The sequence below is a fragment of the Ctenopharyngodon idella genome, chromosome 2 (assembly GCF_019924925.1).
Source record: "Ctenopharyngodon idella isolate HZGC_01 chromosome 2, HZGC01, whole genome shotgun sequence".
Classification (NCBI taxonomy): domain Eukaryota; kingdom Metazoa; phylum Chordata; class Actinopteri; order Cypriniformes; family Xenocyprididae; genus Ctenopharyngodon; species Ctenopharyngodon idella.
Genome location: NC_067221.1, coordinates 29,947,379 through 30,235,736, shown reverse-complemented (window position 1 = coordinate 30,235,736; position 288,358 = coordinate 29,947,379). Strand labels below are relative to the sequence as shown.

Below are 288,358 nucleotides of genomic sequence, written 5' to 3'. Positions count from 1 at the left end.
TTAACGCGTCTTGACTGTTGTACAGTCTGACATATAGCACAGCTGAGATCCCACAGTATGACATGAGGATCATGTTCGTACAGTCTGACAAGCAACAATCGTAAAGGACTATTATAAATTGCACAGTGTGCACCCAGCTTTAATGGGTAGAGCTTAAATTAGGTTTAGGGATAGGGTCAAACTTCAGCCATTACGTCCAGAGAAGGGGAACTGGACATCAAAGCTCCACCCATTGGCTCTGAATGTTAGCAGCTGCAGGTCTGCAGTTAGATGGAACCAATTAAGCACAAACCCCGCCCCACCATCAATTTTATTGATGAGCTCAATTATTTAGTCACCAAAAGTTCAGACTTCATGGATTCAGTTCACAACTGAGAAAAGTTTGCCCGATCGTGGAGAACAGTAACGCTAGCTATCAGGATGTGTTTCCAAATGGTTATGCTTAGGGTTTAGGTTAAGATTATGTGTTAGTATTTGAATTAGGGCAGAGCACTTATGTCATAATGAAACCGTTTGGCAAAGAGAGCAATGAAAGACAATGTAATTTCCAGCTAATAAATCATACTAAGTGATGTTTTATGAAAATCTAAAAATGCAGAAAGTTTTCTGTGATTGGTGTATTCTTACTTATATTCTTGTTGTGAAAAGAATGCCTGTCACCACCAGAACATTACAATTCTGGTCCCATGAATCCACAGAATCTCTGCAAGGTTGCCTGAAAATAACTGACTGGGATGTTTTCTGTGAGTCCTATGGGGATGATATTGATGGTCTTACTGACTGTGTCACGGAATACATCAAGTTCTGTGCAGATATCAACATACCCAGCAGAGAGATTCAGTGTTATTCCAATAATAAACCCTGTTTAGCAGCAACCCGAAAGCACTGCTAAATCAGAAGAAAAAGACTTCAGGACTGGGGACATGGTCAAAGCAAAGGAAATTCAGCGTGAATTGAAGGTGAAAATTAAGGAGGGGAAGCAAACAAACTTGAACAGCAGGATGGGGTGAATGAGAAAAAAATCATGTCTTGAGCAGAAGGGGGGATCGCTGCTCGTTGGAGACAAAGACCTTGCTGATGACTTGAATATGTTTTTTATTGTTTCCTTGTGTATATATAAGCCTTCAGTTTATTCAGTTTTTTGTCTGGTATTGTTTGTGTCTTCAGTTATTTTACTATTTTACTGCTATTACTCTGTGTGATCTCCCGTTTTGGTTTTATTAGGGGCCAAGCACCGAAGGTGCGTAGGCACCTATTGTAATCGTTGGCGTTATTCTTCTTCTTCTTCCGCTCTTGGAGTCTATGGCAGCCCATAGAACCGCTTGCGGTAAAGTTATGAAATTTAGCACACTGATAGAAGATAGTCTGAAATGTATGCAAATTTGCAGTCTCTAACTCAATCCCTCTAGCACCACCAACTGTCCAAATTTGCACTTACGTTTGTGCTAATAACTTTTGAAACGTAAAGGCAAGAAACAAAATTATTTTTTCCACTGTTTCCTTGGCTCAAGACGATTCGACTGCACCCTATGACGTAATTTTCTGTCTTAAAAATTTTTCCGCCATTGTGATTTTTTCCGAAAAACCTACTTTTCTGAACTCCTCCTAGGCCATTATTGAACCAGAGCATCTTGAGACCATGCTGACAAAAAGTTATCAAAAGCTTTTTGATAGAACCATCCGTTCTTGAAAACTGCCCAAATGAATTAGACAAAAAGCTCGCCAAATCAGATTTGAGGCTATATCTCCACAACGCTTTATCGTATTCAGACCAAACTTGGTACATGTCATCACAAGCATGACCAGAGGCAATATGCAGTGTTTTGGCACAGCGCCACCTACTGGTCCGGAGATACGAAAAATGGCTATTTTTGCTTATAACTTCTGATGGGTTTGTTAATAAATTTGGTCTCGTTAGATTCGGGGCATCATGGCGAGTCGAATGATATCCAATTTTCCTATATCGGCCATTTTTCAAGAACGGATTTTTAATTTTGTGCTAAAATGCTGTATTTTATGAAAGCATTAGCGTATCGTTACGAAACTCGGTATGGGTCATCAGCACAATGCCCTGAAGGAGCCTGAGAAGTTTCGGACCAGTGCCACCTAGTGGAGAATTTTTTTTTTCATATGCTTATAACTTTTGATGTGGTTGGCTTGTTTTCACAGGAGTCACATCCTTAGACTCCTGAATCCTTGCCGAGTCCAACGATACCAAACATGCTAGGTTTCGACTTATGGTTTGTGCGTTGTGGTGATTTAGTGCTTAAAAAACAATCGCAAATGTCTTCGAAACTGTTAGTCCGATCGAGACGAAACTAGCGTAGGAAACACGAAACTTAAGCTGGTTAACTAAACGTTATAGCCCAAATGTCAAAATTTTTTATAGGAAGTGGCAAAAAAATCAAAACACAGTCGTCCATGGGTCATTTTTTATGATCTCATACATATAAATGTCTATAACTCCAAAACGAAATGAGATATATTCACCAAATTTGAGAGACAGATGTATGGACTCACTCTGAGGACACATAAAAAAATTGGTAGGATTGTGCCTCTTGGTGGCGCTATAATTAAACAAAACATGAAATTGCCATTAACAACAATACAGTATTATGATATAAAATGCTATATTATATGAAAGCATTGTTGTTCCATTACAAAACTCAGTATGTGTCATCAGCACCATGCTCTGAAGTTTCTCAAATGGTTTCGAGACAGTGCCACCTTGTGGTCAAATTTTGTAATATTTAAAAAAAAAAATACTAATAGCTTTATATAAATAAGAACATTGATGCCAATTTTGCCAAAGTCAGCAAAACTTCATCTCCACCACTTTGATTTTCTTTAAAATCACACTTTTCCAATCTCCTCCTGGTCCGTTGGTCCAATTTTCACCAAAATCGAATCGTATCATCTTCAGACCATGCCGGCAACAAGTTATAGATTTCATGTTGATAGACAAAACCGTTTTCGTATACCGCAGCAACGAATTAGAGGCTTGATGCTAAAATGACTGTTGAGTCTGTATCTTTGCAATGCTTTGACATGTTGACACCAAACTTTGCAAGTGTCTCTGTCAAAGTTAATTTGGTCACAGCACCACCTATTGGTCGAAAGCGATAAATCAATAAATCTTTATTATTGACTGTATTTGTGATTTTTCAGCTTTTTTGCCTAAAATGATCTTAATAGGTCTTTAATTGCTCACTGCTACAGTTGGTCTGATGCTCACAGCCATGTTAGCTGGCTGGTTGTTCCGCCTTTGTGCTTGGCCCCATAAATGCTGCTTGCAGCTTTAATTAACCCTTTTGCACGTAAGTTTAAAATATTCTGGCTGAGCCCCCAGCGTGAGTTTTTTAAGGTGACTGTTATTTAGAACGTATCACTTTATTGTTTCCATGGTGACGCGTCATTGTTTGTCACATAACACACCACAGCGCTGTATGACTGATGATTTGCTTTTATTTCATTTTTCCCTTTTTATTCAAAATATTCACAAATTTGTTAACTATAGCATGAAATATCTGATATTCCGATTGTCTAATATGTGCAAGTGGATGTGTTTTGCTGTTTAAACACCTTTATAATGAACCGCTGGCTGAATGTCTGATGCATATGGCACACTTAACTGGAAACACTTCAGGAGTTTGGAAGTCGTCATCTGGTTGGTTGAATTCTACCGGATGAACGGGAGACGTGTGTACTGTGTTCTTTCACGATCCACCTGGAAACAAATGCTGTGACGCTAAACCCCCTCATGGAAGAAGAATGCCGTCGTGTTTACAAGCGCTTACCAGGATCAACTAAACGCTGGTTTTTCAAAAGTATGTGAAGTTTGTGGCTCCACTGTTGCAGTAAACTTGCACAACGCTCTAGAATTAATCATTTATAGATGCACGCGGGGCTTTGTAGGAACATCGACTTTACATTTTCACGCCCCTTAAACATGACGCGGAACAAAACGAACTGTGATTGGTTGCGTTACATGTCAGTCAAATGTCCTCTTGGGCAGTCCTTGGCCAATGAAAACTGCGATAGAGTCCAGACCTTCTGCCATCAGTCTGAAGGTCTGGCTAAGCGAGACTAGGTTGAGTTAGATCATCAAAGGTCAGCAGAAAATCATTGGTTTATAAAGTAATTAAATACATAATGTATATTTGTGTAATTTAAAGGTGCAATGTGTAAAATTTGGGAGGATCTATTGACAGAAATGCAATATAATATACATAACAATGTTTTCAGTGGTGCATAAAGACCTTACATGATGAACCGTTATGTTTTTATTACCTTAGAATGAGCCATTTCTATCTCATACACCACGGCGTGCTTGCATCGTCACTACGTTCAATACGCAAAAAGTAGTAGTAGTAGTAGTCGTCATCTGGTTTATTAGAAGCGGAGACTGTTCTTTGTTAGAAAATAAAAGAAACCTCATTGCTTCACACAGGCTACTCTCTGCTGTCTCAGACGACGACATCTTTGTCTTGTTTAAGCCAGACAGCCACCGTAGCTTCTCCGAGGGGTGTGCACTGTTAGTTGCAGTTCGCAACCTCACCACTAGATGCCGCTAAAATTTACACATTGCACCGCATGTTTGCATAATATTCTGAGTATGCATTTCACTTTTTTTATTAATTTTGAGGAGTACTGAATCTGTTTTGTGCAAGTGAGATGAGAGCATACTCACATTTAGTCTAGAGCTACAATAATCATCCTCTGCACCTTATTCCCGAGTTCTCTCAATATGGGGACAGGAGAGGGGTCAGTTAATAGGTAAACAAAGAAACTTGCATTACTTATTTGTTAAAAAAAAAAAAGCACTGTTTAGAATTCAACCAGGAACTTGTCACAGTTTTGTTTTCTGCTAACACGTCTGTACAATAAACTGCAAATGGATCTCAACCTAAACGCGTCTGAGTCTGTGTTACAGAATATTTTAGTCCTGATGAGCATGAGGTCAAGCCAACAATTCTGGGGTGCTGAATTCAATTCTGGGTAGATTAATTGTAATTAGTTAATGATTATAAACTACATGACAAAATTTGCATTCGGTAACATAACTTCTTAGATTACACACTTTTTGGTATTGTAATCTGACTACTTTTGATTACATTTAGTTTACTTTGATGTTACATACATTTAATTTGATGCACAAGCTATGAAAACCCCTTCTAATGCACAACATGGGTCAAAAATGACCCGTATTCATTTCCTATGTTATTTAAATCATGGTTGAGCGTTTCTTTGCTGAATCTTTGAAAGAAATGTATTTTATCATTTATTTATTCCAGGTATTCCTTAAATATCTTGTTTTTGATTTTCACAAATCTATTTTTTCTTTCTTACTTTATAAACAAACACAGTTTTTGTATTTCTGCATCAATTTTACACACATGGGTCAAAAATGACCCATATAGAAACCTTTGCAATTTTTTGCAAGTAGGAACATATTTACTGCAGAAAACTATTCATGGCTGCTTTTGTATATTTGATGGATGTGAGTCTTAATATATTTCATATAATAGGCTATATATTATATTTCATCATTTAAATTTTTTGTCATAAATGCTATTGATCACCCTTTACGTCTGTCAGTGTTCCAGAAAATTAACAGTTTTGAACAAGGTTTCTGTCCAACAGTGAAATAATAAGTATATCGATCAACGGTTTGATGTGTATTTGAAAATATTCTTGTGTATTTGATTTTCTTTATCCAGAGTGTTAGTATGGCTGGTCCATACTAAAATGGCTGAAATGGTTGTAGAGATGCTGCAGAACAGGATGAGGAAGATGAGGCAATTCGTAGTCCTGATTCAGAGTCTGAAATATCTGATGCTGATGACCTAGACTTTGTGCCACAGGGTCAATCTGGAGTTATAGGTGTAAATCCAGTTCCACTTGATGAAGAAGACTCCTGATGTGTCCTCTGAAGAGGAAACTCAGACCCACAGCAATAAATTGAGTAAAAAGGATCTTACTGGAGTGAGCATCCCCCCATTCAGGGCAGAACAAGAAGTATCCTGAAGAGCTGCCTAGGACCTTCACCTGGTTCAACAGCTATTTCAGTGAAAGACGCCTAGGATATATTGTGCATAAAGCTGAAAGTATACTATGCGCACAGTCGAGCGCAATTTAAATGCGCATGTGCAACCTGCACATACAAAGTTACAGAAATCTGGCAGAAGTTATAAAAAGTTACAAAAAATCTGTACGCTGACCCTCGCGTACGCATAAAAAGTGAAGTATACTTTGACCTTTAGAAGGGTAGTGACACAAGAACGATTTTTATTCAAAAAGTAAGAAAGGAAAAATTAAAATAAGTATTTGTTTATTGAGGAATACCTGGAATAATGAATGATGAAATTAATTTTTGTTTTAATATATGTGATATAGAAAATAAGAACTCATTCAGGTCACTTTAGACCCATGTTGTGTATGCCCAAAACTGTTACTTTTCAGGAACACTGACAGACGTAAAGGGTGACCAATAGCATTGATTTATGACAAAAAATAAAAATTACGAAATATAATATATAGCCTATTATATGAAATATAATAAGACTTACATCCATCAAATATACAAAAGCAGCCGTGTTGAGATGTGAAATGTGTGGCAGATGAACAGTTGTCTGCAGTAAATATGTTCTTACTTGCAAAAATTTGCAAATATTTAAGATTACTATATGGGTCATTTTTGACCCATGTGTGTAAAATTGATGTAGAAATATACAAACTGTGTTTGTTTATAAAGTAAGAAAGAAAAAAATAAACATAATAATTTGTAAAACAAGATATTTAATGAATACCTGAAATAAATAAATGACAAAATACATTTCTTTCAAAGATTCAGCAAAGAAACACTCAACCATGATTGAAATAACATAGGAAATGAATACGGGTCATTTTTGACCCATGTTGTGCATTAGAAGGGTAGTGATACAAAAATGATTTTTATTCAAAAAGTAAGGGAAAAAAAAAAAAAATGAAAATGAGGATTTGTGATGATCAAAAACAAGTTCATTGAGGAATACCTGAAATACTGAATGATGAAATTAATTTCTTGCAAAGATATAGAAAATAAAAACTCGGGTAATTTTTGACCTCTGTTGTGTATCAAAGGGTTAAGTAGGATAATCTTGTACTATTTTGACATTCAAAGAGGAAGAAAACATATTCTGTTCTTTATTAAACAAGAACCTCACAAAAGTTTCAGTTCAGACATGTTTTTAAAAGCATTTAACATTACATTTCATGTAAAACATTAAACATTAAAACATCAATGACATTATAAGGACTTTGTTAATATTTCAAAACACTATGATAGACCTTTCTCTTAGTGTTTGCTGATTAAGAACACTGAAAAAAAAAAAAAACATACAAAAGTTTACTTTGCACAGTAATGTTTTTCCATGTGTTTCCTTAAAAGTGAAATGATTTCTATAAATCCAGTGGTCAAATGTTGAGTTTAGCTGCTTCTTGTCTCGTGGCTGGTCTGTGCATGTGATTCGACAGCCCTCCCTACATACTATATTACATGCATATGTAATGTAATGCATGTAATATAGTATGTAATCAATAAAATAGTCATTGTACCCTGATTATGAGTATTATAAAACATATAATTTAATTACAAGTACTTGATTTTTGGAATCTGATTATGTAATCCAGATAACATATAATCAGTTACTACCCAGCACTGCTTATTCTGTATGTTATATATCTGAATATTTTGCAATAGCTGCGCCTGAAAGGTTAGGCAGCTGACTTGTTGCCTTGCTACCCTATCAGGCAACGACGTTGCAGGCAGCAGTTGTGCATGAAGAAAGCTGATTTCGGGCAGACCTCTGAGGCAGCATAATGGTCTAATGATCAACAACAAAAAAGACAGAGCTTTGGTGATAACTAAGCAAATATTTAATTATTACAATATTAATTTCTCACAAGAATTGAAATCAAATGTTGAAAAAGTTCAAAAATGTACATTTACACAAATTGACCACCATCGCAACTTTCAGACACCATTTTATTTTTTAGCTCTACTGTCAAGGACTCAAATTCATAGGATATAGTGAGATATCAAAGGCAGCGAAGGATACATCTATGCTGCCTTCAGAAATCTATCAGATGAAGGTATCTCAGTAGACAGAATGTGATACAATCTCTACAATTCTGATGTGCCTTGTTGCCTTCCTGTTTTACATATCTTGGCAGCATTTTTTCAACTTTGGCACGCAGCCTATGTCAGCTGGCTCATGGTCATGATCAAAACAATTCTCACCTCACTTTCTGTCGTAGTTCCCAGTCAGTACTCGTTGGAGTCAGGTTTATGCTAGTTCAAGTATTTCTCAAGTCCCCTTAACCACTTTTTCCTGTTAAGCCACTTTTATTTTCCTCTTCAGTCACATCAACATTTGGTCTAGCCTTCCTCCATCTGACACAACGTTGGCAGAACACTATCACCATGCCAGCTACCCATGCCAGTACCGTGCCTACTCCAAAGATGACAAAACCAATGGCCACAAAGAACAGGTAGTCCTGGTGACCCAGTCCTGGATGGCATTGTTTTCTCAGCCAAAGGCCCAATTCCGAGAGACGCTGTCCACGTAAGTAAGAAGGACTTTCACACACTGTCTGTCCCTCTTCTAGTCACATAAAACACAAGAAAAAAGATTCCATTAACTCCAAAAACATTTGTATTGTTGGTATATATTTAGTAACTTTATAAACATGACAGTCTTACACATCATAAATCAAAAGACATAAAATTGTCACAAGTAAAACAATTTAAGAAGTGTGGCATTGTTGGGAGCACACTACCATGCTATTTACACTACTTCTATAGTATGTATTATATTCTATGCACAAAACAAACAATTTTTAACAAAATGTGCAGTGTACATCCAAAGCACATCACATAGAATACTGTCATGGTTCTGTCACTTCAGTCGGGTTTATTCTTAGTTTTGTGACAGAGCCCTGACACTCATATATCGTCTTGTCTTTGTGTAAGCGTGCACTTTGTTTTATGTGCGGAGCATGGTGTTCGGATCCCGAACACCATTAGCTTAAATAATTCCCTATTCTACTTACGGAAAAAATTTAACTGGCGCTGCGTTCGTTCCATAAGTTGAATAGGGAAGGCATAGGACATACAGCATAAGCTTTTTGAAGAATACGAAAGTACGGTTTTGGCGGAAGCACTTGGAAGGCGATCATTTGTTTATATAAAGCATATACATTTAAAAAATTTTCGAAAATGACAGATCGTTTCGCTAGATAAGACCCTTATTCCTCGTCTGGTATCGTTTAAAGCCCTTTGAAGCTGCATTGAAACTGTAATTTTGACCTTCAACCGTTTGGAGGCCATTGAAGTCCATTATAAGGAGAATAATCCTGGAATGTTTTCATCAAAAACCTTAATTTCTTTTCGACTGAAGAAAGAAAGACATGAACATCTTGGATGACATGGGAGTGAGTAAATTATCAGGAAAATTTTATATGAAAGTGAACTAATCCTTTAAATATTACTCCTTGTATTCTCCTTCGTCCTTGTGCCTTCATATACACACATCACGTAACAATAGCATTATTGATTATGCTTTATAGACAAGAAACAGGGTTCAACAGGGCTGAAGGCGCATTTGACTTTATTCTCTTTTAAACCACTAGATTCTGCGCTCATTTGATCTAATATGTAATGTTTTTAAAAATGTTGAAGATTTATGTAGCAAATGAGAATCGATCAAATCATTGAATATATTTTGTTAATGTTTTTCAGTTTTGTTCAAGGTAATTAAAGTTTTTTTTTTTTTTCATTAACGGAAGACTATGTAAAAGTATGGTATTTTGGGTAAAATAATAGTAGCCTATATAAGTAATAATATAGTTTCTGTATTTTCAAAATGAACATATTTAAATGACAGTATATTTGTCGAACAAAAATTAATTATTTTATGTAGGCTAGGTTTTAAAATAAACCATAAATAGTACAAACTTTGCTAAATTGATTGTTTTCATATCGGAATAGTGAAAAGGACATTTTTCTTAAGGTGTGCATTTAGCCCCCTTGTGAAGGTATATGCTATGTACTGTAAGTTGTATTTAAAGGTGAATTCACACTTGCTCAGAAAAGATAAATATTATAGCAATATGCAGCTATTTTAAAATTGTAAAATACTTATTTTGTTCAGCATTGCAAGGGTTTTACTTGCATTTTCCACTCACAAAATAATGCTGAGGCAATTTGGCTATATAGGGCCTATAGGGGTGTGCGATATTTATCATCTACGAATTGTCGTTTTAACAATATACGAGCTGACATTCACTATGGAGTGTCACTGACTTTGCAAAAGACAAACAAAAAAACGACTTGAGAGTCCAAAACATTTACTGCATGATGAAGCCAGTAATGCTACTAATTCAAGTTATGATGGCAAAAATATCCCTATGAGTTTTTAGTTTTTTATAGGCCTATAACATAGGTTATGTAATACCACACAATCAAGAGTGCATAGGCGTGATCATGAATTTGATATTTATAGTTTATAACAAATAAAAAGTTAATATTAAGTGAGTTACATTTTGGACACAATATTGTCTGTTTTTGCTCTGTTTAGCCAACAAAAATTGTTTCAAACAAAGCCAGGGCCGAACTGTTGTGCATCTCAGAGCAACAGTGCAATGTTTAGTATACCTGATGTGAATCTGTGTTTTTAAACTAATCATTTGAGTCAATGATTCAATTACCAATTCACAAAGTCATTTGCTTTGTTTCTAAATGGATTAACCGTTTTAAACAAATCATTTGAATGAATGATTTAATGAATCACTCATTAAGACAGGATTGGGCTGCCACTTACTGGTAGTTTTATACAGGCCTAAACCAGCCAGCACAAAAAGATCAGCAAGATATCGCCTTATCCTTGTTGAAAAAATCCCCAAAAATATATATATTATTTGTCAATATCGCATACTCCTGATTTGGGCTTGTATTTGTTTGTTTGGTTATTTAGCCATTAGAAGAAAAAAAAACAAAAAAACAGTATAGGCTACAAGAAATATATGCAGAAAAGTTATAGTAATCAGTAATAGGCCTGTCGGCTTTTCGGGCATTAATAATAATATAATATAATATAATATAATAATAATTTTATTTTAAATTATTTCTTTTTTTATATAATATATTACTATTATTTGTTTATTTCTCTCTCTCTCTCTCTCTCTCTCTCTCTCTCTCATAGGCTGTTTTTTCCATGTCTAGTTGGAAATTAAAACAAACATGGTGGATAAAAAAAGAGAGAAATAAATTTTAAAACTCATTTTGTCAGAGTGATGACTAGCCTAATGATTAGTCTATATGTAGATCAACTTCTGCAAATATGTTACAGTCCATAATATACAACAAAAAGTTTATATATTTTGTCTGGTAAACTTTATCATTACCATATAATACCATATAAAACGTATAAAGATAAAGATGTGAATTAATGTAGTGATTAAATATTATCTTTCAATAGCAAAACATATCCAAGTTGTCATCAGTATTGTGGTCATTCTGACACAATAACAATTTGTTCTAATAAGACTTTTATTTTGAAGAGTAGCATCACAGGCGGGATTTGGGGAGGGAAATGGGTGTAATCGCAAATCTGTTTTGCATCTAATGAATACAAGTTTTTATTAGTAAGAATACGATTGTAGAGCTCTGTAACTGGAATTGTTACTAGTAAGGATTGCATTAAAGAGCTCTCTAATTGTAGTTCTTACTAGTAGGAACTGATTTAGAGAGCTCTCTAATTCATTTGCAGAGCTCTCTGCAATTGACTTAGAGAGCTCTGCAATTGCATTAGAGAGCTCTTTAATAATAATTGTTACTAGTAAGAACTGAATTATAGAGCTCTCTAATGCAATTGCAGAGCTCTTTAGTTGAATTATAGAGCTCTCCAATCATAATTGTTACTAGTAAGAATTGAATTGTAGAGCTCTGTAATTGAATTCTTACTAGTAAAAATGCAATTACACCGAGTAACGCTAGGAACAATTTAAGCTAAAATGGCTTGCCATAGCTTGCGCTCTTGTTTCATGTGTTTTTGTAGAGCACCAGATTTATGTTTTCATTTGCCAGATGTTATCACGCGGTTTGTGTTTTCATTGGCCGCGTGCTTTCATGTTAAAACGTGGCTTGTGAGTGTTCTCATTGGCTGCATGTTTGTGTCATGTTTTGAGCACATGGCTTATGATTGTGTTCACTGGCCATGTGCACTTGTTTTTGTCATGTTCATTGTGAGCTAGGGATGTAACGATACACCCGAAACCGGTTGAAAATCGATTAAAACGTGACGATTCAAGTCGGTTGAGATGCTAAATGAATCGCGATACATTTTGGGGCGGGGGTTTATATAAATGTATATCTGAGGAGAGCTGACTGGGTTGAGAAAAGTTTAGATGCTATTTTCTTTTTATCTTACTTCCGTAAAATACATTTTAAAGTAGTTTTAGCGCACAGCACTGCTTTGTTGACAACGGTAACCATGGAAGCGCTGTATCGCCGCTGTTCCATAAGCGCCACCTGCTGTCAAGACAGTGAATTTGCATTCTCATGCAGCCCGTCTGCTGTTATGAAGTTTTATGTTGCATAATTTCACAAAGCTAAAGTCTGAACATTCTGTTTTTGCTTCAAATGTTAGAAAGTATACAATCTAATTTAAATTAAAAACTGCTTATGCTGCATGTATGCAGCATCTTTGTTAGGATCATGAATAAAATGCAGTGCTTGCCTCTAATTTTAATGGCTACAGAAAGTAGCCTGTAATAGAGCAAATAAACATCTTGTTCATGTACTTATATGAAGACTGAAGAGATTTATTTTATTTGTATTATTTATTTATTTATTTATTTATTTGATTTAGGATCTGTTTTAAAAAAAAAAATTATTTAGTTTTCTTATAAAGATATTTCAATTTCACAATGAAATATGCAGCATTTTGTCTGAGAAATAATAAAAAGACACTTTGTTATCATTTTGTTAAAAAAATAAAAATAGTGAGAAAATCGTGAGAAAATTGAATCGTGAAACCAGTATCATGAATCGTATCTAATCGTGAGTTGAGTGAATCGTTACATCCCTAGTGTGAGCACATGGCTTGTCATGTTTGTTTCTATGTGCCATGTGCTCTCCTGTCTATTTTAAAAGTATCCACAGACTGTGGTGTCATTTAAGTGCATCTCTGAATTTGGGTCCTCACTTCCTAGTCACAGGCTGGAGGATTTCGGTTTTCGAGTCACAGGCTGGAGAACGGAGGAGCGAGGAAATGAGGAAGCATCAATTTGAGTATTGAGAAGAACCCAAGGCCATAGCTGCATTCCAGTTGACAGGGGCCCTATGCAGTATTCACTGTTCCCTTCTTCCTAAATTGTATTTGAAAGCACTGACACATGCCTGTTGTGATTTTTAATATGAAAATAAATGTAATTCGATTTATTAGACTTGTCATTTATCTTATTTAATCCTAATCATGATGCAGCTTTTCTCAATCGATTTGACACATTTCTCTAAATAAATGTAATTGGTCTCAAATCAGTTAACACAGCAAACTAAACATGTTGGTGAAACACTTAAGTATTTACTAAAGCATTTTATTCAGTCACACTTTAGGTGTCTTTCCCCCAGTTTCACAGACAAGCCTTAAAGGGATAGTTCACCCAAAAATTCTGTCATCATTTACTCACCCTCCAGTCCCTGGGCCTGTTTGGTTATCCATATTCTTCAAAATATCTTCTTTTGTGTTTAGCAGAAGAAAGAAATTCATATAGATTTGGAACAACTTCAGGGTGAGTAAATGATGATGATTTTAATGTTTGGGTAAACTAACCCTTTAAGCTAGTCCCAGACTAAAATGCATGTTTGAGCTGTTTTAACTGAAAGCAACTTGCACTGACATATCTTAAATATGTCAGTGCCATTGTTTTGTCTCAAGATTCTCACCAGTCATGTTTTTTTGTAAGGCATGTTTATAAAAGCTACTTTAATGTCCTAATTGAACTAATCCTGGTGGAATACGGGTAAGGTTAGGCACAGGCTTGGTGGTTTGGGTAAGTTTAATGGTTGGTTAAGGGGTGAAGGAAGGGTCAACAGTAGATGTAATTACACAAAATAATTACAGATGTAATTACATGCAGGTAGTTTTAAATATAAGTCAGGTCCATGTACTATACACAAGATTTAATGTCTTCCTTTAAGGTTAACTTCATGAGTAGCACTGGAAATGAGCATTGTTGATTTAGGTGTAAATTAAAGCAGTGCCCTTTGGCATCCTTTCATGATATTATGTTTCCTTACACACTGAATAATTCAAACCCATGGTTGCCCTCTGCTCTGGCTGAGTCATTTAATCTTTGTACTTATGCTTTTGTAAGGAGACACTTCTTCTGCTCCAATTCTCTCTTTATTTTGCCTTCATTAAGTAATCTATAAATAGAAATTCTAAGTATCTTTGTATTATAGTAGTGATTCCATCCTTAACAAACACCACTAATAAATGTGTTTTACATGAGGAGTAGCCTATGATGTACCTCCTTAGAGTAATCTCACCATTTTCTTGATCCTTGCAATTACTTTCTCCTTAGTTGTGGTGACTGAATCAACCCATCTGATGTGCAGTATTGTATGGTCTGTCTCTTACTTTAACTTTGTCATCTAATACCCTTTGTACTTAGGCCATATTTTCTTATCCTCACACTTTAAATATGTCTTCAAAGCTTTTATTGAAATAAATATATAGCTGATATGCTTATGTTACAAACCCTTTAAGATAAAAATATATAGGGGTCACTAACTTTATCAATTCTTTCACTGTTTTTTGAACATTTTTACTGAACTGTACTGTAAATGTGTCCTATGATGTGACATAGCAAAAAATAAGAAAAAAAAGTAATACAAATAGCATGAAAGAGATTTCTTATCTAACATTTTTCCCCCTTGACTTGGACTCGTTGGACATTTTCAATAAATATGAGACAAACTTTGCTGTCATCCTTTCAAGACTGCTGAAAATTATACCATTTTAAGATGAGTAATGATTATATCTCCCCCACTGCAATACTGTTCTTTTAAGATATTTTGAGATAAAAACAAATCTGTGGTTCTTTTATGTGTGTCACACCATAGGACATTATGTCACACTAAAGGACAGAAATGGTAGTTATTGCATTAAAGAGAGTGAGGGGTATTACATTAAAGTTTTTTTTTTTTTTTTTTTTTTTCCTTTGACACAATCAAAGTATACTTAAGCACAATTTATTCGTATGTACTTTAGTATAACTAAATGTACTTGTGGCACCCTATAAATTGAAGTCTGCTAAATTGGAACAATTTTTTACTAAATGCATTTTAGTTGTCCAAAAGCAGTGCTGAAGTTCAACTAAAGTTGTATTAAATATACTTGTTTGTGCTAAAGTGGAACTATTCCAAGTATACTTAACTTAAACACAAGCGTATATTTAAAGTGTACTTTTGAAATGCAGAATTCAGTCAGCATAAATTTTAAATGTATTGGTGACATTAGAATTGCAATTCAATTACATTGTAAGTGTAATGATGGGCCAACTGCGTGAGGATCCATTTGTTCTTGCAATAAAGAAACCGCAAAGCACAAAGCAGACAAGGGCAAGACAGTAGCGTAAACAGGGACAGGCTTAGGTCGAGACAGGCGGCAGAGATTCAGGGTCTTACTACAGGCAGAGTTCAGGGCAGGCGGCAAGCAAACACAGTCCAGGAAACAAGCAAGGTTCAGGGCAGGCGTAGCTGTATGTTGTGTTGACGAATGAATGTGTCAGACATGAAATTTCCTGCTGCACCAGGGTCCAGAAGAGCATAGGCAGATATGGTTTGATCGTCACTGGTTAGTTGGATGGGTATTTTAAGACAGTTGGACAAATAATCGAAATGCTGAGCTGAACTCACCGCTTTGGATTAGGAGCGTTGGGTCGAATGGGGCAGTTGATCTTGATGTGACCAGCCTGACCGCAGTATAGGCACAAGTGCAGCTGGCGCCTTCTCTCTCGTTCCTCTGGAAGAAGGGGAGTATACCCGAGTTGCATGGGTTCAGGAGTGGCAGTGACTGGAGCGAGGGAGCGAGTGGGTCGTCGGGCTCGGAGGAGGTTATCGATGTGAATGGCCAACTCTATGAATACATTTAGCGATCTCCCCTCGTCACGGCAAGCGAGCTCAGCCTGGAGCTCCAGAGACAAGCAATTACGAAACAGCAATTTCAGTGTGTCCTCCACCCAGTTTGTTTGCACGGCCAGTGTGCAGAATTGTAGTGCAAATTCGGCAGCGGTAGATTTACCTTGACTTAGTGAGAGAAGTTGATCACCAACGCTTTTGCCGCCCTCTGGGTGTTCAAACACTTCCTTGAAGCTTTGCAGAAAGGCCGTGAATGTGGGGAACACAGAGCCATCCTCTCTCCATACCGCTGTAGCCCAGTCAAGTGCTTTGCACTTGAGCAAGGAGCATACAAACAATATCCGGCTGGCTTCAGTGGGATACAACGAGGGCTGCTGATTTATAAACAAGGAGCATTGAAGGAGAAAGCCCTTACACTTGGCTGGACTGCCGTCGAGTTTCTCTGGTAGTGCGAGGCATGGATTTACTGCAGGTGGAGAAGTGAACACTTGACTGGCATTGATAGTGGGAGGCGGCGTGGCGGCTTCAGGAGACGGAAACCGCAAGCTCTGCAGGGTTTTTACCAGCTCCTCAGTGAGTGACGTAAGACGAGTCAGCTGGTGCTGGTGCGCGGCAAGCTGAGAGGCCTGTGCTGAAAGTTTGGTGGAGATTTGCATGAGAACTGCTGGATCGTTTGATGGCGAAGTCTTCTGTAATGATGGGCCAACTGCGTGAGGATCCATTTGCAGTTTCTTTATTGCAAGAACAAAGCACAAAGCAGACAAGGGCAAGACAGTAGAGTAAACAGGGACAGGCTTAGGTCGAGACAGGCGGCAGAGATTCAGGGTCTTACTACAGGCAGAGTTCAGGGCAGGCGGCAAGCAAACACAATCCAGGAAACAAGCAAGGTTCAGGGCAGGCAGCAGAGGTTCACAGAAGATAGGCAGTCCAAACGATAACAAAATAACAGTCCACAGGAAAACGCTCAGTAATGATCACCAGGGCAAATCAAGACTTCACAGTGTATGGATGCGTGTGTGCGTCTTAAATAGTGTGAGTGTGATGCAGTGCAGGTGTGCGCAATCAGTCCCAGGAATGAGAGCCTATGGGTAACGTAGTCCAGAAGAAAGCAGCTCAAAACTCAGGTGATGGCTCCCTCCGGCGGCCGGGAGGAGGAGCCGCGGGAGCCGTATTCATGACAGTAAGAGTGTTGAACATACATTAATATTATACTGATAACAAACTTTTAGTGATTTTAAAACACATTGCAATGGCATTCCAAGTTAACTTGTAGTGTGCTAATGACATCATTATAGTGTGCTTTAAATAGGCTACAATAAAGTAATCTTTATAAATAAAGTCACAGCTTTAGAATCTGCCTTTTACAGACAGCCCCAGTATACCAGTAACTTACTTATCCAGTGAACATCAGTGAGACAATGGGAACAGATTTATATGTATATTGAATACAGGAGCCAGTACGAGCTGGAATCGAACCCAGGTCACGCGGGCTGCTGTTGCACAAGAGCACTTGGCTTACCTGTTGCGCCACCACACCTGTTGGACTTATAGCTGCATTACAGCACACAGACATTATTAATGACAACTATTAATGACAGCACAAATTATATGGATTAAAAAACTGTAAATCGCTGAGAAAATGATTAATATAGACATAAGTGGTGCGTGAAAATAAGCGTGAAACGGCCTGTAGCTATACAACACGAACGTGCATTAAACTTTAAGCTGTTGAAGAAATAAAACCAGCAGACGCAACATTAAATATCAAGAATGTTTTGCTTCCCTTTTACTTGACATTATCTGTCATTAAAGGGATAGTTCACCCAAAAATGAAAATTTGATGTTTATCTGCTTACCCCCAGGGCATCCAAGATGTAGGTGACTTTGTTTCTTCAGTAGCACACAAATGATGATTTTTAACTCCAACCGTTGCAGTCTGTCAGTCTTATAATGCTTGTCAATGGTAACTCCATTTATAAGAGTAAAAAAAAAAAACATGCACAGACAAATTCAAATTAAACCCTGCGGCTCGTGACGACACATTGATGTCCTAAGACACAAAACGATCGGTTTGTGCGAGAAACCAAACAGTATTTATATCATTTTTTACCTCTAAAACACCACTATGTCCAACTGCCTTGTGCATCTGGTTGGTGAGGTCTGAACGCGCTCTGACAACGGAAGTGATGTCTCGCACTCATTGAAGTATAAGCGCGAGACATCACTTCTGTCATCAGAACGCGTTCAGACCTCACCGACCGGATGCGCAAGGCAGTTGGACATAGCGGTGTTTTAGAGGTGAAAAATGATATAAATACTGTTCGGTTTCTCGCACAAACCGATCGTTTCGTGTCTTAGGACATCAATGTGTCGTCACAAGCCGCAGGGCTTAATTTGGATTTGTCTGTGCATGTTTTTTTGACTCTTATAGATGGAGTTCCCATTGACAAGCATTATAAGACTGACAGACGTATGTGTTCTACTGAAGAAACAAAGTCACCTACATCTTGGATGCCCTGGGGGTAAGCAGATAAACATCAAATTTTCATTTCTGGGTGAACTATCTTTTTAACGCAGCATGAAGCAATTGCATAAACCGGCATAACAGTTTTATTCTTGTGCACGCACTAAAAAACAGACAGTTTCGTTCATTGGGGGAAAAATGTGAACGTGCAGAACTGCTTGTATTTCCGTGTATGCAGATATAATCATCCGTAACATTTCTCTGCCGATTGTCTCTGCGTGCTTTAACTCTCAATGCACCACAACTGCTCCTGACTTAAAACGCAATTAAATGATTTGGTGGTCTCGCATTAAGGTGCGGATTTATATGTGACGCATAAATTAAAATTATTTACTTTTTATGCAGTATCCGTTTCTGGATTTATTTGACATTTCAACTTTCTGTGTAATTTTTTTGCTCAGGATTAGTTTAATAATTCATAATATTTTGACAGCCCAAAAGGCTGCAGTCCATATTTCAAAGTGCAAATAAGGGCCATTAAAGTAGCATTAATGGGAAAAGTGTATTACAGTAGGTGCATTGAAGTGCATTAGGAATACACAAATGTAATAAAACTTCTGATCAGGTACGTAAATTTCTTTCACCATTTCAAACTGACTATATGTTGTTTTCTTTATTTGTCATAATTACAAATATTTACTTATGTAACTACTTTCTATATGTATGTATATCTGTTTGCAACCATGCAAAATTGTGAAAAGTGCTATAGAAATAAATTTTAATTGAATTAAACAATAGCCTACCTGCTATTCAAAGTGTGAGCAAATTATTAAAAAAGGTAAAGGTCATAATTATAAAAGTTACTTCATGATTATTTTTTGCAACTCAAAACACATTTCCTGTAAACATTTATCTAGGCCAATACTATTTTTTATACTAAACAAGTAGAACTCAAATACTGTTCATTGAATTGGACATTTAATCATAACAGGTCAACATAGTATTCACCAAAAATAAATTACTGAAGTACTTAAAATTTTAACAAATTAAATCATTTTATTTGCAAATTTCTCATGGTTACGTCTGAGCTGTAGGCAAAAGTTGGGTTTGAAAATTCTGCCCTTACAGCCAATTAGCAGAAACAAACTATATGTTTCAGTTCATACCTCACGTTTTCTTTGGTTTGCACAAAAAGAAAGTCTCATCTAAAAAATTATATAGCATCATCTAAAAATAATTTGATCATTCTCGGATTTGAAATGCATGGTGAGACTTGACTTTCTAGACTTTAAAGTTTTCTTCTGACAAATGTGCCAAAATCTGCAACACAGATTCCCAATAGTGTGCATTCCAGCGAGTTCGGTTGTTTAGCAAAAGTACAGCAAAACCGATTGTTGGTGAGTGTGATGGCATTGGCTTTATGGATTGTTTGAAACATATCAATCATTGTGGTTCAACCAATAGTAGGACGTTGGGGCAGGCCAATGGGGGTCAAGGTTTAGCTTCAGCAGTTACAGTGTTTCAAGACATGTCAGAAAGAATGTATTTAAAATGCACATGAACATCAGCACAACTCATAATTATGAGTTTAGGTAACTCTGGATTTTCTTAAGAGTTTCCGAGTTAAGTACGTGACGGTGAGAAAACATGTCAGAGGCTATGGATGCAGAGTCTGCCCTAGTGAAAAAACCCTACCAAAATTTAAAATAGGCCTACATTCATTTCACACTAACTAAAAACCTATTAATATACAGTAGTCAGCATTTGAAGTGGATCAAAAAAGTTCATCAAAGTTGTCCTTAGAAGAAGGTTTTAGGACAACTTTGATGAAGGGTTTTAATCCACTTCAAATGTTGACTATTTACAGACAAACTGACATAAATATTTTAATTAAACTTTATTTGCAGTTCTTCTTTATTGCACAATGCATATTTCTAAATATTAAGCCTAAAATGTGTTTAATATCACTATTAGTAAGGATAGTATGATCACTGTATAATTTGAATGCAAGATATATATACATATACTTAAGTATATCTTTGGACCTCAACACAAAAATACTTGTTCCAGTTTAGCAGACTTTAAGTATACCAATTTAGTATACTAAAAGTACAATTGCAGGGTATTTATATTAAGTACATACAAATGTAAATGCAATTGTAGCATAAAATAAATTTATTTAAAATACATTTTAGTATATTTATTTTTCACTAGTTTTTTTTTTTTTTTTTTAAATCAACAAAATGAATGGTGACTCCTTGACAGAGCAAACATTTTTGAAACTTTAAAGCCCCAAAATCTTTTTTTAATGTAATTCATTTGTTTGTTAAAGAAGAAATAACATTTCTATTTTTTTTTTTTTACATCAACCGTGTTTTTAAAAATCACATGTTTTTAAAGTATATTGCTGCTCTTTTTAAGGCATCATTTCAGTTCTATTTACATTGCATCATTTTCGTGGATCCCTGTTAATTTTCTCTCTATATTTCCTTGTTTTCTCCCTCCCATGCATTTCTCTCCCTCAATTCTCAAAAACAAGTCTCAAATATAAAGTTTTCACATTTTATATGTATTTTCATGACACTTTATAACTACAAATTTTCAGCAAAACATCAGAAAAAATTTTATTCAATGTAATTATTGCATTTAAGAACACTGAAAACACACACACAAAAAAAGAATAAAAAGGAGTGGAACCACTTTTATAGTGGTTCAAAAAAGTCAAATATTTGAACAATGCTGAGACACAAACTAACCATGTGCACATGTCATGGGCTTCACAGGGGGCTTCAGTTACATGATCTTGAATGGAGTCCTTCAGCTAATTAAAGTTGTCTGTGGAATTGCCCGATTTAAAATTCGGATACAGTGTCACACCACAGGACATAGTTTTCAGTGACAAAATGTATCAAGATCCTATGCTTTTAGAAATATATGGATGAAAAAAATGATTGCCATTTACTAAAATAGACACTTGTAAAATTATGCCTGAGGTATTTATTAACATTTTTGTGCTTTTCTTTTTAATTTATAAAAGTTGTAATTTATTGAACCATGCTTGAGACAGTCACACCATAGGACAATTTTGAGGTTTGGCTCAAAAATTTAAAAAAAATCTAATAACAAAGCAATTTTAATAACATCAGGGTCATGTAAGACAAAGAAATGGTTAATCATCTACTGCATTTTAAATGATGAGAATAATAATTATATTCATTCTTATCTTGTGTGACAGTGAAAATGCCATGTCACGTCAACAACCCATTGACAGCTGTACAGATGTATAATAATGCCACATATGCCTGGCGGGCACGCCCCACACTTTGAGAACCACTGATTTAATGTGGGGGCTCAGGTCCAAATAAGCCCCTACAAAGCCAGTAAAAGGTAAAAAATAGGCCAGCACATTTGGGGCTAAAGCAGCTTACAGCAGAGGAAGAGATATTGTTTGCGTTTGATCTTGCATTTCTATGTATAGCAGCATGTTAATTTGTAGAGCAAAATAATTAGCTGCACTTGAGGGAATACATCTGGGCCAATTAAATGTCTGTATTATTCCTCACACTGTGTGTTTGTTTTATGTCTGTGTGAGTGTTCAGTGTGGCTTTGTATACTAAGAGGCCCTTAGCAGCCTAAATATATCTGGTTATAACTGGACTCTATGAACATTCCAAAAAGATTAACACAGAGATAAGCTTAAACAATGATCTGCAGATACAGTATAGAATGTATGTATGCATATGTATGTACTGTATGCATATTTTTGCATGTAGGACCTGTATATGTGTGCCTATATATGTCTATATATCTCCTTCTATCCATCCATCCATTCTCTAAGCATCACAAACGGGATCAATCAGATGGCCTTTACAAATCCATTGCTAGCTGTTAGTCTATTTTTTCCCCTTTATTAACCCCTTAAAAGAATAGGACTGGGTGATGCATTCTTTGTTAACAGAGGGCTACTGTGCCATAAATCTAAAATAGTGTCCAATAACAAGACTTACTACTTACAAGCAAGAATTACTAACATTACATGCCTTAAAAAGAGACATTATTACATTAAATAGCAGATTAGCATGTCATTAGATGAGGTCTATTTATTAAAATATTTAGAAATGTCATGAAACTTTATTTTTTCTAGTGGTCAATTGATAAGACCAATACCGACATCTAAAGCATAGTGCCCGATGATTAATCATCACATGGAAAGCTAGCACAAACACCGAAGGTTTGTTTCAGCTGCGCCCTCTAATGTACAGGTGTGAATTTGCATTTCCTTCAGCCCGAGGCTTATTCATTTCACTTTTGGCGTAAAAGGGCCTTTACATTTGCCAGAAATAGAACTTTTGTTTATTTGTGTTTTGATGTTGTTATTATTAAAACCAAACAAGCAATTAGTTACTTTTTTCTAGGGAGTAATGCAATACTGTAATGCACTACTTTTAAAAGTAACTTTCCCCAACACTGTCAGTAACTATACATTTTTGAGACAACACTGCAATAGAAATATTCGCTGGATTAAAAGCTAGCCGTGTAGCATTTAATTTTAAATCAGTTGTTGTAAAACTGCCCAAACTATAAAATCTGCCAAGTGGGCATACATCTCAAATTCACACACACACAGGTTTGTTTTGCTATCAAAGTGAGGACATTCCATAGGCATAATGGTTTTTATACTGTATAAACTTTTATCCCCCTACACTACCCCTACTCCTAAACCTACCCCAGAAAACATTCTGCATTTTTACGTTTTTAATAAAACATTGTTTAGTATGTTTTTAAAGCTATTTTAAATACGAGGACTCATGAAATGTCCTCATATTTCATGTTTACGTCGTAATACCAGTGTACTATCCATGTAATTATACAAATTTGTGTCCTCATAAATCACAAAAACGCGCGCGCGCGCGAAACACGCACGCACACACACACACACACACACACTGCACATAATCACTGAGTTACAGATGCTAAAACAAAACAGTGTTCAAGCATTGCCCAGTCTCCCCGACATAATAAGCTTTAGGCTATAATATGCCTATTTGTTATTTTATTCAAGAGCAACATTAATAGCCTAAATACATTTTTTTTTAAATTACCCAATATGCCTAAACAGGCAGAACGACAAACCCCAGACCCAAACTTGTGTAACCTACATCTCTACCTTGAAATTTAAAGGTGTCGGTGTGCATCCATAAGAAGAGCTCTTCCGTGTCACAGGCGCACAGCCACGGGTTCCCGCTCAGCCCGAGAGACCTGAGCCCGCCTAGTGCCATGAGGAAACTCACATTTAGTCTGCTCAGATTGTTCCTGCTGATGTCCAGCACCTGAAGAGCACTTCCATGCGAGAAGGCCTGAGGGTGAAACTCTGACAGCCTGGGGTTATCCGTCAGTCTCAACATCACCAGGCTCTCCAGCGCTCTGAAGGTCTGCTCCTCAATCTTACGGAAGGAATTGAAGGACAAGTCCAAATATGCCAACTTTCTTAGGTTCCCAAATGTGGATTCGGATATGTGTGCGAGAGAATTATTGCTGCAGTCCAGATACATGAGGTCGGATAGGAAATTGAGCTCGAGCGCAGGTAAATCAGAGATTCGGTTGTTGGACAGGATGAGCTGGCGGGTGGTCAGCGGGAGTCCTGTTGGGAATCTGCGGAGATCTTGTTCAGCGCACTGGACAACATGCTGGTCATCACACACACAGCGCTCTGGGCAGCCTGAAGGGATCGAGGACACCACATGTACCAAAAGCGCCAGCAATATCTTCGCAGGTTCCGATACACATGCTTTGGCTGCGAGCTTCATGAAGCCTTTACAGGTTATGGATACGCCAAAGAACCCCCAAAGAGAAAACAAGACCCTCTAATGTCCCCTCCTTGTGAGTGAGTGAGTGAGTGTGAGAGAGAAAGAGCGCTCCGTGGCTGCGCTTCTTCCTTTCATCGCAGTAGGACAGTCGCTATTCCTGCTGTGTCAGTATGTAGGCTAATTATGTGAAGATGACGAAAAGGAATTAAAAAATAGTTTTATACGCATGTATCAGGACTTCTTAGGCAAGGAATAATTTCAGGAGAAAGTGATACTTTTATTTATGTAGCCTACTATACTATTTTCTACAAATGTTTTGATTTAATGATCAAAAAGACTATATGTTGGATAAATGATATTTATTTATTTTTTCAAACAAGGTAAAAGGTTTTTTTTTTTTTTTTAATTAAAAGCCTTTATATGTTTTGTTTCTCAGGAAACCTATCAAGATGTTATATTACACTGCACCCCAAAAGAAAGGATATAGGAAAATGATAGGATTATTAAAATGGGCTTAACATTCTTCTTTCAAAATATTATTTCATACTTTCTTCTGATATTGCAGTGAAACATGAATATTTACAATTTTTTTTATTGCTAACATGCAATTATATAGTGTAAATATATACTGAATATGCATATAGGCTACATACTTTTTATACAGTATTTGTGCATACATGTCAGAACTGCACATACATGACAAACTGTTGTGCACTTCATGTACTCTGAGCATGGAAAATACACAAGATAGCAGTGTTTTACATGTATAACATCCGTGTAGTATGGCTAGTCATTTGATTGACTGTGTGTAAAGTTATGATGCAAAAAAAAAAGAGAGAAAAAAGTTAAAGTTTTGAAAACAGGTTTTGAAGTGCAAGTTTTTGAAAACAATACCGTTATTGTCAGTTCCTGTTCTCATTAGTTCCCTCTTGGTTTCTGATTGTCTTGTTAGTTCCGTGGTTGGTATAGTCCTGTGCTGGCCCTGTTGGGTTTTTTTGTTTGTTTGTTTGTTTTAAGGCACGCTGTTATGCTGCCTTTTGGCTCTTCTGTGGATTTTCTTGTGATACGTGACCGAACAACTGAAAAGATCCTCATCTATGCTCTCCTTATTCATCTCCACTGCTACGTAACAGTGAGGTTTTGCATGCTGTGTGTCCAAACACAGCTAATTGTAATTTCAGCTGAAAACCTACCCAGGTGTCCTGTTTTTAGTCTCCATGCCTGCTTTTTTAAAATAGGGTGGGTTTGGGAGAGGGAGGACGATTTTTTTTCCAACTTATTTTTAAACAGTTAATTACGGTGCAAAGATAAAGAAAGAAAACCAGTATTTCCCATTCATTCTTGTTACATATGCTTTAAAAAAGCCATTAAAGTGAAATGGGGTTGTGAAATGCTGAAATTTATGTGGGAGAAAAAACAAACAAAATCTTTGTGGTTTGATTGAGTTTTTAAGGTGAGATTATCTGTATATGGCCAAGATTCACGATGATAATGCAGAATGTCTGAAGAGTTTTGAAAAAGTACCTTTAGTATTAACCAATGCTTATGTTAGCAATTGAAAAAATCTAATATGACATTTTTTTATTCTCAGGAGGACTTACACCATCATATACCAATATCACAATGAATTTTAATTCAGAAATTATAAACATGTTCATCATAGATTAGGTGTATTAAAGTTATATTTCTATAAATTGCATTTTTATGTATTTTTGAATAGATTCACACAAAAATCAGTCACTGACACACCTGCAATTCAAATCTTCTGCGATGTCCAGCTTCTGTATGTCTCAACATTTAGATGGCATTTGAAAATATGCAATTAATGACACAAATGGCTCAGTGAGTCTTTATGACACATGCATACTTACATGTTTCATAATTCATGAATCACCACTGCAACAAGGACAGGTAAACACATATTTTATAGGGTTTCTAAGGGTTAGTTCACCCAAAAATGAAATTTCTGTCATTAATTACTCACCCTCATATCGGTTCACATCTGCAAGACCTTCGTTCATCTTCGGAACACAAATTAAGATATTTTTGATGAAATCCAAGAGGTTTTTTTTTTTATCCCCCATAGAAAGCAACATAATTACCACATTCAAAGACCAGAAAATTAGCAAAGACTTAAATAGTCAACATGACTACAGTGGTTCAACCTTAATGTTATGAAGCGACGAGAATACTTTTTGTGTGCAAAAACAAAACTATCACAATCACCGTCTGTTCCTGTCAGTTCTTGGACTCCACTTCCCATAATCCTCCCTGCCAATCACATGCACACTACACACCAATCACCTGTTGCCACATACAGTTTAGCACACTACCTGGACTATAAAAGACTCACACACACACACCACCTGATTGCGAAGTCTTGATTTGCCCTGGTGCTCATTTCTGAGCGTTTTCCTGTGGATTGTTTATTCTGTTACTGTTGGACTGTTTACCCGTTGTGATTCTCTGCTGCCTGCCCTGAACTGTGTCTGTTTACTGGACTGTGTTTGCTTGCCGCCTGCCCAGATCTCCGCCTGTGACCCGTTACTGTTTGTCTGCCACCTGCCTCGACCATTGCCTGTTCCTGTTTATGTCTTTGCTTTGCCCCTGTCTGCCTTGGTGTCTAATCTAATAAAGCTGCAAATGGATCCCCATTCTGCCGACCCTTCGTTACAAAAACAAAAATAACGACTTTATTTAACAATTTTATCTCTCCCCTGTCAGTCTCCTACGCAGTTGACGTTGTATAGACAGTGCAGGCTTCCGTGTTGTACGTCAGAACGCTGACTCATTATTGGCCGGCTCCTGCGTCAGCATCACACGCATGCGTCGTGCTGCTCACGTGAACAGTCGGTGTTCTGACGTAGTACATGGACACCTGCACTGTCTATACAACATAAATAGCATAGGAGACTGACAGGGGAGAGACAAATTTGTTGAATAAAGTCATTATTTTTGTTTTGTTTTTGCACACAAAAAGTATTCTTGTCGATTTATAACATTAAGGTTGAACCACTGTTGTCGCATTGACTATTTTAAAGATGTCTTTAATACCTTTCTGGACCTTGAATGTAGTAATTATGTTGCTTCGGATTTCATCAAAAATATCTTAATTTGTGTTCCGAAGATGAACAAAGGTCTTACGGTTTTTGAACAACATGAGGGTAAGTAATTAATTCAGGTCAAGTCACCTTTATTTACAATGCAGATTGTGTCAAAGCAGCTTTACAGTGATAGAGGGAACATAATTTTGGCTGTAAAGCAGCTCAAGAAAATATGTCATTGTCCAGCTAAGTAAGTTCAGTATTGAGTCATTCCGTTGTAAAAATCATTAGTTATTAATTTAATGTATTGTTGTGGAGAAAAATCCTCTCTTCCTTGCAAATGAAGCTCAAGAGGCAGAGTTCCAGAAGTCAAAATAAGCTTTTATTGTACAAAACAACAAAGCCGAGATGCCTGCAGGACATCTGAGTTTGTCTCTGGCCCGGGTGCAATTCTTATACCCTTTCCTTATCTGTTATTTCACAATAACCATGTGACTTATCTCTCTGGTAAGATTCACCCTCAGTTTCACACAGTTAGGTCTTTCTTTTCTCACCTGTCTCTCTAATAGTGGCAGCCTGCCAAATGATGGTCAACCCTTTATCATAGGCAAGATGTAACATTTTCCAAGGACACTCAGCTCCTTCCCAGGGGAGGGAAGCCTCACCATGACATCATTCACAACCACCTGTGGTGTCCTGAAAATACCCCTAACTTGGCAGAATATTCAGTGGGTCACATGACTTTCTTCAATGCTCCTGACCTTGTGACAGTTCTTACAGTCATGTAACAGGCCATGAGTCCTTCAAAACACATCTGGCTGTTATATTATTCAAACTATTTCTACAATGGTTCATTAATATGATAGATAAAACATACCAACAGTATCTACAGCTCTGGAGAAAAACAGTGACGTCATCGTCCAGTTCAGTTCAGTTCGCATACAATGGTGTCAGTAGAGTACCTCAGAGATGACATGCTTTTGTATGCAAAACCCGGAAGCGAGTTAGCATTTTAGGATTTCCAGTTCCATCGCCCTAAAGTCTATAGGTTTTTTGAATGGGTTTTTGCTAAATAGCCTGAAATAAGGTCTGTGGTTAACAAAGCCTCTAAATATTTTCATGTTTTGATCTATGACATAAAACACACCAGTTATAACCCGCTTGTGATTTTTTAAACCTTTATTGTGTCTTAAAAACGGCAATTTTGCTAAAAGGGACTACTTCCTTTGGTGGGGACTTTAAACGTAATCATGACAAACATGACATTTGGACAGCATTTCTCATTAAAAAAGTGGATAAGTATTCATACACAACGCAGATCATAATCAGCGAGCATGGTTTTAAATAAAGTTGTTTTTTAAATAAAGTTTGAGGAAGCTTGGTGGTGGTGACGTTGATCCATGACCATGCTGTGCTGTAGTCCGTTTATAGCCTACTGTTAACTTTTTATATCTGACACCTTTATTTAGGCTTCAAAATGTATAAATGTTGTGTTAACTTGTAAAGATTATCTTGATAGACAAAACGTGTAAGTGTCATAACCCTTTGTTAAACACAGAGCTTATTTTTGCGATTTTCCAAAAGTCTATGGGAAAAATGGATATAAGCTTTCGATCGAGGGAACCCATGCGCCGCTAACTTCCGGGTTGGCCTACAAAAACACGTCATCCCTGAGGTATTCTATGCAGGCAGATCAAAACATTGTTGAATATCAATTGTCCCCACCTAAGCAAGCCAGAGGCGACAGCGGCAAGGAACCCAAACTCCATCTGATGACAAAAATGGAGAAAAAAATCCTTGGGAGAAACCAGGCTCAGTTGGGAGGTCAGTTCTCCTCTGGCCAACAACGAACAGTGCATGATTATTTTTCAAGCAGCATTACGGGTCATAACCCAGGTGAAAAAAAGTATACTTGAATGCACTAAAAAATACTTAAATACAAGCAAGTACATTTGTAGTACATTATTATTTTTTTGTGCTAAATAAAATTGTAAAAGGTATACACTATAAATACACTATTTAAAACTATATTTCTACTTCAGTAGTACTTCAGTTCAGTGCACTTAAAAAAGTATACTAAATAGGCCTACCACTAATACTTAAATTGATTTTTAGTGCATTGAAATAAAGTATACTACCGCAAAAATATACAAAGTAGTTTTATTAGTGTATTTCTTAAAAGTGTGCTTTGAATGCTTTAAAAATTTGTTAGTAGACTTTTATATAGTAATCCTAAGTTTAAATTAAATTGATTTAATTAAAAATACATTACTAATGTACTAGTAATAAGTACATTTTCCCAATTGTGGTACTTAAGTACACTTAATATTGTATTGCATTGATTTATAAACACCCACCAGTTTGAAAACACCCACAAATTAAGAAATGCCCGCTTTTGTTTTGCAGAGACCTCATACTTGTTTTAAGGGGCGTGTCTGCTGTGAGACTTCAGTGTAAACGCCCACTGCTGTGATTGGCTAACATCTTCCAATTTGAAATAGCCAAGTATTACTCTCTCTTTTAGCACGTTTTTTTTAGCACGCTCCATTACATTTAGATCTATGGCATTATATTTAGATTGTGGCATGAAAGGTTGCAGAGATGAGCACTGTAGCTGATCACAGACATGTTGTTGAGCACATGAAAGCAGTGATCTCGTCATTGCAACTCAATTTCTGCACACTAACAAATGCTTTCATCATCACTAACAGTGCAAATGCAATATAACTAAGAGATTCGTTGAATAAAACAGGAGTTTTGGCACGTGTTCAGAACTCAGTCACTGATAAACTCGCATTTGATTGACAGCTACAGAATGCAAAGGGAGCTTTCTTTGGTCGCTTTCTTTATATAATTTAATCACCGTTTAAATAACAGAAGTTGACCGTTAGTCACTGGTTTGATTTACTGACACATAGACAAAGAACATCTACAAATTCATTAGGCCAGTGGCGTGCAATCAGCATCCTCAACATTCTCCCATTGTTGAAAATAAATAACCATATTCCTAGCATAAGGATCCTTTGAAAGCTAATGTTGCAATGATGAAGTAGACGTTGATTTCTTCTGCGAAGGCCGAGTTTCACGTATCTATAGATAGGCACATTTCAGGATCAGTCGTTCAATGGGCCTGGTGTTAATAAAAGCTTTTATGGGACTAACAAGGATGTTTTCAGTTCTGAAACTTACAGGATGACCTCTTATATATCAAAAGGAAAAATTGATTTCTCAATTCATGACCCCTTTAAATGGATTGAGAGCACTTTGGATTGTGCTCTCAATAAACTGCATTTGGATCTTCTATCATTGTCCTCGGTAGGCTACAGCTAACATCAGCAAATCGTAACAATAACTTTTACAATTGTACTTAGCACAAAAATTAAGAATGTACTACAAATGTACTTGCTTGTATTTAAGTATTGTTTTAGTATATTCAAGTATACTTTTTTTTCACCTGGGTTTTCAGCAGAGGCTCTTCATTCTCCTCAGTGTCGCTCACATTAGTCATGCTGACATCTCATTGCACTGAAATAAAATAGCATTAATTTAAAAAAGCCTGATTCAGCTCATCAGCTTCTTAGTGTGTTGAATAGGCATCTAAACATTTGGGAGGTATAGCAAGGCAACATTATACACTATTTTTTGAAAGGTATTTTTGAGAAGATTCAACATTCTTTGGACACTTTGCCTTTGACAATATTTCTATTTTGTTTTTTAACCACCCTATTTCTCTATTTGAGTAGCTTGCCTAAATCTAATGTCATTTTGTGACACTAGCTACATCAGTTCCACAGTAAGATTTAATAATAGGTTCAAAACTCAAACATCAGCCTTTTCTTGGAGGCCCCCCAATAGACATTTTGATTTAAAACCTTAGTTACCATGTGACAACATTTGGAACATCAAATTATTAGCCTATCAGTATGGAAGTTTATTAATGCCAGAAGTGTTTGAAATAAAAAAAAAGCATGTTGAATTGCACTGATTGAAAAAAAATGTGCATTGCATTAACCGTGTTTGCATTTTAATGCATTGTATTGTTAGAGCTTGCATTTTTGTGGGCTGAAATTCAACATGGTCGTATATTAATGCTGTGAATATTTCAATTCAAAACATTTCACCCACATTTTCATTATTAAAAATTTAAAGATTCATATTCACCTTTCAGATTTCACTTCCAACATAGTATTCAGTCTGTTTAAAAATACAACCTATAATATTCAACAGGCAATTTTCGGCCCATTTTATTTCACTTTACAAATTCAGTGGTTCAAATTCAACAGAAAATTCAACATTTCACATCAGTGAACTGCAGGAATAGCAGAAGATTGCCGATGCATAATCTCCTTCTGTTAAGGCTGGAATACACTACACGACTTTTAAAATCTGAACGTATTTTTAAACAGCAGGCGTCATACACTTGCCGACTTTGTAAATGGTTAGAAAAGCTGGGTATCATACACTACACGACTGAAGATCACACACTACCAGACTTTAAAATCGTTCCGAACACAAACAGAAACATGCGCCTCATTGCCAGGAGACGCATGACAGGCAAAACAAACGAGATGAGATGAGCCAAGTGCGTTTGGAGATAGACAAGGGTGGGTAGACACAGTCAGTCAGCCAGAGCAACGGCTACAGTAAGTCATCATTCATTCACAAAAACGGATTTGCAGAAACAGAGCAAGTGGTATGTGTGATTTTCGGGATCAGAATATATGCGGAAAAGCTGATAAAGACACAATAAAGATGTATTTATTACTACATTCAAGATGGCATCGGTGTACATGGCATGCCGTCTGTCTCGGAGGCTAGTATTTGTATTGTTTTTTCGTTTTTGTTTTTTTTAAAGTAACGCAGCGCACGATATTGGTCTATGATAGGTCAACTATCTTAAGTCTGTGGACCAGTTCAAACAATTTGCTGGGCTATGCCTCAAATGGCTCATATTATCCACCTCCTCCTTTTCTATCGTCGATACCTGGTTACCTTCGGTGCTCATTACCGGTAAAGAGACAGAGGAAGAAACGTGGAAAACGGGGTGGCTGTGCTGAAAGGCTGAAGTCCTACCTGGCTCTGCAGTCTGGTGTGCAGGCTTTGGGACTTCAGGAGAGGTGTTCTGTCGGCGACTATTCTGTTCGCTGGCGTTCCCTTGATCTATCATATGAGTGGACTGCTCCTCTGGTCCCAGCCACCGTGACCTCTGGTGTATATGGCTCTTCCTGTATCTACCGTCGAGGAGTGTGCTCCAGCCATCTTCGCACATTTCCTTAGGTCCGGCAGCTGGAGGAGCTGACGGACAATCCGCTTCGGTTAAAGTTGGGTCTACTCAATTCGAGATCGGTGGTAAATAAGACTTTTATTATAAATGACTTTTTTACTTTGCGTGAGTTGGACTGCTTATTTATTACAGTAACCTGGCTTATTCAAGCCCTCTTTCAGAACTTTTACCCTCAAACGGTTTATTTTTAAATTCGCCTCGTTTAACTGGCAGGGATGGCGGATTACTCTTTATTTTTAAAGACAAATTTTCTCACCACCAAATCGTACAAAATGATTACAGAAGTTTTGAGCTGCAACTGTTTACACTTGAACTGAATAGTCCACTATTGATTGCCTTGTTATATCGCCCTCCTAAACACAACGCAGACTTCTTAAACGAGTTTGCAGATTTTTTTGCGTGAATTTGTATAGTATGATAAATTGTTAATTCTTGGAGATTTTAACGTACATGTGTGTTGCACAACAGACTCTTTAGCTAAAGAGTTTATTAAGTTGATAAATGCCTTTGATCTAGATCATCATGTAAATGTTCCCACCCATCAGGGTGGACATACTCTTGATCTTGTGTTATCATATGGTATTTCTCTTTATGATCTGGAGATAGTGGACAATGGGTTTTCTGATCATAAATGTGTTATGTTTTTTATTCCTACTTCTTTACAACTCAAAAATCTGGTCCGTAAATCACGATTAATTAACTCTGCTACTAGTACAGTTTTCTCATCAGCTTTCTGTGATACTATGCAAGCTATGGATGCAAACCAGTATGTAATTAAGTGCAGAGGAGCTTTTGTCTGAGTTCAATTCTACATGTGTGAATGTTTTAAACACAGTGGCTCCTGTAAAGACCTTAAAACCTAATCCAAGAGCTGACCCATGGATTGATGACAACATACACTCCTTGAGGCAGTCCTGCAGAAGAGCAGAGCATAGATGGAAGAAAGATAAGCTTTATGTTTCTTTTGAAATATTAAGGGATTCATTGTTAAAATACCAAAAGGCTTTGAGAGCAGCAAGATCCAGTTATTTTACTAAACTCATTACTGAAAATTACACAGACCAAGAACTCTTTTTACTGTTTTTTTTTAACTGTTATTAATCCACCTGTTTATGAGTATCCTGCTGTTATCAAAGACTATGTGTGGTGATTTTCTTACATTTTTTGTGAATAAGATCAGTGACATTAGATTGGGAATATCTTGTCCCGCTTTTGATCCTTCTATCTCTACAGCTTTTACGGCAGAGTTTAAGCAATTTGAACCTATTTCTCTTTCCCATCTTAAAGAAATAATGGGTCAGTTAAAGCTGTTGGGTTGCTCTATGGATGCCATCCCTCCATTTCTCTTGAAACAAATTTTTGATGCAGTGGGGCCTTATCTTTTAAACATCATATCTCGATGTCTGGAAACATACATGGTGCCGGAAGCGTTAAAACATGCTATAGTTCGACTTTTTAATCAGGTTTTAAAAAATATCATTCGACAGAGACTGCACTCCTGAAGCTCTGCAGGACAGTGGCCCTCCAGGACTGAGTTTGGACACCCCTGTTCTAAACAATGTGTTAATAGCTGCCGATTCTGGGGATTGTACTGTACTTGTACTGCTAGATCTGAATGCGTCTTTTGATACGGTAGATCATTATATTCTTCTTGCTCACTTGGAGCTTTGTGTTGGTATCAAAGGAGCTGCCCTTGAATGGTTTAAATTTTATCTTTCAAATAAGAAGTTCAGTGTTAATATTGTGGAATATTCATCGGAGGCTGCTGTTCTAAATTGTGGTGTTCCTCAGGGATTCATTTTAGCTCCCATTCTTTTCACAATATATATGCACCCATTAGGGTCTATCTTCAGGAAACATGGGTTGTCGTTCCACTGTTATGCGGACGACGCTCAAGTTTATTTACCCCTGAAACCTAATATTGATGGGCTGGAAACAATTAGGGCTTGGCTTGCCTTATCTGACGTGAAAGCTTGGTTATCTTTAAATTTTCTCAATTTTAATGAAAATAAAACTGAAATCATAGTTTTTGGCTTATCTGATTCTCCTAGTCAAATAACCCTAGGTAATTTAACACTTGCAAAGCCTGGTAAAGAACTTGGGTTTTGTTTTTCGATGGTCTAAAATTTGACAAGCAGATAAACTCAGTGGTCAAATCCTGCTTTTTCCAGCTCTGTCTTTTAGCTTAAGTAAAACCTGTTTTATCTTTTAATAACTTTGAAAGAATAATTCATGCATTTTTAACATCGAGGCTAGACTATTGCAATTCACTGTATTACGGGATCAGCCAATCATCCCGGTTACAGATGGTACAATACAGGATGAAGACTGAACTGAAACTGAGTGCTTATATACAAAGGAAACAGGAGCAAACAAGACTCATTAACAAGACACAGCAGGTACAAATGAACTAATGAAGGAAACCGTGGAAACAAACAAGTGGCAGGAAGCTGAACAAAGGGAGGCATGTGACAAATGAAAATGCAAACATAGAGTTCAAAACAGACAGACGTGACAGTACCCTCCCCCTTCCCGGAAGGTGCGTCCTCGCGCCGTACTACACCCGAGGGGTGGGCGGGTGGGCGCCCTGGAGTCCATACAGGCTGGTGATAGTGGGTGTGCAGGCAGGTACGAGGCCTCCAGGGCGGCTCCGGCAATTCAGGTCACCATGGTGGACTGGGCAGTTCAGGGCGCCATGGCGGATCGGGCATTTCAGGGCGCCATGGCGGATCAGGACGTTTGGGGCGCCATGGCAGTGTGGCCTCCGTGGCCTTGGCCTGGACTAGGCTTGGCCACTCTGGCTATGGGTATATGCCCCCCCCCCCCCCACCACCACCACCACCACCACCACCAAAATTTCCTTGGGAGGAGCCACGGGTTTCTGGGCTGGAACGAACTCTGGAGCAGGCTCAGGGACTGGAGCAGAGTCTGGAGCTGACTCGGGGACTGGAGTGGAGTCTGGAGCGGGCTCGTAGGCCAGAGCCATTGTATGTGTGGCCCAAACACACACAATCGCTAGTGCCATTAGGGGCACAGCAATGCTCTCTGGTATAGGAGCATGCACTGGGCTGAGTCAGGGACTGGAGCAGAGTCGAGAGCTGACTCAGGGACTGGAGCAGAGTCGGGAGCTGACTCAGGGACTGGAGCAGAGTCTGGAGCTGACTCGGGGACTGGAGCAGAGTCTGGAGCTGGCTCAGGGACTGGAGCAGAGCCTGGAGCTGGCTCGGGGACTAGAGTGGAGTCTGGAACTGACTCTGGGACTGGAGTGGAGTCTGGAGCTGACTCGGGGACTGGAGTGGAGTCTGGAGAAGATTCGGGGACTGGAGCCATCACCAGACTCTGGTCAGGGGTTGAAACCATTACTGGACTCTGATCAAAGGCTGAAACCATCACAAGACTCTGGTCAGGGACTGAAGCAGACACTGAAGCAGATTCAGGAACTGGAGAAGACACTGAAGCCAACTCAGGGGCTGGAGAAGACACTGGAGTGGATTCAGGGGCTGGAGAAGACACTGGAGTGGATTCAGGGGCTGGAGAAGACACTGGAGTGGATTCAGGGGCTGGAGAAGACACTGGAGCAAACTCAGGGGCTGGAACCATCACTGGACTCTGGTCAGGGGTTGGTGCAGACACTGAAGCAGATTCAGGGGCGGCTGGAGAAGACACTGGAGCGGATTCAGGGGCTGGAGAAAACACTGGACTCTGGTCAGGGGCTGGAATAGGTTCTGACCAAAAGTCTATCAGCCAGTGGTCCTCCACGGGTTCTGGAGAGGATTCATTTCCCGGTGTGGCCACCATGGGACGAGGCTCTGGAAATGCTAAGGGTGATTGAGATTGAGTGGTGATGGTATTATCTTCAAACTCACCGACTGAAAAGGAAGAACCACACCATCACAGTGTAGAGTCCAAATACCACTCAATGGTCCTTTTAGGAATTCCAGTTGGTATCAGCTGGGTGAAGTATGGGTCTAAACCACCCCAAAACAAATCCATCAGCTGTAGATCACTTAAAGCAGTCAGATGGCTGTGCTGTATGAACTCCTCTATGTAGGCCTCAATTTCACGGCCATCTTGAAAAATGGAGCACAAGATCTCACCCGCTGAGTCCATTCCATTCTGCAAAACAGCCACTCGCTTCTGCCGACATCTTCAGACAGCGACTACGCAGCCAACTGGTGCGAAGTTGTGAACTCACGCGCAACTGCACTACAGCTAACGATTTTAAAGAGGCAGCGTTCACTTTTACCTTTAGACGACAAATTTAGATTTTAAATTCAATATTGATTTAAACAGAACTGTTGAAATAATTTACAGTAGGCTATGTAACGCAAGTACATTATAAGTAACTGTATTTAAATTACCTAAAAATGAACAGTAATCCCTTACTTTACTTTTTCAGTGGATAAGTAATTTAATTACAGTAACGCGTTACACCCAACACTGATTGTAACCTGTTGCATGATTTTTTTTTATGGCAAAGCACTTTCTGGGCTCATTTGCTTATTGTAAATAGTAGTGTTGTATATTGTACACCAATAAGGTACAAGATGTTTTCACGTTAAGTCCTCAGGCTAATGTTTGCTATAGGCTACATAAGCATCGGATTATAATCTAATTTGCGGTAGAGAAAGCAGCTTTTCCGCATATATTCTGGTCCTGATAATCACACTTACCTCTTGCTCTATTTCTGTAAATCCATTTTTGTGAATGAATGATGACCACTAGCCGTTGCTTTGGTCTTCGTTAACAGCCGTTAGCGGAACCTGCTGGTGAGGAGGACTAACAGCAGATGGAAATCATGCATCGGCAATCTACTGCTATTCCTGCAGTTCCCGGATGTCCAACGTTGAATTTTCTGTCGAATTTGAACCACTGAATTTGTGGAAGTGAATTTGTAAAGCAAAATAAAATGGACCGAAAATTGCCTGTTGAATATTTTAGGTTGTATTTTTAAACAGACTGAATATGTTGGAAGTGAAATCTGAAAGGTGAATATTTATTATTTAATGTTTAATAATGAAAATGTGGCTGAAATGTTTTGAATTTAAATATTCACAGCATAAATATATGATCATGTTGAATTTCAGCCCACAAAAATGCAAGCCCTAAAAATATAATGCATTAAAATGCAAACATGGTTAATTCAATGCATTTTTTTTTTTTTTTTTCAGTTAGTGCAATTCAACAGGCTTTTTTTTTTTTTTTTTTTTCAAACACTTTTGGCATTAATAAACTTCCATATATCAGCCATTGCAACACTCAATTTTTGTCTAAAATTATACATCTATTATGATTGCCTACGTTTTTACATATAACCAAGTCAAAGCAGCTTTACATGAAAATAATGATCAGTGATGCACACAGAACTCAATTTCTGCTGTAAAACAGCAGTGTCATTATTCAACTGAAGTCAGTTCAGTGTTGATTCAGTTTGGTTCAAAATAATCATAATCACTTAACAATCATATTTAAATTACTTTAACACATGACACGTAACAAAAAGTACACTGAATAATATAGCCTACGATTAATTCCAGCATACAATCCAGCCAGTCTCAAATGTTTTCACAATTATACTCGAGTGAACTGCACATAGAACAGTATACTTGTAAAACTACACCCCCCACATGACGCGAAAGCGGTAATGTCCCGGATATTGAGAGCGCCGGAAGAGAAGCAGGTGTCTTCCTTGGCCATCTTGTGGTTGTCCACCGTGAGCTGTTCGTTCGAAGCCTCGAAGAATCGGAGGAGAATCCCGTTGTTGGGGCGCCATCATGCCCGGGCATCTGCAAGAAGGCTTCGGCTGCGTCGTTACCAATCGGTTCGACCAGCTATTGGATGACGAATCCGACCCGTTCGAGATATTAAAGGCGGCCGAAAACAAGAAGAAAGATGCGGCCGCGTCGGGCGGCTCGAAGACGGCAGCTCAAGCCGCTAAACAGCCGAAGAAAGAGTCCCAGAAAGACAGGAAAAATACAACGCAGGACAAGAAAGAAGACATCCAGGCCCCTGTGCCACTTAAGAAGGAGGGTATGTGGAAGGTTCAGAACTAAATATCGGATGTGTCTCAATTCTAATGAGCCTAGACAACATTTGGACATTATAGACACGCTCCAACCCCTTAACGCTGTCGAGTCGGAAACGCGCCTGTAAAATGCTGACGTGACCCTCTCAAACGCGCCATAAATTAGTTTGGAACGAGCATGTGGTGCCTAAAATGCTGTCTATTTAGGCAGTTCAGTAGGTTATGGGACAGGGCAACTGACGAAGTGCTCGTGTGCATATAAACATAGCAGTGAAGTCAACATGGAGCTGCTGTGTTGTCGACATTTGATGTGCACTAACAATATTCTGAGAGCGAAAGGCCCCCAATGACGTTCAGCATACGTTTTATTCACCTGTTTTTTTTTTTTTTCCCTCCGATATGTCAACATCTCTATTTGATCATGATTTGATCAACTTCACATGATTTATAACTGCGTAGCTGCCTTAGCCACATGCTAATATGCTAGCCTTATGTGAATGTAATTTGATTATATTTTATTTCACAGTGTGCTGATTTGCACATGGAGAAAATGTCGGCGTGTTTTGATGTTATGCAAATATGTATGACAGCACTTTCACTTTTATTTCATAAGGTGTGCCGTGACAGTAAAGAAGATCTATGCAGTAACTCGTTCAAGTTGTCAAATTTAGTCTAGTGTTGACCAGGCTGATGTGTTATTTTATATTGTCATATTTAAGGTAGTTATTGTTTGTATTCTTACTTACTTAAATGACAAAATAGCTGTAGCCTAGTGCTTTAAGATCTGAGCTAGTAACTGAAAAGCTGTATCTTCAAACATCAGTAGGATTGATTCATGAACTATCACCATTATGACCTTGTGCAAAACACCAAAATTAATAGCTCACCCAAATGTTTGTCATTTTTACTCACACTTGTGTACGAATACAATGTTCAGGGCGTTTTATTTTTTACATATTTTTTTTACATACTTTTATGGTCCCAGCCCACAACTTCTTTTCGCCGTCACATGCAGCAGTCAGATCTAAAAGAATATTTCATAAAATAAGTTCTTATTTGCCCTGAATGAAGTATGTGTTGTTCAAATTGAGTTTAATTAATTCACAGGTTCTTAGGCTTTCTTGGGCTTTTTCACCCGTGTTTAATGAATGTCTGTATATATTTATTTTAGGAATAAGGAGGGTTGGTCGGAGGCCGGAGCAGCAGGGTCAGGCCAGTTCCCAACACCAAGGAGGTCAAGGAGAGGGTCGGCCTGGCGACAGGCGGCCAGACAGACGACCTCCTCGTGAGCGCCGCTTTGATAAACCAGCTGATGATAAGCCAGAGGGTGGCGAGTTCTCTGCAGACAAGTGAGTTTTGTTATAACTGAAACAATGATACTGACAGCATTAAGGCTGGGTTGACTATATTGGTCAATCAATTTTGTTCTATGCTGTTATCAGTTGATGCATGAGCAAAACATCACTAAACATTTATTTGTAGCTTGCCTTCCATCCAGTAATTATTTTTGATATAAAACAAAGTCTTAGCTTTCAAATTCTATTAATTTTATCATGAAATTCAAACAGTAAATGGCATTTTGAATAGAGATCGACCAATATTGACTTTTTTTGTACAATTATATTGATAACTGATATACAGAACCCGACGTACATTATTTCTGTTTTTGAGTTATGACAGCACTGAACACTTTTTTCCTATACTGTCATTTCTGTAATTTCACTCCCTCCTTGCATACATAACACAACACACTTCTACAGGGCTCCAGACTAACTTTTTTTACTAGGATCACTGTAGCCCTTTACTAAAACTTTTAGGAGCACAAGCAGAAAATTTAGGGGCACACCTTAAATCGACCTGCAGCGCAATTATTCACATTTTCCCCCATTTTGGCTGTATTACTGACAAATGCCTTGGTAATAAATAGACTCTAGATTAACATTTGAGGGCAGCATTAACATTCATAATGTCATTGCAACTCAATTTCTGCACACTAATGAATGCTTTCCTCATAACTAAAAGTGCAAAAGCATTGTAACTAAGAGATTTGTTGAATAAAACGGGAGTTTTGGTGCGTGTCCAGAACTCATTCACTGATAAACTCGCGCTGTTTGATTGACAGCTCCAGCACGTGCTGTTTGATTGACAGCTCCAGCTATTGCAAAGGGAGCGTTCTTTGATCACTTTCTTTGTATAATTTAATCACAGTTTAATTGCAGATTATTTTCATCCTACTAAGAGAAACATAGTGAAGTTGACTTTAGTCACTGGTTTGATTTACTGACACATAGACAAAGAACATCTGACTGTACATGTATCATTACATATCAGATCAGGCATTAGAATTAACACAGTTAAATCGCGAATGCAAATAAATAAATCTTAACTGAGACATTCACAAATAAATTACCATATTCCTAGCATTAGGATCCTATGAAAGGTAATGTTATTTTTGCCCTGTATCTCTCTCCTCATCTCACTAACATGACAGTGGGCAGGGCTAACGTTGCAATGATGTAGGCGTTGATTTCTTCTGCAGAGGTGGCGTTACACCTATAGATAGGCATATTCCAGGTCGTTTGATGGGCCTGGTGTCAATAAAAGCTTTTACAGACTATGCGTTTCATGCATAGTCTGTCTGCAGTGTGTATGCGGTGCGTTTTTTTTTTTTTTTTTCGTGCCCATGTTAACGGATTAGAGCTTTCACACTGCAGGAACTGTGATCGTAGAGAGGGGGTGGGGCACAGCAGCTCATTTGCATTTAAAGGCACATGGACGAAAACAGCCTGTTCTTGACTGTAGTCAGAAATGGGTATTTACAGCATGGATTTATAAATGATCTGTGAGGTATTTTAAGCTGAAACTTCACAGACACATTCTGGGGACACCTGAGACTTAAATTACATCTTAAAAAATGGGCATAATAAGGGACCTTTAATGCTACAAGCACCAAACTCTCCACAGACCTGGGCCCTGATATGTAGTAGTGTGCTATACCTTTTCAGACTGATCAGAGTTAGTTTTCACATAATTTATCAAAACTCCGAAATTTTCCATAGACTTACATTGACAGAGCAAAAATGCGCCCTCTAGAGGAGCAGTACCGTCCACTGGAGGGAGCCTTATGTAACCCAGGCTGTGCCGGCACTGCTGCCGCTCTCAGCATGAGCAGATTAGAGAGAGCGAGAGACACACGAGACAGCTTAACAAATCTTTTGTTTCAAATCAGTGGTTCAGAGCATGTATCAAACTGTCAAAGTCACGTGAGATCTATATGCGCGATGAGCGCCGCCATGTTTGTTTACGCCGCGGTCAGGGGAATAGATCTGTCGGATTTACAACACATGATTTCATCCGCTTCTTTCAAAATACACAGATGGATGTAAGTGTCCGGTGAATTGGGAGAAGAACAGGGTTTAACGGGGGGTAATTACTCGAGTAATCATTAGAATAATCAAACGATTACTCGATTACCAAAATAATCGTTAGCTACAGCCTTAAATATGACAGTCCCAAGCGTAGTCATTATTAGTTGTGCATTGCTGTTTGAGCTGCATGCGCTGAAACTGAAGATGATCACGGCACATTTTACTACAGCGTTAATTCTTAACCAAATGCATCCTATATGAGATAAATCAGACACAAAATAAACAAACTGATAAATGATCCGTGAAGCACACATGAGTAGTGCAATTTCGTTCCGCTTGCATTGCGTTTGCCATTTGATGTTGGGTAATGTTATGGTGGTCGTGCCAGCGTGGCTGCTAACAAATTTTGATCGCACTGACAGGAAAAATGGTCGCAAAATGCTAAACATTCCAACATGTGCACATAGGTAATTTTTGTTTTAATCTTAGGATATTAACCCATTTTTGTCAATAAGAAACACTGGTTAATATCGACCAAAGACAACGCTGGGAGGCCAGTGGAGGAGAGCGCAGAAGCACCACCGTCAGAAACGCCATCGACCTCAGGTATGGAAAGAGGCCGGTCTGTGCATAAAAAGGACATCCATCAGCAGTCGGATCAGCCTTTCTCCAAGTGTCTAAAGTGTCTAGACGAATTTATCCAGTATGGTTTCACGTGTCATCGTCAACGAAGTACAACATCCCCAATGTGTAGTGTGCACTGAGGTGCTTGCACATGAAAGCCTAAAGCCTGTAAAAATGCTACGGCACTTGAAAACCAAGCACCCTTCTCTTGTTGCTAAACCAGTAGATTTTTTTCAAACGAAAGGAGCAAGAGTTGCAAGGCCAAAAGAAAGTCCTAACTAAACAGACAACAATCCCTGCCAAAGCTCAACAGGCGTCATATGAGGTGGCATATTTAATTGCACAGGCAAAAAAGCCACACACGATCGGGGAAACCCTTATCAAACCCGCTGCTATAGCTGTAAGTCGGGCTATGCATGGGGATAAACTGGCCCGTGAGCTAGAAGCAGTGCCTCTGTCTAATGGGACTATTGCCCGGCGCATCTCCGACATGGCCCAGGACATAAAGTTTCAGCTGTTGGACAGAGTGAAGAAAGGGAAATATGCTTTACAGTTAGATGAATTGTAAGATACAATTTTAAGGGGAAACTTAACGAGGACATTGTTTTGCACCACGCTTGAGGGATCGTGCACAGGCGAGGACATTTTCACAAAACTTGACGACAAACTAAAAGAAGAGGGACTGTCTTGGGGCGAGTGCATCAGTGTTTGTACAGACGGTGCTGGAGCGATGCTGGGGAAAAAGAAAGGTCTTAAAGCAAGAGTCTTACAAGTGGTGCCTCACGTAAATTTCACGCATTGTATTATACATAGAGAAGCTCTAGCGAGCAAAACACTTGACCCAGAACTTAAACGTGTTCTTGAGACAGTGATAAAAATGGTCAACTACATAAAAGCGCGTCCACTCAATATGAGGCTGTTTGCCACTCTGTGTAACGAACTGGGATCGGAGCATGAGTGCTTGCTGTTCCATACAGAAGTCAGGTGGCTTTCGCGAGGGAATGTGCTCAGCTGCCTGTTTGAGCTGCGGGACGAAGTGCGCTTATTTCTGATTGAGCATGGGTCCCAGCTCGCTGACCACCTCACTGATCCTGACTGGTTAACAAGGCTAGTGTATTTGTCTTGCATATTTGAAAAACTGAATGGACTTAATATGTCATTGCAAGGTGAAAACACAAGCATCATGTCACTGAATGATAAAATCCACGCATTCACGAGAAAACTCGAGCGCTGGACTGAGGGAGTTGAAATGGGTAGGATTGACATGTTTTCTGAGCTGGACAAATTCATAGAGGAAAATGAACTGAGTGTTAACATAGTGAAGATGTCTATCACTACCCATCTTCAAGCCCTCCTGGAACACTTTAACAGGTATTTCCCAGAAGAAACAGCTCCAGAACAATATGACTGGATAAGATCACCATTCACTGTAACGAGGGCAAATCATCTGACATCTGACATGGAGGACGCATTGGTTGAACTGTCAAGCGACTGAACCTTAAAGACAGCATTTAATACCAAGACGCTGGCTGAGTTTTGGATTTCAGTTGAGAGGGAGTACCCACAGCTGTCCAAGGCCGCTATACTGATGCCGTTTGGCACTACCTACTTGTGCGAAAAGACTTTCTCGGCACTCACGTACATTAAAAATAAATACAGATCGCGACTGAACGTGGAGGAGGATCTCCGAGTTGCAGTCTCCAAAATTAAACCAAGAATGGACTTGCTGTGCTCCAGGCATTGTGCCCACCATCTCAATAGGAGAGGTTAATGTTGAAATGAAAGTAATGACTAAATTAAAGTAACCTAATAATAAATATAATATTATGGTTGTTTGACTTTTGTGTTGTAATTATGCTCCTGTTTGGATAGGCCTATTAGTGCATGTGCATTGTTGCGCGCAATGTTTGTATACTTTAACCACCTCCGACGATAGTGGGGGTCACGAGTCACTGGCACCTTTATTTTGGGGTTGTGGGCTGAAAAGTTTGGGAACCCCTGGTCTAGATCATGAAATACCTGCTAACAGAGCACTGTTTTTATCCATGTGTTTATAGAGAACTTCTCTCGCGTAGATTGATTTCCACATAGCTGTAATTATTTAGATGTTTATTAGCAAAATAATGGTTATAGTAGATGTTAATGTAATTTAGATTACAAATGAGTGAATTTTGTTAAGTTAAATACGGAGGCAATGCTGGATTCCTGAGCCTCAAGCCTCGACTAATGATCAGCATAGACAACAGGGAGAATTAAATTCAGATCGACAAGAATCATGTTGTTTGCAAAATATGCCATGTTAAAATCAAAACTCGGGAAATGCATTGAATCTGAGAGCTCACTTAACATCCCGGTGCCATCCGCGCTGCTGAGATGCATTTCGATAGAATATGTAATATGTACTGCATGCTTTCCTCTCAATAACAAAATAAACACACAACAAAAGTGACAGCAGTGGCAGCAGAAAAAAAGCATCTGATCATAGCAATGTGGATATGTTTGCACCAGCTCTGTTCAGCACTTCAGTGAAGGCACATTTATTTAAATAGCACTTTATATAATAGATTGCTTTAAAGGGGACCTATTATGCCCCATTTTACAAGATGTAAAATAAGTCTCTGTTGTCCCCAGAGTGTGTATGTGAAGTTTTAGCTCAAAATACCCAACAGATAAAATTAAAAATTAAAATTGCCACTTTTTGTGGTTGGCCAAAAACGCGCTGTTTTAGAGTAGGTCCTTTAAATGCAAATGAGCTGCTGCACTCTGCCTAAGAGGGCGGAGCTTCACGAGCTGATTCTCCGGTGACACTCCGGTGAAAATCACTGTAAGAGCTTAATAAAACACAGTGCAAGTGTGCATTAATTAAAATATTATCCATAAACTCTCTCTCCCTTGCATTATCATCAACATACACAGCGAAGTAAACAGAAACACTCGTTACAACTAACAGTAAACAAATATATAAAGACCTTATGCCTTTTCGGGTGGTGCTTAATAAACTGGTAAACTTTATTTCCATAAATCAACTCCGATGAACTGTAATAAAGTACTCTCACCTTCATTACTGCTGTATCCAGTATCACTCTGGAGACTGTAAGCTGGATCACAAACAGTTTACTGATCTATCCTTGAGTAACACATTTTTAGCACAGCCTCTGTTTTGTATTGTCCCTTTGTATTGATATTCGTTCACAAAGCAGTCCGGTGTGAAATGATTCACACAGACATAAACGAATTTCGGTACAGTCGAGGGAGCATTTTCTTGGAAAACAAAATGAATCCACCTTGTCTTCAGTGGCTCAGATTTAGGGAGTAAATGGAGAGAGCTATGTGGATTAATCCATCCAGCTACAGAACACCTAAAACGCTTGGGAGACATTCTCGTCAGTGCAGCAATGGCAGACTGTACAGCTGGCTGTGAACTTGCTCAGGGCGGTTCTATGTTAAAACGGCAGTGTCTGTCAACATTCGTGGGTGGGTCTTGTGGCTTTTGTGACGTCACACTGCCAGGGATCTGGAAACGGCTTGTTCTGAGACAGTGCTTATGATTTATGGGGATTAAAAAAAAAAGGACTGGTTGGATTTTTATCATTATAGGGTGGTTGTGTACATACACTGCCAGCACACATTTATGTCCAAACACCATGCAAAAGTGAATTTTGCATAATAGGTCCCCTTTAAAGCAAGCAGCTTTACAGTATTAAATATGAAAAAAAAAAAAGTCATGGTCATGGAATGTTAAATACTTTAGAAATTAAAAACTGCTATAATGTGAACCGTTAAAACATACACCTAAGGAATCCTGCAGTCACTTTACTATTTTCCCTTTACTTAGATTGCTCAAAGTGATTAGTGATATAAATACAAATGATACTGTCTTAAAGTTTTTTGTCAGGTTTTATGCATATGGTGGTGTTCTTTGACAGTTTTTTTTTTTTTTTTTTTTTCCTAAAATTAGATCCTCTAACAAAGTCTAGAAATATCACAATATATTGCCTTTCTTACAGTATCGCAATATATCACAATATATCGTATCGTAACGCCTGTATCGTGATACATATCGCCATATTCTTGGCAATACACAGCCCTACATATTAAGCATGTAACACATCTCATTTGTGCATTAATGGCTGTTAGGTTAAAGTTTACTAATTAAGGGAGGTCAGTTATTTTACTTTTGAACGTTGTTGTTGACAATTCAGATGCATTGCTTTAATAGCAATCTTGCATGCAGTTCTCAAAATGGTGAATCCAATATAACAAAACCGATACCTAATTATGGAAAAATGCTTTTATATCGCTCATGGATTGGATAATTTTTCAGATGAGCAAGAAAGAAAAAAAAAAAGTGGGGGGTGCCAGTAAAAAAAAAAAACAAATACACTAATTACAAGCATAGATAAATACAATGTTATAACGCTACAAATGGGTTGTTGACGTGACATGGCATTTTTTACCGTCACACAAGACAAAAATGAATATAATTAGTATTGTTGTCAGTTAAAATTCATTAAATAATTAAACATTTCTGTCTTACATGGACCTGTTATTAAAACTGCTTTGTTATTATTTTTTTTTATTTTTTTTTTAAACTAAACCTCAAAATTGTCCTATGGTGTAACTGTCTCAAGCATGGTTCAATAAATTACAACTTTTATAAATTAAAAAGAAAGGCATAAAAACGTTAATAAATACCTCAGGCATAATTTTACAAGTTCAATTCACATTTATTTATATAGCGCTTTTCACAATACATGTCGTTTCAAAGCAGCTTAACAGAGAATTCATGTCAACATTACAATTTAAAATAATCTGTAATCAGAGATGGATGTCAATTTTGTAATTTCAGAAATGTACATATTCAAATCATGCAGTTAGCTAACAATGTATTAATTTAAGCAATGTATTCATTTAAGGTAGAAACAATAAGCTCATGGAAGTAATGAATACATGTTAACAATGATTAGAATATACATTTGGAATGGTGCATGTTGATCCAGATTTTGCGTCATCTGAAGTCCTCACGGGTTGGTGCCGTCTCTTCACAGGTGTTGGTCATCTGAAGTCTTTATAAGACACAAGTGTCTATTTAGTAAATGGCAATAATTTTTTTCATCCATATATTTCTAAAAGCTTAGGATCTTGATACATTTTGTCTCTGAAAACTATGTCTATGTGAAAACAATGTGTATTGTATATTATAACAACCAGGTAATATGCATTTGCGTGACGAAGGCATTACTAGCAAAACGTGCAAATGTGCTCGTTCTCTCTCCTCGACCGTCATACGCCTCCTAATGCTGATTGGTTACATGTTTGTTGTTGGTATCGGCCCGACTGACTTCCAAACAGTGTATTTGAAATAATACTGAGTCCACCTTTAAAATATGGACTATATTACATATTGTATTCTTACGTAATTTGTTAGTAATGTCAAACTCATGCTATCGGCTGATCCGGTGTTGCTGTGTCTGTCTGGTCGAGATTCTCAAAAAGTTGTAGAACCCCCATGGTAATAAATCCACTAAAACACCATGTGATGAATAGCTACATCCAAGCATCTTTTTTTGTCTTTTTTTGTAGCTCAAGATTGCCAATTGGGGAGAAACCATCTCGAGGACGTGGAGGAGGAGGACGTGGGAGCAGAGGTGGCCGTGGACGAGGCATAGGACGTGGAGATGGTTTTGATTCCCGGGGCAAACGTGACTTCGATAGACACAGCGGCAATGACAAATCGTAAGTGTGAGAAGCCAGCAGTAACAAATGGTTAAAGGTGTTTTGTTGCACTAGTCTCATTGAAATGTTCTTCTGTCTTAGTCGACAGAAAGGAGAGGAGAAGCGCGGTGGGAGTGGCCCACACAACTGGGGCAATGTGAAGGAAGAAGCCAGGTAGGATTGTAGATGCGAAATATTTGAGGCTTGTGGTTGTAGCAGCTTCAGGGCTCTGAACCAGTTCAAGGAACGAAAATGAAAACCGGAAACGAATGAAATTTTGACCGGAATGTAACCAGAAATGGAAACGAAATCAAATTTAATCGTTCTGAACAGAAACGCTAATTTGAAATGGCCATTAACCACTTAATAACGTTATTTTATAGTTCTGTTAAATATTTTGATTTGGCAGTCAACCAATCACGAATTCAAATAGTACAGCCTATGCAAATGTGACGCTGACGCATCCAAAGTGTGTGAAATGCCCGCGCTGACGCGCTCAGGCTCAGCTGTCAAGTCATCATAGGTTAAGTTACAATGGCAATGCCCTGGCGTTAGTTTTTCCGATGATATATTTCACCAACCGTCAAGCATTAGGCCTACATTTAAGTGAAAATGAATGTCAAGTAATATGCAGCTTGTTGTGCGTTTTGAAACCAGCGAAAATTGCAGGATATGTAGAACATGAGTTCACACAACGTCACATCACGCACATGCAGCGCTTCTGTGAACAGAGAAAACAGAATAAAACAATAGGCCTACATAACACATATAAAATAAAAGGGAATAGGCCTATAGGCTACATGAAATATTTCACTTAAATAATTAGGTCTATTAACAAAACGAAAGTGGTTCATTGTGGCGCACTCCAAAGATCTAGGAAAGGAAACAGACATTCTGCTTGTTTTCGTTATTTGAGTGTCTTTTGTAAATGTATAAATTATGTCTTGCTTTTACCTGTATGACCATAAATTACGCAGTACAGTTTACTGTCTTAGAAGGGGGAAAAAATCCAGTGGTCGTGCCGGCGCCTCACGCGCGCACACAAATTCTTGCATTGCTTACTTGATATCGCAGCTGTTAAATATTAAAATAAAATACAATCAACCAAACATATAAAACGTTACACTGCTCAATTCAATTCCGCAATAGGCCTACAATATGCCGTTTACCACCCGTGACCACCGCTGACTGTGCTGTTATGTGAAGGATGTCGATACTGCGAGTGAAGTATAAGGCTTACATAATAGTTTAGCATTCGTCTCGAAAATGGAAACAGTTGGATTCATGCCGAATGAGAAAGGTAGGCTTCAGATTCACTTCAAATTAATTCGTTTTGCATCTTATTTAGTTTTATTTCTAATAAATAAACCTGTTTCTTGCCTTGAATAGCAATAGAAGCTGGAATGGCGTTAAAAAACATTTTAATTTTTTTTTTTTTTTTTTTTTTCGTTTTGGCTTGACGTTTATTTAGCCTGAATAGGCCATCTGTTAACTTTAGATGTTTTGTGGTAAAATAAAATAGGGCAGTTTTGTTCATAATTTGTTTACAAACATTATAAACAAAGCTATATAGGCTAGGCTATTTGTAAACATTTTACTTTATTTAGTTACCGATAAATTACATTATTTCTGAATAAAAAAATGCAACGTATAGCCTACGTGACTTATCTTTTTTTCCTCTCAGGAATAGCGTCTGTATTTTTAACCATGCAACAAACATTTTAAAATATCTTGAAAAAATACTTTAGTTTATAAACCGTTGTTTTTCCTTTTGTTTAATAGGTTTACATTAGGACAGAATCTCGTTATAAAGATAATTGTAGGCCTATTGGCTAAGACAGCAAATATTATCTGTTTTTTAATAAATAAAATGCTGTACGTATTATTACTATTATTATTATTATTATTATTAAGTAGGCTACATGCAAACAAAAAAAAAAGTTAAAAAATAACGTTATTAACCGTTATTTTTTTTCTGATCAAACCGGTTTCGGAACGTTAATAATGCAGAAGGAACGCTGGAACAGAAACGTTAAAATACCGATTCTGCTCAGAGTGAAACGATTGAATTTTTTTTCCATTTTTAAGCCCTGAGCAGCTTATTTGGTAAGTTGATGTCATGCTTGACCAATGTGTCATGCAGAAATATTGTAGATTGTCTAAAATATCTGAACTTAATTGATGTGACTCTTGTTGATTCTAATTACAGGATTTGTACGGTCATGGAAAAACCTGGAAAAGTCAGGGCAATTTCCATTTTGAGTTTTGGAAAAATAAACCCAGAAAGTTTTAGAGAAGTCAAGAAAATTTGTTTCAAAATATTTATATAATTCAATGTATGTTTAAGTGATAATATTTGTTAAACAAACTACAATGCTTAACGTTCATCCGAAGAATCCATCCGACTGCGGCATTCCATCAGATTTCGTTTTGCAATGTTGAGCATTATAACCAATTACACGTATCTGTTGAGCTTATGAATGTGATGGCCAGTCAGAGGCTGTGGCGAGGGGGGCGTGGTTCAGCGGAGTCGGCAGCGGGAGAGAGAGTCAGGAGACGAACGGTGAGTGAGTGGGTTAAATGCAAATGACGAACACCTGTCTCTTGTTTCAGTAATTGGTGTGGAGAGAGTATATAACACCAGGAGAAACAGGAGTGGGAGAGAGAGAGACGGACTACTGACTGCTGCCCCGCTGGTGATCTACGAGTGAGAGACTTCTGAATGATTTGTGACCGCTTTGTGCCTGTCTGCACCCCTTTTGTTTTGAATTGTGAGAATTAGTGCAAATAAAAACAAAAGGGGTGCAGACAGGCACAAAGCGGTCACAAATCATTCAGAAGTCTCTCACTCGTAGATCACCAGCGGGGCAGCAGTCAGTAGTCCGTCTCTCTCTCTCTCTCACTCCTGTTTCTCCTGGTGTTATATACTCTCTCCACACCAATTACTGAAACAAGAGACAGGTGTTCGTCATTTGCATTTAACCCACTCACTCACCGTTCGTCTCCTGACTCTCTCTCCCGCTGCCGACTCCGCTGAACCACGCCCCCCTCGCCACAGAGGCCTTCAGTTTAGTCATTGCTGAAACAAAGAGTTTTGTTCAGTGTGCGCGTTCTCTGACTGAATTCTGGCTGAAACTCGCCCAAATTCTCCCATCATCCACTACTGCGGAGATGACAAGTCAGCATCATCAATTAATTATTAAAATGTTAAAGCAATCCACTTGCTTTTTTTCCCCAGACGCATTCATAATCATTACTTCTGCCGGTGCGCTGTCGCAAGCTTTGTGTGCGATTAAACGCTGATTAGGTTGTGTAGGCATTACTTTATGATGATTCATATGGTTATTAATAAATGTGCGATTAGTCGACTAATCACTTAAAATGAACGACTCCTAATCGACCCGAAAAATCTTTAGTCAAGGGCAGCCCTAGATCATTAGCATAGTGTCAAATTACCGCCAAATTTGGGGTACGTTTTTGAAATTTAAGATTTATGAAAGATAGCTTAAATGTTTAGTGATAATTTCAAGGGTTCCCCAGATCTAATAATAGTGTCTGATTTGACAGTGAGCTTGATCAGTCCGCAGCCCCTGAGCCTGTTCCTGAAGGGGAAGAGCACGTCCCTGTCGACTCCGAAAACAAGTGAGTGTCAAGTGCGATTCTATTCACAGTAACAGTTGATGTGAAGAAATGTACAAAGTGCATGCCATTTGGATTATTGTGTATGTGTAGGGAGAATGAAGTAGAGGAGGTGAAGGATGAAGGTCCTAAGGAAATGACACTGGATGAATGGAAGGCCATGCAAGACAAAGAACGGTCCAAAGTTGAATTCAACATCCGCAAGCCCAACGAAGGTAACGACAGTCAGTGGAAGAAGGGCTATGTACTGCACAAGTCAAAGAGTGAGGAAGTTGGCACGGTAGGTTAAATTTGTCCATTTTTCCAGGCTTGTAAATGCCAGTCTTTTTATGGTTTCATGTTTTTTTTTTTTTATGGTTTTATGGTTTCATCTCTGCTTTTGTGTGTTTGCAGCGGCATGCTGGATCTGTGATTGAAGCTGGAGATGTTGATCCTGACTCATTCCACAAGGTATTTGTCCAAATTTGTGTTTCGATATTTTTTTTTTTTTTTTTTTTTTAACCTTTTAGGCACTCAGGTGGTCAACCTTTAAAGTTGCTTTTCAGTTTGTGTATAGTTAACCTAAACTAAAGTTCAGTTTACCTAGTACATTGCCAGAATTCAAGAATCTATGGCTATACAGTGACACACACAGTGGCATGCTGATTTTTTTTTTTTTAAATCCCTCTTTTGCAAGTTTAAGTTCTGCATCTGTCCACTTCCACCTAAGTTTACCCACTCCACTCTCTGCTTACAGTGATTTTCTTCCCCAACCACTCCCGCTTAATTTAGTTTACCTAATCTGATGACAGTATGTCCATGCTTGCTCTGTCATTGTTCTAATGGGCCACCCTGCTTAGCCTGCTTTGAGGATTGACTTGTTTACATTAATACTACAAGTTGGATTGTGGAGTCAGCTCATTATGTGAAATTGGGTATGATAGATTTATTTCTTGGAGCTGATCCTATAATATTATTTCTTAAAGGCCGAAGAAGGTGGAGATCACCACTTCCGTAAGCCAGCCAATGACATCACCTCCCAGCTGGAGATAAACTTCGGAGATTTGGGTCGGCCAGGACGTGGTCGTGGAGGTTCTCGTGGAGGCCGTGGCGGTCGTGGTGGTGGTGGTGGTGGTGGTGGTGGTGGCGGCGGCGGCGGCGGCGGCGGAGGGGGTGGCGGCGGTGGCGGTGGCGGTGGACGGCCAAGCCGAGGTGGAGGCAGATCTGAGAAGGTAAATAACAGACATTTACTCCTATTTTTGCATGTAAATTTGTAGCAGGTACTGCTTATATCAAATAAAACTCTTGTTTGCCCCTGATACTGATATCACTATGCATTATATCAATAGTTTACTTGGATAATACATAACCCCATAATAATAATAATAATAATAATAATAACCCCAACAAAGAGCTACAAGAACTTTTTTTTTATTATTATAAAATTAAGTAATTTTTATTTGAATATTTTTTTTGATTGGATCTGTTGGGTGTAAAGCAGTACAAGACTGGCACAGTTAAATGGAAAGTTTAAATAAAAATACTCTGTTGATTTTCATATTGGTTTTTATTTGCACTTGGAACTTAGTAGTGATTTGTTTTGGATGATTACAAATTTCTTACTGTCAAACCTGCGAATATGAGCTGAATTGTGAATTAAAGGGTTAGTTCAACCCCAAATGATAATTCTGTAATTAATTACTCACCCTTATGTTGTTCCAAACCCGTAAGACTTTTGTTCTTCTTTGGAAAGAAGATCTTTTTGATGACAGAATGCTGTCAGATTTCTTCCATAGACTTCACAACTGAATATTGACGCTTCAAAAAGTTCATAAAGAGATCGGAAAACGAATCCATTTGAAATCGAGCAGTTTAGTCCAAATTTTCTGAAGAGACTCGATTGCTTATGATGAACAGATTTAATTTAATTTAGTTTAGCATTTACTTGCTTATAAACCTTGATCAGCGAACATAAACAAAACCTAACCTGAATGAAGCACAAGAACAAACCTCTTCCGGAAGCAGTTTGTTTTTGTGCGTCATTCAGGTTAGGTTAAGCTTCTGCTCATGCTTGATGATCAATGTTTATATGTGAGAAAAAGTTTGTTGCGATGGCAGTCTATGGAAGGAAATCTAACAGTATTCTGTCATCAAAAAGATTTTCTTTTGTGTTCTGAAGATGAACGAATGTCTTACGAGTTTGGAATGACATGTAATTAATGACAGAATGAGTAATTAATGACAGAATTTTCATTTTGGGGTGAACTAACCCTTTAAGATCAAAAATATTACTTACTGGCCATTAAATTGGATTTATAAAAAAAAAAAAACTGACCATTTAACATAATTTGCTAAAACAATGCCATCATACAACATTCCAGAGAAATTTAAACAGAGTCCAACAACGATCAGGTGTCTGTCATGCTCCCACAGCAAAGTGCTACATTTAAAAAAAAAAAAAAAAAAAAAAAACAGACTCAAACACGTACACTGACAAAGTTTAAGCTATGACATCACAGACTTTGATCCATTGTTTTACATTTTCTAGATTTCACTAATTTAGTAGGTGTTTGATTTAGGGTACTTTCACACTGGCAGTTTAGTTCGAAACGAGGCACGCGTGAAAATTTGCTAATGTGAAAGCTGTCATGCGGTACTGAACATGAGACTACCTGAAGGAGGTGGTCTGAGTTCGGTTGTATTGGAACTGTGGTGCGATTCATGTGAATATGAAAGCAGCACGGATTCAGGCGCGCACTTGTTCAGGAAGAAAAGTAGCCTGCACATGCGTTTTAGCGGATGACGATGTATTTAGTTCAGTAAAACACATTTAAGGGATGATAGTGTTGATGATTTACTTGGGATACGAGCGAGAGTGCACATGCAGTGTAATCGTGCATAACGAGTGCAATCAGGCCGGCAAATGAATGGCAATCTGCTGTCTCCTCCTAAAGATTCCATTTGCAAGCAGCAGAAAGCCACCTTTCATGTGACGCATGTACAGAAAACCAAGTGTCCAAGGGTCTCTGCTGTCCATAATAGCAACAAATTAATAAAAAAAGCACAATATATTGACCGCGTTCTGTTTTCTATCATGTGGTGTGCACATTTGTGATGACATAAGATGAACACAAATACACCAGGGTTCGATAGAATCAAGGTGAGTGTAAAACCAGACCAACGCTGCTGAAGGCAACAGTCGCACTTGGACGCAGGCCGCAGCAAACGAGCCCAGTGTGAAAGCCCCCTTACATTACATGCAAGAAAAAGAGCAATGCATGTACTCGTATTAATAAATGATTGTTTCTTATTGTTGGCCTTTTTGCTTTTATGACTTCTGTGTAGTCCTGAAGTTTGTTGCTTTTGAATTTGACAGGGTGGAGGTGTCTCTGTTCCCAATGTGGATGACCCCGAGGCTTTTCCGGCCCTGGCTTAAACCTCAGCTCCACCACCTAACCTTCCTCCAGGCTCCCCTCCTCTTTGACGCTTGCATGCTTATGGATCGTTCGACCATACAAAACCGGAAAATAGAAATACATGAGACTGTCATCCATACATATACTGAGAACTGACTTTTACCTGCGGAAAAACACAAAAAGGACTTCTTGTTACACTGAAGCAAATTATGGGTAGAGGTTTTGTATTTAGAGACATGATAGCAGGGATGTTCATACAGTATTTTTTCCCTTTTTTTTCCAGAGATTATGCATTCGCCATAAATATTTTTTTATTGCTGCTTGAATGTATGCATTTTCAAGATAGAAGTTGAAGTGTGTTGTGAACGCTTAAGCTTCCCTCTGGACACTGCGGTGTCTGCGTGTAATTGAGTACACTCTCAATGGCTCTACCAAAAGCAGAAAGTTTTTTTTTTTGTTTGTTTGTTTGTTTTCCTCTTTCTCTCCACCAAGTGAGAATACAAGACTTGTAGTGATGATTTTACTATTAACATATACATGATTAATGTATATTGACTATTTTAAATGTTTTGAAAGAAAGCTCCAAGGTCAAGCTACCCTCCTGTTAATTGGATTTTTTTTTTTTCTTGACCGGTAGCAAGAAGCAAATGCGTCGTCTTGATCTTGCTTTGGTGTTTTGTCGTCCTCTGCTGGACCTGTGATATTAGTATGCATAGTTGTCTTTGTTCCTCAGAGAGATTTCTTCCTCATCTTGTTAAATCACCCAGGGCTCAATGTAGATCCAGGCTGGTCCTTAAATCATACAAGATTCATCCATTTAGGACCACTTTCAGAACTGTATACATAAGTGATTTGTTGTGCGTGTGTATGAGAGAAAGATAACCTGTTTTAAAAATTCATCTGCCATAAGTTTATTTTCCTGAGCTTGGATGGTAAGTTTCAGCAAGTCATGTTCTTAACATGAAGTTTTATTGACTTTTTAGTGAGTTTTCTTTAGCTAAGGTTGTTGACATATCTTGCACTTAGATTTATGGTGATGTTTGAAATATAGCTACTAAGCACGTGGTCTATTTGCATCAGTACCATTTGTTTTATTTTTATTCCTTCTGTGATCTTTGCTGTGTTTTTATTTTTAATTATTACTATGATGGCACTACTGCTTGCATTTTCTGAAAAATGTCTAATTCAGGGTGGGACAACAGTGTGCTGCAAAAGAAAAGTTGGAACCAGCTTCTTATGTATGTGAAATAGCAAGACCTCAAAGTGTGATGGCCGATGTACTCTGTATTCATAGGAGGGACAATAAAATGGAAGACGACACTATATTTGAGTCCAGGCTTCCAGTTTGTCAATGCTCTCCTTTTGTCTCTCCTTCACCCCTCCTTCTGTTACCTAATTGTTTCTACTACAAGAATGTCTGCAAATATCTGCAGGATCAATTGCTTCTGTAATTTACCAGTATTAATGCATGCAGTAAAATTAGTAGAAAACATACCAAAATACATTCAAGACAGGATTTGAGAACTACCTGTACCATATTCTGAAAAACAAACCAGACAGAATGCTTCCTTAGCAGCATTATATACAAGTCGCCAACAACTCAACCGTAACTGCCAACTTTTTCAGAAGTGTTGGATCCGGAAATATTTTTCCCATTCATTTTTCCAGTGTTTAGCATCGAACTCAGCATTAAATCAACAATACAAATGTTTATGTATAGTTTGCAGAATTAAAGTTTTGTAGATGTTGTTTGATAATGGAGAGAACAATGAGTTTTAAAATGGTGTAAGCAGCATATGTGTGTTTTTATATCATTGCAGATGCAGAGTAATGTGGCTTTATCAGTTAAACAGAGCAAGAGTAGGATTCAAACTCATGACACTTGTCTTGATAGTGCTGGAACTGGTTGTGAGGTATTGCTGTCAGGCAGAGGCAGCTTAGTTTACCCCATCCTAAGCAGATGGTAAGGGTGTCAAATACCCATCTGAAGGTATAGCAGATGGTAAGCTAGTGGAGGAGAGGTGCTGCCAATTTAGGGCCCCAGAGAAGCAAAGAGAGGTGTTTGAGGAGGTCTGTAAATGGTTGGGGATCAAGAGAGCCTGCCCTAAACCCCTGCACCCCCATAGCAATGGACTGGTGGACCGTTTTAACTGCACCTTAACCACCCAGCTTGCTATCTTGGCCAAGCTGCACCAGCATGGTTGGGATAGTCACCTGTGGATTTAGTGTTTTGGGTGCTACTAGAGGCCTTCTTGCTTTTAAGGCTTCTGTGTAGCCCTGAAGTCTTATAATATAGATTTGACAGGGTGGTGGTGTTTCTGTTCCCATTGTGGATGCCCCCTGGCTTCCGCTCCACCCCCTAACCTTCCTTAAGGCCCCCCTACTCTTTGACGCTTGCATGTTTATGGATCATTTGAACATTGAATCTGGAAAAGAAAAAAACATGACAGTAATCCAGTGGTTCTCAACCTGCGGCCTGTCACGAATGCAAATGCGGCCCACGATATGCTGCCCACATTTAAAAAATAAATTCCAGTTTTACAATTTATTTTATAATATAAGTTTGAACTAATAATGTTTTTTGTCATATAAAATCATTTTGGTGATCATATATTATTTTCAGACATGCGCAGATCTACTATATACTGATTACTCAGTTAATGAACACTTACAAGCGCACACTTTGGCAGAATTCCCATAGGGACAGAGCACGTTTAGGCCACGCCCACACCGGGGGGGGAAACAATCCAACCGTCTCCATTGACTTTGTATTGCGTGAGGCTGCCTCCTTGTCATTTCTGACTTATAACAAAGAACAGAACAATGCCTTAAAGCTGCTGTGTGACAAGGTGTACAGCAAACAAGCTAAAAAAAAACCCAGAACTAATTTTTTATAAGCTACTGAACCGTAAAAGCCAGCCTTTAAGGAGACAAAAGTGGATAAAGGCAATAAGACGTGAAACATCAGCAGGAAGAATGGGTAAATTTTGGGATCCTGACACTCAGTATGCCTCAGTAAGCCTACGTGTGCAATAAACATTTAGTCACTGTTAAGTCAAATATCCAAATGTCAGTTTTATATATTATATTTCCTGTCGCTGATTACGTTACCCTCCAGTGGGCGTAGTTCTCATAGTAATATGACATGTCGCGCTCTTTCTCAATCGCCTGTATCCACTTTTTAGTCCTTAAATGCTCGTTTTTTGGGTCGACAGCTTATAAAAACTTCTGGGTTTTTGGTTCTGGGTTTTTTATTTTAGCTTGTTTTCTGTACACCTTGTCACATAACAGCTTTTAGACATTGTTCTGTTTTTTTTTATAAGTCAGAAATGACAAGGAGGCAGCCTCACGCAATACAAAGTCAATGGAGACGGTTGGATTGTTTTTTCCCCCGGTGGGCGTGGTTTTCAGATTATGACGCTTGTCGCTCTGTCTCTATAGACCTTATTCACCAGAGAAACAAGCGTGCCGCCATCTTTAGAATACTGTCTTTGAACTTCCGTTTTTGCTGTAGCTCTGTATATTTCTATGGCATCGCTGTTGAAGAATAATTAGCTGGTGAAGTGGATTTACCTGTTGTAGAGTTAATGAAAGTTATCATGAGCATTGTTATGTTTAAAGCAGATGTCTTAACAAATGTCAGTAGACTGGGAAGATTTTAAAATGAGCAGTTCTTTCATAAATGTATAAGATCGCTGTGGAAATACAAGCCGGAAGTCAAAAGACAACGAGCGCAGCGCTGAAAAGTGGTGGGGCTACATAAGGTCTATAGAGTACCTTAGGGATGACGTGTTTTTGTAGGTCAACCCGGAAGTTAGTGGCGCACGGGTTCCCTCGATCGAAAGCCTATGCATTTTTCCCATAGTCTTTTGGAAAATCGCCAAAAAAAGAAGCTCTGTGTTTAACAAAGGGTTATGACACTTATACGTTTTGTCTATCAAGATAACCTTTACAAGTTAACGCAACATTTATACATTTTGAAGCCTAAATAAAGTTGTCAGATATGAAAAGCTAACAGTAGGCTATAAATGGACTACAGCACACCATGGTCACGGATCAACGTCACCACCACCAAGCTTCCTCAAACTTTATTTAAAAAACAACTTTATTGAAAAACATGCTCGCTGATTATGATCTGTGCTGTGTATGAATACTTATCCACTTTTTCATGAGAAATGCTGTCCAAATGTCCTGTTTGTCATGATGACGTTTAAAGTCCCTGCCAAAGGAAGTAGTCCCTTTTAGCAATTTGTTAGCAACCGCTGTTTTTAAGACACAATAAAGGTTTAAAAAATCCCAGGCGGGTTATAACTGGTGTGTTTTATGTCATAGATCAAAACGTGAAAATATTTAGAGGCTTTGTTAACCACAGAACCCATTCAAAAAACCCATTGACTTCGGGGCGATGGAACCAGAAGTCCTAAAATGCTAACTCGCTTCTGGGTTTTGCTTACAAAAACACATCATCCCTGAGGTACTCTATAGTAGCCATTATTTTTGTAAATTTAGGGATCAAAATGGACAAATTTGTTAGAGGAGAAGAACGAAATGAGGAACATATCAATGAAGGAACACATGCAGCCTTTGGGCAGCCTTTGTTTGCTCTGTAGTAAAGTACTTGGCATATTCAAAACCTACAATGTCAAAAGACATGTGAGTTTGATGTGTTTGTTTGATGTACTTTTAAATTGGAAACGTATTTTAAATCGATAAAAATAACCGCATCTGCGCAGCCACGGTTGCAGGCGGATGCTGCACGAGGGATTGCGACGTGACAGAATGCTTGATATTCGGTGCGTTCCAAAATGATATATATTGCCCTCCGAAGGGCACTTCGGAGTGAAAACAATCATGGCCGCCATATTGAAGGGTCAAAGGATTTCGAAGGGTACAACTGATGGACACTTCAGGCCCCCATGATCCTTTGCACAGGGAAGTTGTTTGTCGTCAGAGAATGGATACAGGAAGCTCGGAGTTCAATTTTACCCATAAACGTATGTATAGTATTTTTCAAACTACTGTAATATTTATACGAGTTAGATTTGGTACATTATTATGGTCAAAACGACATTATACTTCAACAAAAATACTTTACAGCTCCCTTTATCAGTCCATTCAAATGTTTCAAATACATAGATGCAATATACAATATGGTGTGATAAACCAAAAATACATAAATAAACTAACGTTAAACAAAAGGCACAGCTTTTGTGTCTGTTCATTGAGCATTATTATCTGATTACTGTAATCCTAATGTCAGTAAGTTAGTTTTCATTTAGTGGAATACATTGTTCTCATTTTCTGTGACATACTGTATGTCAGGGGATTGTGTAACGTGAGTTTATTGAACAAGAGAGTTTCACTTTGATATGAAGAAGTCACACTGCCAGTCATTTCAACACACTGTGAAACAAAAACTAATTTCTTATTTGTTGATTTGCAGAGTGTGACAGAAATAAAATACTGTATGTGCAACTAGAAAACACCGCCTCTTCTGTGTGTGCAACATCTAGGTATAATAATAATATTACCTGCTAATACCATAACATTAAATCTGATTGGTTTTCAGTGGTGATGTCATGTAAATGATATGCGGCCCGTGAGACCAAGTGGTCCTCACTGCAGAGTCTATGATGGCCAGCTCCTCCTTTCTGGACGTCCAGTGGGGTGGAGGGATAGAACTCTCCTCCTCTCTGGACGTCCAGTGGGGTGGAGAGATAGAGTTGTGGGTAGGGTTAGGGTAGGATTAGGGTGTGGGTGTACATTCGCTCCTCCTCGCTGGATGTTAGCTCCACCTCGCTAGACGTCCAGCAAGGGGGAGCTAACGTAAGCTCCACTCATTTGCTCTGCAGTGAGCACCTTCTCCGTGAGACTTGCACTGGACCATAGACGGGTTTCTGTGCAATGTCATCACAGAGATGCACGAGCAACTAGGGGGCAGGAAGAAATTTCTCACCATTACTGAGAATTAATTTCTTAATATAATCGGCGGAGTCCGCGCTACCTAGGCTTTCAAAGTAATTGATGCTAGCCATTTCCTCACTGTCAAACACCTAGCTAGCTGTCACACATCTCATGTCTTGTACAGTTTGTTAACAGTAGCAAATGTGGTGGGTCGTAACGTAGCCCTGTCGTAAACATTTAGGATAGAAAGGCTCAACAACCAACAAAACCAGGTAAGTTCATAAATTCATAGGGTAGCTATGTCAGGTTTTTATGATTAGCAAACTTAGTTGGACAATTTCATTCGAGACCTGGGCCCATATGTATAAAACTTCTCAGAAATGCTCTTAAGAATAGTCTTAAGTTTTGACTTAAGTGTCAAAAATTCTTAGTAATGAGTAGGACTTTTCTAAGAGTAGCAGACTTTTATAAAGAAGCTAAAAGCAACTTTTGGTAAAGTATAAGACTGATTCTTAAGTGCTGACTTAAGCGTTGTGAACTAAGGACTACAATGATGTCAACTCAAAATGGCTGTCCTCAACCTCTGAATCTGCCAATAGTGAGCCTGGCTGCAAGGGTAAAGTCACAGCAGCACAGCATCAATAATTTAATGTTACTATAAAAGAAATCATTTAAAAAGACACTGAAACATTTTAATATTGTAATTTATTTTTTAAAATAGCTTTGCATTGTGGAAAATTATCACAAATTAGTATTGATGGTGTGGAATCTTTTTCTATTGATATATGTCTCCTCATTTACAATTGGAGCAATGATGTGAACACGAGTTCCATCAATGGCTCCAACAACTCCAGGGAAGCCCACTATCAACATAAATGTGGCCTGCTTTTGTCACATGGTTGGATGGTCAGTTGGAAAGTCAATGAAATGCCATAGAGTAGTGGCCAAATGTGATGTCCAGCCATATGAAAACAGACATCTTCAACCTTAATTCAAATATTTTTAAAAATGTGTTAAAAGGTGTAAGCATATCGTGTATCAGTGCTTGGAGTCAATTGTTTCATGTGTGATAATGAAATGAAATTTCAAATTATTTCAAATTATTTTTGGCCAGGCTGTCATGCAAAGAAATTATGAACACTTGCAAAAACAAGACAGAACCAATGAAATATTAAAAACTGATTATGTTGTAGGCAGTGTGTGCTTTTTTCTAAGCTTTTTTGTTTTTCTGAAACCTGTAGCTGTAGTTTTCCCCCTTTTTTTTGCCAAAAATTGTGTCACATAAATACCTTTGCTTAGTGTTTTATTCTTCCCTCATATTTTAAAACATTTAATATGCAATATATTTTTACATGTGTTTTTAAATTATTTTTTGATCCATGACCGCAATACTTTAGGCGGGAATCTAACCCCATACTTTTCCACCGACACGGTTTTGTTGCGGGTTCCTGGCCTGTGTGCATTCTTGAACCGTTCGATAGTGATGCGCGGATCGCGGTTATATCCGCGGATACTGCAAATAATCCACGGGTCGGGGAGGTCAAATAATAAAAAAATAACATTCCAATTAATTGCGGGTGGATGAGATAAATCATTAATGTGTTGATTTTAATAATGACATACAACTCTCATTTCACAGTAAGACGCAACGAACGTGCATCACTCTTTTACTTTCGTTTTCAACTGAACGCGCATCACTCTTTTACTTTTGTTTTCAACTGAACGTATTTCTCTTCAGGGAAAACCAATCAAGGAAAACATGTGCCTAGAGCACCTTCTAGTGGTCATTATAAAACAAAAAGGAAAAACCCTACGTGAGATAATCCTTTATAACTTAACAGCTTTAACTAAAAATACAGAAATTATCAAATTATCTGTAAAAATCAATTGTTCACCTGAATGCCGAACTCATGCATTCAGGTGGTTATTTATTCACGGTGGAGGAGCGAGTTTTGTTGGAATGCGAGCACTGCTCACGTGGTCAGTCGCAGATTGTCTGCTGCAAGTAAAATAGCATATAGTAATAGAATAAGTAAAATACAATCCTTTTAGTCTATGCGCCGGGTGTGCCGACCATTTTTCCCGTCATTAAACTAGCAAAAGTGGATTCGGACATGCCCTAAGTGCACTTGCGCAATGCGCTTTAGACCATGCGCTTAGATTGTTAAAATAGGGCCCATAGACAGTTTTTCAATACCAAGTGCACCAACATTGTAATATAAAATATTATTTATTGAAAAATAATAGCCATTCTTAGCTTTGTATATTTAATATAAATAAGTTGTAAGTTGTATTTTGGATACTTTTTATCTGTAGGCTAATTTGAGTTTTAAAAATTCTTAAAAATAAATTTATTGCAAACAACGTTTTTAGAATTTGAAAGATAATGAAGATATTATTTGATAAGTGAGATCTCTAATAGTAGTCCTTGAAAACCAAAAAAAGTAGTGCTTAAAGCCCTTGAAAGTCCTTGAATTTCATTTTACAGTATCTGTACGAACCCTGAAGCATGAACCACTTCATCTCCACACCACACGAGTTGCTCTTTCCTTCGCTGCAGAGTGACTACTGACTACTTCCTGCTACTTCCTTTTAATGTAGATGCGCAATGTTACATAAATAAATTTAAAGTGACCCACAGTTGTTTAGCCGGTCATTTACAGAAACACTGAGAACTGACTTTTACCTGTGGAGATACACAAAAAGGACCAGAGGTACAGCAAAAGGTGGGACTGGGTTATTTTGCCCCGCTTCAGGGTTCCAACTCCCAGCATGCACCACAAGACCCAGCACACCTAGTTGTACACTGTTGTTAAAAACATATCTGCTGCTAAAGATACTGTCTTATTGTCTTTTAGAAATATCTGTTCTTTACCTGTGATATGTTGTGACTAGCCAGAATGATTAGCCTCATGAAGCAGTCATTGAAAGCATCCAATACTACCTGTAGGTCTGTTGGCAGTGGCTTCACCAGTGGTACCGTTGGGCCTGCTCCATATTAGACCGCTTCAGTGGTGGGTCAACAGCTGAGGAATTTGTCCCAGTTTGCATCCTTACTCCTTAATAAGGGTTAAAGTCATCACCGTATATATACTGATTGGCTTCATCACTCTGTCTCCTCTCCACCAATAAGCTGGTGTGTGGTGGCCGTTCTGGCGCAATATCTCATTATCCAGGTGGATGCTGCACATTGGTGGTGGTTGAGGAGATTCCCCCTTCCATATGTAAAGTGCTTTGAGTATCCAGAAAAGCACCATATAACAAATTATTATTATTATTTATGATTTTATTATTATTTTATGATTTGTCTCACCCATCACCTCTGGATGATCTCTTTCCCCGCCACTGTAAAGATTTTTTGTAATTTATGACACAACACTTCCCTGCGATTTACAAGTTTTTCAGACTTTCATGTTTTAATTGTTATATGGTGGGGGGGGGGGGGGGGGGGGGGCACTGCTACAGATCTTCTGAAAGAGTGCTGCATCTCTGGATCCGGAAACAAGTGAAGAAGATCTGCATAAATCAGAAGGCGTGGAATTAAGCTAACGTGATCATCAAACATTCAACAGCATATAAATCAAAACTACCTAACAATAACTGAATGAAATGTCAAACCCACAAAGACGTATAGGACTGTGAAGCTTTGGGGGTGTTGATGGACTCGATCTAGTCTCAGCCTCAGATGTCACACCTACGGACCATTGGCTGTTGACCGATGACCATCTGATGCATATGGCACACTTAACTGGAAACACTTCAGGATTTTTGAAGTCGTCATCTGGTTGGTTGAATTCTACAGGATGTCCGGGAGACGTGTGTGTCGCATTCTTTAATGGTCCGCCTGGAAAGCCCTTGTGGAAGAAGAACGCTGTCGTGTTTACATCTTTGTCAATGAGAGCTTATTAGAATCAACTAAATGCTGGATGAAGTATGTGAAGTCTGTGGCTCCATTGTTTGCAGTAAACTTGCACAACATTCTTGAATGAACAATTTATTAGATACACTCCGGTCTGTTATCGTAGGGACATCGACTTTACATAGAGTGGTGCAGGTATGATGTCACTTTGTAGGCCAATAGGCAGTTAGCATCACACTGGTTCCCTCGACAAAAACCCAATAGGATTTTTCAATAGGCTTTTGGATTATCGCAAAAAACAAGCTCTGATCAACAAAGGTTTATGATACTTGGATGTTTTGTCTATCAAGATCATTTTCACAGATGAACATAACTTTTATGAATTTTGAGGCCTAAATGCAGTCTTCAGAAGTAAAAAGCTAAAGGTAGGCTATAAACGAACTACAGTATAACACGGTCGGTCGACTTCAACGTCACCAAGCTTCCAACAACTCTTTCAGTTTTTATCAAAAAACATTTTCCCAGAACGTTTGAGTTAGACTAGTTTATAAGAGCACAATTATGAGCATAATGAGGCTGTAAAAGTGGACTGAGCTTATCTTTTTGCCGCGATGGCGTTTAATGTCCCCAGCTGCCTTTGTAGTCCCATTTAGCCACTTGTTAGCAACCGCCTTTTTCAAGACACATAACAGCTTAAAAAAATCACAAGTGGACTAATACTGATGTATTTTATGAATAAAACATGAAAGTGTCATACCTGCTCCACTCTATTTTCACGGCCCTAAATATGACGCGGAACAAAACAAACTGCGATTGGTTGCATTAAGTCAGTCGAACGTCCTCTTGGACGGTCCTTGGCCAATAAAAGCTGCGATAGAGTCCAGACCTTCTGCTGTCAGTCTGAAGGTCTGGCTACGTGAGACTAGACACAATCTACTCCATGTTTTGATTAGCTTTCTGAATCCTATCCAGACAAAGTCTTTAACAAAAATGGGATTTTATGTTCGAAATGTTTTTTTTTTATTTATTTTATGAAACTTACCTACATTCAAGTGTTGACGAGTGAAATTGGTATATTTTTTAAAGCAAATGTTCTTTCTTTTGATATATTGACTGTTTACATTTTCATACAACAAAACATTCTGGGGTCCATGAAAGTCTTGTGAATATGATCAAAAATGCTGGTGCTCGTTGGGAACTTTTTTAGAAAATGCTGGCGGGGAAAGATTTAAGTGGTGGCTATTTGCATCATGGTGCAGAGAGCACAATTTATATATGGTTTAATGCCCTGTTGGTTCAGTGCTGGCATTCCTTTCAGTGTTTCTCTGCGGGGTACACTTTAGGTGTATGTGGCTCTGATTGCTGCTGAACATGCACCTGTTGATGGTGCTTTTTTAAAGAGGCATTCACTTGTTTCTCGTTTCATAAGAGGGATAGGATGGCTGAGAACTTTCCGCTCTGCCTGTGTTCCTTCTTAGGACATGGAATCTATAGTCCTAGAAGGTTTAACACTTGATGTATTCTTCAAAATACAAAGTGAAACGAAGCCTGCCTACCAAGGATCCTTAAAATTGAAATGTCCTTCAACTAGGGGTTAAACTGATCGTTGTTGATACATGATCCATATGGACCAGGACCCACGGTTCGGCACGCATGTGATTTGCGGATTAATTTAAAAAGTTTGACCGCCATAATGTCATGTCTTGTTGTGGTCTTGTGTCATGTTCATGCTTCATGTTTTATTTTCAAGTTTAGGTTCATGTCTTATTGCTTTCATTGCTTTGTTTCCATGTTTGCCATGTGCTCCCTGTTGTCATGCAATTCCCTTGTTCTGATGTGTTAGGTTGTCATTGGTTCATGGTTTAATCATTGCTTTACAACGATAAAGGTAAAATATCAGTGCTGGTACTGCTCGACCTCAGTGCCGCGTTTGACATTGTTGATCACAACATACTTCTTGATAGGCTGGAAAACTGGGTCGAGCTTTCTGGGATGGTCCTTAAATGGTTCAGGTCATACTTAGAAGGGAGAGGTTATTATGTGAGTATCGGTGACCATAAGTCTGAGTGGACATCCATGACATGCGGAGTCCCTCAAGGTTCAATACTTGCACCACTCCTGTTCAACCTATATATGCTGCCACTGAGCCAAATAATGAGAAAGAACCAAATTGCATATTACAGCTATGCAGATGACACCCAGATTTACCTAGCCCTATCACCTAACGACTACAGCCCCATTGACTCCCTGTGCCAATGCATTGATGAAATAAAAAATTGGATGTGCCAAAACTTCCTTCAGTTAAACAAAGACAAAACTGAAGTCATTGCGTTTGGAAACGAAGATGAAGTTCTCAAAGTGAACGCATACCTTCACTCTAGGGGTCAAACAACTAAAAATCAAGTCAGGAATCTTGGTGTGATTTTAGAGTCAGACCTGATTTTCAGTAGTCATGTAAAGGCAATAACTAAATCAGCATATTATCATTTCAAAAATATTGCAAGAATTAAATGCTTTGTCACCAGTCAAGACTTAGAGAAACTTGTTCATGCTTTCATCACCAGAAGGGTGGATTATTGTAATGGACTCCTCATTGGCCTTCCCAAAAAGACCATCAGACAGCTACAGCTCGTACCGAACGCTGCTGCCAGGATTCTGAGCAGAACCAGAAAATATGAACATATCACACCAGTCCTCAGGTCCTTGCACTGGCTTCCAGTTGCATTTAGAATTGATTTTAAAGTACTGTTACTTGTGTATAAATCACACAATGGGCTAGGACCTAAATATATTGCAGATATGCTCATAGACTATAAACCTAACAGATCACTCAAGTAATTTAGAAATACCAAGGGTTCACTCAAAACAAGGAGAGTCTGCTTTTAGCTGTTACGCCAGCCGCAGTTGGAACCAGCTTCCTGAAGAGATCAGATGTGCTCCAACAGTAGTCACATTCAAATCCAGACTCAAAACATATCTCTTTAGCTATGCATTTACTGATTGAGCACTGTGCTATGTCCGAACTGATTGCACTTTATTTTATATGTATCATCTTTTTATTCTTTTAATTCTTTTTCTTGTTTTTATTTCATTTTTAATGCATTTTTTGTTGTTTTTATTTCTTATGCATTCCATTTTTACTCTTATGTATTTGTTTCCTCTTTATGTAAAGCACTTTGAATTACCACTGTGTATGAACTGTGCTATATAACTAAAATTGCCTTGCCTTGCATTGCCTTGCTTTCAGATGTGTCTTATTATGTCATGAGTCTCTGTGCATTTAAGCCCTCATGTTTTCCTTGTTCATTGTTAAGCCAAGTCATGCCATGCCATCATTTCTTTGTGTCATGTGTGGATTCATGTTTGTTTTAAATAAACTGCACTTGGGTTCTTTTGCAAACTTGCCTCCAGTGGACTTCAGTTCAAGAACACTTGACCAGTTACAGAATACTTGACCAGAACCATGAACCCAGCAGTTTGTTTACTACATCTTCGTCAAGACCAGCGTCCCATTGAGGATTATGTTCAAGAGTTCTGTGGACTTTGGTTTGAACGAACCTGTTCGCTTATGGATGCCTGGGGGAAAAAATCCAATATATCAATCATGCCCTTTTATTGTGCGGCTCATCATGTACTGTGGGTTTTGTGGACGAGGAGCCCCGCAATCCCACAGTGTCCAGCAAGCCAGAGACTGCTCACATCATGCCTGCCAACCCAGAGACTGCTCACGTCATGCCTGCCAACCCAGAGACTGATCATGTCATGTCTGCCCAGCCAAAGACTGTTCACGTCATGTCTGCCAAGTCAGAGACTGTTCATGTCAAGTCATGCCTGCCCAGTCAGAAAAGATTCACAGCACACTTGCCCAGCCAGATACTCTTGGGTTCTTTTGCAAACTTGCCTCCAGTGGACTTCAGTTCAAGAACACTTGACCAGTTACAGAATACTTGACCAGAACCATGAACCCAGCAGTTTGTTTACTACATCTTCGTCAAGACCAGCGTCCCATTGAGGATTATGTTCAAGACTTCTGTGGACTTTGGTTTGAACGAACCTGTTCGCTTATGGATGCCTGGGGGAAAAAATCCAATATATCGATCATGCCCTTTTATTGTACGGCTCATCATGTACTGTGGGTTTTGTGGACGAGGAGCCCCGCAATCCCACAGTGTCCAGCAAGCCAGAGACTACTCACGTCATGCCTGCCAACCCAGAGACTGATCATGTCATGTCTGCCCAGCCAAAGACTGTTCACGTCATGTCTGCCAAGTCAGAGACTGTTCTTGTCATGTCATGCCTGCCCAGTCATAAAAGATTCACAGCACACTTGCCCAGCCAGAGACTCTTGGGTTCTTTTGCAAACTTGCCTCCAGTGGACTTCAGTTCAAGAACACTTGACCAGTTACAGAATACTTGACCAGAACCATGAACCCAGCAGTTTGTTAACTACATCTTCGTCAAGACCAGCGTCCCATTGAGGATTATGTTCAAGACTTCTGTGGACTTTGGTTTGAACGAACCTGTTCGCTTATGGATGCCTGGGGGAAAAAATCCAATATATCGATCATGCCCTTTTATTGTGCGGCTCATCATGTACTGTGGGTTTTGTGGACGAGGAGCCCTGCAATCCCACAGTGTCCAGCAAGCCAGAGACTACTCACGTCATGCCTGCCAACCCAGAGACTGATCATGTCATGTCTGCCCAGCCAAAGACTGTTCACGTCATGTCTGCCAAGTCAGAGACTGTTCTTGTCATGTCATGCCTGCCCAGTCATAAAAGATTCACAGCACACTTGCCCAGCCAGAGACTCTTGGGTTCTTTTGCAAACTTGCCTCCAGTGGACTTCAGTTCAAGAACACTTGACCAGTTACAGAATACTTGACCAGAACCATGAACCCAGCAGTTTGTTAACTACATCTTCGTCAAGACCAGCGTCCCATTGAGGATTATGTTCAAGACTTCTGTGGACTTTGGTTTGAACGAACCTGTTCGCTTATGGATGCCTGGGGGAAAAAATCCAATATATCGATCATGCCCTTTTATTGTGCGGCTCATCATGTACTGTGGGTTTTGTGGACGAGGAGCCCCGCAATCCCACAGTGTCCAGCAAGCCAGAGACTGCTCACATCATGCCTGCCAACCCAGAGACTGATCATGTCATGTCTGCCCAGCCAAAGACTGTTCACGTCATGTCTGCCAAGTCAGAGACTGTTCATGTCATGTCATGCCTGCCCAGTCAGAAAAGATTCACAGCACACTTGCCCAGCCAGAGACTCTTCACGTCATGCCTGCAGGTCTAAATCTCTTCATGTCATGCCTGCCAAGCCTGAGTCTCTTCAAGTCATGCCTGTCACACCTGAGCCCACAGCCACCATGTTAGAGTCTCCAGAGTGTGCAGCACTGACAATCATTGCCACAGATATCTTGTGTGTATGGGCGACACACGCATCCACTCCAGCCTCTGACCAGCATCCAGTAACCACTCCAGCCAATAAGTCTGCTTCTAAGTCTGCTTCAGCCCAGGAGTCTGTTCCCAAGCCTGCTTCTATGTCTGATTCAGTCCATGAGTCTACTTCCAAGTCAAGTCACGCCATGACCTATCATGTTTCCCCTAAGTATTGTTTGAGGGTGGAGGGACAATAGGTACCAAGCTTCCGCGGATGCAGAGCTTGGCCCTTCAGTGTTTCATGATACTGCCTTGCCACTGCTCCACGGTCCAGGACCTCCAATGCTCCACAGTCAACCATGACTGTGAAGCATTGGCTGCTCCATACTCATGGCTGCCACTGCACCATGATCCAAGTCTGCTCATGCTTCAAGGTCCAAGTCAGCCCATGCTCCATGGACCAATTCCGACCATGTTTGAAGGTCCAAGTCCACCCATGCTCCACGGACCAGGTCCACCTATGCTCCACTAACCTGGACCACCCATGCTCCACGGACCAGGTCCACCCATGCTCCACGGACCTGGTCCGCCTCTGCTCTATGACCCAGGCCCGCCATTACAATGCCAGGTCCTGTCCCACTGCATGGGCCTGGCCCACCATCCCTGGCCCAAGACCACCTCCGCTCCACCACCCTTCAGGACTATAGGCTTTTTCGACTTCATGCAGCACTGCACAGACCAGTCGGCGACTGACTTGAAGCAGTGCATGCCAGTAAGAAATTCTGTCCAACTTGAGACAGCGCCGACGCCATGTGACTGTGACGTATGGCTTCAAAGTACCACGAGAGCGATTCGAAAGCATCCGGCTTAGTCAGCCAGCACAGTTTCTCAAGAGCAGCTGAATGAGCTCTGATGATGACACAGCTGTTCCACGATTGGCTGGATTTACCGCATGACAACGATCATGTGTGTTTCGTGCTTATTATCACACCTTCAGTTCCACTAATGCTCAAAAATCTGTATTTTTATAACAGTTAAAGCTCTTTTCATGTAGTCGTGATGTTGTATTGTGTCATGTTTATCAAAATAAAACTGATAAAAAACTTAGACCCCACCACACTGGTATTAAAAGGAACACTCCACTTTTTTTGAAAATAGGCTCATTTTCCAACTTCCCTAGAGTTAAACAGTTGAGTTTTACCGTTTTCGAATCAATTCAGCCGATCTCCGGGTCTGGCGGTACCACTTTTAGCATAGCTTAGCATAGTTCATTGAATCTGATTAGACCGTTAGCATCTCATTAAAAAATGACCAAAGAGTTTCAATATTTTTCCTATTTAAAACTTGACTCTTCTGTAGTTACATCGTGTACTAAGACCGATGGAAAATTAAAAGTTGCGATTTTCTAGGCCGATATGACTAGGAACTATACTGTCATTCTGGCGTAATGATCAAGAAACTTTGCTGCCGTACCATGGCTGCAGCAGGCGCAATGATATTACGCAGCTCGGCTGAATGGATTCGAAAACGGTAAAACTCAACTGTTTAACTCTAGGGGAGTTGGAAAATGAGCCTATTTTCAAAAAAAGTGGAGTGTTCCTTTAAATAATATGCTTATGTTGAACTTTATTCTTGTAAAAACAGATGTTGTAAGCAGTACATAAAGTATTGAAAGAGAATGTCTCTGTGTATTAGTCAAATGTTGCATTTATTTCACTTCAGCTGTGATAAAGTATGCAAACGCATCACAAGCGTCACTGCGGGAAGCAGAAAGTGTCCGACTTCACATCTCCGTTTTCAGCTCCTCCCCACCTGCAAGCGGCTACGCTCGCTGATCGGTTGCATCCATCCAGCCGATGTCAAACACACCTATTGGTTTATTGGTTTAAACATTGCTTTCAGGTATGTCTTATGTCATGAGTCTCTGTGCATTTAAGCCCTAATGTTTTCCTTTTTCATTGTCAAGTATTGTAAATGTATGTCAGTGTTACTATGGTGGTGAGTTTGTTCATGTTCTTTGTATGGGTTCCTTGTTCTGTTGTTTTTCTCAATCAATTTGACACATTTCTCCAAACTTGGATCACTGTTCTCAAAACAGTTTACTCAAAGATCTGAACACTTTGTAATTATCCTAAACAGATTGTAAGTTTTCATTTATTTCACACAAATTGCAAATCATGTGAACCATTTTCTTAAAACACTACACACAAAATTCTCAGATGTTTTTATAATAGTTCATACATCCAACCAAAACTTTTAATATATGAGGAAAAAACAATCGCAACTATTTTTATTGTCTTTACACAAATCACAAACATTTATGTACCATTTGTCCAAACACAACAAACAAAACTCTGGAATTTGTCAAGTCATCTTCATCTATATAGCGCTTTTCACAATACATATTGTTTCAAAGCAGCTTCACAGTGACAATAGAAAAATTCTTATCGAGCTAAAGTTGGTTTTTGATTGAATCACTTCCATTGTAAAAATTGTTAATTATTACTTTAGGGGCAGCTTAAATGACACCTTTTCTACTGAAAACCAAATAGCCTACCTTTAATGCGTTCTTGCCGTTCATTTACGTGTTTAGTCTATAGGTTTGCGTGTTTGAGTGTGTATGTGCGCAGAAGCTTGGTCTTTTTAAAAAAGTGATATTTGCCAAATTACTTGTCTGGTCCACATAATACAGAAAAATTAGTTGTGTCCGCGGATCTATGCAAACTGGAATAATATTGATAACGTTTTATCTATACATAGGGAAAGGAAAGGGAAATGGGCCTTCGCAGGGGATAGTTTAGTTGAAACGTCAGGGCTGCATTATCGTCATGTCTAGATGCAGGTCCTTCATCTCATCTGGATACGGCCTGGATCTGGCAGGCTGCGGCAAACCTCGGGATAAACAGAGAGAGAGACTAATATTAGCGTAGACGCCATTCTTCTTATGATGTAGCGAGTACATCAGGTGTTATGAGAAGTGTTCCCGGTTCCGGCTGACCTAATCTGTGCAGCCTAACAATTTACATGATTTGAATTATAGAAGTAGATAATGTGTTATGTGTATGCAAATTTAAACAGATGTGTTTTTAGTCTAGATTTAAACTGACAGAGTGTGTCTGCTTCCCGAACAGTGATAGGAAGACTGTTCCAAAGTTTAGGTGCTAAATAGGAAAAGGATCTACCGCCTGCAGTTGATTTTGATATTCTAGGTATTATCAACTGGCCAGAATTTTGAGATCGCAATAGACGTGAAGGACTATAATGCATTAAGAGCCCGCTCAGGTACTGGGGAGCTAAACCATTTAGTGCTTTTTAAGTAAGTAGCAAGATTTTAAAATCTATACGATGTTTAATAGGGAGCCAATGCAGTGTTGACAGAACCGGGCTAATATGGTCATACTTCCCGGTTTTTAGTAAGAACTCTAGCTGCTGTGTTTTGGACCAGCTGTAAGTTTGTTTAACAGGCGAGAACAACCACCCAGTAGAGCGTTACATTAATCTAGCCTTGAGGTCATGAACGCATGAACTAACTGGAACGCATTTGTCATTGAGAGCATATGTTGTAGTTTAGATATATTTTTAAGATGGAAGAATGCGGTTTTACAGATGCTAGAAACATGGCTTTCATGACGACGAAGACTTAACAGAGCAGCCATGAAGTGTTAGACAGTATTCTAGGTTATTACAGCCCGGAAAGTACTGCGTAATTACAACGAATTTACAGCGTAACTTTCGATAGTGTAACTATAAAGTAAGTACATGTAGGCTAAGTATACGGGAACAATATGTAAAGTCTTGGGAATAAAGGGGTAACAACCAGGAAAATAACAAATTATTTATACTGTAGGGGTAGGCTACTTATACTATTATGATAGACAACAATCTTACGTTTGGGAGCAATTTAACAAAAGTGCACTGATTAAGTTGTTTCAAGGCAAGTAGAAAGAACTATTGCAATCTTTTTTAATACATGGGGAAATATACTTATGTTTCATGTAGTTACAGGTTAAGTATGACATTGCAGGCTGTAAATTAAAGTGGTGCTTGTTACACTCTTGTTTCATGTAGTTACAGGGTAAGTAATAATAAAAAAACGCAAACAATCTGATATCACTTGGAAACCTTTATTTGAAAAACATCTTGTTTCAAAACAGATTTAAAGTTACAACACTTCTTATTCGTTTCTCTTGCTTGGTTTCCTCCTCCTCTTCTTTTTCTTTCTTTCCACTGATGAATCTTAAGAGGGAATCCCATGTCATTTGCTATTCTGTATTAAAAGAGAAAATACAGTACACCCGGAAATGTGCTCACCGTTTACTCATCTTTTACCCTCATGCCATCTGAGATGTATATGACTTTCCTTCTTAAGATGAACACAAACAAAGGTTTTTAGAAAAATAATCTCTGGGAATGCTTTATAATGCAAGCTCATGTGTTCCTAAAAGTCGAAGCATCAAACAGCACATACAGCAATAACTTCAGTAATCCATACGACACTAATGGATGAATCAATGTCTTCTGAAGTGAAACGATACATATTTGTAAGAAAAATACCAATTATTTTAAAATTTTAAACTTTCAACCAACTGTCACCTGCGCGTGCATGAGAGGGTTAAGAGTTCATGCTTGACGTAACTTGAAGCATGACGTAAGCGTGCCGAGAAACTCATGCGAAAAGTCACGCAATGACGGATGCCATCAGTTTTTTTTATTATTTTTTTATTAATGCTCACAATAAACAAAATAACAGATAATAATGAGAAACAAACAAGACAGAATAACAGAGACGGCAGCGTGAGTTTCACATGAAGAAATCAGTTGAGAAACAAGAGGAGGAGGAAGCCAAGCAAGAGAAACAACAACAACAACAACAAGGGACAAAACGTGTTACTTTCTGTCAGGACTTTAGAATTTGAAATGAAAAGTTGATTTTAAAAAATGAATAAATAATAAGTGTTGTAGACCTGTTTTTAATTAAGTTGTTTTTCAAATAAAGGTTTCAGAGTCAGTGATATCAGATTGTTTGTGTATTTTTTATTACTTATCCTTTAACTACATGAAACAAGAGTGTAACAAGCACCACTTTAATTTACAGCCCGCAATGTCATACTTACCCTGTAACTACATGAAACAAAAGTATATTTCCCCATGTATTAAAAAAGATTGCAATAGTTCTTTCTACTTGCCCTGAAATAAATTAGTCAGTGCACTTTCTTGCTAAATTGCTCCCAAACGTAAGATTGCTGTCTATCATAATAGTAAGTACCCCTTAGTTCTAAAATACTTACAGTATAAATAATTTGTTATTTTCCTGGTTGTTACCCCTTTATTCCCAAGACTTTACATATTGTTCCCCTATACTTACACGTACTTACTTTATAGGTACGCTATAATTATCTAAAGTATATATATATATATATATATATATATATATATATTTAAGACATTTTTATTTATTTTTATTTTATTTATAAGAAATTAAAGTTAAAATACTTTGGCATAATGTGATATTTGAATATACATATAAACAATTTTATAAATATCTGTAGTTTTAAAGCTGTTGAGATAATTAAAAAAAACTTTTGCCCGGCAATTTGTATATTCTCAAATGTCAGGGTGGCACAACTGCAATTATTTTATTATCAACTGACAAGGTAATAACATTGATTCTGACCTGATTCTGTAATGCAACATCCAGACGACCCCAACAGATCATTGTGGAAGAGTGAAAAGGTTTGTAGATCTCTCTCAAATACTGATAAAAACCAGCTAATTTCAAGTATGGGTAGATATATATTTACAAATATTTGGTTGTACCACCTGACAATTTTGTATTTTTTTTTCAATGGATTTAAACACTTTGAAATGTTATGTAACAACTGAAACTTGTTTAAACACATTGTTCATGACTCAAAAATATGAATTACATCGGTTTTCAGAAGATTTAAAAAAAAAAAAAAAAAAAAAAAAAAAAAACTTTTTTGAAGCTTTATTTGCTCAATGACCCATATAACAAAACCTGTTGGAAAAACATTTCAATGTGTATTTTCGTTAGTGTATTTGTACAACTACAGCTGAAAGTGTTCTAAAATCATTAGAGAATACATTTGTAGTTTTGATGTTAGTATTTACTTTTAATAAATGCATTACTAGAAAAAAATGCAGTGCTTTATTGTGCAGTAAAGTTTAACTGTTTGGCTAAGGTAAGAGTGTGTTTAGATCACTGTGTTTGACTGTTTCAGAGCAGTTACATTACTTTGAAGAAATGTGTCAAATCGATTGAGGAAAAACTGTAATAATACATTATTAAAATTAAAAGTTGTATTTGTTAACATTAGTTAATGCACTGTAAACTAACATTAGTAAGATTAATTAAATACTGTAACAAATGTACTGCTCATTGTTCATTATGGTCGTTAATACATTAACTAATGTTAACAAATGAGACCTTATTGTAAAGTGTTACCAAAGATCTTTCTTCCTCCCTATATTGCATGAGAAAAATGACTTGCTTAATGTAGTTTTCAATTTACCTATAAAGACCTGGCAAACTATTTTGTCTGAGATACCAGTTATCTAAAAAGATATGAGAAATCAAACAAACAATTTCTTTGAAAAAGTAAAATCTGAATGTTTACAGTAGTTTACTGAAATCCTGTCATTTGCTTAATAATTTAGAACACAGTATAAACCAATATCTGTTTGTTTTTTGAGTGTTTTTTATTTTGTTTTATGTTGCTTGTATTTGTATTCCTTTTTTTTTTTTATTATTTTTTTTTTGTATTACTGTTTTTTATTATTATTACTCTGTGTTATAGCGCTTTGGGTTTGAAAAAAGCACACTATAAATAAAATGTATTATTATTATTATTATTATTATTATTATTATTATATAAAGGTCCAGACATGTGGCCTGTTGCACAAAGCCGGTTTCAGCTGCTACCCAGGTAAGTTCAAGATTAGTTTGAGCAAACTCTGGTTTTTCGGGCTTATGAAGGTGGATTGGTTTTTAGTGGGGTTCATTGCTATGGTAATTTATGCTATACGGCACGGCTAACCTGCTCCAGAGCGGGTTTTATTCTGAGTTAGAGATCACAAACCCAAACTCGACCAATCAGCTGTGAGTAAAGTGACATGTATCTGATGCAATAAAGCCACTCCCCCTGTATCTCTCGCGCCAAATTAAATCAGTTTATAGTGAAAACATTTTAGAGACAAAATTGCTCAACATTTGCTGTTAAATATTCATTATATTTATATTAAATAAATTAAAATATGAATAATTCATGACATATTCATATAATTAGGCCTATTATATTAATTGACAATATTAAACTTTGCTTTTAAATTAAAATAAATATAATACATGCATAATATATAAAGCTTTTAAACAGATTGAGCTTACATGTATTCTTTTGAGCTCTTTGTGAAACTATATTAATTATTTGGTCTATTTGTTTGATTCACATGCATTGATATAGTCAGATATTTTCTTTCTGCTGCCTTTTCAAACTTTCACTGCATCAGTGTTCATTCCTGCTTTGTAAATGGGTTTAATTTCATATTTTTCATAACGATCTCTTAATCTTAGGAAGAGACATGAATTGCGCAGCTCTCTTGTGAGAAGTGATTTAAACTGATGTTCTCATTGTTCCGTATGATTGGCTGTTTGCCACACCTGTCACACTTTCAGGTGCACGCGCTTTGCAAACTCTGGATTAAACCTGAGTTGACAGAGAAAGTTTATACCGAGAGTTGTGCAACAGTTCATCCTGATCTAAACCAGGTTGGATTTATCTGGATTTGTCAACTCCAAACCTACTCTGAAACACAGAGTTTGTTCAACTAGCTTCATGCAACGGGCCAATGAAAAGAAAAAAAAAATAGTTTTATGTTTCAAACAGAGATGGCGACAGAGAGGCAAAAGTTCCATACTGAAGCTTTAAATTTATTTCTAATATCTAATTATTTTAGAAAAATAAGCTTTATAAAGTTGATTTTAAATTTTATTTTCTTATGTCTTCAAAAGTTCTGTCAAGTATGTTACTAACCAAACAAACCCCTGCAAATAAAAAAAAAAAAGATTATGTGATTTTCTTCTGTAGTGGACATTTTGAAGTCCTAATATTTTATCTATGATAACCTACTGTCAAGCTGTATATTAACTGACTGTCAACTATGTTGGGTATATTATGGTTTAATTTTTATGGTTTCAGTTCAAATTTAAGGTTAACCTGATCAAGAAAATAATGTGGTTGGCCAAACGAAGCCTGCGAAGAACATATGGTGCTGTACTGTACTTTACTGAGGTGCGCTGACTCAGCAGGGGAAATGTCCTGAAGAGATTTTTTGAGTTAAGAGCAGAGGTGAAGAGATTCATGCAAGATGGCAGAATGGATGTTCCTGAATTTGATTATCTTAAATGGGTCATGGACCTTGCATTCTTTGTGGATATAACACAGGAGCTAACATCCTTAACCTGAAGATCTAGTGCCCTGGTCAGCTCATCACAGTGTGTCACTATGTGAACGCCTTCTCCACAAAACAGACTGTGGAAAACTCAGCTTTCTGCAAAAAAAAAAACAAAAACAACTCACTCATTTCACAGCATGTAGCTCTTGTGTGGAGCAGGGCACAACATACAGTGGTGATGATAAATATCCCTGTTGCAGGAATTTGATCAGCACTTTGCTAACTTCAAGGTACACCGTAACACTTTCCAGCTGTTTGCAGACCCCTTCTCAGCTGATGTGGAATCCTCCACATTCAATTTAATGTAATTTCCTACTGTATCAGAGAGAAAGTCATGAGTCTTTCATGCAGAGTACTCTTCTCATGTTTTTGCATGAGAAAAGTTAATGTGCATATAAGTCAATTTGCATTTAAAAGTTAATGAGCAAGCATATCTTTATAGAAGTTCACAATGATGTTACAGATTAAATATAATGTGGATAACATTGAATAAATATCTTTTCGTCACTTTCATGTGCATGCGCTCCATGAACTCAGGTTCAAAGCCTGAGCTGACAGAGAAAATTGATGATCAACATCAAAAAAAAGAAAAGAAAACGGAACTGACCCCCCCTCCGAGCCGTGTGGAGTATGTTTATGATGGATGGATGGATGTGGATGGAGACACTTTCTTCAGCTCATACTTGTTGATCATCGCCCAATACCATTATAAAGCTAGGATGCGTCAGGACTCAGGAAAAAGAAAAGTCATATACACCTAGGATGGCTTGAGGATGAGTAAAGCTTGGGGTAATTTTCATTTGAAAGTGAACTAATCCTTTAAGTTCTTATTCAAAACGTAACTGTCATTTGCAATGCTTCATGGGAATAAGTGGTCACTGTAGAGTTCTCTTGTCATGATTCCACCTCATTCAATAGCTCCAGACATGTCAACATGTGCACACTCAACATTTCAGATGCTGTAATCACGGAGTAAAAATCACTGAGTTATCCAACATGCCACAACATTGCACTGCCTCTGGTTGTAAAAAACCCCAAGATTAACATTCCCGAGAAAATATAACTTTTCTCAGAAGAGAATGTTTATAATCAGTTCACACAATTTGGCCGTAGGGTTCTCTGATGATCCGTTATATTTATAAGAGCTTTAACCAATATTTTTTTAGCATATGGAGAATTATCTAATGTTAATGATAAACTAAATCCTAATATTTGCTGAAGACTACTGCAGATATAGATATTCATACATGTAAATATGGTTGCAGGCACAGTCAACTTTCTCTGAAGTGCTCACTAACCAGCTTTGACCATTCCAATATGGTGGACGGCCTACTTATGTCGGCTAGAAACAGTCGCTAATGAGGCACCTGTGAGGCATATGGGATCTCTATTCAAGATTATGGGTAGTGTAGTTTTTCATCCAGAAACATGATTTTTTAGGAATTGAAGAAGTTTATACCTACAGTACAACTTATGTATCAACTACATGTGGTGATTTTCAAATGCTCTGTTTGTTTGAGCATCCTGGCCAACCCTACACAGCAAGATTGGCTCCACCAATGGTGTGAGTTTGGGACAGGACTATGTGTTTATCTGATCAACAGCAGGGGTGTTTGTGAAACCTATTTGAAAATAAACCCACAAGTTCATAAATTACACACTTTAATAAACTAAAGAACACTCTGTTCTCTCTTAGTTTAGTTAGAAATAATATATTATATATTTAATCTTGATGAACCACCAGACAAGTGTTTGTGCTCTTCTGTTGAATCTTATTTGTATTAGAGATCTGAAATGTCTTCTTAACAGGATACATAGTGGCACATCCCTTTTTAAATCCCATGTCAAGTCCATTGTTTTTCCACTAGAACAAGTGGACAGACCAAAACAAGAGAAACATGAGTGTTTTAAATTCTGAAAATACAGACATTTAAAGAGTTATTCCTTAAAAATGATTCATTATCACAAGTAATGACAACATTAACAAAAATTGTTCAATGCAGAGTGATGTTAGCACTGGTTGAACCTGGGCTGACGGGATGGAGATCCTGGCGCTCCAGGATCTTAAGGATATTTTCTACCAGACACTTCACGTCACTGTGGGTGTCTGGATGGGTGCTCAGAACTCTCAGTATATCTGTTCCTCCTTCAGTCTGGAGCATACTGCAGTACTGAGGGGCTACAACAACAGAACAATGTCAAAGAACAAGAGCTGCATTTCTGGAAGAGGCTCAAAATTTCACCTCTAAGCAAGATGACATTCATTCAGCACATGCTCAGTAAGGTTCTCTCTATGCCTTACAACAAAATCAATCCTGAGGGAAGTGTTTAACAAAAAAGGTATAAAAGGGATAATAATTATTTGTTAAATGTCTGTTTTTTGCCTGTATTTATATAGCTGTCTGTCAGAAATATGAAAACTTTTTATCCACCTTATTTTGCAGCATAAGCGTTTTTCTATGAATGTAAGACTTTCGCTTCATTAGCAGCTGTAGGTAAATAACTCGAAGAATAATGAAGTGCAGTAAAACTATTTGCAAATTGCATCCAAGACAAATGACTGGATGTCACAAAATTTCTTACAACTCAACCGAGATAAAACAGTTTTGATTATTATATCAAAAGCGCAGAGACAGAAATTGACCCCTAAACTAAATAGTCAAGTCAAGTCACCTTTATTTATATAGCGCTTTTTACAATGCAGATTGTTTCAAAGCAGCTTTACAGTGATAGCAGGAAAATAATTTTGGCTGTATAGCAGCACTCTGAGAAAATAGTGTCATTGTCCATGCATTGTCATTGTAAATAAGTTCAGTTTCAATTCATTTCTGTTGTAAAACTCATTAGGTATTAATTTAGTTCATTTATCTATACAGCAGCTCTGGAGAAAACAGTGATATCATCATCCAGCTCAGTTCAGTTCACATACAATCAATGCAGGCAGAGCAGTAATATTGTTGAATATCAAATGTCCCCGACTAAGCAAGCCAGAGGCAACAGTGGCAAGGAACCCAAAATCCATCAGGTGACAAAATAGAGAAAAAAACCCTTGGAAGAAACCAGGCTCAGTCAGGGAGCCAGTTCTCCTCTGGCCAGCATATAAATATACTGGGATTAAACCCAAGCCAAGTGGCAAAAAATTTAGGTGTTTTTTTTATTTATTTTTTTTACTCTTATTTTAATTTTAAAGCTCATGTATGTAATATTACAAAAACAGCATTTTATCATCTAAAGAACATTATTGCTAAAATAAGACCATTTATTTAATCAACTACAGTTAATCCAAAATACTGCTGCTCGAGTATTGAAAAAGACCAAAAAGAGAGATCTCATTACACCTATATTGGTTACACTTTATTTTACAGTGCCATAGTTACATTGTAATTACTTACTGAGTACTACTAATTAACTGTGGTTTGGTTTAGGGTTAGTTACTTGTAATTATGCATAATGTACTGTTATTACTATTGTAAGTACATGTAGTAACGTGTAACTACGGCACTGTAAAATAAAGTGTTACCGGCATTGCATGGATTTGCTCCAGACTATCTCTCAAAAATGCTCACAGTACTGTATATGAACCTAGAAGGACTCTCAGATCTTCAGATTTCTTTAACTATACCACAAAGTAGAACTAAAAGATTCAGTAATGCTGTTTTTAGCCGTTATGCTCCTCGCCTGTGGAATAACCTTCCAGAGGAAATAAGATGTGCTGAAAATATTAATAGCTTTAAATCCAAAAACATTATTTTTAGTCTGGCCTTCCTGTAATGTCTTATAACACTTTCATATATTTTAAATGTTTTCTTTTTCCTTTACTTTTAATTATTTTATATTTTAATCCTTATAAACTTTATTCTTATTGTTGTATTTTAATGGGTCTACTTTTATTTATTTATTTTTTTATACTAACTATTGTATCTGTTGTTTCCTTCTTGCCTGTAATCACTTTGAACTGCATTGAAAAGTGCATTTGTTTGGAAAAGTGCTATATAAATAAAATTTGCTTGCCTGCTTGCTTGCTATTTGCACTACAAACCAGTGCGTTTAAAATTATGACAGTACATTAAAATAATAAGTTAGGAAATAGCACAGTTTGCAATATCATGCAGCATAATGAGCTGTTTTGACACATTCAATTTACAAATGGCTGCGGCCCCCTACTACATTAAAAGTAATTTTTTAGCGTCTTTACAAACTTATGCCGGGTGTACACGGTGCGATTTTTGCTGTCGCAGGAGCTTGCAAGACATTTTTTTCTGTCAGGAAAAATCAAGTGTAAATCGTTGATGCTCGTATGGTTGCTGCTCACATCATGTGAGAGGAATTACGAGTGGTGCAGAGTACCTTGCGAGAACATCCCAAGCTCCCCATAATTCATAAACATTTTTTAAAAATTTGGGGAAAAAAAAATTTGACTAGTGTATAGGCTCTCCTCTATTCCCAAATCATACAACATACACACATACATACATACATACATACATGCATACACACATCATACAACCACATTACATGGGCTACTAGCATTCCTAGCAGGCACATATACACTAGCACACACAAATACACTTTCTAGTTGTTTTTGTTGAATGGAATGACCATGCTGTTCTCAGCTATTCACCATCTCATTTGCACAGCTGTCTTTTTATTTATTTTTTTATTTTTATATCTGAAGCTATAGCAGCAACATTAGCTATGTGCTATTTGTTTCTATCCAAAGTTGTGAATTTAACCTATGCGCAAAATTGGAATGTCACATAAAACATTTGCGAATAAAACAGCGTTTGTCACTACCTGGGAAATTGCTGCAAAATATCTGCAAAAAAATGTAAGTTGCTGCAATCGGGGAAGCCACTGTGGCTCTTTTTTCATACATCATAAATGACTTGTGTCTCAGAGCATGTTCTCTTGTGTTTGGATGCCTGGCATTGGGGAACACAATCATGTTAGACACTTCTGTGAGGGAATTAAACCAAATCATTCTGATGGCAGACTTTGGCCAACTCTTGAGGCAAAGTCACGAGTATTTTTGTTGCGCATCAAGGGATTTATTCGGTAAATGTCTTTCATTTTTATTTTATGCGCATGTCTTCTTAATGAATAAAAAATGTATCCACCTCAAGTAAGCACAAACGTTTTTTTATGCACATTTTTAGAATTTATGTGCATCTTGGCGTTTCCATCCAGTGTTTTTTATGCGAAATCCCAAAATTTGCATAAAAATAGGTGTAGCAATTAACATAGCTATTGAAAACTAATTGAAATTGAAATCTCTGTGTTTAGCGGCAAAGCTCACGTGATTGCCATCGGCTCGCCATGCAATACAGTTGGGCTGCGTACCAACTGCTTTGACATGATTATCAGGTTAACTGACTCGTAACGTGTGCAAAGATTCACAAGCTTTTGAGTGTCTAAACTTGCAGTGTATGCCTTGACATAGCTACACTTATTGCAGATATATGATTTTTTTTCAGAATTTCCTTTTAACTCTAATTCCTTAAATTAGAATTACAAAGCCACCTCCTGAAATGGTCTAAAGGTGTATAATGGGCCAGTAGTGAATGCCGCAAATCAAACTGTAAACTACATTAGATCATTATCATTTCCTTTTTTTTCCCCTTTTTTTTACTAATTTCTATGAAAAGCACAAGCAAATATTTCAGGGCCTTGCTGTGTATCTCAAGGAACATGCCATTTATTAAGTCTCTCTGGCTTTTTTCTTACCGTTCTGAGAGCAGACAAACCGTATGGCCCAGAGAGCCCACAGCTGAACACCAGAACACTGAGAGACATGTAGCAAAGGATAGAAGGGCTGGAACGTCCTGGAAGACAGAGATAAAGAAAGACCTGTTCAAATACATTTAGCCATAAAAAGTTTTCTGTGCTACTGCTGTTAAATAGTTTCATTCCAAATTTGTATGACTGTTTTGAATTTTGAAGACTGTTCCCATACGGTTTTCCATTCAAATACAATAAACAGTGTGTATTTGCATGGAAACAGATGACCAGCTCAGTCTTTGTATTGGACAAATTCTTTTTTGTTTGAAAGAAATACAGAAGATTTTAATTAATAGTTGGTTGGGTGAATTAAACGCAATGGCTGCACATCATGACTCACTTTAATGCTTAATCTTGCTGATTTTTTTTAAGTGCATCTATTGTTTTGGTGAAAAACAACTTGATATTTAAAGGGATAGTTAACAAAAAAACAAAAAAAACATACAGGTTATCAAAGAGCTTCTGCCTAAATGCATAAAAATATTTTTGTAGACACATATAAATATAAATTGTGCCTACATATGAATTTCTTTCCAAAACTACAAAACTAAAATTTAAATTTTACGAAAAGGTTTTTTTTTTTTTTTAAATAGATGAACTCAAACTTCGCTTACTACATCATTCCCATATTGCCATTTGTTTAATATTATAGTTTTGTTAACGTCACTATTTTTCTAAAATGTGGTAAATAATAATAATATAGAATGATTAGGTGTGTCCAGTCCTTAGACTTATTAATATATAATATTATATAAATACAGAATAATCAATTAAAGTAAATATTAAAACACTTACCGGTAAGAAACCATTGCATGCTCAGGAGAACTCCATGACAGGACAGAGGAGTGCTAAAAGTGAAAGCGGTTCAAGGGACAGAGTTGAGCACATAGAAAACATACATTTAAATGCGCACACACACACGCACACAAACACACACACACAAACACACACACACACACGTGTATATGTGGTTTACGGGGACTCTCCATAGGTGTAATGGTCTTTATACTGTACAAACTGTATATTCTATCCTCTTACACTAAGCCTACCCCTAAACCTTTTGGCATTTTTTGAATTTCAAAATAACACAGTTTAGAATGTTTTTTAAGCCATTTGGTTTACGAGGACACAGGAAGTGTTTACATTGTAATACCAATGTCATTATACACATGTGTGTCCTCATAAACCATATACACAAGAACACACACACAGACCAGTTTCTCCTGCACTGTGCAGTGCAGCTCTGCATCCAGATCCCACGCAGGCCCCCTGACTGAGATGAGATGTGCCAGGATCCCTCCAGCGAAGTAACTGACATCCACCTCCACCACTGGGTTGATTAAGAGTGTGAGAATGTATTCTACCAGGTCCTCATTCATCAACTCCATCCGCAGATCCTCCACCTCTGCTACATTATTCTGGAGCACAGACAGAGGAGGAGATTCACTGATTTCAATGTTGAGCAAGCTATCCATCGTTCAAAGTAGATAAACTTCTAGAACAGAATATTAAAATCTATGGAAGTTTATTAATGCCAAATGTTTTTGAAATAAAAAGCTTGTTGAATTGCATTAATTGAACAAAATGTGCATTGCATTAATCATGCTTGCGTTTTTAGGGCCAAAGCACCAATGGTGTGAGGACCCTATTGGAATTGCTCCATTTATTATTGGAATTGCTTGGTCAATTATTATTCTTCTCCAAAATGAATCACATTTTTGAGGGCCTAAACATGCTTGAAAACTCATGAAACTTTGCACACGCGCAAGAAGTGGTGAAAATTTACGTCTGATATGGGTTTCAGAATTACAGTAGGTGCGGCAAAATGGCTCGATATCGCCACCTACAAAATTTAAATTAAGCGCCCTTTGCACTACTTTTCACGTACAGGTATGAAATTTTGTAGGCAGATGTAACAGCCCAATACCTACAAAAAAGTTCCTGGGTGCCAAATCTGTAAACCCAACAGGAAGTCAGATATTTTGAATTTTCTCTGCAAAACTTGTGCAGTTTTTGCCATTTCCAGACGTTGTATTTTAACAAACTCCTCGTAGAGCTTTAATCAGATCAACATCATATTTGGTCAGTCTAATTTAAAGGCCTTTGCGACGTTAAATTGCGAAGATCTAGACTTTTCCCTGAAGGGCGTGTCCGTGGCGGCCTGACAAAGTTCGATGTTTCGCCATGAAACAGGAAGTTGTTGTAACTCGATCATTCAATGTCCGATCTGCTCCAAACTTCACATTTTATTGGAGTCCTAGCCCGAAGACATCTACATGGCAATATTCAGTTACAGTCATAGAGCCACCTGTGGGTAACAGGAAATTACTTGTTTTACACTGTGATTAACTGCTCATAGAGATTTAACCAAACAACATTCTATATGCTCAGGCTAATCTGAAGGTCTTAGTGATGTTAAATTGCGATGATCTTGTGTTTTCGTTAAAGGGAGTGTTCTTGGCGGCCTGACAAAGTCTGATGTTTCGCCATGAAAGAGGAAGCTGTTGTAACTCAGAAATACAATGTCCGATCTGCCCCAAAATTCACATGTGTGATAAGAGTCCTGGCCTAAAGACATCTATATGCCAATATTCAGTTAGTCATAGCGCCACCTGCTGGCAACAGAAAATGGCATGCTTTACACAGTAATTCACTCCCAGAAACACATTTGTATATGCCATGAAGTACCAAACATGCTAGAAACACGTTAAATCATGCAACACTTGGTTAAGTGTTAATGTATGCGATTAAGGCCACGAAACAGGAAGTTGTTGTAACTCAAACATAAACTGTCCTATCTGCTCCAAACTTCACATGTTTGATAATAGTCCTGGCCTAAAGACATCTACATGGCAATATTCAGTTATAGTCAAAGCACCACCTGCTGGCAGCAGGAACTGTGGAGCATCAAAATGACTTTGCCATATTTCTCCTCTATTTATCCGCTTAAATGACTATCGCCCACTGTTCACAGTTTTCCTAAGGCCACCGGGTGGCGGTGAGCCCGGGTGCAAGTGCCCTTTCATCACAGCTTGCAGCTTTAATTATTATTATTATTTTTTCCCCTTAGTTTTGGGCACTTTTGGGGCCCTTAACATGCTCGAAAACTCTTGAAACTTTGCACACACATCAGAATCGTCGGCCATCAGGGCCGGGCAGAAGCTGGTACCAGAGCATGGCAGGGGGGGCTCAACAGCGCCCCCTTTGAATGGGGTCCAGAAACTTGGTCCATATATCAAACACGCTTGCACGTATTAGTATGAAAATCTGTGCACATATAGACCTTTTATACGCCATCTCAACAGGAAGTCAGCTATTATGGGTTGTTTGAAAAACGCATGCTCTGGAATTTGATATACTCCTCCTAGGCGATTAATCCGATCACCACCAAACTCGGTCAGCATGAAGTCAAGACAACAGGTGTGTTTACATGGAACATTGTAATCGGTTTAAAAGTCCAATCTGAATGAAAATGCTCCATATAAACACCTCGATCGTAATAAAAATGCCCAAATCAAATGAAATTGTAATCGGTTTGAGAGGGGTGGGATAAACCTTCCTATAAACCGAACAAAATAAAAATTCTGACATGTAAACACGTTAAACCGATTACTTTGCATCTACGTCATCACGTCAAGAGGTCGGGGGTCATCAGAATGCAAAATAGCAGAAGCAAAATCAAACTGGAGTAAAACTGAAACAACACATTTATTAAATACACTGAAGGAACTTAGTGTATCATTACTACAGACCTTCATCCACACGCTTCTGCTTTTCGTCGGAGGGGTAGTATTGAGATGCTCCTTAGAGGGTGAACGTGATTTCACCAAGTACAACATGTTCCTGGAACAACATTCCAATCAACCAATCAGATTTGAGGGACAAGTTTACAATTTATGTCAAGTTTAGGCTTACAACCTGGGTTAGGTGATTCCACAACAGTGTTATTCAACTATCATTTCCCTCTGATTTTAGGGATAAGTTATGGGTAGGGTTAGGTTTAGGGGTTGGGAAAAGGTTAGGACTAAATTTTCGGATAGGAATGTTGTTCCAGGATCAACAAAATATGTTGATCCAGGAACATGTCTTACTTGGCAAAATCACGGTGGCCCTCCTTAGAGATGCACAGCCACCAAAAAGGTCAGCTTCCCATGCCTGTCTTTTCTTCATTCCATTGAACAGTAATATGCTACAAATTCACACTGTTGCTTGATTAAGGGGCCGTTCATATATCGCTTCTAAAAACGTGGAAAATGTGGCTGCGCCGCTTTTTCATCCTTTCCACGAGCGCTTGTGCTCCCGTGGCATCTGTCATTGCTATGCAACCATGAACACCTGCGGTGCGCTTGCAGCATTCTGCTGCGGCATAGGCGCACCTGGAAAAAACAAACAAGCCTCACCGCATGCGCATTGCGACCGCGTCGCTTCTATTATGCGCGTGCTTGCCACGCGCCTACATTTGAAATAACGAACTTGCACGCGCAAAAGACGCGATATGTGAACGGCCCCTTAGAGCAACACTTTACATAAAAACAGCGCGCATAAGAAATAATGGAACTCAATGTTGACAGAAATAAAAGGTGGCAAACAGGACATAGGCTAATGTGCGCATGTCACAAAGTCATTCTGATTGAAAGCGGCGGCACATGTAAACACCATATCGGATTAGATAACGTCTCATGTAAACAGTCCACCGAATCTTTCAATTGGAATTGATTTTAATCGGAATGACAAAAAACTGTACATGTAAACGTGGCTATTGAGGATGCTAAATTGTGAGCGGATTTTTTATATCTCAAACGGTTTGGCTGTGGTGAGGTAACAAATTTATGGCAAGAAAAGGGAAACAGGATGCGTTTCTTTATCATACATAGCCTGATTTTGATGAAACTTCAGCTGTATGTTCATTGAAGTAGGCTGATCGCATGGATGTGACTATTGTGAGTTAAAGTTATAGCACCACCAACTGGCAGCAGGAAGTGTGTCACTTTTAAAATGCTTTGAGATCACCCTCTTATTTTTACCCGATTTGCTTCAGACTTCATGAGAATAATGTCAAGACATGGAGAATGTAGACCTGTGAAAAGATTTTGGATATTTTAAACACTGTTGCCATGGCAACGCATCAAACTTTACAATTCGTTTTGGATGCTTTTGAGATTCTTAGCATGCTTCAAACTGCATGAAACTCAACACACACACCAGCGATGTTGGGGCTTAGTTTTACCTCCAGTCACCAAATTTGGTACATACATTTTTCTCATTAAGCCAGACAACTTTCTATTTTACAGTCATTAGCTCCAACCAACAGGAAGTCAGATATTTTGATTTAAAAAGTGGATTTTTAGAATAAACAAGGTCTGAGTTTTTATGTACTCCTCGTAGAGGCTTCATGCAACCACCACCAAACTCGGACAACATGAAACATAGACACTGAAGATACTAAATTGCGAACGATTATAGGATATCTCAAACAGCGCTGCCATTGCGAGGGATTAAAATAATGACTTGAAATTGAAATGACTTATGACATCGAATGACATGATATTCGTCTAAATTTAAATGATCTCATGGATGTGGCTGTTGTGGTTTACAATCATAGGTGCACCAGCTGACTCCAGTTAATGTGCTGTATTCAAATGACTTTGACATATTCCTTTTACATTCACCCAGTTTAAATGCATATTGCCCATCGTGCACAGTTGCCAAACATACTAGAAACACGTTGAATCATGCAACACTTGGCTAAGCGCTAATGTTTGTGATTACTGCCATGCAACAGGAAGTTGTTGTAACTCAGGCATACAATGTCCGATCTGCTCCAAATTTCACATTTGATAATAGTCCTGGCCTGAAGACATCTACATGGCAATATTCAATTACAGTCAAAGCACCACCTGTTGGCAGCAGGAAGTGTGACACTTTGAAATGACTTTGCCATAATCCTCCTGTATTTACTCGCTCACATGCATGTCACCCACTGTTCACTATTTTCCTAAGGCCAACGGCTGGCGGTGAGCCTGGGTGCGAGGGCCCTTTCATCGCTGCTTGAAACTTTAATAATGCATTGTAATTTTAGGGCTTGCATTTTTATGGGCTGAAATTCAACTTGGTCGTATATTTAAGCTGCAAATATTTCACTTCAAAACATTTCACACCATAGGCGTAATTTGCGGGTGGGACGGGTGCCAGGGTCGATATTGTCCCCACCACGTTTTGAAACATCTTGCGACATGGCAATTCGTTCATTTGCGTTAAATAATAGGCGATCTGGCGCTGGGATGTGTTGTTTTGAAAATCATGTTGAGTGCTCGTTGCCGCTGTTATTAGTGGTGCAACAGTGTTCTCTTGGCGCTCGTGCACACTGCGCAGTCTTCACACGGACGGGCACTTCAATCTATCGCTTCCCGCTGTTGCTGACACACTATTCGTTGTAGTGAAATCACAAAACAAAATGCACATAAACGTGTCACTACTCCTGATATACAATCACTGATGAACATCTTTGGTTTTGATGAGAAAAAATAAAATAAATGATACGAGGGCAGATTAGAACCTAGAACCTCTGGCACGCAGAACAAAATTTCTACCACTAGTCCATCAGGACAATCTAATGTTAAATGCGAATCCACGTATTTATTGACTAATGTAAATACTCTCGAGACTAACAATATATTGTATTCTAGCAGAGGATGAAACTATCATATTAAACATGAGGTCTACCGTCTATGTCAATAAATTTTGTGCTTTTATCATTGTAATAACACAATTACAATACACCCCCCCCCCCGCCACCACCACCACCACCACCACCACCACACACATTCCTGTCCCACCCACTTTTTAAAACAAAGTTACGCCACTGTTTCACACACATTTTCATTATTAAAAATTTGAATATTCATATTCAGATTTCACTTCCAACATATTCAGTCTGTTTAAAAATACAACCTAAAATACTCAACAGACAATTTTCGGTCCATTTTATTTCGGTTACAAATTCGCTTCCAAAAAATTCAGTGGTTCAAATTCGACAAAAAATTCAACATTAGACATCCGGGAATTGCAGGAATAGCAGTAGATTGCCGATGCATGATCTCCATCTTCTGTTAGTCGTCCTAACCAGCAGGTGCCTTTGAATGAAGACCAGAGCAACAGCTAGAGAATCATTCATTCATTCATTCACAGAACGGATTTACAGAAATAGAGTAAGCGTATGTGATAATTATTAGGGCCAGAATATATGTGGAAAAGCCGATAAAGACACAAAAGATGCATGTACGTTTAATTCGATTACTTTCCCTGTGTATAGACTGCATGTAAGCAGCTTTCTCTACCGCAAATGAGGATATAATGCTTTTCCCACCCAATGCTGATGTACAGATCAAATATTACATCTGAGGAATACATATCTCTCTCGGTTGTTAGTTTTCTTAAACTATATCGCAGTGCTGTGATGCAGTACTGGGGTTTTCCTCATACAACCAAACATCATTTAAAGCTCAAAATCATTTGAAGAGAAAGACTTCAAGTCATAAAACCAAGCTTAAAGTGTTTATGTAGGTGACGGGTATGATGCACACCTTTTAGATTTTTGATATTTAATAGAAATAAACTGTCAAATCATGTGTAAATATTGCTATTTTTTTAACTACCATATGGGCCCTTATTTATTTTAATAATCTAAATCTAAAAGGTGTGCATCATGCCTGACACTTACATGAACACACTATAGTTGGTTTTATGACTTGAAGTCATTCTCTTCAAATGCTATTGAAGTTAGAAATGTGTATACCAATGTCGTTTGTAACTTTAGAGACGGTCCCTAAATTCCCCAAGCAGTTTCACTTAGGAATAAAAAATAAAAAAAAGTGGTTTATTGAGATGATAAAGACCAAATTTGTTATATACTATGTACAGTTGAGCAGATGAGCCCAGAATATGCAAAAGCCAACATGCAAAAGCGTTTTTCTCCCATGGGCCATATAAAGAAAACGCAAGGGTGTGTGTTGCATGATTTTTTTTTTTTTTTTTTAAATGGCAAAGCACTTTGTGGGCTCCTCCGCTTGTATATAGTATATATATTGTTGTGTATACTGTACATCAATAAGGTACAAGATGTATGTTTTAGGTTAAGTCTTATTGGGGAATCCTGGATTATGACATATGAGGGCAACCCCAGTATTACAGCACAGTCGCACAAGCTATGATAAGAGTTAAGGAAATGAATCAACCGAGATGTAATTCTTTAGCATTCCTCAGATGTAATGTTTGTTATAGGCTACATAAGCATCGGGGTGAACAGCATTATAATCTCGTTAGTGGTAGAGAAGGCTGCTTACATGTAGACTCTATACACAGGGAAAGTAATCATGAAGGCATTGAATTAAACGTAAACCATAGACTGTAAAAAAAAGATGGACAACGCACCTTCACTCTCTTCCACTGTAGTAACTAAAGCCGCCAGTGTGCCAATATGGTGCTGACATCTTGAGTCTCGAGTCTGCGTATAGTGAACTTGGAGCCCGAGCCTGAGCAGTAGTGAGCACGAAGTGGAGCCGCGATATCAATGTCCCGCCCAAACTCAGAACAACTCATTGTTGGTGTGAAATAAACAGTTATGGAAATGTAGAAATTAAAGTTAAAGATCCAATCACCTCGTGAAGATCCAGAAAAAAGTCCTTTGGCGCCTCAGTGACAACTTCACTCAGAGAAACTGTCAATCTCAGCTGTCAATCATGATGTCAAACCCCCATTTTTATAGCTCAAATAACTAACTAAAACCAAACTTTTTTAAAGAACGAACACTTGAACTAACACCAGCACGATAAAAAATGCCTAAAATGACAGAAATTGTCTTTGGAAAAAAGCATATTTGAAGTGTAATTTAATTGTTTTGTTTGTCTAACGTCCCATTGGAATATATGTAGAGGGCGGCATTTATAACATATACTGCATCCAGCCACTTGGGGGCGATTAAGACGCTTTGGCTTCACTTTTCAGGACTCATGTTGCACGCTTGACGTAAACACATCTTTTGTGTCTTTTTCAGCTTTTCTGCATATATTCTGGCCCTGATAATCATCACATACACTTACCATTTGCTCTACTTCTGTAAATCCGTTTTTGTGAATGAATGAATAAATGATTCTCTAGCTGTTGTTTGGGTCTTTGTTAACAGCCGCTAGCGGCACCTGCTGGTGAGGACAACTAACAGCAGATGGAGATCATGCATCGGCAATCTACTGCTATTCCGGCAGTTCCCGACTGTCCAATGTTGAATTTTCTGTCGAACCAAACCGAAAATTGCCTGTTGAATATTTTAGGTTGTATTTTTAAACAGACTGAATATGTTAGAAGTGAATTCTAAAAGGTGAATATGAATCTTTGAATTTTTAATAATGAAAATGTGTGTGAAATGTTTTGTTCACAGCTTAAGTATAAGACCACGTTGAATTTCAGACTATAAAAATGCAAGCCCTACAAATACAATGCATTAAAATGCAAGCATGGTTAATGCAATGCATATTTTTTGCAATTCAACAAGCTTTTTTATTTCAAAAACATTTGGCATTGATAAACTTCCATAAAAATCCACATGATTTCACATGGGAGATGTTGAAGTTTGAATAAGGCCATGATCTGATTTTCCATGCAGGACATGTGATAAATGTTAAAATACTGCATTAGGAAGTTTCACTTCTAAAGATTTCAAGAAGTCCAAACTGTCCCTGCTAACAATAAGGCTCATTTTATTACCTTTACTCCATGCAATAGGTATCATCAACTAACAATGAACAACAATTGCATTAGTCTAGGTTAATGTTCATTATTATTCATTGTTAAGTCATGTTTGAATCATAATACATACATTAACTAATGTTTTCATTTATACACCTTTAAATTCTAAAATATATTAGCAAGAGAAGTTGAACGATGTAACAAATAAACTACCATAAACTATTCACAGTAATCTTTTAGTGTTTTATATTCGTTTTTAAGTAAAAATGTTCAGAAATGCATAAATGTGATGAGGCTTTAATGTGATTTGGTTTTAATGTATAATATTTTAATATTCTAGTATTGACTGCTTGTTGATAGTGTAAGTAAATGGTATTCCATATGCCTTTACTCTGTATCTGTTAACTCCTACAGCACTGTTGGAATGGTGAAGGATTTTTGATACATTCTCTAAATTTCAGGCAGGGTTACACTTTATATTAGGTAACAATGAACAATACCTTTACAGCATTTAGTAAGGTAATTATATATATATTTTTTTACATTTACTAATATTCTCCTTCTTTTTGGACACTGAAAACAATGAATGATGAGACATTTCATTTAGATTTGTATGCGACCAAAAGTGATCATGTCAGAGTGAGTGAGTTATAAACTTTGTAAATAATCCATTCACTTCCAACAATTTTACCATAACATAAAATAGGCTACATTTACCAAAAGGCCCAGGAGCTTCTGCTGGATGGAGAACTCAGAATAATAAGACTGTGGAGGAGAGAAGAGAGTGATGAGAAGATACACAAAATTAACATCCATTTAAAAGGGATATTTCTCCCAAAAATGAAAATTCTCATGTAATTACAAAACTGTTTGACTTTCTGTTTTCCGTGGAACACAAAAAGAAGATATTTTGAGAAATGTCTATGTTTGGAATGGAAGTCAATGGTAACCAAAACAGTTTGGTTACCAACATTATTCTAAGTATCTTCTTTTGTTTCACACAAGAAAGAAAGTCATACTGGTTTCATTTGGATCAACAAGAGGGTGAGAAAATTATCGCAGAACAAGTTCACTATAAGTTCACTAAATCACTAAGTTTAAAAAAATCATTGTCATTGTTGTAAACTTATAATATCAATCTATAATCTGACTTGTGGTGCAGTCTGGAATTAAACCACACCATGTTTGTTCGTCTGGCCAGAGGAGAACTGATCCCAGACGTTTTTCCCCATTTCTGTCACCCGATGGAGTTTGGGTTCCCTGCCACTGTCGCCTTTTGGCTTGCTTAGTTGGGGACACTTAATATTCAGCAATATTATTGATTTGACTGCACTGACATTATTGGATGAGAACTGAACTGAGCTGGATGATGACATCACTGTTCTCTAGAGCTGCTTTATAGATGAACTGAACCCATTCCAAAATTGATTAACTTTAGACAGTTATTGAACCGAACAGAATCAACACTGAACTGATTTCAACTAAATATATTGAATAATAAGTGTTTGAATATTGAACTCTGTTTGCATCATTGATCATTTTCCTATTATCACTATAAAGCTGTTTGAAACAATCTGTATTGTATATAAATAAAGGTGACTTGACTACAAATGTCTCCAACTGTGCATGTTAGCTGTGCGTGAGTGCGTGTCTGTGTACCTCCAGCAGTTCCATGTAGAGTTCGAGTCCTTGGCACTGAATGAAATGGCGACAAGCAGTGGGTGTCTCATCTGTCAAGTTCCACAAAGCACTTAATGCAAACTTCAGAGTCGAGTCTACTACACCCAGTGAGGCCTTCTGTTGGACGATACTCAGCAATTGCTGTAGTTCCACAGAGAGGGGAATAATTGTATTGGTTTGGTCTATTCATGTCTTTTTAGGCATTTGCAATAGAAGTGTAAGAATTTAGCCATTTACATATCCTATAATACTAGAACATAGAACAGTATGGTTAGCGTAAAAGACCCCATGAAATGTTCAGAAGAATTTGTCTTTCCTGTTCTAATGTATTTGCTATTAAAACAAGGGGTGGAAGATATTAAAGGCATTTAATCCAAATTTAATATAAAGGCATCATCCAAAAATGAAAATTTGCTGTTAATTTATTTACCCTCAAGCCATCCAAGGTGTCTTTTTTTCTTCAGTAGAACAGTAAAGAAGTTTTTAGCTGAAACTGTGGTCCTTGGTGATTCATAAAATGCAAGTTAATGGCTACCGTCACTTTGAGAGTAAAAAAAAAACATGCTCTGTGGAACGCTTCTGTGGTCTGGCACAGAGCTTGACAGTGAGCGCATCCTTTCAGACTGCAGAGTATGGCAGGCCACTTTTAGGCCTCTGCTCTTTAAGGTCTCAGGTTGAGCTTTTAGGTTACCTCTCCTTTTTATATAACCAAAAATCTACATGAGAGACAGATGCTTTAAAATCTATAATTTGACTGCTATTTGACGTTTTAAAATGATCTAACCAGCGTCACTCCAATTCGTTGTTGATCATTAGGTGTTACTGAACAACATCATTTAAACATATGGTGCTGTCATAATAAAAAACTTGTTTTAATGACTCGTTTATTCATTAAATAATTAAGATACAGAGATACAAACTCAGGTTAAGTAAAATATGCTGAATATATAGTAAAATCGTTCAAATATTAATAAAATAAGCTATAGACTGCGAATATGGAATTGCATAACAAATAACAAAATGAATTAATTTTAACATGCAATGATACAAAATAAAACAAAACAAATTGTATAATGAAGAAGAAATAAAAAAGAATGAATGATGTGTACGGTAATAACTCTTTTACATCACAGCGGTCTCGTGCAGCCATTATCATGAGGAACACTCTTGCTCTCTGCATGCTGAAGTCAGAAATTAACAATAAGGATGAAATACCACAATGATGGTAATTTCCAAATCCTAGTACGTCATAAGCCTACGACAAACATGAAAAATCAAAACAAGAGTTATTGACTTTTACTGTACAATAATGAAACAAACAAAGATTTGGTGGAGTTGATCTAGGTTAAGTTTATAAACTAGGCCTAATCATTTTATTATTAAATGAATAAATTAAATTGATTAACAGTGATTAATGTTGTTTAAACAAACGATCATATACAAGGTTCACCAGTTACTGTTTAAATATGTTATAAAAAAAAAAAAAGAACAGAAAAAACTTTTATAACAGAAAAAAGAATAAAACTTTTTTAAATATTACAACAGAATTGGTTAGATTTGCAGAAAGTACATTTTAAAGAGAATAGAACACACCTTTAGAACAGAAAAAAATAGAATCTAAAGTTTAAAGTAGAGACGACAATAGCCTTCGATGGGCAACAGTAGGATATTCCTCGGGGGAGCAGTGCAATCTGTGACACTATAGCACAACACTATAATAAACAACAAATACACCACAAGACCATCATATCTCACAGTCAGTGGAAAAAATAGGTGCAATGACGCTGATTATTTTTTTTTATTTTTTATTATTTTTATAATTTTTTACTATTGCGGAATGAGACGAATGAAGAGCGCTTCTCTCCTGTGCGCGGACACACTGAGTAGGCCTACTGCTTTTTTAAATTATTATTATTAACGCGGAGAGATCGGTAATCCGGTCTGAGTTGGTTACTGCCAGTTTGCAGTCCCTCTTTCTGGTTGCTGGCCAGACTAGGTTACTACTAAAGTAGGACCAGGTTGGCCTCCCTTGTGGCATTAGGGGTAGACTATGCTCCTCTAAGAAGTGACTGGCCGGGGCTCCTTTCGGCTCCCTGGCCACATTCAATTAAAGGGATCCCTTCTGTTTGAAGTTGTTGGTTCCAAGCCTTTGAGTGGCCTTGGTAGGCCTCTAGACATTTCTGGAGGCCTCTTTGAGGCTTATAGCTTGGCCATAGGGAAAGCTGTCACTGACAGCCTATTCGACCCGTAGGAGGAGTAGTTTTTGCCATTTCAGTTGAAATTGTCTATCTGATTTTTGTCACAGCCATTCTTTGGCATGTACTCCCCACAGCATGGTAGCATGGGTATTTCATTCCCCATAGCGTGTTAGACGCAGTGCGAGTTCCCTTTTGAAAGGGAACATCTCAGGTTACGCATGTAACCATGGTTCCCTGAGTACAGGGAACGAGACACTGTATCTGCTGAACAGTCCCTTCAGACAATAAGTGGATGACTTGTTCTCTAGGCGCCTCTTATGTGCGATGGGGTGGCACTAGTAGTGACGTCATAGGCTGTCGCCGGCCAATACAATTGTCGTGATTTGATAGCGTTTCAGACACTGTTTCCCGCGGAGGCGTTCCCCATAGCGTGTTAGACGCAGTGTCTCGTTCCCTGTTCTCAGGGAACCATGGTTACATGCGTAACCTGAGACGTTTGCCTTTGTAGCGTCTGGATCGATCAAACACACAATTGTAAAAGTCAATCTTCACAACATGCAGACTCGATAATATCAGACCCCCCCACCCCCCCACCCCACATATTTCAAAGACCTTTATTAACCACCCAGAGCCGTGTGGAGTACATATTCATGATGGATGGATGTGGATGGAGGCACTTTCTTCAGCTTATACTCACTGATCCCTATCACTGCCATTATAAAGCTCGGATGCATCAGGACATTTATTAATATTTCTGCGATTATGTTCATCAGAAAGAAGAAAGTCATAAACACCTTGGATGGCTTGAGCGTAAGTAAAGCTTGGGCTAATTTTCATTTCAAAGTGAACTAATCCCTTTAAAGGCCTGTCCTTTTTTAATAACCAACAACCTTTATTTTGCATCACAGTCTTACATATTTTGCTATTAGATAGACAGTTTTAGGTGGAGGGATATTCTCATTTTATTGGATGAACAATTTTATTCAACACTGTGTACAAGAATAGTCATCAATATTTTTGGTCTATTTAATTTTCTAAGCTATTTGCCAACTTCCAGGAGTACACTAGTATATAGATGGTTTCAAAGTAGGGCTGGGTTTGTACAGGTTTGTACAATATATCAATAATTTTATAAACAATACATGATGAGACAATACTGTTTATATTGATATACATTAGTTTGATATTATGAGAACATCTGAAGGACACAGAGTGAGCTGCTGCGGGAAAGTGCATAATCCAAATTGTCCTAAACATGCTTTATATTATTCAAAATAACTCAAATATATTTAACAACATGTATAGTTTAAAGCGGTTGTGCTGTTTATTACATTTCACAGGTATATTCTCCATCTGTAAATGTTGAAGTTTTGCAAACATTTGCTGTCAGGAGTGGACGAGCCTTCTGCAAGCGAGTCTCTGCTAAACTTCGGTGAACAAGCGCCAAACAGACAGAGCACAACAGAATAGAAGCCCAATAATTCTGACTAAAATATTGCCTAGATTTTGCTAAAATATTTTTTGTTGGACATTAAATGTGCCATATGCAGAATTTTAAACAAATAAGTGTATTTTTATTATAGCAGTAACTGTAAATTGACTACTGTAATAGTATGTACATAACATACTAGGCTCAGATGAGTGAATGTTACCCATTAACAATTAGTCTGTGCCTTTGTTTTTACTTATTTTCACTTTTAATTTATTGATTTTAACATCTGCTTTAACCCCTTAAGCTCTTAAGCTTATTTTGGATCTTAAAGGGGTTAAAAAGCTTTTTTGTTTGTTTGTTTGTTTGAACACTTTTTTTGCACATATAGCATAGCCTAAATAACTATATATTTGTTTTTCATAGCCTTCAATATGAACATTGTTTGTAGGACAACATTGGTGAGGATGTGAAATAAAAATATATATATATATTTTTTCCCCCACATAAATAAAGTAGAAAATACTGAGTATTGCCATTCAGGCAAAATTACAGAGATATGTTTTTTTTTTTTTTTTGTCCATATCACCCAGCCCTAATTCAAAGCTAATGGCAATAGACTAAAAGCCACAAAACTTTTGATTTCATTAGGGTCTATAAAACAGCAAAAGCAAATAAAAGCACCTGTGAAGGAAAACATTTACCTTCATTATAAATGCCTCTGCACCCAGTTCTGAGATCTCCTCTGTGCTCAACTGCAATGAAGCACGAGAGAGTTCAATTCTCTAGCCTCAAAACTTTTACACATAAATAATGTCCCAGAGATAAAAATTATTTGATAATTTTTCTTCATATAAGCAGGTCTCAAAATTTATGGCAACATGTTTGTATATTGCATTAAGAGTTTATTAGTATCCACCCACTTTTTCAGCAGCATTGGTTCCGGAAGAATTTTTTCCAGTTATTTTTCCCATAGGGATTTTAAAAAGGTCTTAATAAAAGTCATAAAAAGTAACATACTTTTTTTTGAAAAACAACTACTTTTGAATCTACTATTTAAAAAAAAACAACAACAGCAAAATAAATAAATATCTGTAATTCTGTAAAATCACCATGACATCATTTTTAAAAATTCTTGTTTTTATGGAATATTGCAGTATTTATTATAAATTATTATTCGTATAATTCGTATAAATAATTTATCCGTGCACATGATTATTTTTTTTGAAATTCATGTGCCCTCATAATCTGTAATCAAAATAACTTTCCCTCCCCCTTGCAACGACATCTGTTCTCTGATGATGCGTTTATTGGTGCAAGGGAGGGACAACCTGTCACTCACATGAGATCGACCAATAGCAAACCACAACTATCCAACCATCCAATCAATTCCCCATGGACAAAATCAAGTACTGTCCTAGATTTTTTCTTGTTTGAGAAACCATTTCAGTCAGATATACATCACAACAGGGAAGAAAAGGCTAGTGCAACATCTATTTCATGCCAACTTTAATAATACAAAACATCCCTGAACTTAACAATCCAGCACAGCGTCAAAGTTTCTCTTGGTTTTAGATATCGAACAGAATGCTGGTGATTGATGTAATTACCTTAGACACCAGTATGGAGACTACAGCCACCGCCATTCTCTGCACTGTCTGATCTTCTTGATTCCCCAGCAACATCATTATCAGCTTAGCAGCTTCGTATCTATCCGGGAACAGGGGTCAGGCTAAGTTACATAAGCCACATCAACAACTAGTTGAGTGCTGAGGAAATGTGTATGGACTGACCTGTCAAATGGGACAACCTGTAAGATATGGTCACTGCAAAGGGTAAGCAGGCAATTCTTTTGCAACTAAATTCAAAAAAAAAGAAAGAAATATTGATAGTCAATAAAGGAGTTTGATGATAAAAGGGTAAATAAACAAAAAAAATATATATTTTTTTTAGGTCATATTTAATAGCAAAATATACAGTAAATAAAGAATATATATATATATTACTAATACAAAATATTTTTGTATTAAAGGGATAGTTCACCCAAAAATGAAAATTATCCCATGATTTACTCACCTTCAAGCCATTCTAGGTGTATACGTTTATTTTCTTTCAGACGAACACAATCTGAGATATATTTAAAAATATACTGGCTCTTCCAAGCTTTATAATGGTAGTGAACGGGGGCGTTTTGAAGCCCCCAAAAAATGCATCCATCCATCATAAAAAATAATCCATACAGCTCCAGGGGGTTAATGAAGGCCTTCTGAAATGAAGCAATGGGTTTTTGTAAGAAAAATATCCATATTTAAAACTTTATAAAATAAGCTTCTGGCAGGCAGCCATACGCATCGATTTTACGGCTGAAGAGTGAACTCTGACCCGACGCATGACGCAATGACAAGGATAGAGCAAAACTAAACACCGGTCACGAATTAGAAGTCTAAAATGAGAAATTTTAAAGAGGAATGCCGGAGAATATGATATGAGAGAAGAGGAGCTTGAGTTTGTTGCCCAGCCATATTTGGAGAGGTATCTAAGCTTACGCTTCTCCTACATTGCGTCAGGGGTTTCTCATTTGCCGCAAGTCGACTTGCGCAGTATGCATACGGTCGTCTGGTGGAAGCTAGTTATTTCACTTCATAAAGTTTTAAATATGGATATTTTTCTCACAAAAACCCATCGATTTGCTTCAGAAGGCCTCCATTAACCCCCTGGAGCCGTACGGATTTTATTTATGATGGATGGATGCATTTATTTTGGGCTATAAAACATGCCCCCCATTCACTACCATTATAATGCTTGGAGAGCCAGGATATCTTTAAATATATCTCAGATTGTGTTTGTCTGAAAGAAGATATACCCCTAGGATGGCTTGAGGGTGAGTAAATCATGGGATAATTTTCATTTTTAGGTGAACTATCCCTTTAAATAAAATTTTAAATATTAAAATTTTTGCATGATCACCGGTTTTAAAAGCCCACAATGTCATTCTCATCACTGTAATGTGAAAAACATAGATTACATAAATATTATTTAAAGGGGACCTATTATACCCCTTTTTAAGAGATGAAAAATAAGTCTCTGATGTCCCTAGAGTGTGTATGTGAAGCTTTAGCTCAAAATACCCCACAGATAATTTTTAACATGTTAAAATTGCCACTCTTTGGGGTTGAACAAAAACATGCCATTTTTGTGTGTGTCCCTTTAAATGCAAATGAGCTGCTGCTCCCGGCCTAAGAGGGCGGAGCTTTAAGAGAGGATGCTCCGAGCTCTGGTGACAGAACAATCTCATGCACTAATAATGTCAGAAACTCTCCGTAGCTTTGTTCAGTTCGAACCGGAGTCTGAAAATAATGCATGCAGAGCCAGAGAAGATATGCTGAATGGAGATAGAACAGGTATAGTTCAGTTTAATTGCGGATAAAACTTATGTTGTCATCTTGATTTTTTTTAATAAACTAGTAAACTTTATATCCGTAAAACAACTCCGATGGGCTGTAATAAAATGCACGCTCTCCCTTTCTGCCAGGACCAGTATCGCTCCGGAGAGGATCACAAACAGTTTGTACTGATCCATCCTTGAGTAATAACTTCAACCATGGTGTCCTCAGTGACTTAGATGGTGGGAGTCTATAGAGCCTCGTATGTTCATTGGTACATCCGACAACAGAACATCTGTAATGCTTGTTTTTTTTTTTTTTTTGGCACAGACGTATTTCTCTAGCTGATACAGCAAGTAAACAGAAATGGCAGACTCTGTGCTTCTCACTAAAGGCGGTGTCTATGCTAACAGGGCAGATCGTCACCAATCATGGGCAGGATTTCCTACTCTTAGGTAGGAGTAGTGTGAAATATGAAACAGCGCGTTCGGAGAGATTGATAATGATTTATGGGGATTATAAAAAAAAAAGTATTGGGTGGATTTTTACCATTATTGGCTGGTTGTTTACATAGACTGTGGACACATGTAGCGTCTGGACCAATCAGATACACAATTATTCATTATATTTAATGAATTATCCAGAAACTCACTCTCTCAAAGTTCTGTGAACCCATCTCCCTAAAACTGCAACTAACATCCCAAACGTAGCTAACACACAGGCAGAACAAATAGAATAGGTGTCCTATTACAGGACACAGGAAAGCTGATAAGAACTTTTATGATCAGAAAGAATTTTGCAGAGACTAGTGACTCTGACTTCATTCTTTCTGAGAAGGACAAATAAACCCTCTTAATCCTATATATTCTATATATAACCACTTGAGAAATGTATGTTCCCATCTCATGACTTTCCTTTTATAGGCTTTATTCTACGTATTAATTCTCTCTTTTGAACTATTTTGGTATTAATGTTTCAAAGTTGCAAATTTATAGTTAACTAAAATCACATGGGTAGCATGTTTGGTACCTACGGACTCCAACTTCCGTTTCCTATTTGTTAATTAATGTTACATGTTTCTAACTCTGTGACACATTAGTATTATAAGAATCTAGAAGGTTCTTCTCTCATTCATCCAATCCAGTGTCTTATGCTAATATCCTGCCAAAAGCACAAAGACTCGTAAAGTTCCCTCTGAGAAAACAACTCCTTATTGGCTCAGACACCTCAAGAGGGTGTGACATATTCACCCTTTAAAATCACTGATCACAAGATCACTTTCTTCTTCTCTTTTACTGAGAAATGCTGATGTGAAGATGATGCTAAGAAGCTAGAAGCTAAGGAACCCCAAGCTTGTGCCAGGCTCCGGCCTAGACCTTCCATTCACCAAAAATCCTCTGAATCCAACTGGTTCTCTTTCATCAAGACAATATCAGCAAAGATTCAACGGAAGCCTCCACAAACTGCATCAGGACAGTTTTAATTCAAATGGGCGAGACATGCAAGTATCAAACCTAATCTCATTATTTGATACATTAAGTATCCTTACCCCTTTTGAAAAAGGGCGTGTTAGAACTAAACTGATGGTTTGCTCAAGGCTGTTGATCTGCTGAATCTCAAACAATGCTGTAACTTCTTGCTTTCCTGTATTCTGCTTCGGCTCTCTCTTTCCCTTGGTAAACTATGCATGTATGTGTGTGAATGTTAGAGTAGTTTAAGTGTTTAGTCTAGTTAATAAAGTCTTGTTCATGTCTCACGTAAAGTTGTCCGTGTTTCATGCTCATATACTGGAGTCCCTAATTATGCCGATCCTGACTACATGCTCTGAGTAGTACTGTACAATAAGATTGTTATTTCCCATAACCTGGAAATGAACATTTCTTAGAATTAACAATTAACACTGAGTGTTCATTGGCCAAACAGGTTAATTGATCATAATATTAATTTTATTACATTAAGTTAATTTTAATCCAAATCCAAATATTTATAATTAATCCAAATATTTATAATGAATTATAACTAGTTATGATTAATTATCATATTTATTTTGAGCTAATTTGCTACACACACATCTGTGTTCAAACAACTTATAAAAGTGAATTTTGCATAATAGGTCCCCTTTAAAATGTATAAAATATATTTATATCAAGGCACTTTCTGTTGTACTTCCTTAAATGAAAGACAACTCTAAACATACAGAAGTTTTTTAAAAAAATGACTATTACGGTAATGAGAATCAGATTCACCATTGAAAATAATAAAAATTCTCTATCAATATGGCTCTTCAAAAAATGAATCCACCTCTTCTTCATATCATCGTTTTTAGGTAATTTAAATAAGGAGATCGAGCTGTTTTGTATAATATCGCAACCAGGTAATATGCATTAGCGTGACAAAGGCATAGCTAGCTAGCAAAATGTAGGCTGTACAACTAACGGTAATGACAGTAACTCACGATTGAGCGGGCGAGCCACTGGTGCTAATAAGCTGTAGTTATTAGGCTCGTTCGCCTTCATTCAGCGGTGCACAGACCAATCGCCAGCTGACTTGAAGCAGTGCATGCCGGTTAGAAATTTTGTCCAACTTGAGACAGCGCCAATGCCATGTGACTGTGACGTATGGCATCAAAGTACCACGATAGCGATTCAAGAGCTGTCAGCTGAGTCAGCCAGCGCCGTTTCTTAAGAGCGGCTGCACAGGAGACGACACAGTGTCACTCTGATGACGACACAGCTGTTCCATGATTGGCCGGATTCACTGCATGACAATGATCACATGTGTTTTGTGTTTATTCTGAAAACTTCAGTTCCACTAATGCTCACAAATCTGTATTTTTTTATAACAGTTAAAGCTCATTTCATGTAGTTATGATGTTATATTGTGTCATGTTTATCAAAATAAAACTGATAAAAAAAACATAGACCCCACTACATTGGTATTTAAATAATATATGCTTATGTTTAACTTTATTCTTGTAGAAACAGCGCTGTACGCAGTATTGAATGAAAATGTCTCTGAAACATCTGTGTATTAGTCAAATATTGCATTTATTTCACTTCAGCTGTGATAAAGTATGCAAATGCAGCGCGAGAGTCACTACAGGAAGCAGAAAGTGTCCGACTTCACGTCTCCGTTTTCAGCTCCACCCCGACTGCACTACTCTCGCTGATCAGTTGCATCCAGCCGCAGCCGATGTCGAACACACCTATTATCTTGTTAGGGGCGGAGCCATGCTTGGTAGCTCCAGTGCGTCATTAACAGTTATTATAGGGAGGGGCAAAAAAATCCTGAACACAGAATTGGTGAAAAACTGTTTAACGGTCTAACTCCACAATTCAGTACTACATAGTTCACAGTCTTTGTAATGTGTTTCAGCAATACATTTGAAGCATTTATAACGTGTTTAAAAACAATTCTCAGAATTGACTTTACACAGAATTTAACCCAAGTGTGCTTGCATACTTCTAAATTACATTACCTGAAAATGAGTGTTGTCAAAAGTACCAACTTCTGTACCAAGTCGGTACTGAAATTAAAATGTGACGATAACAGCATTTTCCCCTAGCATTTTGAGCGCTGTTGAGTGGATTCTTAAACACCTCTGATTGGCCATTGTGTTCACGCGCTCAACAGATATGTCTGTGATTGGCTACAATGAAGTTGCGATTCCAAAAATGGTGTGATGGGTGGGCGAAGTATGGGAAGCATATCCTTTATTAGAGACAACTCACCTCATGAATATTATAGCAATGAATGCACTGAAAAGGCCTTGTGCTACTCATACACAGAGAGAGAGAGAGAGAGAGAGAGAGAGAGAGAGAGAGAGAGAGAAACAGCAACCTAGGTAAACGTTTCTGCAACATCCTAAACAGCGGACTAGCCCATTTTCTCAGAGGCAGAAATGTCCTGAGCAAGTGTCAAATTGGCTTCCAACCAAAATATCGCACATCAGACCATATATACACTCTCCATACCTTAATTGATAAGCAAATCAACCAAAACAAAAGCAAAATTTTCTCATGCTTTGTTGACTTGACAAAAAAGCTTTTGACTCCATTTGGCATGAAGGTCTTTTTCTTCAATTAATCCAGTGCGGCATCGGAGGAAAAACATATGACATCATCAAATCAATGTACACAAACAACAAATTTGCTGTTAAAATTGGTAACAAACACACAGAATTCCTCCCTCAGTGTCGTGGAGTGAGACAGGGCTGTAGCTTAAGTCCTGCACTGTTCAATATATACATAAACGAGTTAGCGAGGGCTCTGGATCAATCTGCAGCATCTGGTCTTACTCTACTAGATACTGAAGTCTATTCAGTATTTATGCTATTAAGAGAAACATTAAAATTGACATCCCAATCAGAACCTGGATAAAAATAATCAAATCAGTAATAGAACCCATCGTGCTCTACGGGTGTGAAGTTTGGGACCCACTCACAAACCAAGAGTTCACTGAACTATGCAAAGTTTTGTTACGAGTACAGCGCAAAACCCCAAATAAGAATTGTACCCACTTATAATCACAATTCAAAAAAGGGCCATTAAATTCCATACCCACCTAAAAAATAGTGATAAACAGACCCTCCATCACAAAGCCCTGAACTACCAAGAGCTGACACCAGAAAGAAACGCCCTCGGCCAATTGGTCTTAGAGCTGACTACACAAGACCTAAATACCCAAAACATTGGACAGACGCAACAGCCCTACAAAGTAAAAGGCCCTAAACAGAGAATATGAATTGGCAGGATACCTGAGTACAGTGAGCTACCCTAAACTTAGAAAAGTCCTGAGCATGTACAGACTCAGTGAACACAATCTCACCATAGAGACAGACATAGACAGACCTGGCTACCAAAGGAAGAGAATGAAGTGGAAACAGAACTGCACTTTCTGACATCCTGCCCTAAATATGCACAAATTAGGGACACTTTCTATCCCCATTTCACAACTCACCACAAAGACTTCCATCAGAAACAAAATATGGACAAACTCCCATACCTGCTAGGAGAAAGCCCAGCAAGCTCAAACCTGGCCGCCAGGTATGTGAGGTCCTGTCGTGACAAAAGAGCCAGAACTACCAACACACTCACTAGAGACACTTCTATAAATATTATAAGATTGAACATTTTTATTGCAATTTTTTTTATTGCTTTTTTTATTGCTAGATTTTTTTTCTTCATTATTATTATTTTATTTATTTATTTTTATTGTACAGTGTTACTAATGCTTTGGCAATGTAAAGATTTCTTCACCATGCCAATAAAGCTATTTTGAATTTGAATTTGAATTGAGAGAGAGAGAGAGAGAGAGCAAAGCTGCACAATTAATCTTTAAAAGATCGCATTCTAGATTTCATCACCCACATGATCTAATTCCTAAATGACAACGATTTGCCCATCTATATTAAGCCTTTGACAAAAATAATATCGTGACATTCAAATCTGCATTCGCGCTGCCACTGATCTAGAGAGAGCAGTTGTCGTTTTTAGATATAAAACCGCTTCACAAACAATCTTTAACTACACAGTATCATTATTTCTGTGTTACAAATATTCCAATTATCACAGAAGTATACAAAAGTTTATTCAGATATAAACGCTGATGTCTACATTACCGATCAAAATATAATAAATCACCTTTTGAAAGTAACTGGGTGCTTCAAATAAGGACTGTATTGATTGCATTGTTATGCCACTAGGTGGCAACAAATTACTGTTAAAAATGTATCTATCACTGAATCATGAAACAAGTGAAGTCTTTATGAAGCCAGCTTACAAAAATATTCTGTTTCACCTGTCTGGATCTTACATGTGTGTCCAAGCATCTTATTTGTGTTGAATTTGTGGTAACACTTTACAATAAGGTTCATTTGTTAACATTAGTTAATGTATTAACTAACATGAACTAACCATGAGCAATACATTTGATACAGTACTTGTTAATTTTTGTGTAAGTGCCAGGTACGTTTTGATGTCTTTTATTTTGAAATTGTCACTTCCAGTTTGTCACGCCACTTGGTATAGGTGCATATTACCTGATAGTTTGAGTGTGGATAGCATGGAGGAAGGGGGTGAGTAGCTGGGGCGCTCAATTTCTGTTGACTGTTTTGTTTGTTTCATTTTATTTTTGTTTATTTTCCGTTTTCTACCTTACAATCTTCATTCAGCATGTTGCTGGTCATTCCAACATTGTAATTAAAAACCTCCCGAGTTTGCATCGAAACGCGTCATGGATTTATTCCCACTACTTCCCACTATCCTCTCAGCAGATACTGGCCGCCGCTTCAATTAATCAACAGAAAAGGCTACTGTTGGATTTGATCATAGTGGATCATTGGAAATTATTTCTTTGCACACCGCATGTGAAACACTGATGCGCACACTAAAGTGAAACAACGCGCTTCTGTATCCTGACGGCAGAAGAGGTATGTGAGCAGTTTTGTTATGTTTGGCTGCAGCATTGCTGTTTATTGAATGAGAAGACACTGTTGTCGCCAGTGTGTTTATGTGCCGCTTAGTTAGATGGATTGCGGTTGTAGAATGCATTTCAAGTTTGCTACGCACTTGTTATTGCGCTGTGGTGCTGCACCCATTCATAAATTTGTTGGCTGGATTTATGCACGTTGAATACGGCACTGTTTGGAGTACTGGGAATGCGTTGTGTGAGAAATGGACTCAGATGAGTCTGAGACCGCTGCTGAGAGCAGCAAAAGAGAGCCTAAGCTTATGGCAAAGGCACTGGCACGGAAAATTGAAGCACTGCAAAAGGATCGCAAAGCTAAGGTGAATCAAATGAAAAACTTGATTTTATCAATGAAAGATCTAATGAAACGTGATAAATGCTTTACAAGTGTCTTCAATGTTGGGATCTTTGAAATGTTTGAAAGATGATGCATCTGTGTTGCACAAAGAAGTACTTCCTTTTATTCCTCCTGATGATCAAAACAAACAAAATGAGTGGTTTCATTCAGTTTCTATGCACAATGGTGGGTTTGTGGAAGATGTTGAAGGATGGTAGAATGAAGCTAAGAATCTGAGTAGAATACAGCATTTTTTGAGCATTTTGCCTCAAAGTTATGCAAATCTTTGCCCATCACTCTCTGTTGTTCATGATACAAGAGCAATGGATAACCCTATTGAACCTCAGCTGAGTTGTGATTCTAATATCCCATCTTCTGATGAACCAGTTTCTTCATCTCATAATATGAATGTTCCAAGTGAATGTCAGAACAGTTATATGGACTATGGTGAAGTGCAGAATCAAATACAACCAACAGACAGTGTTTCTAATGTGAGCAGGAAAACATCATCAAGGACAACTCATGGATCTCAATGCAGTCGATCTTCTACTGCTCATCTTAAGGTTGAGGCCAAAATGGCAACTTTGTTGGCACATCAGAAAATGTTAAAACGCAAACATGCATTACAGAAAGAAGAGGAGGATCTGAGGAGTAAAAAAAGAACAAATGGAGCTTACTAAAAATCGCTGTATCAATGGCCAAGATATATAGCGACGCAAAATCAGAATCAAGTGAATTTACTAACCGTCCTGATACCAATGCCTTAAGGATGAAAAATACTTGGAACCAATTCTCTTAACCCTAATGTGGAATTATTTTTATCTTCAAGTTCACATTCAATGCCACGACAGCCACCTGTATCTTATTCACAAACTCAAGCAACACAAGAGGATTCAAGGCATTTCCCAACTCAGCTAGCTCAACAACAACAGCAACAGATTGTAAGATCTAAAACAAGGTCGACACATTCTGCATTGCCCAGCATCAGCCATGATGGTGGACATGGACCTGGATTGCAAGGTGCACATGGATCGAGTGTGCAGGATGGTTTGGAAGGAGGAAGTATCCTTAAGATTATTGACAAGCAAAATGAAATTGCTGCCCTATTAGTTCAGCAACAGAACTTGTCTTCACCAAGGGAGGTCCCATTCTTTGATGGTGATCCATTACGTTAACACGACTTTATAAGAGCATTTGAAGAGTTTGTGGAAAAGAAAACAAGTGGCAGTGCAGATTCCTTGCATTTCCTTGAACAGTACACTAGAGGGCAACCTAAGGAGCTTGTTAGGAGCTGTCAGCATATGATGATATAGGTAAATAAGGGCTAAGGGCTTTGCTCAAGGAGCACTTCGGTAATGAGGTGAGGATAGTCTCAGCTTACATGGAAAAGGCACTTTCATTGAGAACAATACAGTCTGAGGATGCTAAGGCTCTGCAGGACTACAGCTTATTTCTCAGGAGCTGTTGTAACGCTATGCAGGATATTTGTTACATGAATGAGTTATTCATTTGTTACATGAATGATTTTTTTGCACAAATCGTTTGTGCAAAACTTCCTTATAAGCTCAGAGACAAATGGAGAATAGTGGCTTATGATTTACAAGAAAGATGTAACCACCCAGCTTGCTTTTCTGACACTGTGGACTTCATAGAAAGACAAGTGAAAATAGTCACAGATCCGGTATTTGGAAACATTCAAGATGTTCTGCCTAGTGGAGATAGAAACTTTAATAGCAAATCACCTTGTTCAAAACCCAGAAGCAGTTTTGCCACTAGTCACTGCAATTGGTGCAAAGGAGTATAGTGGGAAGACTGTGAACAACATCTGTCTTTTCTGTAAAGGAGAACATGCTTTGGATTCCTGTAAAAGGCTCGCTGGAAAAACCCATGGCGAAAAGATGAATTTCTAGAAGAAGAAGGGCATTTGTTTTGGTTGCTTATGTAAAGGACATATCAGCTGTGATTGTAAGGAGAGAACCATATGTAAGATATGCCACCTCAAACACCCAAGCCTTCTTCATATTATTTCATCAGAGAAAAGGGGCATTCAGTATAATAAAGATGAGTAAAAGTCAACAGTGGGAAGTGCTTTGGTCGCGCTCCAGTCCAGTGATCTTACTGGGGCTGGTAAAGATAATTGTGCATTGCCCATTGTTCCTGTATGTGCGAAATCAAAGAAAGGAAGTAAAGTTGTGACCACCTATGCTTTCCTAGATTCTGGGAGCTCTGCATCTTTCTGCACAGAGAGTTTGATGTCCAAGCTCAATCTCTCCGCAAAGAAAATTAACATTTTAATGAGAACCATGAATCAGGACAAATCCATCTTCTGTTATGTTCTCAAGGACTTGGAAGTGTTAGGATTGAATCAAGAGCATTATTGTGCTTTACCAGAAGTATACACACAGAAGACCATGCCTGTAAACAAAGCCAACATTGCCACACAAAACGATCTTGCTTGTTGGCCTCATTTAAGTCACCTATGTTTGCCTTCAATTGATGCTGATGTAGAGTTGTTGATTGATGCTAATGTGCCAGAGGCATTGAAGCCATGGCAGATTATTCGCAGTCAAGACAATAGTCCATACACCATTAAAACCATGTTTGGATGGGCAGTTAATGGACCAATTAAGCAACAGGAAGAGTATGCTGTTGAGGACCATCCTTACATGACTGTTAATAGGATCACAGTTATGAAACTGGATGAGTTGTGGGAGCAACAGTTCAGGGCTGACTTTCCTGAATGTGTTCAAGAGGAACCACAAGGATTGTCAAAGGAATATCATCAATTCATGGATTTTGTTTCACGGTCAGAAAGACTGATCATCAGGCATTTTTACATTGGTCTTCCACTTAAAAATGAAAAGGTAATCATGCCAAGAAGGAATAGAGCAATCGTTGAATAACTTGTTCTAAAATCTCCAAAGAAGGCTTTGAAGAAATGCTACTTTTCATGTTGAATATACTACCTTTATGGAGAGTGTCATTGCTAAAGACCATGCTGAAAGGGTTCCCACAAATGAACTGGAAAGACTTGATGGACGCTTATGGTACATACCTCACCATGGTGTGCATCATCCTAAAAAACAAAAGATCAGAGTTGTGTTTGATTGCTGAGCATCATACCAAGGAACATCATTCAAATGAAGATTTTTTGCAAGGTCCAGATTTAACAAGTTCACTGGTGAGTGTTCTTGTGCAATTAGGAATGGAGTATGTTGCCATGATGGCTGACATAGAATCGATGTTTCATCAAGTCAAGGTGCATCCTGATGATTGTGATCTCTTGAGGTTTCTTTGGTGGCCAGGAGGAAACACTGATGGCAATCTGAAAGAGTACAGAATGGTTGTACATTTGTTTGGAGCGACATCATCTCCATGTTGCTCTAGCTATGCATTGAGAAAGTGTGCAGAGGACCATAAGGATCTGTATGATGCCAAGACTATAGACATTGCCTTTAATAACTTCTATGTAGATGACTGTCTTGTATCTGTGCCTACAGATTCAGATGCTGTACTATTGTACCAGAAGCTCACAGAAATGTGCGCCAAAGGTGGATTCCGTTTAACAAAACGGATAAGTAACAGCCGCACTGTGTTAAATGCCATCCCCGAGGAAGACAGGGACAAAAAAGTAAAGAACTTGGATTTGGAACATGACACGCTACCTTTGGAAAGAGCATTAGGCGTGCAGTGGTGTGCGGAGTCTGATGTCTTCAAGTTCAAGGTGACCATCAAGGATAGACCTCTTACGAGAAGAAGAATTCTTTCTATCATTAGTTCTATCTATGACCTCTTGGCTTTCTGTCTCCTGTGATTCTACGTGCCAAAATGATACTTCAAGATCTGTGTAGAGAAAAATTGGGTGGGACAGCACTATTCCAACAGTGTACTAGGGCTACACGATTAATCGGACGATTAGAAAAAAAACATTGAAATCGCGCTTAAACAATTTGGCTTAGTGCGATTATGAAATTGCAAAGCTGCAATTATTTTTTTATGCGTGGCTTGTCAATGAACTATGGCTCCAAATGCTAATCCATCTGAAAGCACTGCGAGTTTGAATCACTCATAATGTGCATTTGAAAAAGCAACACGCGTCAAACATCTTTCCAGACATGAGAAGCATTTATTAGCATCTTGTCCAACAAAAGACAACATCTAATAACATGTTTTTACTCCAAACTCACTTCATAACGACAGTTGAGCACCCTTCTGTGAGATGATGTGGCTTCTTACACAGAATAAGGCAGTCGTGTGTTTATTAGTCATGTTTAGTCAACCAAAACGTTTCAATCTTCTGTTTATTCAGCTACAGCGTTAGTATGGGATTTCCTGGAATGACACGTGTTCTACTTCGGCAGCAGGGCACATTTGCAGTTTCTGCGCGAGAGCGCCCTCTGCCTTTCAGATGGAGAAGCATTTACTACTGATCACAGAGCTGTACAGCTCTGACAAGCTGCGCATAAAATAATCGCAGCCTTTGCCAAATCGTGTGCGATAAAATTGCGATAAATCGTGCAGCCCTACAGTGTACATTCAGCGATGCACAAGTTGGTTGGAGGAACTTTATGAATTGGAGAAATTCGAGGTCTGCAGGTGTTTAAAGGCTGAAAACTTCGGAGAAACTACATCTGCCCAACTGCATCACTTTTCAGATGCTAGTGAGAAGGGTTATGGCATGGTGTCCTATTTACTACTTCATAATGATCAACAACTTGCCCATTCCTTTTTTTTCTAATGAGTAAAGCAAGAGTTATGCCTTTAAGATCTATCACTATCCCTCGTCTGGAGCTCACAGCTGCCACACTTGCTAGTCGCATGGACACATTGTGGAAGAAGGAGCTTAACATGCAATTTCAGGATTCTGTTTTTGGACAGACAGCACCTTGGTGCTTAAGTACATTCGAAATGAGACTTCAAGATTCAAATGTTTTGTAAGGTTTCTGAAGTCACAAAATGGAGGTTTGTGAATTCATCCAACAATCCAGCTGACCTAGCATCCAGAGGTGGATTCATTCTTGAAAAAACAGATATGGATTTCTGGTCCTCCATTTCTTGTTCAGCCACAAGAGTTGTGGCCCATGGATCCTACTGATGTAGGTGTGAAGTCTTCTTGTGACCCAGAAGTGTTTTTGTTAAGGTTAGTTAATAAAAATACAGCAGTTCATAGTTTGTTCATGTTAGTTCACAGTGCCTTAACTAATGTTAACAAATACAATATAACAATAATGTATCAGTAAATGTTGAAATTAACATTAACAAAGATTAATAAATGCTGTACAAATGCAGTTCATTAGTAGTTATAGTTACATGTTACCTAATGTTAACTAATTAACCCTATTGTAAAGTGTTACCAAATTTGTTGAGATTGCAAGTCTGTTAAACTCATTTTACAAGTATAATAAACACAAAAAGGACTTTTTGAGTTGAGTATTGTGCATTTTTCCCTTACCTCTATTTTTATTGTTTGTTTAATCATATTAATGGAACTAGCATCGCAACCGGAATCATTAGGCAGAACCGGAATTGGAACCGGAAAATTTCTTACGATTCCCAACCCTAATCTTTGATGGTCTTCACCGAGCACTTACACAGATACACACGGAAGCGTTTGAAAGTAGGCGTCTATCAGCGGATCCCAAATAGGATACTATGTGGGTGCTTTATTGTACATACAGTTGGACGATGAATAGGATGAATAGGATGAATATCGAATGCAGCCTGTGTGTGTTTATACCTGCTCGTGGTTTGGGAAATTCTTCATGGCTGTAAGAAGCTGTTGAACTACAGTTCCCACCAGGTGTAAGGGCAATTCCAGCACCAGCTCCTGTACGGTCAGGTTAAACACACATGCAGTGGCCACAAGCTGAACATGGAGAGAATTTGTGTGGTGTTGCATTCCAGCCAGTACCAGCTGCAACAGAAAGAGCCATATGTACATTGTATAAATTTAGCACACTAGAACAATGTGTTTTTAAACATGAGGCAAGATCTTTTACAGTAAAGTGAGGTTTTAAGAGTATGTATATACTTTTTGTATGAATTTTGAAAAAAAAAAAAAAAAAAAAAAGATACATATATAAAACATCTCAGGGTTATACAGATGTCCCCACATCATAATGAAGTATATTTTATATACTTTTCTTGAACATGGTACAAAAAATGTAAAATGTGTGTTTTACAGTAGATTTTTCATTTTCTTTATAATAAACACTCATATTTGTCACTGATCCTGGTAAGAAACCAGCTTAACCTGTTCAGATTTCGTTCACAAATACAGATCATCAGACAACAGAAAAACTGCTAAAGAAAAATTTTGTACCTTTAATATGTTTGGCTGAGGTCCTTCCATGTCACTGGTGTGACTGTAGAGATGTGTAAGAACCTCTCGTATAAAACTCTCTCGGTCGCTGTATCTCCTCAAGGCTTCACACAGTTGGGTCAAATTGGACTCTCCAGCCACCTGGATGTGATAACAAATATCTTCCTTTCTAAGAATTTGCAAGTCCTGGCAAAATCTGCTATTAGTTCTGGGGCCGTATTCACAAAACATCTTAAGGCTAAAAGCAGCTCCTAAATTGCAGATTTAGGAGAAACTCTTAAAAATAATGGGCGTGTCAGTCCTAATTTTAGGAGTCCTAAATTTTTGCTCTAAAAGTATTTCACAAAGCATTTTAGCGCCAAAACTAGCTCCTAAATCTGTGAAACGTTAGGAGTAGTCAAGAGGACTCCTAAGTCACTAAGACCAAATCACAAACAGTCCTAATCCACCCAAAGACACTGTACACCATTGAGGCAATAGCGATAGAGCCTTAGATGCTGAACTTTTTCCTTCATAAACGCAATACATTTTGATTTATAGATTTGAATCTACGATGAGACGCCAAAAAAAAAATATATATATATATTGTCCGATCACCTGTGGCAGTGGTTTTCATGAGTTCACACTTACAAATGATTGAATAGAGTAAAAAATATATATATAATAAGCGTATCTCATGTCCTGTCCAATGGGATCGAGGACTCCAAGCTTGGAATTTAGCCCAAACCCAGAGTTCTCCCCTTTATCCCCAGCCGAGAGTGAGGAGCAGGGTGGCGGAGGGATGCAGAAAACTGTCGAAGTAACTATAGGTGTGTCGGCTCTCGTCTGTGTATTCCTCCTCTCAAGCTGATTAGATAGACCGTTTGAATGTGCTCCTCCCAAACTTTGTAATATAAAATGTCGCTTGAATTCTGAGCCGGACAATTAACTGTATTTACTAGTTTAATTAGTGACACTTAGCATACATTTTAAAACCTTTTTTTGAATATGGCAACATTTTTATAAAAATATAAATATATATATATATATATATATATATAATACACATATATATATGTGTGTGTGTGTGTGTGTGTGTGTGTGTGTGTATAGATGTGGGGAAGATGTAATATGTTCTTCCAGCAGTAGGGGGGAGCTGTGTTTGATTGTGCCCTCTTTACATGGGTGGAGCTGTTGTTGGTCACAATACTCTTCCTTTGTGACAAGGTAAGGAGGGTCTTCTCTGCTCTTCGTTATCTTATAAATGTATATGATTATTTTGACCATCCGTGTTATATAAAGAGATATATTGTTGTTAGAGAGGTTTATTAACGTATATGTGCAGTTATTTTTGATGGATGGTTTCATATTTCTGATATTATTTCATATGTTGTAAATTCTATGTGGTGGAGTATATTTTTCCTTATATTGTATTGTGTTCAAGGTTTATTTGTGTATTTTGTGGTTTGTATCATTTGTATTTTGCATATATTTTACATCTATCTTTAGTTTTTTGTATGTTGTTGTTTATTTTTCCTTAGTTTGCAACCATGTGATTGGCTGCAGCTACAGCTATTTTGCTGCCTGTTGTAATTTGATATATAATGTTTTGATGTTAATTTGGAATTAACACAATACTCTTCCTTTGTGACAAGTGGCTGATGTGTACGAGACAAATAAAAAGAAAGCTTCACTGCTGTGACACAACAACGGTCTTGGTGTCCTCCTCTTACACCCAGTATATCACACAACGCAGAGACATTTGGGGGAGCACACCAACGAAGAGGGTTATATATATATATATATATATATATATATATATATATATATATATATATATATATATTATATTAAATAAATAAAAAATAAACTATTTTTATTTATTTATACTATACTATTTTATACTCCATAGCAATGAGGTCAGCCCCGCCCTTACTCTTAGCTTAAGACTTCTCTCTATTCCTGAGTAAAGTTGGTCTCAGCAGCTTTGTGAATAGGTTTTAAGAGAAAACTCTTAGCTAAGAACTTTTACTGCTATTTAGGAGAACTCTTAGTGGTAAGATAAAATGTTTTGTGAATACGGCCCCTGACGTGTTTTTATATTTGTCACATGCTCAATGAAATGGCAGTCAAATGTATTTTTCTGCAAGCTATCATGTTTCTAGTCTCAGATAGACAGACTTTTAAATAGCAGCATGAAGTATGGCTCACTTTGCTGCTTATTCTGGTCAGGAACTGCCCAGTTAAACAGTTTTTATGCGCCATTCAGGCTCCGGGTAAATGTGAAATACTAAAAGAAGCGGGAGTGGATCAAGTGTGCTTCACTGTCTGCTCATCAATAGTTGTTATCTACTATTGTCATGCTGCTGCATATTAGATTAAAGGGGTCTTGAATTGCATTTTTGTTTTATTTTATTTTTATTTCCAGATGAGCACTTATAATGTTACTAGGATTTTTACAGGATTTTCGGTGGGTTTCCTGTTGACCGGGTGTTAATTTCAAACCCTGGTTGTGGCATTTCTGTCAGGTCCATATTCCTTAAATGTCACTTTGGAATGCCTGCATCGAATTGCGACTGGTTTACCAAAGAATCCACAATGAAATGAACTAACAAACAAGTAATGCTCTACTGAGACATTCACATACTTTCCTAATATTAGGATCCTTTGGGAGGTAATGACATTTTTAGTCCAGTGATCATGTTTTAGTATCTCTCCCTTCTCTCCGCATCACTTCGCTAACATGCGCCAGTGGGTGGCCAAAGAGGAGATGAAGAAGTAGGTACTGATCTGTCTCACTGCAGGCAGTCTTGTGCTAATGTATTCATATCTATTATGTAATAAAGAGGTGGGAGTACAGCTTTGACAGCTTGGTTTCAATAAAGTTGTTTTTGGACTAACAAGCTTATAATAAAACAACCTTTTATATTATGTCAAAAGATCAAGGAAAATTTGATTTCTCGATTCATGGCCCCTTTAAGATTTTCAGTCAGTTAGTGTGAACAAAAACTCTTACCTTTAGATTTCCATCTCCACACAGAAGCTCAGAGCCACCTGCACCTGTGGCCAGCAGCCCAATAAACCTCATATCTGGCCGCACCTCTACAAAGGCTTGGATGGTAGCATCGCTTACACCTCTCCAGCCCGACACATCCAGGGACACGAGATGTGGAAGGATCCCTGGGCGCTCTAGCAGTTGCTGCACCAGGTTGTCTCCATCCATTACCAGCTTGTCATTAGAGATGTCCAGGTGCCTCAGCAACTGCAGCTTGGAGAGTACTAAGATTAGGCTAGAGGATGGCATATCCAGCTTCTGAAGCCCATGCGCAGTCAGGGACCTGAGACGTGAGTCACAACTCAACAGAGGTGTTAGGTCTGTGATGTTAGTACCAGAGATGTCCAAGCTCTCCAGCATGGGCATTGTGCAGATATCCTCCAGACTTTTGTCATCCAGGTCTGTCCAGGCCAGAGAAAGCTTCTTTAAGCTCCGGAGCATGCTGAAGCAGGCCTGCAGTGACTCCTCACCTGCTTCCCCATAAAGATGTAAGCCATTCATCAGCAGTGTCTGGAGGCCTTGTCTGCAGACTTTGCTGGAGGTAATACTGTGGAGAACATCCGAGATTGTGATGTCACTATGTATATGTGAAGCATTCAGTTCTTGAAGCTTGTGAGGGCAGAGAGCCAGTCTGAAGGCCTCAGCTGAGAGGTGTGAGGACTGGATGTACGCTCGCTGTAAACGCAGGTGCTCCAGATTCTTGAAAATGCCTATGGTTCTGTCATTAAGGACCCCTGAGAGGAATGGGAAAACAGATCGCAACATCATGCAACAGAATTTGCAGGCAACTAAAAGGGTTATAGCTGTGGTTCCCAAACTGGGGTACGCGAGCTGACAGAGGGGGTATGCGAACAAAAAGCTGAATTTTGCTGTTTATTTAATTCTTCCCCATGTTAAAATAACATTAAAACCGATACAATTACAATACAATTAAAATACCACATCTTGTGTGGTCAAAACTGGCAGTATGCATATAGGTTGCGTGCAGAGTCTGCTGCCTTAGCAAATCGCGCTACATTACTGCCGTTCTCTACAACGTACAGTAGATTTAGCACTTACTAGCATGAAGAGCAAATAGCTTGGCACAGAAGGTGCATAGAGAGATCAGTTTAAGAGTCAAACTCTTACAAAACATACCTTTTGTGAGTTCTTGTTTTTAATGTTGATAATATTATACGAGCAAGAATGCAAATCCAAATGTCCACGATTGCAAATGTGACATTGATTTTATACAACAGTTCAACAAACAAAAGGGTAATATTAAGTGATGTTCTTTACAGTATTGTCAGTATTTGCTCTATTTCACAACAAAATAATAGTTCCAACAAAAGCCACAGCAGAACTACAACCCACTTCGTGAATGAATCTGCAACTTTGAACGAATCGTTTGAGAAAGTCAACAGGCTTGTTCGAGATGCATCGGCACTGCGCAGACTGATTGGCGTATGACATCAAAGTACAGCGAGATCGATTGGAGTGCAAACGACTCCTTATGCTTTTGAATCGCTCTCGCGATACTTTGATGTCATATGCTGATCGGTCTGCACAGCACCGATGCATCTCGAACAAGCTTTTTGTCTTTTAGTATGAATATGTTAGCATTTAGGGAATGCCAAGTCTGCCGAAATTAAAAATAAATAAATACATAAATAAATATACGAAGAAATTTAAAAAGCAGAAATAATATATAAATATACGTAGAAAAGCAAAAAAACAAAAATAAATTATTTATACATTTATTTCCTTATTTATGTATATATTTATTTATTTATACATTTATTCATTTCATAGACCAGAAGGGGGAAATCCCCCCCTACAAATCACACCCTGAGTAAAGGTTAATATAATAATTCCTCTATTCTGCATTTTCTGAAATTCAAAACAATTCAGACTTGGCATTCCATAAGCCTTACTGTTATCTATAAGCTTGTGTACTCCAAAACAATGACAAAATTCATATTTAGAAGATATAAGCGTTCAAAATGTACAGTTTCTCACTTCCGCCAGTATGGATCAATGATTTTGATGACATCACTCTGCACTTCAGCTTCTCATCAGATTTTCTGTCCAATCAAAGGCTCTCTAGAATCTGAAGCGTCCTGCCCCCTACATTATAAATAGACGCTGAAGCTGCAGCTAAAATTGTTCACTTGTTCACACATTTACTATTTTCTACATGGTTAATGGCACATAGTGCACTATATAGTGCACAGGGAATGATTCAGACAGTGTAAATATACTTTCCATTGGGGCGAATGAAGTCTGGTTTCACCTTAGTGTCATGTGAACCACCGCAGCACGCACACAGTCTGCTCTGGTCTCAGAGCGGATCATATGCGTGAGTCGGCACATACCAGAAAATGTATCAGACCCATTTGAATTCTTCACAGAATGTAATATTTTAAAGCGATATGGAGGAGATTAGGAGGAAACTGCAGCTTTACCGAGCTCAACAGCTTTGGTCAAGCTATGATATAAACAAAATGTTATTGGCTATTTTAAAAAAGGGGAGGAGCTGCTCGATGTCCCACCTTGTCTTCCTGTTTCAGTGGAAATTACGTCAACACATTGAATAACGCTGCACGTTTCAAGGCACTTCAGTGGGCCTTTAAGAAATTAAGGATCCATCTTTGTATGTCGAATAATTTCATGTACAAATTTCATGAGATAGCATTTTCAAGCTGATTTTAGTCAGCCAGTTCTCTAGTATTTTTTTTTAACTAGTGCTGATTTTGCAGTGAACAATTTGTATGTACTTGGTAACAACAGTTGTTCTATCCAGATCATGTCTTTTTTATTGGGGCAGAAACAAACCTTTTTTATTATTTTAAAGCAATATTATATATATATATATATATATATATATATATATATATATACACACATACACACATACACACACACACACATATACACACACACACACACCAATCAGGCATGACCACCTTCCTAAAATTGTGTTGGTCCCACTTTTGCTGCCAAAACAGCCCTGACCGGTCAAGGCATGAACTCTACTAGACCTCTGAAGGTGTGCTGTGGTATCTGGCACCAAGATGTTAGCAGCAGATCCTTTAAGTCCTGTAAGCTGCGAGGTGGGGCCTCCATGGATCGGACTTGTTTGTTCAGCACATCCCACAGATGCTTGATTGGATTGAGATCTGGGGAATTTGGAGGCCAAATCAACACCTTAAACTTCTTGTTGTGCTCCTCAAACCATTCCTGAACCACTTTTGCTTTGTGGCAGGGTGCATTATCCTGTTGAAAGAGGCCACAGCCACCAGGGAATACCGTTTCCATGAAAGGGTGTACATGGTCTGCAACAATGGTTTATTTTGGTGGTACGTGTCAAAGTAACATCCACATGGATGGCAAGACACAAGGTTTCCCAGCAGAACACTGCCCAAAGCATCACACTGCCTCCGCCTGCTTGCCTTCTTCCCATAGTGCATCCTGGTGCCATGTGTTCCTCAGGTAAGCGATGCACACGCACCCGGCCATCCATGTGATGTAAAAGAAAATGTGATTCATCAGAACAGGCCACATTCTTCCATTGCTCCGTGGTCCAGTTCTAATGCTCACGTGCCCACTATTGGCGCTTTCAGCGGTGGACAGGGGTCAGCATGGGCACCCTGACTGGTCCCCTGACTATGCAGCCCCATACGCAACAAACTGCGATGCACTGTGTATTGTGACACCTTTCTATCAGAACCAGCATTAACTTCTTAAGCAATTTGAGCTACAGTAGCTCGTCTTTTGGATCAGACCACACGGGCCAGCCTTCGCTCCCCACGTGCATCAGTGAGCATTGGCCACCCCTGACCATGTTGCCGGTTCACCACTGTTCCTTCCTTGAACCACTTTTGATAGATATTGACCACTGCAAACCGAGAACAGTCCACAAGTGCTGCAGGTTTAGAGTTGCTCTGACCCAGTTGTCTAGCATTCGCAATTTGGCCCTTGTCAAATTCGCTCAAATCCTTACGCTGGCCTATTTTTCCTGCTTCTAACACATCCACTTTGAGGACAAAATGTTCACTTGCTGCCTAATATATCCCACCCACTAACAGGTGCCGTGATGAAGAGATAATCAGTGTTATTCACTTCACCTGTCAGTGGTCATAATGTTATGCCTGATCGGTGTGTGTGTGTGTGTGTGTGTGTGTGTGTGTGTGTGTGTGTATATATATATATATATATATATATATATATATATATACACAATCTCAAGATTTTTGGAAGCATCATCATACCCTCATCAGCCATCCTGTGCAGCAGCTGATCAGCCAACTCTTGAGGAAATAAAGGACAGTGGCGGAACTGTAGTGATCCATCCTCTTGTGCAACACAAAGCACTTCCACGTTGTGACACACCCACTCCAAACTAATGTCAGTCAGGGAGGAACAACTCTGTTCATCCTGAAACAAAAACTCTATGCTGAGAATAGCATTGTATAATTCTTTAATATTGTTACCAATGAATTACATTGATGATGCCTGTTGCCTTAAACAGTGAAGTAGATGTTTTCTAGATGAGTCATGCAGATGATAATATGAGTTTAAACAAAGACTTTATATTTAGGAAGACGGTGCACTCCTATTACTTATGAATGGGAGAAAGTGCAACACCCAATATGACGAATAAGCCCTGCCTTCTAAGTCAAAGAGCCAATTGTTGATTAGTAAAGTCATCGCACTGCAGCTGCCATTAGAAGCTCCATGACTATGCATGCACATTGGCTGGTCTAGCATGAAAAATAAGCTTTTTTAAATGCTATTTGAACATAAGAAACAAGCTTTATGAGACTGTTGTTGTCAGATTTCATTGGGGTTTTCAAATATGAAATTTAATCGTAAGCAGAGTGAACAGTTTTGGAGAATTTGATGTTTCCCCATTCAAAAAGATAGGAGCTGCACTTGGATGCCTGAGAGGCGTTTCAAAGATGGCCACCGAGTGAAATGATTTGTCTTAAAGGAACTTTGGTTTAAATACATAATATCAAACCACCAGTAAAATATTTTATTATGTAATGCAAATTTAGAAACATTTGTCATGTCTACATACATTTGAGAAAACTGTATTCAAATCATTACCATGTTAAACAAATACATTTAACTGTATTTATAAACCCACAGGACAAGATGAACACAATCTAACCTAATTTTGTGAAAATAGTGATCTGTGACATTGTATTATGTTGAATACAAGTTTTTTGGTGTCTATTTGTCAATGCTTTTAGATTTGTGGAGTAAAAAAAAAAATAGGCCTACTGCTTTTATTTTGAAGTGAAAAGGTAAAATTAAACCCTTGGAGTTAGATGAGCCTCCCTGAATTGGCACAGAAGGCCCAAGTGGCACGTTGTTAATAGTGTTATTTTCAAAATTTAATACTTACTGTAATTCATGGGATTATTATTCAAAAATTCCATGAGTTATACATTTTTAGACATCTTTGCTATTCATTAAAACCCATAAACTGAGTGAAATCATTCAATTTAAATTCACAGTGTTGTTATTAAGACATTTTTGAATATGGGTAATTAAATATGTATATATTTAAATACCTGTATAAGTCATATAATAAATTTACCTTTCAGAGTAATCTCTTTTACTGGTATTCAGCTTTGTCTGTTATTGGTTATTCAGTTAGATTTTCAAATAAATTGTCAGTTTCAACTAAACTTTCAGTTAGCACAGTCAAACCACAGGATAATATCCACATTTAAAATTACAACACGTTTTTTATAGATAATTTAATCGTGTTCTTTGATGTACAGTCAAATTATGAAATTACCTATGTTATAAAATAACTGCCAATTTGCAGATATGATTTAGGTATTTGGCACAAAGTTTTATGTATTTATTTTTAACTGTGTATAGTTTACAAAATTGTAAAACACTGTAAAAAGGAACTGAAACATTACACTTAATAGACTATAAAAATGCACGCAAAATTCACTTTCTCCTACAGGAAGTTATAATACCCAGATAACACATGTATGGCTCTTGAACGTTCCTAAGGTTTGTTTGCTTTTTAAAGGTTATTCAGAGATCAAACTTGCACAAAGTAAATCTTAGTTGAGATCTCACTTTATCTCTTTCACACCATGTAGTTTGTTAGTGAGCAATAAACAGAGTAACTCACCATTATAGATGTTTTGAAAAAGGTGACGATGTTCAGTTGGCTTTTCTAATACACATGGGCCTAGATTTCTCCTCTAAAGGATTAATCTTATTACTGCAGCTAACGTTGAGCTCCTAAAGAGAAGCTATTCTTGGAAGATCACATTTACTGTTGGTCCAGTTGCATAGAGTTGCGTTTTTCATAGAGCGCAACGGTCGCTTTCAGTTTGTTTGTCATTAAAAAACTAACGAGCAAAGTGAAATAATGTTGACAGCAGATCACTCGTGGTGGGCGTATCTTTAGTGACGTCAGATTATTGTGGGCGTGTTTTCAGTGACAGACGCCCTTAGCACAGACTTTTTATAGGTTGCTCTTCAAACGTCATCAAAACTGCACCTCGACAGCAGGCAATAATTTAACAACGAAATGTGGTTGATCAGAACTTTTTAAAATATTTTTTGCAAGTAGGCTACATTACAAAAATGTACCACATGATAATTCCTACAAAATACGCGCGCGCGCGTGTGTGTTGTAGCCTATTTTTTGTCAGGGGTTGTGTATAGGAAATTATGATTTCATTGTGGTGTAAACTCTAGAGTATCTATCATGTCAGGAAATGTAGATATAAATGCATAATTTAAGCTTTTGTTTGTTTTCAAGTCATCACATTCTGTCCCGGTGTTTCTGTATTGACTTGGCATGGGATGTTTATAAAATTCTGGAGCTTTGTTTGCACCTTCGGTTATGCGTTTGTGTCAAATTAAGTTGCGTTTGGTGTATTTTAAATTGTAAGAACAATTTCCTTTGCTGGCTCAGCATCATTCATAAAACTGATTTGAGGAATTAAATAAATAGTAAAAAAAAAAAAAAAAAAAATTGTCAAACATACATATGGCCCTCACCTTTGAATAAGTTAAATTTAGGGTGTACTCACACTTAACACTGAACCGTGCCCGAGCGCGTTTGACCCCCATAGCCCGGTTCCTTTGACAAGTGTGATCGCTCCGTTCCGTGCCCTGGCGCTGTCGGCCCTGGCCCGCTTGGAAGAGGTGGGCCAGAGCTCGGTTCGCATGCAGTGTGAGCGCCAACCGTGCTAGAGCACGGAGCAGATAGCCTACTACTTTTGTGTGCACTACTGTCATCGTTACGATGGCAAACATCTTTATTACTACTCTGATAATACATTTATCAATTCAATTAATTTGAGTGTATTTGGGTTTATAACGGTCTGATTCTCACCTTATTGATGAACAGGAATTGTATTTTGTGAGTAAAGCTGCAAATTCTTCCATTAACGTCAGCTGCCTTTGTAATAATCCTCTGATACGTGCAAGAGAAAATCGCTGCACGGCATAAATGATGTATGTTAGGTAATATCTTAGCGAAAGTGCATTTCTTCCTGTTTTCTTCCATTCAAAAAGTTGCATCGTATATGACGTAAGCGTGCTCCGGCCGGGAAGGGCAATGTGAGTGCAGGCCAGCGGGGGAGTGGGGAAAATCGCGCTCGGGCTCGGTTCAAGGCAACCGTGCCTAGTGTGAGTACACCCTTAAACTCATCATCCATGACTACAAAAGTGTTTTAAAAACAGAAATAATGTTGCTAAAATAAAGTGTGTCTAAAGCGTAAGAAGCCCATGGTGTATTTTAGGTTTAGGATCCTTGAGCAATTATCAGTAGAGAGAAGTAACATGCTTTCCTAACAAAGGACCTCAACTTACATCAAAATAAACCACAAACAAAGCCCCAGTACAGTTTTTTTCCCCTGAATTGTTTGTACTGGCATAGCATGTTCTCATTCGCAGACTATGACCTGTGCTAGAGACATTACTTTATCAAACTCACTACAAATGCACATCCCAACACAGGATGCAGCGTGCTTTTTGGAGCAGATGTTCAAAAAAGTAATTTCTTAGTTTTGTGTATTTGTTGCGAGCTTGGATTGTTGGCAGAACAAGTATACGTAATTCTATCAATGAGTCAATATGTATTTTAAGGAATTACATATTGATGCTCATTTGCTAATTTGTTCAGCATAATAATTGCAGCTCATCTCCATTTGCACATCAGCATATCAAATATTAAATGTTAAACCAAAAGACCAAACATCATTGAAACATGACACTTAACTAATTAATTGATAAAGCAGAGTCCTGGCAACTCTCCAATGATCTTGTAAAATAACTCAGTTAAACCATGTCATCTTTTAACTGTGAGTTTGTGATAGAGCCTTGTGATGTATTTTCCAAAACAACCTTTCTAGCAGCTTAAAGGAACATGCCACTATTTTTGAAAATAGGCTCATTTTCCAACTCCCCTAGAGTTAAACAGTTGAGTTTTACCGTTTTCAAATCCATTCAGCCGATCTCCGGGTCTGGCGGTAGCACTTTTAGCTGCAGCTGAGCATAGATCATTGAATCTGATTAGACCATTAGCAACTCGCTCAAAAATGACCAAAGAGTTTCAATATTTTTCCTATTTAAAACTTGACTCTTCTGTAGATACATCGTGTACTAAGACCAATGGACAATGAAAAGTTGCGATTTTCTGCGATTCAAAAGATATTTACTTTGGTGCAGATCCTGAACCGCATCTATTTGAACCCGGAATACACTGAAAATGAGCTTTTGGAATGTGAAAGGCAAGAAAGTGTGGCTGAACAGACTGGGGCAGAAGGGAGGAGGAGAGCAGATTCGTTGGAAGTTACCTAGCTGGAGAGTATTTTTAGGCACTGCGTAATATCATTGCGCCTGCTGCACCCATGGTACGGCAGCAAATATCCTTGATTTTTAGGCTGGAATGAGAGTATCGTTCCTAGCCATATCGGCCTAGAAAATCGCAACTTTTCATTTTCCGTCGGTCTTAGTACACGATGTAACTACAGAAAAGTCAAGTTCCCTTTCGATACTTCACTCATACTGCGTGTGGGGAAAAACTCCTTTTTTCCTCGATACTGAAGCCTTTTTCATTAACGCAGTGTAACTGCACGGCCATTGGTTCACGGCCATTGGACTTACCTTTCCAGAAAGTACTGCAAACTTGGACATTTGTATATACACCGGTGGACATTTCTCACTTGCACATTGGGACTTATCAGCACACTAGGATACTTGGACTGTTTTAGGGTATGGTGTTTTAGACTTTATGCTTCTAACAGACTAAGTTTTCCTGGTTTTATTGTGTTGTTTTAAGTTCCTTGTGATTATTGTAAATACATATTATTTATTCACTTTATTTCTGTTGTTGACTCATCTTTTAAAACACTCCAAAAGCTCACACAGTTTAATCTGACCCCATTTTAATTTATGTAAATTCATCCTTCTGGGCTGAACGTTACACCTTTCAGAAGGATGGTGGTCTCGACAAATGCGTCCAACTGGAGTTTGGACGCATCTGGCTCGTGGTCAAACGGGGAGAGCCATCTACATATCAACTGCCTAGAAATGCTAGCAGTAAGTCGCGCCCTTCACTCCTTTCAGACGGTCCTGAGAGGACACCACGTTCGATCGGACAGCATGACAGTGGTATCCTACATAAATCACCAAGGTGGCCTTTCATCCAGTCGCCTCTGTGCACTGGCAAAGCGCTTCTTGGAATGGGCACTGCCCAGGCTGCGATCGCTCAGAGCGTCACACATACCAGGCAAATTGAATCTGGGAGCAGATATGCTATCTCGGAGCAATGTCCCCTCGTTCGAGGGGACATCGAACGAGTGGATGCTCCATCCCCAGATGATTCTCGAAATCTGGGAGATCTTCGGGAGGGCAGAGGTCGACCTCTTCGCCTCAGAAGACAACTCTAATTGCCCAGTCTTCTTTTCGAAGGACACAGATGCGCTAGCCTCCTTCTTTATGCTTTTCCCCTGATCGCTCTGATCCCGCAGGTCATCAGATGAATCAGGGAAAACAAACACAGAGTCCTCTTGGTGGCCCCACTCTGGAGGAGCCAACTTTGGTCCTCGGAGCTGTTCAGGCTCTCAACGAAAGCCCCATGGCCAATCCAGAGATCTGGGCTCTGCACCTGTGGTCCCTCGATGGGAGCCTGTAAACCTCCCAGGGGACGTACTGAATACCATTTCTCAGGCAAGAGCTCCATCTACTAGACCCCTCTACGCCCGGAAATGGTCAGTCTTCGTCGACTGTTGTGCAGCTCGAAATGAAGACCCTGTTGAGTGTGACATATCTCCGATATTGTCATTTCTCCAGGAGCGTCTGGATAAGGGCCTCACCCCTTCCACGCTCAAGGTGTACGTAACAGCGATAGCTGCGTTCCACGCACCTATTGCTGGCCAGTCAGTGGGTCGAAACAGCCTCGTTGTGCGTTTCTTAAGAGGTTCTAGGCGGTTGAATCCCTCCCATCCTCTCACTGTTCCCACTTGGCACCTTTCCACAGTCCTCAGAGCGCTCAAGGGGGCCCCCTTTGAGCCGCTGCGGTCAGCTGACCTTCGGCCCCTGTCGCTTAAAACCACTCTGCTACTTGCACTAGCATCGGTTAAGCGCGTAGGCGACCTGCAGGCCCTCTCTGTGAGCCCTGCATGCCTTGAATTTGGGCCTAACGACTCGAAGGTCGTTCTGAAACCCAGGCATGGCTACATCCCTAAAGTGCTCTCAACTCCGTTCAGAGCACAGGTCATCTCCCTGTCGGTGCTACCTCCCTCGGCAGATGAGCAAGAGTTGGATTTACTCTGCCCAGTTAGGGCATTGAGGACCTACATCGAGCGGTCACAGCCGTTTTGGCAGTCTGACCAGCTCTTCGTCTGCTTTGGCGGCCGCACCAAAGGGTTTCCGGTCACAAAGCAACGACTCTCGCGTTGGATAGTCAACGCTATTGCTCTATGCTACTCATCTATGGGCCTCGATTGCCCCATAGGAGTAAGAGCCCACTCCACTAGAGGTATGGCCTCCTCGTGGGCCTGGTCTAGTTGTGTCTCTATCAAGGACATCTGTGAGGCGGCCAGCTGATCCTCGCCGTCCACTTTTGTCAGATTTTATAACCTGGACGTACCGACGTTACACGTTCGGGTCCTCTCAGTATGATACGCCGGCCTCTGATGAGCCCCGTCATCATACCATTTATTGGAGGGGGCTAGCTCCCTCATTAGCATGTGTAACATAAAGGGCTCAACGGCTTCAGCCTCCTTACTTATCCTCTGGACCCCTCTGGTGTCCAAGATAGGTTCAGTCGTTCCCTCAGATGGCACGGCGTGGTTGAATTTGTTCCCCACACGCAGTATGAGTGAAGTATCAAAAGGGAACATACTCAGTTACGAACATAACCTTGGTTCCCTGAGATACGGAACGAGTACTGCGTTAGTTGCCGTGCCATGGGGCTGCACGACTCGATTGACCTGAAATCCTATGGCGAAATGCTCGCAATGGCCGTGCAGTTACACTGCATTCTTGAAAAAGGCTTCAGTACCGAGGAAAAAAGGAGTTTTTCCTCACACGCAGTACTTGTTCCGTATCTCAGGGAACCGAGGTTACGTTCGTAACCGAGTACGTTTTAAATAGGAAATATATCGAAACTCTTTGGTCATTTTTGAGCGAGATGCTAACGGTCTAATTAGATTCAATGATCTATGCTAAGATGCAGCTAAAAGTGCTACCGCCAGACCCGGAGATCGGCTGAATGGATTCGAAAACGGTAAAACTCAACTGTTTAACTCTAGGGGAGTTGGAAAATGAGCCTATTTTGAAAAAATAGTGGCGTGTTCCTTTTAAGCAGTTAACAAGTATAAAAACTGTATTGTTTCTCTGTAAATTCTTAAAATGAAGTATTACAATTTTCAATACAGTTATTGTCAGAGCACTGGTTGAGGCAAATGATGAAATAGCAGGATTTGTACAGCAGTCTTTATTAATCAAAATTAAACAAAATCAAAATACACAGGTATCTCCAGAACTTCTCAAAACATGAACAGAACAACCAGCAAATATCAAGGATAATGGGCAAAGAACAACTGGAACATGGCAACTGATGAACAGGGACAAAGGAAATGTGAACTAAGGAGCCGTTTACACGACAACTAAAAACGGAAAACTTTTTATGTGTTTTGGTCATTCATTTTAATGACAACAGCATTTTAGGGGCCTGAAAATGCAAACTTTTAAAAAACTCACTTTCAAAGTGCAAGTTTTTGAAAGCGATAACGTTATTGTCTAAACTACAAAAACGTGAATTTGTATTATTACGTATTCAGTCTATAGACACAGTGTGTTTCTTTACAAAGTGACATTGCCAACTACTGGCCTGGCAGAATAATATAGCATTTTTAGTTGTTTTTGTGGATCCTTGTGAATGGGGATCATTTTGAGAACGTTGTCGTCTGTACTCTAAAACTTTTTTCATTTTTAGTACATCATTGTCCTGTAAACATGGAAACAGAACTGGAAATAGTACAAACCCAAAGAAGAACACAACTCAAACCCAGATCAAACATAACAGTTATGGTGACATTATAGATTTACTGCAGTTGTGCTCAATCATAAAAACTTGCAGAGTTGGTTTTGATAATGCTTGATCTTTCTTTTGTGAGTGAAACATTGCTTCCTCTGAACATCAGAGAAATTACATTCCAGAGAATGAAGTTTTAAAATGCTCAGAGCCAGAGAATAGGAAAGTTTTGCTAAAAAAAGAAAGAAACAAAAACAAGAATGATTGCATGAATTTAATCAGCTCAGATCATTCTCAGAAAATAGTATACATGACCCAGTAGTGCAGACATTCCCATTGGTTTTGTCACAGTGAAAACCTGTTGTTTATTGACGTTATGATGAAATTTTATTTTTTAGTGACTTTGCAGTAAAATTCACACAGTAAAATAATTATGAAACACAAAATAATTAATGAAATGCCCCATTATGCTTTTTTGAATATTACCTTTCATGCAGTGTGTAATATAGCTGTTTGTCAATGTAAGAGGCCTGCAAAGTTTGAAAGATCAAAATGCATGACAAATAAAGTTATTGTCTCCTAAAAGAAAGAATCGATTCTGAACTGCCGAAATGAGTCGTCAGTGATTCCAGTCTCACTTCCTGTTACATACCTATGTAACAATTTAACAAATTTGCCTAATGCCAGCCTATGGTCTTTACTGCCTGCCCACAAATGACGTCTACTCTGACCCGCCCTCAAACACTGTAGTTGTAGCTGAGACTTGAAGAGTTTGGTTCATGTTGTCATGTTGAGAAGATGCTGTTTTCTGCACTGTGAATCCACGTTGAATCAAAGGATGAGGACTCGCACTGGAATTGATATGGAAAAATGGACACCATCGTTACTGTTTGTGTATGAAGCACCGAGGAAGAGCTGAAATTCAGATATGGTAACAGGCGCTTCATTTACGACATGCACTGTAGCGGTAGACCAATCACAAAAGACTGGGCAGTCTGACCAGTCAGAGCAAAGTAGGCTCTTGGAAAGGAGGAGTTTAGAGAAACTGAATCCTTTATCGAACCGTTACAGACACTGTGAGAAACGAGGTGAAACGGCAATATACAGGTGCTGGTCATATAATTAGAATATCATCAAAAAGTTGATTTATTTCACTAATTCCATTCAAAAAGTGAAAGTTGTATATTATATTCATTCATTACACACAGACTGATATATTTCAAATGTTCATTTCTTTTAATTTGATTATAACTGACAACTAAGGAAAATCCCAAATTGAGTATCTCAGAAAATTAGAATATTGTGAAAAGGTTCAATATTGAAGACACCTGGTGCCACACTCTAATCAGCTAATTAACTTATAACACCTGCAAAGGCCTTTAAATGGTCTCTCAGTCTAGTTCTGTAGGCTACACAATCATGGGGAAGACTGCTGACTTGACAGTTGTCCAAAAGATGACCATTGACACCTTGCACAAGGAGGGCAAGACACAAAAGGTCATTGCAAAAGAGGCTGGCTGTTCACAGAGCTCTGTGTCCAAGCACATTAATAGAGAGGCGAAGGGAAGGAAAAGATGTGGTAGAAAAAAGTGTACAAGCAATAGGAATAACCGCACCCTGGAAAGGATTGTGAAACAAAACTCATTCAAAAATGTGGGGGAGATTCACAAAGAGTGGACTGCAGCTGGAGTCAGTGCTTCAAGAACCACTACGCACAGACGTATGCAAGACATGGGTTTCAGCTGTCGCATTCCTTGTGTCAAGCCACTCTTGAACAACAGACAGCGTCAGAAGCGTCTCGCCTGGGCTAAAGACAAAAAGGACTGGACTGCTGCTGAGTGGTCCAAAGTTATGTTCTCTGATGAAAGTAAATTTTGCATTTCCTTTGGAAATCAGGGTCCCAGAGTCTGGAGGAAGAGAGGAGAGGCACACAATCCACGTTGCTTGAGGTCCAGTGTAAAGTTTCCACAGTCAGTGATGGTTTGGGGTGCCATGTCATCGGCTGGTGTTGGTCCACTGTGTTTTCTGAGGTCCAAGGTCAACGCAGCCGTATACCAGGAAGTTTTAGAGCTCTTCATGCTTCCTGCTGCTGACCAACTTTATGGAGATGCAGATTTCATTTTCCAACAGGACTTGGCACCTGCACACAGTGCCAAAGCTACCAGTACCTGGTTTAAGGACCATGGTATCCCTGTTCTTAATTGGCTAGCAAACTCGCCTGACCTTAACCCCATAGAAAATCTATGGGGTATTGTGAAGAGGAAGATGCAATATGCCAGACCCAACAATGCAGAAGAGCTGAAGGCCACTATCAGAGCAACCTGGGCTCTTATAACACCTGAGCAGTGCCACAGACTGATCGACTCCATGCCACGCCGCATTGCTGCAGTAATTCAGGCAAAAGGAGCCCCAACTAAGTATTGAGTGCTGTACATGCTCATACTTTTCATGTTCATACTTTTCAGTTGGCCAAGATTTCTAAAAATCCTTTCTTTGTATTGGTCTTAAGTAATATTCTAATTTTCTGAGATACTGAATTTGGGATTTTCCTTAGTTGTCAGTTATAATCATCAAAATTAAAAGAAATAAACATTTGAAATATATCAGTCTGTGTGTAATGAATGAATATAATATACAAGTTTTACTTTTTGAATGGAATTAGTGAAATAAATCAACTTTTTGATGATATTCTAATTATATGACCAGCACCTGTATATTATGAGAAAATTATATGTTTTTTGACCTATTGTAGGAGACCTCCAAAATAAAATTAAGAGTCTTTAAAATAGCGCAATAGGGGCACTTTAATGAAACAGCTGAAACATGTAAAATATACAAATTCAAAAGTATTGTTTTGGTCAACAGATATTGTTAATCAACTATTACAGCAAAGAAAACTACAACTTGCAACACATTATCTGAGGTTGGTTCTTACAACCAAATACACTGCAAAGGAAGTCATAGCACATATAATGATTCATATTCTCTAATCTTTGTTTGCTAACAGAGACAGAATGAAGTTGTGATGCCGGAAACACAATGGCCATGGCTCTGTATACGCACATCCTGATCTTGGCATAGTTGTCCTAACATAAACAACCTGAAATAGACACTGTATCACTTGTGCTTATGGAAAAGTGCAATGTGATCTAGCCAAAAGCAAATTATATTTTGTTCTATTTTAAGTGGATTGTTTGTATTAGACACCAAGAGATCTGACTATTTAAAAAGGACATGAAATAGAAAGATAATGTATTGACTAAGTGACGTGTTTGGAAATGGTGTTGTCAGTGTACAGAAAATAAGTATGTAAAAGATTACAGAACATATTATTCTAACATTATAAAAATCAATTATAATCTGACATCTCAATATGTAAAGATTTTTATTGCCATGAATTGCCACATTATTGAACATGAGAGATTATGAGCAATAACATTCCAGCAATAACAAAATGTCTTGACTCTATAGAGCGGGTCAGCTTTTGTTTGTGATTAATTAACTGTAGGCTAAATTAAAACAACAGGTTGAAACAATATTGGTGTGGTCTGAATGATAAAGATGCCAATTATGTGCAGTATTTATGCCCAGAGATTATTGCAGGTATGCAGAATAGACACAGATCTCGAAATTAACAAATTTGGTTTATTATTTATAAATATTTTTATTGTCATTTTTGTAATACTTGCAAAGGGCTAAAAGAACAGAAAACTGGCAACTTCTAAGTCCTTTCCAGATCAAATCAGGTCTATAACACTTGCTGAAGCAGTGCCTCATAAGCCTATAATGTATTACATAGCCTATTAAAACGTTATGTAAATTGATATTAAAACACATAACACTACAGTCAGACGAATTCAGACAAGAAGTGTGAATTCTAGACTATAGACTGTTTTTCATGAGTCCTAGGGCTGTCAAAAACGCGTTAATTTTTGTGATTAATATTTTGTTTTATAGCGTTAAAATACTGAACGTGATTAACTGTTATTTCGGAGATTTCATGTGAAATTATTTATTACAATATCAACATATGTTATACAATTTAATGTTAGGTATATTGTCTTATTAGACTTATTTTATTGTTAAATTAATTGCACTTAAAAATGTCTTTCTGTGCTGTTCTGTGCTGTTCATCGACTTCCTCGAGATATTATAAAAACAATTCACATGTCTTCATGTATCTGAAAAGTACCTATGCTGCTTTGCAGGCTCAACCGAACTAGTGTTTGAACACTATTTAAGAGTGAAACTTTCTTTCTCATGTCAGTAGGCAGACAATGCCAACAGTACACAATGTTCCCTTCACTGAAGGAACTCCCCCTATGTGCAGACCTTTCAAATATTTAAAAGTTAAAAAACGTCATGACATTTTTCTTTATTCATTTAGACAGTTTCATTCAGTTTCAAAATATAAATTACTGTGTGCAGAAAACTCAGAATTTGGACTTTAAAGTAGTTGATAAAGAAAAGTATCTATTGGCACCATGTAGGCTAATATATGCAGGACAAAAACGGACCGTAACATAGTTGCGGGGAAAGGGGTGATAACATTAACACAACAGTGGCTTAAAATAAGAGCATACAATTAATACAGAATTTCTAAAATGTATTTTCAATATTTTGATAAAAGCAATGGCAATGTATAACAAAAACAAAATAATAATAACAACAACACAAGGACATCCTGTATAAAGTTTTCCCTATGCAGATCGATGGTATCGTCCTCAGACAGACACTTATATCGTCCCCAAACCTTATAAGAGTTTGATTGACTCAAGACACTGTTCGTTTGGATATTTAACGTCAGATCAATATACAGCGTTATGAACGTGCCGAACTTGTATGTTATTCTGGTACATTTTCATAAGCTTTATTGCTAAGTTTTATTTTGAATGACTGGCTTCCAAATTATTACAACTGGATTCTTGGACTATAAGAGAAAAACGGTCTTTTACGGATTTTTAACATTGTTTTGCTGTTGTTTTCTTCGTTATCTTCGATATAACAATTAGACAATCGTTTACAATTATTTGACGTAACGATTTACAGTATTTACAACGCTTAATTCACTTCTGCAACACGATCCATTGTTGATAAAAGGATGTCGTCGTCTGAAGAACCGTTTTCCTACATCGAAATGAGTCGAGTCAGCGCAGCTGGCACTGGTACGTAACTTTATTTCTTTATTTTTTCCTTGTCATCTTTTTATATTTGGTGTTTATTCTGTTTAAATCACCCTGTCTTTGTTCTCGTTCAAACACAATTCTAAGTGTCAAGCGTTAATCTTGGGAACAATAATACAGCAGTATTTATGAAAGTAACATTTGTGAAAGTTAGTTCATATTATATAAAAGTGAGTTAGCCCAAACTTGGGCTTTTCATTCGTTGAGTTCTGCATGTCTCAACATGTCATCACTGAGTTCATTGAGGTCAGCAGTGCAGGAATATCGGGCCACGAAATACCAATCCTACTATGGTGAAGCGTTAGCTTATGAATATTAAATAGGCAATGATGACGTTGCTTGGTAACAGTCCTTGAGCGTCCAATCACTTAACTTGATTAGTATTCATGAGTCCAGAGCCGCTCTGCATGAGTCTTGCAAAGTCTTAATTTAAGCCAATAGTAGAGACCCGCTGATGGACGTCACGTTATGTAGTAAATATTCACAGACCTTCACCTTTTCCATAGTAGGATTCGTGAATTCGCAGGCGGGAATACTAGGGAAATCCCGAGCGCTGTTCTGTCCACAGCTGTCACTTCAGGCAGTCTGCACATAGTTCTAGACAGGCGTCTTTATAGAAACATACTGTGTCTAGATAACATTATTACTGATAGGTTAATAAGATTAGGCGAGAACCCTCATATACTGCTTTTATATTGCTTGGATTGTACTCTGTAGTTTCTGTCCAATTTGTCACTCGTGTTTGTATTAAAACGATGTATATGTAATGTAAACTGACATTGACAAAATGAAACAAAGACGAAAATGTTATGTTTTCTGTGTAAAATAGATTAAATATTCCAATGTAATGATTATTTTCCAATATAATTATTAGATGTAATTTAGTATATTTGATATCATATTTATTACATTAATTTATATTGTAATATATTTTAAAATATATTAAAATATATATATTTTTGTATCATGGCAGTCATAGATATTATTGATAAATACATAATACAAAAATCTATTTAAAGATCTGTATATTTTTCAAATAAAATAAGTAAAATAGTAGATTAGGGCTAGAGGTTTTCCAGAAAAAGTGTAACAGTTGCTGAACTGTTCAATAAACAGTTGTCTCACATTATGTTTCATTATGTTCCTTTAATCAGTCATTAGTGGCGACGATCATCTCCTAAGAGAAATGGAGCCCAACAATTCATTACAGGAGGCCGGGTGGTACTGGGCTGACATATCAAGGTGAGATTGTTTTTTATTTTATTTGGTGAACTTTTTTGTCAGAATAAGTCTTAGTTTTTTTGTCTTTATCAGTTTGCTTGCTTATTATTGAATTTATACCACTTACATTAGGGAGGAGGTGAATGAAATACTCCACGGCATGCCTGATGGTGCTTTCTTGGTCCGAAATGCCTCCTGCAGGGTGCAGGGAGAATATACATTAACTGTTAGGTAAGAATTGCATGTTTTAAGATTCCTGTTTTAGTGAAAACACAGCAGATATGTGAGGTACCGACAGTGGACAACTAATCATTAGCAACTTTCACACATGAACTTTCACACATGTCTTTTGTCTATATTGCTACCAATATCACACTAGTGCATTAGTTCACACATTAGTGTCATTAAAACTCTGTGATGTGATTTGCTAGTACTTTTAGCATCTGTTTAAGGGTGTTAACTCAACAACAATGTACTAAAAACGCAAAAGTTTTTCCTTTGCGTTTTTAGCGTACAGACGACTACATTGTCAAAATAACGACTTAAGACGCTGTATTATGCTGCCAGGCCAGTAGTTTGTGATGTCAGTTTGTAACACTACGCATCTATAGACTGAACATGCCACCGTTTTCACAAATTTGCGTTTTTGTCGTTTACATGGAGATGATAATGGTATCGTTTTCAAAAACGTACACTTTGAAACCTGTTTTTTAAAAGTTTGCCTTTTCAGGCCCCCGAAACGCTGTTGTCATGTAAATGTTAGGGGTGTGCACGAATAGTCGAATATTTGAATATTCAATCTGTAATTATTATTTGAAAAATAAAAATACTATTCAAATTTTACTATATTGCTTTGTTTGCTGGCCGTAAATGCAGTGAATCAATAATAAATCCCAAGCACAAAACTCACAGTTCTAACTAAATGCACTGGGTGGCGCTGTGTAGTGTGTTAACAAGTTGATTATATTTGATCACAGAATGTTGTCTGCCTCGTGAACTTTGGAATTACTTAGATCAAAATTATCTTACTAAATGATCTTACAAAATGGAATTACTTTTGATCAAATGAATTAATGAAACTGATAATATCACCACCAAAATGAGAAATCACATGAAGTGCAGCTGTACCTGAGTAAGCTGAGAAGATACCTTATCAGATAGCAAAATGATTCTCGACACATATGCTTCCTTTAATTTTGTCTCTGTTATATTTGTGTCCCTGCAACTGTGATAGGGGAGCGCTTTTTCTCTGCAGCCGGCCTTACCTATTGTTATCAAACTGTGGAGTTAACTTTCACCCGAACATGTGGATATTATTGTTTTTCTCAACATGAACATGTGAAACAATATAAACACGATAACCATATGCCAGTTCTCTGGCTTTTTGTACGTTCTGTATGATACTTGGCGCAGTCTGCTTCATTAATGTTTTTTCCCCGTTCGCTCTGCTTGAGCTTAAATGTTTTTGTTCTTTACATTTTTTGTATACACATATTGTTTAATGTTTTCTGCTGAAAGAAAACCTCAATCTATATAACGTAAGCTTGTTGTGTATATTGCTTAATCGTAAGCTTGTTCAGAAATGGTGACAAAAACTTGATGATTAAAAATAATATCTTTCCCGTTAAACGTCATTTAAATAAACAAATATTCGAATATTAGTTTTTTTTATGAGCCCAAATATTCGGATACAATATTTTTGAAAAATGCCTATTCCTAGTAAATGCATAAAAAGTTTTCCATTTTTAGTTGAAAATGGTGTCGTGTAAACGTACCCTAATTTGACTGCATCTTTTCTAGAACATAGATAGTTAACTCCCGTGTCACAGGCTTACAACCACACAGCCTGCAGACATTGTGTCAGTCAGAAATTTGGCTCAAACTCTTTTTACATCAGAACATCCTAACCATGAATGTGTTGAAATGAAAAGTTAATATGGCTTTGTTCACAAATAGCATTGTTACAATTTTTTCAGCAATATAACAACATCTTAAGCAGGCAAGCAAATTGCCAGATTTGATTTGACAGCATTTCGACAATGGTCTCTTTTCATATGACATCTACATGGAGAAATACATTGTACCACTGAATTAACAGAAAAGGCTGTATGTGTGAAAGTGCTTATTGAAATCCCCACAGGAATAATGGCACCAACAAACTCATCAGGATCCATCATCGAGATGGAAAATTTGGATTTTCTGAGCCTCTGACCTTCAGCTCAATGCCAGATCTGATATCTTACTACAGGCATAGGAGCTTAGTCCAGTACAACACTTCCCTGGATGTCACATTGGCTTATCCCGTGTCCCACTGTAACACGGTCTGTATCTTTTCAGTGAATTTCATTGTGAAGATGATCTTAGTTGAAAGGAAGCTTTTGTTTATGTATTTTTATCAACAAGTGAATGCAGTCTTAGTCATTAAAAGGTTAGTTCACCCAAAAATAAAATTTCTGTCATTAAGCACTCACCCTCATGTCGTTCCACACCCGTAAGACCTTCGTTCATCTTCGGAACACAAATTAAGGTATTTTTGATGAAATCTGAGGGTATCTGATCCACACATAGGCAGCAACGTCATTGCACCTTTTGACATCCAGAAAGGTAGTTGAAAAAATGGTTAAAATAGTCAACGTGACTACAGTGGTTCTGAAGATGAACAAAGGTCTTACGGGTGTGGAACGACAAGAGGGTGAGTACTTAATGACAAATTTCATTTTTGGGTGAACTAACCCTTTAAGCTATTGCATTTTCAGGATCTACCTGTGAAGGAAGAGTTTTTGAGTGCAACCAGAGAGAAACTTCAAGAATGTTTAAGGCTGTTTCAGAAGACGGCAGAGTATGACCAGCTATATCATGCTTGCACTACATTATTACAGGTAAGCTTTGGAAAAGGATCAAATATGTGCTGACGTAATAGCGTTTGAAAAATATTAAGGAATGTATATCAAATACTGTATATTGCTTTTCTAAGAATTTCCCTGGTGCTTTACAGGAAATCCAAAGGAGAAAAGCTGTAGAGCCTGTCAGTATGACAGAGATCTCAAAAGAACAGTGTTATTCTCAAGAGAACTTTTGCAAGGATTTCCCAGACACAATTCACAGTCATCTGACAGAGTGAGTGCTCATATGATCTATATGTCTTACTTGTTGTAGGGTGTTCTCATTTGTTGTTAGTACATTCCTGTGCAGCTGATAGGGAGTTCTGGATGGTTGCTAGTTGCCTGCTTATTGAGTCAAAAGAGCCCATCTCCAAGTCTTGATGATATTCTGTTCCTTAGGTATTGCTCATTGGCTTCTTTTTATGGGAGATCTGGAGGATTTTTGGTCTATTCGCTACCCATCAGGCAAAGGCATTAAGTCGGCTCACTTAGAAAAGTATAATTTGAAGCATCATCTGTACACAGAAGTTACGTAGGGCCCTATGATTTCTGTGATGCAGAAAGCATAGACAGAATCACGGAATCCAGTCATACATTTATGGTATATTGTGGAATGTTGTGGAAATAAAAGTAGGACTGTGGAATAAACTAGATTGCCATATGGACTGTCTGTGAATATTAAAGCGCAAAAAGACTGCTATTTAGATACAGGGTTCCTACGCAGTTTGGAAGTATGGAATTTGATTTGAGTAATTTCCATGTCTGGAAAAGTATGGAAAAAAGAAATCAGAGTATGGAAAAATATTTGTGTTTTCAGACTATTGGCTTTATTCAGTTTTCTAATTTATCATACCTGCAAACTAGTCACTTTTTGGCGAAATTAGCCGTTTTGAATCAAAATACGTCATTTATGTGAATCGTTTAGATCCGAAGAGTGTAGTGCCAATATTTTTTTTTAATTATTTTTTTTACTTGAAGCAAATGTTGTTTTTTCCATTTATGTTCTTGTCAGAGTGCACCAGAATGCTTCGTTTACATGTTAAAATAACAAAAATCTGCCCCCAGACCCCTCTACAACTATTTAGTTCCTACACGTCACCTTTTTCACCTCTCTTGACTTTGCAGATATGTTTATAAAATTATGAATTTCTAAAATATTAGGGAAACTGTCATACTGTGCTTGTGTAGGTTACTCGTAGGCTACCCTATAGAAATGCTTCGATACCAACAACCAATACCGACAACAGAGCAAACACTGACCAGACAGGATAAATCACAGCAGGATGTCTATAAAGTAAATGTACCAAATTAATAGACAAATTAAATATTTACGCCTATGTAGCGAGTGGTATGGTCAGAAAGGGAAACAAATAAAGTCACTACGCCACCCTGTTAAACAGAGAATATATTAGTAATTGTAGATTAATCCCCAACAAAAGTCACACAGGTAGGTACTTGGTTTTAAGAAGAGAAGGGCCTAGATGTGAATACTAAATACAAAACAACAATCAAACACTAATTTAAACATAGAAAAGGAGACCGAGGCTTACCAATGGCAGAAATTGTTTGGAAGGAGGTATGGAAATTTGAGTATGGAAAAGTATGGAATTTTGAAATGGAAAATGTGTAGGAACCCTGTAGATATGAAGTCAGCATGTTCTTTATAGGCATCTTTACACAGACGATTTAAGGCTGCTCTAAAGCGGGTCTGTGTCTGCTCAGATTTCAGTGTAAAGACGCAATGCCACATAAAAGCAGACCTAAAATACGCTGGGTCTGACCCACCTCAGCCCCTAGTATCAAAGGCGACTCTGATACTGTTCTGGTTCAGTGTAAATGAACGCGAAATATAGCCGCCCTAAACTACGTCATTGTCATGACAACCAAAAGCATTCCAGTCAGCTCAGGCGGCGCGAGATTCAAGAAGCAGGAGACGAAACATATAGGGCAAATTAAAAAAATGTCTACTAACAAGGGGCAGTGAAGTAAAAGAGTCCTGTACTCACATTGTGAAACAAACCACCAAAATAACAGTAGAGAATCGTCGTGTCATCAATTGGCTTTCGCCGTTTCTAATCATCCTATGAAGAGACTGTCAGATCAACGCGCTGCTACATTTCTCTCAGATACGGTAAATGCTTAACACAATCGGTGTCACTGTGATTGTGCATTGTTATATTAAATTCCAAAAATCATCTCCTTGAGGACGATATTTCACCCACACACAATGGTCTGGTGACATCTGCTGTACTGTCTGACACACGCAAATGCTAGCATCATTTGTTGTTTCAGGCTCTTTGGAAAAAAAATAAAAAAATAAAAAAATGTTCGACCTCTTTTAAACCTGTGGTGATCTACCCGGTGTAATAATGAATAATTTCTTTGTAGCATTTGTTCCAACTGTAACGATTTTTATTAAGAAATATCAGTAGGCTACCACAGAATTATGACAAACATCAAAGCATGAGATAGCTATAGCACGCAGAGGAAATTAATTTAAAATTTCGGGGTTTTTTTATATTTATTTAGAGTTTTATTTCATTGTTTATTATTTCATTATTTTTAAATTCATTTTGTTAAAACTGTAGTTTTAAAATAGTCATGTCCAAAGCATTGTTTCCTGCAATTTTAATTCCTCCGTGTAAATACACATTTTTGTGATTTTATGCCGCTTCAGAGTTGGTTTCTGTGCCGCTTTTTCTGTGTAAAGATGCCTTATGTCTCTTTGTGAATAAATGGTGCGGTTTCGTTCTCCAGAGCTGCTTTGAGAGTCACTTCATCAGCATTTCACCATTCCATTTGAGAAAAACCATTGTCATATACACACAGAAACTCACGACAACCTGTTAAAATAAAAGTTTGGGTTGATGAAATTGTGACAGAAATATATTACAAATATAAAGAAAAATGTACTTTTCAAAGTAATAATAAAAATAATAGTAATAAAATGATTTAAACTTTATTTTTAAGGAATTTCACACATTTTTTTTCTTGTTTTAATTTTAATATAAATGTTGTGCAGAGCCCAAAAAAAAGACGAATTGATACATTTTCATTTGACTACATCTAAAAATGTCATTCTTGTTACACAAAACACAAATTTTTAATGAAACGTGAGAGATTTCTGTTGCTTCAAGTTCATTCAACCACATAATTGATACCTTAAAAAGTTCATGAAGAGATCCATATGAATTGAGTGGTTTAATCCAAATCTTTTAAAGAGACATGAATGAATGGATGTAATTTAGGCTTTTATTTAAATATAAACATTGATTAACACATACATCAAATATGGTAAACAGAAGCTAAACTGTACTTCCTGAAGTGTCAAAGTTTTGGGTGAATGGACTTCTAATGGAGTTTCAGATTCAATTAAAATATATTTATTTGTGTTGTATTGTATTTCTAAATAATCTACCTGTCACCACTGATTTGATAAAAAAAATCTTCTGTGTTACTTCTTCAAGCCCCTCAATATATTGATACCTTTTGAAGCAGTTTAATTTCCAATTTTTATTAACAATGTCGGGCTGCTTTGTGTGATGCAAGATGTCTGTAAGGTCTGTAGGAGACAAAGGTACAAGCCTTTTGCTTATCAATGAGTGATTATTTTCTCAGGTCTCAATATGAGATAAAAGAGCAGCAAGAGAAGAGTGTGGAGCTCCTAGAGGAAGAGAGTTGGTTTGTGGGCGATCTTGGTCGAAGTCAGGCAGAGGAGCTTCTCCATGGAAAACCATCTGGAGCTTTTCTCATCCGCAACAGCAGCACGAAGGATTGTTACGCCTGCTCTGTAGTGTAAGTCATCAATCAGTGCATTGTCCTATTTGTTTGTTAATTAGCACAAAATAGAAATGTTCCGTAACTTCATATGAGTCTATCATCTTCAGAGGCTATGGTCTCTTATAGGGAGACATTTTGCTATTTCCATAAAGTCTGCTCCACATCTTTTTCTGGCCATGAACTGCCCATTTAGACAGGAGTAAAATGACAAATCACAGTTTGCATTTTTTATGAAGTCTGAAATTAGATTGTTGAATTGATTTACTTAAATGAACTGATTCATGAAAATGAATCAATCTTAAAAATTATATCATTCAAAAACTAAAAGGGATAGTTCACCCACAAATTAAATTTCTGTTATCATTTACTCTCCCTCATGGTATTCCAAACATCTGTGGAACCAAATCATTTTGGTGACCACTGACTTAAAACATATGGACAAAAAATAAAACCAAAACCCTCTTTCATGTCCCACAGAAGAAAGCTACTTTTCCACCATTGGGCCGAATGGTTCTAAGAACGGTAGGGAACGGTTACAGTTGTATTTCCACTTGTGCTTGGTTTGACATGGCACGATTACAAACTGTTGGCTAACCGTGCTGAACCGTGCTGGTAGAATGCATGCAGTGACCAGCGCAGAATGACGGCCTGACAGTGGAAAAGCGGCTAAAGTCATACAGTTTTGGAATGACATACGGGGGGAGTAAATGATGACAGACAATTTCATTTGTGGGTGAACTATCCCTTTTAGTTTTCGAATGAATGAATTTTAGTTTCTTTTTGTAGACATTTTAATCAGAGATGCTATTAAAACATCAAACAAACATCTTAACACTTTCATGTTCTCAAGTCATGAGACAGTTAAGCATTGCAAAACTAGTCTAATGACTCTTTAGTAGGGGTGTAACGGTACACAAAACTCACGGTTCGGTACGTACCTCGGTTTTGAAGTCACAGTTTGGTACGGGTTCAGTACAGCAGGTGGGGAGAAAACTAAACATAATTTTTTTTTTTTTTTTTTAATAAACTGGTTTACTGAACAAATTGTGTCTCTGTCTTTAAATATATTAAATTAAATTTTAACTAAAAGTTTCTTAAGGATTAAAAAATATATCTCAGCTAATGCAATAGGGAGCCCTTACTTGAACATTGAACAAACTATTAGCCTAAATTTAATCGCTATTTATTTTTTAAATATAAAAATCAACACTCAAATAACAAATTGTGTGCAAACATGTTAGCTGCACGTAAGGCAGTTTTTGCATTAGCTTCTAAATCTAATTATAAAATTATATTTTACTCCAATTTGTTGTTGAAATATAATAATTTCTACACAGTGGCTGTCATTTTCACGACAGATTCATTTAAACATACATTAAATAATCAAGACATCACTAACAGGTTAAGTAAAATATAATGAATATATAGGCGAATACAGTGCATCTATTAAGCGAAAGAGTTAATTTCTCTGGCGAACTAAGCTGTGGACACTGAATGGCTTTTCTGAGGTAAATGCTATGTGACAGTGTTTTATTGATGTCTTTCCGCCGGTTAAACACTGATTGAGCGATTACTCAAGATATTAACATTTCAGTAAGTTGTATCTTTCAACATACCTTCAGGTGTTCATTCACGTTTATTCAGGGTGTCTACAGATATGAACAAGTTACATTTAAGACTTTTTAAGACCTTTTTAATACCACCTTACATGAAATTTAAGACCAAACCTGCGATGGAAACACACACACACATTATATATATATATATATATATGTACTGTGAATATATAAAACACAAAAAGTCATCACAAAATATCATTACTGTCACAAATGCTATTTATTATTAGAATATACAGTGAGCTTTCATATCCAAGAAATCAAAATTAACAGCTGCCAAATAGCTAGAGAAATACTGTTCTTTTGAATGAGAAAATGAATAGAAAAATAATTACTGAAAACAAAATACAACAATTTAAACAGCTGTTAAACTGCAAAGAAGCCACTGTATTACATTAATTACTATCATTGACCAGCTGAGAATAACAGGTTGATTTCTGTTCTGGCTTGTATTTCTATTATATGTCTACCTTATACAAATATTTGACTCATAACAATGTGAATGAACAATTTTCATTTGAAATGAGAAATGTGGAATAGACATTTTCATTGAGAAGGTAGAGAGGATAAAGAAAATGGTTAACTGGATATTACACCATATGATATTATGGCATATGCCTGAGTTCTACGTATTTATTTCCTAACTCGGTCTCAACCTCTTTTAGTTCTGCGACCTTTTCTTTGTATTGCTTCCTCAGAATATTAGACTTGGTGATTAGCTGGGCCATGAGTGTACCTGATTTACTCTCAGCTTGCTCTGCCAGTTTGTCTGCTTCTTTTTCAAGGCTGTTTGCCACCTCAGCTACTACCATATTCCTCTTTTTGAGCTGCTTAAGGTGGTCCTCTGCAGCTTTTCTCTTTTCTCTTTGGGCATTGCTCTCCTGCTTTCTCTTTTCCTGGTCCAGGTGTAGCCTATACTGAGATCTTGCAGAAGCTGCGGCTGCCAGGATCTCCTTTGTCAGATGAACTTTTAAAAACCCCTCCACAGACAGAGACATAGTCACATATCAGGTAAATGTGACCATGTACATTCTGCTAGATCTCTGAAAACTTAAATACCAGCAGAGATGCCTCCTGGCAGCTGGAGGTCTTGTAGAAAGAAACCTATGAACAAGTCGCTTCATTCTTTCCTGGCACAAGTTAGGGACTGAGAACATGTTTTGTGGGTCCAAACATACCATCTGCCTCACAACAGTGTACTTCAATGGGCTCTTATCTTGAGTTTTCTGGATGATGTTAGTCAAACAGGCCATGCAGTCCCTTCTAAACTCCAACTCACTGAGCTCACCTACTCTGCAACTACTCTGGAGTTCCTAACAGGAAAAATTGAGAACAGTGAGACTGACTAAATGTTTTATGCAAATTCCTGTACCCTAATCGTTGTTTGATATTTGCCAGAATACCTTTATGACTGCTTCTGCTCCTAAGCCGATGTCTACATTCTTTAGTTGTTTTCTTGCTTTCTTGTCAGTCGTGTCCAGTCTGACCATCTGCAGTGCAGTTATGTCATTAAGGATTTCTTCCTTGAACATATACATGACATATATAGTACACATATACAGTACAATGTAAATAAGTCTTAATGTTATTGAATTCAAATGGAAACATCATATACTACTTCATGACCAGGTCTTTGCTAATGAATGGCATCACAGACTCATCCGTCTGATATTTAGTCAGAAAGGTGGAGAAGGTCCTAGAGATAGCCATGAAGAAGTGAAACTTGGCCATTATGAACAGATCATTCCGTGCCTCTGCAAGGGAGTCATAGGATGATGTTCTTGAATTTGGAAGCCTTTTCTGTGTCACTGCATCTATGTACATCACGATCATTGGCCATATTGCAATAGCCCTATCGATGACTGGTAGGTTTTCTATCCATCGATGCCCACAGAATGGCACGGGAAACACAGATGTTTTGGTCAAAGTGCAGAAATCCTCTTCTAGCAGGGCTATTATGGAAGATTGTATGTAGTGCCCTGAGCACCTTTTCCATTTGCCAGACACTGAAATCACTTTTGATGGCATTATGGAGTGTGTGGAGCCCACAGCTCCCGACCACAGTCAGCTGGGCACCTCCAAACGCCTCTGCATGTTCCTGCTGGAGCATTTAAAAAAACTTCTAGTTGACACTGGGTCCATCCATGGAGACAGAAATCATGTAGACTACACTTAAGATGGTTAAGTAACAGTGTCGAAAATTTTGTACAGCATTTAAATATATAGTAAAGCTATATACTTAACTAAAATATACACAATTATAGACTATATACAATTATATATAACTTATTTATTATAGAAATTACAATTCAGCTATATACTTGTTAACCTAAAGTTGTAAAAAAAAAAAACAGTCATACTGTGGCCTTACGTTAGCCTACATTTTCTACATGATACACTCTAATAGGTCAATTAATAAATACACTGATTAAAAGAAAACTTACTTTAAAATGCTGAAGTAGATCTTGTGCAGTTGCATGGCCCATAAACTGAGATCCAAAGAACCTTGACTGAACACGTTCATTCAACCAATACCGCACATGAAGGTCCAGTTGCTTGCTTTTAGTTGTCTGGTTCAGGGTCTTGTCAAACATGATCACAAAAGCACCACATCTGTTGACCTCGGCTATAAGTTCTTTTTTTATATATGGCGCCAGTCCAAACTTAGCTATATATCTGCTTTTATCTTTTCCACACATAAATGTCCGAACAAGCCCCGAGTCCGGAAACATAGCTTTGAAGACCTCCTCAATCCCGTCACTTGACCTGAATGAGTGATGGCTCGTTACCGTTCTCAGCACCCAAATCACCTCAGCTCGCAGTGTTGGCGTTGAGCCAAAAACTGTACGGAGGTCAGATGATGGCGTTGTAGGCTGTGGATTCCCAACATCTGTGGTGACATCTTTGCTAGTGGTAAGGGTGGAACAGAAACCTTCAATTGCACTCGGCTTCTCACGGGCACTCGCATACTCCCTATGCTTCCCGCTCTGCATGTGGGATTCTACCGCTTTGATGCCCATTGTACCCAGTTTAAAACAGTGCAGGCACAGTTTGCCTCGTACACATTTCCCAGCACCAGCCTCAACCACCACGAGAATTCATCTTTCCCGAGCCATTTATTATTAATTTGCACTTACCCATTACGGCTACCTGCTGCCTCTATTCTCTCTGATGATGTAACGCAGTGGTTCTCAACCGGTGGGGCGCGCACTCCTGGGGGGGCGCGGACACTTTCCCGGGGGGGCACGAGTAGGCTACAGGATAGGAGGAAAAAAAACCTGAAAAAAAAAAAATTGCAAATTTTTTTTATGACTAAACTACTGTCATAAAAAGTTATAGTTTTGTATATACATAACTCCTGAATAAAATTAAAATGTGTTTGGACTGATTTAAAAAAAAAAAAGTTTTGAACAAATTTGATTGGTTTGTCGATAGTGAGCGCAAATGCAGGTGATAAGTGGTTTTATTAAGCGAGTCATTGAGTCGTTCATTCACGATTCGTTCAAACGGCCGATTCATCAAGAATGAGACAGATGTTTGTGAATGGGTCATTGAATCTTTGACTCAAACGATTTGTTCAAAACACTGAATCATTCAAAACACGATTGAGTGTTACTGTGAGATGCGCTATGTTGTGATCTTTGTTTAGATTCATCGGATCTATTTTCGCTGCTAAAATAGACCAAAACAGTCATTATTTAGTCTAAAATGTAAGTGACTTAATATTATTAACTTGTTTGTTGAACTGTCATATCAGTGTCACATTTTCAATCGCGAGGTGATGGTAAATTAAGTGATGGTCAATTGTCAGCTCTCTTGGTCGTCAGGTCGTTTGATGTATGTTGCTTAACTGTGTTCAAATGTTATAAATATAAAAACACCACATTTTGAAATTTAACTGCAGTATGTCAATTTAGTTTATTTGTGTGTGCTGCGCTCATAGACTTTAGAAAACGGCGCTCATTTGTTTGATTTCTCCCGAAGAGTCCAAAACTGTTGTATTCGTTTTTTCATATTCGTCTTTTGGTGGCTCTCAATTGTCAAAAACACCCCTCAAAATATTTGCTACGGATGCGAAAAATGCAGAAAATCAAACCATCCGAATTAATTTTTATGACGGACGGAAGTTTCAGAGGCTGCAAAGGTATAAAACGTGAGGTCGTATTTATTTTTATTTTTATATATATATATATATATATATATATATATATATATATATATATATATATATGAACGAATAAACTAGTCAGAATATAGGCTACAGTTAAAGCTTTCCTTTACCTGCAAGCTTCTGTAAAAAATGCAGATGATGCCTACTATTCGGCCTAGTAATAATAACAATAATAAAGCATAAATTAATATCAGAGGTCTGGTGCCAATTCCCAATTATAGCAATAGCCTAGTAATGATAATAGGCCTACTGATGATAATAATAATAATAACAACAATAAAGCATGTAACCTCATATAATTATATAGCAATAGCCTAGTAATGATGATAGGCCTACTACTACTCATAATAATAATAATAATAATAATAATAATACTCACTGGGGCCCCAACTGCAATGAACCAGCTTTGGGGGCGCCCAGCTGGCAAAAGGTTGAGAACCCCTGATGTAACGCAATAACTACCACGAAAAAAAAAAAATCTTCTGTCCAATGATCAGTCATTGGGTCCGTCAGACTGGAGAAATTTTTGCAGTAATGCGGCGAAAAATATTTAAGACCTATCGAATCTGAATTTAATACATTTTAAGACTTTTTAAGGCCTTTTATTGGGAAAAAATATATTTAAGACTTTTTAAGGACCCGCGGCCTTAAAAAGTCTTAAATTATTCTGTAACTACTATTAAAGAGGAAGAGATGATTGCGTTCCGCGCTCGTGCTGCTGGTTGAACTGAGGCGCCTATACAGTGATCTGTCACACCACATCAAAGTGTGTCAAAACGGCATTTTCTGTTTGAATTTCGTGATTTCGTGAACAGAATTTGAAGGATGCCACTTCGTTTCTTATCAAAAGTAACAAAACGCAGAGCTTATTGCGATTATTGGTGGTTAGGCTACAACGCTGTATTCGGTGTCATTTCTTTCATCTTATCAACTTGTCTTTGTCCGTTGTCGTAATTCACCGGGAAACAGTGTAATGCATTCTGTACACATGTGCACCATACCGAAAGCCCTGTACCGAAATGGTTCGGTACGAATACGTGTACTGTTACACCCCTACTCTTTAGTAATCCAAAAGGTCAAATAACACCACAATATTCATGGTTCATTGCCTTTATTTATAGTACAATAGAGTACATACAAGAAAGTAGGGGTATTAAGTCATCTTTCAAAGGTTCAATAACACAAAACTTAGAAACTTTTATAAATCTAGCTCCTAGATGAAACTTTGTTTCCTGGTGGATCCCGATTCTTGGAAACTGCTTGTCGCTAACCCTGCTCTTAATATCTTTAACCACAGGGTTGGCAACCAGGTGAGGCACTGTGTGATTCGCCATACAGAGCGCGGCTATGGATTCGTTGAGCCATTCGATCTCCACAAGTCTTTGAAGGATCTAGTTATGCACTACCATCACACCTCTTTGGCACAGCACAACCAGGCTCTGGACGTACGGCTGGCGTATCCAGTTCACATGTCCAGCGCTCCCACCGTTCACAGTTGAGTTCGCCATGCTGACAGCTGACTTCACGGTGAAGATTAAGTGCACTAAGACTGAACAAGATTTGGCACTCGTTGGCATGTCCCTTCATTTTACAGTTTGAACAATGTACATTGTGCGAAGGGTGGAACCAACTGTCAGGGCTGTTGTATATGTATATTGCACTTTCCAAAGCATTCCTCATGGTCATAATGATACTCCAGTACTTGAACAAGTATTTGATGAGCCCTTTGTAGACATGTTTACAGATAGTCATAAAAACATGAGAATTTGTTTTTAAGGGTTTTGTAATACAATCATGGTTTTTTAAGCAAATAGATGTAGTAGTTTTTGTGGGGATGAATGCATATAACCTTTTTATTAAAACATTTTTTAAGGTGTATCACAGTGGGGTGCATTTATTATTAAATGACACACTTTTAAATCTTGCTTTATGTCTAAAACAAGATGCCTTTTTTTTTTTTTTTTTTTTTGCACCCAAATAAGGATGTTTTTGACGCACGGTTTATTTGTTCTAGAGAAATCCAAAAATGTTTCGGAAACGGTTTTTAGTTTATAAAAGTATCCATTTTGCACCTGTGAAAAAGTAACAGGAAATGTATTTGTTGAATTTAAGTTTGTGGCAAAGGCCTACTTATAATGTTTACTTGTTTTTATTAGGAAAGCCAGGACAGTGTAGTTGTCTTATGGGACACTTCACTGAGTTCAATAAGTGAGTGTGTCTATGGTAAATGACACAATGCCAAACTGCTCATCCTTGAGATGAACAACTCAACTCATCTACAGTGTTTTCCCTTGCATGCTTCTTTTAAAAAATAATAAAAGAAGGGATTGTGAATAAATTCAGAGCTTGTGTCTGATCTATTTATTTATTTTTTATATATTTATGTATATAAATGATATATGTAGGGTGACAAACTTTTTAAAATTTGTGATTTTTGCTGATGACACCAATATTTTTTGTACTGGGGAAAATTTGCAGCAGCTGTTGGAGATGGTCACAGCAGAAATGAATGTTAAAAATGTGGTTTGACTTAAATAAATTATCTATAAATTTAGATAAAACCAAAGTTATGCTGTTTGGAAATCGTAAAATTGATACACAAGTAAAAGTAATTATTAATAATGTTGAAATAGATAGAGTATATGAAAATAAATTTCTGGGTGTGATTCTGACAAAATCTGCTGGAAACCCCACATTAGACATGTCAGAGCAAAAGTAGCACGGAATATCGGAGTGATGGGGAAAGCAAGGCATGTGTTGAATGAGAAAGCACTTTATATTGTTCACTTGTCTTGCCGTACTTGAATTACTGTGTTGAAGTATGGGGCAACACCTGCAAAACCACCATACAAACATTAAGCACAATACAAAAAAGAGCAATTAGGATAGTAAATAAAGTAGGATATTATGAGCATACCAATTTACTGTATTTAAAATTACGTACTTTAAAGTTTAAAGATATGGTAGAATTTAAGACTGTTCAAATTATTTATAAAGCAAAAAATAAACAGCTGCCTGAAAACTTACAACAACTGTTCACAGATAGAGAGGGGGGTTATAATCTGAGAGGGGCTTTAAATTTGAGAGCAGAATGCTCGAACAAAGCTCAAAAGTATGTGTATTTCAATTTGTGGGGTGATTTTGTGGAATAGTTTGAATAATTCTATCAAAGAAGGTGTAAATATCTTGCAATTTAAAAAAAGGTATAAGAGATTTATTTTTGATAAGTACAGAAGTGGGGAGGGAGAGAGATAATTTAGTTGTTGTTAATGCTGCTTGAATTTTGGTTTGGTTTGTTCTTCCTTGTATTAATAGTTAGATGGTAGGATGGAAATTGGAGTAGCATTTTTGTATTAGTCAAAATGGTATGTCGGATTTATCTGGTTTAATTGTGATTTGGATTTGTTAAGTACTGGGGTAGGATTTAATAAGCCTAGGGCTTCTACCTATCCCTTTTCGAACGGGTCGAGTATTATTATGTTGAAATTTTGTGTTGTTTATTATGTTATTGATTATTATTATTTTATTTTATTTTTTCTCAATATACATTTTGTGTTATTTTTGTCTTTTTCTTTTATTAACTTGAGTTCAAAATAAAGACTACTCAAACTCAATACTCAATTAAATGAATTTCTTGTAAATGTGCTGCTATCATGTGCAGTGTGAAACAGGCCTGAGCAGTCTAATATATTAAGTGAAACAACATTACTTAATTTAGTTACATAACAATTTTATGAACATTAAACCCTGTTACATTCAAACACAAAACATTTTGATTGTAACATGTTTCAATTTGATAGAAACATGTTTTGTGTCCTTAAAGTCTATGTTGGCAACTTTGGGCCTGGGGTGAGAGAAATTGTTGAAAGTTCAATGATCATACCTATTCAAATTTGATGTGAAATGTAAAATCCTTAAATGTTCATTTCCATTCACTAATGGCATTGTTTAGAGAATGACCCAGTGACACTAAAAGGATTTATTGTTGTACCGCTGGTAATAATTCAGAAGAACAGAATGTTCGGAAGAGAAATCTGCACAGGAAGACTATAATATGGTATTAGATGGGGACATGAAAACAAGGACATTCTTGTAACAGGTTGCATATGAGAAGAGTGTTCGGGATTAGCCCTTGCTCTCTGTGTCAGCAGTGTGGATGGGCTTAAAAGCTTTGTGAGTGTGTGTCAGTGTGTGAAGAACAGGTTTCTGGTTACATCACGCAAGGACAGCTTGTAACAAGTGTGCAGGTACTAAGTAAACCTGGAATACTGTAATACTGGTCCCTACACTGTCATATAATAGACAAAAATCTATAAAATTTGTAGACATTGATCCCTACTGTGGCTTATGTTTATAAAATACATACAGACTGATTCATATCACTATTACATCACCTGGAAAATACAGTGTATTTGTACAGTGTCCCAACTTTTTGGGAATCAGGTTTGTATAAAAATAATTTTTAAATATAGCTGCTAGCAGCAATAACGGGGCCAAGCCCCTCCAAGAGTTGCATGAGGTCAAAAAGTACCTAAAAAAATAGGCAGAAATATAACCACTTTGGTTTAATTTTGTTTTTCTTTAAATTTTTTAAAGTTTTTAAATGTTCTATGGTTTTCATTAAGGATGGTATGTTGTTCACGTTTTTGAAAGTCAAGAGTTCATTACTGATTCAATTTCATTACTGATACCCATCCTAAGATGCTGATATCTGTAAATTCTTAAAAAAAAAAAGTTTTAACAGAGCATAGGTAAATGGTTCAGGTAAAAATGGTTCAGATTTTGTCAAACACTGGACTTAAACACACAAACTAGTCTGTGAATTCTGTTGCTAAATATAATATATCACAGAGAGGACAGATTCTTGTTTTGATACGGATTCAAGGTGAGAAAGAACATTTTTTAGACAGGATTTCTTACTAAATAACAGAAAACACTTTCAATACAGAGCCAAATAAACCCTTGAATGTACTTGGCATATCAGTAACAATGTGGACATTGCACCATATGGAATTCAAAAATGGGATTCGTCAAGTTTTAATTGCTCATCACAGTGCGCCACTCAGTTGACGCACATTAACCAGGCTGCTGAGGAGAGCTTCCAAGGGAAGAATGAGCACACAAAAACATTAATAAAAAAAGTAGCTTTGCTAAATGGAAATAGGACAAATGGTGTAAAAAGTCCACACATTGCATTTAAATGAACACGCATTTTGATTGGTAATGACAGTCATACGTCATTTCATGACGACAGACGTAACACGACACCGTCATTATTTTTACGCCAGCTAGAGGGCGTGTGACTTTAAAATGTAAAAATAGGTCGTAATAAGGTGCTTGAAAAATGGTCGTTTTGGTTAGATTTGTTTCTCTGAGTCGAAAGCCAAAAATTATAAAATAAGATTTTCATTTCTTAAGAATTTGATTTCTGTTCCACCTGTGATTTCCTTCTAGAATAATTTGTTTGTTAACCTAAATTGGAAAAAATCTGGTCTCTACAGCAAAAATTCTTTCTCACAAACAAAGTGAAAGAAATTTCCTTTAAGCTCATACACAGGTTCTACCCTGTAAAGTTTATAAGATCTAAAGCTGACATTGATTTAACATGCCCTTTTTGTTTGAATTCTGATGAAACTGTGGTACTCTTATTTTGGTCATGTCACTCAGAAGCTTTGGAATGATATTGGTGTGTTTGTCAAGTGTAAGATTTTGCCGGGCTTCTCAGTATGAGAAACATTAAGTCAAGTCAAGTCACCTTTATTTATATAGCGCTTTTTACAATGCAGATTGTGTCAAAGCAGCTTTACAGTGATAACTGGTATATAATTTTGGCTGCACAGCAGCTCTTAAAGAAAATGGTGTCAGTATCCATCTTAAGTAAATTCAGTACTGGAGTAAACAGTGATGTCATCATCCAGCTCAGTTCAGTTCGCATACAATGGTGTCAATGCAGGCAGATCAAAATACTGTTGAATATCAAATGTCAAGTGTCCCCAACTAAGCAAGCCAAAGGCGACAGCGGCAAAGAACCCAAACTTCAACAGGTGACATCAGGTGGCAAACAGGTGTTAAAAATGGAGAAAAAAACCTTGGGAGAAACCAGGCTTAGGCGGGGGGCCAGTTCTCCTCTGGTGAACAGTGCTTTGTTATGATTCAGGCAGCTATCATAAGTCTGATGTGATCGCAACAGTCAAAGTATTTATTCCAGTTCCATCCAGTTGAAGATCGTATTCATCACGGCGGTACAGACGGTTTGTTGAGGAACTGTGCCACTGGCTTTCATGTCGATGAGGCCTTCACAGTGGACTTCAGGGCTGCGTTGTGGTCGTGTCAATGCGCAGGTCCTCAATCTCACCTGGATACGGCCTGGATCCGGCTGACTACGGTAAACCTCGGGATAAACAGAGAGACTAATATTAGCGTAGATGCCATTCTTCTTCTGATGTAATGATTACATCTGGTGTTATGTGTATGCCAGGTTAAAGAGATGCGTTTTTAGTCTAGATTTAAACTGACAGAGTGTGTCTGCTTCCCGAACAATGCTAGGAAAATTGTTCCAGAGTTTAAGTACCAAATAAATGAGACATTATAATTTGGGTATTATGACTCAGACCCCACAAACGGAAATATGTTTTGTTATCAACTTAATTTTTTTCCTAAGCATATTTTACATTCACAAATGCAAATTTTCCAACTGTTTACCTGTCTTCTTAAAAGAAATGGAAAATTATGTATTTCAGTATCTAATAAGAAAGTGACTGTTAGGATTTGCTCTGCCTTTGATCTCTTCATAGTCTATATATGTTAGATGATGGCCCTCTTATTTTTATTTTATTCTCTTTATTTTTTTAATTATTGCTTTGTCTCCTTTTTTATTTTTGTTTATGTGCTATATGCTTATTCGTCTGTCTTCCCGTTCTCTGCAATAAAAAAAGCTTATCTGTCCAAGAAAAAAAAAATTAAATAAATAAAAATAAAATACAAATAACATTTCCTTTGATTCCTCTGTCCTCGTTTTCTTTTCTTGCATTCTTCACTCACATCCAACGGGGGGTGGAGCTGAGACGCGAGGAAAACGGTTTGCAAAACGTTTTTTAAACGGACATGGTGGTGCGTTGAACACCCTGTTCTGATGACGCATGAGTTGCAACTATGGCAGCTGAGAAGGCCATTCTTTGTGTTCTTTTTGAAGAATTTTCGGAGCCTGATGAAATCGGTATAAATACGTGTTTAAAACTGCAAAATACGCTCGATGTTACAGTCACTGCTGTCCAGAATAAAAGAGAACACCACAATCAAGTGAAGGAATTTGTGGAAACTTCTAATTATTGTGATCCAAATTGCCTCATATTTCAGGATGAAAAGACAAACATTTCAGGTGAAGGATAATCCACTTCTTACCTCCGAGACTGTGTTATGATCTATACAACATTATTTTTTTATTGTGAGTATAACCATAGCAAAACGTTGCGCACCAGTTTGAGCTTGAACGTGCCCTAGGTCTCTGCAGAACATTAATGATTGATGGGCGAGGCCATAAACAGAGGGGCGTTTTTGAGAGCGTTGATTTGCCCACGTCAGAGTGTGGATAGGGTTTAGGGGTGGGGTCAGGTGAAGGGGATCATCTTCATTGCATGATATATAAACACCCACAAGAAACGCCCACTTTTGTTCCACAGAGACCTCATACTCGAAAAGGAAGCTAGGAAAGGAAACGAGGATGCACAAATAAGAATTGAGAAGCACCCCTGATGTATGTTCCCCCCCCCCCCCTTCACATCTGTCACAATAATTTAAATAAACATTACATCTCACATATTTTAACGAGGCACCTTGCGTTATTAATATTTATTATGATTTTTTTTTAATTAACCAAACTTTAAAATGAGGGCAGATCCCTCGAGCGCATCTGATGACGCTTTGAAGTGACGCTCGAGTGATCAAGAACATTCCAATATACAAATGGAGTATTTCCTTCGATTCCTCTGTCCTCGTTTTCTGACCTCTCCTCACATCCTATGGGGGGTTGAGATGATACGCGAGGAAAGGAAACGAGGATGCACAAATAAGAAATGAGAAGTACCCACTTTCGGGACCGTGTATTGATTACTTCGGTCTGACCGTCTTCTTCTTCTTCTTCTTCTTCTTCTTCAGACTGAACGCCATTCAGCGCATTATCGCCACCAACAGGACTTTTAAAATCGTAACGGTTTGACAGTCTGAAATGCCGATGCAGGAAAACTCGATGTCCATGCGGAAGTGGGTCTGTCTCTGATCATATGGATAAATGAAGTGTAGAAAACAACGAAAATAAAATGTAAGTAGACTTATACGTCCATTGAGCAGAGAAAATCGCACCGGACTCTTAACTGTTTTACTTGTTGAACTGAGCTTTTGATTTTCGCATATGTTGCAAGAACATCTAATGAGGTTTGTTGTAGTTTGGGCTTAGCTGTGTTTTAGATGTAAAGCAAGCTGTAAGTGTATCACAGGAACATGGAGACAGTCCACACAGGAGTTCAGGATGATGCTAGCTTTTATTATTTTCATGGAGGAGGTGTGGCTTATTTGTTAAACATCTGGGCTGCCAACTGAAAGGTTGCAGGTTCGACAGGTTAATCTTGTGCTCTGTTTATAGCAGCCTGACAGACAAAATATAGCACAGCCCAGCCCAAACTACACCAGGTTGTGGTTTCTTTGGTTACACCCATTAAGTGAACACCACAAAATGTTCACCACATTTTTTTTTAAATTTATAAAAAATAGTTATAAAAACAGTTGTGCGCTCAAGTTTACATACCCCTTGCAGAATATGCCCCTTAATGCATTAATATATTATGTTGCCTTCTTGAGCACCAGTGAATGTTTTCACCTTTGTAATGGTTGTGTTTGAGTCATCAACTGTCCACATTGTTCAATCTACAGTAGATTTAGTCAACTAAAATCTAATTTTGTTCAGTTGTAATGCATTAAGTAAGCATTTCTCTAACAATACCAGATCCAATACACTGATATACATCTGATATTCTCCAAACTGTTTATGTTCACTTAAGACAACCAACTGTATTTTACTCTTCAAAGCGGATGGGTTTTGACCATTCAAGTGCAAAAAGACACGAAAGAGAGCTCAATTCAGTACTTATCATTGAGGTACTATTATAGTTTTTGTTTAAAATTTTGATTAGATTTGATTTTTAGTTTTTCTGCTTTCATTGTAATTTTAGTTAAAAGTTTTAGTAATTTTTTTCTGTTTATGCCTTTTACTTTTTGCTTTTAAATGTCTTTAGTTTTTTATTTCTGTTTTAGTTATTTTAGTACATCAGGTTAAGCTAAACCTTGGAAACTAGATGAAATAAAATGTTTACATTTTTTTATGTATTTATTTTATATTTCAGTTAACGTTTATTTCAAGTAATGAAGATTTTCTATGGTTTTAGGTTTAGTTAACTATAATAACCCTTATACTTTTAAAATATATTGAATAATGTGTCAAATTATGTTCTTAGTCTTTCCTTCCTGTGACAGAAGATTCAGTAGTTTACTATGAATTAAATGGAAATTAAATTAAATACAGTTTATTGTGTAAACAAAATAACAATAATGACCAGAAAAAAATAGTAATTATAAACCATTCCGAAATACACCATGACTCTTATTCTGAAATGTCTGCACTCTGCACTGTAGCAGTAGCAGGCTGCTCATTTAAGTTCAGATGAGGGAGATAAAATATGCATTCTTACAACCGTCTAAAACATATTACCATATAAACATTGTGTAGTAAACATTGTCATAATTCATCAGCAGTAGCTTATAAGCAATCGCTTGGCATAAATGTGCGCTATTCATTAATTGCGAAGCAGTCTGAAGTGCTGCTGCGCGAGCCTGTAGAGCACGCAACAGCGCCACGTTTTCCCGCGGTTAGATCAGCACGTTACACTTCAAATGTGCGCATCTTCCACACAGGACAGCATTCCTGACTGGATATGTTCCCAAATTGTCCCTCTCTATAATTTTCGTCTCGTTTTTATTCGCTGATGAAAATTAGAGTAGATTTTAGTCATAGTTTTAGTCATTTAAAACGCATTTTTATTTAGTCATTGTCTCGTTTTCGTCAGTGAAAAAATGTCGTTGACGAAAATTATGACAAATTATTCGTCAACGAAATTAACACTGCTTTAATGTAAGTTATGTTTGACCTGACGGCCAAAAAGCCACTTTAGAAAGAATGGTTTCTGATTAGCATACTATTTGATTATTAACCATATAGCATACAAAATTTACTAGAATTAGAAAAAAAAAAAAAAAAAAAAAGGCACTGTCAAATTCAGAGTGGTATTTCTCAGGAATGGTAGCAAATATCAAAAAATCTGTTAAGTCATTTCTGTGCAGCTCAGTCCAAAGATCATCTGATCAGATTTTGGACAAATTGTGAAGGAGTAGTGAAAAAATGTTTTTCATCCACTTCAAAATGGTGGACAAACAAAATGATGTAAAATGAAAAATGAGATATCAGATTCGACATAAGCCAAAGAACGTAATGACACAGAAAACAAAATTTGGTCAATGTTTTGAAAAGTTGTAGGCGTTTTTGCAAAAATCCTTATATCTCTGAAACAGCAGGTGGTGCTGTGTTCAATCTTCTCAGGTACCTTCAGGACATGCTGTTAATGGGCGTAGCTTGTGGGGGGGCCTGGCCACTTATAAAACCACTTGAATGGTACATGGACTGTGAATTTGTAAGTTTTCTATAGAAAAACTAAAATGTATTTAAAAGTGTGTGCTACACCTATTATCATAGGCGTAATTTGCGGGTGGGACATGTCCCCACCACTTTTTGCCAGGGTCGATATTGTCCCCACCACTTTTTGAAACATCTCGCGGCATGGATGTATACTAATACAAAAGAAACATCTCTAGTTGATTAGCAATTCGTTCGTGTTAAATAATAGGCGATCTATCGCTGGGATGTGTTGTTTTTGAAATCATGTTGAGTGCTCATTGCCGCTGTTATCAGTGGCTTTTGGATTACTTCAAGGTCACATATATATATATATATATATATATATATATATATATATAAGAAAGAAAGAGAAACTTTACTATAAATAAATTACATTTTTAAATTTAATTTTAATTATTTCTTCTCAATTTCTGCAAGTTTTTAAATGTTACACATTCCATACTTTTGAATGGGTCTCAACAATAAAAATATTTTACAAATCTGATAAATTATCTATTGCAATATTATTATCGTTGTTGTTGTTTAGAGCTTAAAAATATAAAAGTGACATCAGATCATAACCAAACTGAACAAGCTCGGATAACACAGTTCTGTTCATGTTTGTTCTGCTTTAATTTTAATGTTTAGCATTTTGGTTACTTTTAAAACCTATTAAAACTAAGCAATCATGTCTCATTTCCACTACTTGGGAACACACAGTCCTGAATATATATACAGGTGCTGGTCATATAATTAGAATATCGTGAAAAAGTTCATTTTTTTATTGTAAATTATTTTAAAAAATGAAACTTTCATATATTCTAGATTCCCTACATGTAAAGTAAAAAAAAGTTTTTTTTTTTTAATTTGTTGATTAGAGCGTACAGCTCATGAAAGTCCAAAATCCAGTATCTCAAAATATTAGAATATTTACATTTGAGTTTCATTAAATGACCATCCCTACAGTATAAATTCCGGGTATCTTTTGTTCTTTGAAACCACACTAATGGGGAAGACTGCTGACTTGGCAATGGTCCAGGAGACAATCATTGACACCCTCCACAAAGAGAATAAGTCACAGAAGGTCATTACTGAATGGGGTGGCTGTTTACAGAGTGTATATCAAAGCATATTAAATGCAAAGTTGACTGGAAGGAAGAAATTGGGTAGGCAAAGGTGCACAAGCAACAGGGATGACCGCAAGCTTGAGAATACTGTCAAGTAAAGCCAATTCAAACACTTGGGAGAGCTTCACAATGAGTAGAATGAAGCCGGAGTCAGCGCATCAAGAGTCACCACACTCAGACATCTTCAGGAAAAGGACTACCAAGCCACTTCTGAACCAGAGACAACGTCAGAAGCATCTTACCTGGGCTAAGGAGAAAAAGAACTGGACAGTGAACAGTGGTCGAAAGTCCTCTTTTCAGATAAAAGTAAATTTTGCATTTCATGTTGAAATCATGGTCCCAGAGTATGAAGGAAGACTGGAGAGGCACAGAATCCAAGCTGCTTGAAGTCTAGTGTGAAGTTTCTGAAGTCAATAATGATTTGGGGGGGCCGTGACGTCTGCTGGTGTTGGTCCATTGTGTTTTATCAAGTGCAAAGTCAATGCAGCCATCTTCCAGGAGATTTTGGAGCACTTTATGCTTCCATCTGCTGACAAGCTTTATGGAGATGCTGATTTCCTTTTCCAGCAGGACTTTAGCACCTGCCCACAGTGCAAAAACCACTTCCAAGTGGTTTGCTGAGCATGATATTACTGTGCTTTATTGGCCAGCCAATATGCCTGACCTGAATCTATGGGATATTTTCAAGAGAAAGATGAGAAACAGTCGATCCAACAATATACAGATGATCTGAAGGCTCAATAGTGCCTCAGCAGTGCCACAGGCTGATCACTTCCATGCCACACTTCACTGATGCTGTAATTTGTGCTAGGAGCAAGTCATTTGCTGTAATATGTCCTGCCGATCAAGTATTGAGTGCACAAAAGAACATACTTTAAAGAACTTGAACTTTTCTGTTTTGCAAATCCATTTTTTGATTGATCTTAGGAAATATTCTAATATTTTGAAATACTGGATTTTGGACTTTCATGAGCTGTACGCTCTAATCATCAAAATTTAAAAAAAAAACTTTTGAAATGTTTTACTTTACATGTAGGGAATCTAGAATATATGAAAGTTTCATTTTTAAAAATAATTTATAATAAAAAAATGAACTTTTTGATGATATTCTAATTATATGACCAGCACCTGTATATATGTAAAGGGCTATTCAGACATCTAGTGGCTACAGTATGGTATTACAGATTATTTTTTTAGTCCTTTTAATAAAGAAAATGTTTTCGTAGCTGGAAGGCAGAGTTTGCACTGTACACTCATGTCGTTTGCATTTTCTTCTTTGAAAACAAAATAGCAGTGAGATTTCCATGAATTTTAAGCGTTTTCCCCCACGGGCAGCATCGTTTAAACTAGCAGCAGTGACTATCTGCGTCTGAGGAGATTGTAGACGGGTGTTATTTGCGCATGCACCAGCGGGTGGCTCACGTGAGTCATCGCTGGCAACAGAACCAGGAAACACTGTATAATCAAGCAGCGCTTAATATGGTGTTATTATGGCAAAATAATGATTTATTTAGTTTTAAATGAAACGATTGTAATCCTGATAGTATTCCCCCTTTTTCAAAATGTAACTGTAATCTGATTACTATGTTTTTTGACGTAACTGTAACGAATTACAATTACTGGATTTTTGTATCCTTTTGTATCCTATTTTACTCCCCAACCCTGCTTACAGGTGATCTACTTCAAAGTTCGTCTTGAGAAAGCAGTTGTCATGTCGGTATAAACAGCTGCACAGTGTTTTCAACCACACAGTATCTTTATTTCTGTGTTACAAATATTCAAATTATCACAGAAATACTGAAATAAAAGTTTATAGTTCAGATATAAACACTAATGTCTATGTAATCGATCAAAATTGAGCAAATCAGCTTCTGAAAGAAACTTGGCGCTGAAAACAACGCATTTATCGATTACATTATTTCACCACCAGGTGGCGACAAGTGAGTGTTTAAAAATGTATTTGACATTGAATCTTCATTCAACAGATTCTTTCAAATACACTGATTCATCCAGTAATGAAACAAGTATTTATGAGTGAGTCATTGAATCATACATCCAATCGGATTTTTTAAAAAATAATTAAATTCAAATTAATCAAATTTTAAAATAGACTGCAGCAATTAATATTTTGTTAGAACCTCTAGTAAATTATGTTATTTCGTTTAGTTGTCATTCAGAATCGTGATCTTAGTTTGACAAAACAAAAAAGTTTCTCAATTTATCTAGAAATCTAGAATAGCTCTAAGTTTCTTTAATGCTTATTTATTTAATCTTCATATAAAATATAAGAAAGATTTGTTTACATTTTATTTTTTATTTAAAATTATTTGTTGTTTACCTTAAAAATGCATTGGTTAAATTCAGACTTTTTTTTCTACTGTCCTTTAACAAAAAAAAAGTTTATTAAATTTTTTTCAATAATTATCGATACCGAACAATATGAAACATTATATCGTGATACATTTTTTAGCTGTATCGCCCAGCCCTAATACAATTACAATACACTGCCCCCTACCACCACACGCATTTTTGTCCCACCCACTTTTTAAAACAAAGTTACGCCACTGTCCCTACCCAATTTTATGCTGATATGTCAAATTGTTTAGATATTGCAATTTTTAACACATTTCAAAATGGCGGACAGATGGTTTGTCTGATCTTGGCAAATCAGTATCCACGAAATTGGAATGACACAAGAAATCCCTATAGACACCAAGCTTTTGTTCCCTTTCAAGAAAGGTCTATCGACATTGTGTAACAGCTAAGCTTTGGAGAAACTCCTTTCTCTGAAAATCCTGAAGCCTGATTGAATCACTCTGTTGCAGTTGCAATAGCCAATAGTGCTCGAATGTTTGTGTTGGTGGAGTCAGCCACTATATAGGCAGCGCCAAGTGCCAGCTGACCTCAGAATCTCTCTCCTTCACCCTACTTCTCATTGGAAGCCTTTTTTGCTGTAGACCTGCGCCTAGAGCGGACGACGCAGAAAGTGATCCCCCCCTGCAAATCTGGCGAATCAACGAGGATATCACTTCGTGGATGCCGCATGTGTGGCGGGCCCATTGAGTTCCTAGACTTGCACAACGAATATGTATTGTGCTTGGACTGTGTGCACGAAATGGGCCTGTCAGTCCCAGAACAGCCAGTGAAGAAGTGGATGGATGGGTGTTATCTTCATGCAGGCCGCCACCCGGACACCCCGGCTCCCTTCTTCTCTGAACTCTATGAGGAGCTAACGAGGTCATGACGCTCCCGTCACACAGCCTGAGCCCATGTCCAAGGATCCCACATGCTTTCGGTGGTGGAAGGGGCTGATAAGTTAGGCTATGCCCGGTTGTCTTCCATCAAGGAGGCCAACATGGCCCACCTATGTCCGTCCTTTGGATTGAAAGCGTTGTTGCCTTCAAAGCCATGTCAGACTACAGCCCACATCGCCAAGAAGGCTTGCTGTGTGTCACGGTGGGACACACAGCAAGCAGTCCTGCAGGTGTTTTAGGAAGCTGCGCATGGCAGCAGAACTCACCCTGTGCGCAGTGAAGAAGGTCGCTCAGGGAGTCGGACGCAGTATGGGCAGCCTGGTGGTGGTGCTGCAGCATCATCTCTGGCTCATGCTCATGAAGATGCGTGACTCAGAGAAATCCACATTTTGCAGAGCGAGAACTCTGCTCAGCCCGAGATGACAGGTGTGTGTATCCCCGCGCCTCACACGTCATGCCTGCAGGCAGCGTTGTCTCTCCCCTTGCTGCAGCAGGCACTGCTGCGTCCCCTAACGAGCTGCATGGGCAGCGTTCCCAGCAGTGTTAGATTCAGTAGTCACTACCATAAAGAACAGCTATACAGTTTAATTTGCTTGAAGACCACCCCGCTTCAGTGGCGTGATCATGTCAGAAGTGTCAGAGCAAAGCGCTCCGCTGTTAACCCTTTCAAGCGCGAGTTTAAAATATTCCAACTGACCCCCCAGAGTAATTTTTTTTTCAAGGCGACCATTATTTTAGAACGTTTGCCCTTATTGTTTCCATGGCGACGCATCATGCCTGTCATGTAACACACCGCAGCCACAGTAACACTGTATGACCGATCGCTATAATTTTGTTTTCCCTTTTTATTTAAAATATTCACAGACTTGCTTACCATGTCATCAACTACCTGATATTCTGATTCTCAAATATGTGTAAGTGAGTGTGTTTTGTCATTTAAAAACCTTTATAAATGATCTTTATCTTGACCGCCATCTTAGTTTGCCCTGCAGTTCGCAGAGTCCTGTCAGTCGGATTTACAGCACGTGAATTCATCAGTTTCTCCCGAAATATATGCAAGTAAGTGGCTGGTGAACTGGAAGAATAATAGGGTAAACTTTATAGTTACTTAGGCCCATTACTTGTGTCCAATAAATCATGATAATAAATATGCAAATTATTCAAATTTTTATAATACATTTTAAGAATACTTTCCCCATCAACCGTATAAAATGCACAAAACCGCTGTATTCTGCGTCAAAGGGACACGGGCACTAAGATGTTTAAGACCAACGTGCATGAGAAGCACATGGCGGAACGAGTGAAGGACACGCGCTGAATCAAAACAGTGCATGTTCACTCTCTGACAGCAGGTGGCGCTGATGGAACAGCAGAAATGCAGCGGTTACCCCGGAAACCCCGTAAACAAAGCAGCTGCCTACTGAATAGTATTTAAAATGCTTCAAACAGCCATTCAGTTTTTTTTGTATTTGCAATGTTTTTCATCACAGCACCAAATACTTAATACTTAAAGACTTAGTAGGCTATTTATTTTCAAACTTAATCATTTTTATATTTTAATCTGGACTGCAACATGCCCTATAATAATTGAAAATGTTCTTATTGTTCAGTAACACTAAGTGACATAAGGCTTCATAAGTTAACATGTTAATTTATTATTACCAAACTGACAATGAAAAATACTTATAAAGCATTTATTAGTCTTAGTTAATGTTTAATAACATTACTAAATCAAAGGTTGTAATCATTATTTAATGGACCTGAGCTAAAACTAACAATGATCAGTTGTATTTTTTTAACTAACATTAAAGGGGACCTATTATGCCCCATTTTACAATATGTAGAAAAAGTCTCTGATGTCTCTGGTGTGTATGTGAAGTTTTAGCTCAAAATACCCCACAGATCATTTTTACAGCATGTTAAAATTGCCACATTGGGGGGGGGGTGAGCAAATACGTGGCGTTTTAGTGTGTGCCCTTTAAATGCAAATGAGCTGCTGCGCTCGGCCTAAGAGGGCGGAGCTTCAAGAGCTCATTCTCCGGTGTCGGGAGTCAGTCAGGATGCACTATAATGTCAGAAACTGCGAATATATGCTGCATGGAGATAGAACAGGTATAGTTTAGTGTAATTACGGTTATAACTTATCGGTTATAACTTATCGGTTACGGTTATAACTTATCTTCTTGTTTTTATCCACTATATTAGTACAAGCCTGTTGTACCAGACCCCGTCCAAATGATGGCCAAAACTTTACCGATGAGTTTTATGACGTTTATTGTACTTCACACAAAATATGAAGTGTCCATTTTCACTCTAGAAAATCACTGTAAGAGCTTAAAAAAACACAGTGCAAGTGTGCATTAAAATATAATCCATAAACTCTCTCCCCCTTGCATTATCATCAACATACATAGTGAAGTACACAGAAACACTTGTTACAACTAACAGTAAACAAATATATAAAGACCTTATGCCTTTTCAGGTGGTGCTTAATAAACTGGTAAACTTTAAATCCGTAAATCAACTCAGATGAACTGTAATAAAGTGCTCTCACCTTTATTACTGCCGTATCCAGTATCACTCTGGAGGCTGTAAGCTGGATCACGAACAGTTTGTACTGATCCATCCTTGAGTAACAACCTTTTAGCACGACACGCCACGACACAGTTCCTCAACAGCCGTGATGAATACAATCCTCAATTGGATGGAACTGGAATAAATACTTTGAATGTTGTGATCCTGTCGGACTTATGATAGCTACCTGAATCGTAACAAAACACTGTTGGGCAGAGGAGAACTGGCCCCCCGACTAAGCCTGGTTTCTCCCAAGGTTTTTTTCTCCATTTAAACACCTATTTGCCACTTGTCTGCCACCTGATGTCACCTGATGGAGTTTGGGTTCCTTGCTGCTGTCGCCTTTGACTTGCTTAGTTGGGGACACTTGACATTTGACTTGACATTTGATATTCAACAGTGCTTTGATCTGCCTGCATTGACACTATTCTTTTAAGAGCTGCTGTGCAGCCAAATAATGTACCAGTTATCAATGTAAAGCTGCTTTGACACAATCTACATTGTAAAAAGCACTATATAAATAAAGGTGACTTGACTTGACTTGACTAGCACAACCTCTGTGTCCCTTTATAATGACATTCTTTCACAAAGTCCGGTGTGAAATTATTCGCGCAGACATAAATTAATTTCGGTAGAATTGAGGGAGCATTTTCTTCGAAAACAAAATTAATCCACCTCGTCTTCAGCAGCTTAGATTCAGGGAGTAAATGGAGAGAGCTATGTGGATTAATACATCCAGCTACAGAACACCTAAAACGCTTGGGAGACATTCTCGTCAGTGCAGCAATGGCGGACTGTGTACAACTCGCTGTGAACTCGCTCAGGGCGGTTCTATGTTAAAATGGCAGTGTCTGTCAACATTCGTGGGCGGGGCCTGTGGCTAATATGACGTCACACTGCCAGGAACCTGCAAACGGCTTGTTCTGAGACACTGCTTATGATTTAAGGGGATTTAAAAAAAAAAATAAAAAAAAAAGGAGTGGGTGGATTTTTATCACTATAGGGTGGTTGTGTACACACACTGCCAACAAACATTTATATCCAAACACCATGCAAAAGTGAATTTTGCATAATAGGTCGCCTTTAAAGGGTTAGTTCACCCAAAAATGATAATAATGTCATTTATTACTCACCCTCATGCCGTTCCACACCCGTAAGACCTTCGTTAATCTTCGGAATGCAAATTAAGATATTTTTGTTGAAATCCGATGGCTCAGTGAGGCCTGCATAGCCAGCAATGACATTTCCTCTCTCAAGATCCATTAATGTACTAAAAACATATTTAAATCAGTTCATGTGAGTACAGCGGTTCAATATTAATATTATAAAGTGACGAGAATATTTTAGGTAAAAAAAACAAAATAACGACTTATATAGTGATGCCCATTTTCAAAACACTGCTTCATGAAGCTTCGGAGTGTTATGAATCAGCCTGTCAGTCCATCTCATTCTTAGGATCCTAGGTTGTGGACTCATACACGATGGTCCCACGCTTGTCAGCACAGAGAGTCCAGGCTATTCTTGCAGGGCAGAGCTGTTCCTCTGAAGACATTCTAGAGGCTTCTAGGTCTGATGCCAGTTGCAGCCTCTGTCTGCCACCTGGGTCTGCTGCATATGAGATTGCAGTTATGGTTAAAGGACCGTGTTCCATGGAGAGCGTGGAAAACAGGGACCATGCGCATTATGACAACGTGTGCATGTCTCAATGCGCTGATGCCCTGGCTCGATATGAGCATGTATGAGCAGGGAATCAGTGTGGGTAGAGTGGTCAGGTGGAAGGTGGTCACCAAGAATGCCTCACTGACCGGCTTAAGAACCCTCTGCGATAGGACCAGCGTTCGGTACAAGGACCAATGTCCAGAGGAGAGTGGAGTTAGGGCTGCACGCTTATGACAAAAATCATAATTGTCGATTATTCCCTTGAAATTGTAATTGCGATTATTAATTACGATTATCACAATTTACATTGAATGATGTATTGAATAGCTGTATACCATTGTTTGAAGCAACTGCATGCCATATTTTTGTATAAAAATAAAAAAACAATCTGACAGCACAATTTTTTTTTATTGTTTTTCTATAGCATTGAACCTCAAATGTCAACTATATATTGGTTTGGTTTCTTCTTTAAATAATAATAATAAAAAACACATGCATGGTATAATAATAGGGGCTTTTGCCACCAGTGTGGTTCCCCAAGAACTGATGTTCCCCTAGGGCCTGAAGTGACGTAAACTGCACTTGTTGTTGTTACTTCTATTTTGACGGCGCGGCTGACTTTTATTTTGATGGCGCTGAGAACAGTTCAGACAGATCCTGAGCACACAGTGCTCGCATTCTCCGTCTTCATTAGTTTACGGTCTGTTTAACAGTCCTGTCTAATACATTATTAGATAGATCTGTTATACAAAGAAAGTAGACAGTATATGAAAAAGTATTAGCTTTTGCCGTGTGGTTGATGCCCAGTGTCGCTAGCTTAGCAGAAATACATAATCATGTTTCGCTTGGTCTGCTCAAAGTTACCCTGGATTTTCTCCTTAGCACAAGGTTCAGAGGTCCATCTATCACTGTTTTCCATGTTTGTAGAGTTAGTTTATGGAGTAAATATATAGGCTGTGTACACGGCTTTTTAAAAATGGCAGATGCTGGTGTTTCGCATGCGTTCGACAGTGTACACCTACGTCACAGGTAGTTCCTTTTATGCTGGGTTAGACCTTTTACATTCTGAAGTAGTCGTGATTCACCTCTCACAATGTGACACGCTCATAAAACACCTCTTAAACACGCAGAATAATGTAAGTGGATATTTTTCCTTCTAATTTTTCCTTGTAATCTCACCTTTGAACGATTATGAAATCGTGGCATCCGTAATCGTAATCGCAATTAGAAATTCAATTAATTGTGTTATAAAGGGACCTCCTCTCTCAAACAGGGGGTCTATTTGGAACCCCAGGCCGGAGCTATATAACGTGCATGTTTGGCAGGTCTGCGTGGAGTGAGCCCGCTCTCCGTTGTGCAACAAGTGCTGATCACAATAGTGGAGGCTAGAGCCCCTTCAACGAGACGCCTTTACATTTATATGAAAAGTATTCGCAGACTGGTGTATGGGCAAAGAGGAGGACCCGCTAAATTGTGTTGTGTCCATTATCCTGGCATTCTTGCAGGAGCAACTGAATGCTGGCAGCTCACCCTCTATGCTAAAAGTTTATGTGGCTGCTATAGGGTGACCATATGTCCCGTTTTTCCCGGGACAGTCCCGTATTTCAGCTCTATTTTTAGTGTCCCAACTTATTAAGAAAAAAACATGTTTTGTCCCGCATTTCATCTTTCCTAAAATTTCGTTACGACTGATTGAATGAGTAGTAGTAGTAGTAGTGTCAGAGATTGTATATTATAGGGAGATAAGAGGGTCTGTATCTCTTACCATTGGAGAAAGCGTAACGGTTAACTTAATCACGTGCGGCACCTCTCAGTCTATCGTGTAATGGTCTCCTTCCCTGCGTACCACCACAGCCAGAGCGTTAGCATTAGCCGTTACACTTTTTTGGCTAAAGGTTGCAGGCTTGCCTTCCAGTGGCTTTGGTAGTGTTCTGACACACAAGAACAGCCCAATCAAATTCGTCATAGAACAAAATTACCATCCAATCAAAATTCATTATCGATTAACTTGCCGTGAAGGCGGGATAGGCGGAATCGCGCTGAATGACACACCAGAAGCGCCCTCTCTTTCTTTGCGCACGATCCTAGTTCTCGCGATCAGTTCTCCTTCTCTTTCCATCGTGTGGAGTATCTCATGTAAATACAGTCAGTTATGGCTTAAGTGGACGTAAACGGGTAGGTGAAAACCGGATATGTGTCAGAATATTAAATCCATGAACAGTAGCCTAATGAAATAATTGTCTGTCATTAATGTTACTCAAACAACAAAATATGTTAAATAAATGTATACGTGGTAAATAAACCTACTGTATCTGAAAAACAAGTTTATTCAATTTTGTATCTCTATTGTATCTGTTGTATTGTTTGTAAACTTCTCTTAGTATATATATAACAATAATTACCATTAAATAAAATTTCTCATATTACAAATAAAATGGTCATATTGCCCACCCTTTGCTCACCCGCCCCGTATTCCACCATGAGAAATATGGTCACCCTAGGCTGCTATAGCTGCTTTTCATAACTTAGAGGGTTGGTTAGTGGTTAAACACCACTTGATAATGAGCTTTTTCGGGGCGCGAGATGTCTGAATCCTCCCCGTCCTCGTCTTTTCCATTGTTGGACTTGTCGTTGGTGCTCAGCGTGCTGACAAACCCGGCCTTTGAGTCAAGCAACTAAAGAGCGCTGTCATTCAAGACAGCGCTGCTGCTCACTCTAGCGTGTGGGAAGCGAGTCGGGGATTTGTATGCTCTCTCTGTCAGGAGTGCTTGTATGCATTTTGGACCAAATGATTGTTGATTACACATTACTATAATATTAAAGGTTACAATTCACAACAGAGCCCAAACTATTAAATTCAGTTGCTATTTATTTTTAGATATAATCATCAATGCTCAAATAATAATAATAATAAAAAAATTATGTAAACATGTAAATTGCACAAAAGACAGTTTTTGCATTAATTTTTATATCTAATTATAAAATTATGTTTCTCCAATTTGTTGTTGAAATATAATCATTTACACAGTGGCTGTCATAACTTGTTTTCATGATGGATTTATTTAAACATATATTAAATAATTAAGATATCACTAACAGGTTAAGTAAAGTATAATTAATATATAGGCTAATATAGTGCATATATTTAGCGAAAGAGTTTATTTCTCTTGAGAACGTCTAGGTTACTATTGTAACCCCCATTCCCTGGAGGAGGGAACAGAGACGTTACTTCGATACTGATGTAATGGGGTCTTGCTTGGGAGCCCAGTCACCTCCAAGTGGTACAAAACGAGCCAATGGGAATTGGCCAGTGATATTTACATGCCGAGCCGCACCCACCCGGCATGTCAGTGTATAAATAGGACCGGCATACTCACTTCCATTCATATTTTGCTGAGGAGCCGAGAAAATGATGGAAGCAGATGCTGGCCATAGCGTGCCCAATGCAAGTGTTAATACAGACGTCATAACCTTCCAGCGTCCGGAGTAAGCCCAAGGAAATCTTCCATACCAGTGGGATGGAGCAGACAGGGCGTTACTCAGGGGATGGTCGAAGCTGCTGTTCCTTACCTCCGGGGAAGAGTGCTTCGGGACTTGATTCCCACATTTTTTCAGCCATGACCAAAACGCCAGGAAAGCGTTCCCAGTCCACTGGAGGGGAATGCTACGGAGACCACACCTTGCCCGAAGGGAGGTGGTGTGTGGAATACTCATATGGACTGACCCGTGGAGCAGTAACGCATATGGAAAGAGGTAGGATCTACCTAACCAGGGAGGAACACTATGGAACAGAGATAGGGCAGAGCAGAGCCGCCCAGGGAAAGACACTGGTTTACCATGGGCATCTAGCCCAGTACAAGGGCTGACCAACCGGGCATGCACACGAGTATTGGACCTGCCGTCAGATGCCTCCACCTCATCTGACTGCCGCAGGATGCAGGAGGAAATCCACAGGGTTCACCATCTGGGGGACTGAACTGAGGAGCAGAAAAGTGCTCATATTCCCTCGTGAGAGGGAAATGGCACAGCAAGTGAAAACCTGTGGCTATCTAGACAGCACACGGGAGGACACCGGGTCCACTCTGAGATTATAAAAGCTTGCGAATGTGTTCGGTGTCGCCCAGCCCGCAGCTCTGCAAATGTCCGCCATAGAGGCGTGTTGCTTCCTCCTGGGTGTTGGCGCACGGCTCCCACATGGCGGCTACATGGTTTGGAAACAGCCTTTCTCTTCTGCTGACCTCCAAAGCAGACAAAGAGCTGCTCAGAGCTTCTGAAGCTCTGCGTGCAGTCCACATAGACGCGCAGTGCGCAAACGGGACACAGCAACGCAAGGGCTGGGTCTGCCTCCTCCAGGGGCATCGCTTGCAAGTTCACCTGAGTCCCGGAAGGGAGTGGTGGGAACTTTGGGCACATATCCAAGCCGGGGTCTCAAGATCATGTGAGAGCAAGCCGGCCCGAATTCTAGGCACGATTCACTGACCAAAAATGCTTGCAGGTCCCCGACCCTCTTAAAGGAAGCAAGCGTGGTCAGGAGCGCTGTCTTCAACGACAGATGTTTCAGTTCGACTGACTCAAGGGGCTCGAAGGGAGCTCTCTGTAGGCCCGCCGGGGTGACAGAGAGGTCCCAAGAGGGAACGAGGCGAGGCCTAGGAGGATTTAACCTGATGACCAGGTTGTGCTTTCCCAGTGACCTGCCACCAACCACATCGTGATGTGCTGTGATGGCGGCCACATAGAACTTCAAGGTGGAGGGGGACAGCCTCCCCTACAAGCCATCTTGAAGGAAGGAAAGCACAGAGCTGACCAGGCATTTTCAGGGGTCTTCCCGGTGGGACGAACACCACTCAGCGAACAGACTCCACCTTATGGCATAAGCGTGCCTCGTAGAGGGGGCTCTAGCCGAAGTGATAGTGTCAACTACCGGTGGCGATAGGCCACTTAAGTCCTCCGTGCCATATGGTGCCCTGTCCCTGAGAAAGCAGGTCCTTCCTCAGAGGAATCCGCCAGGGAGAGGCTGTCACGAGGAGCATCAGCTCTGGGAACCAGGTCCGGTTGGGCTAGTATGGTGCAACTAGCAAGACCTGCTCCTCATCCTCCCTGACCTTGCACAGAGTCTGTACGAGAAGGCTCACTGGGGGAAACACATATTTGCATAGGCCCCGGGGCCAGCTGTGTGCCAGTGCATCCATGCCGTGGGTCCCCTCGGTCAGGGAATAAAACCACTGGCAGTGAGCGGACTCCTGGGAGGCAAACAGGTCCACCTGTGCGTCCCCGAATCAGCTCAAAATCAGCTGGACTACCTGGGGGTGGAGTCTCCATTCCCCCAGGAGCGTGAGCTGTCGTGAGAGTGCGTCGGCCGCACGATTGAGCTCGTATAAATGACGCGTAGTGACCTGAGCTGCCGCTGACTCCAGAGGAGGAGATGGCGGGCAAGTGGTGACATGCGACGGGAGCGTAGACCACCCTGATGGTTGATGTACGCTACGGTCGATGTGTTGTCCGTCCGGACCAGTACATGCTTGTCATGCAGCAATGGTTGAAACCGGTGCAGAGCAAGGAGTACTGCTAGCAGCTCGAGGCAATTGATTTGCCACAGACCTTGGGGTCCTGTCCAGGAGCCTGACGCAGCATGCCCATTGGAAATGGCACCCCAGCCGGTGGTGGAGGCATCTGTTGTGATGCCTGGACACTTGTACTAGGGGCACTCCGGCCCGTAGAAAAGCAAGGTCCGACCACGGGCTGAACATATGGCGACAACTCGGTGTGATGACCACACAAAGCGTTCCATGGTGCCATGCCTACCTCGGGACTCGGCTGTGTAGCCAGTGCTGAAGCGATCTCATATAAAGCAATCCGAGCGGCGTGACTGCGGCTGCGGATGCCATATGCCCCAGGAGCCTCTGAAATTGTTTCAGTGGAACCGCTGTTTTCTGCGAGAACGAATTCGGGCAGTTCAGCACTGACTGCATTTGTCGTCTAACTGCACCAAACTGTGCCGTCCGTACCGTACGGTTCGGGACGAATACATGTACCGTTACACCCCTAATGGTCAGGCTTACGCCTGGGTTTGGTTATACACCAAAGGTGCTATCAACGCCATTCAGAGCTCAGGTTATAACACTACAGGTGTTTCATTCTCCTGACTCAGCCTCTGGCAAGCTTTGTCAGATGCACGCTCTATGCCCTGTTTGTGCATTGCGTGCTTATGTGGACAAAACCAGACCTTTTTTTTTTTTTTTTTACATTTGAGCAGCTGTTTGTCTGCTTCAGAGACGCTAAGAAAGGGCATTCAGTGTCAAAACAGAGACTGTCATATTGAATAGTGGAAGCTATTCGCCTGGTTTATGCTTCCCGAGGTGTCGATTGCCCAATAGAGATTCACGCCCACTCCACGAAGAGTCTGGCGTCGTCTTGGGCACATTCTCTCTGTGCAGGGAATGACGGCTGAGCAGCCTGGTGCGTTTCGACCAGGTTGTATAGCCCGGTATGTAATGTCACTCACACTAAGGGCTTTGACGCATACGATCACACCGGTGTGATCAGTCTTGGCTGTTCCCTGGAGCATACGAACACACCGTTATGATTAGAATGTTTAGCACATCACGTGATCAACTGCTAAATTCAAAAGTGCTTGTGCACTTTGGCTGGCGCCAAGCCACAGCTGGACGCGCTCAGCGCTTTTCATATCACAATTATGCTGTGTTTTCAACCACATAATGTTTATTTTAGGTTTCAGACATTTAAATACACATGAGTACTAACAAAACAATACATTTAGAGTTTGTAAAACACACACTGATGTATATAGAAGCGGCAATAACAATCCTTTCCATTATAACTAGACAACACATTTTATTTATATCAGATACACATTGGCCACGTACACACTGTAAGTTTCAGCAGTGACAACAGCATTTAAATGCGGGAGTGAATCCCCTAAATGGTCATTACATGTGTGTACAGAACACGACTCACTCTCGAAAAATTCGATGATTGACAGCTTAAAAACCATAGTGATGTTCTGGCGTCTCTCGTGTTTGGTATCCATTACTGTGACAAAAGTAATTATTACACTGACAAAAAACTCGTTATTTTCAGCAATTTAACTTAACACACTAACAGTTGACAGAGGCGTCCTGTTTTGTTTATGCTTCTACAGCCTGTTTCACACAGAGCGCGCTCTTTCTGTTTTGCCATGGTCACTCATTATAAGTGTTTTTGGGCTTGTTGTGTAAGCTCGTCTCATAAAGCGAATGGTTTTATGGAGTTATTAAAGTGAGCAGACATGAATCGTGATATTTTGGTCTTATTTTCAGCATAAAGCATTTGGATTTTTTTTGGTTTATTATGGACTTATTCTTGTTCGCTGATTTTTCTAGCAAGATCTGGCAACTCGAATGAGTAAGACTCGTGCTTTCCCTGTGATTCACCACGCATACAGAAGAGAGACACATCATGATCATTAAAAAACGTCATTAACATCTAGTTGTTCAGTTCGGTTCCGTACACACTGCATAGAATTTCTGTAAATGCGGTTGTCACTACCTGTATTTTTCGGGAGTTAATACGGTTGTAGAATGCGGTTGTCACTCCCGTATTTTACTGAACTGTGTGTGTACAGAACGCGATTAAGCACTTAAAGGTGAACTGACAACCGAATTTAGCTGCAGTGTGTACATGGCCATAGTGTAAGTAACTTTAAAGTTTACTCTATTCTTCCCCAGTTCACTGGCTCATTTACTTTCGTGCATTTCGGAAGAAGTGGATGAATTCACGTGTTGTAAATCCAACAGATTCTCTGTGCTAGGGCTGGGCGATACAGCTAAAAAATGTATCATGTTATAATGTTTCATATTGTTTGGTATCGATAATTATTGAAAAAAATTTAATAATCTTTTAAAAAAGACCAGTAGAAAAAAATGTTTGAAATTAACCAATGCATTTTGAATTAAGGTAAACAACAAATCATTTTAAAACAAAGCAAAATAAAATGTGAACATATCTTTCTTATATTTTATAAAAAATATTAAATAAATAAGTGTTAAAGGAACTTAGAGCTGCACAATTCTGGATAAATTGAGAAACTTTTTAGTTTGTTTCAAACAGAGTTCACAATTCTGAATGACATCTAAGCGAAATAACATTTAATTTACTAGAGGTTCTGACAAAATATTAATTGCTGCAGTCTTATTATTTTTAAATTTATTTGAATTAATTATTTTTATAAAATCTGTTTGGATGTATGATTCAATGATTCGCTCACAAATTCTCTTGTTTTATTACTGGATGATTCAGTGTATTTGAAAGAATCTGTTGAATGACGATTCAACGTCAAATACATTTTTAACACTCACTTGTCGCCACCTGGTGGTGAAACAATGTAATCGATAAATGTGTGAGATATCCTATAATCAACGCATGTTGACCGAGTTTGGTGGCGATTGCATGAAGCCCCTACGAGGAATACATAAAAACTCAGAGCATGATTATTCAAAAAATCCACATTCAAACCAAAATATCTGACTTCCTGTTGGTCGGAGCTAATGACTGTAAATTAGAAAGTTGTCCGGCTCGATGAGTTCAATATATATATACAGAGTTTGGTGACTGTAGGTAAAACTAACCCCCCAATTATTGTCAAAAGGTGGCGCTATAGAGGCCCTCCTCTCTGCCCATTTCTAGGGTTTTGCCCATGTCTACTGGATGAGATCTCTGACGTGTGTGTTGAGTTTCATGCAATTCAAAGCATGCTAAGAGTCTCAAAAGCATCCAAAACAAATATTGAAGTTTGATCTGTTGCTATGGCAACAGTGTTTAAAATATCAAAAATCTTTTCACAGGTCTATATTCGCCATGTCTTGACATTGTTCTGATGAAGTTTGAAGCAAATCGGGTAAAAATAAGAGGGTGATCTCAAAGCATTTTGAAAGGGGCACTTCCTGTTGCCAGTTGGTGGCACTATAACTTTGACTCACAATAGTCACATCCGTGTCATCGGCCTCCTACAACGAACATACAGCTGAAGTTTCATCAAAATCAATCAATGTATGCAGAAGTTATAACACACTTCCTGCTTCCCTTTTTTCGCCATAAATTCTTTGCCTCGACACGTACAATCCGTTTGAGATATCGAAAATCCGCTCACAATTTAGCATCCTCAGTGTGTTTACTTCATGCTGATCAAGTTTGGTGGTGATCGGATTAATCGCCTAGGAGGAGTATATCAAATTCCAGAGCATGCGTTTTTCAATCAACCAATAATAGCTGACCACCTGTTGAGTTGGCGTATAACTTAGAACACGAAAGTTGCTTGGCCCGATGAGGTCTGTATGTGTACCGAGCTTCATACTAATACATGCAAGCATGTTTGGTATATGGACCAAGTTTTTGGACCCCATTCAAGGGGGTGCTGTCGAGCCCCTGTGCCACGCCCGGTTCCCAGCTTCTGCCTGGCCCTGATGGCCGATGATTCCGACATGTGTGCAAGTTTTCAAGAGTTTTCGAGCATGGTAAGGCCCCCAAAAGTTCCTGGAAGTTTGAGAAAAAAAAAAAAATAGTTGCAAGCAGCGATGACGGGCCCGGTGGCTTCAGGGCAACTGTGCGTGGCCGGCAATAGACATTTAAAACGGGAAAACATAAAAGGACAATGTCAAAGTCATTTGAATTCACCACATTTACTGAAGCAGTTGGTGCCGCTATGACCACAAACCACAACAGCCAAATCTATGTGATCATTTAAATTTAGATTAATTAGATATCATAGGATGTCATAGGTCAGTTACAAATGAGTGCAGAATGCCTTCCGAATGTTGATGTTGTATTGTCCTAACAGTTCTCTGCATGTTTTTTGACCTACCTGAGCTACTGTTTGCGCACCAATCTTATGCACCAAAAGCATGCTTTCATTTAATTTCAATATGGGAGGTATCCGATGAAAAAATTAAATTATAAACTTAATAAATGGAGTCAAATCATGGAAACTGCAAAGATGGTTTTAATATCAGTGTCAGATAAGAGTAAGATATGTATCTAGATTTTTCTGCTCACTTATGCAAGTTTATTTTAAACAGCCACTTTTATAAAATCATGTGAAATGTACTTAAATAGGGTTTTTTTAATGAATTTGAATTATATCAATATAATTCAGATTCAGAAGAAATGTTTAAAAATAAATATATATATTCATTTTAAATTCACCCAGGTTCAATTACCGAACATACTTACAATCTTAATTTAATTTAAATCAAACAATGATTTTACAAGATATGAGACACTTTCTGTTTCCCTTTTTTGTCCTTACTTTAAACCATCGCCATGGCAACACCATGCAATAATACATGCAAGTGTGTTTGATATACGGACCAAGTTTTCGGACCCCATTCAAGGGTGCACCGTAGAGCCCCTGTGCCACACCCGGGTCCCAGCCTCTGCGGCATCCTAATGGCCGCAGATTCCAATGTGTGTGCCAATTTTCAAGAGTTTTTGAGCACGTTAAGGCCCCCAAAAAGCCCCTTTCAGGGCTTGGGCCCTAATAATAATCCTAAGGAAAACAATAGGGCCTTTACCCTTTCAGGGCTTGTGCCCTAATAATAATAATAAACAGAGAAATTCCAATAGGGTCCTCACACCATCGGTGCTCGGGCCCTAATAAACCTAAGGAAAACAATAGGGTCTTTACCCTTTCAGGGCTTGGGCCCTGAAGAAGAAAGCTAACAATTACAATAAGGGGCTACAGCCCATTAAAATGACACCCTTTTAATGACCCTGTTTTTTTGTTAAAATTATTAATATCTAGTATATTTTGCAAGGGATGTGTAAATTTATGAGCAGAACTGTAAATATTGACATCAATCTGCTGAATCTGTTTATCGACCACAAAAACCATATAGGTTGTTTACATTTCATTTTAGGTTTTTGTGGTCGATTAAATTTTCTTCCAGCATGGCTCATGAACAGAAAGTAAAATATGATCCAATATAAAATTCTTTAAATTTCAGAAATGAATTGTAATTTAATAGGCATTCTCAGTTCAATTGTGACTCTAAATGACTTCATAAAAAGTGTACTGTGAGGGGCTTTGGATGAGAATGTCAGCTACAGCATTATTAAATGTGTCTGTTTGTATGTCTCTGTGTGCTTTAGGTAAAAGAATTGTTGTGGTCCCCAGCTGGAATCATCATGTCCTCCACTGGTCCATCTCTGCCATGCCCTCGGCATTCTGTGGTAGGAGATGAAACCAAGGCAGTAAGCAATCACGGGATTTACTCCTCAGACAGACACGCTGGTCTCCTGCTAGCTCAGATGAACAAGATGCGTCTGCATTCTGACTTCTGCGATGTGCGACTGCTGGTAGGCGGACAGGTGTTTGGGGTCCATAAGCTGGTGCTGGCTGCCAGTGGCCCGTATTTTGCTGCTCTGTTCTCTGGAGGCATGAGTGAAGCCCATGAGGAGGAGGTTTGCATTGCTGGAGTGGAGGCTGATGTCTTTGAAATTCTCCTAGAATTTATTTACACTGGTATGCTGGAGTCATATATGTTGTATGTTTGTCCATCACTACAGACACCTCTAGGAAGCGAGTTAGTGGTGTTTGCTAATGGCCAACGTCACTATTAATATTACTAATTTGAACAAACCTCTATTCAGAAGTATTAAACTCAACCTGTTACATGAACGATACCTCAAATCATTCATCTTTTTGAGGAGAGGTGTGCTATTATTTGACTTATGCCGAGTACACACTGCACGATTTTCAAAGTCGTCAGATCGCTGTTCTTCTCCCACTACACAACTGTCTGGGGTACCATTTAGTTACTGTTGTGTGCACATTACACAACGGATTGGCGATAGGGGGGTCACACCAGGGCTGTGCAATTAATCATAATTGATTTGCGATTTCGATTTTGGCTTACAACGATTATGAAAACAAGATAATTGAGGTAAAATGATTATTGTGCCGCTGCCGTATTGCGTCCAGCGCACATTTCTTTCCTTCACAGTGGTGCACTTTCCCTAAAAGCCCAAACTTAACATCTAAATGAACCAAATAAGTAAGTAGTGTAAAATGCAGTCTACTGTTGCTAAACTGTGGGACGTGTTTGATATTAAACAGTGTTATTAAAAGTGCATTAAGCCGCAAAAGAGATACTGTTCCCCAGGCGGCTCTCTGTGCAATAAACAAATGAGCTTCGGATACGTGCCTAAACGAACGAAAATGTCAAAATGCCTTTTTGGACAGTATTCACGTAAACACAGTGGGTTATGTCTTAAGTAAACACAGTTGAGAAAGAAAACGCACGTGTAACAGTATATTGGATCTGTGCATTAGCTCTTAAAGTGACAGCAGCCTAATATACCTGCTGCAGTCTGTCATTAATGATAATCAAACAAAAAATGACAAAGGAAATCACCCACTGATCTTGACTGAATAACTTAAGTAGCTTTAATAAGGATTAATCTATATTTAATGTGTACAGTAAGACTATGCAGTGTTATATGCAGTGTTATTTTACATTTGATTATTAAATTTTTTTGTTGTAGGCTATTACTTATCTAAATACCTTATTATCTTTCTGAAAAACTTAAAACACTGTTTATTTAATTTATGTTTTCGGTCTGTTGTATTTATTTGTCGTTTGGTTGTAATTAGTTTCTTATTGAATTGCTGATAAAATTTTTGCCATAATCAAGCAGCCCTAGGCCACGCATTGCACAACTTTCACAATAGGAAGAATTACTGACAACTCTGTCTGGTCTACAAACTACTTTTCACAACCATAGAAGTAGGGGTGCAATGGTAAATTACTCACAGTTCGTTTTTTTATCACGGTTTTAGGGTCATCATTTCGGTACGGTTTGGTATGTGCTATGTTCAGGGAAAAAAGGACTACTGTCAAATAAAAATAAAGTAAATAAAAACAAATAATCTAACTACAAGAAACAGCATAAAAAATACAGTAGAGCAAAGATACAAATTAAAATAAACAGTGCTTTTAATGTTTTTCAGGTATCTTAATAGTTTTCAGGTACAGAAATTGAATAAAGTAATCAAATGTAGAACACTGTTGCATATAATTCACTGTATAAATTAACTAAAGATTAATCATTATTAATTATTAATTAAGTTACAAAAGCTATTCTGTCAAGGGCAATGAATGATTTCCTTGTCTTTTGTTGTTTGATTAACATTAAAAACACATTCAGACAGCAAGAATGCAAGGGCTGCTGTCATTTTAAGATATAATGCACTGATACAGTACACTGATACTGAACACATGTGTTCTTTCTCGAGTGTTTAAGCTCACTTAAGACATAACCTACTATGTTTGCTAGGATACTTGCCAAGATGGGACATTTTTTTTGTGTGAATTTGTCTGTTCAAGCGCAAGACTTGAAAGAGAACTTGTGCTGTATACGCGAATCCGCATGCGCGCTTCGAAGGAGTGCACAAATCTTCTCAGAGCGTGCACACGAGTTCCCTTTCGCATCTTGTGCTCAAATGTTTAAATTAGCAAAGCTTAAATGAGTGTAAATTAAACACAGATAGCAATGTTTGCTGTTCAGGTCTCACCTACGCTCACGCGCTATCAACGCCCGGGTGATGACGGCATAAATGACTGCTTATATAGAGCATACGGCACTCACATTGAACAAAGTTTAGGGGAAGCCAGAATGCGTATCCATTGACAGAAATTATATTAGCCTAACTCTGTCTGTCTGTTTTATTTATTTTCAACAATCCATATTATAGATGCGAATGCATTGTCAGATATTAGATGAACCGCGGTGCAAGTGCGTGCTGAACCGTGGGATGAGAACGGTACGGTACGGTTCGATTGATCAATCGATTGCTCCTGTCTGCTTCTGCCTGCCTCGCTGCTCAGTGGTTTGCGTCTGTAGCTCCGTATAGCTTTGTTTTGAATCTCTTACTATCATTCCTTGTTGTTTATATTATCATGACCATATATCTGATATTGCCTAATATTGCCTATCACATTAATTTGATGTCGCTAGCTTTTAATCTTTAAATCTAAAACGCTATCACAACATGTTAGCATTTCGCTAGCCTGTTAACTTGTTATCTGTGCCTATGTATGTCTTTTTCTCTCGCGCGCTCCTTTTTTTTTTCTACGAATCCATCAAACAACTGGAGTACCGCAAGGCTCAGTACTAGGACCGTTGCTTTTCACTCTGTACATACTACCCTTGGGAGATATCATGAGGAAGCATGGCATTAGTTTTCACTGTTACGCTGCCTATAACATTAATTTGACGTCGCTAGCTTTTAATCTTTAAATCTAAACGCTATCACAACATGTTAGCATTTTGCTAGCCTGTTAACTTGTTATCTGTGCCTACCGTCTTTTTCTCTCGCACACTCCTTTTTTTTTTTTCTACGAATCCATCAAACAACTGGTGAGTCGGATCAGTCTACAAACACGGTGAGTTATGCCATCCTCTCCTTTTGTTGTTTCTTACACTGCCTGTCACATGTATAGTATAGCTTTCTCTTGTCAGCGACGAGGGATTTACGTGTCATAAGTGCAGGGAAATAGTCAGAGAAAGACAGAGAAAATCTCAGAATTAGAGACACATATCCAAACTTTATTTGAGGATAGTAAGAATGTAAGGGCTTCAGATACTGCTTTGGATGTGACTAGCTTAGTGAACTCTGTGCATTGTTCAGTTCCGGCTGAGCCCGTGCAGCAGGACAATTGTGTGACCGTGAGACAGCCTAGTCGCGGGACAAAACACAGCTCTTCCGTTCCGATTAGAACATCAAACAGGTTCTTCCCACTCAGTGACGCATCCATTGAGAATCCTGTTAAAAGTGCCCTAGTTATTGGTGATTCTATTACACGGAACGTGAAAATAGAGACACCATCCACCATAGTCATGGTTGCCAGGAGCCAAAGTGCCTGACATCAAAGCAAATTTAAAGGCTAATGCTAATCGTAAATACTCTAAGATTATTAGTCACGTCGGCACTAATGATGTCCGACTTCGCCAGTCAGAGATCACTAAAATTAACATTAAAGAGGTGTGAGAACTCGCAAGTACGATGTCAGACACTTTACCGACTAAGCTATTGAAAGAGATGCTTTCAGAGGTCATAGATCCTCTTCTTAAATATTGTTAATTCATCTTTATCACTAGGATACGTACCGAAAACTTTTAAGCTGGCTATTATTAAACCTTTTATTAAAAAACCACAACTTGATCCTAGAGAATTAGTCAATTACAGGCCAATCTCGAATCTACCTTTTCTGTCAAAAATACTAGAAAAGGCAGTATCATCGCAACTATGTTCCTTTTTAGAAAGAAATGGTATCTGTGAGGATTTCCAGTCAGGATTTAGACCGTACCATAGTACTGAGACTGCTCTCATTAGAGTTACAAATGATTTGCTCTAATCATCAGATCGTGGTTGTACTCTCTATTAGTGTTACTGGATCTTAGTGCTGCATTTGACAGTACCGACCACAACATTCTTTTAAATAGACTCGAAATTTATGTTGACATAAGTGGAATTGCATTGGCATGGTTCAAATACTCATCTGACCGTTATCAGTTTGTAGTAGTAAACAAAGAGATGTCATATCGATCACAAGTTCAATATGGAGTACCGCAAGGCTCACTACTAGGACCGTTGCTTTTCACTCTGTACATGCTACCCTTGGGAGATATCATTAGGAAGCATGGCGTTAGTTTTCACTGTTACGCTGATGATACTCAGCTCTATATTTCTTCGCACCCTGACGAAACTTACCAATTAACAAAATTAACGGAATGCATAGCTGATATAAAAAATTGGATGACCAGTATTTTCTTACTACTAAATTCAGAAAAAACAGAGATTCTAATTATTGAACCAAAAACTTCTGCACGTAATAACATAGAATACTGTCTAACATTTGATGGATGTTCTGTTAAGTCTTTGTCGTCAGTTAGGAACCTGGGTGTGCTCTTTGATACCAATCTCTCATTTGAAAGCCACATTTCTAGCATTTGTAAAACTGCATTCTTCCATCTTAAAAATATATCTAAACTACAACATATGCTCTCAATGACGAAAGCGGAACAGTTAGTTCATGCATTCATGACCTCAAGGCTAGATTACTGTAATGCTCTACTGGGTGGTTGCCCTGCTCGCTTGATAAACAAACTACAGCTGGTACAGAACGCAGCAGCTAGAGTTCTTACTAGAACAAGGAAGTATGACCATATTAGCCCAGTTCTGTCAACACTGCATTGGCTGCCTATTAAACATCGTATAGATTTTAAAATCTTGCTAATTACTTACAAATCACTAAATGGTTTAGTTCCCAACCTAAGCGAGCTCTTAACGCATTATAGTCCTTCACATCTATTGCGATCTCAGAATTCTGACCAGTTGATAATACCTAGAATATCAAAATAAACCGCAGGCGGTAGATCATTTTCCTTTTTAGCACCTAAACTATGGAACAGTCTTCCAAGCATTGTTTGGGAAGCACACACACTCTGTCAGTTTAAATCTAGACTAAAAACGCATCTCTTTAATCTGGCATACACATAACACATTATCAGTTTATGTTTTCACATCCATTAAAGGATTGTTAGGCTGCATAAATTAGGTCAGTCGGAACCGGAAACACTTCCTATAACACCAGATGTACTCGTTACATCAGAAGAAGAATGGCATCTACGCTAATATTAGTCTCTCTGTTTATCCCGAGGTTTACCGTATTCAGCCGGATCTGGGCCGTATCCAGATCAGATGGAGAACCTGTGCCTAGACACGATGACAATGCAGTCCTGAAGTGTCAGCAGAGATTGGGTCAACTAGATCATTCCCTGTGAAGGCCTCACTGACACGACAGCCAGTGGCACAGATTCCCAACAAACCATCCCATAACAGCGTGATGAATACAATCTTCAACTAGATGGAACTGGATTAAATATTTTGACTGTTGCGATTCTAATCAGACTTATGACCTGTAACGCTGCCTGAATCATAATCATGCACTGTTCGGTGTTGGCCAGAGGAGAACTGGCCCCCTGACTGAACCTGGTTTCTCCCAAGGTTTTTTTCGAACAGAACTGAGCTGGATGATGACATCACTGTTTTCTCCAGTGCTTATATATAGATAAATTACCTAAATGAATATCTATTGATTTTTACAACAGAATGAATCAATACTGAATTTATTTAAGCTGGACAATGACACCATTTTCTTCTAGAGCTGCTGTGCAGCCAAAATTATTTACCAGTTATCACTGTAAAGCTGCTTTGACGCAAACTGCATTGTAAAAAGTGCTATATAAATAAAGGTGACTTGACTTGACTTGATTTTTTACCGAGAACCGTTTCAACCGTAGCGAGAAGTGACACAAGAAATAATGTAAATCATGCATGATACAGGAGTTGTCGTGCGAGACTAGATTTCTTCCTGTTAAAAAAGGTACCCCGCAAGAAGCTTGTGATTAAAGTTGTCTGTGTGCTGATTTGCAGCGAAAAAAAGAAAAAATAATAATATAAAGGAGGAGCCATGCTTGCTGATGTTCTGTTTCAGGTCTATGACTCCTTCCTCTGAAATTTCCCTTGCCCTGTATCTTGCTCTCTCATTGGCTGCAGATTGTCGCTAATTGAATTTCCAGTCAAAACACATTTCTCACTGCAGGACAATCGCTGTGTCCAAAATCAAATACTTCCCTACTATATAGTATGCAAAAAACTGTAAGCCAAAAGAGTAGTATGTCAAAATACATTGTAATCAAAAACCATAGGTGTAAAGTCCCTGGATGACTGCCGAGATACTAAAGTGCATATTCGATGGACACTTTACTGTCCCATGAGGCCATGGGAGGGGATTTATGACTGGAAATGAAGTGACACAACTGACGCTGGTAGGTAACGTGTCAACAACATTTCGGATGTAGTGTGTCCAAATTTAATTAATACTACCAATATACATACTAATATATATATATATATATATATATATATATATATATATACATACATACTAATATAGAACATACTTTTTTAACGGTCATTTTTAAATTGTAGTACCTTCTCAGACAGTACACGATTCACAGACAGGTCTAAATATTTAGCATGCTAAATATCTCACGGGCATCAGCGACACATCAGTGCTTCTCTCAAGTCGCGTCTTTGATAATGCACACTATGCAATTGTCACTCATGTGAATAAATTTGCCTTAGATTTCAGGCATTTGTCAGCGATTTCCACAAAACTGTCAGCAAGTGAAAATAGTGTTAAAAAGCCTTGTGAAAAAAATGTGTAAAAAGCCATGTGAATAGAACTTTTATGAGCATTAAACTGTGCAAATGTTAGAAATTTGACATTCAAACTTTAATTAGGTAACTTATCACACTGATCTAGCAGGCAGAGTACTGTATATGAGCAGAGTGGATTTCGGTCTGCACTAAAAGCATTTTGTAATCACCCTGCTGCTCCAGATCCACTACACCCAGTGGACATTCCAAGGCTTAAACATAAGTTTTTAATATCAGCCAAAGATTCACCATTGTATGCTTCATTATGTCCGCTATCTCTGAATAACAGTTTATTAGACTGTGCTAGTTTTAATCATTGAAAAGTTAATCAGTTTTAGAGTTTTTATTAAAAATACATTTTAAAATATTACATAAGTTTTAGGTCTATTGTGTCCAGGGGGACTGGAACTTTAAAAAACGTAACATAAGTTTCTTTGGATAAAAACTTTTCTGTTAAATAGTGTGTAATAGTGTAATGTAAAAGCTCAATTTGAAAGAAAAAAAAAAAAAAAAAAAAAAAAAACCCAAATTGTTTCATCCTCTGTTGTCTACATGAATGTTAAACATATTACAAGAAGCTCTTCTTTTGCTCCTGATAGGCTCTATTGATGTGACAGTGGACACTGTGCAAGAGCTGATGGTGGCTGCAGACATGCTGCAGTTGAGTGAGGTGGTGGATATATGTGGAGAATTTCTCCGGGCTCATATGGACCCATCCAACTGTGTTGGGATTTATCGCTTTTTGGAGCAGATCGCCTATATGGAGCTGTTAAAGTTCACTGAAGACTACATCCACGTCCACTTTCTAGAGGTGGGCTTATTGACTCAAGTTTTCTGTTTCAAATATTCTCTGCATTGTTTTCTTCTTTGTTTTTACCATTCAGGAAGGCTGAACCTGTAATAAGTATAGAAAGTCACCCAGTTAAATGACTTACTATTGTCAGTACTGCCCACTGTTTTTCTACAGTGATTTTCTATAGCTCCAAATACTCAGCCTCCATGACTGTCAGTATTTTGTGGTTTTAAGAACCAATCAAAACCTTCAAATCATGTTCAGTCATGTGTCTGGTGTCAGGTTCGCTCCTCAGAAGAGTTCTCAAGCTTGTCTAAAGATCAGCTGGTAAAGTTGCTCCGCAGTGAGGAGCTCAGGATCGAAGATGAGTATCAAGTGTTCACGGCTGCTATGGACTGGCTGCACCACAACGTGCCCCACAGGAAGAAGCATGTGGTGGAAGTTTTGGAACCTGTGCGCTTCCCTCTGCTGTCACCACAGAGACTCTACAAGTACATTGAGGGTGAGTGAGAGATGCTGTGTTTCAGATGAGTGTGACTAATGAATGAAAACATTTTTTCATGTTCTGACTTTTATTCTGACTTTTTTTCAAAATTTTGAGATATAAACTCGCAATTCTGACTTTATAACACGCAATTCTGACTTTTTGTCAGAATTTTTGGAGTTTATGGCCCCTATCATACAACCGGTGCAATGCGACGCCAGGCATCCCGATGCAGTTATCATTTTCACGTCCTGTGCCACGTTGTTTAAATAGCAAATGCATTTGCGCCTATTTGTGCGGCCAAGGGCGTGCTGGTCTGAAAACGAGGTGTGTTCAGGCGCATTGTTGGCGCATTACTGTTTTGAGGCAACTGAAATAAACTGCGCCATTGACCAACTGAAACGTGGTCTAAAGTCAATGGCGCAATATTTGTTTTGTTATTTAAAGGGTTAGTAATATGCGCCTATATGCGGGTGCACAACGTGCATACACTCTGCTTATTACACACACAGGGATGCGCAGCAGCACACAAACATGCCAAATATTAAAAATAAAAGGATTACAATGTAAAGGATTATTATTGTGTGCATAAAGATAAAAATGCTTTGGTGGAATCTGGCTTTTCTCGTAGATTAAAGCTTGTGCACTTTAATCTCGTTTACGAGCAGATCTGTTTCCTCTCTAGAGAAGCGTTTAGTTTTTCCACTTGAAAATTCCACCATGTAAATAGTAAATCCTCCATGACACGAGCACAACTGGCTTTTAAAGGGAATGGGAAATGAGACTCTGATTGGTTTATTGCACGTTATGCCCAAAACACACCCATTACATATTAGGAGAATAGGGACAACCCTTTTAGACGCCATTTTTCCCGTCCTTAAACTAGCAAAAGTGGATTCGGACACGCCCTAAGCCACTTGCGACCATGTGCTTAGATTGTTAAAATAGCCCTATATCACACAATTCTGAGAAAAAAAAGTCAGAATTGTGAGATAGTTGCAATTACCTTTTTTATTTTTTATTCAGGGGCGGAAACAAGTTTCCTTACTTTTCTGACTGAAAGTATAGCTGTGATAACAGTGGTCAAGCCACTTCGAGATTCGAGGTGTTTTTTTTAATTTTTTTTTTTAAACAATGGCAGCAGTAATACATGTAAACACAAAGGATAAATAATTACATTTATTATTAATAATAATCTGAATAAAATATTCTGTCAAATAATAAAGGCAAAGCAAATATGTTAAAATATATATTCATATATGATGGTATTTCAAAATGTGTTACATACAGGTGCATCTCAATAAATTAGAATATCATGAAAAAGTTATTTTTCTTCTGTAATTTAATTCAAAAAGTAAAACTTAAATATATTCTAGATTTATTAGACATAAAGTAAAATATTTCCAGACTTTTTTGTTTTCATTTTGATGATTACAGCTTGCTGCTCATCAAAATAAAATAAAAAATCAGTATCACAAATTATTAGAATATTTAATTTCAAGTTCTATTAAATTACCATTCTCAGGGTATAAATACTGGGTTTAGGTCAGTAATCCCAAAAGCAGTCATGGGGAAGACTGCTGACTTGACAGTTGTCGAGAAGACGATCATCAAGACCCTCTACAATGAGGGTAAACCACAGAAGGTCATTGCTGAAAGAGCTGGCTGTTTGCAGAGTGCTGTGCCAAAGCATATTCATGGAAGGTTGACTGGAAGGAAAAAGTGTGGTAGGAAAAGGGGTACAAGTGAAAGGAATGACCGCAGGCTTGAGAAGATTGTCAGGCGAAGCCGATTTAAGAACTTAGGAGAGCTTGAAAAGGAGTGGACTGAAGCTGGAGTCAGAGCATCAAGAGCCACCGCACACAGACGTCTTCAGGAAATGGGATACAACTGTCACATTCCATGTACCAAGCCACTTCTGAACCAAAGACAACGTCAGAAGCGTCTTACCGGGGCTAAGGAGAAAAAGAACTGGGGCCGTATTCACAAAACATTTTATCTTACCACTAAGAGTTCTCCTAAATAGCAGTAAAAGTTCTCAGCTAAGAGTTTTCTCTTAAAACCTAAATAAGCCTAATTAAACTAGTATATGTTCAGCTAATTGTCAGCCTCTGACATGTCTGCGTCTCGAGAGAATGCAGAATTTCAAGCGACAAATGATGCAAAGTTTGAGAGGAGTATGTTCAAACGTTCTGTCTAATCAGCTCGAGTGGAGGTTTATATACACAGGCGAGAGCCGACTCACCTATAGTTACCTCGACAGTTTTATGCATCCCTCCGCCACCCCGTTCCTCACACTCGGCTGAAACGGCAACGGGGGAGAACTGGGCTAAATAAATATCAAGCTCGGAGCCCTCGATCCCCTTGGACAGCACGCCAAATACACTTATAATAGTTTTTTTTTTTTTTTACACTATTCGATCATTTGTAAGAACTGCCACAGGTTATCAGGCATTATTTATTTATTTATTAAAGATTTATTTTTGGCGTCTTATTGTAGATTCAAATCTATAAATCAAAATATGTATTGCATTTATGAAAGAAAAGGTTCAGCACCTAAGGCTCTATCGCTAGAATTGCCTCATGGTGTACAGTGTCTTTGGGTGGATTAGGACTGTTTGTGATTTGGTCTTAGTGACTTAGGAGTCCTGTTGACTACTCCTAACGTTTCACAGATTTTGGAGCTAGTTTTAGCGTTAAAATGCTTTGTGAAATACTCTTAGAGCAAACATTTCCTAAAATCCTAAAATTAGGACTGACACGCCCATTATTTTTAAGAGTTTCTCCTAAATCGGCAAGTTAGGACCTACTTTTAGCCTTTAGATGTTTTGTGAATACGGCCCCTGGACTGTTGCTTAGTGGTCCAAAGTCCTCTTTTCAGATGAAAGTAAATTTTGCATTTCATTTGGAAATCAAGGTCCCAGAGTCTGGAGTAAGAGTGGAGAGGCACAGAAACCATGTTGCTTGAAGTCCAGTGTGAAGTTTCCACAGTCAGTGATGATTTGGGCTGCCATGTCATCTGCTGGTGTTGGTCCACTGTGTTTTCTGAAGTCCACAGTCAACGCAGCCGTCTACCAGGAAATTTTAGAGCACTTCATGCTTCCTTCTGCTGACAAGCTTTATGGAGATGCTGATTTCATTTTCCAGCAGGACTTGGCACCTGCCCACACTGCCAAAGGTACCAAAAGCTGGTTCAATGACCATGGTGTTACTGTGCTTGGCTGGCCATCAAACTCACCAGACCTGAACCCCATAGAGAATCTATGGGGTATTATCAAGAGGAAGATGAGAGACACCAGACCCAACAATGCAGATGAGCTGAAGGCCACTGTCAAAGAAAGCTGCGCTTCCATTACACCTCAGCAGTGCCACAGACTGATCGCCTCCATGCCGCACCGAATTGAGGCAGTAATTAAAGTAAAAGGAGCCCCTACCAAGTATTGAGTACATATACAGTAAATGAACATACTTTCCAGAAGACCAACAATTCACTAAACATTTTTTTTTTTTTATTAGTCTTATGAAGTATTCTAATTTTTTGAGAGAGTGAATTGGTGGGTTTTTGTTAAATGTGAGCCAAAATCATCACAATTAAAAGAACCAAAGACTTACTTCAGTCTGTGTGCACTGAATTTATTTAATACACGAGTTCCACAGTTTGAGTTGAATTACTGAAATAAATTAACTTTTCCACGACATTCTAATTTATTGAGATGCACCTGTATACATTTTAAGAGGATTTAAAAATGAAGCATAATAAAAAATTGATTGAAAACAATAAGAAAAGGTGTGATTTCAAGGTTATATAAACGGAAATAAAATAATGCAGTGCAATAAATAAAGTGAAGTTCATTATCGAAATAGAATTGAATTAATGTGTAGGTGTCCATATCTTTTACAACAAATGTGGCTCATCCAGTCATACTTTAGAGCTGGAATTATTCGTTTTATGTTTGTTTTTGTGCACACATTCTTGATGAAACTTTCCCTGACAGGTATTTCTGACTTCAGTTTGCGAGTTGCATTGCAAACCCTTCTGAGAGAGTACACTGAAGTCAACAAGTCCCCTAAAGAGAGCAAACCTTTCAGCCTTCTGCAAACGGCCAAGACCCGGCCCAGGAGAAAAGCCCGCAAGTACCTCTATGCCATTGGTACGTAAACTCTTCTGCCAGTGTGCAGCTGTAATATTCATCTTAAGGCTGGAATACACTACACGAATTTTCAAATAACTGTCTACTGAGCATAGATCTGAACTGAAATGGTTGTAATTCATGAATGCTTTGGAATACAGACCTAAGGATGGTCTTTTTTTTTTTGTTTGTTTGTTTTTTTGCTTTTTTAAAGAGGACACCCAGCAGATTATTGCAGAAGTGCTTAAAAAAAAAAAATTAGTGTTAAGCAAATGTACTAAACTAAACATATTATACAATATATATATATATATATATATATATATATATATATTATATTACAAAATAATTTGAACTTAAATTGCTAGAAAATCAAAGTCTTGATTTACCAAGTTATTAAGTTCCAAAGTTGATTAAGCCTGCTAAAAGGTTTCCATTACAATGCAGTGTCCAATTCGAAACTGATTTGAATTTTTAAACACACAAATTTTGAGTGTTTAAGGGTCCAAATGATACCAAATTTATGATGATTACAAAAAATAAGTGATGGGGAAAAAAGGCAATTAAAAGCATGCCAAATGTCCCGCTACCGGGACACTGACAGTTAACAGGCTTAAACACTAGGCATCGTACATGTGCCAACTTTTTAAATAAGTACATAATAAAACTGGGCATCATACACTAAACAACTGAGGATCACACCATACTAGATTTTTAAGTCATTTTGAACACAACAAAATAATGCAGAAGCACGAACTCATGCCTTGTTGCCAGGAGACACATGAAAACAATGTGTTCTAAAATATCAAACATGTTTGATATACTGGTAAATGATTGGAATCATAATCTGAAGCTAAAAAATCAAGAGTCTATTCCAAATATACACTACACAATTTTCAGTGAAATCTGTCAAGTAAAATCACCTTTATTTATATAGCTCTTTTTTCGACTCTTCCAGACTGTAAATCGGTGCAAAAATCTTGGCAAAATTTGTATAGTGTGTTCAAGCCATAAGTCATGTTCATCCAATTTATCTTCTTTCTCCTTCTGTCTTTCAGGTGGTTACACTCGTCTGCAGGGTGGACGATGGAGTGACAGTCGAGCTTTGAGCTGTGTTGAACGCTTTGATTCGTTCAGTCAGTACTGGACTACCGTGTCTTCCCTGCATCAGGCCCGCAGTGGACTTGGGGTGGCGGTACTGGAAGGCATGATATATGTAGTGGGGGGTAAGTGTGTGGGTTTATTTTTTGTGTATTTTCTATTGTGTTGCCACATAACAATATTAGGGCCCATGCAAAAATGACTTTTTGGCTGCACCCTCTATGAAATACACTATATGGACAAAAGTATTAAGACACCTGACCATTACTCCAACAGGGACTGTAATGACATTGCATTCTAAATACATATACATTAATATATAGTTGGTCCCTCCCTTTGCAGCTATAAACGCTTCCACTCTTCTGGGAAGGCTTTCCACAAGATTTCAGAGTATTTCTTTGGGAATTTTTGACCATTCATCCAGTAGAGCATTTGTGAGGTCAGGCACTGATGTTGGTTGAGAAGGCCTGGCTCACAACCTCTGTTTCAGTTCATGCCAAAGGTGTTCGATGGGGTTGAGGTCAGGGCTCTGTGTGGGCCAGTCAAGTTCTTCCAAACCAAACTCATCAAATCCAATGTCTTTATGGACCTTGCTTTCAGCACTGGAGTACAGTAATGCTGGAAAAAGAAAATGGCCGTCCCCAAACCGTTCCCACAAATTTGGAAGCATAACATTGCCCAAAATGTCTTGGTATGTTGAAGTATTAAGATTTCCCTTCACTGGAAGTCAAGGGGCCAAACCCAACCTGTGAAAAACAGCCCCATACTATTATCCCTCCTCCACCAAACTTTTAACAGTTAGCACAATGCAGTCAGGCAGATAACGTTCGCCTGGCATCGGCCAAACCCAGACTCACCCATCAGACTGCCAAACAGAGAAGCATGATTCGTCACTCCACAGAACACATTTCCACTGCTCCAGAATCTAGTGGCTGCATACTTTACCTCACTCCTTCCAACACTTGGCATTGTACTTGGCTACTTGGCCATGGAAACCCATTCCATGAAGCTCCCGCCGCACAGTTTTTTTCATATTTTCTGTTATTAATGCCAGTAGAAGTTTGGAAGTCTTCAGCTATGGAATCAGCAGAGCGTTGGCGACTTCTACTCACCATGTGCCTTAGCACTCGGTGACCCTGCTACTGTTTCTAAACACTTCCACTTTCCAATATTGCCACTTACAGTTGACCATGGAATATCTAGCAGGGATGAAATTCCACAAACTAACTTATTGCATAGATGGCATCCTATCACAGTACCACAACTGAATTCACAATATGTCCCAGTACTTTTGTCCAAATAGTGTGCATCATTTTTTAAAGGAAGCATCAGTATCTCTACTAAAATTTCAAACATCCATTTTACTTCTACTAACTTATACTTGAGAAAACAGAACCTTGTAGACTGAAGGCCCGTTTACACCAAAAACGGTAACTATAACATAAACTATATTAGCATCCACACCAGCAATATCATTCTGCATATTATTAGCATGTGCTGCAGTTATGTTGTCTGCCACTTAAAATGATCAAGCTCTTTTAAGTAAGGAGGATTCTGACTGGCCGTCAAGTGATTTTATCTTTGATCACCTGGAAAAATAGTTTTGAAAGTTATTCCAACAAAATCATTCCTTTGTGTCATTATCATTATAGATGTGGTGTGGACTTCACTATTCTAATAGAATGAGAATGATTATTAGAACTTTTTAGTTTTTGTTATCATTATATGCATTTACACTGAAAATGAGATCTGAGTCTGGAGACCAGAATAGAGAATATGGGTGTATGCCATTAGGCTATTAAGCCATCATTTAAAGCACCCTAGCATACATAAAGAAATCTCTAGCAACCTCGTAGCAATGTACTAAAATAGTATTTAGAATATAATTTTCAGGAGACAATGAAAAATATACAGCCATCTTGTATTTCACAGGAGAAAAAGACTCCATGATCTTTGACTGTACGGAGCGGTATGACCCAGTGACCAAGCAGTGGGCGGCAGTGGCTTCTCTGACCTATCCACGCTGTGGGGTCGGAGTTTGTTCGTGTCATGGAGCTCTTTATGCAATTGGTATGCAAATTTAGATGCTTTCTGGCAGGGCAGTTTCACTCCCACTGTGAGTCTGCTGCTCTCTTCAGGGTTTTGTTCAGTTGCACTATAATACCATGATTGATTGATTGCATGAATGCGTTTTGCAACATTCCTGTAGTTCAGCATAGCTCTGTCAACGCCAAGGTCATGGGTTCCCTGGTAATGCATGAACTGATAAAATGTACACATTGGGGACAAAATGAGTTACTTAGGATAAAAGTGTCTGCTAAATGCATACATGTAAATGTTTATTGTTTCAGGTGGCTGGATTGGATCGGAAATTGGGAAGACCATGGAACGATATGACCCAGCAGAAAATAAATGGGAGGTTATTGGAAGCTTGGCTGTTCCTCGATATTATTTTGGCTGCTGTGAGCTGCAAGGTACGTACCATATTAATGACCAATAAATGACTTTTAAAGGTTTAATATATTTGATTTAAACATCCACTTTGTTTCATAAACCCATTTATTTCAAATAGTGTAGCATTAAAATCAACATAAAATGAAATTGGACCCTTTTTGCTTTTATAATACATTTTCCTGGCCTAATTGTGCATGATTCTTTACTTCAACATTATACCTCTTCTTTCATCAAAAAGGCTTTTCACTCTCTGCTCTACAGAGCAGGGTTAGCACAACTTGTGCGCATTGCAGTGCCAAACTTGTACAGTGTGAAACGATGTGATGTTTCTTACATTGGCTTTTGGATTATTGCAGAAAATAAGCTCTGTGAGAAAGTTTTGTGATTCTTACACATTTTCTAAAGACAGTCTTCACAAATGAACAACCTTTATGAATTTCAAAGCCTAAATACAATCAGCTGAAGCTAAATGTGGGCTATAAATGAACTACACCACAGTCACCATCACCAAGCTTCCAACAACTCTTTTAGTCTTTATTTAAAAACATCTTCCTTGAAAGTTTGAATTAGAATAGTTTGCAAGAGTGCGAGACTAGTAAAATCTTTTTAAAAATCACAAGCAGGTATTAAAGGGATAGTTCACCCAAAAATGAAAATTATCCCATGATTTACTCACCCTCAAGCCATCCTAGGTGTATATGACTATCTTCTTTCAGACGAACACAATCGGAGATATATTTAAAAATATCTGCATTCGTCAATGTGCGTTGTTGTGCGTCAGGTCAAAGGATACTCTTCCGCCACATATCGACTTGTGCATTCTGTGTACGATCATCCACCTGAAGCTAGTTATTTGAATTTATAAAGTTTTAAATATGGATATTTTTCTTATAAAAACGCTTCGCTTCAGAAGAACCCCCTTGAGTCGTATGGATTACTTTTTTTTTTAAGGATGGATGCATTATTTTTGCCCCTCATTCACAACCATTATAAACCTTAGAGGACTAAGGATATTTTAAAAAATATATCTCCGATTGTGTTTATCTGAAAGAAGATAGTCATATACACCTAGGATGGTTTGAGGGTGAGTAAATAATGGGATAATTTTCATTTTTGGGTGAACTATCCCTTTAATGATCTATTTTTTATCGTAGAATAAAACCTGAACATATCTTGAGCTTGTGTTCACCACAGATCTTATTTCAGGCATTTAACCAAAACCCCACTGACTTCAGGACGATGGAACCAAAAGCACTAAAATGCATTGTGGAAGTATGGAAAAAGTATCCAGGCCCTTGTCTTTAGTATGGTGTGTGAATGTTCCAGGCTTCATCTATGTGATTGGTGGCATCAGCGATGAGGGTACGGAGCTGCGCTCGGCTGAGGTTTATGACCCGATCTCTCGCCGATGGAGTGCCCTGCCTGTAATGGTGACCCGACGGGCGTACGTGGGTGTAGCTAGTCTCAATAACTGCATATATGCTGTAGGAGGCTGGAATGAGGCCCTGGGATCATTGGACACTGTGGAAAAGTATTGCCTAGAGGAGGTTAGGATTCCATAAAATCTGGTCCACAAATATCAAGTTGACCCTTTATGCAAATGTTTTGACTTTTTTAATGCTGTATATGGCTCTATTCTTACAGGAGAAGTGGGTGGAGGTGGCGTCGATGGCCATCCCACGCGCTGGGGTAACAGTTGCAGCCGTTAATGGTTTGTTATATGCGGTAGGTGGTCGGACCACTAGTCGGGACTTTTCAGCACCAGTTACTGTAGACTCGGTCGAAATCTATGACCCCCACCTGGACACATGGACGGAGATTGGTAACATGATCACCAGCCGCTGTGATGGTGGTGTAGCCGTCCTCTGATATTCACACCCAGCAACATATCACTTAACTTCACTGTTGTAACTGATTTTAGATTGTCTAATTTATTATAACTTTTAAACGAGTTTAGAAGGACACATGGTATGAATCTCATATGTTAGCCTGGGAACCTGCAGCATTGTTGGGAGTGAAGCATGGTGTATTTTTTTTTTTTTTTTTTTTTAAACACTTGTGTGTTTAGAGATCATCAGCAATTAATAGCTTGTGTGTAACAGCCTGCTTCAAAAGGTCACTTAGTTCACCTATGCAGTCCATTGCATTGTTTTTGGTGTTTTCATCTCAGTGTTGCTAATATGCATTTTAGCCAGCAATTTGCTTCTTTTGTTGAGTTCAGTTTCACATTTGCCTCATTTCAAAATATTTTGTTACAATTTGCACTTCTGTATTATACCTTTTTATTTCTCACAATCTTAAGCTTGTGGAAACTTGCTAGATTGCTGTTAAAATATTTTAATAAATTTAAGCACTAGAATTTGTTCAGCTGAGAGCTTTAATATCAACAATTTCCTGGAATAAAAAGAAGTGGGACTCCAGTGAGACTCCCATATCTGACTCACTGACCACTACAGACATTCACAAAGGATGTTAAGCTATGAATTATGATTTTACAGACACAGACCTACTATAAAATCAGACCAAAATGAAGATGTCCGTTCACTTTATCTATCATTAATCAAGTACAATGAAAGTTTTGGAACTTTTTGTGAATAGGAATTTAAATGTAATTTTATGATCAGTTGATTCTTTTGTCTTTCCCATAGCACCTAATTATACCAAAGTGATATACACAAGTCACTGCCTGAATTCAAAGTTGCAAATAACATCACAATGTAAATTTCCATTGACAACTAATCAGCCATATACTTAACTTTAATAGCGTAGTTTTATTACACCTGCATGGTACATGTACACAGTTTACGAATAAAAAAGAAAACAGTGACATTTGGTTTATACATTTGAGACATTAAATGCATTTCTCAGCTTTCATATATACCACAAATATTTGACAGGTCTATTTCAACTAAATGTTTAAGATGCACCAAGGAATAAAATAAAACTCTGAAATAGGTTCTGCAGTTTTGAAAGATACCCTAGAGACATAATAAAAAATTAAAAAAAACTGTCAACTTGTATATGCAAAAAAACAAACAAAAAAACCCAACCTAAATTATTAGAAGTTTCGCAACATACACAGGATCGTTCTACATTTCAAAAACAGCTGGTGTCTGGTCATTTGGTTTCCTTAAATTCTTTAAAATTGTGCAACTTTAAGAAAACCTTTGTTCAATTTTGATAAACCATGTATGTGTATACATCAATTTGCATTTTATTACATTGTTTTCACACTCAATGGACAAAAAGTCACACACAGTACTTTGAAGGTTTTGGAGAATCGAATATAAACTTGATGCCAAACTTTCTTCTGCTGCCACAGTGTATGTGCTAATTAAAAAAAAAAAAAAAAAAATACAAGACTACATTTTAAAAGTCAATCTATTATGTTATATCAGGTAAATGATATTTGACAAATATGGGAAGGTAACAAATATTATGTCTATCAAGGCATTTAATCATGTGAAATCACTTTGTATAAATGTTTTAACTGCTAATAAGGGTGTAAACAAATCAACAAGAAAAAAATTATTCTGTAGTTTCATATTTTAAAAAATTATGTTTTACTTTGGTTTCCAAATTATTTAACTGCCTCATTTAATTTTGACAGGGACAGATTAGAATTGCTGGAGCAATCTGAACATCTGCTAAAGATCAGCTGTATAAGAGTAAAAGCTTTGTGTCAATGACATGTCCTAAACCTACTTGCTACAAGACTTGTGGCTGTGTTTATGAGCTGCCTTACACTAAAAATCTGAAACAACACCTGTATTGCCTTTGAACTCTTTATAAAACAAACATATTTTGTAAAAAAAAAAAAAAAAAAGAGGACAATATTTCACTTGTGTATGTGAAACATGATTGTGCAATTCAAGACACCAGCATATGGGAAGCAACCATTATTTAAGAATTTGTAGAAGTCGAGCAAAGCTTCTTTTCTTAACTATGTCAGACGTTTAGATGGAATTGTAAGAATGAAAGCAGCCATATGTGCAGATAATAGCTAGAATGTTTAAATATCACAAATGTAAAGCTGCTTATCCTATTTGTATACAGCAGCAACTAAGATAAATTTTATAATAAAAGAGATAAGAGTCATCAAAAAAGATCAGCATGGAAAAGCAATACATTAGGGAACATGCTAGTTAGATATATCAATACCAAATAGATATAGCAAACAATACACCAAATATAGCAAAGATATAACAATCTTCCTTCATTATAAAAAATAAAAACAAACTGTTTCAAAGAGAAGGCCTTGAGAGTTAGAGTGTTTCTTGGTTGAATCTTACATGCTTTTTTAGCTTTAGCCCTGGAATGAAGTAACATACGTGATCAATAATTAAACTGAACGTGGAATATATTAGTCTGCACCATTTAGTAATGAATATATTTTACATTCAGTTTTGTTGGAGTACTGATCAAACTTCATAAAGTCTTCCCTGGGTGGAATGTTCAGATTTGAAAACTAAGTTGGAAGTGAATAGAGAGGTCGCTGTTGTTGGCAAGTGTGTTCTCATCTAGGGTTTGCTGGAGTCTCTGACCTTTTGGATTTCCTGTTAGAGGAAGAAAAAAGCCACGTGGAAGTGAAATACTTTCACATGAGATGTCAAAGATACAACTAGGTGTTATACAGATGAAGGAAGACACTAGAATTTTAAAATGAATAAGGATGTAACGGTATGACATTTTGCGGTAAACTGTTATTTTAAATATAGGTGGAGTCTAAGTAAAAGAATTAGATTTCCATTTATTATACATTCAATTATGCTCAAAAATGTTTAAATTCTCCTTTCATTTAACCGTCCCTCCATCGGAAATTCCCTAGTCCCAGTATGGTTCGGGTTTGGTGTGGGAGTGGCGTTATAGACGGGACTAATCAGCGAGCAGCCTCAAAGAGGCAACCAAAACCACAACAACAGCCCATCAGAGAGCGCAGCTGATACAGTTAACGCTGAGGCATTATATACATAAATTTGATATTTTATATTCATACAATACACAAGCAGAGAAAAACACATCTATTTGTAAAACAATAACAATAAAAACCCAGTAAATAGAAAGTAATTGGGTTGTCACGGTACCAAAAACGGTACCAATACCAGTAAAATTTCGTGGTTCACCGTACCAATTTCGGTACCAGACCAAAAACTGCTGAATTAAGTACTTTAAAAAAAAAAAATGTTGCTTTTTGTCTCATCTTTTGGTTATCACTAGCCGCGTTTCCATTACAGATTTGCACAAAACTTTTGCGATGTTTTCTAAATGTCAATGAAAAACTATTGCGAAATGACGCCGTTTCCATTAACCGATGTTATGCGACTAAAACTCTAGTGATGAGTCATTTTCTAAAAGATACTTCTTTCTGAGAGCTTTATTTGGAGCGTAATATTTGCCACGGCTTCTGGAAGAACTTCTCCCTCATATGCTTCCCTGAGTGCTTTTCAATACTCCAATGGATGCTTCCTCATTTCTTCGCTCCTCCATTCTCCAGCCTGTGACCTGGAAACCGATCAAAAAAAAATCTCGAAGGCCATTTTAATTCTATAAATGCCATTTCAATTCTATAAATGCACTGCAAGGAGGTGAGGAACAAGGAGTTTGAAAGCTTCCTGAGGAGCTATGAGCGAGGATGCACAAGTGCATAGTGCATAGTTTCTATTATGTTAATTATTAATAGATTAATACTATTAGTAGCTTATTAGATGTCAAACTTCAATAACATAAGATCCCTCGAGGCTCGAACGCAGCTGATGATGCTTTAAACTGATGCTCGAGGGATCAAGAATATTCCAATATACAAATAAGATTTCCTTCGATTACCCTGTCCTCATTTTCTTTTCTTGCATCCTCCCGTTGCATCTGGTGAAGCTGAGGCACGAGGAAAGAGATGCATAAATAAGAAAAGAAAAGCACCCCGTCTCGTCTTCTGTACAAACATACTGCGCTATCTTTAAAGAACCATGATGTGACTGTATGTCAGTTGACCTAAATGCGAAAAAACTTTCCATTGCAGTTTTGCAAAATATTCCTTTTTCGAATTGCCTGAAAAACCACCTCATGCGAGCATAAAAACGTTTTTGCGATATTTGGGAGTTTTATTACAATTTGCGCAATTTGAAGGGTAATGGAAACGCAGCTACTGTCAATCATCACAGTTTCCGATTCAATCGCAAATTTAAAGGGTTAGTTCAACCAAAAATGAAAATTCTGTAATTAATTTCTCACCCTCATGTCGTTTCACACCTGTAAGACCTTTGTTCATCTTCGGAACACAAATTAAGATATTTTTGATAAAATCCGATGGCTCAGTGAGGCCTGCATTGACAGCAAGGTAATTTAGGCTTTCAAATGCCCAGAAAGGTAGTAAAGATATATTTAAAACAGTTCATGTGACTACAGTGGTTCAACCTTAATGTTATGAAGCAACAAGAATACTTTTTATGTGCCAAAAAATAAAATTAAAAAAAATAACGACTTTATTCAACAATATCTAGTGAAGGGTGATTTCAAAACACTGCTTCATGAAGCTTCGAAGCTTTACGAATCTTTTGTTTCGAATCAGTGGTTCTAAATGTCTATTATAATTACAGTTACATTTAATGTTTGCCGCTTCCTGTCTCCTTCCCTGAACTTGAACTTTGTTACGTTTGATCACTTAAATTCACATTATTTTATCTCATTCTAATGAAGTAGCCGTAAGTGCTGAATTACTATACAGGTTCCTTTATTTGACAAATTAAAATTGTGTGGTAATGCAGCATTGTTTTACTTTGTCATCATACTAAAATACAACTGAGTGTGTTGAAAGTTATGTCATAACATAAGCTAACGATGATCGATATTAGATTATCATATTAATAAAACCTGGATGACTTGTGTTGCTAAATGGCATGCAGTTAATTTGACTAATATATTGTAAAATATATTGTGTGGTGGAGAAAATGCGGTATTTTATTACAAATAAAGCTCTTTCTGATTATGCTATGTTAGCCACTTGACAAACTAACAAAACTAAACTTGACAAAACTAACCGTGTTGAGCTATATAACAATGATCAGTTTTCTGTCAATAAAAGGTATCCAAACTGTTGCTTATATCTAATAAAACACATAACATATTAACTATCAGGGGTCGGCGGTCACGCCGGCGATACCACCTCGGTTTTTTTCTTACCAGTGCAAAAGAGGCTCAAAATACTCTGTCAATTTTGGACATACACATAAGAGCTAAACATCATTCAAAACTGTGAAATGTCTTTTTATTTGTGTACACTCACAGTAAAAACAAAATGTTGTGCTTTTTGCAAAATAAAATAAAAAAAACCTAACATGATGCACAATCTGCAGTCTCTTTCTCAATGAAGTCCATTCTGATAGTCGTTAGAAAATGAACTGTAACTTAGTGAATACTTATCATACAAACTTAAGACATATGAAGAGTTTGGTTCCAAAATGCTATAAATCCATTTTGATTAATTTGAGTAAAAATGTGTTTTCTTTACCAAAAAAAAAAAAAAAAAAAGTGGCAAGAAGAAAACCACTATTTTCCATTTCAAACTTTCACATAGCATCTTTAGGTTATAATAACATTAAAAATTCAAATCTAGATTTTGATTTTCAAAGATTATAAAAACTGATTATTTCCCCCCCAAAATGCAATAAATCCATGACACTTTTTTTTTTTCTTTTTCTTTTTTTCTCCAAAATGCAATTAATCCATTGAATCAATATAAAAGTTATTTTTCTTACTGAAACTTCTGAAAATTCTTGTTAAAAATACACAACAAAGTTGATCCACATACACTATATTGCCAAACGTTTTGGGACGCCTGCCTTTACGTGCACATGAACTGAATGACATCCCATTCTTAATCTGTAGGGTTTAATATGGAGTTGGTCCACCCTTTGCAGCTATAACAGCCTCAACTCTTCTGGGAAGGCTTTCCACAAGGTTTAGGAGTGTGTTTATGGGAATTTTTGACCATTCTTCAAGAAGCACATTTGTGAGGTCAGGCAGTGATGTTGGCGAGAAGGCCTGGCTCACAGTCTCTGCTCTAATTCATCCCGAAGGTGTTCTATCGGGTTGAGTTCAGGACTCTGTGCAGGCCAGTCAAGTTCCTCCACACAAAACTTGCTCATCCATGTCTTTATGAACCTTGCTTTGTGCACTGGTGCGCAGTCATGTTGGAACAGGAAGGGGCCATCCCCAAACTGTTCCCACAAAGTTGGGAGCATGAAATTGTCCAAAATGCCTTGGTATGCTGAAGCATTAAGAGTTCCTTTCACTGGAACTAAGGGGCCAAGCCCAACCCCTGAAAAACAACCCCACACCATAATCCCCCCTCCACCAAATTTTACACTTGGCACAATGCAGTCAGGCAAGTACCGTTCTCCTGGCAACCTCCAAACCCAGACTCGTCCATCGGATTGCCAGACAGAGAAGTGAACATCTCCACTGCTCTAGAGTCCAGTGATGGCATGTCAGGTGTATGCCAGGATGTATTCAATGCACAGCAATTACTGTTTACAATGCGTGGAATGGTGCGCTGTAATTGGTTGTAGTGGATGTATCGCATTCTGCAGAGAAGGGAGACTGGCGTTTGTCGCGGTTTGGAAAGAAAACATGACAGAATAACACGGCGGATATCACGTTTTGCGTAAAATTAAAAACTGACTTTTCAATACCGACCAGATACAATACTGATTTTGGCAGGAACTAAATTAAAAAAAAAAAAAAAAAAACGTTTATCATGTTTTGGAACCAAACTTTTCACATGTCTAAAGAAACGTTGAAATGTCAGGTTTTGAATGAAGTCAAATGGAAAACATATTCTCTGTTTATGTAATCTGTTTGAACAGAAAGATTTCAGTCGTTTGCGAGTCACCTCATTATCCGTTAATGCCGCTATCCCCACGGAAAGCACCCAGCATTCAAAGGAAAATTCTGAGGCGATCCATGCAACAGAGTCAACGGCCACATCAACTCGAAACAATGCATCAAGCTTAGTCAGATTCATGTACATCCTTTTTGAGACACGGTAAGGAATAATTCTGGAAGAATTTACCTCAGAGGAAGAGCGTGACTTCGAAGATCAACTTGATCAAGATGATGATTGTGAATGGTAAGCTTATTTTTTTTTATTCTTAAGTTCTTTATTCTAATCATGATATAGTGTCTGTGAATATTAAACCGCAAAAAGACTGTTTAAATATGAATCCTGCATGTTCTGTGTCTCTGTGTGAATGAATGGGGCAGATACGTGGTTCCGTTTAGGCTACTACATTAGTAACTTACATGCCATATTGACTATTCCCAAACTATATTGCTATACTAAGATGAGTGAAATTGATAAATACTGAAATAAAATGTGTCAGCAATGTATTAAACTGCACATTAAAGAATTAGTTCACTTTCATATAAAATTTTCCTGATAATTTACTCACCCCCATGTCACCTTCCCTATTTTACTTACGGAAAAAAATGTAACTGTCGCTGCGTTCGTTCCGTAAGTAGAATAGGGAAGGCGTAGGACATACAGCGTAAGTTTTTTTTGAAGAATACGAAAGTACGGTTTTGGCAGAAGCACTTGGAAGGCAAACATTTGTTTGTATAAAGCACATACATTTACATTTTTTTATTAAAATGACAGATCGTTTCGTTAGATAAGACCCTTATTCCTCGTCTGGTATCATTTAAAGCCCTTTGAAGCTGCACTGAAACTATAATTTTGACCTTCAACCGTTTGGAGGCCATTGAAGTCCATTATAAGGAGAATAATCCTGGAATGTTTTCATCAAAAACCTTAATTTCTTTTCGACTGAAGAAAGAAAGACATGGACATCTTGGAAAATTATCAGGAAAATTTTATATGAAAGTGAACTAATCCTTTAACATTTATAGGCTCTATAATATAACAAATATTATACATACAATGTCATATAGGTAATAATGTTGATGTAATATGAATGGACAAGATTTCTTTGGCCTGTTTTGGACAGATTATGAAGTTTTTACTGTGAAATAGCCAAGTGCCACATCAATGAAGCTTTTGTTCGCAATAAAAGATGAAAATTCAGCTTTGCATCACAGAAATAAATTATATTTTAAAGTATATTAAAATAGAAAACTATTATCTTAAATTGTAATAATATTTCACAATATTGCTATTTCTGTATTTTTGATCAAATAAATGCAGGCTTGATGAGCATGAAACTTTTTTCAAAAACATTAAAAATAGTAATGCGTCCAATCTTTTGACCGGTACTGTATATAATTTAAAATATAATAGGCCTATACAAAATTTTTGCATACAAGCATGATGCGCAATAATACATGCATACATGAGATCACAAAAATCATGTTTTCTTTTAAGAATGGACATTATATTAACGTTAATACAATAGTTTATGTGATCCTGTTATCAGCATGCTCACAGATGGTTTTTTATTTTATCTCACAGATTTGAGAATCATAGTGACCAGATATTGGCCCACATTGGACATTCTGAATGAATATGATGGTGAGATCACTGACTGGAAGCAGGAAAGTTTTTTTTCTCCAGTGCATAGAAACACCAAACACCCTGGAATGCCAGGTAAGTGATGTTCACTTATATCTTTGAACAGGATTAATTTCCAGGTAAAACTGTGTACTCAAAATGTACCTTTGACTCTTATTTATTTTAACTATATTCTAAATAAACTACAAAATAAACTACTTTGTCCTCATGCTATTTCTTGTAGTTCTGTCTCACAAACCTCACTGAAAGGCTCATTATGCGGCTCATTTTCTCCTCAGGTGTGAATCACAGCATTATTCAGGATTATTCACGCCTCCACACATACTGTCTTTCTAAACAAAAAGTGTCTTACAAAAATTTAAATCAATATATTGTTTTATGTGAGTAGGCAGGATGATTTTCATATCATTTTCAAGCAAAAATTCTAGGCTTCTACATTGAGTACCCAGAAGTCTTGTGGACACATATTTAGTATTTGTTTTGTGGCCTTATTTCAGTGACTTAAATGTTTTGTTTTTTCGATAACCATGCATAAACATTATTCTCTCAAAAATACAGCCTAGTTATATGTTTATAAGCAACTGAAAAGAGCACAAATGTCAGGGCACGTCAAAACTTCTCCAGGGCCCCAAAAATCCTCAGACACCAGAGGATTAAAGCATCTATGGTGTTTTTTATGGTTTTCACTGAAGCAGATTCGGAAAGCCAGGGTAACCACGTTGTTGACGGATACTACGTCATTGACATGCGACGCAATGACATGGGCAGTTACACTGGTTAAAATTGCTAATTTCTCTAGATTTAAATATTGTTGGAAACATCTGGGATAATATATGTATACAACTGAACAAAATATATACAACACAGTGCTAGTGGTTTTTGGATATTTTAACGAAAAAATCTTACATATTGTGCCTTTAATACTGTGAAATTTTCATGAGAACTTTCATGCCATCAAAATCTCATACCATTACACTCCTAGTGATGAACATTTAGACTGGAAATTTTTACCTCGAGAAGAGCATCTTTTAATTTCCCATATGCTACGTCAAGATCATCATTGGTAATGACCACATCAAATAATCCAGGCTCTTTGCCTGAAATATGGATATATAACGGTTAGCATGCTATTCCAGATGTGAAAAAATTGTAGTATTTTATTAAAAATTATTCATATAGTAACAGATACTTACTTATTTCCATGTCAACTTTGGCTGCATGTAAACGTTTTTGTAGACTTTCCTCAGATTCAGTTTTTCTATCCCTTAATCGTTTTTCCTAAAAAAAATAAATAAATCAAAAAGAAGTTAAAGATTTAAAGGGGAGCTTTTATGCAAAATTCTCTTTTACATGGTATTTAAACATAAATGTGTGTTGGCAGTGTGTGTACACAGCCACCTTATAATAATAAAAATCCACCCACTCCTTTTTTTTAATCCCTATGAAACCAATAGTCTCATAGAACAAGCTGTTTTCATTTTCTGTACAATGAGACATCACATTGTGCAGACCCCGCCCATGACTGCTGACGGACTCTGTCGTATTAGTATTTCCGCGCTGAGCGAGTTGTACACTTTCCGCCATTGTCTCAATGGCGGAGCAGCTGTAGCGACAAGAATGTCTCGTAAGAGATTGAGGTGTTTTGTTGTTGGATGTAAAAGTGAACATAACAGTCTTCAATTAATTCCCAACATCTGAAGACGCAGTGGATTAGTTTTGTTTTTGAAGGCAATGCACCACAGATCTAATATACACATGCGATTTTTGTCCTGGCTGTTTACGTTCACAGACATAACCGACTGTGTTTGTGAACTTTGTGTGTTCTTGACATAACCTTGTGTGTATTTGACAGATTAAATACAATAATACATGAAAGAGAAGTTATTGTAATACTCACAAGACTTGCCATCTGACAGCCAGCTTTCTGTGCGTGTTTTAGATGTGTGCGCTCAGAAAATGACAAATTAGAAGTTTAAACTGATATAGCTTGTAGCATGCAGATTTCATGATGAAGAAGAACTGCAATGTCCATAAGCGTGATCGCGATATAGATGACAATCAAAACCAAGAAGATGTTTTGTTAGTATTTGGCAGAGTATCCGATGCAGGCAGGAGCTGTTGAAAGAAGTGCTTTCCTGGAAATGGGGCGGGGAGCAGCAGCTCATTTGCATTTAAAGACATGCACGAAGACAGCATGTTTTTGCATGCACTCAAAAATGGGTATTTACAACATGGTATGATAAATGATCTGTGAGGTATTTTGAGCTGAAACTTCACAGACACATTCTGGGGACACCTGAGACTTAAATTACATCTTAAAATGTGAAGACATGTAAACAAAATATTTGGAGAGAGAGAGAGAGTGATTATTTAAAGTATTTCTTACCAGGATGTCCATTGACGGGGCCTGGATGGACACATAGATGGGGTTGAGATCGGTTCTCTTGATGTTTTTCACTCCTTGCATGTCAATGTCCAAAATGCAAATCAAATTTTTTGCCTGAACAGCCTGTACAGCTGCTTTACTGTAAACGGGGCAAAAGTGATGTTAGTTATAATTACATAAATATTTTTGCATACATATTTTGAAACGCTTGAATATGATGACAAGCATGTTAAGTTATAGACCAGGGGTGTCCAACACTGCTCCTAGAGAGCTACCGTCCTGCAGACTTTAATTTCAACCCGGCTCCAACACACCTGTCTGTAATTATCAAGCAACCCTGAACACCTTGATTAGCTGGTTCAGGTGCATTTGATTGGGGTTGGACACCCCTGTTATAGACCATTCAATAAGAACAAACACTTTTGAGAAATTCTATCAGTGGTTTCAACAGAAGGATGTCAGTTATGTCCATTCACATATAAACAAGACTTTTCAAAGAGGGCTGTACCTTGTTCCATACATGTTCCCTGAAAATTCAGCATTTTCAATAAATTCACCATTTGCTATGCTCGCCTCCATAACTTCCCTGGTAACATAATGATAATCTGAAAAAGGAAAGAATTTTTTTCAGAACATAGGCCACTCATTGACAGTTTCAACTGACTTTGAAAACTGAAAACAGCCAAAATACAAAAAAAAAAAAAAAAAAAAAAAAACCTGTTTCCCATACATGGATTTATTGGTGGCGGCCCACCACAATATGAATATTGTCTGTTGCGGCCCGAAAATATATTTCAACTTCTCATAATAACATAACAGTGCCCAATTGCATTAAAGCCCTTGAGTTAAGAAAACCCTTAGTTGTAAGATTAAGGGTACCCTTAATGAAACATGGGTTGCAAGAAAAGACCTAAGGGTCCCCTTAAAGGGTTAGTTCACCCAAAAATGAAAATTCTGTCATTAATTACTCACCCTCATGTCGTTCCAAACCTGTAAGACCTTCATTCATCCTTGAAACACAAATTAAGATATTTTTGATGAAATCCAAGAGCTCTCTGACTCCTCCAGAGACAGCAATTTAATTATCACTTTCAAGGCCCAGAAAGGTAAAATAGACTTCGTAAAAATAGTCAACGTGACTACGGTGGTTCAACCTTAATTTTTTGAAGCAACGAGAATACTTTTTGTGCACAAAAACAAAACAAAAATAGCAACCTTATTCCACAATTTCTTCTCTTCCGTGTCATGCTCCTACGCTGTTTACATTCAGCGCTTCCAGGTTCTACGTCAGAACTCCGACTCAGTATTGGCCATAGCTGTTCACGTCTGCACTGTCTATACAACGTTAACAGAGTAAGAGAATGACAGGGAAGAGACGAATCTGTTGAATAAAGTCTTTTTTTTTTTTTTTTTTTTTTTTCCTTTCAGTCGGTCATGTTCAACGTACGTCAGAAGTGAACCGACGAATTGGGATATCGTATGAGAGCCCAATCACCTTCCAGTGTAAACTAAATGAGCCAATGCACACTGGTGTGCGAGCTTTGCGTCACGCGACCCACCCTACGGTGTGGGTATAAATACGGAAGCGGGTGCACTCGCACTCTGTCTTCCGCTTCGGAGCAGAGCATTCGTTCGTTCCTGCTTAGATCTCTTCAAGTGTGAAGAAAACGAGTCTTGAGGAAGCTTCACCTTTCTGTTTGTCGGTGTTGGTGTGACAGCACGCGGCAGTGGCGGCCGCAGTGGTGTTTTTACAGCAAGTTTGTTTTTTTTCCAGACAAGGTTTGTGATTTGGGCCGGTTCTCTGTGAGCGTGTATTGAAGGTGACTAGTTTGAACCTACAATCGTGCCACGGCTGTCACCCTGTGTGCTTTGGCACCAAACAAAAAGAGTAACTGGATGCGGTCGTTCTCTGGCCCCAGCTGATGGTCACAATCGCTGTATCACATGCCTGGGCATACAGCACGCTGAGTCAGCTTTTGTGGATAGCTCATGTCTTCATTGCGGAAACATGACTATTGCAGTGTTGTGGTCTAGACTCTCATACCTTGGTTCTCAAGACGGAGTCCCCTCCCCTGTGCCCCAATCTACGGTCTTCGCCATAGGAAGGCGCCAGGAAGGCGGTACTTTGGCGAAAAGGCAGGGAGACCTGAGGATCACGGTTAGGGCTTCCCTGCCGAGATCATCTCCGTGGGCTCCTAACCCCTCTAGCACACTGCAGCCATCTCATGAAGGACCGTCCGTTTCTTTTGGAGTGCCTGCTGAGGACCAGATGTCGATCGCGGCATCAGAAGGTGAGCAGGAGTCCTCTGGAGATGAAGACTCAGCTGCGTTGCCTCCTTCTGGGAGAGTAGCGTTGCCCGATCCAGAAGTGATCGCCATGCTTGGGCTCGCATGGAATCCTCCACCGTGTCCCGAACCTTCTAGGCTGGACGATTGGTTTCTCGGGGCAGCCCGTGCTGGTTCTCAGCACCCCGCCCTGGTGCCTTTCTTCCCGGAGGTGCATGAAGAGGTGACCAGATAATGGAAGACACCTTTTTCTGTCAGAAATCGGTCTGGTCCCTCTTCCACCTTCACCACTCTGGATGGTGAAGCGGCCAAGGGTTACGCGTGAATCCCCCTGGTGATTCGGACCTGGCGATTGTCACGCCATCCTGAAACCTTGGCCCGGATACGTGCCCAAGGTTCCTACCTACTCCCTTCAGAGACCAGGTAGTGAACCTGCAAGCGCTGCCCTTTAGAGGAGGCAAACCATGGCCTGGCTTTGCCGCGGTCCCATCCGCACTTGTCCGCACTTGTGCACACATTTGTACATGGACAGAACATGAAGCTTTAGGACCTTAGCCTTTCCTTTCTGCTGGCCTCCGTAACAGATGAAGAGCTGGTCTGTCTCCAAGCAGAGGATGGCCCACTGGATAGTGGATGCCATCATCTTGGTGTATCAATCCCAAGGTGTGCCTTGCCCGCTTCGGGTTGAGAACTCACTCTACCAGAGGCGTAGCTTCTTCCTGGGCGCTGGTGCACGGCGCCTCACTGACATATTTGTAGAGCTGCGGGCTGGGCGGCACCCAACACGTTCGCTAGATTTTATTGCCCCTGTGTAGAACCGGTTGCTTCCCGCGTGCTCGCCCCCTTGCCAGTAATGCCTGAAGCCCCCGTTCTTGTTTTGGCTTGCAGCGCCATTCCCCTCTCGGAGTGGATAAGTGCGCTCATTGCTCCAGTGAGTTCCCCGGCCGGTGACCCCTGTTGAGTTCCTCCATCATCCCTTGCAGCCTCAGACATTGCAGAGTGTCTGCCAGGCACTCGTTACTTCGCCTGTGCTAGGCTGGGTGCCATATGTTGTGACCCCTACGGCGGTCCCATATGTGTATATCTCCACGGTAGTCTCCCTACAGTGAGCCCGTGTCTTTCCCTCGGCAGAGTCCGCTCTGCTGTCCCTGCCAGGTGTGTCTCCCCCCTGTTGGCTGGAGCCATCCTAGGGACTTCCATATGTGCACTGCCCACGGCCAGTCCATGTGTGTCTTACCATGTAGTACCTTCCTTCGGGTAGGTTGTGGTCTCTGCAGCATTCCTTATGGGCATGCTTTCCCAGTGTTATCCAAGTCTTACTGATTGGCCCGGTCCTATCTTCCGCCCCAAGGTGCAGGGGGATGCTGAGGCTTACGCTGGGCACTGGAAGTCTCAGTAACTGTGGCGTTTTATTAGGGATCCCAATTTGTCAGTTCACTTCTGATGTACGCCGAACGTGACTGACTGAAAGGACATCTTGGTAACGTATGTAACCCTCGTTCTCTGAAGGAGGGAACGGAGATGTACATTCCATCGCCACAGTTCCTGTGCCACCGCTGAGTGCAGGCTACGTGCTCGTCTCCTCAGTGAAAAACAGAGTGCGAGTGCACCCGCTTCCACATTTATACCCGCACCACGGGGCGGGTCACGTGACGCAAAGCTCGCACGCCAATGTGCATTGGCTCATTTAGTTTACACTCGAAGGTGACTGGGCTCTCATGTGATATCCCAATTCGTTGGTTCACTTCTGACATATGTCTCCGTTCCCTTCTTCAGGGAATGAGGGTTACATAAGTAACCGAGAGGTTTTTTCACACAAAAAGAATTATGTCGCTTCATAAAATTAAGGTTGAACCACTGAAGTCACGTGGACTATTTTAGTGATGCCTTTTCTACCTTTCTGGGCCTTGAAAGTGGTAATTAAATTGCTGTCTATGCTTAGGCATCATTTGCGGGTGGGACATGTCCCCACCACTTTTTGCCAAGGTCGATACTGCCCCTACTACTGACGCCGCGTTCATTCCGTAAGTTGAATAGGGAAGGCGTAGGACATACAGCGTAAGCTTTTTGAAGAATACGATCATTTGTGTTTGTATTTGTATTTTTTTTAGAAAACGACCAATCATTTTGCTAGATAAGACCCTTATTCCTCGTCTGATATCATTTAAAGCCCTTTTGAAACTGCACTGAAACTGTAATTTTGACCTTCAACCATTTGGAGAGACCAGTGAAGTCCACTATAAGGAGAATAATCCTGGAATGTTTTCATCAAAAACCTTAATTTCTTTTCAACCGAAGAAAGAAAGACATGAACATCTTGGATGACATGGGGGTGAGTAAATTATCAGGAAAATTTTATTTGAAAGTGGACTAATCCTTTAAACTACACCAGAGTGCGTACACACCTCACGCACCGGATGCCGTGCGCAAGGCAGTTGGACATAGTGGTGTATTAGAGGTAAAAAATTATATAAATACTGTTTGGTTTCTCGCACAAACCGATCGTTTCGTGTCTTAGGACATCAATGTGTCGTCACGAGCCGCAGGGTTTTATTTGGATTTGTCTGTGCATGTTTTTTTTTTTGACTCTTATAGATTGAGTTCCCATTGACATGCATTATAAGACTAACAGACTGCAACGGTTGGACTTAAAAATCATCATTTGTGTTCTACTGAAGAAACAAAGTCACCTACATCTTGGATGCCCTGGGTGTAAGCAGACAAACATAAAATTTTAATTTTTGGGTGAACTATCCCTTTAAATGAGAGGAGATCTGGTGCTGGGATGTGTTGTTTTTGAAATCATGCTGAGTGCTCATTGCCGCTGTTATCAGTGATGGAACAGTGTTCTCTTGACGCTTGTGCACACTGCGCAGTCTTCACACAGACGAGCGCATTAAACTATTGCTTTACACCGTTGCGGAGACTCTCTATTTGTTCCTGTGAAATCACAAAACAAAATTCAAACAAATGTGTCTCTCGCTGCATTTGATATACAATCACTGATAAACTTCTTTGGATTTAATGAGGAAACAAAAGCTATACAAGGATGGATTTAGAACCCAGATCCTCTGGCACGCTTAATGAAAATTCTACCACTAGCCCATTAAGACTAATGAATACTTAACGTGGATCTATATATTTATTCACTAATGTAAATACTCTCGAGACTAATAATATATTGTATTATTGTAGATGAAAGGATGAAACTATCACATTAAACATGAATTCCATGTGTGTATGTGTGGTTGTGTAACTGTACAATTGCCTAAAAAAAATTTTGACATTGACAAACATCTGTCCCACCCACAGGAGTGTGTATTTTTAAAACAAAACAGAGACGGGGCAAAACAGGACAGAGGACAAAATATCTTAATTTGTGTTCCGAAGATGAACGAAGGTCTTATGGGTTTGGAACGACATAAGGGTGAGTAATTAATGACAGAATTTTCAATTTTGGGTGAACTAACCCTTTAAGGAACTTTAAGACTGTCATTAAAGGGTTAGTTTACACAAAAATTAAAATTCTGTCATTAATCATCCTCATGTCGTTCCATACCCGTAAGACCTTTGTTCATCTTCGGAACACAAATTAAGATATTTTTGATGAAATCCGATAGCTATATGACTCCTCAATAGACAGCAATTTAACAACCACTTTCAAGGTCCAGAAAGGTACTAAAGACATTGTTAAAATGGTCAACGTGACTGCAGTGGTTCAACCTTAATTTTATGAAGTGACGAGAATACTTTTATGAAGCTGAACCACATGAGCAGCACGACGCATGCGTGATGCTGACACAGGAGCTGGCCAATAATGAGTTGCCGTTCTGAAGTAGAACCTGGAAGCACTAGATGTAAACAATGTAGCAGAATGACAGGACAGAAGATAGTGTTGAATAAATTTATTTTTGTTTTGTTTTTGCGCACAAAGGTATTCTCGTTGCTTAATAAAATTAAGTGTGAACCACTTGACATCGTTAAAACATCGACTGTTTTAACCATGTCTTTAGTACCTTTCTATCGGATTTCATAAAAAATATCTTAATTTGTGTTCCAAAGATGAACGAAGGTCTTTCGGGTGTGGAATGACATGAGGGTGAGTAATTAACGAAGAATTTTCATTTTTGGGTGAATTAACCCTTTAAGTATTTTCCCTTAATTACTTGAGAGTTCCCTTAAGTTCTATTATGCGTTGCAACAAAGTCCTTAGTAACCATTTAGCCCTAAAAAAAATTAAGGGATCAAAACAGGTCCATTAAGTGAACTGCTGAACTTAAACGCGATGGATGATTTCATGTTAACTGAGGAGGAGGAAGTAACGATGTGTAGACTATTTTAGCGATCAAAATAAATCTATTGATGGTATGACGTGAAACAGTGTGTATTGTAAAAAATAAAATTGAATGAACACCAGAGTTTTCATATTTTTATCACTTCCACTGTACGCCTGAATTAATTATATCATGCCAGGCTTTTGTCTTGTGTGCAAGAGTGATCAATTATGGCGGCAGGCTTGGGTGTTTTCCCTGTCTTTCAAAAGAATAGGTTTTTTTTGTCCTTGGTCCAGTATGGTTTAGATTTCTTGTTTTCAGTACCGGAAAGCTGGTTAGCGCACAGGACTAGGCATCGAGCTGCGTCGCGTCTAGGCCACCGAACGCGTCATTTAGTGAATAATTACCAAACAGGCAAAGTGGCGTTGATGCGTGAGTACAATACAATGAGTTGGACTAATATAATATAATTTAATGGAAAGCTGTGAGTGGCAGCAGGATTTTGAGTATCCTCTGGTGTCGTAGCTGGACTGTGCTCGAATTTTAGTACGCTCCGAGTAACTGCATTTGGTACATTAACAAATATAATTGAGTAGAAATAATTGGGGAAAAACACTTAAAAACCAGTAAATGAGTAATATTAACTTTTATAGTATGACTAAAATTAACTTTTAATTTCCTCTAAACCTTTGTAAAATACTCCACACAACCACAGGTATACATGACATTAGCCTTTATTGTTGACAAGTACAGCAATACAGCATATTTTATACTCATACCTGCAAACTCAAAAGAGGGGAAAAAGGTGACATGTTTCTGAACAAAATTATTGTAGGGTGGTCTGGGGGCATCATATATTTAGCAAAATGCTCCTCTCTAAGTTCATTTTTGTAGCTGACTAATGTGTTTTTGGACATTGAACAGCTTTTCTGAGGTAAATGTGATGGTAAATGTGACATTTTTACAAGCTGTTTTATTGACGCCTTTCCACAGTTGAAACAGATTACATCGATTACATGTGACATAATACGGATTTTGGCAAGTTGTACTGTATCTTTCAATATACCTTCGGATGTTCATTCATGTTTATTTTGTGTTGTAACTAGTAAAGTGGAAGAGATGGTCGGTTCACGTGCGCTCTGCTTGAACTGAAGCCTTACAGCAATCTGTCACGCCACAGAGCGCCAAGAAAGATCGCGACACCTTGAGAGACATCTATGGTCTCACTCCAGTGTTTGGGAATGTATAGCCCATTTTTGATTCTTGTGAGGTTTATTGCAATTTGCAATTCCCCATATTTTGATTTAAAACGGCGAAGACAAGTTTGCAGGTATGTATGCTATTTTAACATGTATACAATATGACCTACATTAAAAATCATGTTACAAACATTTTAGAAATAAAAATTAAACATTTAAAGGTAATTTATGTGTAATCAACTGGTCTGTTATCCCATTTCCACCGAATTAGCATAGGTTCTCGCTCGTGAGATGGACTCGCCCTCTGCGGGTGAACTAACTTCAGACCGCCGTTCTGCATTTCACTCGTACCAAAAGATGCTGTGACGCGACTCCATAACCTGCCAATAAACAAACAGTGCACAGTTCTGAGAACATGTTATCATCCAAATTAATTATATTCATTATCTTTAGGAATAAAGTTGTGTTTTGTTTTTTTTGTTTTTTTGTTTTTTTATGAAAGGCATCAGGCGTTTCAATCAAGCAAAAAGACAGATGTGACACTCGTGTAGGTGACTCCCATTGCATCCATGTATGTTGTTTTGCATTAAATAAAATGATTTAAAGCACAGTAATGATTTTATAGATAAAATAAAACATACCTGAATTTCACAGAGGAAATGCACCAATTCTGCAACGCTGAGAAGGGAGAACTGCTCTGGAGACTGGAAAAGGATTCAAACAGCCCGCGCTCACTTAACCGTTGAGTTGTTGTCACGTCGGAGGGTGGGGGAGGGGTGCAATGTTTTAATTGAGTAAACTTACTCAATTTCTTTAGTGTGTGTTAAAAATTAATAATATTGATTTGAATTAAGTAATTTTTGTGGTTCTTGAAACAGATCAGTTTAATTCTCCATTCGCAAAATTTTGATTTTCACAAATATATTAAGTATATATATTTTTTTAAATAATTTGTTAGTAAAATACTAAATTCTTTTAGTGAAAAAAAAAAAAAAAAAAAAAAAAAAACACAACAACCCAAAAACTTAAATATAACTGTAAATCTTAGACAAAATTAACTGTTGGATTTTTAGTCAATTATTTTGGTGTGTTCAACTAAAACCATCAAGTAAATGATATTCAGAGATTTTATTAAGTTAATAAAGTTAATTATTACTGTGATGTTTACTAAGCCACTGAATTACTTTTAGAGTGTTCTCTAATGATGTGTTTACTGGCAAGATGGCGGGACAACCTGTCACTTCCCCACTGATAAAATCAAGCCCCGTCCTTTGTTTCAGAAACTGTTTCACCTGGATATACATTAAAATATATACATAGAAAAATATATACAAAATATTTATCTATCTATTTATCTATCTATCTATCTATCTATCTATCTATCTATTAGGGGTGGAACAGTTTGGATTAGTCACGATTCGATTTTTATCATGGTTTTAGGGTCAAGGTTTCGGTATGGTTCGGTATGTGCTATGTCAAATAAAAATAAAGAAAATAAATACAAATAATCTAACTACAAGAAACAGCACAAATAAATACATGAGAGCTAAGATACAAATAAAATAAATGTTTTACAGGTTTTTCAGGTATCTAACAGTCGTTTTCATGTACAGAAATTGAATAAAGTAATCAAATATAAAATAACACTGCATATAAACTTCATTGAATAAATTAAATAAAGATTAAACATTATTGAAGTTACAAAAGCTATTCAGTCAGTAGCAATGAGTGATTTCTTTGTCTTTTGTAATTTGATTAACATTAAAACACAGAGAGCAGGAATTTTAGACTTCTGTCACTTTAAGACATAATTCAAAGATCCTATACACTTATACACATGCGTTGTGTGTCTCGTTTTTTTCTTAAGACATAACCTACTATGTTTGTTAGGATACTCGCTAAGATGGGCATGCTGACATAATTGTGTGAATTTGTCCGTTCAGGTGCAAGACTTGAAAGAGAATTTGCGTGAGAGTATTTGCGCACTGTGACGCGGCTTTCTGTGTACGCGCTTCGGATGAGTACACACACAAATCTCCTCACAGCGTGTGTGAGTTCTCTTTCGCGTTTTACGGTTGAATGTTTAAATTGGAAAGGTTTAAATGAGTTTAGTTTAAACAGAGATAGCAACGTGAGCACTAATTGAAAAAAATGTGCATTGCATTAACCGTGCTTGCATTTTAATGCATTGTATTTTTAGGGCTTACATTTTTGTGGGCTGAAATTTAACATGGTTGTATATTTATGCTGTGAATATTTCAATTCAAAACATTTCAGCCACATTTTCATTATTAAAAATTCAAAGATTCATATTCACCTTTCAGATTTCACTTCCAACATATTCAGTCTGTTTAAAATACAACCAAAAATATTTATTAGGCAATTTTCGGTCCATTTTATTTCGCTTTACAAATTCGCTTCCACAAATTCAGTATTTCAAATTCGACAGAAAATTCAACATTGGACATCCGGGAACTGCAGGAATAGCAGTAGATTGCCGATGCATGATCTCCATCTGCTGTTAGTTGTCCTCACCAGCAGGTGCCGCAAGCGGCTGTTAATGAAGTCCAGAGCAACGGCTGCAGTCATCATTCATTCACAAAAATGGATTTACAGAAATAGAGCAAGTGGTAAGTGTATGTGTGATTATCAGGGCCAAAATATATCTGGAAAAGCTGATAAAGACACAAAAAATATGTTTACATTTAAATCAATATCTTCACGATTACTTTCCCTGTGTAGCCTATACCCTGCATGTAAGCTGCAAATGAGATTATAACGCTTTTCCCATCCGATGCTGACGTAAGTTAGCCTGTAACAAACATGAGGAATGCTAAAGAATTACATCTTGGTTGCTTCGTTTCCTTAAATTTTATCATAGATTGTGCAATGCTGTGCTGTAATACTGGGGATGCCTTCATACGTCATACTTCAGTATTCCCCAATAACACTTTACGTAAAAAACATACATCTTGTATTGACCTTACTGGTGTACAATATACACAACACTATATATACTATTTACAACAAGCAGATGAGCCCAGAAAGTACTTAGTAAAAAAAAAAAAATCATGCAACAGGTTACAATGCACACTAAGCATTTTCTTTACAACATGGGAGAAAAACGCTTTCGCACATTGCGTTAATATTCTGGGCTCATCTGGTTAACTGTACATAGTATATACCGAATTTGTTTTTTATCATCACAATAAACCACGCTAAGCATTTTTTCTAGGTGAAACTGCTTAATTTAGGGAACGTCTCAAAAGTTACAAACGACATTGGTATACACGTTTCTAACTTCAAAAGCATTTGAAGAGAATGACTTACAGTCATAAAACCAACTGTAGTGTGTTCATGTAGTGTCAGGCATGATGCACACCTTTAGATTTTTTGATGTTTATTAAAATAAATAAGGGCCCATACAGTAGTGAAAAATAGCAATATTTACACATGATTTTAGTTTATTTCTATTAAATATAAAAAATCTGAAAGGTGTGCATCATAACTGACACCTACATAAAGACTTTTGGTTTTACGTCTGTCATTCTCTTCAAATGATATTAAGCTTTAAATTATAGTATATTGTGTGTATTGAAATGAGTAGTGAAATCATAATATTTACACGATTTTACAGTTTATTTTAATAAATATTAAAAATCTAAAAAGTGTGCATCATGCCTGACACCTACACTTTACAGTTGTTTTATGACTTTAAGTATTGTATGTGACTAAAAACACGGTACCTAAGTTTGTGAATATCGAACGTCCAACGTCAAGCCAACTTTATGCCAGTATTTCACTGGGAAACGCTTAGCGTGACACGTTCATATTCGTACATCTGCTTGCCTGTAGCCTATATAGTAGAGTCAACATCACCAATAAGGTGTAAGTTTGGTCTTTTAAATCACTGTTCTAGTCCATTAAGCTACGTTAAGTGACGGCAGGGGAATCCTGGAGTCATGTATGAGGGAAACCCTAGTACTGCATCACAGTGCTGCGATATAAGTTAAGAAAACTAAACAGCCGAGAGCAATATATGGCTTCCTCAGATGTAATATGTAATCTGTAACGTACATCAGCATTGGGTGGGAAAAGTGTTATAATCTCATTCGCAGTAGATAAAGTAGCTTACATGCAGAGTACAGACTACACAGGGAAAGTAATCGTGAAGACATTGAATTAAACGTAAACACAGCTTTTGTGTCTATCAGCTTTTCCGCATATATTCCCTAATAATCACAATTACCACTTGCTCTATTTCTGTAAATCCGTTTTTGTGAATAAATGATGACTTACTGCAGCCTTTGCTCTGGTCTCCGCTTGCGGCACCTGCTGGTGAGGACGACTAACAGTAGATGGAGATCATGCATCAACAATCTACTGCTATTCCTGCAGTTCTTGGATGTCCAATGTTGAATTTTCTGTTGAATTTGAATCACTGTGGAAGCAAATTTGTAAAGCGAAATAAAATGGACCGAAAATTGCCTGTTAATATTTTAGGTTGTATTTTTAAACCGACAGAATATGTTGGAAGTGAAATCTGAACGGTGAATAAGAATCTTTTGAATTTTTAATAATGAAAATGTGGCTGAAATGTTTTGAATTGAAATATTCACAGCATAAATATACGAACATGTTGAATTTCAGCCCACAAAAATGCAAGCCCTAAAAATACAATGCATTAAATGCACTTTTTTTTTTTTTTTTTTTCTCTCAATTAGTGCAATTCAACAAGCTTTTTAGTTCATGTACTTTTGGCATTAATTAACTTCCATACATAAGGCACTCACATTGAACATTTGTTTACAAAGAGTTACTGTTTTGTCCATGTTCTTTTGATCTCTCGCACTGATTGGTTAGATTATCTGAATGTGCTCCTCCCGAGCTTTGTTAATAAAACATCATGAAAAGACTATCACAACTTCCGTTTCATGCCGACTTTAAGATTTGATTCTGTTTGACTACCAACTGAAATAACTAGTTATTTATGTAATGGACATTGTTATGTTTTATTATAACAAGACTTGTTGTGGAAATATTTTATGCTAGCTGGGTTTTGTTCAATGAAGATAATGCAAAAGATATTTTCAGAAAAACATTGTTCTCTGTACCACTCAAGATCAAAAGCCTAACCTTTGCCATTCTCCTCTCCTGGACGGGGGCTTCGCGTCGTATCTGACAAAAGACATCAGAGATCTTTTTTTTAGTTAAAAGTTTCGGTAACACTTTACAATAAAGTTCATTAGTTAACATTAGTTAACTACATCAGTTAACATGAACTAATAATGAACTGCGCTTATACAGCATTTATTAATCTTTGTTAATGTTAATTTCAACATTTACTAATGCATTATTAAAATCTTGTTAACATTAGTTAATGCACTGTGAACTAACATGAACAAACAATGAACTGTATTTTCATTAATTAACGTTAACGAAGATTAGTAAATACAGTAACAAATGTATTGCTTATGGTTAGTTCATGTTAGTTAATACATTAACTAATGTTTAACTAATGAACTTTATTGTAAAAACGTTACCAAAGTTTCCTCAAAAGAATTGCTGAGTTAGCATTTGTACTTGTTTCAGTATGTGACAGTATGTGACTTACGGGAAACGCTGAAGCCAAATACACCATCAAACTCCTTGAGCAGTTTCTTTAGCAGAGTGCTCTTCCCAGCCCCAGAGGGTCCACTCATCACCACAGGCCTCGGTCCAGCCATCGCTGCAAACACACCAGGGAGAGGGAGAGGGAGAGGGAGAGGGAGGGGGAGGGGGAGGGGGAGGGGGAGGGAGAGAGAGAGAAAAAATGAAAATCAATTAATACTCTTGCTTTTACCATATTTAAAAACATTAAACACTACATCTTCCCCCAACAACCTTTCAACCTTATTTTTCCTGCTCACACAGATGGCTAATTTGGCCTGTCCTAAAATAAAATTCAACAACTGACAAATACAATTTTTCTTTTTAACAAATTTAAAACCAAAAATAAAAGCTATCATAGAAAACACTTCATTGAAAGAATTGAACAATTTTTGTAGGACCAAAAATAAAAGCTTCAGTCTATCACACTCCATAAAAGCAAGAAAAACTGTCTCTCTTTTCAGGCAAAAGGGACATTCCATGCTAACATCAGTATTTAAAACAGAAATTAACGCATTTACTGCAATGGCACAATGAAGCAGTCGCCACTGTATATCCCCTGTCCTTTTTTTTTTAAACGGTGGCTTATACAGAGACCTCCACCCTGGTTTCACATTCTCTTCCACATTCAATACCGTACGCCAAGGTGTATCTACTCTATTACTCAAAATATTTTTATTAAAAACTTTAACATACATTTTACAAAATGCTTTACCAGTACTTGTACACAAATCTAAACACATGGATCTTTCAGTATCTAACAAAGGACATTTATAACCATCTAGTTTTGCTAAAACAATCAAATTAGGAAACATCTCTTCCATATTCTGACTGTTTCCTCCTCTATAGTGGTCTATCAGTAACTCTTTTTCTTTGTTACTGACCAACGACTTCCAGTTCATCAGCAGTTCATGTATAACAGTCCGTAGAGATCTGGGCCCGTATGTATAAAACGTCTCAGAAATGCCCTTTAGAGTAGTCTTAAGTTTTGACTTGTGTCAAAAAATTCTTAGTAAAGAGTAGGACTTTTCTAATAGTAGGATACTTTTATAAAGAAGCTAAAAGCAACTTTTAGTAAAGTATAAGACTGATTCTTAAGTGCTGACTTAAGTGTTGTGAACTAAGGACTACAATGATGTCAACTCAAAATGGCCTCTGAATCAGCCAATAGGGAGCCTGGCTGCAAGGGTGAAGTCACAGCAGCACAGCACCAATAATTTAATGTTATTATAAAATAAATCATTTAAAAAGACACTGAAATGTTTTAATATTTTAATTTATTTTTTAAAATAGCATAGCATTGTGCAAAATTATCACAAATTAGTATTGATGGTGTGGAATCTTTTTCTATTGATATGTCTCCTCATTTACAATTGGAGCGATGATGTGAACACGAGTTCCATCAATGGCTCCAACAACTCCAGGGAAGCCCACTATCAACATAAACGTGGCCTGCTTTTGCCGCATGGTTTGATTGTCAGTTGGAAAGTCAATGAACTGCCATAGAGTAGTGGCCAAATGTAATGTCCAGCCATATGAAAATTGACATCTTCAACCTCAATTAAAATATTTTTAAAAACTTGTAGCCCCATTCTGGCCGTCCCAGACATGGTTCTCGGAACTGATTCCTCTTCTGGATTCCCCTCCATGGGAGATTCCGATCAGAAAAGATCTGCTGTCTCAGCAAGATATGGCATCCTCACCCGGAGATTTGGAAGCTGTGGGTATGGCCCATCAAAGGCCGCCAGCTTTGATTTCTAGTCTTCCTGCCGACGTCCAGGAGACCATCGCGAGTGTGAGAGCTTTTTCCACAAGGAGGCTGTATTTCTCCAAGTGGAAGGTTTTTGAGTCATGGTGTTCAGCTTATGCTGTGGATTCAGTCAGCTGCCCTGTGGGTCCAGTGCTGGAGTTCCTGCAAGAGAAATTTGCTGCAGGTGCAGCTGCTACTACTCTGAAAGTTTACGTTGCAGCCATTGCTGCTCGAAGGGAGTCAGATGAAATTCCCCTGGGCAAACATAGGTTAGTCTCAGCATTTATGTGTGGGGTTCAGCGTCTGAAGCCAACACGCCGCCCTGGAATTCCCTCTTGGGACCTGTTTGTCAGCTTAATGGAGGCTCCTTTTGAGCCCTTGGAGTCAGCTCCAGAGTGGATTCTGACTCTCAAGGTTGCTTTTTTTGTTGGCACTAACTTCTTTGAAACGAGTTGGAGATTTGCAAGCTCTCTGTTAGCGAGATGTGTATGGACTTCTCCCCTAGTCTGGTTTAGGTAACCTTAAGACCCAGGCCAGGATATGTGCCCAAGGCCTTGTCTACATCATTTCGCTCTCAGGTTATCACCCTTCACTCGTTCCATCCTCCTCCTTTCGCCTCAGAAGTGGATGAGAAACTTCACTTGCTCTGCTCTGTCTGAGCTTTGAAGTCTTACGTAGATCGCTCTAGCGGTTGGAGAAGATCGAATCAGCTCTTGGTATGTTTTGGTGCTGGCCACCGCGGGCTTGCCGCATCGAAGCAAAGAATTTCCCACTGAGTTAGAGGCTATTTTGCTAGCATATGAGGTGCGTGGTCAGTCTTCACCTGTTCGGGCACATTCCACCAGAAGTGTGGCTTTCTCTCAAGCTCTTTTTAGAGGGGTCCTCCTGGAGGACATTTGTGTAGCGGCAGGATGGTCCTCTCTGCACACTTTTGTCAAATTCTAGTTTGGATCTCGACATGGCTCCAGGTTTCCAGGTTCTGTCTGCTTGAACCAGCCATGGATGCTATCTGGTTTTTCGTTGTGCCAGATACAGCAGTGCTTTAGCTTGGTGTGTTTGATTGTCAAACTTTGTCTGGGCCGTCATCTTGTTCCGGGCCCGACTCCGGTTCAAATTGATACGGTTGCACAGATGTGTCCTCAGAGACTCCCGCTGCCATTCCTTCTCCAAAATATACCCTCACTCCACGTGTGTTGTGTCAAAATGGCCCACAGAACAGAGGGGCGGGATGAGCAAAGCTCATTATCATTTAAAGACACATGCACTGAAATGGCTAGCTGAAAACAGAGCTGTTTTTGACCAGGTAAAATGAGTGTTTTCTTACAATACTAATGAGAATTTTCAATTAAAGTATATTACAAACTTTTAATTTAGACCCTAAAGAATCATATTAACTTGTACAAAAATGGCATTATATGACCCCTTTAACATTGGTTCTAAATCTATTGAATACAGCATGCCTGATAAGGCACAACCTTGTCTTATACCTCTCTGAATTGTAAAAGGACTACATAAACCACCACTGACTTTCAGTATACTTTCAATGTCACAATAGAGCACTTTAAATAATAGCAATAAACTCAGGTGGGAAACCAAATGCCTCAAGAGTATGCCATAAAAACTGATGTTCCACTCAGTCAAAAGCCTCTTCCTGGTCCAGAGAAAGCAGACCAACCTTTTGATCAAAGAGTCTAGAGACTTCAAAAACATCCCAAATTAAAGATATGTTGTCCACTATTGATCTGTTGGGTACACCATATAACTGATCTATATGAATGACCTGTCCCAATACCTCCTTCAGTCTGTTGGCCAGAGTTTTTGACAGAATCTTGTAGTTGGTGCATAACAAAGACACTGGTCTCCAGTTCTTAACCTCTTTGAGGTCACCTTTCTTTGGGAGCAGAGTTAAAACTGCTCTCCTACAACTTTGGCAGTCGCCCTTCAGTCAGACTGCTACTTAACAATGCAAGCAAGTCTTCTCCCAGAAAGTACCAGTATGCCTTCCACAGTCAGCCCGTCTAAACCTGGTGCTTTGCCATTTTTCATGCTTTGCAGTGCCTTAAAAAGTTCATCTACTGTCAGAGGATGCACCAAACCAGCACATGACTCCTCAGTTACCTGTGGAAGATCTGAAAGAAACTGATTTTTTGACTGGTCCTCCACACATTCACAGGCATACAGCTTCTTGTAGAAGCGAACTGCCCTTTTTTGAAAATCAGAGTCCCTTGTCAGATCTTTCCCATCCACAGACCACAAACATTGAATACACTTCCTCTGGCCATTTTTTCTTTTCCAGAATAAAGAAGAATTTGGATGGGGAATCCATTTCAGAATACTCTGAAATCTGGACCTAACCAAAGCCCCTTGACCTCTAGTATCCAAAAGATCAGCTAGTGCAACTTTTTTATCCTTAAGGCTGATTTATACTTCTGCGTCGAGTGTACGCCGTAGCTATTATCACGATAGCTGTGTGTACCACGCGTAGCCTACGACGTAGCCTGACGTGCACCTCTTCAAAAATGTAACAACGCGTCAATTCTACGCAGACCGCAAGCGCTGTGATTGGTCTGCTAGGACACCTACCTCAGATCAAAAAACTGGCGCGGAACACTCGGAGAAGAGCGAGCGTTTTCAACTTCCATAGGAATGGAAAAATGCTCTGTTTCAGCAGACACATGCAGTCATACTGCAACAAAAGTCGTTACCTATTTGTCGCTTCTCTGACGCTTCTATTTGTAAGCTTCGCTGACAAAGTACATGACAAGCCGCTTCTTCTTCGGCTTTTGCCTTGATACGCAACATGACCGCGGACACTGCCTACTAGTGGTCTGCATGCACGTTGATGCGGGCAACGACGTAGAAGTATAAATGAAAACAGACGCATAGCCTATGGCGCAGAGGCTCCGGCGTAGGTCTAACGCAGAAGCATAAATCAGCCTTTAAGAGTCTGAATTTGGCCTTGATCTCTATGGGCTCCACACAACACTTGGAGCTCCACAATATCCATCTCTAAATTTCTAATATTTTTAATAGTGTCCCCAGTCCCCATTACACCATTAGATGGCGGCAAAGACTGTCTTTATAAGTGTCAGTCAGTAGCGAAGACTTTTACATTGAAAAGACTGCCTATTAACAATTATGTTGTTCCCCTGAACATATCCTCTCTCTGCCACCTTTTTGAACAATTGGTCATGTATTTTTTTTTTTTTTTTATTATTAAATAACGCATTAGGCCTAAATAGAAATTATCACAGAAACAAATCTACAGCTGAACCGCTGCAACACGTGGTGTTGTTTTCAAATCAGCGTATTTGAAGGAATCAAAAGAAAGGATTGAACTCACTCGTTAATACAGTGACTTGCCGCCACCTACTGTTTCATATTAAACGCATTTCATTTATTCCATCATGTCATATTTCTGTCTTCAAAATGTAAAACATTTATCTCATAACATTTGTATGCACTTGTAGGCTAATTGCTGTGTAAATGCATTCATGTCTCTTCTGTATGATGGCTCTGATTGTTGACACTGATTGGATTTTACTGGTAACTGCCCTACAGCCTTATCATCTAACTGAATTTATCGATTGGAATTAACATGGCATTCATACATTTAATAAGGTTGCCCCTGGACATCAGTTTACGGGGGTAGGCTAAAGGCTACCACTGCTTATTAGAAAATAAGTTTGTTTCTGTTGCTGTCAGTATTGTTTTTGTACAGTATTGCTGTTTGAAAGAGCATGATGCATCTGTGTATGTTTAATGCATGGCATGTGTTTCACTAGCTCCGTTTCCATGGGCACATTTTGGATTTATCTAATTCTGGATATTTCCAGTTGATAACTTAGCCTAAGACGTGTGATTAATAAGACCACACCAAGAGAACCCATTATAATCAGTGTTACGAGTTTACAGATGTTAAATGGAATGAACGCAACATTTAGGTGAGATGCAACTGTTGCAGTGTGAGGAAGAACAGGCCAGACAACAAGGGTTGCAAAAATAACCCGATCTTTATTGACACGGGTGGGCAAATGGACAATACAAGAGAAACAAACTCAAAAGAAAGAAAAGAAACGAGGGTGTCGCCAAACAAAAGAAATAATCAAAACAAAACCCCATTAACTAGCGCCCACGCCCCTAAACTAACTACCAAAAATAAAATGTAGAAACAAAACCGAAAACTTCGGCGTATACGACGCCTTAACTAAACTCACTACATAAATAACCAAAAGTACAATGGAGGCGAACACCCCCCCCACACTAACTAACATAAATCACTAACTAACAAATCGAGCCGTCATTCACTAGAATTGTCAAGAAGGTTGAGATTAACACCGAGTAGGGCTGTACATAACAAGGGGATCATTATTTCCCAATCAAGACCGAATCAAGTGGTTAACTTCACACCAGCATACGAATGCGCACATACAATGAATACGTGAAACTTGTATCACGCTCTAACTCCATCAGATTAACTATTACACGAGTGCATCAAACAACTCACAGAATACTGTCTCAGTAAACCACAGACTAAGTGAACGGCTCAAAGACACGTAGATTGGCTGAGTGCTTCTGGCTCGACAAAGGTGAGTGAGGTCCGAAGCCCAAACGCTCACTGCAGATGGAACGCCGCCAAAAGCCCTTTAAACAATCAGCAACCCGCAGATTGGCAGAACGCTGGTCGTGACGTCAGAGCGTCATGACATCACGATGATTGCTGGTCTTCCGGTCCAATAAGATCAACCTAAAACAACTCGATGGATAGATAACATGAGAGGGAGGAAACAAAATACAATACAAAACATACATGGAACGTAACAATCAGTGATGCTGTGACTGTCACTTCTTGTATTTCGGGCACACCACAAGTCATCACTATGGCCTCAACACTTCGCCCTCGCCTACTCTGAGCTCGATTGCTATGTCTGAGAAGTGTAAAAAAGAAGTGTAAAAATACATAAATGTGAAAATAAAGAAACATAGAAATGAATAAATGTGGAAATGAACAAATATGGAAATAAATAAATGTGGAATGAATAAATGTATAAATAAATAAAAGAAAATAAATAAATGTGGAAAAAAATATACATAAATAAGGGAATAAATGTATGAATATGTATTTATTTATTTTTTCCTGTTCTTTGTATATTTATTTATATATTTATTTTTGCTTTTTTACATTTCTTTGTATATTTATTTATTTTTAATTTTTTCCAGGTTTGGCATTCCATCATAAACTCGCTTAATTGATCTCTCTCACAATACAAACATACAGTTAACGTTGCTAAGAGTGGTTGCTAAGGATGTTGTGTAGTGATACACAGAACCATTGGGTGAAGTGATCATAGCCATGTTTTATCGTGAATAAAACACAGCTATTGACAAGCAGAATCAAGGACAGAAACTAACCATTTTATAACTGAAAATAAAGGTTGCAATCTACAACAATTCATAAAGGCAGATTTACCAGTACTTGAAAAGAATATTTCATGCATTCTGACATTTACACTGTTAAAGAGTTGGATTCTCTTGCTAAACATAGCCAAAGTTTCAAAAAACGAGTTGGACGTATGACAGAGTATTTCTGTACCAAATACACAAATAGATGTTTCTGAGAGATTTTTTTCTGAGTATGGCCCTGTAGGGTGAATTTCCTTGTATGGGCACTTCTCCCGGAAGAGCGCACGCATGCACACACATCAACCAGAGCGAGAGAGCAACAGCATGCCCATCAACGTGCTTCGTTCGGGTTACGGAAGTCATCGGCAGTGCTGCACAGGACTTGCTTGAGAAAGAACTTATCACTTTGTTTTTAGACCACGAAATCAACAATTTCACCAAAGAAGTGTGTTTTTGGTTGTGAGGGAAAGATAACCTTGCTTCCCAAAGAACCCAGCGTTAAGTGGAGCTGAGAGATTTGTGCTCATGCATTATATTGATGCGCTCTCAACATTTGTCATTAAAATAACCATAGAAACCGCCTTAAATTAACTATCAAAATAAGGATAAAGTCGTGTCTGAAAGTTGCAATCACTTTTTTATTGGTTAAAATGAATGAAGAATATCTTGTGTTTTCCGTGGCTGCTCGAGCCCTCAGGATTGGCGCTTATGGTTTTATAAATAAGGCCCAGCTCGACGCTGGATTTACAGATCGTTTGAAACTGAAAGGTGGAGCGGTCACAGCGGTAAAAGATCCCCGTCATGAGTCGGAACCGCAGGTGGCAAGTAAAACTGCATCAAATGTCTGTTTTGTTGGCAGTCGGCGCATAAGTGCATATAATGTAAACAACACGAACGTATAATGAATCAAAAGTTATCCAGGAATAATGCGATGGTGTACTGTCTGTGTTTAAATGCATTTGTTTAGCTGACCATTGATAGCTTCGCTACACAAAAGCTGCGCATGCTCGTCACTCATGTCAGACACAAATCAGATCTGAACAGTTGCAATACAGTGTCAATAATAACTTATTTTTTCTAAAGAAAAGCATTAAAGCAACTGACAAGTTAATGATAATGTCAATCATGTATTTTTCATTAAACATTTTCTTTGATATCAACTGCTTAAACTGCTCTCTTAAAGATCAGAGGATTAAAGTTTTACAGGGTTTATATTTAAGCATTCAAACAATATGTCAATACATTTATATTAACAATAAGTCAATTTACATCACAATTCAAGCTGTTTGTATTTCTTACCTTGTTCCAATGTGCAAAAGAAACTTGCACAACACTCAATATGATCTGAATGCGTGTGTGTGTGCATTCTGATAATATCCTGCTCTAATCAGCTCACTAGAAGCCAAACCCGTCAAACAACCCAGCCTTCTTTTCACAAGTTACTGCCATGGTATCACCATTACGCCATACTGACTCAGCACTAAGAAACACATCTGCTTAGTGCTTACAATAACAAAAACAAGAGCACCAACATGTCAATTGTGATCTTTTCCATTAAGCTACCGAATTATTCACATTTGAATACAATTCAAATTATATATTTTAGCTATAAATGGGTAGGTGAAACTCACATAAACAGGTCAGCATTTCAGTAATTTCAAAATCAAAAGAAAAATTATTTAGAATAAAGAAATTAATTTTTATGTCTGTTTCGAATTTGTTTTTCGTTGTGATATTTTTCTTGACAATTAAACTAACCCTTCCCCAAAATTTTCATTACCACAAAACTATTTTTCAGTAATTCTCATTGGGTTCACATGTATTTACATGTGAAATATGTACAAACGTTTTCACAAACAAATCAATAACTTTTCATGAAGAAAAAAAAAAAAAAAAAAAAAAATTCACATACTATGGGTGGCCTATAATCATGTTAAAATGAAATTTTATACATAGATACTTTTGTGTTTGAATTGGTTTTGAATTGCATCTTTAGAGTGTCATATGTTTACCAAATGATGATGAATGGCTGTAAAAGGAAGGTTGTGCGGAAATGCCTTATATGGAGATGGTACGTGCACGTTTTATGCCAAATGAACTTGGGCACGCAGTCGCTCATTTAGAATACACCAAATTCATTAACATTAGAATGAGGTGAAGAACAAAATCATGCACACACACATGTGGTGAATTAGGCAGATTCCGTCAATTATTAGTGAGTGAGACCCATTATTCTTCATAGTTATTCTCATTAAAATCTCTTTACTTTAATGTATTATTTTTTTTACTGCACCACTTTTCTATGAATCAGCACCACATCTGCCAAATCTACAGGCAAGATCAGTTTTTCTATTGTATGTTTATACTATGTTGTCACCACATGTTTGAAGACACTTTGTTTTTCCTCATTTTATTTATTTTTAATATTATATGGTATATTTTATTCACAACTCATAATTAATAATATCAGACTGAACTCTAGCCTATAGACCTTAGCGCCATATTTAATATTTGACAGGAATGAAAACAAGGCTGTGAGGGACAGAATACAGTAGGGGTGGGGGAACAAAATCGATACAGCAAAAGTATCGTGATATATTCTAACGATGCACGGACGCCAAGTATTGATATTTTCAGTGTCATGGCAAAGGCTGTGAATACTTATGTACATATGATTTTTTTTTTTTTTTTTTTTTTAATAAATTTGCAAAGATTTCAAACAAACTTCTTTCACGTTGTCATTATGGGGTACTGTTTGTAGGATTTTGAGTAAAATAATGAATTTAATCCCTTTTGGAATAAGGCTGTAAGATAACAAAATGTGGAAAAAGTGAAGAGCTGTGAATACTTTCCGGATGCACTGTAAATAGAGCAGATACTGCTTCCTGTGATCGACAATGAGCTCCAAAAATCCTGATCTGAGCACCCTTAGTGTTAAATTCAATATGGCATCTAAATTAAGGTCTATTTAAGCTCAATCATATCTGTGTGGTTGGGACACTGGGCGCCTCTTTTGAGCAGTAGATATGGAGCATATAAAATGCAATAAATAAATAAAATAAAAAAACTAATTAATCTTTTGGAACTTGCATACGCTACAAAATAAGTAAGTAACTTTTTACTTTTAAAGTAAATTTAAAAGGACTTCTTTGACTGGACTGGAGTAATATTTCATTAGGGCATCTGTATATAAACTTAAATACATGATGTGTGTTCTTCATCCACCACTGTATAACTAATAATCAGCATCACAATGCAGGGCAGCCAAAGCAAAAATGCAAAATCCTAAAATCTTTGATTTAAAAATAGCCTTAGCCACTTATTCCAGTGATTATTGAAGTGACGTCTCAGAGCAAACACAGCTGTGAGTGACATAGGCACTTGAAGGTAATAGGATTGAAAGTCCTAACGGCTCCTTTTACGTGTCAAAATCAGAGCCACCGCTCACAAGAGAATGTTTAAACAGCGAATTCAAGCGAGTTCTCACACTTTTCACTTCTTGTCTCTCTGAAAGTGATGCAAGTCCTCAAAATTCCCTAAAAAGTGTGCACTGCAAAAATATCTTTTGCATTACAGAAATAAAACTGTCTCCTATAATAAAACAAAATATGAAGTACAGTTAACCACAACATGAAACCTTGTGCTATTATTTAAAATGTCTATTCAAGTATTCAATTAAATAAAGACCAATCAAACCCTGAACAATGAATGTGCACCATCGCTGCATAATTCACTACAGCTGGACATCAGACTAGATTAAACTGCAAAACAGCTGTAATCACACCAGTTTATCATATATTCAGCTATAGTTTATCATATATTCAGTGTCCAACACAACATTTGTTTCAACTCCTCCATTACAAACCGATGTAATGAATAATAAATGAGCTACACATGTGACATCCACATTTTAATGCAAATCATGTGGCGCAACCCCTTGCCATGAGACCAGTTTTGGCTGGTGCTTAAAGACAGCGTGTTTCCTTATGAACTTTTATAGTACTATTTAAACTCATGTTGTGTGCTGTATCATCTTTACTAGTCAGAGATAAGAGATGGTCTCCGTGTCTAAGTTTTCGAGGTCACAAGACAAGTGGGTTCTTTTCAATACTCAAACTGATGCTTCCTTGTTTCCTCACTCCTCCATCCTCCTCCAACAGCACATGACCCAGAATCAATAATAGAATCAGCCACATTAAAGGATTCTAACTACACTGAGAGAAACAAGGACTGAGGATTCTTTCAGAGGCGCTAAGAGTGCTTGCTGTCGAAAAACCTGATGCACGTATAAATTCTCTTTCCCCTTCACATTACAATGATTTTGTTTTACCTTTGCAAACTGTGAATTTCACATATTTTGAAAATGATGCTTGAGTGATCAAGAACATTCCAATTTACAAAAGTTGTCTTTTGATTTCTTCATGCTTGCATCCTTTCCTGACATTGAGAGGAGCCAGGACTTGAGGAAAGTAAACAAGGGTGCACAATTTAAGAAATGAGAAGCACTTAGTATGCCTATTAGTATCTCCTATTTCCTTATTTAGAGATCTAACTCTCACTGAAGTGCACAAGATGGTACGTCTCTAATCTTGCTGGATAATGTTAACATTGTTAAATTCAGGTTAATTTTTAAATTGAACTTTTTCTCAAATGTTAGGCTGATAATATGCTTTACTATTCATTTTTAAATATTAAATTACAAAAAATGGAAACCAGAAACATTTTCACTAGTAGTCTTTGGACCACACTACATCCACATGCAGCTTCACACTTACACAACCAAAAACCCTTTAAACTACAGTTAGATCGATCCAGGCATATCCATAACGCTGAATTATTATTTACATGTTTGCACAATACATTACACATGTACTACATGACTAAAGCATAAAGCAGCAGGTTTACTTGGAAACATACCGAACGTGATTAATAAAATCCGCTACGAGAGTTAGAAAGTGTACAGTAAAATCAAGTTTCACGAAAAGTCAACATCATAATGGCACTTCACATATAAACTGTTACTTAACTGCAAAAATATGATGCAACTGGCGCCCGTCATACAAGATTTAAGGCATTTAAACTTACCTGAAAAAAGCCTGGAGATAAACCTCACATACATTGGGATAAAACTGATCAAAAATAGGGAGAATGTCTTTCTCCCTCCGCCTAAAATCTTTCTTTCTCGCTCAGGTGACTGATTTTCGCATGAGAGCCATTACTGATGTCTCTAAGGCGTCATCAAATGCGACCGTTTTCGCAGATCTTTAGAGCATCCGCATTTCCGTGAACCGCGCCAAACTGCAGATGATGTTGACATCACATATTCTTATCCAGCAACACGGCACACACTTTTTTTTTTTTTTTTTCTTTTACGGGAAGGAATCGTTTTTGTGGTATCGTTCTGAATAGGACTTGGTCGATAAGATAATGTGTGTGGTTGTTAAAAAAAGCTCTTCATTCTGAATTTGTTTCAATGTAAAGACAAGCGGTTTCCCGGATGTGAAAAACTTAAGGCCTGATTCTTCTGCTACACGCGTGTAAAGCATCTCAGTGCTTTTAGGAGACTGAAAGTGTGCTTGGATGATCAAAAGTCATGTTTGGCTCATCGAGATCTGGAGGGGTGAGAGGAGGTCAGGACCAGTTCAACTGGGATGAAGTGAAAGTGGATAAACACAGAGAGAACTATTTGGGTAAGTGTCGAGCTAGCAGCTCTAGCTATGGCTAGCAACTCAATCAGCCATATTATTGTGTGATTTATATGTTAAGTTCCCAAAAGATAGCATTATATTCAGAGAAGCACGATGTCTTTTGCACTTTACAGGCTTGAATTAAAAAATGAATTGCAAATTCGAGTTCATATAACTGGTTTGTGATAACATTTTGTCGTTTACAGGCACACGGGCATGATAACCGGTTCAAAAAGCTAATAGGAATAACATTACTCGTGAAGACATTTTAGCAGACTTGTAAAAACAAGAGTAACGTTAGTTGGGTAGCTTGATTGCATTTCTGTATAGATACTGCTAATCCACAATGTCAGCATGGTTTGCCCATGACAGTTTGTCCTCTGGGTTCAAGTTGCATTAGACGTTTTTGGGGGTTTTTCTGATTAGTATTTGTAATGTAAACTCAGACATTCCTACCTTTCTCCTTAGTGTGATCTCTCATTACATCGTCTGTTAATTTAATTTTTATGTATCGGACACAGTTGTGCCTTTTGTTGGTGTAGTAGACGTGTTGAGCTTTCTAGCTAAATTACCCAGAGTCGCATGAGACGTGCACGCAGCTCATCAGTGTACGAATCCTACTATGACAAAGGTTTAGCTTCTGAATATTAAGATCATGCGGACCTTGCTTGGTAATCCTGCAACCAGGAATCCTACTATAACGCATGCGTAGCTCAGTAATATTGCTACAGCAAAGGCTAGGACTATGAATATTTTATATGCCGTGCTGACGTCAGTGAGGCCTACTGGGTAGACGTGACTCAACCTGACGCCCCACGCTGTTTTTTTTTTTTCTTTTTAAAAATCACCAAGGCCCGGCTTCAGGGCTTAGAATAAGCTATAAGATTATGCCTTAGTTCAGTTAAGACATTTAAGTAGCTTTTATAAACGTGCCTTTGGAAAAAAAAAAAAAAAAAAAAAAGCATTACTGGTGTGTGCATCTTGTCTTGACACAAAACAATGGCAGTGGCACATTTTAAGATATGTCAGTGCAAATTGCTTTCAGTTAAAACAGCTGAAACATACATTTTAGCCTGGGACTGTCTTAGGCTTTGTTAGGATACCCTGTCTAGGTCAGGATCGCTACATAAATGACACAACAATGATGACTTCTTAACTACTCAGTTTTATTTTCTTAATTGTTCTCTGGTTCATTTTTCGATGTGGTACTGTTTTTGGTGAATACAAAAACCATTTCATAAATAAAAAGAAAGAAACAAAAGATTCTGAAGCAAGTCATCAGGGGTGAGCTTTGTCTGTGAAACCAGTGGCAAGACATTTAACTGAACTTCCGTTTAACTGAACTTCCATTTAACTTACAAAGTTGCTTGCTTATCTCTATGAGTCAGAAGGGCAATATGATTTTGGTATTGATTGTGGAGTTTCATGTATTTTCTATCCTTGTCACAAACATAAGCTCTTAATTAAATACCTTTTAAATATAATTTTTATATATCAATAACTGATAAGAACAGTGATGTATTATCTATAAGCCCCACCCCACACAAAAATATTGTCTCAACTCTCGACATTAAACCTTATCATATGCTTGTCCTTCAGACAAGTAAATAGGTAATTTACTTGTCCGATTAAAAAAAAGTTGCTTGTCTGGAAAAAATAGATTTTTTTTTTTGTAGTGTAAATCTAATTTATTCTGAAGCAATATTCTCATCAGTGTTCTATCAGCTTTGGCGTATTTAAATCTGCATATATGTGATATTTACCCCAAGGGATTTTTTTTTATTATTTATTTTATAAATAGCTTTTTTTTTTTCTCTCTCTAATCTTATTAAATGTATGCTTCATCTTTCATTTTAAATTCTTAAATTTAAGCAATAAATTTAATTAGAATAATAAGACGATATAGGGCTGTTACCAATCAAATTAAATAATTTACACGTAATGTACACAAGTAATGTTATAATATTGTTTTAAATACAAATAAGAAATGTTGGGAAAAATATGATAAACATGAAACTAAACCGCCAGTAGGTGGTGGCAGTTGACCGTCTTAATGAGTGAGTTAAGTCATTCATTCAAACGATTCGTTCAAACGGCTGATTCATTCAGGAATGAGGCAGTTGTTATGAGTGGGTCATTGAATCTTTAACTCAACCGATTCATTCATGTGGTGTTGCTTAACTGTATCATATCTTATAAATATAAAAACTCCACAATTTGAATTTTTACCACAGTATGTCAACTGAGTTTACTGGCTCATTTGTTTCAGTTCCACCTCAAGAGGCTGCGTGAGCCTCAACAGCGCAACCTTGTTACAGTCAGTACATTGTACATTATATATTATTATCCACTATCGACTGCCACTTACACTAAATGTATTAAAATCAGAATTATTCTTGCATTTTGGTGATTCCTTATTTATTTATTTGACATTTTAATCAGGCTACTTGTCCGGTCGGGCAAGTAAAATTCTCTTTCACTTGACCATAAAGAATTTTATTATGATATAATTTTCATGATAGTTAGGCATTATAGTAATGCATTTTGTTTTCTTTAATTACAATGGCCATAAATGAAATGCAGTACAACCAATACTAGTCAATGAGGTGCAAATACAATTTAAATCATTTAATATTTCTAATAATATAATCTTTAATAATGTAATATAATATTTTCAACATTACAGTACTAAGAATGAGAGTTTTATGCTTTTATATTCTAAAAATTGTGAGGAAAAATGTGCTCAATTGTCATGAAAATCTTAAAGGTGCATTATGTAATATTGACAGCTAGTGGTTGAAATGGATACTGCAGTCAAAATTTAAAATATTGGAAAGAGTTGTTTGTCCTCAGATTCGACGCTCACGCTGGTTGCCTGTTTGAGAACACGCAAAAGGAAAGAGCGCAATTAACAATGGAAGGCGACGAGCCTTACACTGAAAACTGATGAGTTGATTTTTCCGCGTTCTAATATGCCTCTGGACATAGAGCTTTTTAGATGGATGCTGAGGTTCTGATGGTCATTGGTTTCATTTTCTTTATGCTAAATATAATTTCTTGTTTTTTTTCTTTTCTTTTGATTTTGGGGTGAAATATGATATGGACATGTTCTTAACAGGTTGTGTGAGATTTGCCTAAGATCTTATGTTCATTTTTTTTCAGGGAATTCTCTCATGGCACCGGTTGGACGGTGGCAGAAAGGAAAGGATTTGACATGGTATGCCAAAGATAAGAAGGGTGGCACATCTCTGTCTAAAGAGCAGGAGATGGCAGCTGTACGGGAGGCAGAGCATGAGGCCATGTTGGCAGCACTGTAAGTGTGCTTGATTGATCAGTGACATGTAAAATTAAATGAGTATAAATCTTAATGTTTTTGTCTTTTAGGGGTCATAAAACAATCAAGAGACAACCAACTGGTCTTACCAAAGAGGTTTGCATTTGCAAACATCCAAACATGGACATTTCAATTATTTTCAGCAATTCTTGTTTCATTTTCTGATGCATATTTCTCCTGCTGATTGCTGGCAGGATCTTGCAGATGTGTGCAGGAGGGAAGGTGAGGGGGATGAAAGGAACGTGGACAGGGTCTCTGGACTTGGAAGCTCCAGGTAAAGCCAGTGCTGTATGTTTACAGGCTTAAGATTACTTGATCTAGAACTCTCTCTGTTAAAAATATATTCTATATAGTACATTCTATATTCAGTAAGTAACTTATTCCACCATAAAATTATCCTAATGAATGTATAATACATGTTATCAGGGTTGTGCAAAATTCACAAGTCTATCTATCTATCTATCTATCTATCTATCTACCTATCTGTCTGTCTATGAAAAATGACTTGGTACACCTTTAAGGAAAAAAAAATTGAATATAAAATCTTTAAATACAAAATCTAACAAAATTTGCCAATATACCAGGAGTACGCAAGGTTCCTCAGAAAGAGAGCTAGCTTCAGCCAGTCTCGCTTTTTGCTCTTCTCCCCAGGAACTCATTCCTTGAAAAAAGCACAGATGATTTATGAGGAGCTGAAGGGAATGAAGAAAGGGGGGAGATCTTATACTTCAGCCCTGCTCAACCATTCTCCTCTTTCTTCGCACCCACACCCACACCCACAGCTCCCTGATCTGTGTACGGCTTTCTCCTACTGCGCCGCCTTTGTCCCTCACTTCTCGGAGTAGAAGTTCGCAAAATTCCTTTCCACCCGAGGCATCTACCCATATCACTGCTCGCTCAGCCTCTCTACATTCAAATAACTCTAAAGGCCACGTTATACTTTAAGCGAAATCGAAGAACAAACTGATGGGACATAATTTTGAACAAAATCAGGCCAAAACAAAGTTCATTTGGAGTTCTTTATGGGAGTTCAAAACAGCTTGCCAAAGAAAACTTTCAAGAAAGGTTAGCAATGCTAGTATTGGTCTGTGGCGATTACATAATAGGTAGGTGTGCGCGTGGTGTAGGTCTTTCACGTGGAAATCTTTTCCAGTTAATTTCTCCCGTTCAATCCGTCGAGGTCAGATGTCTGCGAGTGAAAACATGAACACACTGGAGAGCTGCTTTCTAGTAGAAAACGAAGTTGTATGAAATGAGACACTGACACTGTTTTTCATATTTAATATGGTAAAGCTGCTTGATTTTAAGCAATCTATTATATAAAGTTTTATATAAATAAACTTGACATGACTTTACTAGAGTGCCGAATTGCAGAGCTCGTGCAAACGTTGCTATGATCAGATGCTTTTCTTATGCTTTATTAAAAAAAATTATAGCTGTTTTCTCAATTTTGTTGTGTTTATTTTGTTATTGAGAAGAAAGCACACAGCACATATTTACATATTCATCTAAACGTGTGGGCGGCGTCGGATGTTCGTTAACAGTATACCGCTGGTTATGTATTTCTAACTTTGTTCTACCCCTAAGTGAAGTACAAAAAAGAACTTTGCCATGAGTATATCGGGGCCTTAAGCCTAATGGACCACACGGGCAGAGTATGGATGTCTTTACGCACATGACACCTCAGTGTGCAGGTCTGGGAGAAAAGGAAGGCTCACTGGAGCTGCACACTTATGACTCTGCAGATATTGTTCATCTAAATGACCTCCCGCAGTCTTGGGCTTTGAGCTGGACCATGTTAAACTTGGCTGTGGCACGAGTCATAAGCTTCACCAGATCAGTGGTTTGCTGCGTCGAGCAGGAAACAGATCTATTAGATATATCTATTTCTACTGACACCACGTCTTTTATATCAGAATCATGGACAGCAATGAGTCCTCGCTTTCCGCGGAAGAAACCGCTGAGTGGGCTTCTGCCACAAAGACGATGGAGCCGGCGGGAGAGGTGTGGGGAGCTCCCTTATGCTCCTCTTACCAGCTCAGTCTGAGATTCCCATGATCGTAGACTGCACGCTACTTCAGCAAACACGGAGCTAGAGCCGGGAGAGGAGTTTTCTCAGTAAGAAATCATCGCACTGAAAGCATGCAGCTCCTTCGAGGGCTGAACGTGCATGCTCTTCTCCCAGACAAATTCCACACAGCAGACCATCGCCAGGCGTTAAGTAATGCAGGCATGGAGGAACAGCACTTGAATTGTCTGCTCACCATTATTCTGCTTACCTTCTGTCCTTTCTTAAAACACTGCTATCTTGCACAGCACTCAAACAAGTGGCTTCCTGAAGACAAAGAAGCTGATGACATGTTCTCAGGTGCCCTTTTTATACGTTGGGTCGCACCTTGCAATGTCATTGCACTTCGTCGACCATTGTATGGCGTGTTTGTACAAGTACCTCAGACACCGGGTTCTCCTAGGCCGCATCCCCATAACATCAGCAGCTGTCTCAGCGTCTCATTCTTTCGAAAGAAAATTGCCATTAAACAAAAGAAGTATGGCATGCTTCTTCTTAGTATCTGTTTTCATGGTTTATTCTTGGTTGAGAATGTCTTTGTGTGGTCACCGTTAACTCATACTCGGGTTGACTGAACTTACTCCAGACTGCCGAGAGTTCAGGGTATATGTGATGGTAAGCTAACCTTGCTTTCTGGAATACCCCTGGATAGAAATACATAAGTTTTTGAAGTGTGTATTGAAATGTTAGACAAAATAAAATCGCTTTTCTGTTTCAATCTATGAAACAGCACTTGCCTGCAACTAGCTGCTCTATTTTCATCTTATTTTTAGTTATAAATAGAGATGTAATAGATGTTACAGAGATAAATTCTGAGATTCTGCTGTTATTTGTTATCAGGGCTGGGCCAAGAGGAATGTTGCTTTCCAAGCAAGAAAAAGAAGCTGTAAAAATGGGTTTGCCGGTTTTCACGGTATGTAAATGTAGATAATTCGTTTTAATGCTAATTTGATTCGAAGAATGTGTCATGGCTTTAATATCTCAAGTAGGGCTGTCACTAATGATTATTTTAGCAATCGAGTAAATCGATCAATTATTTTGATGATTAATCGAGTAACCTGATTTTTTTTTTTTTTTTTTTGTGGTACTAAAAATAGTGAACAATAGACTTTAAAATGACTTAATACAAATACTGTATAATAACAATGAGGCAATAATAATTGATTCAAATAATGTATCAAAAGCAAGTAATCATATGGCTTTATTGAACCGCACTGTTTAAATACATAATGTAATATACATATAAATAAACACAATCAACTTATGTACATTATGTATTATATCAAATGCCTGCAGAGGGTACCAACGGCCTAGTGATTGTTGTTGTTACTTTATTACAGCATGATCAAATCCTTGTTTAATATTGGCCAAACAACATTTAATTCAAATGTCTACTTAATCTTTATTATTTGGCCACTTTTTTACGATAGAAATGCTACGATGTAATGTCTTGAAAAAGAACATATGGACATCAAAACTTGCAAACTCAGAGCGAGGGTTTAAACGTTTATTTTGAAATTGCGATGAACAACAATTTGCATATTTAGAAACATATTGATGTATTCTCCTGTGTTGGCATGGATTTATAAATTATTTATGATACATGCAGAGGCTGAGTAACCTGCAACCATGTAAATAATAATTAGCGTCATGCTTCACTTTCAAACTCACAGCGCATACATTTATTTAATTGAATCACAGCCTTTGTGATTTCACAATAGCACCATGCTATATTAAAATTTTTCAATAGTGTTGATATATCGTGCAGTCCAAAAAAATGAATAGCACCACTTCCAGTATTTTGCCGGTTAATCGACACAGGTAAATTTTTAAAATCGAGCAATTGAATTTAATCAAGGAATCGTGACAGCCCTAATCTCAAGAATCATATTACATGCACAGTAAATCTTGAATTTATTTATGATTTTATTTTTTGGCAGCATCACAAAGCTGACAGACCGCAGGAAGCTGCTAAGATGCCAGAGGAGGCCAACAGACATGATAAAGGAGATAAAAGGTGATGTATACACAGGGTTGGGAAGTAACGGAATACATGTAACGGCGTTACGTAATCAGGATACAAAAATCCAGTAACTGTAATTCGTTACAGTTACGTCAAAAAAAACGTAGTAATCAGATTAGTTACATTTTGAAAAAAGGGGGGATACTATCAGGATTGCAATCATTTCATTTAAAACTAAATAAATCATTATTTTGCCATAATAACACATATTAAGCACTGTTTGATTTGACCAGTAGTTCCTGGTTCTGTTGCCAGTGATGACTCACGTGAGCCACCCGCTGGTGAATGTGCAAATAACACCCCTCTAAAATCTCCTCAGACGCATATTGAATCACTGCTACTAGTTGAAACGATGCTGCCCATGGGGAAAAACACTTTCAGTTCATTGAAATTTCGCTGCTATTTTGTTTTTAAAGAAGAAAATGCAAACAACATGGTTGTACAGTGCAAACTCTGACTTCCAGCTACGAAAACACTTTCTTTATCAAAGGACTAAAAAATAATCTGTAATACCATACTGTAGCCACTAGATGTCTGAATATCCCTTTACATATATTATATATATATATACAGTGGGTACGGAAAGTATTCAGACCCCCTTAAATTTTTCACTCTTTGTTATATTGCAGCCATTTGCTAAAATCATTTAAGTTAATGTTTTTTTTCCTCATTAATGTACACACAGCACCCTATATTGACAGAAAAACACAGAATTGTTGACATTTTTGCAGATTTATTAAAAAAGAAAAACTGAAATATCACATGGTCCTAAGTATTCAGACCCTTTGCTGTGACACTCATATATTTAACTCAGGTGCTGTCCATTTCTTCTGATCATCCTTGAGATGGTTCTACACCTTCATTTGAGTCCAGCTGTGTTTGATTATACTGATTAGACTTGATTAGGAAAGCCACACACCTGTCTATATAAGACCTTACAGCTCACAGTGCATGTCAGAGCAAATGAGAATCATGAGGTCAAAGGAACTGCCTGAAGAGCTCAGAGACAGAATTGTGGCAAGGCACAGATCTGGCCAAGGTTACAAAAAAATGTCTGCTGCACTTAAGGTTCCGGCCAAACTGAGCTATCGGGGGAGAAGAGCCTTGGTGAGAGAGGTAAAGAAGAACCCAAAGATCACTGTGGCTGAGCTCCAGAGATGCAGTCGGGAGATGGGAGAAAGTTGTAGAAAGTCAACCATCACTGCAGCCCTCCACCAGTCGGGGCTTTATGGCAGAGTGGCCCGACGGAAGCCTCTCCTCAGTGCAAGACACATGAAAGCCCGTATGGAGTTTGCTAAGATGGTGAGAAATAAGATTCTCTGGTCTGATGAGACCAAGATAGAACTTTTTGGCCTTAATTCTAAGCGGTATGTGTGGAGAAAACCAGGCACTGCTCATCACCTGTCCAATACAGTCCCAACAGTGAAGCATGGTGGTGGCAGCATCATGCTGTGGGGGTGTTTTTCAGCTGCAGGGACAGGACGACTGGTTGCAATTGAGGGAAAGATGAATGCGGCCAAGTACAGGGATATCCTGGACAAAAAACCTTCTCCAGAGTGCTCAGGACCTCAGACTGGGCCGGAGGTTTACCTTCCAACAAGACAATGACCCTAAGCACACAGCTAAAATAATGAAGGAGTGGCTTCACAACAACTCCGTGACTGTTCTTGAATGGCCCAGCCAGAGCCCTGACTTAAACCCAATTGAGCATCTCTGGAGAGACCTAAAAATGGCTGTCCACCAACGTTTACCATCCAACCTGACAGAACTGGAGAGGATCTGCAAGGAGGAATGGCAGAGGATCCCCAAATCCAGGTGTGAAAAACTTGTTGCATCTTTCCCAAAAAGACTACTGGCTGTATTAGATCAAAAGGGTGCTTCTACTAAATACTGAGCAAAGGGTCTGAATACTTAGGACCATGTGATATTTCAGTTTTTCTTTTTTAATAAATCTGCAAAAATGTCAACAATTCTGTGTTTTTCTGTCAATATGGGGTGCTGTGTGTACATTAATGAGGAAAAAAAAAGAACTTAAATGATTTTAGCAAATTGCTGCAATATAACAAAGAGTGAAAAATTTAAGGGAGTCTGAATACTTTCCGTACCCACTGTATATATATATATATATATATATATAATTTATTCAAGGCTGTGTATTCCCAAGTTGTGGAAATGAGACATGATTGCTTAGTTTTAATAGGTTTTAAAAGTAACCAAAATGCTAAACATTAAAATTAAAGAAGAACAAACATAAACAGAAATGTTTGACCCAAGCTTGTTCAGTTTGTTTATGATCTGATGTGACTTTTATATTTTTAAGCTCTAAACAACAACAACGATAATAATATTGCAATAGATAATTTATCAGATTTGTAAAATATTTTTATTGTTGAGACCCATTCAAAAGTATGGAACGTGTAACATTTAAAAACTTGCAGAAATTGAGAAGAAATAATTAAAACTAAATTTAAAAATGCAATTTATTTATAGTAAAATTGATCCCCCCCCCCCACATTTCTCTTTCTCTCTCTCTCTCTCTATATATATATATATATATATATATATATATATATATATATATGACCTTGAAGTAATCCAAAAGCACTCAATACTTAGTTGGGGCTTCTTTTGCCTGAATTACTGCAGCAATGCGGTGTGGCATGGAGTCGATCAGTATGTGGCACTGCTCAGGTGTTATAAGAGCCCAGGTTGCTCTGATAGTGGCCTTCAGCTCTTCTGCATTGTTTGGTCTGGCATATCGCATCTTCCTCTTATATTCATTCATTACACAGACTGATATATTTCAATTTTTTTTTTTTTTTTTTTTTTAATTTTGATGATTATAACTGACAACTAAGGAAAATCCCAAATTCAGTATCTCAGAAAATTAGAATATTGTGAAAAGGTTCAATATTGAAGACACCTGGTGCCACACTCTAATCAGCTAATTAACTCAAAACACCTGCAAAGGCCTTTAAATGGTCTCTCAGTCTAGTTCTATAGGCTACACAATCATGGGGAAGACTGCTGACTTGACAGTTGTCCAAAAGACGACCATTGACACCTTGCACAAGGAGGGCAAGACACAAAAGGTCATTGCAAAAGAGGCTGGCTGTTCAAGCTGTCCAAGCACATTAATAGAGAGGCGAAGGGAAGGAAAAGATGTGGTAGAAAAAAGTGTATAAGCAATAGGGATAACCGCACTCTGGAGAGGATTGTGAAACAAAACCCATTCAAAAATGTGGGGGAGATTCACAAAGAGTGGACTGCAGCTGGAGTCAGTGCTTCAAGAACCACTACGCACAGACGTATGCAAGACATGGGTTTCAGCTGTCGCATTCCTTGTGTCAAGCCACTCTTGAACAACAGACAGCGTCAGAAGTGTCTCGCCTTGGCTAAAGACAAAAAGGACTGGACTGCTGCTGAGTGGTCCAAAGTTATGTTCTCTGATGAAAGTAAATTTTGCATTTCCTTTAGAAATCAGGGTCCCAGAGTCTGGAGGAAGAGAGGAGAGGCACACAATCCACGTTGCTTGAGGTCCAGTGTAAAGTTTCCACAGTCAGTGGTGGTTTGGGGTGCCATGTCATCTGCTGGTGTTGGTCCACTGTGTTTTCTGAGGTCCAAGGTCAATGCATACCAGGAAGTTTTAGAGCACTTCATGCTTCTTGCTGCTGACCAACTTTATGGAGATGCAGATTTCATTTTCCAACAGGACTTGGCATCTGCATACAGTGCCAAAGCTACCAGTACCTGGTTTAAGGACCATGGTATCCCTGTTTTTAATTGGCCAGCAAACTCGCCTGACCTTAACCCCATAGAAAATCTATGGGGTATTGTGAAGAGGAAGATGCAATATGCCAGACCCAACAATGCAGAAAAGCTGAAGGCCACTATCAGAGCAACCTGGGCTCTTATAACACCTGAGCAGTGCCACAGACTGATCGACTCCATGCAACGCCGCATTGCTGCAGTAATTCAGGCAAAAGGAGCCCCAACTGAGTATTGAGTGCTGTACATGCTCATACTTTTCATGTTCATACTTTTCAGTTGGCCAAGATTTCTAAAAATCCTTTCTTTGTATAGGTCTTAAGTAATATTCTAATTTTCTGAGATACTGAATTTGGGATTTTCCTTAGTTGTCAGTTATAATCATCAAAATTAAAAGAAATAAACATTTGAAATATATCAGTCTGTGTGTAATGAATGAATATAATATACAAGTTTCACTTTTTGAATGGAATTAGTGAAATCAACTTTTTGATGATATTCTAATTATATGACCAGCACCTGTATACGTATAGCCTATAATCCACAAAAAGAGCGTTCCTTTTATAATCACTAAAAAGCGATCTCATGAAGTTCTGTTATAACAAATGAAGCTCTCTACACTTGAAAATAAATCTCTTATTTATCGTACATCATGTCTGCCAAAATTCTATATATTGTAATCATGATCACAACTTGTAATAATTAAGTAGCTTATTGTTTCTGCCTAAAATAAATACGTTAGTTAACATGATTTCTTTTATCTTAATCTCATTTCTGAAATAGACATTACTTTCAGTCACCTCTGATAACAGATCACTTTAAATTGTAATGTAGACGCATACATTTTCTGTAAAGCTGCTTTGAAACGATATGTATTGTGACAAGTGCTATACAAATAAATGTGAATTAAGTTGAAATACACATTGTGAGCACACAGAACTCGACTCTGAACAAAACTTGCTTTTCAGTGAGTGAGTGGATTCTAATTTAAACACCTCAGATTGGCCATTGTGTTCAAGAAAGCAATAGATATGTCTGTGATTAGCTACTGAGCTCAATGCTGCAAAATGCATTGTAAATAGAAACCTTTAATGCTCTCCAAAGCTCAAACACAAATATGTACTGGAGCATTTGCCAAAAATGTTTTGCCATCAATGGGCCCTAAGCAGCCGCTTACCTCACTTATTGGTTAAAGTCCAGCCTGCTTGTTATTTTAAAATGCTCATAAATTGGCCAAATCATGTTTATATTTAAATCTAATGATTTACACAACTTTCTGTGAGGGTTGGGTGTCAGATTAGGACATAATCACTGTTCTCACTAATATAGTGCAACAAACCTGTATGTATACTGTTTTGACTTGCTTTGTGAGGACTAACTGTCTTCATATTGTAGTGTCTCTACCTATACATTATGAGCTGTCTTCATAAATCAAATGGCAAAATATACCAAAACATACAATGTTTTATTAAAATATAAAATGGCCATAAGTGTTCTGTAAGAGTTGTGTTTAGAGGTTAGGGGATAGAAAGTATGAGCTTAGTATACAAAATAATTATGCCTGTGGAAAGTCTTCATAATGATAAATGTGCCAACATGTGTGTGAACATCCACATTTGTGTAGACTTCCCAACACTGTAGATTTTTTTTTTTTTTTTTTTTTTTTGTAAACCTTTTCTCTGAAATTGTCACCCTAGCCTTTGCTAAAGTTTTCCAACAGTTAGTAAATATTATTTAACTTAATAACTCATAATATATATTTAAAAATAGCCTGTATGATTAAATTCTCATTACTGAAACAGAAGTTCTCTCTACCGCAACTGGCCTTAAGTTGTTGCGGTAAGTGAGAATGGTGTTGCGGAGGATGATATACCTCAGCATATTTTGTTAAATTCAGAGAAGCCATGATTTAGCCAATTTGTATTCAATGTACATAATTAGACATTAATGAAATACATTTTTCACAGAAAATAGTTAGTTTTTCTAAATTAGGAAAATTTCCTGTTATGGTAATGATCAAAGTATGTCGTGTGGTCTGTCAAGAGAATTTTTTACTTTTAACTGGAGAAATAGAAAGAGATGTGCCTACCTGGTAGCCATCTTTGAGGTTCTAGCACATGTGTTGCTTAATTCAAAATCAAGATTTATTTAAAATTTTGTGTGTGTGTAAAGACAAGAGACCTTAAAAAATGTTGCGGAGGATGAGAACATCAGTCATGGATACTTCATTTTTCCACTATTTTTTCATTATTATTATATATTATACATTCATATTGTTTGTCATGTTTAATATTTAAAATCATTAGTGCCGTGGTGTTTTAATGGTTTCGTGAGAATGACCCAAAGACTTAACATAAAACATGTTGATTTTGGTTTAGACTACCCATTGAGAAATTGTCACAAAGTTGTGCTCCAAAATCAAATTCCAATAAGAAAATATAACTCTAAAAAAAAACTAAAAAATTAACTGCATCTTTTTTCTTTTTCTTTTTTTCTTGTGATGAAGACTTGATGAATACAGAATAAAACGAAATTGAGCTTGTTTATTCATTATAAAATCAAAATTTCAATTAGCCCCAGTCTCTCCTGTCGTGTTTGTGTAGCATAAGAATATATTTAACATCTTTTATGGTCAAAAATTACATTTGAATGAATTTTAAAGATGTGAATTCATGAGTACAAAAACAGATACTACTGACAAAAGCCACAATATCTAAATTGAGAACTGATATTAATTACAGATCTGACAGCAAAAAGAAGAGTAAAAAGGAAAAGAAGAGCAAGAAGGAGAAAAAGAAGAAAAAAGAGATGAAGAAACACAGAAGCAGAAAGGACTCTTCAGATTCTGACTTTGAAATAAACAGTAAAAGGTAAATTGTGTAGTTTTTCCATTGTGTCAATGAACTCATTAAATACCTTTTTTGTTACTGATGATTTCATAAATTGTGTACCTAGAGAATTTTTCTTTCTCTGAGGTATAACTCAGTTTGTTCACAAGAGGGCGTTGTAACACAATTTAATTGATTTAGTTCATCACATCTTTTAGTTTGTTTCCTCTTATTCTTATTGCATGATACAGTATGGAAGTAAAATAATGCCATATGTTTTTGAAACAAAAAGCTTGTTGAATTGCACTAATTGAAAAAAAAAAAAATGCATTGCATTAACCGTGCTTGTATTTTAAAGCATTGTATTTTTAGGGCTTGCATTTTTATGGGCTGAAATTCAACATGTTTGTATATTTAAGCTGTGAATATTTCAATTCAAAATATTTCACATACATTTTCATTGTTAGAAATTCAATAATCCATATTCACCTTTCAGATTTCACTTCCAAAATATTCTTTCTGTTTAAAAATACAACCTATAATATTCAGCAGGCAATTTTCTGTCCATTTTATTTCACATTACAAATTCACTTCCACAAATTCAGTGGTTCAAATTCGACAGAAAATTCAACATTTCAAATCCGGGAACTGCAGGAAAAGCAGTAGAGTACAGAGCATAATCTCCATCTGCTGTTTGAGGTGAGTCGACCTCACCAGCAGGTGGTGCAAGCGCATGTTGACGAAGAGCAGAGCAACAGTTAGAGCAAGTCATTCATTTCATTCACGAAAACGGATTTACATTAATGGAGCAAGCGGTAAGTGCGTGAGTGATGATTGTCAGGGCCAGTGTATATGCATAAAAGCTGATAAAGACACAAAAGTTGTTTACATTTAATTCATTGTCTTCACTGTTACTTTCCCTGTATAGCCTACATGTAAGCAGCTTTCTCTACAGTGAACGAGATTATAACGTTATTCCTCGATGCTGATGTACAATTCAAATGTTGAATCTGAGGTAGACAGATAACTTTCCTTAACTTTATATCACGGCGCTGTGCTGCAGTACTGGGGTTTCCCTCAATACGTCATACTCCAGGATTCCCCTTATATCGGGACATATAGAACGCTTAACTTCTCTTTATAGACTAAATACAGTGATATAAAAGACCACCAAATTCGCACTTTATTCGGGGGATATAGGCTATAATTTTATATATATAATTAGGCTACAGGCAAGCAGGTGGACTCAGAATATGGACGTAACGTGCAAAGTTTGACGCTAAGCGTTTCCCAGAGAAATACTGGCATAAAGTTGGCTTGACATTGGACAGTCCATATTCGCAAATGTAGGGACTGTCTCTAAAGTTACATACGACATTGGTGTACACATCTCTATTAACTTCTATATCATTTGCAGATAATGACTTGCAGTCATGAACTGTAATGTGCTCGTGTAGGTGTCAGGCATGATGCACACCTTTTAGATTTTTTTTAGATTTAATAAAATAAACAAATAAAAAAATTGCTTTTTTTTCCCACTACCACATGAGCTCATATTTATTTTAATATCAACAATCTAAAATGATGGTATATGGTAGATTTTTGATATTAAATAAAATAAACTGTCAAATCATGTGTAAATACTGCTATTTTTCACTACAGCATGAGTTCATATTTATTATCAACAGTCTAAAAGTTGTGCATCACACCTACGTGTACACTTTACACACTCATTCATTCATTCATTCTCTTCAAATACTATAGAGCTTTAAATTATGGTATATTTTGTGTATGAGCATACAGTAGACTAAGTGAAATATATAACGGTATTTACATAGGACTTGACAGTTTATTTTATTCAATATCAAGAATCTAAAAGTTGCGCATCATACCTGAAACCTACATGAACACTTTGCAGTTGGTTTTATGACTGTAAGTCATTTTCTTCAAATGCTATTGAAGTTAGAAGTATTGTGTGTAACTTTAGAGATGGTCCCTAAATTTGCAAATATCGACCGTCCAATGTCAAGCCAACTTTATGCCAGTATTTCACTGGGAAACGCTTAGCGCCAAACTTTACGTTCATATTCTGAGTCAACCTGCTTGTCTGTAGCCTATAGCCTACATCCACAATAAGGTGCGAGTTTGAATTGTACATCAGCATCGGGGATAACGTTATAATCTCGTTCACTATAGAGAAAGCTGCTTACATGTAGGCTACACAGGGAAAGTAATAGTAAAGACATTGAGTTAAATGTAAACACAACTTTTGTGTCTTTATCAGTTTCTATGCACATATACTGGCCCTGATAATCATCACACATACACTTACCGCTTGCACCATTTCTGTAAATCCGTTTTAATGAATGAATGACTCTCTCTACCCATTGCTCTGCTCTTCGTCAACACGCGCTTGCACCACCTGCTGGTGAGGTCGACTAACAGCAGTTGGAGATTATGCATCGGCAATCTACTGCTTTTCCTGCAGTTCCTGGATGTGAAATGTTGAATTTTCTGTCAAATTTGAACCACTGAATTTGTGGAAGGGAATTTGTAACGCGAAATAAAATGGACCGAATATTACAGGTTGTATTTTTAAACAGAATGAATATTTTGGAAGTGGAATCTGAAAGGTGAATATGGATCATTGAATTTTTAACAATGAAAATGTGTGTGAAATATTTTGAATTGAAATATTCACAGCTTAAATATACAAACATGTTGAATTTCAGCCCTAAAAATGCAATGCATTAAAATACAAGCACGGTTAATACAATGCGTATTTTTTTTTCAATTAGTGCAATTCAATAAGCTTTTTGTTTCAAAAACATGTGGCATTATTTTACTTCCATAATAGTCTTTTTGAAGACAGTGGTATAATTTTGTTTGGGTTGAAGAAAATGATCACACTATGGCTCTATTAAAAAACTTAGTGAGCTGGCTTCTAAGGTATTTTTTTTAATATATATTTACTTTGATTATTTTTAGATTACTTTTGACCTAACATCAAAGAGAGAAAATATTCCATTCTTTGTTGTCAATATCATGCATATCAAGTGCATTTAACATTAAATTCTAACTGGGGTAAGTGAAAACAACTGCAGGGAGTTTGTGAGTTGATTAAAAAGCTAATAATGAAATAAATCACAAAAAGAAAAATTAAATTTTAATAATTTTAATATTAGTTTTGAAATACAAACAATCAAAATAAAATTCTTGCACACTAAAAATAGAAATTTATTTTATTTGTTTACCTGCATGTCAATGTGTCCTTTAACAACATTAATCAGAGAACTGTGAACATGCACATTTTATTAAATTATTGAAATATTAACCTAAAATTCAAAAGTTTTCAAATAGTTTGAGAATCCATGCATTACATGAACAGACATTAATAAACATGAAAACAGCAATGACATTACATGGCCAAAGTCTTCCATGTTTAAAATATTTTTGTCCAGACTTCCAGAATCAATAATTATTGAAGGTCACTGGATATGATGAAGACGCCATATTTCACAGCTATACATTGGCAGTGTTCAGTAGCGTACAAAATTTTTCATTTCCAACTCCAGCTTTATTTATAGAGCACATAATAAAACAACATAGTTGACCACAGTGCTGTACAATAAAATCAAAATTGAGAGAATTACAAAAATTAAAAACCACGAAAAAACATCAACACACAACATTCAAGACTAACTCGGTATCTACAGCGACAATACCTCAACACTCATACCTGATCAAAAACTAATGTAAAAAAATGTTTTTACTGTTTTTCTTAAAATCATTCAGAGATGATGATTGTCTCAAGTACACTGGTAAACTGTTCCATAGCCTTGGGGCAGCTACTGCAAATGCACGGTCACCTCTGGACTTTAGTTTCGATCACGAAACATGTAGGAGATTTTGTGCATTAGATAGTAATGTTCTCTTTGACTCATGAACATGAATAAGATCAGCAATGTATGGAGGGGCTGTGCCAAGCAAAGATTTAAAAACAAAAATTAGAATCTTAAAATTAATTCTATAAGGTACTGGTAACCAGTGCAATGAATTTAGGACAGGTCAAAGTTTTCATCTCTTACAGTAGAGGCCAAAAGTGATGTCCAGAGGAGATATTTGTTTTTAATGATCCTAAACCCTCAAAATATGTTTTTAGTAGAGAGAGATGCTGCACAGACACATATCTCAGAATCTTACAGCACTACTTTATCTCTCGGTCTGATTTAAAGTGGGCAGAATGCTAGATTTAAGGAACCGTAATTTTTACCCTTCCAGTCAAATATTGCGCTGCAAACATCAATAACAGTTTTAACTAGTCAGTGCTTGCAAATAACCATAGTATAAGCGGGATAATCCACGGCTAGCTATGCATTAAACAATTTGAATGCACTCCGTTTATGTCAGGTGGTTCTTTGCATCCACGTGGTGCATTAAAATCATTTAATGCACAGCTTTTTATCATCACAAACTGTAAACTGTATTAACACACAGCTCTATATAAAGTTGGATACAGTAGATATAAAAAGCCCTGTTAAAACAGCAGTTTTTTTTGTGATGTAAAGAATGAAACAAAGATAAATCATATTAGACAGAAACTTTGCACCTTTAATGTAAAAAATTATAACCTATGCAATGCCAATGAAAACCAAAGTGACACATTTTAGAGAGAAAAAAAAAAACTTGTAATAACTAACTGCATAAGTGTTGACACCCATGATTAATACTTAGTTGAAACATCCTTTGATGTAATTACAGTACTCAGTCTATTTGAATAGGAGTCTATCAGCTTGGCACATCCTGACTTGGGAATATTTTCCAACTCTTCTTTGCAAAAATAATTTCCAGATCTGTTAAATTTTCTAAACCCACTGTAAATGTTTCTCTTTGTGAGCTTTGGTTTGGAGTGGCTGAAATGCATCTTTACGCACAACTGCCAGTCTGTATGGAGAGCTTCTTGAGACTCCAGAGACACCAGAAGCTTCAAATACCTGTTTTCTGCTCAACACTGGCTTTTTTTTTATAGCTGCCCTTTTTAATACAATTAATTTTTTTGACAGGAACTTTCATTAATAAGCCTTTATCTGACTGAGTTCTGCTGTGCTCTAAATCACTCACAAATCTTATGATAATTCGATAATCTCCATTCAGTTTTCACACAATATTAGTTGTTTTCATGCCTTTTGCACAACATTGCACCATTTCATGCTTTTCATCTTCAGAAAGATCTTTCTTCCTCCCCATATTGCATGAGAACTGTGACTTTCTTAATAATGTGGAACAACCTCTAAGTAGGGTTTCCATAGACCTGGCAAATTATTTTGTCTGAGATTGATACCAGTTATCAAAAAAGACATGGATAAATAAACAAACAAACATTTTCTTAGAAAAACTAAAATCTGAATGTTTATTCTACTGAAATCTTACTGATATGTCACTTGCATTATAATTTGGAACGCGGTGTACATTATCACCCAGCTCTAAGTTTGGGTATGTAAGTATATCCAACTTTATCTGCATACATCCAGTATACACACATACGGCAATACTATGTACTATATAGCAAATCTCAACTGTTCGATTGCTTGTATCGTTGCAAAATATAAACTATATTATCGCCCAGCTCTAATCTTCTAAATGCAACTATATGGTGTGAAGATATTAAGATATTATAAACATCAACATAATCATTTTCTGTTTTGAAAAAATATGTATTGTGAAAAGTGCTATATAAATAAATGTAATATATTGTGAAATAAATAAATAAATTTGAACTTTTATTTTATAGAATGCTATAGTGTATTCCTCATAGTCCATTTCTGAATTATGGTTCCCCTCAAACAGAACCAAACTTTCCATGCTTGCCAGGAATAAATGATTGTCTAGGTGTGTTTTGTGCTCCCCAGGCTGAGAAAAGATTCCCGGGACCACCATGGTCCTAATCCATCAAGGAGCAGTCAGAGTGGAGCTGGAGCCTGTGACAGCCATTCAGGAGGGGGGCCAAAGGCCGACCGTAGGACACTGACCCCCCCTCACCAGCACCGCCGCCGGCGGCACGACACAGACTCGTCCTCTGATGGCCACCGTGCTGGTCGAGGGTCCCCATCACAAAGCTACCAGCGGCGCCACGATAGCGGCTCAGACGACTGATGCACCTGAGCCCCGCTATTGCCCCTTTATCCACACCTCCTCACCCTCAAACTCTGGACAACTTAGGCCACAAGGCATGACAGCTCAGGGAGCACAGATTTATATGCAGCACACTAATAAGGATTTCTGGGTACATTACACCTGAATATCATGTAAATGCAGAGTAAAACTTTACCTTCAGACTAATTAGCTTGAGGTGTGTACAGCACTCTTATTCTGGACACAAAGTGAGACTGCATTTCCTTTAGTTACTGGACTGTGCAGCATATCCTTTTTAAAGGCATAGTTCACCCAAAAATGCAAATTCTCTTATCATTTACTCACCTGCATGCCATCCCCGATGTATAGGACTTTCTTTCTTTAGATAAACACAAACTGAGATTTTTACTAAAATAAGTCAATCTGTGTGAGTCCATATAATGCAAGTGAATGTGTGCCACACAGTTGACGTTTGAAAAACCACACATGGCGAACATGACGGTAAGTGACGTAAGTGCGTTTTGAAGATCGCGCGAGAAGTAACAAGCACAGAGGATCGACACTTCTCGCATTTACAACACACTTACGTTATGTGTCGCAATGTCCCTCATGAATGCTCATATAACAAAAGTTAAAGTAGTTAAAAAAGTTACAAATATCAGTATTTTTCTTAAACACCTATCTTTTCTCTTTACAAGACATTGATTCATCCATTGGGGTCATATGGATTACCGTCATGATCACTGTGTGTGTCATTTTCTTTTATTAATTAATTTTTTTTCCTTTTGATTTTGAGCTGAAATGTCTGGACACGTTTTGGTCTTCGATGCATAAAGAGAAAACTGTCACATAATATCACATGATCTCCAGCGATTATAGCAGACATGATGACTATTTATTTTTGTATATGTTTGGTGAAAATAAACTTTTTCCAACACATTGTTGTGTACTTGGCATGGTTGAATTGTCAATGCACCTGCCCTCAACACCTCTATCCTTCATATATTGTTTTCTCAATCTGTTTTTTTGTTCTTATTTTGAGTGCTGCTTCTTGGCTGTTGGAATGTACTCCTGTTGCTATAATAGGTCAGAGTGTTTGCATTTGCATTGAGTTGCTGTGAAAGGCAGCATTCTGCTGGCTGTCACCTGGGGCCATTCGAGAAAAGAGCAAAGCACAGACAAAAGACAAGTGCAAACATCCAGGCTCAGGGATGGCCTGAGCGCCACACACAAACCCGAAGCTGCTGGAGCAGCAGGAGTGGACTGAATAAAAGCCACCCTGTAAGAGAGCCAGCGAAAGGGAGCAGAGTCTCCTTTTCCCACCATCATGCGTTCCCTGCCATGCATTACTGGCTTGGCTGCATTATCCATGGCAGTGTAATCGAGCCAAAGGAACGTTGTTCTAGATTGCTTTCCCTTCTCCTTGTTGGGAAAAGCGCTCCGGCGCCTGATTCCAGACTGCTGACCTTGTAGGCCCAGCCGATCCTATTTGTCACTTATTAAAGTGCTTCTGCTAAGAAGGTGAGGGAGGTGTTTGGAGAACTGGAGGGCATTTCTGTGGAGAATTAATGACAGTGACACACCGGTCCACAAGAGAAAACCCTCACACCAGGCACACTTACCACAGATCTCTACCCACCACTCCACTGAACGCCCAGTCGCTCACCAGAGATGTTTAATGCTGAAATAACCATACTAAATTTATGTTTGCTAATTTCTCTAAAAAGATTTGATGTTAAGTTACATACTCTGTAGTATGTAAATTATGAATTAATGTTTTATGAATTAATAGGGTAAGACACCTTAATTTTTTCTCATGATCATGGATGGCTCAAAGACTAAGGTTTATCCATAATGCAACACGAACTGGAGGTAAGCAACAGTTTGCTAAATTGCAGCTAGTTTGATAGCTACAGAACTTAAAGATCTCCCTCTTTTTCTTTTTTTTCTTTTTCCACATTAATGAAATGGTTTAATTTCTGTACACAGATGTACACAGCACGACAAACGACGTGCGACAAAGATGAAAATCAGCTTTTTTTTCCAAAAAAAATAAAATAAAAATGCACGAGTCGCACGAGTCAGAATTCGGCTCAAAAACGGACGAGGGGGGTGTTAGGTGATTATAGGGGCAGGTCTTATAAAAGAACTATTAACATCACTATAATATTTACAACATTAGCTTTTTGCTCATTGAAAATTGTCACATACTAAAAATTTTAATTTTATCTGAAAATGCTATTTCTCTTATGAATTCTTCTCACATGTCACATGTATTTTATTTTTTTCCCCAATAACAGATCTTGTATCAATTTAGTAACGTTATATTTGATAAAAAGGGGCAGGTCTTATAAAAACTATTTGCATCACTATAATATTTACAACATTAGCTTTTTGCTCATTTTAGAAAATTGTCACAAACTCAAAATATTAATTTTATCTGAAATGCTATTATGCTGAAGAATTATTCTAACATGTCTTTCAATATAGTATAACATTACGGATTTTTGGCCATTGTTAATTTTTACATTTTTATTTTTACATTCTTATGTATAGGCCTATTTACATTCTTTTTACATTTTTAATATTTTATTTTTTACCCCAAAAGAGATCTAGTAACTTTAGATTTGTTGAAAACAGGGCAGGTCTTGATATACTATAATATTTACAGCATTAGCTTTCTGCTCATTTTAGAGAATTCTGTCACAAACTCATCCATGTCCAGTTCATGTGTTATTGCTTTTTCATGAGCTAAAAGTACTAGGTTTTTTTTTTTCTCTCATGAAGCATTGTTAGGCGGAATGGTGTCAAAATTCTTGCCAGAGTAGAGAATGATCTTTCACATGAAGCAGTAGAGACACCCATGACCACTGCAGACACAAACAATTTATGAAGACCTGCAAATGCATCTTTGTATTCCTGCAAGAGTTTTCAAACAGCAGAACATTCAGCATCATTTGGAAGCTTTTTGGACAGCATTGGTCTGGCAACAAGAATTTCATTCTGCAGTTCATTTTTTGCAACCCCTTCAAGACTACAGAGAGGCTCAAGCAACTGAATGTCAAGAAATTTTGGGGATTTTGGCATCAAACCTAAGAGGGCTTGCATCAGCTTTCTTTGTGGAAAATCTGTTTTCCATCTCTGATACAGCTGTATCTAGTATGTTCAACATCTATCGCCTTAGAGCTTCAGTGGCACATTCAGAACCTGACTGCCCTTCCAGCCCTAAAGTTGAAAAAATTACAGAGTCAACATAGGAGGGATTCATAGTCCTTAGACGTTTTGGTGAGAGCTCATCAGTAGACATGCCAGTGCAGTACTGCTGCAATTCACTGTCATGTTCTCTGAGATTTCTCAGTGCACCAAGACATCCCTGCACAACTTCAGCTGCACTGCACAAATCAACATGCTGAGACTGTAGGATGGCATTTGCTGGTTTTAAAATGGCAAGAAGATGTATCAGAAATTTGCCAACTTTAAAAAAATGGCGTTGCTTCAGCTGAGAGAGAACCCCAGATGCTTCTTTTGCAAGGTCAACTGATGCATTGTCATCATTGGAAACCTTGGAAAGCATGTCAACAATGATTTCCTCATTCTCCACAACACGTTTTGTGACTTTATAAAAACTTGTCCAGCAGATTTCCAACAGTCTCTTGAGATACGGGCAACTGTATCTCTGAGAGACAAAATTATGCCTGAAAAAAAGAGCACAAGGAGCCTGACAAGTCAAAGAATCTTTTGGCACAAGGTTCACTTTGAATTGCATGTATGACTGAGAGGTGAAGCTGGTGGTTATAGCAGTGGATGTAGGGAATATGCCTGCCCAACCTTTGTTGCAATAAAGTCTAACCACCTCCTCGCACCCCACTCATCACTGATGCTCCATCATAACACTGGCTCAGTATATTATCAGCACTGTATCCTGTTTCAGACAGGTGCTGTAATATTTCAGTGGTGATGTAATCTGCATCAAGCTGCTGGAGTTTTAACAAGCCAATGAGATGTTCCTCTGGCACACCATTACACACAAAGCGAATTACAACAGACAAATTTTCAGTGTTGCAACGATCCCTTCTGCCACTACTGTCTGAGAGGACAGTCTTTGGACAGGGTCATGGTGAATGAAATCATGAGAATCACGCCTTCTCCGTTGTCCAAAAAAACAAAACAAAAAAAACTCCGATCTCCTGGCTTCACACCACATGCAACGCTCCTGGAAGAGTGCACGACGGATGAGAGTCATCTCCGCTAGGTCTTCCTGCATGCCTTCGTAAGAATCTCATAAAGTAGCGTTACGATAACCTTCATTTAATTGGCATAAGTATCGATATGTAAAGCTTGGGACTGTTAATAAGCCTGACATGGCTGGCTTGTTTTGATTTTAACGTTGTTAGCGTTATTTCCACTGAATCGAACGTACTTTTTATTATTCCAAATACAACATGTATAACACTACTAACATTACCATTTTGCAAACGAATACAACTTTAGTTGAGCTCTACTAGGCTATACTATATTTTCATAACGTAATTAAACAGTTTGCTTTTACACACACTGGATGACCTATGCAATTTCATAGTGACAGGGTTTGGAATGAACACCTGTAAAATGCAGGTAAAAATCAACATGGAAGGGTAACTGTCATGAATATGGCTCCCACGGTTCATCCTCCAGACCGCCGGAGGGAGCCATCACCGGAATACTGATCCTCCACCATTCGGACTCCATTTCCCATAGGCCCTCATTCCTGGGACTGATTGCACACACACCTGCACTGCATCACACGGACACTATTTAAGACACGCATACACACCACATCTTTGTGAAGTCTTGATTTGCTACGGTGATCATCTCTGAGCGTTATTCTGTGGACTGTTATCTCGTTGTTACCTGGACTGTTTATTTCTTGTGAACCCCTGCCGCCTGCCCTGAACCTTGCCTGTACCCTGGACTGTGTTTGTTTGCCGCCTGTCTCGATCCTTGTCTGTGACCTGACTCTGATTCTCTGCTGCCAGCCTCGATCCTTGCCTGTCCCTGTTTACGGTACTGCTCTGCCCTTGCCTGTACTACTGCTGTGTTTTTAATAAAGCTGCAAATGGATCCACACACTGTTGTCCCATCATTACAGAAGACTTCGCCATCCAGCGATCCAGCAGCTCTGCTACGGATCTCCACTGAGCTATCAGCTCAGGCCAATCAGTTAGCGATGCATCACCACCAACTGAATCGCTTAACCTTGTTAACGGAGGAGCTGGTAAAGACACTACAAGGCCTACGGCTCAATCCCGCCGAGGCCGCCACATCGCCGCCTGCTGCACCTGCCACGCCAGTTTTCCCAAATCCTCCAGCCATGAACCTCCGTTGAGGGCAGCTCACTGAATTCATTTATTGAACTCTCCATTCATATTGACAACCTTCTTCGCTCACAACGTTTCACACAAGTCTCCAGCCCAACATGTCAAAACCCCGAGCCCATGCAACTGGGTTACACCCCACTCCAGCCGGAGGAGAGAGAGAGAAGACGACAAATGCACCTCTGTCTGTACTGCGGCCAGGCTGGTCATTTCAAAGTCAACTGCCCAGTTCGACCCACGCCCGCCAGTTCTAAAGCGGTGAATTCTCTCATTCAATCCGATTACTCAACCAACTGCCTCAAAATTCCCGTTCAAGTCACTGTCAACAATCAAAGTATTACCACTCAAGCTCTTCTGGACTCTGGCGCTGCCAGGAATTTCATGTCTGACACTTTCATTAAAGAATACAATATATCACTAACCGACTGCCATTCTCCGTTGACAGTGGAGGCGTTAGATGGAAAACCCATTGGAGGAGGAAAGGTGGCTCACATCACCGACGAACTCAAGTTACAAGTCGGAATTCTGCACCGCAAACTCATCCGTTTCTATGTCATTCACTCACCTAACAACCCCATAATCCTTGGTCTGCCGTGGCTTCAAACTCATAACCCACAGATTTCCTGGAAAGAGGGACAGATACTGCAATGGGATGCCTTCTGCCATAAGAACTGTTTACAGCAAGTCACTCCATTACCAATTCAAACTGTCGAGTTGCAAGAATCCAGTCCCGGGAAACTCGACATCCCCGCCGAATACGCCGATTTGGCTGTGGCATTCAGCAAACAGAAAGCAACTGAATTACCTCCTCACCGACCCGGGGACTGTGCCATCGATCTATTACCAGGTACCACACCGCCTAAAGGCAGAATTTTCCCTTTGTCACAGCCTGAGTCAGCCGCTATGAAAGCCTACATTGAAGAAGAATTAGCCAAGGGGTTCATCCGGCCATCCACATCACCAGCTTCGTCAGGATTCTTCTTTGTCAAAAAGAAGGATGGGGGCCTGAGACCCTGTATCGATTACCGAGGCCTGAACGATATCACCATCAAATTTCGTTATCCTCTGCCCTTAGTACCGGCCGCTCTTGAACAGTTACGACAGGCCGAATATTTCACTAAGCTCGATATCCGCTGTGCATATAATCTCATCCGTATCAGAGAAGAGGACGAGTGGAAAACTGCTTTCTCTACAACCACCGGCCACTACGAGACCTTTGTCATGCCGTTCGGGCTGTCCAATAGTCCGTCAGTATTTCAGTCTTACATCAACGACGTGTTCAGGGACCTGCTGAACCGCTGGGTCATTGTATACATCGATGACATTCTTATATACTCCAGGTCCTTGGAGGAGCACGTCCAGCATGTTCGAGCTGTCCTACAGAGACTCATTCAGCACCAGTTATACGCGAAAGCAGAAAAGTGCGAGTTTCATCGAACCTCCACATCCTTCCTGGGGTATGTTATCAGTAGAGAAGGGGTCGCCATGGATGACAGCAAGGTGAAAGCCGTACTCAATTGGCCTAAACCACGCACGCTCAAGGAGTTACAGAGGTTTCTGGCCTTTGCTAACTTTTACAGGCGGTTCATTCGCATTTTCAGCAGCATTGCAGCACCCCTGACCTCCATGACCAAACGTCAGACGTCTCACCTACACTGGTTCCCCGAGGCTGACGAGGCATTCAAGGGGTTAAAAGAACGATTCACTACAGCACCCATTCTCCGTCACCCTGATCCTGAATGGCCTTTCATTGTGGAGGTAGACGCCTCCAGCACAGGCATCGGAGCTATTCTATCTCAGCGCCAGGGCACTCCTGAGAAAATGTTTCCTTGCGCCTTCTATTCCAGAAAGCTATCGGCGGCAGAACGAAATTACGACGTGGGAGATCAAGAATTACTGGCAATGAAAGCGGCGCTGGAGGAATGGCGCCATTGGTTGGAGGGAGCGCAACATTCATTCACCGTACTCACCAATCATAAGAACCTAGAATACCTCCGCTCCGCCAAACGACTAAACCCTCGTCAGGCTCGATGGGCTATGTTCTTTACCCGCTTTCAATTCAAAGTGACTTACCGACCGGGTTCCAAGAATACCAAGGCTGATGCATTATCTCGACAAACGGAACGGGTAGAATGATCCAAGACAGAAGAGCACATTATCCCTGACACACTCCTCTTAGCACCAGTCCAGTGGGACGTGAGGTCAGAAATTACTCAGGCCAACGAACCGTCCGCTCCACCAGCTGCATGCCCGCCTGACCGTACTTTTGTACCAGCTCCCCTGAGAGATAAACTCTTACACCACGTCCACGACCTTCTCAGCTCAGGTCACCCAGGTATCACCGCCACTCATCACCTCCTGCAAAACCGGTTCTGGTGGGATTCCATGCTTCATGATGTGACTCAATTTATCCACAACTGCGCAGCCTGTCAAACATCTAAAACTCCTCATCAATCTCCTGCTGGCCTGCTCCAACCGTTACCCATCCCACAAAGCCCCTGGTCACACATAGCCATCGACTTTGTAACCGACCTACCCGTATCACATGGCAACACCACAATTCTCACTGTTATCGATCGTTTCTCTAAAGCTTGCCATCTCATTCCTTTGCCCAAACTTCCCACTGCATTCGAGACCGCTGAACTGCTCTGTAACTTTGTCTTCAGATTTTATGGGTTACCTGAGGACATTGTGTCAGATAGAGGTCCACAGTTTACCTCACGGGTCTGGTCTGCGTTTTTCAAGAACTTAAATGTTAACATCAGCCTCACATCTGGCTACCATCCAGAATCCAACGGACAGACAGAACGGATGAACCAGGAACTCACACGCTTTCTCCGCACCTACTGTCAGAAAGGTCAGTCGGAATGGAGTCGTTATTTGATGTGGGCTGAATACGCCCAGAATTCCCTGAGAAAACCGGCCACAGGAATCACACCCTTCCAGTGCGTCCTAGGCTATCAACCTCCACTGTTCCCGTGGTCAGGTGAACCTTCCGAGCTACCTTCAGTCAATGAATGGATGCGCAGGAGCGAGGAGCCTTGGGATATGGCCCATCACCATCTACAACGCGCTATCAGAAGACAAGAGGTACAGGCCAACAGACACCGCCGACCGAATCCCCAGTACACCGTTGGGCAGTGGGTCTGGCTCTCTACCAGGGATCTTCGTCTAAGACTTCCTTGCAAGAAACTCAGTTCCAGGTTTGTAGGGCCTTTTCAAATTGTCAAACAAATTACTCCTGTCTCATTTCGTTTAAATCTGCCTGCTAACTATCGTGTTTCTCCCACATTCCATGTTTCGTTGCTGAAACCCTCCGGGGGTCCGAGGGGGGAACCGGAGGGAGCCGAGGGCCGTCATCCCCCACCACTGACGATTGAGGGCGAGGAGGCTTATCAAGTCCGAGAGCTGCTCGATTCCAGGCGTCGGGGTCGGAGACTACAATATCTGGTCGACTGGGAGGGGTACGGACCAGAGGAGCGATCCTGGGTCGATGCGGATGATATCCTGGACCCTGCACTCGTGGAGGAATTCCATCGGACGCACCCGGAGAGACCGGCCCCTCGACCACGTGGTAGACCCCGGCGTCCGCCTCCTCGTGTCAGGAGCCGCTCGCAGGGTGGGGGCTCTGTCATGAATATAGCTCCCACGGTTCATCCTCCGGACCGCCGGAGGGAGCCATCACCGGAATACTGATCCTCCACCATTCGGACTCCATTTCCCATAGGCCCTCATTCCTGGGACTGATTGCACACACACCTGCACTGCATCACGCGGACACTATTTAAGACATGCATACACACCACATCTTCGCGAAGTCTTTAGATCATCTCTGAGCGTTATTCTGTGGACTGTTATCTCGTCGTTACCTGGACTGTTTATTTCTTGTGAACCCCTGCCGCCTGCCCTGAACCTTGCCTGTACCCTGGACTGTGTTTGTTTGCCGCCTGTCTCGATCCTTGCCTGTGACCTGACTCTGATTCTCTGCTGCCAGCCTCGATCCTTGCCTGTCCCTGTTTACGGTACTGCTCTGCCCTTGTCTGTACTACTGCTGTGTTTAATAAAGCTGCAAATGGATCCACACACTGTTGTCCCATCATTACAGTAACGATGTCAAATCACAAGGCAGTTTGGCAGGTTATGTTTCAAAAATTATGTTCACTCGATTTGCTAGTAAAGTTTATGTAATCTGCGCAGACTCATAAGTCAATGTGAATATTAAATATAGCCGAATTGAGCAGCACCAAAGTCCCTTTAAGACAAGTCATTTCACTCGGCGGCCATCTTTGAAAAGCGTCTCGGGCATGCAAGTGCAACTCCTATCTCTTTGAATGGGGAAACATAAAATTCTCCAAAGCTGTTTGCCAAGCTTTCGATTAGATGGGATGTTTCGCATCTTTCTCACCTTTTTTTTTTTTTTTTTTTTACCCCTGATGTGTTTGCATCCCTGTTAATCTAATGGCGATTGTTTTCTATCTGTTGGGGGCCAAGCAAACATGCTACGGTATCCCCTGACACCTATTGGCAGCAAAACTCTGTTCATGCGGTCAAGGCTTGTAAATGAGCCTGGCTACACGTGTGTTTTTGAAGACCGCGGTTACGTTCAAATGCTGCTTTCCAGTTTTGAAAACCTGTCGAAACGAAAGCGTCCTTTTCGGAGAAAGCAACACCAAACACTTGACACAGAAAACAAAAGCATGCATCACGCTCTACGGAATATTCAAGAGAAGCATCTCTCCCTCCCTCCAAAAAGAGTTCGGGGATATAATTTCAGAACAGGCCGGTGAGGCCGGCCCCCCCTGGCCCCCCTGGCCCCCCCTGGACCCCCTGGCCCCTGCCGTGGATCCGGGCCTGGTGCAGGCTCTTTTTGTCACGTACTAGCATTTCATAACTTAGCTATAGCTACGCGTTATACTACATCCTGCATCTTGTTGCTTAACAGTTCCCTTAAAGGTGCTGTAAGTAGAATTTTTTGGACATTGTTGATATTTGAAATCAACCCAAACAAACCCACACCTCTTTTCAGAGCTCTGCCTCCAAAACTCACACTCCAATCCTAACCACCCTGCTCCAAGTCAGTGTTAGTCGCCAGCAGCACAGCAGCTCCAGACAATCAAAACCCAGTGTTACTCACATGAGCGGGATCAAAGCAGCCTTCGTCTGTTTTCAGGCCTTCCCACTTAGCTCTCTCCAGCACTGGAAAGTTTTTCTAATATAAACGCGGGTCCTAAAGCGTTTTGCACAGGCATAAACCTTCATTCCAGTGATATTCTTTTGAGCTCTTTTGTATTGTGTCCCATTTCTCATTCTGCAGTTTTTTTTTGTTTTTTTTTTCAAATCTCCCGCTTGCTTGTTCTCTCTCCTCAACCGTCATACGCCCCCTAATGCTGATTGGTTAGATGTTTGTTGTTGGTATCGGCCCAACTAACTTCCAAACAGTGTATTTGAAATACTACTGAGTCCCCCTTTAAACAATTCTGAACATTTCATAAACAAATATTTACTTAAAAATCATTATCAATAATAAAATTCCATTACAGTATGTTTCATAAAAAAAGCACAAACAAAAAGCAAACAAAAAAGAAAACAAAAAGGTTTTGTTTTGAACCGAAAGCTGAGAAAATTGTATTTTTGTCAAAGACTACATCCAGATTGGATTCAGATTCAGAACAATGATTAAAACAGATTAAGTAAATTGAGCTCATCAACACCCCCCAAAGCTTGCACAGTCCTATACCTCTTTGTGGGCTGTTGTGGCAAAAAATCAACACCGACTCTACTGCATAAGAGAAAAACACATCCAATTGTCTTTCAAAAGTTTTATTTCTTGCAAGAAAGGTCAGACAGTCATACACAGAAACACAGGTAGCTGCAGAGTGTAAGACAAAGAATGAAAGCTTCCCTTCACTTTTATATCTCTGACCTCCAAGGCTGAAGCCTCTGTCCTTTTACCATATTAGGAACATTTTTACCACTTCAGTGTTTTTCCACTTGTCACCCAAAGAATGCATACTTAAACACTTCTGAGAATAACAAAATCATTTAACTATAAGCATATAAGTAAAATCATATGGAAATTATACAGAAACTCAAAATTTCCCCCACAGGGTCTATATGCTGTTTAATGTTTTATGACTGTGTTATTTTACATGAGCATAAACAATGATTTTATCGCTTGTTTCTGCCTGTGTTTTGATCCGGAGATCAAAGCCACTTGAAGGCAAGCCTGCAACCTTAGCTGAAAAAAGCGTAATGCTAGTTAAAGCTGCGGTACGCAGAGAAGGAGACCATCCAGAGGATTTATCTATTTTTAGAGTCTACACCGAAAAAATGCTGTTTTATAAGAGACGTCATGGACAATTGCACGACAGGTATGATTCAGTTTACGGCACTTTTAATTAATTTATCCACAGACAGTGACTGTCGCGCAACTCTGAATGAAATTCAATGACGTCAATGTTGTAACGTGATTGGTTATCAAGGCACGCGTGATCCAAGTTAACCGTTACGCTTTCTTCAATGTTAAGACCCACAGACCATCTCATCTCCCAATAATAAGACAATCTCTGCAGAGATTCTGTATTCTTTCAGAAGATGCGTTAATAGCCCCTATCATATAACAGTGAAAAACAGAAAATTCCGTCAATGGCGGGAAAATGTGTTGTCATAAATGACTGGAAAATTCCGTCAATGGTGAGGAAGTTAATAGAACACTTTAAAAACACATCAGATCTAAATGGGGAAAAATATCATGCTGGATATCTATACTGATATGGATTGGGTAATGTGTTAGGAACAAAAGGATGCCACATCGTTTGATGGAAATGAAAATTATCAACCTACAGAGGACTGAATTCAAAGACACCCCAAAAATCAAAGTGAAAAAAAAAAAAATGCAGCAGGCTAGTCCATTTTGCTGAAATGGACTAGGCAAGCCCCCACGTGCTTGGATGCATGCCTGACAACATCGGTGCATGCTCCTAATGAGATGACAGATGGTGTCCTGGGGTATTTCCTCACAGATCTGGACCAGGGCATCACTGAGCTCCTGGACAGTCTGAGGCGCAACCTGGTGGTGTCGGATGGACCGAAACATAATGTCCCAGATCTGTTCTATTGGATTAAGGTCAGGTGAGCATGGGGGCCATTCAATGGTATCAATTCTTTCATCCTCCAGGAACTGCCTGCATACTCTCACCACATGAGGCCGGGCATTGTTGTGCACCAGCAGGAACCCAGAACCCACTGCACCAGCGTAGGGTCTGACAATGGGTCCAAGGATTTCATCCCATTACCTAATGACAGTCAGGGTGCCATTGTCTAACCTGTAGAGGTCTGTGCGTCCCTCCATGGATATGCCTCCCCAGACCATCACTGACCAACCACCAAACCAGTCATGCTGAACGATGTTACAGGCAGCATAACGTTCTCCACGGCTTCTCCAGACCCTTTCACGTCTGTCACATGTGCTCAGGGTGAACCTGCTCTCATCTGTGAAAAGCACAGGGCACCAGTGGTGGTCCTGCCAATTCTGGTATTCAATGGCAAATGTCAATCGAGCTCCACGGTGCCAGGCAGTGAGCACAGGGCCCACTAGAGGACGTCGGGCCCTCAGACCACCCTCATGAAGTCTGTTTCTGATTGTTTGGTCAGAGACATTCACACCAGTGGCCTGCTGGAGGTCATTTTGTAGGGCTCTGGCAGTGCTCATCCTGTTCCTCCTTACACAAAGGAGCAGATACCGGTCATGCTGATGGGTTAAGGACCTTCTACGGCCCTGTCCAGCTCTCCTAGAGTAACTGCCTGTCTCCTGGAATCTCCTCCATGCTCTTGAGACTGTGCTGGGAGACACAGCAAACCTTCTGGCAATGGTACATATTGATGTGCCATCCTGGAGGAGTTGGACTGCCGGTGCAACCTCTGTAGGGTCCAGGTATCACCTCATGCTACCAGTAGTGACACTGACCCTAGCCAAATGGTAACTAAACTCAAAACTAGTGAAAAACAGTCAGAAAAAATTAGTAGGGAAAAAAATGTCAGTGGCCTCCACCTGTAAAACCATTTTTTTGGGGGTCGTCTCATTGTTGCCCATCTAATGCACCTGTTGTTACACACCAAAGCAGCTGAAACTGATTAACAATCCCCTCTGCTACTTAACTGACCAGATTAATATCCCAGGAGTTTAACTGACTTTTAATTTTTTTTAGAGCAGTTTATGACTATTTGTTAATAATAGATTTGAGGACATATTTCAGATTTGTGGAGTAAAAATGATAGACCCTAGGGGTAAGATGGCCCCCTCAAAAAAAAAAAAAAAAGGAAGGCCCTTAGTGGCATGTTACATCAACGAGACCAGACAATTGTGAGGTGGAAGGTCACTGCTTATATAGGGAGTGCTGATGAGTGATAACAAGGGTAAATGCTGGCAGGTGCGGGTGAGCTCTGGGGTGAGAGTGGCCTCCTGGCTGACCTCTGAGGCTAGAGTGGCTTCCTGGCTGAGCTCTGGGGCTGAAGCGGGCTCTGGACTGAGCTCTGGGGCTGAAGCGGGCTCATGGGCTGGAGAGGACTCTGAAGCGGGCTCATGGGCTGGAGAGGATTCTGGAGTGGGCTCATGGGTAAGCTCGGGGACGAGAGCGGACATATGACTCTCTCAGGTCAAGGGCCGGAGCCTTCACTGGACTCTGGTCAGGGGCTGACTCAAGGGCAGGAATGGCCTCAGGAATTTCTCTCACGAAAACAAACTGATGAAGATGACTTATTGGAAGTGACTGGGAGATTTCGCTCCCTGAAACGGATTCGTGGATTTCACTCTCTGGAGCTGATTCGGGAATTTCACACTCTGAAATGGGCTCAGACATTTCAGAAACAGGAACAGATTCAGGAAATTCTCTCACATGAACAGACTCAGGACGAAGGACAATGAAGGTCAGGAGCCTCAGTCATGAGATGAACAGGTAAGGAGCCAGATAAGTGGAGAGGTATACATCAATGAGACCAGACAACTGTGGAAAGGTGGAAAGTGACTGCTTAAGCCAAGTTTACGCTACAGGACTTTAAATGTCGGCAGATAGCTGTGCTGTTCAGACTACGTGACTGTGGAGTATTTAAGTCGTTTTGGTGTTCACACTATGTGACACTACATAAATGATCCGCAACAGGGGGTTACACACTACACGAGTTGACGACAACTGTCACCCAACGACTTTATTTGAAAATGGACATTGAGAAGAAATTAGATTAAATTTTTAATTAAATTTAATTAAAATTAAATGAACCCTTTCACAACAAAGTTTAAAATATTCTGGCTGACCTGCCAGAGTTAAGGCAACCGTTATTTAAGAAAGTTTTCCTTTATTGTTTCCATGACGACGCATCATGATTGTCACGTGACACACCGCGGCCACACTGTATGACAGATGTATTGCTTTTCTCACCATGTCATCAACTGTCTGATATTCTGATTCTCAAATATGTGCAAGTGAGTGTTTTGTCATTTAAAAACCTATGTAATGACCTTGATCTTAATATATAACGAGAGATGGGCGCCGCCTAGAGAGTCCTGACACATGAATTCATCCATTTGTCCCGAAATACATGTGGCCGGTGAACTGGGAGAACAATAGAGTGAGTGAGCTTTATAGTTGCTTACACAGTGTGTTTCTGATATGAAGAAACGTCGGCAAATTATATTTGAATGGATTGTTATTGCTGCTTCCATAGACATCAGTGTATTTCATTGGCTGTTGCATCGCGACACGTGACACCACAGGATATCGAGTCGGCCGACAGCTCCAGATATTTAGCATGCTAGATATTTGTCTGGTGTCAGTGAGGTGTCGGCAACGCGTCAGCGAGCCTCTTTGATGTGTCATTGAGTAGTTCACACATAAAGATTGGCGAGCGCCGATCACTCGCTGATTTCCCCCCGATCACAGCCCGACCTGTCGGCGAGCTTGTTAACTTGCAAATCAGGCTTAAATTGGGCTAAAAATACTGTAGTGTAAACTTGGCATTATATAGGGAGTGCTAATGAGTGATAACGAGGGTAAATGCTGGCAGGTGTGGGTGATGGTTAAGTGTGTTCAGGTGATGAGCAGAGAGGATCTTGGAAATTTTAGTGCTGAGGGTGATTGAGTTGGTCAAAAGACAATAGCATGGCATGGCACAAAGCACTGGTGTAGACTAGTGTAGACACGGTGTAATGGGCTTCAGTGTGTTTAAATTTGAATTTTGACAGTTGGAGTTTGACGGAATGTTCAGATCAGCCAAGACTGTTCAATGAAAGTCAATGGGATTTTTCCAAGTTTTGATCGTCATTTTTAGGAAAACTGTAAGTCTGATCATTTAGAAAAGATATAGCACACTAAGTCAGAACAGTCTGAAGGTTTGAGCCAAGTTTGGAGTATGTAGAGTTAAAGCTCTAGGAGGAGATATAGTTGGAAATTTTAGTCTCAGAAGAATAATAATATTAAGTTTAAATAGCGTTTCAGTAAGTTGGCTTTCTCAAGCCAACTTAATAATAAGTATTTAGAAAAATAATAGTGATGCTTTGCCAGAGGCTAGGGAGTTGCTAGGCAGTTGCTATTTGGTTGCTAGGGAGTTGCTAGGCGGTTGTGGGTGGTTGCTAGGGTGTTCTGGGTGGTTGTTATAGTGTGGCTAGGCAGTTGCTATGATATCCTGGGAGGTTGCTAGGGTGTTGCTAAGTGGTTGCTATGGTAACTTGGGTGGTTGCTAGGGTGTTGCTAGGCAGTTTCTAAGGTACTTGGGGTTGTTGCTAAGGTGTTGCTAGATGATTGTTAGTGTGTTCTGGGTGGTTGCTAGGCGGTTGCTATGGTAACCTGGGTGGTTGCTAGGGTGTTGCTAGGCAGTTGCTAAGGTACTTGGGGGGTTGCTAAGGTGTTGCTAGGCGGATGCTAGGGTGTTCTGGGCGGTTGCTATGGTAACCTGGGTGGTTGCTGTGTTGTTGCTAGGCAGTTGCTAAGGTACTTGGGGTGGTTGCTAAGGTGTTTCTAGGCGGTTGTTAGGGTGTTCTGGGCGGTTGCTATGGTAACCTGGTTGGTTGCTAGGGTGATGCTAGGCTGTTGCTAAGGTACTTGGGGTGGTTGCTAAGGTGTTGCTAGGTGGTTGCTAGGGTGTTCTGGGTGGTTGCTAGGCAGTTGCTATGGTGTTGCTATGTGGTTGCTAAGTTGTTCTGTGTGGTTGCTAGAGACTTTCTAGGCGGTTGCTAGGGTGTTTTGGGTGGTTGCTAGGTGGTTGCTAGGGTGTTGCTAAGGTATTCTGTGTGGTTGCTAGGGACTTTCTAGGTGGTTGTTAGGGTGTTTAGGTGGTTGCTAGGCAGTTGCTAAGGTATTCTGGGTGGTTGCTAGGGCATTGCTAGGCGGTTGCTAGGGTGTTCTGGGTGGTTGCTAGGCAATTTCTAGGGTGTTCTGGGTGGTTGCTATGGTGTTGCTAGGCGATTAGTAGTTGTCACAGATGGTTACTATGGGGTTTTTATAGAGTTCTTATAATGTTCTTAGCCTGATTTAACACATAGCTAATCACTATTAGCATGTAGTTAATGACTGCTAGCATGTGTAGCACGTTGGAAGTCCTGTTTGCTAGCATGAGTCAAAAGAGCCAACCGCCATGTCTGTACGATGTTCGGATGCAGAGATATCCACAAGTTTCCTATGCCCCATGAGGCCTTGTGTCAAAAGTAGGAGAGTGTTTTCCGGTTCGAAGTAAACAAGCTGGATATGACACTCATTCATTTAACAGTTGACAGCCATTCAAGATTTAGTGATCCAATTCCAAACTTGCGAACGTCTGGCCTTTACTTAAAGACTTAAGATTCCTGCATCAATATTTGAACAATGTTTTACAATAAAAATCAATCATGCTGAATCTAACTGATATTTATATTCACATAAAAAGACAACACATACCTATTTAGTTGCACCTGCTTCCATTTATTTACGATCACACAAATGCACAAAACAGCTCATTAAGGCTTTTAACCCTTTCGCAGGTAAGTTTAAAATATTCTGGCTGACCCCCCAGCGTGAGTTTTTTTTTTAGAATGTATCACTTTATTGTTTCCATGGTGACGCGTCATCGCTTGTCACATAACACACCACAGCGCTGTATGACTGATGATCTGCTTTTATTTAATTTTTCCCTTTTTATTAAAAATATTCACAAATTTGTTAGCTATAGCATGAAATATCTGATATTCCAAATGTCAAATATGTGCAAGTGGATGTGTTTTGCTGTTTAAACACTTTTATAACGATTGCGTTAGTTGAGCCATATGCGCGATGGGCGCCGCCATGACGCCTTGTGCACGCCACTGCATGAAAGTAAGTGAGCCGGTGAGCTGGGGAAGAATAGAGTAAACTTTAAAGTTACTTTCACAATGTGTATCTGATATGAATAAAACATGTCGTCTAATTATAATAGAAAGGGTTATTTCCGCTTCTATAGACATCATCGTGTATTACAGGTGTTTTCAAACTGTGGGTCGGGACCCACTTGTGGGTTGCACTGTAAGAAAAGGTGGGTCGCACAAAGTCACTTGGCTGCAGCTAAATTTATGTTACTGTGAATCAAAACTAGTACGATAATGAGCAAACGACTCTTTAGAGAAGATTCTGTTTTTCAAAGGAATCGTTTAAATTAAAACACATGAGCTGCGAGTCATTTTGAGCTGCGAGTCATTTCTCCGGGTCGCATTTGATGTCTGCATACATCATCGGGACAGTCTCATTTAAGAAAAGTAACTGTTCAATTACAAAGTAAAAAAGAAATGACAGTATTTTACATCTCACATGGTATAACAGTCAATTTTATTACGTTTACTTTTCTTAAATAAAACATCCTTGATGACATATGTAGGCTACAAGTGCGAACTCGCAGCCACACACACACACACACACACACACACACACACACACACACAAGAATCAGAGTCTGAATCAACATAGCATTCATTGAATGACTCACTGAATAAGTCGTCTGATTCATTTGTGTTGAACTGTCATGTGTCTGCGTCAGTAACGTACACAGCATTCAGTGACCGCGGCCGTATATTTCATTCTTATGACAAGGAAAATAAAAACTGCTCTGTAAATGAGGATGCGTTTCCCCCAAAGGGTTGTGACACTGTCACATAAGACATGTGTTTTAACCGCTCAATATATATATATAGCATGATAGTTTTATGTATATTTGAGTTGTAATTGGTTTATATGTTGTCTTAGCCATTTTATTCCTCTTACTTATTTTAATGTGTGTATGTCTTTAAATGTGTATGGGTCTGCCTGTCATGTGACTGATCACATGACAGGAACCAGGAAGTAAGCCAGCATAAAGGAGGCAGCATGGCAAACAATCAATCTCTCATTACAAACATACTAGCTGGACTGTGGAGTTACATTTTATGGACTTACCTTTCCAGCAAATCACATCACTCTTCATTGGATTATCACTTCTGTGGACTTTGTATATACACCGGTGGACACTTTCACATTGGGACTTTAGGCACGCTACTAGGACTCTTAAGGACTGTTTTAGGGTATGGTGCAAATGGACTCCATGCTTTTAAACAGCCTAAGTTTTTCTAGTTTTATTGTGTTGTTTTAAGTTCCATGTGAATATTGTAAATACACCTTATTTATTCATTTCTGTTGTCTGTCTCATCTTTTTAAACACTCATAACATCTCACACAGTATAATCTGACCCCAATTTTAATCAATGTAAAATCGACCGATAGGGCCGATCGTTACAAGGTTACGTCCAAAGGCTTACACATTTAGAAATATATTGATAAAATATTGTACGTTTACGTCACTTTTCCTAGCATTTCTATTAATTTTCCTCTAAATTATGCATGATTGCCTGTTTACAATACAAGTACAGTTTTTAGAGATGCACAACAAAGTAATCATCCATTTTGTATTACCAATCATGCAGAATTCTGTCATTTTTATCCTTTTGTTGTTCAGTATCCAGTTTAGGTATATCTTTGAGCAAAAAGTCCATAACTTGAGACATCACACTTTTGTGCTCCAAACAAGTCCTTATAAAAATCCATTGCAAGCATCCTCATTTCTTTTGGATCAGATGTCAAAGTTCCATTATTACGTTTCAGATGTAACATCTGTTTTCTTTCCATTTCTTTTCTTTCTAAATTAAAAAAGAAAGAACTAGGAGCATCCATATCTTTCAATAAAGAAAAACGAGCTCTAATTAAAGCTCCTTTTGCATTTTCCTAAAGCTTTTTTTCTTTTCTCCAACATTCTTACATCTGTTAAATTATTATTAACTGCATTTATTTCAAGCTGTTCAATATCTCTCTCAAGTTCTCTGATTGTCTTTTTAATCAAACTGTTAGTGTGGGCAGTATAATTTTGACAAATTCTTATTTGGGTTTTTCCCACTTCCCACCATTGTAAAATATTATCATAATCATTTTTCCTTTCTTTCCAATTACTCCACAATAATACAAATTTCTCACAGAATGTTACATCATGCAATAATTTAACATTAAAATGCCAATAGAAACTGAAACTTTATTTTTTTAAAACTTATTTCAAACGAACACAAATGATGATCCATAACACCTTTAGGAGAAATAACTGATTTTTGCACTCTATTATTCTTACTTCTAATATAAAACCTATCTAGCCTTGCTGAACTAAAACAATCACTAGAAGCTTTTACCCATGTGTACTGTCTTACCAGTGGATGATGTTCAAAAAGAACAGCAATACCCCCTTAAATTAGAGCCATGACTAAAGAAAATGTTTCCCTCCCACCACATTCTCCAGTCTATCTCATCTATCATGTCACTATGGGTTTCTTGTAAGAAAGCAATATTAATATTTTTGGTCTGTATATTTAGATAGAACTGCCCTTTTGTTTTTTTTCCCTCCCTCCATTTATGTTAATGTATCCTATTTTTAAGCTCTCTCTATGTAAAGAGGGAAAAGAAAGAAAAAAAATAGGAGGACAGAAAAGAAAAACAATTTAAGATGGAAAAGAAGATTCACCCTTTGTGACATTAAACAGGCTTAGTTAGTCTAGTCAGACATTTTCCTCTCCTTAATTTTGTTACAGTTTTCTTTAGTCTAAACCTTTTCCTTCTGCTTCAAAACCTACCGATTTCTGTATTTTCATTACTGAAATTAAGATTAACATCTGGAAAAAAACTCTCTAACTTCAAACTTTCTGCCAAAAGTTTCATCCAGAAAATCATTGATTTCTTTTACAGTATACAGCTATTCATCCCCACACTGAGAAGGGATATCCAACATTTCAGACATGTTATCATCATCATCACCTTCCTCTATTCCATGACCACTTCCCTCTTCCTCTGTGTGTGAAACAAAAGAGTGATCTTCACTTTTATCACCTATACTATCTGTTTCAAGAGTACACGTGACTTTAAGTCTTTCAACTTCAACACTTCTCCCACAATTTTCCTTAACTACTTCACTCACTGTAGGCCTACTTTCTTCACTCCCCTGTACAGCCTCACCACTTGCATCTTCACTTTTTTCCGCATCAAGTTGATCTTTCCCTGCTTCAGTTCTCTGCACTTCAAGTGTTGGTAAAACAACTTCAGTTCCATTTGTGTTTTCATGTCTTTCAATTTGGTTTTTGTGTGGACAAGCATTTTTCTTATGTCCAATATCGCCACACTCAAAACATTTTAGACTACCTGTATTCGCATAAATCATATAGGATTTCCCTTCATGCTGAATGCGAAAAGAGATATCCAAAGATGGAGAATCCAAAAACATAAACACTTGGTGTCTAAATGAGAGCACCTGCTTTAAAGCTTGATTTTTACAACCTAGTGGAATCATTTTTATTCCGCTAGCAAGTTTTCCAAACCGGAGTAATTCCCATTCAATTTCACAGTTAGGTATGAATGGTGGCACATTAGAAATAGTAACTTTGGTTGAAAGCGAAACCAGCGGTGAAATAACACAGAAAACACCACTTACCCACACTCCGCTCTCAATCAACCGACCAAACAAACTTTGCTCCTTCAAGAAGATCACAACGGCCTTGTTCATTCGTGAGGCAGAAACTGTTTTCAAATCCAATTTGTTCACCCACCGCAACAAGTACATCTTCCACAGATGCATCAGCAACAGGCACTCACCTGACTCCATGACAGAGTGAAAGAGAGGAGTCCCACGTGGCCAGACGAAAAAAAAAAAAACAGCAACAAACAAACCAAAAAAACTAAAACAACTTCCCAAAAAGAGAGGAAAATCAGTTGCTCTTCTCACCTGTGAAACGCTCACGCATCCCACACTCCCGACATGCAACACACATTTGAGAGAGAGAAAAAAAGAAAAGAAAGAAAGAAAGAAAACATACGATCTGCTTGTTACAATACAGAAGGGTCGGAGACGGAAGGTAACAGATAATGGATGTTTATTGACACACAGCAGAGATAACAGTGCAGCAGGTGAGTAAATGGATGATGTTGAAGTGAATGATAAGTGATAGTTAAGTGATACTGTCCTTTGTGGTTTGTAGAGATGACAGTCCTGGATGACGATGGTGAGACAAGACGCTGGAGACTGAAGACACTCACACACAGACATGGAACACAGGAGGAGACTTTGGAAACGCTGGAGACAGGTAAGTATAACAACAGGAGTCCTTGAGGTAAGCATGGAGGTAAGTCCTAATGTGAACGAGACCGGACAGTGACTGAATGCGTGTGAGTGTCTTTTGTACTGGTGGTGATTGCCGTGCTGATGAGGCACAGGTGCGTGTGATCAGTACTCTGGTGAAGGAATGCGCTGTGATTGGACGGTGTTGGAGCCTGGCGTGTCTGTGACACTGCTACATGAATATACTGTACATATACAGAACATTATGATGTTCGATCAAAGTTTTTCAGGTCAATGATCAATGGATCCCAACCATGTTCCTGGAGGGCCCCCCAACACTGCACATTTTGTATCTGTCCTTTATCTGACACATCCATTTCAGGTCTTGGTCTCTACTAATGAGCTAATGATCTGAATCAGATGTGTTTTATTAAGGAGACATGGAAAATATGCAGTGTTGAGGGGCCTCCAGGAATGTGGTTGGGAACCCCTGCCTTAGATGAATGAGACATGGAGCAGGGACCCCGATACAAAATGTGTCGAAGACAGCTACATATTAACCATATAGCCTTCTATATTATTAGAAACCAACCATATTATGATAGTTATACTATGTTTAGACAGTAGATTAGAAATTTAACAATACAGTACTGTAAGTCTATAACCCTTACCTTGTCTAATTCTTCTTTCCATGCGTCAGGAATTACAGCTACACTGTGATCTGATGTGAATTCCACAACTGAAAACATTCTCAAAGACAAGGTACATGAGAATCAGAGGTATACCAATACAGCTTTTTTTTTTTTTTTTTAAGATACTTTCACATCATTTGCACACATCATTTCCAGTATCAAAAAATATTTTACAGAGACAATTTGTTGTCTACTTTTCATGATTGTAAAGGATAGTCAAATAGACAACTCTTTGCTTCTGATCAGTCTTGATTTCTCTTATAATTTGACTGACTCTTTCTTTTGGGATCATTTGTAGAACAGTGTTCTTTTGGCACACATATGCTCCAATTACTGATGATTCGCAGGGCTCCATAAAGAGGAAAGATGGTTGCAGAAAAACTTGACATAAGTATTCATTCTCTGTTTTATCGATGACCTTGTAACATTTGCCATCTTCCAAAATAATGCAGTTGTCTGGCTGCTTTGAAGAAATGACATTGCCCTTTTGAATACTTTGTGAAGTTGTGCCATCTTGGATTTCTTTGATCCTCTTCACAATCTGTACAAGAGGGCTCTTTCCTGAGCGCACCATTCTCTTCAACTGCTGCATGTAATTCTCAAATGGGAAGGCACTGCATTCATCCAGACAGCCATAAGTCGTTGCATCAGAAGCAATATGAAGCATTGAATGTACACTGTACACCATGAATGATGGTCCGTACAGCTCCCTGCCCTTAGCTACAAAATACTGTAGCAACTTGTGTGCGTATGACGCATGTTGACTGACCAAGGAGAGGCAGAGTAAGATGCTTATTGCAACACTTAAAGTTAGGAAGTGCTCATACAAGTCTTGCCGAAGAACTCCTGGTAAAACCAACTTTCCAGTATAAACCAGGAATTGTCTGAGTTCTGTAGCCTTCCACCTTTCCAAGTGTCTCAGACTTCGTGGTTTTCTAGCAAAACATGAAGGAATGCATCGCTGAAGATCAAGAAGCTTTGTGCTCACTATGTCTACCTGACCGATGGACATCGTGGTTTGTCTACTACATCCCTTTTCCCCTCTTGTCCAAATTGTCAGCAATTTCTTCATAACACCAAGACATGCCTGATGCATATAGTCAATAGGAAATTGGCCAATCATATCAATTGGTAACTCGGTCAAAGTGTACTTCCATTATGGTGTTCTGGTTGATTCTGAGCTCTATTCAAACCCTCCAACTTCTTGATATGTCATTCTTTTTTCCCAGAAACCTTTTTGTTCACACCTGTCACAACAATAATATGCATAAAATGGCTTGGTTCTTTTCACCATTGCTTTGGCTGGTGCATCACATACAATAAACCTTAGCTTGACTCGAATTATCCTTCCATCAAATGTAAGGCCACTTTCTAGTAATTGTTTAATTTCTGTAACAGCATCCTCAAGAAATGTAAGATCCAAGGGCCTTTGAGATCCCAATGTCAGTGTTACAGGAAATACAATCACTGGTTCAAGATGAATGAAACACAACACTGGCCACAGTGACAATGATGAACTTTTGAATAGTGGAAGTCCATCAATATTAAAAGAAATCTCCAGAGAATCAATTCTAGAAGTCATCTCAGAAGGATATCTTTTCAATGCTTTTTCAATTTCTTCAGACAATGATAGATGAATGTACTGCATTTCAGATTTATTCTGAATATCTACTGCTCGTGCAGTCTTTAGAAGTGTGCGTGCTGTAGCAGGGCAATGTGTAATATCCCTGTGAACGCAAGACTTTTAAAAGGTCATCTAAAGCACTTTGTCAGATTTGGTGTTTGTTGGCCCATGTAATGAGGTCCTCTCTCAAAGAATTTGTTTCCTCATCCTCTTCAGAGACTGACAAATTTGTGTCATAATCCGGAGAGTACTCAGTGCTTTCATCCATGCTGAGAGTGTCCTCTTGATTTAAGGATATATTTTCACTCTCTCTAGCTGTGCTACACTCTGAAATTGAACTTGCAGAGGATGAACACTGTGATGTCTTGAAATTTACTAGTGCAAATATTGTTTTTAGCCAAATTTTTGTGACGATTAGAAAGAATATATTTGGCTGCCCTCCAGCATCTCATATATTCTCTCCTGGCAGCTCGTCTTTTGTTCTCCATTCTTAAAGATAGGACATTAATGTTGTAATTTAATTTTAATTGCATTAAATTTAATAGACCCATACAATTGTTTACAGAAAAAAAATGTATGCTTACCTCAATGTAAAAAATAGCCTGTTGAGGAAAAAAAAAGGAAAACAATAATATAATAATTGCTTTATTTACTTTATTTGCTTTACACTATCAAAGATTTTACACCCAAACCTGATTTACATTATTATAATAGAAAATTAGAGAGTTCAAAAGCAAAGTAAAAATCTTTTGTAACATTATTTATTGTCTTTACTGTTGTCACGGAGACACAGCCAACACCCACCAACACCAACGTGTCGTCACCAGATCTCCACGCTCCGCCCACTCGTTCTCTCTCTCCGGAGAATTAATCACGAGCACCTGCACCTCATCTCACGAGCCCTATAAATACTCTCACTCCTCACACTTTAGTGTCTGGTCTCGTTTATACAAACCTGGACTCCTTACCTGCGACTTACCTGGTCATCCCGCTGTCTCCTCTCCGTTTCCTGTGTCCTGTTCTCCGTGTTCTCCAACCGATCACCTATCAAGGAGGCACTCTATTACTCTCCAGCTAAATGACTGTTACTACATGCTTGCATCTTTACTCACTCCATTTACTGTTGTCTCCTGTGTTCGTGCCTCTGTTAAATAAACACCTGCTTATACTTACCTCTCTGTCTCCGTCTGAGTCTGACAACTGTCATATTTGTTTTAACCCAGCATTTTCTAGAGTGAAGAGATAGTTCACCCAAAAAGGAAAATTCTGTCATAATTTACTCACCCTCATGTTGTATAGCCTGCATTAATTTCTTCTGATGAACATAAATGAAAATATTTTGAAGAATGTGGGTAACCAAACAGTTTCTGGTCCCCATTGATTGGAAGGGACCAACATCCTTCAAAATATCTTCCTTTATTTTCATCAGAAGAAAGAACTTTATGCAGGCTTATAACAACTTGAGGGTGAGTAAATGATGACAGGATTTTCATTTTGGGGGAACTATCCCTTTAACACCGGTGTTGTTGCTGTGTAGCGTGAACTGATACACAGGCCCAGCACTGGCAGCATTGGCCATCGTCACCACCAGGACAAATCCTGTTGGCCTGCCTTGTGTAATGAAAAGGGTAATCAATATTTCCCTTAAAAGGGTTTTCTATGTGCGAGGTTACAAACGTTTGTCTTTTCTATGTATCTTTTGTAAAAAAAAAAAAAAAAAAGGGGGGGAAAAACATCAGCGTGTACATGTACGCGCTGAAGTCGCTGTCTGTTCAAGGAGTGCTGAAATGTCAATCACTCGTTGTGTATGTAATTATGGCTTCACTATGGCATATTTTTCACATGAAGTTAAAATATTTGTTTACTTGACCAAAAGATGTTTAACACTTTTCCTAATGGTAAGGATATCTGAATACCAAAAGAAATATAGCTACACTGGTACAGTAATATACACAAGATCGTAAACTGACAGATATTCTATCCGTCCAATTTATAGACGGAGAAAATTCACATAGTGTAAGTGTCACATTGACATGGAAATTGTAGGTTCAGTTTGAATATTTACGTATCTTATTTAGTGGAGGTAAATTAAAAGCAATACTCACCTATCATTGCTCGAATGGCCGTTAGGTCGGTTGAAATTTAAAATGCTGATATTCAGGGCAGTGATGAGTTTACATTGTCCAGTGGTTGTCCAGACACCCTAAGCGCAACCTTAAGCAATGGAACTGAGGAGTGGTCAGATGTCAACATTGTGACAACGCTGTAACAACCTTCACAACGCAACATAGTTATAGCAACCTTTTGGCCACATTGTTAAAACGTTGTTAGAAGGTTGGCTACATTGTGCCAACATTCTGTGTTTGTTGGGTAGGTCTTGCTAAACAGTTGCTAGGGTACTCTGTTTGGTTGCTAGGGAGTGGCTTGGCAGCTGCCAATGATGATACTCAAAGGCTGCTTGTCAGTATGAATGATATAAACCAACGTTCAGATTTGAAGATATCCCACTTTGGGTTTGGGTTGCTAGGGTACTCTAAATGGTTGCTAGGGCATGGCTAGAGAAACTAATAGACTGCATGTCTGCCAAAATCAAAAGAGCCGAGCTTACGCGTCTCTATGATGTTCTGATTCATTTATATCACTCTCATCTATTTTCAATGCAAGTCTATGGATTGGTTGCTAGGGTGCTGTAACTGGTAGCTAGGGTGTGGCTATGATGAAGATTTTAGGTCATAACTTATTGGCTGCTTGATAAGATAAGTCAAATGAGTAAGATTGAGAGAGAAAAGGTTCCTCAGGCCCTGCGTGTGTGTGTGAAAGTGACAGTTGAGACTGACGGAATGTTCGTGAATTTTATTTTTTTAATGCAAGTCTATGTGACTTTTTTGCCTGCTTTTACGTCCGCTGTGCGAACATCGTAGGTCAGATCACTTAGAAAAGTCATAGCACACCCCTCCTCAATGAGCCGGTCGATTTGACACCTCATTCATGGGTCTATGACAAACGCTGCAGGAGGAGTAGCGCACCAAACTTTTGTGTGCAATTATAATAAGTATGAGCAATAACAATAGTGATGCTTTGCCTTTTTCAAGCACCACTAACTAGAATGTACATTTCCTGAAGAAAATGTGAATGGTGCTTGCAGTGGCAAAACTTGGCACTCTTGATTAGCATGATGCTAACATGATTACAAGTGCTGCTAGCATGTTTTTAACAAGATGCTAACATGATTAGCATATTGCTAGCATGATGCTAGCATTATTACCATGTTGCTAACGGATTTTTAACAAGATGCTAACATGATTATCTTGTTGTTAGCATTATGTTAACATGATTAGTATTATGCTAACATGATACTAACACCATTAGCATGCTGCTAACATGTTTTTAACAAGATGCTAACATGATTAGCATGATGCTAACATGATTACCATGTTGCTAGCATGTTTTTAACAAGATGCTAACATGATTAGCATGATGGTAGCATGATTACCATGTTGCTAGCATGTTTTTAACAAGATGCTAACATGATTAGCATGATGCTAGCATGATTACCATGTTGCTAGCATGTTTTTAGCAAGATGCTAACATAATTAACATGCTACTAGCATGATGTTAACATGATTAGCATGCTGCTAACATGATAACTCATTTTGACTTGTTTGTGTCATGTTTTAACCCTAAGCCAATTGCTATTAACATGTAGCTATTCACTGCTAACATGTCTAGCATGTTGAAAGTCCAGTTTGCTAACATGAGTCAAAAGAGCCAACCCCCATGTCTGTAAGATGTTCTAATGCAGAGATACAGGTCTTGTTAAACAGTTGCTAGGGTACTCTGTTTGGTTGCTAGGGAGTGGCTTGGCAGCTGCCAGTGATGATGCTGCTTGTCAGTATGAATGATATAAACCAACCCCCATGCCTCTATGATATTCAGATTTGAAGATATCCCTCTTTTGCTTTGGGTTGCTAGGGTGCTCTAAATGGTTGCTAGGGCATGGCTATGAAGTGTTGAAGGTGATTAGTGATTGGCCGTTTGCTGCCCCGAGTCAAACGAGCCCATCCTCATGTTTCTATGGCACTTCTATCCAAAGATATCCTTTTGATCTTTTTGAATGGAAGTCTATGGAACTTGTTGCTAGGGTGCTCTAAATGGTTGCTAGGGCGTGGCTTGATGGCTTCACAATGATCCTGAGAGACTGAATGGTTGCCTGAGTAAAATGAGCCCCGCCCCCTTGTCTCTATGACATTGTGATCCAGAGTTATGTTCAATACAAAATCCCTATGTAATTTACCATAGTAGGAAAAACACGTATGCAGTCACTTCCTGTTTCATGGGCACCATAGTATGTCTATGGGGCAACTTTGGGCAGCTCTTGCGCCCCAGGGGTACAACTTACACCCCATTTTGAGGTATGGTCTGACAGAGCCTGCCAGCCTCTTCCAACGGTGGTAACCCACATGTTTCTTTTTTTTTTTTCTTTTTTTTTTTTTTATTAATGCACAGTAACATAAGAACATTGTCAAGGAATTACATACAAATACATAAAATAAATAAATAAATAAATAAATACAAAAAAACAAAACAATGAAAAACAAAAGATGACAAGACAAAGTGACACAAGAATGCATACACTATATTATTGGTACAATAACATACAGACATTGATATATAGAGAAAGCTTTAAATACATGTATTTTCTTTAAACATTTCTTCATAATATTTTATAGATTTTAGGGATTTTTTTATTTATACAACAAAGAGATTTGAGAAGTGATATTGATTCAGTTTTGAAATGGGGATAGAATGGAATATTGTTTGCAAACTTTTGTTTATGAATAAAGAATTTGCCATATAAAATGTAGAAATTAACAATGTACTCAAGGGGTCTATTTTTGTCATCAATATAATAAAATATAATGTCTTTTAGACTGAAAGAATGAGTAACATTAGTAGAATTGAAAATATAGGAGCCAAGGTCGGACCAAAATTGAGAGTTGACAGGATATATTTTATGTAAAATTTTGAAATGTGTTTCTTTAGCTTTATTGGATATGCAATATTTTCCTGGTAAAAGCCATGCCTTTTTCCAATCTATATCTTCTACCAAAGATCTCCAATAGAATTTTCCTCTTGGAGAAATTTTTTTCTTGAATTGAAAGATCTGGCGTACATGTCTACTGGTACATTTCTTGTCCAAAAGATCAAATCCATCCAAGAACAAAGTAGATTGTATTGTGACTATTCTCCTTGGATTATATAGGGAGTGGCTTTTAACAAGATCAATTAACCCAGGTGAGATAGCTTTAACCACTGTGTTAAACTCTTTTGGAGGAATCGGGAAATTGTGGAAAGTCATAAATTGCTCATAAGTAAAAAGGTTACCCGAGTCATCAAATAAAGAGAGAATACCATTAATATTATTTTGGAACCACCTGGGGAAAAATAAAGATTTATTTCTGACAGTGATATCACTGTTATTCCATAACACTGTTTTATGAGGTGAAAAACTATGAACATAACACAGCTTCCAAGCAAGGAGACATTGCTGATGAAATTTAGACAAAGCAATAGGTAGCTTAGAAGGTAAATAATTACAGTTTAAAATAAAGGAAAGGCTATCAATTTTTTCAAATAATTGGTTGGGGATAAAGTACCAAATCGATCTTGGATTGGCAAGACATCTTTTAAGCCAATTTATTTTAAAAATATTTATCATGTCAGAAAAATCTAAAAAAATCAATACCTCCTTCTGCTCTACTGTTAGAGAGCACCTCTTTTTTTAATTTAAGAGACTTCTTTTTCCAAATGAAATCTAAAAAAATCTTGTTGATTTCTTTGCCAATTTTGTTCTCAACAAATAAGGATAAAGATGGATATACAAAATGAGAGAGACCTTCTGCCTTTGATAGGAGGACTCTGCCATATAACGACAGGTCCCACTGTAGCCAGATATTAAGAATATTTTTAGATTTAATTATCCTAGCTGAAAAGTTTAAGTGTTGTCTTGCCAAAAGATTTTTAGTAATATAAATACCTAGGTATTTCACTGTGGACTTAACAGGAATATTTTCTATGGAATCGTAATTCAAATCCTGGACAGACATGATCTCACATTTTGAGATATTTAGTTTTAAACCAGAAGCACAAGGTTAATTAAATCTAAATGGTTAATTAAATCTAAAGCCTTTGACACACATTTTTCATCTTTTAAGAATAACGTGGTGTTGTCTGCTAACTGTGAAATCTTAATCTCCCTCCCGAAAACAGAAATTCCTTTCAATTCTTGATTCTGAACAATGCTCACAGATAACAACTCAGTAACAGTAATAAAAAAGGAGAAATAGGTCAACCCTGCCTAACACCACGCTGTACATCAAATCTGTGAGGTGTCAAAATTAATAACAACAGAACTATTTATTCCTTTATAAAACATAGAAATAGTGGAAATAAAGGAGTCCCCAAAACCAAACAACTTGTGATTTTAAAAGAAAATGGTGTTCAATTGTGTCAAAGGCTTTGTAAAAATCAAGAAAGAGAATAAGACCTCGAGAGTGCATGGAATCTGCGTAATCCGACAAATTCAGGACCAATCTTATATTGTTGGATATATGACGGCCTTTTAAAAAAACAGACTGTGTTTCAGATATAACAGAATTGAGATTCAATTTTAATCTATTGGCATAAACCGAAGTTAGAATTTTATAATCTACAGTAAGAAGCGAAATAAGGCGCCAATTGTCAATAGACAAACTATCTTTGTTGGGTTTAGGGATAAGGGAAATAATGCCTTGTTTCATAGTTACTGTCATCTCTTTCTGAGTGATGCATTCTTTATACATATTGAGCAAAGGGCATTTAATAATATCCCAAAAGTGAGTGTAAAATTCTATGGTAAGGCCATCAATGCCTGGGGATTTCCCTTTTTTCATTGAATAAAGTGCTTTCCCCACTTCATCACAACTAATATCTAATTCATAATAATATTTATCATGATCATTAATAGTAGGAATAAAGCTCTGAATTTTGTCAATAAATTTATCACAACTATTAGCATCGAAATTAGAAGAGTAAAGGTTACTATAAAATTTTGTAACAAATTTAGAGATCTGAATAGGATCTTTACAAATTACTCCATCAATATTAAGGGCAGTAAGAGCTTTTTTCTTTCCATTTCTTTTTTCAAGCGCAAAGAAATGTCTAGAATTTTTCTCGCCTTCTTCTAGCCACTTGGCTCTAGATCTTATAAATGCCCCTTTGGCTAATTCTAAATAAAGTTCAT

At 38.3% G+C, this 288,358-nt stretch overlaps 7 protein-coding genes and 2 long non-coding RNA genes across 18 annotated transcripts; 4 read left to right on the top strand and 5 right to left on the bottom strand.

The window, feature by feature from the left end:
- Window positions 1-23,608: 23,608 nt before the first annotated feature.
- Window positions 23,609-25,148, bottom strand: LOC127498449 (leucine-rich repeat-containing protein 38). Its single transcript, XM_051867784.1, has one exon. The coding sequence runs from the start codon at window positions 24,455-24,457 to the stop codon at window positions 23,762-23,764; it is 696 nt and encodes a 231-aa protein (XP_051723744.1). The 5' UTR covers window positions 24,458-25,148; the 3' UTR covers window positions 23,609-23,761.
- Window positions 25,149-38,436: 13,288 nt separating this feature from the next.
- Window positions 38,437-56,874, top strand: serbp1b (SERPINE1 mRNA binding protein 1b). The gene is made up of 9 exons (XM_051916957.1): window positions 38,437-38,815; window positions 39,982-40,159; window positions 48,386-48,538; window positions 48,620-48,691; window positions 52,085-52,159; window positions 52,250-52,436; window positions 52,550-52,606; window positions 53,122-53,367; window positions 55,512-56,874. Exons 1-9 carry the CDS (start codon window positions 38,560-38,562, stop codon window positions 55,569-55,571), a joined length of 1,284 nt encoding a protein of 427 aa, XP_051772917.1. The 5' UTR covers window positions 38,437-38,559; the 3' UTR covers window positions 55,572-56,874.
- A 17,935-nt stretch (window positions 56,875-74,809) lies between these two features.
- zyg11l (zyg-11 family member, cell cycle regulator, like) lies at window positions 74,810-126,054 on the bottom strand. 6 transcript variants are annotated; one of them, XM_051870532.1, is made up of 15 exons: window positions 125,686-126,014; window positions 123,794-123,959; window positions 119,505-120,277; window positions 116,510-116,650; window positions 115,925-116,101; window positions 101,793-101,857; window positions 101,610-101,709; window positions 100,704-100,754; window positions 96,352-96,513; window positions 95,410-95,457; window positions 86,166-86,369; window positions 85,747-85,799; window positions 84,898-84,995; window positions 81,200-81,352; window positions 74,810-81,037 (listed from the first exon to the last, which is right to left on the bottom strand). In XM_051870532.1, the coding sequence occupies exons 1-15, from the start codon at window positions 125,686-125,688 to the stop codon at window positions 81,018-81,020; spliced, it is 2,214 nt and encodes a 737-aa protein (XP_051726492.1). In that variant the 5' UTR covers window positions 125,689-126,014; the 3' UTR covers window positions 74,810-81,017. The 6 variants fall into 6 exon arrangements, with proteins under 6 accessions (XP_051726492.1, XP_051726482.1, XP_051726500.1 ...); XM_051870522.1 differs by having other exon boundaries at window positions 74,810-81,352; window positions 125,686-126,006; XM_051870540.1 differs by lacking the exon at window positions 100,704-100,754 and having other exon boundaries at window positions 74,810-81,352; window positions 125,686-126,027.
- Window positions 126,055-127,132: 1,078 nt separating this feature from the next.
- On the top strand, window positions 127,133-153,249 carry pik3r3a (phosphoinositide-3-kinase, regulatory subunit 3a (gamma)). Of its 2 annotated transcripts, none has more exons than XM_051870603.1 (8): window positions 127,133-127,199; window positions 138,392-138,479; window positions 138,591-138,689; window positions 140,599-140,779; window positions 141,215-141,337; window positions 141,454-141,575; window positions 144,959-145,135; window positions 152,205-153,249. In XM_051870603.1, the coding sequence occupies exons 2-8, from the start codon at window positions 138,424-138,426 to the stop codon at window positions 152,404-152,406; spliced, it is 960 nt and encodes a 319-aa protein (XP_051726563.1). In that variant the 5' UTR covers window positions 127,133-127,199; window positions 138,392-138,423; the 3' UTR covers window positions 152,407-153,249. The 2 variants fall into 2 exon arrangements, with proteins under 2 accessions (XP_051726563.1, XP_051726554.1); XM_051870594.1 differs by lacking the exon at window positions 127,133-127,199 and adding an exon at window positions 136,832-137,219.
- A 3,399-nt stretch (window positions 153,250-156,648) lies between these two features.
- On the bottom strand, window positions 156,649-159,059 carry LOC127499939 (uncharacterized). Its single transcript, XR_007926224.1, has 2 exons — window positions 158,995-159,059; window positions 156,649-158,609 (listed from the first exon to the last, which is right to left on the bottom strand). It is a non-coding gene; the product is annotated as an uncharacterized LOC127499939 (long non-coding RNA).
- An 8-nt stretch (window positions 159,060-159,067) lies between these two features.
- Window positions 159,068-199,842, top strand: ipp (intracisternal A particle-promoted polypeptide). Its single transcript, XM_051870580.1, has 10 exons — window positions 159,068-159,224; window positions 181,384-181,756; window positions 189,121-189,332; window positions 189,597-189,816; window positions 193,794-193,949; window positions 194,987-195,154; window positions 196,962-197,099; window positions 197,381-197,503; window positions 198,810-199,030; window positions 199,128-199,842. The coding sequence occupies exons 2-10, from the start codon at window positions 181,420-181,422 to the stop codon at window positions 199,350-199,352; spliced, it is 1,800 nt and encodes a 599-aa protein (XP_051726540.1). The 5' UTR covers window positions 159,068-159,224; window positions 181,384-181,419; the 3' UTR covers window positions 199,353-199,842.
- Window positions 199,843-200,234: 392 nt separating this feature from the next.
- On the bottom strand, window positions 200,235-237,364 carry guk1a (guanylate kinase 1a). Of its 4 annotated transcripts, none has more exons than XM_051870639.1 (8): window positions 237,096-237,364; window positions 223,765-223,878; window positions 223,287-223,328; window positions 210,900-210,996; window positions 210,392-210,530; window positions 209,199-209,283; window positions 209,017-209,102; window positions 200,235-202,039 (listed from the first exon to the last, which is right to left on the bottom strand). In XM_051870639.1, exons 1-8 carry the CDS (start codon window positions 237,118-237,120, stop codon window positions 202,004-202,006), a joined length of 624 nt encoding a protein of 207 aa, XP_051726599.1. In that variant the 5' UTR covers window positions 237,121-237,364; the 3' UTR covers window positions 200,235-202,003. The 4 variants fall into 4 exon arrangements, with proteins under 4 accessions (XP_051726599.1, XP_051726605.1, XP_051726594.1 ...); XM_051870645.1 differs by having other exon boundaries at window positions 237,212-237,348; XM_051870634.1 differs by lacking the exon at window positions 237,096-237,364 and adding an exon at window positions 236,038-236,258.
- Window positions 217,670-220,369, bottom strand: LOC127499934 (uncharacterized). Its single transcript, XR_007926223.1, has 2 exons — window positions 218,792-220,369; window positions 217,670-218,530 (listed from the first exon to the last, which is right to left on the bottom strand). It is a non-coding gene; the product is annotated as an uncharacterized LOC127499934 (long non-coding RNA).
- Window positions 236,282-257,731, top strand: c2h1orf35 (chromosome 2 C1orf35 homolog). Its single transcript, XM_051870615.1, has 8 exons — window positions 236,282-236,642; window positions 239,802-239,952; window positions 240,024-240,069; window positions 240,168-240,247; window positions 242,882-242,954; window positions 243,982-244,058; window positions 250,574-250,702; window positions 256,570-257,731. The coding sequence occupies exons 1-8, from the start codon at window positions 236,546-236,548 to the stop codon at window positions 256,811-256,813; spliced, it is 897 nt and encodes a 298-aa protein (XP_051726575.1). The 5' UTR covers window positions 236,282-236,545; the 3' UTR covers window positions 256,814-257,731.
- Window positions 257,732-288,358: the final 30,627 nt, after the last annotated feature.

What these genes read in the sequence shown, in the direction of transcription:
- LOC127498449 (XM_051867784.1), bottom strand. Translation starts at nt 24,457, where the DNA reads ATGAAGCTCGCAGCCAAAGCATGTGTATCGGAACCTGCGAAGATATTG.
- serbp1b (XM_051916957.1), top strand. Translation starts at nt 38,560, where the DNA reads ATGCCCGGGCATCTGCAAGAAGGCTTCGGCTGCGTCGTTACCAATCGG. An exon ending in TGTGCCACTTAAGAAGGAGG is followed by an intron (nt 38,816 to 39,981) that starts GTATGTGGAAGG and finishes TATTTATTTTAG; the next exon opens with GAATAAGGAGGGTTGGTCGG. An exon ending in ATCCTGACTCATTCCACAAG is followed by an intron (nt 52,607 to 53,121) that starts GTATTTGTCCAA and finishes TATTTCTTAAAG; the next exon opens with GCCGAAGAAGGTGGAGATCA.
- zyg11l (XM_051870522.1), bottom strand. An exon ending in GTGGAGATGGAAATCTAAAG is followed by an intron (nt 116,651 to 119,504) that starts GTAAGAGTTTTT and finishes TATCACATCCAG; the next exon opens with GTGGCTGGAGAGTCCAATTT. An exon ending in TCTCCATACTGGTGTCTAAG is followed by an intron (nt 100,755 to 101,609) that starts GTAATTACATCA and finishes GCTTCATTGCAG; the next exon opens with TTGAGCACAGAGGAGATCTC.
- pik3r3a (XM_051870594.1), top strand. Translation starts at nt 137,156, where the DNA reads ATGTCGTCGTCTGAAGAACCGTTTTCCTACATCGAAATGAGTCGAGTC. An exon ending in CTTGCACTACATTATTACAG is followed by an intron (nt 141,338 to 141,453) that starts GTAAGCTTTGGA and finishes GGTGCTTTACAG; the next exon opens with GAAATCCAAAGGAGAAAAGC. An exon ending in ATTCACAGTCATCTGACAGA is followed by an intron (nt 141,576 to 144,958) that starts GTGAGTGCTCAT and finishes TTATTTTCTCAG; the next exon opens with GTCTCAATATGAGATAAAAG.
- ipp (XM_051870580.1), top strand. Translation starts at nt 181,420, where the DNA reads ATGTCCTCCACTGGTCCATCTCTGCCATGCCCTCGGCATTCTGTGGTA. An exon ending in TGGCTGCTGTGAGCTGCAAG is followed by an intron (nt 197,504 to 198,809) that starts GTACGTACCATA and finishes TGAATGTTCCAG; the next exon opens with GCTTCATCTATGTGATTGGT. An exon ending in AAAAGTATTGCCTAGAGGAG is followed by an intron (nt 199,031 to 199,127) that starts GTTAGGATTCCA and finishes CTATTCTTACAG; the next exon opens with GAGAAGTGGGTGGAGGTGGC.
- guk1a (XM_051870625.1), bottom strand. Translation starts at nt 232,318, where the DNA reads ATGCACACACACACGCATTCAGATCATATTGAGTGTTGTGCAAGTTTC. An exon ending in CTTTTGCACATTGGAACAAG is followed by an intron (nt 223,879 to 232,251) that starts GTAAGAAATACA and finishes GTGTGTTTGCAG; the next exon opens with CGATGGCTGGACCGAGGCCT. An exon ending in ATTTGGCTTCAGCGTTTCCC is followed by an intron (nt 223,329 to 223,764) that starts GTAAGTCACATA and finishes GTCTTTTGTCAG; the next exon opens with ATACGACGCGAAGCCCCCGT.
- c2h1orf35 (XM_051870615.1), top strand. Translation starts at nt 236,546, where the DNA reads ATGTTTGGCTCATCGAGATCTGGAGGGGTGAGAGGAGGTCAGGACCAG. An exon ending in CAACTGGTCTTACCAAAGAG is followed by an intron (nt 240,070 to 240,167) that starts GTTTGCATTTGC and finishes GATTGCTGGCAG; the next exon opens with GATCTTGCAGATGTGTGCAG. An exon ending in TTTGAAATAAACAGTAAAAG is followed by an intron (nt 250,703 to 256,569) that starts GTAAATTGTGTA and finishes TGTGCTCCCCAG; the next exon opens with GCTGAGAAAAGATTCCCGGG.